This window comes from Leopardus geoffroyi, chromosome E3 (genome assembly GCF_018350155.1).
Source record: "Leopardus geoffroyi isolate Oge1 chromosome E3, O.geoffroyi_Oge1_pat1.0, whole genome shotgun sequence".
Lineage (NCBI taxonomy): Eukaryota > Metazoa > Chordata > Mammalia > Carnivora > Felidae > Leopardus > Leopardus geoffroyi.
This window is the reverse complement of record NC_059340.1, coordinates 5,937,801-6,225,432: the sequence shown is the minus strand read 5'-3', so window position 1 is coordinate 6,225,432 and position 287,632 is coordinate 5,937,801. Positions and strand designations below refer to the sequence as shown.

Sequence of the window (287,632 nt, the reverse complement as noted above, 5' to 3'; positions counted from 1 at the left end):
CCCCTTCCCTTTTCATGGAATGCCTGTTAGTACAGAACATTCTTCAGGGAAAGCTGTGTGGGTGATGGTCATAAGGAGAGTAGAATGGGCTGGGAAGGACCTAGGACCACAATACTAGGTAGTGTTGTGATGGATGTGGGATATGCTCTGAGGATTGGACTTGATTTATATTATTTGAGTGTAGAGATGGGATCAAATTCTATTGTGGTCTGAAGCATCACACCAAAATGTCATGCCCAAAGCATGTCTTCGCTGGTCCTTGATAAGTGAGGAGGAAAGATGTGTGGGTGTCCGTCTAAAATACTGCTGGGGGCTGGGGCACCTGGGTGGCTCAGTCAGTTGAGCGTCCAACTTCAGCTCAGGTCATGATCTCACAGGCCATGAGTTCGAGCTCTGCGTCGGGCTCTGTGCTGACCGCTCAGAACCTGAAGTCTGCTTCGGGTTCTGTGTCTCCCTCTCTCTCTGACCCTCCCCTGTTCATGCTCTGTCTCTCTCTGTCTCAAAAATAAATAAACGTTAAAAAATTTTTAAATACTGCTGGGAGGTATCTGGGTGGCTCAGTCAGTTAAGCATCTAACTCTTGATTTCGGCTCAGGTCATGACATGGGATAAAGCCCCGCATTGGGCTCTGCACAGATAGTGCAGAGCCTGCTTGGGATTCATATTCTCTCTCTCTCTCTCTCTCTCTCTCTCTCTCTCTCTCTCTCTCCCCCTCTCCCTCTTCCTCTCTCGCTCACACGTTCTCTCTCTCTCTCTCAAATATTAAAAAAAAAAAAAAGGGGTGCCTGGGTGGCTCAGTTGGTTAAGAATTTGACTCTTGATTTTGGCTCAGATCATGATTCCACAGTTTCTGTATCAAACCCTGCGTCAGGCTCTGTGCTGACAGCATGGAGCCTGCTTAGGATTCTCTCTCTCCCTCCCTCTATGCCTCACCACCCCCTCCAGGATCTCAATAAATAAATAAGCTTAAAAAAAAAACCTTAAAGAAATACTCTTGAGAGACCATTCATGTTCTCACAAATGTCTCCTTTAGTGGTGAGAACAAAGCTACGATTTAGTGGACGTTAGATCTTCCAATGAGCATCCTCATCAACTTTTGAGGTGACTATGCCCGCTGCTGAGGGCTATGTTGGTGGGATGAGATCTTTGGTGTTTTGCTTTCCCATGTGGAAGTGGACCCAAGAGACTCCGTTTCAACTCCCTCTTTCATTCATCAGCTCAGGCCATCCTAGCTTGGCACATCTCTGGCCAAGGACTCTGAATCTTAGACCTAGGGATTGAGCACAGAAGAAACAAATAGTTGGAGAGCATTCACTCACTCCAGTGGCAGGGCCTTATGCTCAGTGGAATGGACATTTTTCTGTGGTTACCTGCTTCCTGCTTCTCCAAGGCTTCTTTGTAGTCCTCTCTGCTCTCCCATACTCTTTAGAATAGGTTCTCTTTTTTGTTTAAGTAGCCAGAGTTAGTTTGGGTTGCTTACAACTAAAGAATCTTTAATGATACACATAGGGTGAAAAACTAAACCATAACTAGTTATTATTTAAGTCCAAAAGATTTATTAAATCCCATTCTGTTAAGACATTGTATAAAATTTGAATTTTAAGTTAAAAAATACAGTGTAAAAAATATAACCTAGGGGCACCTGGGTGGCTCAGTCGGTTAAGCTGCCGACTTTGGCTCAGGTCATGATCTCGCGGTCTGTGAATTCAAGCCCCGCGTCGGGCTCTGTGCTGACAGCTCGGAGCCTGGAGCCTGTTTCGGATTCTGTGTCTCCCTCTCTCTGACCCTCCCCCATTTATGCTCTGTCTCTCTCTGTCTCAAAAATAAATAAACGTTAAAAAAAAATTAAAAAAAATATAACCTAAATTGTATATAAAACATTACTATATAGTTCTATATATATAATTCTATATCATATATAAACATATATATAGCTCTATTTTATATATAAATATATATAGTTCTATGTACATATAGTTCTATATTGTATATAAATATATATTTTAATTAAAAACAAAACTAAGAATGGAAAAATGATCCTACCATTCCAACACAACTATTTTGGATTGATTAATTATTTTTATTCTCAATGCTCAATGTAGAGTTTGAACTCAAGACCCTGAGGTCAAGGGTCCTATGCTTTACTGACAGAGCCAGCCAGGTGCCCCATCAACACAACTGTTCTTATGCTTGTGTTTTCCCTGTCAGTTTGAGTCCACATATACCTATTTTTTTAATCTGATTGAGGTCAGCTTCTTTTTCAACATTTTTAAATGCTACTTTTCCCCCCCATCAGAAGACTGAAGTTGGGGGAAAGGCAGAAGGTGAGGTAGTTTACAAAAATATTTTGAGAAAACTTTTTAATGAAAAAAGTTTGAAACCCTGTTGAGGTGAGTCATGGTTGCCCAAATGGTCTGACCTTGTTGGTTCAAAATACTACTAGCCTCTTTTCTCCCCTCCCAGTCAACTATTTTTTACTAAAATTGCATAACAAAGGAGCATTTGTATTTTAAAGATACTGATACCAACTTGTCCAGTGAGGTTTAAAAGAAAAGGAGCTATGTGCTTATTGTACATGGCTTGGGTGCAAAGAGATGGTATTAGTCACCTTCTGGCTGGGTGCCCATGTGCCTGAACTCCGTGTGTTGGGGTGACTGGCAGGGCAACAGAAAGGAGGAGTTAACTGACCATTTGTCAGCTTTACGATATTAAAGCTGAATTGAAACAACTCTGACTGTCTCGCATTTATGCCGAGTTTGTCATGGTTAGAAAAAATGCAATTATCTTGGTCTACCATCTACGATCTATAATTTATCTGCTGTCTATTTTCCTGAAACGTGGAGTGACCATGCTTAATGATAATAGCATGTGATATTTTAGGTATAGTAGCAAAAATAACTGAACCTGGAGTCATGAGCCATGGGTTCCAGTTCTGGCTTTTTTTTTCTTTTTTTAAGTTTTTATTTAAGTAATCTCTATACCCCACATGGATTCAAACTCACAACTTCAAGATGAAGAGTCACCTGCTCTTCCAACTGAGCCAGCCAGGTGCTCCCTGGCTCTTTGTTGAAATAGTTGAAGCCTGGATATGTTCTGCAATTCCTCTGCTTCTTGATGCTTCACCTGTCAATTCTTTTCATTCCTTTGGGCTTCCAGTTTTCATCTGCAAAATATGTTGGGTTTGATAGTTGTATAATGTTCTTGTATATTTTATGTGCAACTCATACCAACCTTGAAAAGTGGGGCAAAAATGGTCATCGGTCTCCAATGAAAGAAACTGGAGCTCACAAGGCTATTCATCTTTTAATGCAAGATGTCTTGCATCATTTAATTAGTGGTAGATCAGGGAATCAGGTACAAACCTTGATGCATTGTTATCTGCTATATACCAAATTCCCCCAAACTTAACAGCTTAAAAAAAACTTTATTACCATACACATTTTTTTTTTTTTTTTTTTTTTTGTGGGCCAGGGATCTGCAGATAGCTTAGCTGGTGGTTCTGGCTCCAAGTCTCATTAGATTACATTCAGGCTTCTGTTAGAACTGCATTTTCATCTGAAGGCTCAACTGGGGGAGGTCATGCTTCAAAATTCACTTATGTCATAGGTAGTAGGTTCCATGGCTGTTGGCTAGAGACTTTAGTTCTCTATCACATGGGCCTCTCCACAGACTACCCAGATCTCCTGACCATGGGACAGCTTGCTTCTCCCAGAGCAAATGATCTGAGAGTGTGTGCATGGGAGAGAAAGCGTGCTTAAGACTGAAGCCATAGTCCTTTATACCTAATGTCAGAAATGACACATTATCATTTCTGCCATATGCTATTGGTTACACAGACTCACCCTGGTAGAATTTGGGAGGAGTTACACAAAGGTATGAAGAGTAGGAGACAGGGATCATTGGGAACCACCTTGGAGGCTGACTACCCCATTCTGCCACTCTACCATGTGTTCACATTTTAAAAGACATCATTCAGATGATAGCCTAGGGTCAGTGAAGTCTCAGCAAAGAAATAGAAGAGATGAAAAACCAAATTGAAATTTTAGAAGTAAAACATAATGGAAATGAAAAGTTTACTAGATGAGCTCAACAGCAGAATAGAGCAGACAGGAAAGAATTAGTGAACTTGAAGATAGAACAGTAGAAAGAAACCATTAAATATCTAGATCCAGCTACCAATTTACAGAAAATGAAGAAGATAGAGAAAAATGTTAAACTACACTTCAGAGATGCGATCAGCAAAATCCAGTCTATGAGAAACTCTGGAAGACAACTCTATCTCCTCATTGAGTAAATTCCAATGAAAAAATTGCACACGAGGGAAACTTATACAGACTTAAAAGACTATTAACTATGGGGTGCCTGGGTGGCACAGTCAGCTGAGCGTCTGACTCTTGGTTTTGGCTCAGGTCATCATCTTGTGGTTTGTGGGTTTCGGTCCCATGTCAGGCTGTGTCCTGACAGTGTGGAAACTGCTTGGAATTCTCTCTCCCTCTTTGTCCCTCCATCATTTTCTCTCTCTAAAAATAAACAAACTTAAAAAATATTGACCAGCCAGAATGTGTGGATATTAGTTCTATTATTGCAACAAATGAATGTAAGAATAAATAAAACACATGACGTTTATGAGACAATTGGAAACTTAAACATTAAAGAAGTGTTATTTTTGATATTAAAGAAGTATTAATTTTTTCAGGTTTAATCCTGTTAAGGTTATATTAAAAAGTCCTTAATTTTGGGGACACCTGGGTGGCTCAGTCGGTTGAGCATCCGACTTCAGCTCAGGTCATGATCTCACGGCTTGTGGGTTTCAGCCCTGTGTTGGGCTCTGTGCTGACACCTTGGAGCCTGGAGCCTGCTTTGGATTCTGTGTGTCCCTCTCACTGTTTCCCCCTCCCCTGTTCATGCTCTCTCTCTCAAAAATATTTTTTAAAAAGTCCTTAAATTTCAAGATCTGTACTGAATGATTATAGATGGAATTATGTTCAAAATTTGTTTCAAAGTAATATGGAATGAGGGAAGTGGAAGAGAGAAATAAATGGGGTAGAACTGGCAATGTGGTAATGGCAGGTGGGGTTGGTGATTATTATGCCATTCTGTTTTTTTTCCTGTGAATATAGGAATTTCCCAATAAATTTTTTTAAAAGCTATTATAGGGGTGCCTGGGTTGCTCAGTTGGTTGAGTATCTGACTCTTGATTTTGGTTCAGGTCATGATCTCAAGGTCGTGGGGTTGGGCTCTGTGCTGAGTGTGGAGCCCGCTTAAGACTCTCCCTCCCCCTGCCCACCTTCTCCACTTGTGCATGCTCTTATTCTGTACAATAAAAAAAAAAAAATGTTTTAAAAGCCATTATATTCTCTCACTCCACAAAGCTGATCATCTGAACCTTCCCCACTCTGGGAGTAAACTGGAAGTTTGTTTTCTCAATTAGGTAAAAAAAAAAAAAAAAAAAAAAAAAGTCTCTGTACTAGAATATACTGGGTAAGGTTAAAAACAGATTCATGATGAATACAGGGGGATTAAGTAAATTGCATAGGGAATGGTGAGTCCCCACTTATCCCCACATCCCATTGGGTAAATGGAATGCTATCAGACAGGTGTATATCCTCTAGGCAGGAGCCTAGAAGATCTTTCTCTGGGAAATATGACCATCCCTGGAGGGAAAACCTAAAGACACTGACACTGTGAGTTCCACAAGGAAACAAGCCAGCTAGATTACCCCAAGGTCTCAGCACTTCTGATCAGCTTTTTAGTATCTCACTCTTAAATAGATCAAGAACCACAGATATTTAGGAAGATCTCTGATACGATAGAGATAAAAACAAATAGTGCTGGCAGGGGGTTTGAAAGAAAAGCCATGCAAGGGAAAGAAAATTGAACAAAAATAATATTAGCATACTTGAGAGATACGATACTGCTTCCATGAAGCAAAAATAAGATTCTGTTTTTAAAAGGCCAAGATCAGGGGTGCCTGGGTGTCTCATTCAGTTAAGTGTTTGACTCTTGATTTCAGCTCAGGTCATGATATCACAGTTGGTGAGACTGAGCCCCATGTCAGGCTCTGTGCTGACAGCGTGGAGTCTGCTTGGGTTTCTTCCTCTGCTCCTCCTCCTGCTCGCTTGCTCTCTCAAAAATAAACATTAAAAAGTCCAAGATCAAAAAGGACTCTTGGAAATTAAAAATGGTGGTAGAAACGAACAGCTCAATAGTAGGGTTGGGAGATGAAGTTGAGAAACTCTCCCATGCAGCAGAGCAAAAATGACAACAATCTAGAAAAGATGAAGTTATATGAATCTTGAAGTCTAGGCAATCCAAAATCTGAATAGAAGCATTTCAGAAGGACAGAACAAAAAATAATAGAGGATAGCAAATTATCAAATAACTCAAAGCAGAAGTAAACATTTCCAAATTTAAAGGTTCCAATGAGTAGCCCAGAAAAATAGATTAAAATTAACCTGTGCCAAAGCACATCATTGTAAAATTTCAAAATTCTGGTGAAAGAAAAGATCCTACAAATTTCCAGACAGTAAAAACAAGTCATATACAAAAGATCAAGCATCACAATGCATTTCTCCTTACCTGCCAGTTAAGAAAACTTTTATCACCTCCATTGACACCTGGTCAGCTAATCTATTCATGGGAAAATCCTAATGGGAACACATAGATGTGTATATACAAAAAATCCAAACCATTTGTCCAGAAAAATTAACCCACGCTCCCATTCTTAAATATGCATGATCAGGCACAAGAAGAAAACCATCAAGATAGAAACACCCAAGTGAATGAAACAACTGTCTGCAGGAAAAACAGACACAACTCAGAGAAGGTACAGCAATTGCTCTCTATATTCTCAACAGATTTGAGAAAACAGGGACTGTAACCATTGAGCAAGAAGCTATGAAACAGGAACAATCTCAGAGATTAAATAATTATCAGGACAAAATTCATGGGAAGGGTTTGAAGATAAAGGCAAAGAAAGATTCCAGACTACAGACCAGAAAGGAACAAAGTGTTGAAAAAGTTGGGAGAAGAATGAGGATCAGTTCAGGAGGACCACCATCAGAGTAACTGAAGTTCCAAAAAAAATAAACAAGTGAGGGGGAAAACACAGGGAGAGACATTATCAAAGAAATCATAAAAGAAAATTTATCAGAATTGAAGGAATCTCAAGGTTGAAGGACTAACTGAATGCCAAGCCGAATGAGAAGAAGATAACTATCTATATTCAGTGTTGTGAAATTTCAGACTACCAAGAATAAATAGTAGATCCAAACAATTTCCAGAGAGAAATATTATGTACAAAAGAATGAGAATCAGACTAACATCACATTTCTCTCTGGGGACACCAAAGTGTAGAATATAATGGAACAATGCCTTGAAAGTTCTGAGGGACAATTACTTACAAATGAGAATTCTATATTCATATAAGGCATAATGGTATTTTCTGATATAAACTCAGGAGGATTACCTTTCAAGTACTTTCTAAGTAAGCTACTTGAGAATGTACACCATCAAAAAAGGATGAAAACCATCTTACCGCCCCCATTACCAAAAAGAAAAACATAAGATACAAGAAATAATGCGACCAATGAGGAAGTCCATTGAAATGCAATCTCAGGATAACAGTTGTACAGTGAAGCTAGAAAGCTGTTTGTTCCATATTGGAACAGAAAGGCAGCTCCAGGTAGAATGTTTTCAACAAGAGAAATGAAATAGATCTAAGTAATAGAATGATTAAGAAGCCAGATCATGTTCATGACTTGAAGAAAACATGTCTATTCCATCCGTAAGAAGAAAATAAGACAATTAGAAATAACAGGTAAAAAAAATTACATAAGAAACTCAAGGCCAAACAGGAAGCAAACAAAAATGTGGTGTGATTTTAATCTTGATTCTGAAATAGTCAACTCATGGAACCAACAGACAAAACGGGGAAGTCAACTCTGCCGGCAGAAGAGAGTATGAATGTTGTCGTCCTTGACATTGTCAGGGTTCAGCTGACAGATATGAAGGTGGGACAAGTGGAACAGAAGGTACAGGCACCAATATCCTTACATAAACGTGGTGGGGATCATGCGTTACATATGGGCTGATAAAAGAGCAAACGCGAGCCCCCCCAAATTTTTAAGTACGAATAGAAGTAAAAATACAAAGCATGCACAAAAATGGAGGCAGGAGAAGGGAACTCCTTATCTTCCACAATGGGGAGCCTGATAATGTCTTAATTTGGTAAATCAAGAAATACCAGTGTAGAGGAACCTGGGTGGCTCAGTTGGTTAATTGTCCAACTCTGATTTCCGCTCAGGTCATGATCTCATTGTTCATGAGTTCCAGCCCTAAGTGGAGCTCTGTATTGACAGTGCAGAGCCTGCTTGGGCTCTCTCTGCCCCTCCCCTCCCTGACCCCGCCCCCCCCCCCCCCCATAAATAAGTGAGTAAGAAATACCAGTGTATATATATTATTTGTAAGAATATTACATATCTGGTAGTATATGTGTAGAAAAAACATTCTGGGAGACTATTCATCAAACTGCTAACCTCTGGCTAGAGGAGAGGGAGAGTACCAATTGTGTCATTGCTAGGGTTTTAATAATAATTAAAAAATAAAAAACCTTGAAGACATTAGAATTGTGTATTCTCAAGGTGTGCTGCATGAATATGAATTTGAGTCCTAAATTCCTGAAGCATAATTCCATACAATGAAAGTCAGAGAAATGACTTGGGAGTTACCAGTAATAAAAAGGCGTTTCAGTGTGTGAGTTTCTCTTCTCCAAAGTAAACACCCTTTCACTGGGTTTGGGTGAATTATAAATGGGAAAAGACTCCATATCTCAGATTTGCTTGTCTTTGATTTTTTTTAATGTTTATTTATTTTTGAAACAGAGATAGTGAACAGGGGAGGGGCAGAGAGAGAGGGACACACAGAATCTGAAACAGATTCCAGGGTCCGAGCCGTCAGCACAGAGCCTGATGCAGGGCTAGAACTCACAAACTGTGAGATCATGACCTGAGGTGAAGTTGGATGCTTAATGGACTGAGCCACCCAGGCACCCCATGATTTGCTTGTCTTTAAAAAATGTGATTGTTTAGAAAACTTTTTAAGTGTTTTTTTTGGGGGGGGGGCATGCAGGGCAAGTGGGAGAATCATAACATTTGACAATTATCAAAACTATGGGAACTTTTATTATTTATAAAGTGTGGTACTACCTACACATTCAGGTGAGTAAATTTATGAAGGAAACCAAAGTCCTTCTCTGGAAGCCTGCAGGCTTAGATACAAATACCCCTAGATTAAGAACCATTATTTAAATGATACTTTTACCAAGGGTTTTCACAGATAACATCTCCCATACCAGTAATTCTTATAAAAACAGCATGATGTTGGGATTATATCTATTCTGTAGATGAAGAAATTGAAGTTCAGAGACAGACTCACCCATGATCACATAACCAGCAAATAGGAGAGTATTTTAAGAACCACTCTGCTGAAGCCAGATTCACTCCCAGTTGTATCCTGAATATGGGGATTGCTAGGGAATTAATCGCTCTGGGTTTATCCTGGTTCTTATATGCCTTGGGTTATTAGTTCTCTGTGCATTTTGAGGAAAGGAAACTCTAATAACTGTTAAATTGTGGTATGTCTCTAGTCTAAGGAAAGGTAGGGAAAGTAACGTTTGGGTGATCAAGATATTAGAATCCAAAGGAGGTTCGAAAGTGATTTTGTTTGTTTGATTGTTTAGGACCCTCCACCATCCCTGGTGGAAAGGTAAAGACACAGATGCAGACATGGGAGGCTTGAAAGTGACTTTATGGGACTTCTCTAGAAGGATTTCCAAGGAATATACCTACCCTAATAAGCTGGTGTGCTCTAGATACAGGCTTGCTTTCTCTTTGCCCACAGCCATAAATCTGGCTTCCCTAACTACAGGTACTCTTCTGTCAAAACCCCAGGATGTTCTAATCTGACTGACCCTAAGGTCAAGTTGGCAACTCTGTCTTTTGAACTTGCAGGCCAATTCTTCCCAATAAGAAGAGAAATGGCTCTTTGGCGAAACAACCTAGTGCTACCCCGTTGCTGTATTTCAGGCACTGGAACATTCACAGCTTTCCTAAGTCATTGATTGTTGGCACCAATCCCCCCAACCCCATTTTCCCTCCTGCTTACATAGGAATTATTCTGCAAAGGATTGCATTCAGAGCATGGAAACTCCTTTAGGGGAAGGAGGCATTAACTGATATGTTCCATTAAACATCTCTAATGATACTTAGCTCCACCCTTTTTCCATGGGAAGCATTCTCCTCCTAAGAACAGCCCATTATTATCAAAATATTCCATTCAGGGGCGCCTGGGTGGCGCAGTCGGTTAAGCGTCCGGCTTCAGCCAGGTCACGATCTCGCGGTCCGTGAGTTCGAGCCCCGCGTCAGGCTCTGGGCTGATGGCTCAGAGCCTGGAGCCTGTTTCCGATTCTGTGTCTCCCTCTCTCTCTGCCCCTCCCCCGTTCATGCTCTGTCTCTCTCTGTCCCAAAAATAAATAAACGTTGAAAAAAAAAATATATAAAAAAAAAAAATATTCCATTCAGATGCAATATAGCTTATTTGGGATAACAATATTCAAGCCTCTTAATCGTCATCAGTGAGATCAGAATCCAACCATAATTCACAAATGCAACCGTAGTAAGTACAGTTTTTCTCCTTTGCTGCTAGTGCTTTCCTTAGAATAAAACTGTATTCCCATTTGATTCCAAAGACTCTCACTTATTAGAGAGAGGCTTGGCAGCCCTGTCCTGTGCTTAGTTAAGACATCACAGACTTTGCTCGCTGAGCAAACAACGTCTAAATTGATTATACCTCTAAGTGACAACCTAAGATGAAAACTCACAGCAGAAATAGATGTGGCTTGTTGAGAAAGCTGCTCGAGCCCTTCAAAAAGCTAAGGTTTAGGGGTGCCTTATGAGAAATAAAGTTGCCAACCATACATCCTGGGTATAAAATTTAAACTGGTGATGCTCCTGAATTAATCACTGTGAATTTTTGAAACTCTTTAGAAACTTGCTGCTTAAGGTGTATGGCAAAAACACTCAACAAGCAAGTCTCCTTCCACATCCATCCAGGTGAAGCAGCCAAACCCTTGCCCTAGTCTACGGATACCAACAGCATATTGGTGTCCACAAGAAAGAGAAGCCTTTCTTCTGCCTCATTCATGGATTATTTGCTTATGTGATGGTCTCCACTACCAGAGGTGAGCCACAAAATGCAGGGAAAATACCTTTTTGACCTTTATTTATTTTATTTTTTTTTTTTAATTTTTTTTTCAACGTTTATTTATTTTTGGGACAGAGAGAGATAGAGCATGAACGGGGGAGGGTCAGAGAGAGGGAGACACAGAATCGGAAGCAGGCTCCAGGCTCTGAGCTGCCAGCACAGAGCCCGACGCGGGGCTCGAACTCACGGACCGCGAGATCGTGACCTGGCTGAAGTCGGACGCTTAACCGACTGCGCCACCCAGGCGCCCCTCTTTTTGACCTTTAAAAGTTCTTTGCCAAACAACCTGATTCAATAATGGACAAAGAACTTGAATATACATTTTTCCAAAGAAGACCTACAAATGGCCAACGAACACATGAAAAGGTGATAAATATCATTAGCCATCAGGGAAATGCAAATCAAAACCACAATGAGATACCACTTCACAGCCATGAGGATGGCCACTATCAAAAACCAGAAAATAACAAGTGATGGTGAGGATGTAGAGAAATTGGAACCCTCATGCACTGCTGGTGGGAATGTCAAGTGGTGTAGCCATTATGGAAAATAGTATGGTGATTCTTCAAAAAATAAAATTAGAATTGCCATATGATCTAGCAATTCCATTTTGGGTATCTACCCAAAAGAATCGAAAGCAGGGTCTTGAAGATCGATATTTGTATACCTGTGTTCAAAGCAGCATTATTCACGATAGCTAAAACACCGAAGCAACCCAGATGTCTATCGACAGATGAATGGATAAGCAAAGTGTGGTCTCTCCATGCCATGGAATATTATTCAGCCTTGAAAAGGGAGAAAATTCTGGCACGCTACAATGTGGATTAATCTTAAGGATATTATGTGAAGTGAAACAGGCCAAAAAGATAAATATCGTATGATTCCACTTATATGAAGTCTCTCTAGAATCGTCCAATTCCCTGAGACAGAAAGTTGAATGGTGATGCTCAGGGGCTGGAAAACGGGGAGAATAGGGAGTTGTTGAATGGATACAGAATTTGTTTTACCAGATGAAATGAGTTCTGGAGATGGATGATGGTGGTGGAGCACAACATTATGAATGTATCTAATACCATTGACTTTACAATTAAAGGTGGTTAATGTGGTAAATTTTATATTGTGTATATTTTGCCACAATAAAAAAAATTGGGGAAAAAAACCCTGACAGCTGATATCCAAGCCACACAACAAATGCCTATAAATCAGTAAGAAAGGCAGAAAATCCCACAGAAAAATGAACAAAGAAACCCAAAACATTGCATATGTGCTTTGCTAAAGGGATTCCAAATAGCCAAAGTAACACCCTATTAGTAATCAGGAAATGCTATTTAATATTATGTTCATATTAGTCAAAATATGGCTTAGCATAATGTTTACATTAGCCCCAAAGTGGAACATTCAAATGCCCATGAATGGATAAATTGAAGTGTATTCATAGAATACTATGCAAACAATAAAAACATGTGAACTATAGCCACAACACAGTAATATGGATGAATCTCAATGTTGAGTAAAAGAAAGAAATCGGACACAAAATAGCACCTACTGTATGGTTCCATTTATAGAAAGTTCAAAAACAGGCAAAAGAAAACTATGCTTAGGGATTCATAATTAGCAAAACTATGAATTAAAGCAAAGAAATTATTATAAGAGGAGAATGGTTACCTGGAGAGGAGGCTGGGAACGATTGTAATCAGGAGGATGAATGCAGGTGTCTTCCGGGGTCTGGAGATGTTCTGTTTCTTTACCTGCTGGTGACTATCTAGGAGTTTCACTTTTCCATACGTGTGTTGTATTCTACAACGAAAATGTTTCTAATAATTTTATTGTTTAATGTTTATTTATTTTTGAGAGACAGCTCATGAGCAGGAGAGGGGAAGAGAGAGAGGGAGACACTGAATCTGAAGCAGGCTTCAGGCTCTAAGCTGTCAGCACAGAGCCTGATGCGGGGCTTGAACCCATGAACCATGAGATCATGACCTGAGCCACCCAGGTGTCCCCCAACAAAAATGTTTCTAATAGCAGAAAAAATTCCTTGCACATTAGCACATTGCATGGCACACTGAATTTCCTAATAAATGTTTGCTTACATCCTACAGTACAATAAAGAGGAAAAGTGAACGTATACTATAAATCGGTGCATACAAATGACTAGACCGTGTTTTCTAAAATATCGTTCCTGGGAAGAAAAAATGGGCATCGTCGAGCTATTCTATGGCTTAAGCCCCACCACTCCCCCATCCCTCCAGGGAGATCCTGGGCAGACAGAGGCTTGATGCAGTCTAGAGAGACGGATATATGAACAAAGAGTCGTCTGTTTTAAGTACATGGACAGTTCTATGGACGGGCACTGAAGAAAGCGTGAACTTGGATTGGAAATAGCTATCCTCAAAAATCTTTATCACGTTCACTAAGCAGGAATAGAAGCTAATAATTATATAAGCATCCCTCCCTCACACAAACCAGAACCGCAAATTAACTTAATTTGTTTACATGAATGCCTTTAAATAATGAGGTACACAGCTCCCGCCCCTTTCTTGGTACTAGGAGAATCTTTGTCACATTCATCTGTACTCGTTTCTATTTTTGCACAATCAGGGTAAGATTAGAGCCTTGCCGGATCTCGGCAGAAAGATGAGTTTGATTCAGACACTGTGCAGAATGCAGAGAGAGCAGGGATTTGGTTACTGGTTCAGCGCATCTGGAGGATCGGGGAATTGGGGCACCTCCTTGCCATCATAGACCATGGTAAATGATTGTCACATACTACAAGTCTTTTTTTTTTTTTTTAATAGTTAGTGCAAGAGTGTGCGATTTGTGAATTTTCCAGTTTGTTTTAAATCATAGAATTCCTTCTGCCTTTCCTCTCGTTAGGTTTCTTCCGTCTTCTCCTTAGAGTCAGTGTGTGCTTGGGGAATCAAAAACCAAACTCTAAGTTATTGGTATCGGTTTAATCAAATCATATCAAACAGTTTGCTGCCCTCCCTCTCCCATCATGTTCGTGAGGCAGACATTAGCCATGTAGGGGTTGTTCAGTTCCCTTCCTATTAGGGAGAAAGCCCTCCTGTGCATCGTTTGGGCACGAGGTGGTGGCTCAGTTTCCCACTACAAAAGTAAAAGTGGCTTTATCTTCCCTTCTCTCTATCCCCAGGCAGCCAGGGCTTGGGGCCTGGTTTAGACTTAGCCAACCGGGAACGCCTTCTGGTGCTTACAATCTTGAGACATAAGGACAGATGGCATTAATTCCTAGGGGAGCATTAATTCTAGGGGTGTCGTCCTGGCCATACTGTTTCTGATTAAGAAAAAAATCTGCTCCTTGGCTGTTCAGATGTGTTGATCACTGCCCATTTTCCATCATAAAATCTAGCAAGGATTCTGTGACCTCCCTGAAGCTCTTCTAATATATCCCATTTTTGCTTAAGTTACCTATAGTAACTTAAACAATCTATAGTTGTTTTTGACATTGTGGCCCAAATACCTTTGGCTTTGGATTTTGCACATCACTGCTCTCTTCCTTGAGTTAGGACAAGAGGAAGGTAATTGTTTGCCTTTCACAGTGGTTCTCAAACCCAAGCCTGCATCAGAATCACCCCAAGGTTGGTTCAACCGTGAATTGTTGAACCTACCGTCTGAGTTTCTGATGTAGTAAGTCTGGGGTGGTGCCTGAGAATTTGCATTTCTAACAGTTCCCTGGCAATGTTGCTTTTTGGGTGACCATACTTTTGAGAACCAATAGCTCAGAATATAGTGGAGCTTCCTCTAATTCTGTCCAAAAGCTAGCATCAATTTTTAGCCAGTAAACAATGATTCAGGGTCTTACTTGGGAATCCTTTTGTTTTGTTGATTTCTCTGGTTATTGTTGCTTAATATATTACAGATGAGATACAACAAACCTAGGGAATATTTATCTTATTTTTCTAGACCAATAGAAATCATGAGATTTTTAAAACCATTTTTTAATGTTTATTTTATTTTTGAGAGAAAGAGAGCACAAGCAGGGTAGGGACAGAGAGAGAGGGAGACACAGAATCCAAAGCAGGCTCCAGGCTCTGAGCTGTCAGCACAGAGCCCAATGTGGGGCTCAAACCCATGAAGTGTGAGATCATGACCGGAGCCAAAGTTGGACACTTAACTGACTGAGCCACCCAGGAGCCCCCATGAGATTTTGAAGGAGGAGTAGATCAGAAGTCTGGACATCACCTTTGTTTATTTACGAGAAAAATGTCACGTCTGAATTTTTTACAATGAGCTTATTCTTAATAGTGTCTTAACTACTTTTATTAGGATAGTCAATTGTTTAAAACACTGCTCATTTGAGTGGGAAGCACTCCATAGACAAAACTATATTAAGAAAAAAATTTTTAATGTTTTATTTATTTTTGAGAGAGAGAGAGAGAGAGAGAGAGAGAGAGAATGAGTGGGGAGGGGCAGAGAGAGAGGGAGACACATAATCCAAAGCAGGCTCTAGGCTCCTAGCTGTCAGCGCAGAGCCCCACATGGGGCTCAGACTCACAAACTGCAGGATCGTGACCTGAGCCAAAGCTGGATACTTAACCAACTGAGCCACCCAGGTGCCCCATAAACTACATTTTAAAATGTATAATAGCAGTTCATTTTCTTGTGTTGACTTTGACCTCAGCTGTTTCTGAACATAGACTGTGGGGTTCAACTAGGATCTTTAGAGAAAGACTTTAGAATTACGTTTTCCTAGAATTGTCCTTAATCCCTTGGCTGCATATATTTGAAGAAATAATCTAAATCTCAAATAATTCCACAGCCATGAAACACAACTACATACCTATCAGGATGGCTAAGAGGAATAATAGTGACAATACCAAATGCTGGCAAGGATGCCAAGAAGCATTGCTTGTAAAAAAGTAAAATGCTACAGCCACTTGAGTTTAAAACACTAAACTTGTAATTTCCATACAATTTTAGCAATTGTACTCTAGGGCACGTATTCCAGAGAAATTAAAACTTATGTTCACACAAATGCCTGCACATGAATGTTCATAGTAGTTTATTTGTAATAACCAAAAATCAGAGTTAGCCTCCAAAGGGTGAATGGTTAAACAATCATGTATTAAAGGTAATACATCCAAACCATGAAATATGACTCAGTAATAAAAAGGAACAAACTACTGAAACATGTAACAACTTGGATGAGTCTCCCAGCATTATGCTGAGTGAGAAAATTCCATTCGAAAATTCTACATTGTATATGATTCCCCTTATGTAACATTTTTGAATTGACAAAATTTTAGAAATGGAGGATAGTTGTTGCCAGGTGTTGGGGGTGGGACAAAAGGTGTGGGTATAAAAGGACAACATGAGGATGGGAAGGTGTTGGAACTATTCAGTATTTTGACTGTGGTGGTGGTTACTTGAAACGTACACAGGTGTTAAAGCTGTGTAGAACTTAACACACACACACCAGTCCAGGTAAAACTGGGAAAATCTGAGTATTAGTGGATTGTATCAATGTCAATATCCTGGTTGTGATATTATATTACAGTTTTGTAAAATGTTACAATTGGGGAAACTGGGCACAGTACACAAGAGATCTCTCTATATTATTTCTTACAACTGCATGTCAATTTACAGTGATCTCAAACATTTTTTTAATAAACAGTTGTATTAAAAAAAAGACCCTACCAATCATAATAAACCCTGCCAACGATATTACCCTGCATATTGGTAATATTAAGCTTAGGGTGTAATTTAGAGGAAGATCCTAAAGACTTCTTTTTATGCAGAGAAACTGCATAAAAGAATAAATAAATGTGCTAATTAATCATAAATTTTGTATATCTGATTGTTTTAAAAACTTAATGTTTGGGTGAAAAGCAAAAGAGGCCTAGATCCTAGATATAGAAAAGACCTTAGGAGCACTTGGGTGGCTCAGTTGGTTAAGCATCTGACTTCAACTCAGGTCATGATCTCACAGTTCATGGGTTCAAGCCCCGCATCGGGCTCTGTGCTGACAGCTCGGAGCCTGGAGCCTGCTTCAGATTCTGTGTCTCCCCCTCTCTCTCTGCCCCTCCCCCACTTGTGCTCTGTCTCTCTCTTTCAGAAATAAGTGTTAAAAAAAAAAAAAAAGAAACACAACACCAAGACCTTAAGGCTGGTCTGATCTAGCCACTTGCCACAGAGGCACCAGCTCAGGTATAGCAGTATGCTCTCAAGGGGTATTTGGTATAGCCACCAGGGATCCTTTGCATAATATCCCCAATTTCCCTAGGGTAATAGTACTAGCAAGTTTGGGGGAAAGATTAGCATATGTATTTTACCTGTACTAATCAGAACTACCATTTATCACGTGTCTGCTCTAGTAGACTGTTAAATCTACATCTCATTTAAACCTCACAATAACTGTGGGTGAGAGGCATTATTATCTCCATTGTACAGATGAGCAAAGTGAGGCTTGGCAAATTTAATGAACCCGCTCTGGCACCAATTGGTAACGTGGTGGAGCCAGGGTAGAGTGTGGGTATGTGTGGGCCACAGCTCTAGGGCACTTATTCCAGAGAAATTAAAACTTTTTAGCAAGAATACCCGCTGCCTTCAAAAGGGGCTACCCCTGTATTGGCTCCTCCACACCCATATATGGGGTATTCCCAGTGTGATTTGCTTGATCATTTCCTTTAGGAGTTCTTAATCTAGGGGCTGTGGGACCTTACAGGGCCCACAAATTGGTTTCAGGAGATCATGCATGAACCATTGAAATTGGATGTAAAATTTGGTGCAGAGTTGCACACATGAATTTGGGGGAAAGGATCCATTATTTCCACCAGATTCCCTGAAAAGGTTTGGGACTCCAAAGACAGGTTAAGAACTACTGCATCGTTGGATCCAAAGAGAGATTTTTTTTTCCCTCCCCCACTGGAAAGCGTTTCAAATGCCCAATAACACCGGCAAAGGCGAGTGATACATTTGGGAGACATAAAATGAGCTGCCAAATCCTACAAAGAAAGCAGGGTCAAAACTGCTCGTTTGTAAAGGCATTGCAAAGAGGATCCTTGAAGACACTCACCAAATTTCATCTCTGTCTCAGCAGAATTGTTAAGCACTTCCCATCTATTTGTTCCCGATGTCTTTAGAAGATAGTATTTTTTGACAAATTTGATACACGATCAAAGGAAATCAAGGTACCTGAAGTTCAATATAAGGGCTGGCCCACAGGCCTAGCCCAAAATTGTGGCTGTTGAATTTGACATGGGCCAATACCTTTTACCATCTTTGTCAGCTTTTAATAGAGTCAGGTGTGAGGATAGAAGATACGGCAGCTGTGTCACTGTCCTTGTGCCATGAACGGTTGGAGAAAACATTTATTTTCATGCCTCTGTGCCAGCCCCTCCCTCTGCCTACAATGTCTTTGCCCGACGAACTTGAACACTGTGTTTAGGTCCTAGATCAAGGTATTCTGGGACTCTTCTGTGATCTTCCCATCTCCCTCCTCCCAGGCGGAACGGTCCTGTAATCTATGTTCTAGCCCTCGGTACAGACCTCTGTCACTGTGTCCTTGTCAGCCGCTCCTGTCTGTTTCATCCAGTCCACTGAGCCTCTGAAATGCTGCAGCTGTGACTTATTTATTTTGTATTCCTTGTCCCCAACCACATAGTAGGTGGCTGGTGTTTGCTGATGAATAATACATTAGCTTCCAGTTAGGAAAGTCTTACTAGTGCAGGCTGTGTTGAAAGACACCATTAGGTGTAGCTGGTTAAATGACAACAGCAATTACTTGTTAATGAGTAAATGAAATGCCTTTCAGTAACCTCCAGAAGTGACCTCCTGCCTCAGGTGTGGAGGAAACAAATGATCAGGAAAAGGAAGGCCCAGACATCTAGGCAGGTGAGAAAACAGGAAGGTTAAGAAATGGAAGGATTTTAGGTCAGGAATAGTTGGGGATCAGAACAGGGGCCACCACTCAGGTAAGCAGAGAGAGAGAGAGAGAGAGACAGAGAGTGCTTTAGCTTGGTTGAAAAAGCAGGGACTTGAATGTGGGAATGAAAAGAAGGGTGAGATCCTGGGGTGGACTGAAAGAAGAATGGAGATCACGTGGAGGTGAGGATTAGAGACTCTAAAAGGATTTATTCAGACCCCAGGGACTCACTCATAGTGACAGTCGCCTACAGAGAAACTGCTAGATTCTGGGACTACTGCTCTGTTGCTTAAACATAGCTTGTATTCTTGGATATTTCGCTAGAATTATTGAACGTTTGAGCTGCAAGTGGGCCATAGAAATGATCTAGGCCTGTCTTTTTTTTTTTTTTTTTTAATTTTTTTCAACGTTTATTTATTTTTGGGACAAAGAGAGACAGAGCATGAACGGGGGAGGTGCAGAGAGAGAGGGAGACACAGAATCGGAAACAGGCTCCAGGCTCCGAGCCATCAGCCCAGAGCCCGACGCGGGGCTCGAACTCACGGACCGCAAGATCGTGACCTGGCTGAAGTCGGACGCTTAACCGACTGCGCCACCCAGGCGCCCCTAGGCCTGTCTTTTTATTTGAATGACTGAGGCTCAAGAAGCAGCTTTGAATCCAGCCCAGCACACACTCCCCTCTCACTGGACTCAGCCTGAGGCAGGGGGGCATGTCAAGGGGCGCTAGAAAGAGGGCTCTAGTCTGAAAACTGTGACTCCAGGAAAATTCCCTGGCTGCAATGGCTCAGAGCCTGGTTTCCTTAAGACACAAACCAAATAAAGGCTTTCAAAGAATTAGGTAGAGTTGGTCAAAAACAAATTTGGTAAACACGCCCAGCTTTTCCTCTCTATTAACATAGTATTTCCTCTCCATTACAGGTTAACAAAGAGAGGAGTTTGTTGCAGAAAGCCTAACGGGATTTAGTTCTACCCTGCCACTCGGGAGGAGGGGAAATGTTAGCTTTTAGTCCTGTGCAAGTCTGATAGGGGGAAGTGTTAGCGGAAGGCAGGCTGTAAAGCTGCCTTTGTGTTGGATTGAATTGTATGCAGATTGGATAATCACAAACATCTACCTCTCCACTTTATCCTTCTCTCCCATCTTGTTTACCGTGGCCATAAATGGCACTTCCGGCGATTCTGGAGACTTTGTCATGGGTCAATAGAGCGCACTAGTTGCACAGAACACACCTAGGGGACTGTGTCTTTGAGAAATCTCTCCTTTGAAAGTGCATTATTTAAAAGCCCTTTGCTCAAAAAAAAAAGTGTTGCATGACTATTTGTGCAAGGTGCTTGGTGTAGTGACAGGCCACGGTTTCATGTAATCCTCTTTTCAATAGCTATCGGGGGGCCCCGAGGCTTGAGACACAGACCTGGAAAATCAATTCCGTCCGCATCTGCAAACCTGTTCCCTCGGAGAATGTGGCGAAGACCGAGGGTAACGGTTCGCTGGCCCAGGAGGACCCGGTTCCTCTTTCCGCAGGCCTCCAAGGCGCGCTCGACTCCCAAGTCCCGAACGCCTTCGCTCATCTCCCAGCGGGAAGACGCGGCAAGCCGGGGGCCCCGGCTCCCAGAGCCCGCGCGCCCGAGGCTGGGCCGGCGACGTAGCCCCGCAGCGCGCCCCGCCCCGGCGTGTCCGCGGGCGCGCGCACGCACGCAGGCGCGGGGGCGCACGGCGCGGGCGCGCGCAGGGCCGGGCCGGCACGGCGGCGGGAACGCGCGCGGCTCCGGGAGGCGGCGGCGGCGGCGGAAGCGGCGAGGGCGGCGGGCGTCCGGCTCTGAGGAGGTGGTGGTGGTGGCGGCGGAGGCGGCTCCGGACTGGGCTCGGCTGGGAGCGAGCGAGGGTCGGGGGCGCCGGGTCGAGCGCGGATTCCCCGGCTCGACCATCCTCCCGCCGCCCGGACGCCTGGGCCGCGGAGTTTGTGTCCCGGCTCGGACCCCGGCGCCCAGCCCGGAGCCGTAACCTTGAGGCGGCGGCGGCGGGGCCGGGCCGGGCCGGGCCGGGGGGCGGCGGCGCTGGATCCGCGGCTGCCCGATCGTTGGCGGGAGATGTCGAACCCCGGGACGCGCAGGAACGGCTCCAGCATCAAGATCCGTCTGACAGGTACGGCCGGTGGGAGGCCCACCCGCCCCCCCCCCCCCCGCTTCCCCGACGCCCCCTGGCGCCCCGCACGGCCCCCCAGCAGCCCCGGAATTTCCCGCAGAGCGCCCCGGTGGAGTGGCCCTCCCCCACGCCGGCCGTTGTCCCAGGACCTCGTCACCCCCCTCGGCGAGTGCCCCTCGCTCCTCGCTCCCGGCCCCGCCCCCTCGCTGCTCCCGGCCCCGCCCCCTCGCTTCTCACCCCGATTCCCCCCCGCGGCCCTCTCGCTTTCCTCCTCCTTCCCCCACCTGCCCCTTCGCTTCTCCCCTCCTGCTTTCACCCCTCCACCCCGGTCGCCCCCCTCCCTCATCCCCGCCTTGTCCCCTCGGTTCTCCCCCTCGTGGCCCCGCCCCTACTCCTCATTCCCCCCCCCCCTTTCCTACCCCTCGCTTTCTTCCCTCTCCCCTTACCTGCCTCCTCGCTTTTCCCTCCAGGCCCCGCCCCTTGCTCTCGGTCCCGCCCCTCGCTTCTCACCACCTTCCCGTCGTCTCCCGCTCCCCTGTCTGCCCTCGGACTTGCCCCCTAGCTTCTCCCTCCTGCCCCCGGCTCTCACCCCCTCCCCCACACTCTGTACCTTCTTCCCGCTACCACCCCCCCACCTGCCCCCCGGCTTCTCCCCTCCCGGCCCCGCCCCTTTATTCTCCCTTGGCCGGGCTCCCTCACTTTCCCCCTAAGCCCCGCCCCTCATTTTCTACCTAGTCCCTCCCTTGCTTATCTCCCGGCCCCGCCCCCTTGCTCCTGTCTCGCTGCCTCCACCCTTTCCTTCAGCCTCGAATTCCTCAGTCCTATCTCGTGGCTTCTCCCCGTCCTGTTCTCCTCACTCCCCGCTGGTCCAGACCTCTTCGGTCTGCTCCACTTCCTTTCTCCCTCAGGCCAGGCCACTATCTACTCCTGACCGTGCTTCTTCAATTCTTTCCTTCTCTGCATTGCACTTTGCCGTCACCGCCCCCCCCCCCTCCCCCAGCATCCTTGAGCCCTGCCGAGGCGCTGAGGGACCCCCGCCCCGCCCCCCACTGGAGGCTCTGGCAGCTGCACCAACGCAGGCTCCTTGATTCGCTCCCGTTTAGTCTTTTCAATGAAATGCCCGTGTCTCCTAGGAGCCTCTGTAGTGCCACCTTCGAGGGTGAGCGCGAGGCTCTGCGGGCCGGCGACGCGCGGGTTTGGAGGAGTGTGGACGCGAGCTGTCTGCGGGAGGCGCCCCTCGCTAGCGGGCCCCGGAGATCCCGGGCCGGTCTGCGCCCTCGCCCGCCCCTTCTCGGTGTCCTCAGGGCTTAGGGCGCTGCGGCCGCGCCTCCCAGCTCAAATTCACACCTGACGCGGGATTGTAGGGCTGCAGATGCGGTTCTGCTGCGGGACTTTCCGAACTCGAATATTTCCAGCCCTGGAAAGGAAATAAAAAGTTCAGGCTAATTCCTGACGGGGGCTTTCCCCTGGATTTTTCTGTTCGGTGGCCCGTGTGGTGAGGACTCCGAAGTCAGAGTCTGGTCAGATCCTTTCACAGACAGAATGAGCATTTTGGACACTTTATCGCAGATGCGTAACACTAATTCGTCGGTAAAATCCATGAAAACAACAATGGGTGATTGTTTAAAAACTAAAGTTTCCTTTGAAGGTACATGGTTGTTGCATGATTTTTTTGTTTGTTTGTTTCGAGAGAAGAGTTATAATTTTTTTTTTTTTTTTTTGTATAAAGATGTCACATTAGGTTATGATGAGATGATATGTTCAGATCAGATGATTTGGACCCAAATCCAGACCCTGGTTTTGTGGAGTGACAGCCATATATTCCAGGGATCTTTGCTTCTGGAGAAACATCATCCTTTATTCCAGGACTTGTAGGAAACACTTCTCACTATGGAGATACAATGTATAACATTGTTATTTTTATGGTTACATGAAAGCCATGTTTTTGACTTTGTGATGCTTGTAAAACTTTAATTACTGACAACTTTAATTTGATTCTCATTTACAGTGTAAACTGTAATTGACATCAGATTGGTTTCATTTTGTTAAAAGCAGAAGTAACTGACTTCATGAGTTTTGGTAGAAATATGATTAATGTTTCAGAAGGAATAGGTTCTAATGAGAGTGTGTCAGGTGTAATATATATATATATTAATCAAGCCTAATTGGCAGGTCTGGCCTTTCCCGTGTGAAGGGGGTGGGGGGGACTTGGTTTGTCCTCCTAAATTATTTTTGGATTCAGAAATTTAGGTGCCACAGATGTAGAAATGCTTTGGAGAGTTTTGGATGGCATTTGATATTGAAGGATCAGGTAAAGGATGTTGTTTCCAAAGCACCTTTTCCCCTTCACCCCTGGTGATGTTACTGGCGGTCTGAGATGATCTGTGAGTGTGGTCATCCCCGCAACAGGATGGAGAGTTGAGTGGTCATTGTAGACCCACGTGCAGTTGTCTGTTGAAAGTTCATTTATGTTGTAACGTTGGAACCAGATATATCATTGAAGAGGGGGTGGTTTTGGCCTCATCTTCAAGCTTTCAGGGGCAGTTTGAACTCCCTTCACTTCTGGCCTGTTGGATAGCCATCCTTTAAAAGTTGTGTGCTTTTGTTACAGGTTTCAGAGTTTATTTCTACCTGTGCTATTTGAAAAAAATATTTTTAAAAATGAGGGACGTTCTAACCAGTCAGTAATACCACACAGAGCATAATTCAAGGTGACATCTGATGGCATGGGAGTTATAAAAGAGCATTTAGAACTTTGGGGTCCACAGTTGTATTTGGTGATGAAGAGAGCATTGGATTTAGAATTAAGAGACTTGAGGGGCACCTGGGTCAGTTCAGTGGGTTGAGTGTCTCACTCTGGATCTCAGCTTGGGTCTTGATTTCAGGGTCGTGAGTTCGAGCCCCACATTGGGCTCCGTGGTGGACGTGAAGCCTGCTTAGGGAAAAAAAGACTTGAGTTTGTTCAGCTCTATCCTAAACTGCATGATATGGAACAAATTATGTGACCTTTTGGGGTCTCAGTTTCATCATATAAAATGAGATTTCAACTTAAAAATTTTATTTAAATGTTTATTTATTTGGAGAGAGAGATTTAGAGCGTGAGCAGGGAAGGGACAGAGAGAGAGAGAATCCCAAGCAGGCTCTGCGCTAACAGCTGAGCTCGAACTCACGAGCCATGAGATTGTGACCGGAGCCAAAATCAAGAGTCCAACCGCTTTACTGACTGAGCCACCCAGATGCCCCGAGATTTCAACTTTATTCTAACATCTGTGATTCTCCATTTGGCTACCTACTTATTCTAAATTATGTTGGGTACTTATGCTTTGTGTTATTAAATCTCAATGCTGATATTCAGAAATTTGTGTTAAAACACAGCTCTTATGTTTGATTTATGCTAAGCATTAATTTTGTGTATTGATTATGATATATATTTTTCTTCCTCTGGAGCCCTTTCAGCTTTTGAAAACTATTGAGTGGTATATGGAGCTGCTTTGGAAGCCTGGCCTATGTAGTAGAAGAATATTTGAGTCTTTATATTTAAAAGAATTTAACTTTAATGAATGTCTTTGTGATGTTTTAACAGGAAAATAGTTTTTAAATAGTTTCAGTAGGTTTCGGGCATAATATGTGCAAAATCAAAGTGATCTTAACATTATCTTGCAGACATTTAGAGTTCCCTGGCAAATCAAACACTTCGGAAACGGTTTTAAGTTCAAGCAGGATTCGCAAAAACTTTTGTTTCTTATGTGGTACACAAATGAATCCCAGATACATTATTTAGGCCACTTTGGGTAAAAGAATGGAATTTTGGGCTCTAAGGGTTCCACAGTGCTCCTCAAGCAAATTAAATTTTGATTCCAATGTTAACCAGTTAGTTGAAATAGCAAATGCCTAAACTTTTTTGGGTATTTAGGCCTTGAAACACTCTCAGACCTCCTTGTGTTTTTATATCTTTTGAAGCGTGACTGCGTGTTGCAAAGAGAAAAATTCTAATTCCGAGTAGAGAGAAGGGAAGAGGCCTTCCTTGATAGCATATGGAAATGGAGGCTATTTTTAAAGTTGTAGCACATGGAAAGTAAGGCCGACTTGGGGCTTGGCGTCCAGATGATGCGACTTGGAGAGAAACAGTTGTAGTAATAACTGTTAATAACTGTAATTGATCAATAACAGGTGGTCTAATTGATTTGAAATAGTTCTGTTTCTCTTAAAGGTTAAGAAGGCTGTTAAGAGAGTTCCCTTTATTGGTTTATGGCAGCAGAGAACCTCGCTTATGTAAGGCAGGCAACACTTTGGTTTTTAACGACAAAACCGGGATAAGCTGGCATAAGTCATCAGTGTTTAGCCCTGAGCTGCTTCTGAGTTTTCCTCGGGCTCAGCCTCAGAGTTATGAAGGTACTGTGAAGGCACTTCTTTGGCTGGATTAATGCTGGTTAAGGGTGTGGGATGTGCTACCTCAAGTAACTGTTGCAAAAGTTAAGCTTCAGTTTTACTTGAAAAGGAATCACATTCTGCCAAATATAGGTTGTATTTGTGATGAGACCACATTGGAGAGGTCTTAAGAAAAACCTTTTTTTCCCCCCCTCAAATCCGTTTTTTAAAACTTCTTGACCCCCCTAACTGACCTGAGAGATGAAATACCTTGTACACTTTATTTCTGTCTATAGCTCGATAGTAATTGTAGTGATATCCAACTAGAATTTTTGACTTCAAGTCTAATTATTTCAGTTCACAACTCCTATTTCTGCAACCACAAAAGTGGTGTCTGAACTTTGAGTTTTTCCTTCTAGTCCCCAAATTTTCATTTTCTCTGTTTGGTCGAATTGTCGGGTTCTGGCGTGTTGTGCTGTGTGTAAGGGGAGGTTCTGGGGGCTGAGTCACTTGGGAAGAAGTATTTCCTCATGAATTAAAAAAAAAAAAAAGACGGACCCATAATATTTCAACATCAGCTCAATGATCCACTTAACTAAACTGGCTGTTTTGTAACATGTTTGTGGACACTGGTTAAAAGTTAAAGTAGCTGAATTGTGCATTTTATTGAGTGCCAAGAGCAAAAGGGAAGTTCAAAAACCTTCGGAAATAGATTAAATAATTTAGTATCCTGGCAGTGCTCTGATTCTCTGGTTGAGAAGCCCTAATTTTTAGGATTCTTACTTGGATCAAATTGTTGTAATTTCAAACCGTTTTAGAGGTTAAATATTTTTAAACCAGTAGAGAATTAAAAATATGTGGTTATTTATTTTATTTTTGTCACTGAACAACCTAAGTGACTGGTTTGCTTGTTGTTCTGTAAGTGAATGTTATTGAGAGACAACCCCTAATTTAAATTGGCTTGTCATCCACCGCATTCTAGCTGACCACGTCCCTAAGGCATGCTACTTAAAGATGAGCTGGAAAGCTCTGTTGAAAACACACACACACACACACACACACACACACACACACACACACAGAAGCACCTAGCCATGTGGACTGGAAATATCTTCTTTTTAAAATGTTAGAATTACTGTTGTGTCTATAGATGCAATGTAATCCATTTGGATATTTAAACTAAGTGGAATGTTGTTTCCATGCTTCCGGATTAAAGTGGGGGGAGCTCTTTTATTGTTTTAAAACAAGGCTTAAATAATGTACAATCAATGCGCCTGGTGACGCGCCCCACTCTCATTCCAGCTATGTTCACCTCCATTGCAGCTGAAAGGAATTCTAATTGGCTGAGGAATGTCAGCAACATCGTGTATCACTGAGCATGAACCTATTTTGCCGGCTGCTGGGTGATGCATTTCAGATGTTTTCAGCTCCCGAGTCCAACTTGGAGGTTGCTTTCAGGAGTCTGGAAGAGAACGTTGCGAGGCTGCGGGATGGAGACAGCGGCCTGCGTTTTTCTTTGTACGTTGGGCATTCGCTAGATTCTCTAAAGGCCACGCACGGTACTTTCTTGTGGCTTAAACACTGACTCGGGGAGTCAGAAGGTCTGAATTTGATTTTTAACTCACAGAAGTGAAGAAAGGGGGTGGGTGGAATTACAATCTTTTAGACTCCGTTTGCCTGCCTGTCTGTGATGCAAGATACCTGCCTTTGCATGTTGCACAAGGACTTGATGCGGATTAAATATTTTGATGTGTAGTTATGGATTATTTATAGGGTAGCCTGGTGTAAATAGAGGGCCATAGGTTCCTGTTATTTCTTATTCCCAAATAATTATGTCAGTGCTAACACTAATGGTATGCTTTGACACTGAAGAAAATCTATAAAACCTATTGATAAACATGAAAAGTAATACTCAAGAACAAATTGTTAAATTCTCTATGCATTCAGAAAGTTCCCTGGAGAAATAGCCTTAGTTGCCAAAGCCAGCCTCATCTTTAATTGTGAAACCTTGGAAGCATTCCCATTAAAATCGGGAACAATACAGGGATGTGCTCTGTCAAAATTGTTATTAACTAGAGAAAGACAGCAGAAAGCAAAATTGCTATTATTTGTTTTAGAAGTCCAAAAGAATCAGCTGATAAACAATTATAAGCAATTAAAAAGACTTAAGTAGTTGGATAGAACATTTCTCCGTGAGAAGAAAAATGGATAGAAGTTGATATGCAGAGACAAACTAGGAAAAATAATTTTAAGTCTATATGAAAATGAAAGTCTAGCTTCCTTAATATATAAAGAGCTTTCAAAATCAATTAGAAAAAGGCCAATAACCTATCTGCAAAGAATACAAACACTTCAGAAAAGACAGAGAATGGGTTTCAAATTGGGAAAAGATACCCAGCCCTACATACCAAACAAAATACCAGTTGAAACTGGGAGTGAAACAGTTTTTCACTAAGCAGATTGGCAGAGACCAAAGAGTTTGAAAATATGTTATGATGACAAAGGTGTGGAAAAGTGGAAGCTCTTTTCCATTGTTGGCTGAGAATGTAAATTGATACAATAGAGTAAGGACAGCAGCTTGGTACTATCAGATAATAAATGTCTATGCCTTTGATTGACCAATTTTGCCTCCAGGAATTTTTCTTACAGTTATAGGCAAGGGGTGCCTGGCTGGCTCAGAAGAGCATGAGACTCTTGATCTTGGGGTCACGAGTTTGAGCCCCACATTGGGTATAGAGATCACTTAAAAATGAATAAGTAAATAAGTTAAAAAAACATCTATGCAAAATCATTGCAGCATTGTTTGAGACTAGGAGAGAAAACAACCTAAATGTGCCATTAATAGAGCACTAGTTAAATCAATTATGTTATATACCCAAGGATGTGTAGCTTTTTAACAGAATAAGATTGTGCTTATAAGATTCTGATACAAAGCACTTTCTAAGACACATTATTGTGTGGGGGAGAAAGATTCAGAGGAGTGAATGTTGTAATACTATTTGAGTAATAAATAAAAAATAAAAGGGGAAATTTATTGACCTATTTGTATAGGGTATCACTGCAAGGGTACTGCTGAAAATACTGATTGTGATTGTCCCTGGGGGAGAACCAGGGCCTGAGGATCTGGGTGAGAGGGACATGTTTTCACTGTATTCCTTTTGTACTGTTTGATCTCTCCTCCTCTTTCCTCTTGAGAATAGATTGCTTTTCAACAATTAAAAATGTTGAAAACAAAAAAGAATCTACAGCTCTTAATCTCTTAGGACAACTAGTACATTGGTTGAAATTGTTTTCAAATGCAGGTGTTCTGCAAATTCAAAATAATTGTGTCAAATATATTTTAAAAGGCTAAAATAGTGTCTAAAGGCATATAATCATGCTTATATGTATTTCTTCACAGGAAGATTCCTGGGTTCTGGAGAGTGAAAAATACTCTGCATACTTTGTAGATCTGAACAAACTTTTTTCCCAGAGAATATGTTTATTCTGATACTTAAACACACACACAAACACACACACTCACACACAAATTGTTCCAGCATGAAACTAAGTAAGCCCAAATTTTTTCCAGATTGAGAAATCTGGTCCCGAAATCAATCTTTTTTCGTTCTTCTTTTCTTTTTGGTTTTCTTTTCTTTCTCTTTCTCTTTCTTTCTCCCTCTCTCTCTCTCTTTAAAAATTTACCTTTCTCTTTTTTTAAGATTTTAATTTCAAATAATCTCCACACACCACGTGGGGCTCAAACTCATGACCCTGAGATCAAGAGTTACATCCCCTCCGACTGGCCAGCCGGGTGCCCCTGAGATCTACTTTCTATAGTGAGCCCTTTGAAAGATTGGGGTCTTGGTTCTAAATAACAGTGCTGGTTTATATCATTTATTTGGAATATCATTTGGGGTTACCTCTGACCTATTTTCAGAAAATAACCTCATCCCTAAGGTGGGGACAAAAATGCTAACTTGCATAAACCAGCATCAATAACTTGGTATTTTCCCTAAATATTTATGATCAATATTTGCTTTAAACTTTTTATGGGCTTGCTTATTAATTTTAGGTGTGCCTAAAGAAGAAATAACTGACTCGATAAAAGTAGAAAAAGTTGTAACCACCTGTAATGTATTGCCTTATAGTTCTCCTAGATCTTTGGGATAAAAAGTCTAAATTTTACTGAGTTGTATTTCTACATATATTACCTACAAATGACAGATTTGAGATTTGCTTGATGCTTGCTCGTACATGTCGATAATAGCAATGCCTTCTCTGTCTGCGTTTCTTCATTTCCAAAGAGTTCTCAAGTATATTTCCTCACTTGCGCCAAGCTGTCAAACCAAGCCCCAAGAGCGTTGTGTGTTTTGTTTTGTTTTGTTTTGTATGTGTTTTTATTTCTAGGTTAAAAAAGATAGCAGGCAACTTGTTTTACTCTTTAAAAACACATTTTACAGGACAGAAAAGGATAGTTCCTTTTGTCCTAAATGGATAATCATATCATGTGCAGTTACGGAAATACTCAGAAGCACACTTAATCTAAACTATAATAAATTCATATACTTTACAATAATCAATAATCCTATGCAGGAGAAGGCCTACATGTTCTCATGGGATGTTGATTTAACTCTCCTTAGGCTTCAGTGAGGATAATCCACAAACTCACAACATTAGGTAAGGTGTTTTCTGTTTGTTTGGTTTTTTTTGCAAGGTAGCCTTTTTTTTCCTCCTTGATTGTGCAAGATTGGAAAGGTGACGTTCTTGTTCCCACACACACCTAGTAGACACCTTCAGCTTTACATGTCCCAGTCTTCCTGATTTTCTCCTCCCCAGAAACCTTCCTGTCCCCAGTCTTGCTCGCTTCATTAAATCCACTCAGTTGCTCAAACCCCAAACCAAGACATGTTGTCATATCCTTTGTATCTAACTCCTCAAGCCCTCTCGTTTCTGCAGCCATGGTTCATCTGGAGCGTGTCTTCTCTCTATGCCCCTTGCCTCTCTCTTAGTTCAAGCTGCGAGCATCTCTTGTTTGGACAGCTGCCTCGTGCCCTTTTCGATTTGAATGTGACTTGCATCCAAAACCATCCTGCTACAGCATCAGCTATTTCTCGATTTCCAAGATGTTAAAAGATTAACTACAAAAGCCCTCATTTTCGCTTCTTCTAAAGGGGAGCTGGAAAGAGATTTGTCCACATTGTCCTTTCTCTTGGCTAGGACGGCTCCATCACCGTCTGGTTCGGTGTTCACTGCCTCTAGCTTCAGCTCCAGGAGCATTGGTGAAGATGGCCGGTTGTCTTTGTCAGGGTCGTGGAGCTTCTCATGGTCGGATGATTTAGGGATGGACACTGGCAAGTTGAACTGTGTACAACCACGAAGGGAGATCAGGAGACCAAACTAAAGACTACTATTTGAAAGAACCAAGAAGGGGAAATAGATAGTCTTTATGGTTCAGAGCGCGCATTACATTCTCTTGCACAGGAGCAGCCAGTTGCCTCTGGATAGCTCATGATTTTATCCCCACCCCTTTGCACGACAGCCATTCCCCAAGGCGCTCTGATCCTAGTCCACACCATCTTAGTAAGTGACATCACTGACCAGGTAGGGTGTTCACTGAATTTTACCCTGCCTCCTTTGTTCAGCCAGTGTCACGTTTTTATTTCTGCCATGTATTTACAATACCACACTTCATGACATTGAGGTTTTTTTTTTATTAGTTTTTAAAAACAAGATGCTTTCAGATGTAAGTGGTTTAAACCCTAGCTTAAATTGGTTCAATAGAAAGCATTTTATTCAGTAAGTTAACTGAAAAGTCCAAAAGTAGTTTCACTGTATGACAAGGACCCAGTTTCTCTTTGGTTCTCAGTGCTGTGACCTCAGAACCATTCTTGGCTGTCTCTTTCTCTTGTGATCAAAAGATGGCTCTAGATGCTCCCATAGTGATTTCCTTCTGGCTTTAACCAGCAGAGATGTTAAAAGTCCACTTTTCCAATAGTTCTTTGCTGGAGTAGAAGTCCTGGAGTTGAATCCTCTTGTTGGGTTGGCCTGATTTGGGTCATGTATCCATCTCTGAACCAACCACTGTGGTAAGGTTGATGGGATGTGCGGGTTGGGCAGTTAGGATCCATCTTGGAATCTAGTAATGGTGTTAGTCCTACCCAGCATACAGGACTGGGACATTTTGAGGGAACAGAAAAATGGATGCTGGGAAGGCAACCAACAACTAACTAGATGATACCATTAAAAAAATGTATAATTCTGGCTTTGTGTATGCTGAACATGAGGATGAGAAAGCTACCATTTAATGAACTTCTGAAAAATAAGTATGCCTTCTTTGTGTGAAGCAAAAGATGTATTTCTGTAAAGGTGCCAAATATTTTTGCTAAGAGTTAGGAATGGTAGCTTTATATGTAAACTTACCCCAACAAATGTTATTGTTGATTTATGTTATAGAATGTTTCTGGATTGTTGTGTTATTTGGGACTATTTCAAGTACTAAGACTTAAACAAAATTCAGGTACAGATTCTAGAAATTCTTACGTCATTTCCCTAGAGATGATAGGGTATTTTTTGAGAGGGGAAAAATGCATGTTAATTATTTGTTCATTGAATTCAGGATGAATAGAAAGAAAAAATTGTTCTTTATGCAAGAATATAATTTTTTATAAGGCGATTACCAACCCTTCTTTATAATAAAGTTTTTGAAATAATATCCATTGTGATACTTGGAGCCCTGCGTTTTCTTTGCCATTTTCCTAAAAAACAGGGAGGGGGGCTTATAAACAGGCTTAAAAAATGGGGGGGGGGGGCGCTCATGGCTGAGCTTTGAACCCATGTTCCAAGGAATGGTTGGCGCTCTCATCTGCAAGTTCTTTCCTCTGTGGAGCCAGCCAGGTGGGGTGGTTAGGAGCTGGGCTGGAGCCAGCCTGTGCCTTTAGATGAGTGACCTCATCTCTAAGTTTTCTCACCTTAAAAAAAAAAAAAAAAAAAAAAGACGGTGGGAAATAGTTGGAGCCACTTTAGAGTTTATGAGTATTAAATGAAATAATCCACATGCAGTGTCTGGTACATAGTTATATGTTAGCTAATATTAATATTGTCATCTTTCAGTGAATCTAAGGTGACTTTGAAAGTCACACCATTGCCTTATGTACCACTAAAAAAGAAACACCAGTATAACACTACAGCATGATTCATTTGAAGATTTCAGAGATGTTAAAATAAGAGAAAATGTCTTCGAATCAATGGTACACGGTATTATGGCTACTCTGACTTGCAAGTCCTGGAAATTGTGTGCACACCCACAAAGTACCACAAAGTAATGCCATCTGTCTTCAGTTTAGACTGAAGACATGGTGTGATCTGAAGTTTCTCTTCGTTTTGGTGTTTGTCCTAAGCTTATGTTGGTGTTGGTCTCATGTGTTGCGATATTGGCGATTTAATAATTGCTACTTCATTCTGTAGGTTTAGTAATGGATTATACAAGACCCACGATAGGCTTGGAAACTGGTGATTTGCTTTCCTCAGCGCTTTAGAAAAAAATGGAGACAATGTTTTTGGAAATCATCAATAATTGGTTGGAAACACTCATCAGAAGTTCAAGGTAGCTGAAATGATAGTGCCCGGAACGTTTTAGAACAGCACAGGTTGCTGGCAGAGAGCCTGCTTAGGAAGGCGCCTTTGATACACGCAAACACATTCAGTTTGGAAGGCATAATATTGATATTTGGAAGCAATGCGTGGTATTTGATTTTCCACTAAAATTTAAATGTGGAAGTACATTGTAGAGTTTGAGCGGTAGTCACAGGCTCTTTAAGTACCAACTTGGTGCAGTAAAAAGTTGCTATGTGATATGCTACACTGGAATTTAGAGTAAAATCTATGAGGATAGCACATAGCCTCGATAGCGTGCTGTTTCTCTTGGAGCCTGATATTTCGGGTGTTGTGACGGGAGCAGTGTAAGCCTGTTCTGGCTCTCTCTCTCTCTCTCTTTTTTTAGGTCTATTTTTGATATTAACTTTGAAATGAATCACGGAAGTCTTTTTGGAGACTTGTCATACCTGTTTACTTATTGCATTGTTTATGGCTTACTTCACGAACTGAATGTCAGCGGGGTTCCACTTTTGTTCACGACAATTGCAGGAGAGGAACAGATGTGCTGATGGCTTACCTCGAGCCTCGTCATAAGCCCCAGAGGCTGTCCTCAGGCACATCTGGCACACGAAGTATTTAAATAGTATTTGAGGGTGTTGGTGATGGTTTTGGAAAAGACTCACTCTGCACATTCCATAATTTCATGCATTCTGAGACAACAGTGTGTGTTTTCTTTTTGGAAACCCAGGTTTGGCTTCTGGATTTTGTCTAGGGTTCAGCCTAATGGTAGGGAAAAAAAAGTTTTTATGTTTCATTTCAGACAAGGAGTTTGACTTTAGGAAATGGTACCTCTGTTGAAATACCAACAAAAAATATTTCCAAAAGGAAACAGTTTATCAATGTCAGCACTTTTCTTATCACCTGTACAGTAGCGATGTTTATGTTTAGAATAGACAGGAGCCAGTCAAAATCTCTCAGCAAGGCTTTGCAAAAGGGTATGATGATGTCGGTGTTACCCCAGGTGTTTAATTTCAGGCAGTGTGAGTCAAGGATTTGGCGTTTCTTATATTAGAATAGATGGGACTTTATTCAGAAAAGAAAAATAAAACAACTCATTAATTTGAAGTGTATACATCACAGCCTAAAAACTTCAGTCGGAGTTTTTAAATAGATGATGTACGCGTATGATAAAAGGGTATTCATTAAAAATAAGTCTCCTACCCTCCTTGTCCTTTGTCAGCCAAGAATTTGCCTCTAGAGAAGTAGCTATTATTATCATCGCACTGCTGGTTTCTCTTGCATTCTTCCAAAGGGTCTCTGTTCATTTCCCTTTGTCCCCCGCCTCTCTCTTTAACACAGATGACAGTATATGATGTGCACTTTTGTTCACCTTGCTTGTTCACATAATATAGATCAGGGATCGCTCCATTGTCCGTACACCCAGAGCTGTCTCTGTAGCAGAAACATCTCTGTTGCTTAGGTGGGGCCACGTGACTTGTTCCGGCTAGTGAAGTGTGAGAAGTGATTTGTCCCACTGTGGGGCCGAAACAGGAAGAGCCTCCAGCTCTTCCGTGGAGCACTGGGGACCATGTGGCGTATGGTGGGGCCTTTGTCAGCCTGGGTCCCTGAATGATTACGTGGCACGGAGAGTCCCCTTCTGCCCTGGTCCGTGTACTCCGCCCCCCCCCCCCCATCCTGCCCCGACAATGACAACACAACCTGTGTTGGACATGTAATGATATGTAATGATATCATGTAATGATAGCAGAGAATAAAACCTCTGTTATGTTCATTTGTTTCTACATCATGTCAGTCTTTCCTGATTGGTGTTGCCTATTTCTTTTTAACAGCTGTGAAATACGTAACACCAAATAAACCCAGTTCAGATTATCATTAAAGAACGAAAGGGCATCTCAATAAAGAATAACCATTTTAGAGGCGCCTGGGTGGTCCAGTTGGTTAAGCATCCAAGTCTTGATTTCGACTCAGGTCATGATCTCATGGTTCGTGACTGTGAGTCCAGCATTGTGCTCAGCACTGACAGTGTGGAGCCTGCATAGGATTCTCTCTTTCTCCGTCTCTCTGCCCCTCCTCCATTTGCATGCACGAATAAATAAAGTTTATTTTATTTTGAGAGAGAGTGGGGGAAGTGTCAGAGAGGTAAAGAGAATCCCAAGCAGGCTCTGTGCTGTCAGCACAGAGTCTGAAATGGGACTTGATCTCACAACTGTGAGATCCTGACCCGAGCCCAAATCAAGAGTCGGTTGCTTAACCCACTGAGACACCCAGGTGCCCCCAAAGAATAATCATTTTAAATAAACAAATACCAGAGAAATTGTGACTACAGTGTGTTACTACATCATTGTAGCCTATCTATCCTTTAAGGGAATATATATCTATTGAAAAATACAAAGGAGAAATAAGCACTTTATTATTTGAGTGAGGCTTCATTCTTTAACATTATAGTTTATAATTTTTGCATTCGAATTTGATATTAATTTTCCAGTCAGATTATTTTGAAAGGAGGGTAGGCACCGAAGTCAATTCACTGTGTTACTCAGGATTGAGCACAATACTTACAGGTGTTAAGGATGAGAGAAAGGTTACAAAAATAGTCTCTACCCAGAACCTCACAGTACAGTAGGGAGTGAGACAGGCACTAGAAACAGTTAAGCATTAAAAAAAAAAAAAAAAAAAAAAAAAAAAGTGCTAGATTGAAAAGACAGCTCCTTGTGGGCCACAGAGGCCTAGCTGCTGGGGAGGCCAAATTTGAAGTCGCTCTGGAAAGATCTGCATGGGGACAGGGACTGTGGGGTAATAGCACATGCAAAGACAGAATGGGGCAAGAGGGTGGCCAAACAGAGGGAACAGAGGACACAGGCTTCAGTGACAGGCCGAGGGGTCTGGGTAGCAGTAGAGAGATTTGATCTGGAACTGACCTGATAAATTCTGATGTGTAGAAGGGGGTCTTTTGTGTCCAGAGGGCAGCACAGGATGCAGTGAATGTAGTACCATGGCTAAGAGCCAGCCACGCTAGAGGCCTGTGCTCCAATTCTGGCTTTGCCACTTTCTAACTCTAGAAAGTTCTAGAAAAAGGGTCTGCAGGGTAAGTGCTTAGAGAATGACAGTTGTGATGCCTACTGTGTGCAGCTGCCTCTTGGAGGGGAACTTGGTAACGGTGAGAACTGTCTAATGAGGGAATAAATTTGGCCCCTTCACAAAGTGAGTGTTGCGTGTTGCTGTTTTATGCAAATACTGGATGATAGTCTTTCTAGAGGCTTTACAAGGAATCCTTTGTGGGGGCCAAGTTTAGACTAAATGGTCTACAAAATTTCTTTTTAACAAACATTTATTGAATAACTACTAGGTGCTAGGTTGTCTGGAAAGTAACATACTGGACACCAGGAAGGGGTCAGAGACCAGATGAAGGGAAATACTTGATGTTTACCCAGTCTGTGCATTGTTACAAAGTTAACGTCAGATTCCCTGTATGGCCCTTGAAAAACCATTCCAATTGGGTGGGGGGGTGTGTGTGTGTGTGGAGGGGGGGGTTGGAGATAAGTGTCTGTGAAGCAAGTTAAGTGATGTAAATACTAAATGATCTTGAACATCCTGATAAAACACAGCAGGTGTTCAGGGAAGGCTGCCTTAGCCTTTCCTCTGATGTGCTGGCTTTAGTATCTTGCTGGTTTATTGCAACATGCTTTCTGAAAATCCTTCTTAGAAGTTCTAATTGGAGCCCAACTATGGCTCCTCCAGTATGGATGGTAAATTCGTGTTTGTGGAGTGATTTTTTTAATCTTTTTTTTTTTTTTTTTTTTTTTTTTTTGACACTGGAACTATTTCCATTTACAGTCAGGTACTGTTTAAAATCTTTTTGCGGGCAAAATAGGTTAAACTTAAAGTGCACGGGAGGGAATTCCTCGAGGTGGGGAGGCAGATCCCGTGGAAGGTCCAGGGCTCTTGCCCTGGATCACTTATGCTGGGGGCTGTACAACCTTCACACCCTGTTTGGAGTCTCTCCAAAGAGATTCTAGATTGAGAGTCTGACAAATGCCAGCTTGAAGCTTTAGTGTTGGGACGTTATTCTTTGGAGTGCCTCTTCTGCCCTTTGGCTCTTTTTATGGAAACTAGGTCAGGTATACAAACTACATCCTGTGGAATTCTAAGGTGAGCTCTGTGGTTGGATGTGGGTTTTAGGATACACCTGACCAGGGTTTCCTGTTCAGGTTTGCTGTTCAGGATTGGGGTCACTCTGGGCAGTAATGATGAAGCTATTTGTCAATTACTGAGGCTTTTACTACTCGCCAGGAAGGCACGATGCTAGGCACTTCTCACGACTTTCCTCCCAGTAAACTTACTTAGGTAGGTACTACTCCTGTCCTCATTTTGGAGACTGTGGAGTCAGTCCTCCCAGTTTCCCCGCATACCAGTGTCCTTGGGCAAGCCCTGCATTTCAGCCTTAAGCCTCAGATAAGACCTACCTCATAAGGCTGTTGCAAGGAATAAATGAAGTAATTTGGTGCCCAGCTGTTGCCCAGCATATGGTAGAGGCTCCCTGGCCTAAGGCTTCACTGAGTTATCTTGTAAGTGGATTAAAGGTGACGGCTTCGTGAAGTTAACTTTGCTTCTTACTTTCTATGTTGGCGTAAACGTTGTTTCTGAAGCTAGTTCTTTTCTTCAAATTAAAATCGCCGTTAGGGGCGCCTGGGTGGCGCAGTCGGTTAAGCGTCCGACTTCAGCCAGGTCACGATCTCGCGGTCCGTGAGTTCGAGCCCCGCGTCGGGCTCTGGGCTGATGGCTCAGAGCCTGGAGCCTGTTTCTGATTCTGTGTCTCCCTCTTTCTCTGCCCCTCCCCCGTTCATGCTCTGTCTCTCTCTGTCCCAAAAAAATAAATAAACGTTGAAAAAAAAATTAAAAAAAAAATAAAAAATAAAAAAAAAATCGCCGTTAAACATCATTCAGTTAGGAGCTCACTTTTTCAACCAACCTTCCCAGAAAGTGATCGCTTCAAGATTGTTTATGGAGGGGGCAAATGGCACTGGCATTATTGTGACAGAGATGAGTAACAATATAAAAAGGAAAGTGAATCTTCTCAAATTTCCACCACCTCTTACTAAATATTTTTTATTGCCGTTTCCTGCTTGACGTACATTCCTATTGATTATTTACTAAAAATCAGAATAAACTGTGCCTTGTTATTATGTGTCACGTATATCATCACTGTAACATTACTCGGTAATTACACTTCTAAAAAATAAATACAGCTGACCCTTGAACAACATAGGTTTGAACTGTGTTGAATTATCTATATTATTATATATAATAAATGTAGTACAGGACTGTAAATGTCTTTCCTTCCTTAGGATTTTCTTAACTTTCTTTCTCTAGCTTACTTTATTGTAAGAATACAGTATATAATACATATAACATAAAAATACGTGTTAGTTGACTGTCTATGTTATCAATAAGACTTCTAGTTAATAGTAGGCTACTAGTAGTTGTATTTTGGGGGGAGTCAGAAGTTACACAGAGATTTTCAACTGCACAGGGATGGGGGGGTGTCAGTGCCCCAACAACCCCCCCATCCCCTCATTTCAAGACTCAACTGTAAGATTTTAGTGATTCCCAAAAGTTTGAACTCACCTTTTTTTCCCCCTCTTTTGTTAAATGAAGTATAGTTGACATACAATATTACATTAGTTTCAGGTGTAAATATAGTGATTTGACAACTCTGTACATTATGCTGTGCTCACTACAAATGTCACCATCATCTGTCACCATACATACAACGCTATCACAGTACCATTGACTATATTCCCTATGTTGTACTTTCATCCCTATGACTTCCTCCTTCTTATGCTTTCCTCTCTCCTTCACCCATTTTGCTCATCCCCCATCCCCCACCCCCCATCCCCTTTTCCCTCTGGCAACCGTCAGTTGGTAAAAGTTGGAGCATTCTTGGTTCAGGCTGTGCCTGTGCTGTTTTTCTATTTGGTTTGGTCCTCAGGCCTCATCACCACCCTCTCCCTGTGAAAGAATGGTATGTTCTATTTAATGGTATCATGAAACTGGTTGCCCCTCTGAGATAGAGCATTTTGTGGTTCCACTTAATCCAGCGTTTGAACTCATGAACCAAGTTTAGGAGAGAATTTGCGAGCGTAGATAATGATTGGGTCTTGGAGACATTTTTAACAGAAACCGAGTGTGACACCAGTGGTTAGCCAAAAGACACAGGAGAAAGGATGTGAAATCGTGATTATGGAAAAAGAAATATGGTTGATGTCTGTGTGATCGAGTCCGTCCTTTTGGTAGTACTGGGCCAAGGACATTAACATTTCAGAAATACTAAAAACAGGTCCCTGTAGCTATTTCGTTGTGTCCCACCAGCATCAAGCAGCCGTCTTGTAGGAGTTATGTGCACAGGCGATGTTAGTGGACCCTGCTCCCCTTCTGGCTCCCTGATTTCCACAGGGGGTAAACGACATGGGGAGCTCACTGGAACCATAGTTTCCCTGAAGTCTCAGGAGCTTGTTTTGGGTGTGGTGCTCTCTCCACCATTTGTATAGTTGCCAGACTGCTATGATTTTATCACTCAGTAATGTTCCAGGAGGTTTTAGTGAAAATCTAAAACTGCCTGCCCACCCTATCAAGTGGAGTTTGAAAGAGGTCTCTTGGGAGAGGATAGACCGAGTCTTCTAAGTGGTCTGTGATCCAGAGCATTTCCTGGGCTACGTGTTTATCAAGGCTGAGCTTTACTTCCAAACTAAGCTTGAGAAGAATCTGGGAATGTTTCCCAGCTGATGGGGGGTGGGGAGAAGAGAGGAGGATGCAAGGCGGAAAGAACAGAGAAAATTTCACTCTCTTTTTATCTTTTACACAGTTATCTGCTGAAATCTGTCTACAGATATGGCTTGCAAAATAGAACCTTTCTGGGGTATGAAGTAGGATAGGCTGTTGAATGTTAACTTTCAAATTATATATAGTATTTTAATTTTATTGGGAGAGTGGAACATTGGGAAGATTAGTTTTTAAATGGATCAGACAAGGGGCGCCTGGGTGGCTCAGTCGGTTGAGCGTCTGACTTTGGCTCAGGTCACGATCTCACGGTTCATGGGTTTGAGCCCCGCAGCGGGCTCTGTGCTGACGGGGTGGAGCTTGGTTGGGATTCTCTCTCTCTCCCTCTTTGCCTTCCCCCTACTCATGCTCTCTCACTCTCAAAATAAATAAATGGATCAGACAGACTCACTCTTCAAGGTGAAAAAAAAAGGGAGAGGAGAGAGTGCTATCTCCCTGTTAATTGCCATTAATATCAAGTCATCCCAGTGTGACTGTTATCTCAGAGTTCAAGGTCTAAATTGACACACTTGGGAAGAGTGAGGTGTTGGGGAAATAGTAGTGTTAAGTAGGTGGTTTTTCCTTCCTGTCTGACTCAGTATTAGAGAACTCTTTTTTTTTTTTTTTTTTTTTAATTTTTTTTTTCAACGTTTATTTATTTTTGGGACAGAGAGAGACAGAGCATGAACGGGGGAGGGGCAGAGAGAGAGGGAGACACAGAATCGGAAACAGGCTCCAGGCTCTGAGCCATCAGCCCAGAGCCCGACGCGGGGCTCGAACTCACGGACCGCGAGATCGTGACCTGGCTGAAGTCGGACGCTTAACCGACTGCGCCACCCAGGCGCCCCTAGAGAACTCTTTTTAGGCAATATGTTGATCTTAATACTTCGATGCTGGACTTAAGTCATTACAGACATCCTGGTATATAGAGTAGTTCCTAGCTCTTTTAGTAGAAATGTCGTAAAGAAAACCTGTCTCCCTTATGTCACTGCTTCTCTCCCTAAAAGTTTCTGTAGTCACTACTCCTTTATCAAAAACCAAGATGTTGGTGGTACCAGAAGAAAATTTCTTTGGCCTGAATAATTCTAGCTTCAATCCCTCAATGATGACACTTTTATGTGTATTTTAAATTTGTTGTTTTCCCCCCTTACTGTGCTGCTGTGCGTGTGGGTTTCCTAGCTGGAGAGGCTGGCATTGGTGGTGAAAGACTTCGATCTAAATTTAGATTCTTTTTGGAGGTTTCATAGAATACTTCCTTAAATTAAGTCACAGACCACAAAAGCAGCTGCTATGTGGGGCTTCCAGGTTTGGTGTTGTTTTTTTCCCCCCGCTCTAGAAATAAAGAAGATGGGGCAGGAAGGGACTGGCTGTCACCCCCAGCTGCTTCAGGGGGTTCTGTCGTGGTAGCCAGAATCACTAGCAGCTTCTGTGGTGAATTTAAAGGTTAGGAGGCAAGATTTGATGGTAATCCAACAGAAATGGGAAACAGTCACCAGTCCAAGGAAGTATGGCTAAAACCAGCACTTTGTCTGGGTTGTATTGTAGGTAGTGATGGGTAATGATAGGACTTCCTTTTGTATGCTTGTAAATGTACCTGGAGACTTAGAAGCCATGAGTTAATAAGCCAGTACATTTAATTTTTCGGGAGAACAACACAGCTGCAAGATCTTTCAAGCTGAAAGAAAGAGTTGAAAGGGGGTCGTTGATGACAATCATGGGTGTGCTGCACAATCTCTCTCTTTCTCCCAGAGTCTGAGAAAACATGTTTTTACATCCTTTCAACATGGGCCACCTTACTTGTTGGTGCCCACAGGCCCCAGCTGGAGAGCTTGATCTGAAGTGGAAGGAGGGAGGAACCAGGCTTCCCTGCCCCTAGGGAGTCAGGGAGCCTGAGGACGGCTTCCTGGGCAGTATTTGTAGCTGGACCAGCCAAACTCAGGCTGGTCATACTGAGGCTGTCACATACTCAGACAGCCATTCAGTGTCTGTTGTGCAAGCATCACACTATCCATATGCCCTTATATTTGGGATTTGTGTAATTATATTCTAAAACAGTTTACCAGTCCCTTACGTTGTCAAACACATGTAGAATCTCATTCCCACCCCGCTTTCTGCCCCAGTGTGGGTCAACAATCTTCCCATTAGTGTATTTTCATTATACAACCACCCCTTTATTTAAATATTTCCCCTTTCACAAAGGTCAATTTGTTGTTGTTGCTGTTTTCTGGCAGGGGTTGGGGAGGATCTATACATGGAGCAACATGTAGACTGTACAAGATGGCTTATTTTAAAAAGGAAGTGTTTTCACACCAGCCCCATCCTTGAAGTTCTTTTCCCCAGAGACAATCTGGTGGTAACCTTCTTGTTTATCTTTGCAAAGGTGTATTAGATAAAAATGCTTATGTATTTTTCCTCTCCCTGCACACCCCTTCTTCTTTAGGGGGAACATATACTCAGTTCTATGCCTTGCTTTTTCACCCAGTAATATATCTTGGAAAGCGTCCATATATATCAGTCTGATTGATACATACTGGTGTCATGTATGATTCAGTGGCTTTGGTACATTCCCAACGTATAACCGTCATCACTGTCAAACTCCAGAACATTGTCATCATCCCAAAAAGGAAATCCAATACCCACTGCGCAGTCACTCTCCATCCCCCTCACCCCCCCACCCCCACCCCCCAAGCCTCGCCCTGGCAACTACTAATCTGCTTTCTAGCTCAATGAATTTGCTGATTCTGGGCATTTCAGAAAAATGCAGTCCTATACAATATGTGGCCTTTTTTAGTCTGGCTTCTTTCACTTCGCATAATGTTTTCGAGGTTCATTCATGTTGTAGTGTGTATCACTACTTCATTCCTTTTTATGGCTGAATAATATTCCATCGGATGGATGGACCACATTTTCTATATCCATCAGTTGATGGACACTTGGGTTGTTCCCACTTTTTGGCTGTTATGAATAAAGCTGCTGTGAACATTGATGTGCAAATTTTTGTGTGAACATATGTTTGCAGTGTTCTTGGATATATACCTCAGAGTAGAAACGCTAGGTCATATGGAATTCTGTGTTTAAAAAGCAACAGCTAAATTGTTTTCCATAGTGGCTGCATCATTTTACCATCCCACCAGCAGTGTATGAGGGTTCCGGTTTCTCCACATCTTAGCAAACGCTTATTCATTTTTTTTTTCTTTCTCTTTCTTTCATTCTTTCTTTCTCTCTCTTTGTCTCTTTCCTTCTCTCTCTCCCTCTCTTTTTCCTTCCTTCCTAAGAGTTAACTATTATAGCCATCCTAATGGGTATAAGGTGTTACTGTGGTTTTGATTTGTATTTCCCTAATGACTAAAGATGTTGAGGGTCTTTTCATGTGCTTATTGGCCATTTGCATATCTTCCTTAGAGAAATGTCTACCAATTGTGTTGTTTGTATTTTTGTTTTGAGTTATAAATGTTTTTTTTTTAAACATATTCTGGATTCTAGACCCTTATTTGGTATGATTTCCAAATATCTTCTTCCAATCTGTAGGTTGTCTTTACGCTTTCCTATAGGGTCCTTTGATGCACAAGATTTTTTAACTTTGATAAAGTCATTTATCTGTTTTTTTAATTTTGTTGTTTGTGCTTTTGGTGTCATATTTAAGAAACCATTGCCTAATCCAAAGTAATAAAAACTTTATCCCTGTGTTTCTTCTTCAGAGTTTTATAGTTTTCGCGGTTAAATAGAGGTCCTTGATTCATTTTGAATTGATTTTTGTATATGTTGTGAGATAGGGGTCCAAATGTATCCTTTTGCAAGTGGATATCTAGGTGTTCCAGCACCATTTGTTGGAAAGACCATTTGTTGAAAACCCTTACTGATTGGACTTGGCACCTTGTCAAAAATCATTTGACCATAAATGTATTGCTGTATTTCCGGACTCTGAATTGTATTCTGTTGGTCTAGAATGTCTCTTCTTATGCCAGTTTCATACTATATTGATAACTATTGCTTTGTAGTAAGTTGAAATAGGAAGGGTAAGTCTTCTAATTTTATTCTTTTTCAAGATTGTTTTGACTTCAGGATCCTTTGCAATGCTGTGTGAATTTTAGGATGAGCCTATTTCTTTTTATTAATTTTTTTAATGTTTACTTATCCTTGAGACAGAGATAGAGCATGAACGGGGGAGGGTCAGAGAGAGAGGGAGACACAGAATCCGAAGCAGGCTCCAGGCTCTGAGCTGTCAGCACAGAGCCCAATGCAGGGCTCGAACCCACGGACCGTGAGATCATGACCTAAGCCGAAGTCGGATGCTTAACCGACTGAGCCACCCAGGCGCCCCGAACCTGTCCATTTCTATAAAAAGGCAGGTGGGTCTTGATAGGAATTGCTTTGAGTTTGTAGATTAATTTGGGAATTATTTCCATTTAAACATTATTGAACATTACAATCCATGAAAAGGGATATCTATTTATTTAAGTCTTTTACAATTTCATGTAACAATGTATTGTAGTTTTCAGCGTCTAAGTCTTGTACTTCTTTGGTTAAATTTATTGCTAAGTATTTTGTTCTTTTCAATAAAGTAAAGTGGCATGTTAGCTTTTTTTTTGGATTGTTCGTTGCTAGCGTATAGAAATATAACTGATTTTAGTATGCTGATTTTGTGTTCTGCAGTTTTGTGGAGCTCATTTATTAGCTTTCATAGCTTTTGTGTGGACTCTTTAGGGTTTTCTGTAGATGAGATTATGTCATATGTGAAAAAGATAGTTTTATTGTTTCCTTTCCAATCTGGATGCTTTTTTTATCTGGCAAGAGTAGACATTCTAATCTTAGTCCTGTTATTAGGGGAAAACCATTCAGCCTTTCATCACCAAAGATGATGTTAGCTGTGGGTTTTTCATAGCTGCCCTTTTCCAGTTGAGGGAGTTCCCTTCTGTTCTTAGTTTGTTGAGTGTTTTTATTTTTTGTTTATCATGAACAGATATTGGAATTTGTCAAATTCTTTTTCTGCATTAATTCAATGATACTGCAGTTTTAAAAATTCTGTTAATATTGTATATTACATTAAATGATTTTTTTATTGTTCGGCCACCCTTGCATTTCTTGGATAAAACTCACTTGGTTCTGGTATAGAATCCTTTTAATATGTTATTGTATTCAATTTGCTGGTATTTCACTGAGGATTATTTGCATTTCTATTCACAAGATTTTGGTCTGTGATGCCTTTGTCTGACTTTGGTATAAGGGTGATAGAGGCTTCACAGGATGAGTTAGGAAGTATTCCCTCTTCTTCTAGTTTTGAAAGAATTTAGGAAGGTTGGTGTTAATTTTTATTTAAATGTTGGGTGGAATTCACCAGTGAACTCATCTGGTTCTGGGACTTTTCCTTTTTGGATGTGTTTTGATTACTGAATCTTTACTTGTTCTAGACTTATTCGGAATTTGCTCTTTCTTTTCTAGTCAGTTTTGGTGATTTCTGTGTTTTTAAGATTTTCTGCATTTGATTTAGGTTTTCTAATTTGTTGGCATACAGTGGTTCATAGTGTTCTCTTATCCTTTTCATCTCTCTAAGATCAGCAAGAATGACCAATCTCACTTCCATTTCTTATTTTAGTGATCTGAGTAGTTTTTTCCTTTGGTCAGTCTAGCTAAACATTTGTTGGTTTTGTTGACTTTTTCAAAGAACCAAGTTTTCGTTTTGTTGATTTTCTTTTTTAATTTTCTACTTCACTTATCTCTGCTCTGATCTTTATTGTTTCATTCTGCTTCCTCTGGGTTTAGTTTGCCCTTCTTTTTCTAGTTCATTTAGATGGAAGGTTAGATTATTAACTTGAGATCCTCCTCTTTCAACCAATGTAGGCATTTACAGGTATAAATTTCCAGTTCTTTGCACTGCTTTTGTTGCATCTCCTATGTTTCAAAACGTGGTATTTTTATTTTCATTTATCTCAAAGTATTTCCTAATTTACCCTGTAATGTTTATGTGACCCATTAATTTTTTAAAAGTGCATTGTTTAACTTCAACACATTTGTGAATTACGAATTTCCTTCTATTATTGATATCCAACTTCATTTCACTGTGTTTGGAAGGGATACTTGGAATTATTTCAGTCCTTTAAAGTTTATTAAGACTTTTTTTTGTGGCTTAATGTATAGTTAATCCTGGAGAATGCACTTGAGAAGAATGTGTTTTTTGCTGTTGTTGGATGGGACGCTCTATTTGTCTGTTGGGTCTAGTTGGTTTGTAGTGTTAAGTCTTCTATTTCCTTGTTCTATCCATTATTCTAATTGTTCTATCCATTATTGAAAGTGGGGTGTTGATACTTCCAACTATTAATGTGGAACTTTCTTTTTTTTCCCTTCAGTTCTGTCAGTTTTTCCTTTATATATTTGGGGCTCCATTGTTAGGTGCATATATATTTATAAATATTTATAATTATTTTATCTTCTTCATGAATTAACTCTTTTATTATTACATAAGGTCTTTATTTGTCCCTTGTTACAGTTTTTGTCTTAAAGTCTATTTTGTCTGATATTAATTAATATAGCCAGTCCAGCTGTTGAATTTGGTTACTGTTAGTGTGGAATACCTTTGTCTATACGTTCACTTTTAACCGATTTGTGTATTTGAATCTAAAATGAATCTTTTGTGAACAGTATATAGTTGGATCATGTTTTGTTATCCATTTCATCCATCTCTGCCTTTCAATTGAAGAGTTTAATATACATTTATGTATTTGCTGATAAAGAAAAACTTCTACCAATATCCGTGAAGCTTTTACATTTGTGTTACATAGCCAATTATACTAAGGAGACTATAACCAGGTACAGCTTTTAGACTTGGGCTTTATTGTCGGGTCCATAGTGAAGAAAATAAAATGCTAATTATTGTCACTGGCCAAAAAAAAAAAAAAAAAAAAGTTACAAAGATGTCTATTATTTTTTTAAAAGCTTTTGTTTTTAAGTAATCTCACACCCAATGTAGGGCTCAAACTCAACCCTGAGATCAAGAGTTGCAGGCTTCTCTAACTGAGCCAGCCAGGCCCCCCTGCCATTTTGATATTGGTTTTCTGTATGTCTTACGTCCCTTTTTTTGGTTACTCTATTCCTCCATTACTGCCTTATTTATGTTAAATTGCCTGACCATCTTTAACGGACATGTAGGGTGTCTATAATCTTGTACTTTTACACACGATGCTGTAATGCATGTGTGTCAGTTTACCCATCAGCAAGCCTATCTGTGGATAAATTTCTACATTTGGGAATTCAACTGCTGCTGGAGCGATGTTAACAGAAATAGGGAAACAGGCAAGAAGCCTCTTTTTCTTCCTCATCTCTCACCCTCTCTCTAGAACTTTGCATTGCAGAAGTGAACAGGGAGCCTGCCAGCATGGGATCTGGGAGTCCTAGCCCCAGTATCACAGGATGGAATATAACAGAGTAGGGAAGAGGAGAGAACATGGTAAATAGTTGCACATAAGAAATCGTCCTATTCCAGGGGTGCTTGGGTGGCTCAGTTGGCTAAGCGGCCAACTCTTAATTTTGGCTCAGGTCATGATCTCTCGGTTCGAGTCCATGTCAGGCTCTGCACTCATAGCAAGGAGCCTGCTTCAGATCCTCTGTCTCCCTCTTTCTGGCTTGTGGCTTTTCTCTCTTTTTCTCAAAAATAAATAAACATTAAAAAAAATCATCTGATTCCCTTAACATCTTATTTCCAAGGGTGCAGACTGATTTTCAACTTCTTAGAATTAAGTGAAATTAGGTTCTTAATATCAATTAGAAGAAATTAATCTCTTCACAACACAGGTTTGTTAATCTTGTAGATTGAGAATCCCACCCATGGTTCTTAGTAACCCTCTCTCTTGATTTAAGTTGTGTATATTACTTTAGGCTTATAGTTGTGTCTTTAGTGATTAAATTGAAAAAATGACTCTGGAAAGTGATGTGCATCTAATGGACAATGCTTCTGTGTCCTTTTCAAATCTTGGATGAGCAGGAATGCTATCAGTTTCTGCATTAGTCTATTGGACAACATATTTCAAGACTTAGTCATATCTTGCCTTCCTTTTCCCCCAGGTTCCAATTTATCTGCCATTATCAAATAGCATGCCTAAGAGAAGGTGATTTATTGCATGTTTTGGCATCTATAGAACAGCAGAAATGTCTCTTGGAAGTGGAAAAAAATTTCATCTGGTGGGCATATTCTAGGGTAACTGTATTTTTTGTTTCTGTCTGGAACAATTCTGTTTTAAACCTGCTGTCCTGGCATAATCAATAATAGTACCCTTTCTTTTTCTAAAACGTGCCCTAGTTTGGTTGATACGGTCACTGGATAGGAAACTTACCCATCTGACTGATGTTTAAGCCATCTTCTCTGTATAGTTCTATTCTAGGAAATTTGAAAACTTAGCCTCTGAGATGTTAGCTGTGTCATTCATTGGTCACCATGTGGGGAAGTCATACAGAGAGAGTAAAGTCTGGGGTTGAGGTTAACAAGAGGGGCCTGTGACTGCATATGTAGTTGCATAGACATAACATATAAGGATCTTTATTTAACATATGTGCTTTCACAGGATTTGCACACATACCTCCAGGCACGTGCACATCTCTAAAAAGAGGGAGAGAGAAAATCCCAATCAGGCTCAGAGCCTGACGTGGGGCTAGAACTCACGAACCATGCGATCATGAACCTGAACCGAGATCAAGAGTCAGATGCTTAACCCACCGACCCACCCGAGAACCCTCCCCCTTTTTAATGTTCATTTATTTATTTATTGAGGTGGGGAGGAGGGACAGAAAAAGAGGGAGACAGAGAATCCCAAGTAGGCTCCGTGCTGTCAGTGCAGAGCCCGATACGGGGCTCGAACTCACCAACTGTGAGTTCATGACCTGAGCCGAAATCAGGAGGTCGATGCTTAATCAATGGAGCCACCCAAGCATCCTGGTGTTGTTATTCTTTATTAAAAGAATGCTTCTTTTCAAGATGAGAGATCCTATTAATCTTTTAAAGATTGAAAGTCCTTGTTGGGATGAGCGCTGGGTGTTGTATGTAAGCCAATTTGACAATAAGTTATATTAAAAAACAAATTGAGGGGCGCCTGGGTGGCGCAGTCGGTTAAGCGCCCGACTTCAGCCAGGTCACGATCTCGCGGTCCGTGAGTTCGAGCCCCGCATCGGGCTCTGGGCTGATGGCTCGGAGCCTGGAGCCTGTTTCCGATTCTGTGTCTCCCTCTCTCTCTGCCCCTCCCCCGTTCATGCTCTGTCTCTCTCTGTCCCAAAAATAAATAAACGTTGAAAAAAAAAATTAAAAAAAAAAAAACAAAACAAAAACAAAAACAAATTGAAAGTCTTGAGTGCAAGGGTGTAACAGGGAATGCCTGGTATGGACCAGCTGTTGAGACTCCACACAGAAACAATGGCCAAGTGTTCTTTAGGTTGTGAGTAGGGTTTGACTTTTTTCACTGTGGTTTGATTAGCTCTGTTGTTAGTGCCTTTCACACATTTTCATGGGATTTTCTTAAAACTTTTGAAGTGAGTTTAGACATGTCTATTATGAATCCTTTTTTTTTTTTTAAGAACAATTTTGAAAGTGTTCTCAGATAGACAAATTAGAGTGACAACCTCAGTTTTCCTCCTTTTCACTCTTTCGGGACATTTGTCACATATTTTCTGGGCCAGGTGTAGATAAGTGCAAATAAACTTGCTGTTGAGGTGGACAATCATGTGTCTCACTACCCCGGTGTTGTTACTAATACTCAAAAGAACAAGTGTGATTTCATTAAGGGTAACCTCTTTTCTCTGGGAATACCATTTGGTGCCACTTTGGAATTGGCTTTGGAAAGGCTGGGACCAGCTTAATATTGCTTGCTTCCTATAACTGTATGCTATTTGGCACAAGCAGTCTCGCAAATCGAACAGAAAGATCATCTCCGGTGGAAACTGTTGGAGGTCATGTGTATGCAACTTTCTCTGAGTTTGAAGATAGCTGTTTTCCTGTTTTTAGTTGTCTTATATGCAAGGGATTTCCAGGAACTCCTAATGAGTGTGAATCAGAAGGAATCAACCAAGTCCAATCAGAAAGACCTCAAGGTGGGTTTTATTTTGGGGGTGAGAGGTGATGGGTGCCTGGCTGGCTCAGTCAGTAGAGCAGTAAACTTAGAAGTTTATTGCAACTCTTGATCTTGGGATTGTAAGTTTGAGCCCCACTTTGGGTGTAGAGTTTGCTTAAGAGGAAAATCTTCACAAAAAATAATAAAAGTGAGGCTTTAGTTTTCTGAAAAGAATGCATTCTTTCAGATGCTCCTTCTGGCGAGGGTTCCTCATGGTGGCAGAGGACTTCATGTGTCAGCTGGTAAGGGTGGATTTCATTTCTACCCCTTCCTACAGATGGCACAGGAGGGCTCCTTCTGTGTTTGATCCACAGGTGGTGTGGGCAGGGAGTTGTCTTTGTTGATGCAGGAATCTTCTTTTCCCCAAAACTTATCATAGAATCAACGGTAATAGTACGTTAGTTCCATTTGGTTAATAATTACAATTATTTGGATTTCTTCCTGCCATTTTCCACATTTACTTTTCCAATATGGGAAAAACTCAAAGGGGATATTTCATCTTCACTGTAGGAATGAGCAGTAATTCAGAAAATGCAAAGAGCTTCTTAGCTTTGATTTAATCCATAAATGACTTGAGGAAAACCAAAGAAGGAAGATAAGAGATACAGAAGGCAATGGGATTCTATTTTGAGAAAGAGAGCATGAGCTGGGTAGGGGCAGAGAGAGAGTGGGACAGAGTGAAAGAGGGAGAGAGAGAGGCCCAAGCAGTCCATGCTGTCAGCGCAGAGCCCGACGTGGGGCTCGATCCCATGACCTGAGCCACAATCAAGAGTCGGATGCTCAACCGACTGAGCCACCCTGGCACCCCGGCAATGGGTTTCTTAAAGTGAGAGCTGATCACCTGTCTGGTTTGCCTGCAGTTATAACCCTCACTGCTTACTATGGTGGTGGCCAGAGTTTCGACTTTTTCTTTGTGGTTCATATGACCTTGTGTTCCCAGTATTTACCAAATGTTTTAAATAGTTTTCCAAAAAATTTCCTTGTTCGTTTCCCTCAGTGTGCACATTCAGACCATAAAAGGACCTATTGAGATACGTGTTAAAATTCCACAAATGATAGTGTCTCTTAATGATAGGTGTTGAGATTTCTATTTACAGGGATTTAGAGTAGCTTAATGATAAGCTAAATTTTTCTAGATCTTTGATATTTTCCCTTTTGCTTCTTTGGGATAGTCTCTCTCGATAGATTTCCACAGCCTGCTTCCCTTAAGCTCAGTCATCATTAATGGAGCAACTACTTCCTGTGATAACTTTTTTCTGTACGGTGGAGGGTACCAAGTAAAAGAAGAGAATTTATCAGATGTAGTCTCTGCTTTCTAGAACCTTATATTGGGAAGGGATGGATGGGGAGAAAAAACTAGCAGATTGTAATGCATGCTCTACTGGAGGTAAACAGAATCACAGGACTATGGGGGCAGGCGGATTCATTCCATCTGGATAGGCTTGAGGGAGGTGTGTGGGGATTGTGGCATTTGAGATTGCCATTTCGTTCCTGGATGGGAATAGGCAGGTGGGTGTTGGGTTCGGAGGGTGTTTTAAATAATGGAAACCGCTTGAGGGAAGGCTTAGAAACGGAACGGCACTTGACATTTGTTCAGGGAGGAAGGGGAATGATAGGTTGTTTTGTTTATTTTTATTTTTTTTTAATGTTTTTTTTATTTATTTTTGAGAGAGAGGAAGACAGAATGCGATTGGGGGAGGGGCGGAAAGAGAGGGAGACACAGAATCTGAAGCAGGCTCCAGGCTGCGAGCTGTCAGCACAGAGCCTGATGCAGGGCTTGAACCCACGAACCGTGAGATCATGACCTGAGCTGAAGTCGGACGCTTAACCGACTGAGCCACCCAGACGCCCCATAGATTGTTTTAGTACTGGGATCATACATAGTCTTAGCAGGAGAAGCCACGGTAGAAGATGAAGTGCTTATTGGAGTTCATCTATGTGGAAAATCTCCCTTTGCCATTTACATCCAACTCTGACACATAATAATGAAGATGTAATATGTGATCATAATTAAAAAATCTGTCATTATGAGACAAAAATCAAGAAGCAGTATATATGGTGGTTGAAAACATAGGTTTTGAAGCTGGATTGCCTGGGTTCAAATCCTGAATAGCTGTGTGACCTCGGGCAAGTTACTCAGTCTCTCTGATGCCTCACTTTCCTTGTGTATAACATGGGGATAACAATAGTGCTTACAAATTTATTGCCACGATTAAATGACTAGCAGGTAAGGTATTTACAACAGTATATAAATATTACTAGTTATTAGTAGTAATAGTAGTATTTGCAATTTGATTTTTTTTTCCTCTGAGAAAGATTGGATTGGTCTTTTTATAGATTACATACTCTGTGTAATTAATTGTAGCATCCCAGGCCTATAAGTGCATGAAGACTCTCAGAGCAGAATTTTCACTGGGATAAAAATGTCTATCTTTCAGAGAACTTCGGTGCTTTGCACTAGAGCTGTCTGGTTTTACCTACTCCTTCCTGGGACACAGCTGACTTGGAGAGGTTGGTTGGTGGCGTCATTATTTGTGTGTGTGTGTAATGGAATATTATGGGAGAGAATGTTATCGTGTGTATCAGGAAAGTGCTTTGGTGACAAGTAACAGAAACGGACTTTGGCTAATTTAAGCATAAGAGAATTTATTGCAAGACCGTTGGGGACTCACGAATGGCCAAGAGGCTGGGCACCAGAGGTGAGAAGCCTAAGGTGGCTCAGGTGGCCGGGAGGCACAAAGGCCATCTCCTAGGCTAATGGCCTGGTCTGTGTGTGCATAGGGTCTCTGTCCCTGAGATTTAGGACGTCTACCTCCCAGCCGTTCCTGGTCTCGTGTAAAGGCCTGTTGGAATAGCAGACATACTGGGAATGGTTAAATGCCTGGCTCTGAGGGTCAGAGTACATTGTGGAACAACTGTGTAATGGAATGCATTGTGGCCCTTAAACATAAAAGGTATTTAATGACATGGAAACTGGTTCACGCTTTTTTTTATTAAGCGAAAAAGCAGGTAGCAAAACTGTATGTGTGGGATCGTTATATTTAAAAACTTGATGAAGGAGCTTCTGTTATTCCTACTTGACAGACAGGCACAGAACTGTTGCCTAGTTGGCCCGTGGTCACTCGGCCAGTGAGTAGAAGAGGTCGGACTTGAATCTGTAAGTCCGACCCACAGCTGGGCCCTTGGGCACTTCATCGCTCGCTCTCTGACCTACACGGAAAGGCTCCACGTGACAACAGGAATGGAAGTTAGAGCTAGGTGGTGAGATTATGGTGCGCTTTTATTGTTTACTCTGATTTCTGATGAGCATCCGTCACTTCTATAGTGACCCAAATGATTAAGTTATTGTAAAAATGGAAAGTTTTGCAGTACTTTTCTTCCAGCTGAAAAGTTGCGTCCAAGTGTATCCACTGCAAATTGCTTTTTATATGCAACAAGAGACCCCGATTATCACCTCCATCAATACGTGGGTTTCCCCTGAACTTGTATATGTCCTGCAGTGATCATTGACCATTAATTGGACAGGTGATTAGCATCATCAAAACCAGAAAAATGTTCCTGGGCTTTTAAACTCTGTGGCTCCTGCAATTTCAGGATTACATCAAAGCATTGATAAAATAGTTTGTGTTTTAAATGGGAGATTCAAATCTGTGAAGCTTTTTAAGATTTGTGTTTGTCACGTCTTGGCACGAGTTTCTCGTTTGTAGTCTAGTTATGAAAAGACTCTGGTTTCCATATGTATTTTTAAAATACTCTGAGTCATGGCTCCAAATGAGTAATAGACATTATATCTGTATTAGATTTCTGCTGTGTCATACCTCCATGTGAAGCCAGTGCCTTCTTTGAGTGCTTGCAACAGCCAACGCGGAATTTGGCCAAATGGTATTCATTTCACATAGTCTTCCTGGTGCTTTTTTATTTTCAGAAATTACTGTTTGGGAATGCAAATGTATGTTTGATTTCACAGGTTGCTGAGGGAAAGGGCCCATGTGTGTGTGCACGCGGGCCCATATGTACATGGCGCTGTGAGTGGCGTGTGCACACTGATTGCGAGACGCGCCGTTACAGGTGCCCCTCGATGAGCAAAATGCTGAGAGTCAAACAGTGACGTGGCTTTCTTATGATCTGACATTTTTATTTTACAGTCTTGAACAGGTAGCTCATTGAAATGTAGATTTTTATCGTGTAGTGTTCTTGTGCGTTATAATTAAAAAGAAAAAGCAGGAGAGATGAAAGAATTCCTAAGGTATCTTCATATTCAGTGTCCATCTCTCCTCAACCGTTTGGCACAGAATCACCGATATTTGTATATTTCCACGTGCTGTGCCATAGTGTTGACACTGACACTTTTTCAGAAGGATGGGCTATTCTTAGCTCCCCAAGTTTTAAAAACAACTTTATTGAGATACAACTCACATTTCATACAGTTTACCCATCCAGTGGGTTTTGGTGTGTTACATTAGTAATTTTTACAAATTGTGGTAAAAATATCTAACAATTTGCCATTTTAACCATTTTTAAGTATACAATTCAGTGGCATTAACTACATTCATAATGTCACCACTGTGTATTTACAAACTTTTTTTTTAATCATCCCAAACAGAAGCTCTGTGACCATGAAGTCATAACTGCTCATCTCCACTTTTCTCAGCTTCGTGGTAACCTCTCATTTACTTCCTCAATGCATTTGCCTGGTGTAGATATTTCATAAAAGTGGGATCATACAGGGGCACCTGCGCGGCTCAGTCGGTTAAGGTCTGTCTCTTGGTTTCGGCTCAGGTCGTGATTTCGTGGTTCCTGGGATCGAGCCCCACATCGGGCTCCGTGCTGACGGTGCAGATCCTGCCTGCAATTCTCTCTCCCTCTCTCTCTGTCCCTTCCCTGCTCGTGCATATGTGCACTCATGCGCTCTCAAAATAAATGGAGTTAAATAGTGGAATCATATAGTATTTTGTCTTTTTGTGTCTGGCTTCTTTCAACTTAGCATAATGTTTTCAAGGTTCATTCATGTCTGTGTGTCAGAGTTTCCTTCCATGGTATGACTGAATACCACTTCATTGCACGGGTATGCTGTAATTCGTTAATCCGTTAATCAGTTGATAGATACCTGGGCTCTTTCCACCTTCTGGCTATTGTGAATAACGCTCCAGTGAACATGGGTGTACAAGTATGTATTTGAGCCCCCGCTAACAATTCCTTTGGGTATATACCCAGGAGTGTAATTGCTGGGTCATATGATAGTTCTGTGTTTACCTTGTTGTCTAAGTTTTACTACTGGTGCTTTTTTTTTTTTAATGTTTTAATTTTTTTAAATATTTATTTAGCACATGTATGAGCACGGGAGGGGCAGAGAGAGAGGGAGAGAGAGAACCCCAAGCCGGCTCCACACCCAGCAAGGAGCCCATCACTGGGCTTGATTCCACGAACCAGGAGATCATGACCTGAGCTGAAATCAAGAGTGGGATGCTTGGGGCCCCTGGGAGGCTCAGTCAGTTAAGCGTCTGACTTCGGCTCAGGTCATGATCTCACAGTGTGTGTGTTCGAGCCCTGCATCGGGCTCTGTGTTGACAGCTCAGAGCCTGGAGCCTGCTTTGGATTCTGTGTCTCCCTTGCTCTCTGCTCCTCCCCCACTCACATCCTGTCTCTCTTTTCTTCAAAAATAGATAAACATTTTAAAAAATTAAAAAAAAAAAAAAAAGAGTGGGACGTTCAACCCACTGAGCCACCCAGGCGCCCCTAGTGCTGGTACTTTTGATCGTCACACGCATCCAGGCAATGACAACTGTATCCCAACTGTCACTGGCTGATTGTAAGATGCATCTTGATTTCAGAGATGTTAATATGTAGGCCTTAGAATTGATGAAATATTTATATGTTGCTATTCCATAAAGCTGGATACTTTTAAGGAAGTGGTGGGTCAACATGCCTATAGAAGATTCTCATCTGAGTATATTCTTAAAAATCGTTTGTAAAAAATACAAGTTCTCCATTATAAAGGAATATAGCTGGTTTGTATGCTATTTGGGGCAAAACCCAGAAAAACATGAAGGGAAAAAATAACCTGCCCATTCTTTCTTTCTCTCAGAAATACTGCTATTAATCTTTTACTCTGATTTTGTTTCTCAGTTACTTTTCTAGGCGTACGTGTTTTAGTTTATATTCTTTATCTTTAGGATCCCTGACAAAAGTAATATATATTCAATTTTATAGAATATTTTTATTTTTTTAATGTTTATTTTAAAGAGAGAGAGACAGAGCATGAGCAGGGAAGGGGCAGAGAGTGAGGGAGACACAGAATCTGAAACACGCTCCAGGCTCTGAGCTGTCAGCACGGAGCCTGACACAGGGCTCGAACTCATGAACTATGAGATCATGTCCCGAGTTGAAGTCGGATGCTTAACCAACTGAGCCACCCAGGCACCCCAGGGTATATTCAATTTTAAAGTTACAGTATTACTTGGTATAGAAAGTAAAAGTTACTTGCTGTTCCCCTACCCTCTGCTCCCACCCCATTAACCCATAAGATAATTTGGTATAGGAGTTTGAAATGTGAGCCTACAGGGGCGCCCAGGGTGGCTCAGTCCGTTAAGCATACGACTTCAGTTCAAGTCATGATCTCACGGTTTGTGGGTTCAAGCCCTGCATCAGGCTCTGTGCTGACAGCTCAGAGCTGGAGAATGCTTCAGGTTCTGTGTCTCCCTCTCTCTCTGCCCCTCCCCTGCTTGTGTTCTGTCTCTCTGTCTCTCAGCAATAAATAAATGTTAAAAAAATTTTTTTTTAATTAAAAAAAAATGAGCCTACATATTTTGTTCTGTGCCTGTATCAACGTTTCTTACTATCATTGTTATTATATTCTATTGTCCTGGGATCATATGAACAGTTTTTGAATGTTTTTCAGATTAGAAACAGATCTGTGTGTATAAGGAGATCGAACAATGTCATTTTCTTTCATCCTTAATTAAAATTTTTGGTCTTGGGGCGCCTGGGTGGCGCAGTCGGTTAAGCGTCCGACTTCAGCCAGGTCACGATCTCTCGGTCCGTGAGTTCGAGCCCCGCATCGGGCTCTGGGCTGATGGCTCAGAGCCTGGAGCCTGTTTCCGATTCTGTGTCTCCCTCTCTCTCTGCCCCTCCCCCGTTCATGCTCTGTCTCTCTCTGTCCCAAAAATAAATAAACGTTGAAAAAAAAAAATTAAAAAAAAAATTTTTTTTGGTCTTAAAAATTGAATACCTGCATTTGGTAATAAATAAAATGGTAAAGTAGTACCGAAGAGATTAGGTTGAAAAATTGACAATACCTTTTCCTTCCTTTGTCCACGCCCCTGAGTTTCCATCTTTTAGTTCCTTTGGTAACTCCAGATAATACAAATACACTTCTCAGTGTTTACTTAATTTTGCAGAATGCTGTGACTCTGCTGTGAGAACTTCCAGGTTTGTGTAGATTCTGCTAGAAGATAGCTGCCATCTGTAGTTTTAATTTTTCCATCACTGCCCCCTGCCCACTTTTGTTTGTAAGTATCGCACCTGCACATCAGACCAGCACATAGTCTCTGCTCTCAGTGAATTTCTACCAGACCGTTTACTCCCTAGTCCTTGTTTTCTTTAATCACTGAATCCAGAAATTCATCCCCACCCCACCCCCCACCACCGCCATATACAGCATGCCTTTGTTATAATATTGATTTGGCTACAGTAGATAAATTCTCTTTCAGAACTCCTAAGAGACAAATGTATGGGGTGTTAGTACTATGTACAAATAACAGAAAAATATTATTTATTTTTATTTTTATTTTTTTTTTAACTTTTATTCATTCTTTTGAGAGACAGAGAGAGACAGTATGAGTGGGGGAAGGCCAGAGAGAGAGGGAGACACAAAATCCGAAGCAGGCTCCAGGCCCTGAGCTGTCAGCACAGAGCCTGACATGGGGCTCGAACCCACCAACTGTGAGATCGTGACCTGAGCTGAAGTCGGACGCTGAACAGACTGAGTCACCAAGGTGCCCCTAAAGAACAGAAAAACATTGAGATGACTCCATTAAAATGTTAGTGACATTTTAGAATAGGATATAAAAATTTCAAGTTTCTGTTTATAGGAAATCATATTTTGCCTGTATTTTGTGCAGAGTATAGATTTAAATGGGATCAAAATTCATAATCCTAGTATGCTCCTATAAAAGGAGCCAACTTATGGTTCCTTATCTTTTTTATTTCAAATCCACACCATAATATATGTATTTTTATTTCCCCACCCTCTCCAGTATCATACTAAAATAGTCTTCTAAGCTTGTCTAGACATGGGAATGCAAACTAAGAAAAACGAAGTTACTGTATATTTTTGTATATATTATTTTCCTCCTTTGATGTAAAATTAAAATGTTTGGATCTTCAGATGTGGAGTTCACACTTCTAATGCAAAAATTGATTGCACGTCATACAATAAATATATCTATTGCGTTTCAGCTTGAAATTTAATTGTGCATGTCTCCTGTAGTGTATTTAAAAATTTTTTTAAATATTAAATATTATTTATTTTTGAGAGAGAGAGACAGAGTGTGAGTGGGGGAGGGGCAGATAGAGAGGGAGACACAGAATCTGAAGCAGGCTCCAAGCTCTGAGCTGTCAGCACAGAGCTTGCTGTGGGGCTCAAGTCACAAACCTCGAGATCATGACCTGAGCCAAAGTCAGATGCCCAGCCCACTGAGCCACCCAGGCGCCCCTCCTGTAGTGTATTTATTTGCATGTTTAAACATCTACACAAGTATGAGCCAGGAACATAGTATCCCACTATTCAAGTTAGTGGAAATGGCATGTTAACATTGCTGGAACATTCTTACCATGACTGCCCCTCCCCCCGCCCCCAATTTCTTTAGGACGTAATAGTAGCATTGCTCGTCAAGAATCCGGTTCGTTGGTAACTTTTCAGAAGATTGAACTAAGTTCTAACATGAAAATAAATGGCAGAAAAATTAGAGTGCAGTTAAACTTTGGTTACCTCTTCATCTAATTGCTTAAAAAAACTTTTTTTTTTAATGTTTAATTTTGAGAGAGAGAGACAGAGTGTGAGCCGGGGAGGGGCAGAGAGAGAGGGAGATACAGAATCTGAAGCAGGCTCCAAGCTCTGAGCTGTCAGCACGGAGCTGAACTCAGGGCTCAAACTCACAGACCGTGAGATCATGACCCAAGCTGAAGTCGGACGCTTAACCAACTGAGCCACCCAGGTGCCCCATAATTATTTTTTTTAGTCTCAAAATCACTTTACTGGAGTGCTTGGGTGGCTCAGTTCATTAAGCGTCCGACTTCAGCTCGGGTCATGATCTCATGATTTGTGAGTGCAAGCCCTGCATCTGGCTCTGTGTTGGCAGTGTGGAGCCAGCTTGGGATTCTCTCTCTCTCTCTCTCTCTCTCTCTCTCTCTCTCTCTCTCTCAATCTCTGTCTCTCTCTGCCTCTCCTCTGCTTGAACTTTCTGCTCTCAAAATAAATAAATAAACTTAAAATCACTTTACTAAGTAAAGATTTCTTTGGCCTGCCAGATTTATCTCTAGCCATAGTTTCTTGGATTTGGATTTGAAATTTGATGAGTATTATCTTGTGTCTGTCTTTGATTCTGAATATTCTTGTTGCTTCACAGAGTCTATCTACATTTCCTCTCTCCTTCAGTCCACATCGTGCAGTCTTCCTTGTCTAATCTTTGAGTTTGGTCTGTTTGATCATTGATAGAATGTGTCCCATATTAACTTATAAACTATTAGTGGGAACTAATAATTGTCTTCTAACAAAGATCTAAAACTTATTCAGATAAATGTGCTTCTTTTCATGCATTCCCCAAGAAGGCTGGAGATATATATATATATATATATATATATATATATATATACACACACACACACACACACACACACACACACACACATATATATGTATATATATATATATTTCTATAATGTTCGGCTCAGAATTTGGAACTGTATTTTTATTTATTTAGTTTTATTTAATTTTTCTTTTTTATTTTGAGGGAGTCCAAGAGAGCGTGAGCAGAGGAGGGGCAGAGAGAGGGAGAATCCCAACCAGGCTCTGCGCTGTCAGCACAAAGCCCGACTTGGGGCTCGAACTCATGATCCGTGAGATCATGACCTGAGCCAAAATCAAGAGTCTGAGGCTTAACTGACTGAACCACCCAGGTGCCCTGTCACTGCATTTTTAAATTGAGGTGCTGGTTGCTCTCTTTCTTACTAGATGAAGTACAACATCTTTCTGGCACCAAATTCACAGATTTCCTGCTATCTGGCTTGTTAACCTCGGTGTATTTTAAGTGAACGTTTGAGTACGTTAACCTTAAAAATAAAACAGTTGTTTTACCAGCAAAAATAGGTTTATTTGGTAATAACAGAGAATTGCATTTCAGGACAAACAAGCTACAATAAAGCCATAGGCCAGTCCAACAAAGGACAAGAAGGTTATTTTATGGAGAAGAAGGAGGAAGTTGAGAGGAAGTCCAGTGGAGAAAGGCAGGAGTTCAGGGTGACGATTTCTCATGGGCCGAGTTGCTGGGATGGTCCATTTCTTGTAGGAGATGCAATGAACATTTCAGTATCGGGGCCTGGAATCCACGATTCTTTCCTGTCAAGGATTCTTCTGTTAACGGTCTGTAATTGACATTGAGTGGTGTCCCTTTAGCCTCCTCTTCTGGCATCCTGAATCCACTTTCGTGGGATTTCCCTTCATTAATTTTCACAAGTATTTATAAACTTAGTTGTTAATAATGACCCAGGACTGATTGTTAAAAATACAAGGCAGAGACTCGTTTAGTTTCAAGCATCGTTTGTTTCAGTCCCTCAGAAACCATTCTGGTTCAGTTGTTACAGCCCACGTTTTCACCATGTACTTTTCCCCCTTTGGTGTTAGTTAGCCCACATGCCTGAATAGCTCTGGACTTCGTAAAAGCAGACTGTTCACGCCGAAGAGATTAACCCGACAATTTTAAGACAGATCTTAATTGCATATGTTTAGAAAGAGAATAACATGCTGGTGGTATTTAAGGTTAACAATCTTCAGAGAGGCCTATCTCTATGCTGTCCATCCCACCTTTGTGATGATTTTCTGGTTTAGTATTTTTCTAAATAATTTTTAAGCTTATTGGTAATAGAACAAAAAATAAGCCATTGATGCAGATGCCGATCTAGTTGATAAACCACAGGTGGGTACTGTCTTAAAAATATATACATGTGTAACAGCTTTCTTGAGATGTAATTCATGTGCCTTTAAAAGTATACAATTCAGGGGCTTTTATAATATTCACAGTGGTGCATAACCATCACCATGTCTTGTTTTAGACCAATTTTTTGAAGTTTTTATTTTCTTCCTTCCTTCCTTCCTTCCTTCCTTCCTTCCTTCCTTCCTTCCTTCCTTCCTTCCTTCCTTTCTCTTTACAGATGAAAGGAGAGAGTTTGCAAGTAGGGGAGAGGGCAGAGGGAGAGAAAGAATCTTAAGCAGTCTCCTTGTTCAACACGATCCTGATTGTGGGCTCGTTCCCATGATACTGGGGTCATGACCTGGGCCAAAATCAAGAGTTAGACACTCAACCGACTGAGCCACCCAGGGCCCCCCCAACCTTTAAGTTTTAATTTTAATCACCTGGTGCTCACTCCTTAATCCCGATCCCGTATTTCACTCGTCCCCCCACCTACCTCCCCTCTGGTAGCCATCAGTACTCAATAAATAGTTAAGGGTCTTTCTTGGTTTGTCTCTCTCTTTTCTCCCCCCTTTGCTCGTTTGTTTTGTTTCTTAAATTCCACGTATGAGTGAAATCCTATGGTATTTGTCTCTCTCTGACTGACTTATTTCACTTACTTAGCATTATACTCTCTAGTTCCATCCATGTCATTGCAAATGGCAAGAAAACAATGTAGAAACCTTCACAGGTGTGTGTGTCATCCTTGTGCAGGGGCCATGCTAATCTTCTGTGTATCATTCCAGTTTTAGTATATGTGCTGTGGAAGTGAGCACGAGCATTTTCATGGCCTAAAAAGAACTCTGTACCCACCGGCAGTCACTCCCCATATCCCCTCTCCCCAGCCCCTGTAATCACTAATCCGCTTTCTGTCTGTACGGGCATTGTCTGTTTTGGACGTTTCATAACGATGGAGTCATACAATATGTCATTTTTTCTTTCACTTTAGGGAAGTTTTCAAGATCACCCATTCCTTTTTATTGTTGAATAACAGAGTAATATTCCACTGTGTGGGTATGCTGCATTTTCTTAGTTCATTCATCACTTGATGGGCATTTGATTTGTTTCACTTTTGGGCTATTGTAAGTAATGCTGGTGATAAAAATTCATGCACACGTTTTTATGTAGACCTACATGTTTTCAGGTCTCTTGGGAATATACCTAAGTGGGGAAATTGCTGGGTCATATGCTACTCTGTGTTCAGCATTTTGATGAACTGCCAAACTATTTTCCCAAGTGGCTGAAACGTTTTACAGTCCCACCAGTAAAGCTTAAGTGTTCTGATTTCTCCACATTTTCACCAGTACTTGGTATTGTCATTTTTATTTTAGCTATCCTAATGGGTGTGAAGTAGTTAGTGTCTGTGGTTTTGATCTATATTTCTCTAATGGCTACTGATGTTGAGCATCTTTTCATGTACTTACTGACCATTTGTATGTTTTCTTTTGAGAAAAGTCTTCAAATCCTTTGCCCATTTTGAAATTGGTTGTCTTTTTATTACTGATTTTTAGGAGTTTTAAAAACATTTTTATTGAAGTAATCAATGTTATATTAGCTTCCAGTGTACAGCATATTGAGTCAATAATTCTGTATGTTATTCAGTGCTCACCACAATAAGTAAAGTCCCCATCTGTCACCAAACAGCATTATTACAATATTATTGACTATATTCTCTCCTGTACTTTTCATCTCTGTGACTTACTTGTAGCTGGAAGTTCATACCTCTTAATCCCCTTTATCTATAAATAGATATCTTTACATCTATTTTTTATTTTTATTTTTTTTAGTTTATTTATTTTGAGAGAGACAGCATGAGTGGGGAAGGGGTGGAGAGAGAGAGAGAGAGAGAGAGAGAGAGAGAGAGAGAATCCCAAGCAGGCTCCACTCTGCCAGCACAGAGCCTGATGTAGGGCTCAAACTCACAAAGCCGTGAGATCATGATTTGAGCCGAAATCAAGAGTTGGATGCTTAACTGAGCCCCCCCCAAGCATCCCTCTTAACATCTATTTATATCTACATAGATAAGAGAGGCTTTTTAAATATATTCCATATTCAAGTCCCTTATCAGACATTTTCCAATAGTTTTGAAGTATTCTGTGGATTGTCTTTTTACTTGATAGTGTCTTCTGAAAGACAAAACTTTTTAATTTTGACCAAGTACAATTCATGTATTACTTCTTTTGTCACGTACACTTTTGGCATCATATCTAATAAGCAACCATTGCCAAACCCAAGATTGTAAAGATTCTCTTTCTGTAAGAGTTTTTTTCATGTTTATTGTGAGAGAGAGTGCACGAGCATGTGCCAAGTGGGGGAGGGGCAGAGAGCAAGGAAGAGGGAGAATCCCCAGTAGGCTCTGAGCTGTCAGCACAGAGCCCACCCAACACAGGGCTCGATCCCGTGAACCATGAGATCATGACCTGAGCCAAAATCAAGAGTCTGATGCTCAACCTACTAAGCCACCCAGACACCCCAAGAGAGTTTTATAGTTTTAACTCTTACATTAACTTTGGATTATCTACTTTGAATTAAATATTATGTACAGTGTGAGGTAAGGCTCCAGCTTCATTCTTTTGCATGTGGATATCCAGTTGTCTCAGCACCATCTGTCGAAAAGACTATTCTCTCGTTAACTTGCGTTGGCACTCTTGTCCACAACCAGGTGACATAAATGTAAGGATTTATTTGTGGACTTCCAGTTCTCTTCCATTGACCTATGTATGTTCAGCCTTACATCAGTCCCACATCAGCTTAATTATCATAGCTTGGTTGTGAGTTTTGAAATTGGTAAGTGTGAATCTCCAACTTTGTTCTTTTTTTTTTTTTTTTTCAAGATTGTTTTGGCTTCTGGGTCCATTGAATTTCCATGCAAATTTTAGGATCAGCTTGTCAATTTATGCAAAAAAAACCCCACCAAAACCAGATGGAATTTTGATAGGGATTGCATTGGGTAGATGTTATCTTATTTTAAATCGTCTACCACATCTTTACGATTGATTACATTCAGCTTCTGGAACAGTTATTGGGAGTATCCATTGAAGATTTATATCTTGATGGATAAATCAGTGCATATCCCAAACTGGCACTACCTATATATTGACCCCCTTCCTTGGTTTCATTATTTGAAATGTGTATGTGGCATGCTCTGGCCAGGGTATTTGCTTAGCAGGTTGTTTCAAAACTCTTTCCACTAATGTTTTGAGATGAGTGAAAATGTGATAAAATGAAGACAAGGAAAATCTGTGAGAACCCAGATTCTTAAGGATCTTAGCTGTATATTAGGATGGTGTGAAAGGCATTGGTTATGAGTGTATATGATGTTGTGGCTTCTTCCTCCCCTCCTCCCACCCCGTCTTGAGGAAGGAATTGTCTCAGGAAACAGAAAAGCATGTTGTAAGCAACTTAGGTATTTTCCTTCTTGAGTTAGTTCAGTCCAACATTGTTTTTGTTTGTTTGTTTGTTTGTTTGTTTGTTTGTTTTACTATGCATAAGGTGACTGTGTACTAGTTGCTGCAGGGGGAGGAAATCGAAATAAGATCTCCCTAGACTATTTAAACAGCCTCCAGATGGGTCAGTCTTCCCGCTTCCTGCCTCTTCCCATCCATTCCTTCTCATTTTCTACTCCAGTACCAGAGTTTATAGCTTCCTAAAAAAGCCAGTCTGATCCTGTTTGGCTCCTCATTGCCCACAGGGTAAAGTCCAAATTCTTGAGCAGTTGCTGGTGAGACCTTTTCTAGTATGGCCCAGCCCTTTCTCTGCCTCCTAAACCAACATCCCATAGAAGCACACCCTTGTCCCTGAATGTATCAGCCTCTCCAACATGTCCTCGTACATGTAGAATGACCTCCCTCTGTGTCTCCTGCTTGGCAGGGGCTGGCCCCTCTTTCTCATCTTCCTACAGCAGGGTCTGCACAACCTTTTTCACATTATACATGTCTTTGCTGCTGCCAAAGATGAGAGGCGGAGACTCAATCACCTCTATTTCTCCAGTGGCACAGGGCTTGGCCAAAGCAATTCTTAAATGTTATTTTAATTTTTTTTAATATTTAATTATTTTTGAGAGAGAGAGAGAAAGAGAAGGAGCCTGAGTGGGGGAGGGCAAAGAGACAGGGAGACACAGAATCTGAAGCAGGCTCTAGGCTCTGAGCTGTCAGCATAGAGCCCTAGAGTTCTAGCCCACGAACTGTGAGATCGTGACCTGAGCCGAAGTCGGATGCTTAACCAACTGAGCCACCCAGGCGCTCGTTAAATGTTATTTTAAATGAATGAGGTAGAGTAAACTGCTCAAAGGACCTTATAATCTTAATGGACAGGGAAGATGTTCAAAGGGTTGAAAATCCCTAATACATGGCTGGATGGAAAACTGTATTATGCAGTTAAGTTTATCTGCAGTTTCTCTTGACCAGATATGGTACAGACATGAATCTGTCCAATTTTAATCAGTCACATAGCTTATTAGTGTTCAGTACACTTTTTTTTTTTTAATTTTTTTAATGTTTATTTATTTTTAGGAGAGAGAGACAGGGTGCCAGCGGGGCAGGGGCAGAGAGAGCAAAAGGGAGACACAGAATCCGAAGCAGGTTCCAGGCTCCCAGCTGTCAGCACAGAGCCCGACACGGGCTCGAACCCAGGAACCGTGAGATCATGACCTGAGCTGAAGTCAGATGCTTAACCGACTGAGCCACCCAGGCGCCCCTGTTCAGTGCGCTTTCTAGGCGCACTGTGTCATTTTCTGTTGCTGTCCTTTGTTCCATATAGCTCCAGGCAGAGTATTTGTGAATAGGGGGCTGATGTGTGGTGACATGGGACAGAAATATGCATCAGTTAGTGATGAAAACAAGGAAGTGGAGTGTTCTGTGTTATAGGCCCAGTCATAAAATGTCGGAGTTCTAAGAATTATTCCCTTTAGTGTTTTATGATCTCTCTGCCTCTTTCTTTGGTTAGCATGTTCATAGATGTCCTTCTAATGCAACTGCTTTTTGTAATGTCCATAAGGTATTCTTTTGGAATGAAAATATTATAGTTTCCCTTTCCCAACCTCCATTTCTTTACTAAAAATAAGGCAATTATCTGTTATATTTTATTTTTTTAATGTTTTATTTATTTTGAGAGCGAGCTCCTGCATGCATGCAGGGGAGGGGCAGAGAGAGAGAGAGAGAGAGAGAATCCCAGACAGGCTGCATGTTGTCAGCACGGAGTCTGATGTGGGGCTTGAATTCACAAACCATGAGATCATGACCTGAGCCAAAATCAAGAGTTGGACACTTAACCACTTAACCGACTGGGCCACCCAGGTGCCCCCATTTGCAACTTTTCTAATAAAAATTTCGTATGTAACATTTTATGGGTAATGATCATGACCTCTGGTTATTTAAAGATGTGAATTTTTTTATGTTTTATCACAAGAAGCTAGCTAATGGAGATTTTTTTTTTTTTCAGAATTCCTGTGCCATCTTTTTCTATTACTTTTACTGTATTTTATTTAGTTTGATTGGTAACATAGCCTTTTAAATGGCGTGTGTTGAAAATATTAAGCCAAATTGGTTGGGATACTCTTTGGACATTGATGTACTCAACAAAAGATACTTTCAATATTCTGTTACTGTTCTTCTTAATGACTTTTGAGAAATTGTAAAAATGCAGTTTAAATTAGAGTTAGTAGGTATTGTTTTTTTTTTATTTTTTAAAGTTTGTTTTTTAAAGTTTATTTGTTTATTTTGAGAGAGAGCACACGTGGAGTAGGGGCAGAGAGGGAGAGAGAACTGAACCCCAAGCAGGCTCCGTGCTGTCATCGCAGAACCCGATGCAGGGCTCGAACTCAAAGAACTCAAAAACTGTGAGATCATTCCCTGAGGTGAGATCAAGATCCGGTCACTTAACCGATTGAGCCACCAGGCACCCCTGATTTCATAATCTTAATGTGATTACCTACTGGTGGGTCCTCTGCCCACTTTTACAGTATGGGATATCAAGCCCCAGAAAGGAACTAAATTTTAATTTTCAGCTATGACTCCACTGTGCCCTTTACATTAGAAAAATAGAGAAATAATTAAAAAAAAATTTTTTTAATGTTTATTCATTTTTGAGAGACAGAGAGAGACAGAGCATGAGTGGGGAAGAGGCAGAGAGAGGGAGACACAGAATCCGAAGCAGGCTCCAGGCTCTGGTCTGTCAGCACAGAGCCCGATGCGGGGCTCGAACTCACAAACTGCAAGATCATGACCTGAGCCAAAGTTGGACGCTCAACCGACTGAGCCACCCAGGCACCCCGAGAAATAATTTCTAAATTTCCTTTTAAGTACTGCTTCAGCTGGATTCCACAGATTTTGATGCATTAATTAAAATTTTTTCTTTCCTTTCTAAATATTTTTTTATCCCCTCCCTTAAGATGTTCCCTTTCACCCATGAATTATTTATAAGTGTGGTGTTTACTATTCATGTGTTTGGAGGTTTTCCTGTTACCTTTTGTATTGCTTTGTAGTTTAATTCTGTTATGATCAGAGAACCTAATTCTACAATTTCAATTCTTTTACATTTGTTAAGATTTTTTTAATGAATGTTCCATGTGTGTTGAAAAGAAGGTGACACTGCTGTGGTTGTGTGGAGTGCTCGATGAATGTCTGCTCGATACAGTTAGTGGAGGGTGTTCAGTCCTCTTGTGTCCTTGCTGACCTTCTGTCTGTCAGTTCTGTCGATTACTGGGAGAAGTGCCGAAGTCTCCAGCTGTAATTTTGGATTTTTCTATTTTTCTTTTCACTTCTGTCAGGTTTTACTCGATGTGTCTTGAAGCTCTGGTGTCAGATGCATACACATTTAGGACGGTTCTGCCTTGTTGGCAAATTAACCATCTTGTCCTCATGGAATGTCCTTCTTTATCCCCCATGGTTTTCTTTGTTCTGAAGTCCACTTTGTCCAATATTAATGGAGCCACTCCAGCTTTCTTATCATTAGTGTTTGCATGGTCTGTCTTTCCCCCCATGTGAGTGGCAATTCCTCATTCTTTGTATGCTGACTAATTTTGGATTACATCCTCAACATTTTGAATGTTACGCTATGAGGCTCTGCGTCTTGTTTAAATCCTATGGTGAATGTTGATGTATTTGTTTTAGCAGGCGTTGACCTGGTTGGATTCAGGGTGTGTGTTCCAAACGGCTTTCTGTGGGTTGTGGCTTCAGTGTCTCAGTTCTGTGTTCATAACCTTTGCAGTGCTATTTGTATCTCACCTGTCTGTAGCCCACAAGTGACCACCTGGAGCTTGGCCAGTGGTTTACCCCATAGTTCAAGGGCACTAGACATTTGTATTTGAAAGTTGTCACTAGTAGTCCAGAGTCAAAGCTTGAGATTTTCTTGGCCATCCAGCTAATACAAACCTGGGCTGCTCAGAATTCTTACTCCCAGCCTGCTGCCTTTTGAGGGCCGGCCCAAACTGAGATACTGTTCACCAGGACCCCATCCTTGGCAGTTAACAGATTCCAGCCCTCATCCCCCAAGTCCTAAAAGGGCAACCTTTTAGCAAATAACCGAAGGGCAAGATGCAGCCGGACTTCTTGGTTCTCTCTGGGTCAAGTACTGACTTGAATTAGGGTTCAGTACATCCTCCCTACCTTGTTAGCTATTTGGTGCTTTTAGGAACATGCTTGTCATATTCTCGCAGCTTTTACTGTTTTCAGCAGATCGACTTACCTCATCTGCTGTTACCAGGGGCTGAAAATACTGATGGTTTTTAGTATTTTTCCAGTTTGTGAATTAGATACAGGTTGTTACAGGTTGCATTTTGACCCTCCAGAATTCATAATATTAAAGTTCTCAGTCCCCGCTGTACCTCAAAAGGTGGCTTCCAATTCTGGGGCACCTGGGTGGGTGGCTCAGGTAAACGTCCAACTTCAGCTCAGGTCGTGATCTCGCGGTTTGAGTTTGAGCCCCGCGTCGGGCTTTGTGCTGACAGCTCAGAGCCTGGAGCCTGCTTCGGATTCTGGGTTTTCCTCCGTCTGCCCCTTCCCTGCTTGTGCGCGCTCTCTCTCTCTCTCTCAAAAATAAAAAAAAGAAACATAAAAAAAAAAAAAAAAAGGTGTCTTCCCATTTGGAAATAGGTTCATCACAGATGCAAGGTGAAAGGGAGTCAGGTAGGCCCCTAATCCAATTGACTGGTATCCTTATCAAATGGGGAAATTTGGACGCGACGAGCACAAAGGGAGAATGCCATGTGAGCATGAAGGTAGAGATCGGGAGTTGCGTCGGTCATCCAAGGAACACGAGAGAGAGCCAGCAAACCCCCAGACGCCAGGAGAGAGGCGTCCAACAGATTCTCCTTCACAGCCCTCAGAAGGAGGCGACCCTGCAGGCACCTTGATCTGGGATTTCCAGTCTCCAGAAATGTGAGCTAAATGTTCTGTTGTTGAAGCCCCCCAGCACCTGGTACTTTGTCACGGCAGCTTTGGCAAACTGATGAAGAGACGGTCCTTTCTCTAAGCTGAGATCTTTAAGAAAATATCTTCTTTTTAGGTCCTGAAGTTTAAGCGAGCTTTTTGTGCTATGATGGAATATTTATGATCATGAAAAATCTTGTATCCTGCAAATCATGCACTAAAAACAGTGTCTTGGTGGTTCAGTCAGTTAAGCGTCCGACTCTTGATTTTGGCTCAGGTTAGGATCTCATGGTCATGGAATTGATTCCTGCATTGGGCTCGCGCTGGGTGCGGAGCCTGCTTAAGATTCTCTTTTTCTCTCTCCCTCGGTCCCTCCTCCCGCTTAGGCGTGCAAGTGTGTGCATGCGCACGCACGCTCTCAAGAGAAAGTGTCTTACCAGACGAGTAAGGAAGGTTGTGGCAGATCTCTCAAGATGTATGCTGCTTAGTAATTACCAGCAAAAGCATAATTGGTACCTCAGTTGATTACCTGGACCATAGGCAGAGGTTGCTAAAATGGATACTAAAAGTATACAAAAATAGCAAAGTGGAAATTCTAGCAATGCTTGAATTGGTGCATGGATAGTGGGTGTCTGACGATGCAAACACAAGTCGAGTTCGGAGCCAGTGGCGCCGCCCTCACAGGGAGCGTTGACGGGAGCCAATGCCACAGCCCAGCTGAGTGAGACCTTGGCCTGGCTGTGGCCGCACCCCTCTGGGGAGTGAGGCCCGGGTGCAGGCTCCCGTTCGCAGCTTGCTTAAACTACAACTTGTTGCTAAGGCAAGTTAGGTGAGGGCTTGTTTTTTTTTTTTTTTTTTTTTTTTTTTTTTTTCCTTGCCTGAGATTTCACGTAATTCCATTCCGTCCCCTTCTTTGCTTTGGAAACTCACAAATGAATCGGCGACGCTTCCATGCTGTAATGATGTCATTCCCACTTACCAATCAAACATGAGGTCATCTGTGTTACAGAAACTCGCAGCAGAACAGATGGTATTTGAATTGAATTCCCTTTTGTATTCTCCAAATTCACCTGTTAGTGTCCTGTGCAGCTGCCGAGGTTAACGTGACTTAAACGACACGAATTTAGTCAGAGCTGTAAGTATTTTAAAAATGAGTTGTGGGGGGGCGCCTGGGTGGCCCAATCAGTTAAGCATCCAACTTCGGCTCAGGTTTTTATCTCACGGTTTGTGAGTTCAAGCCCCGCGTTGGGCTCTGTGCTGACAAGCTGGGAGCCTGGAGCCTGCTTCAGATTCTGTGTCTCCCTTTCTCTCTGCCCACCCCTGTGTGCGCGTGCTCTCTCTCTCAAAAATGAACACTAAAAAAATTTTTTTTAAAAAAGAGTTGTGGAGTTACTTAAAAATTGATAAGTATTGCCCTCGACTTGTTAAGTTTTAACATTTTCAATTAATAGCAGATATTCTCTTTATGATCTACAAAGCTACTCGTTGTTATAAGAGGGATTATTTATGAATTTTAAAAATTATTGTAATTTATTATTCCATCACTATTTTATTTAATTGATGTGTGTGCGCACAGAAGATGGGGGTTCCAACAACTGATGGGAGATCCTGCAAGCTTTCCATGTAACTTATGCTCACTTTCCACCTCTAGACGAATTTTTAGTTTGGTCTGATTTGTAGTTCTAGTATTTTTAATTTGCTGTCCTGAAATATTTAAGGTTACTTTTAGGTAACAACTACTGGACTGTAATTTTGAGATATATGTAATTTCAAACAGCTTTCTTCAATTATTTTTCATCTCATGCATATCAACTGGGCTATTAATGAAACTCACAATTTGACTTTTGTTATCTGTTATTTTTGAAAATTCACATTAATGTGTTACAGTGTAGAAAGACTATCAAAGCTTTAATATTTTGACTGCAAAGCTTTCATTTCAGCAGATTATTTATAATCATTTCATAATTGAAAAATTGGCTTATCTCAATTTAACCTAGGGTTATATACTTGGCTTTTTTTTTTTTTTTTAAGTGTATTTGTTTATTTTGAGAGAGAGAGGGAGGGAACATGAGTGGAGGAGGGCAGAGAGAGAGGGAGAGAGAGAATCCCAAGCAGGCTCTGCACTGTCAGCGTGGAGCCTGACATGGGGCTCAAACTCATGAACCATGATGTCATGACCTGAGCCTGAACAGAGACTCAACTGACCGAGCCACCCAGGCGCCCCCATTTAATCGAAGTGTACATACAGCAGAGTGTACATACAGGACAATATATTTTAGAATTTGTTTTAAATGAAGACCATGTCTTCAAGAGTAGTCCTTTACATGAGGAGAAGAGAAGTCAAATTGTGCTTAGCTTGGCATAAAATGATTTTTTGCATGAGAATTTTAGGAACAAAATGACAAAAACTCTTCAAAATTTGGGTGCCTTTTCTGTAGGGCTCTGGTGATTTGGGTAATAATTTAATGTTGTTATAGGGTATTTGCTTTGTTGTATTTTATTGAATTTGGGGGAGTGAATTCCAGGGAAATCTTTGTTTTCCGGGACGAAACACGATACATCTTTGTGGTGGTAGGACTGTCTGCATTCTGTCCTAATTGCTAGAGCGAGAGCTGAGAGCAGAGAGGAGGTTGGCTTTGCAGTGAGAGGAAAGGAAATTTGACAGTATTGAGAATGCCAGATTGAAGGCAGCTTTAAATTTGATTAATTCGTAATTCATTTTGGGAAATGTTTTCTGAATATAGGGGTCTCCGAGATTAACAAAGCTGTTTATAATTCTGGAAGTAGGAAGGAACAGCGAGTAACGGCGTATATTTTTAGTGTGTAGCTTCCATTCCCCCCTCACCTTTTTTTTTTTTTTTTTTTTTAATGTTTGTTTATTTTTCAGAGAGAGAGAGGGAGAGAGAGCACAAGCTGGGGAGGGGCAGAAAGAGAGGGGGACAGAGGATCCAAAGTGCACTCAAGCTGACAGCAGAGAGCCTGATGTGGGGTTTGAACCTCCGAACTGTAAGATCATGACCTGAGCTGAAATCAGACACTTAACTGACTGAGCCACCCAACCCCCCTCCCCCCCCCCCCCCACCGCGCCCCACCCCTCGCCGGTAATTTTAACAAGTAGGCAAATTCACAAATACAGAATTCATGACTAATGAGATTCAGCTACTCCAATGACTAGGATTGGGTCCTGACCCCCACCATGCAGTACATGTATTGTTATCTTAAGCAAGTTCGCCTCTCTATGTCTGTTTTCATGTTTGTAAACTGGGGATAAATATTACCTACACCAGGAGTCAGTGAATTGAAATGAGTAGAGTTGCTGTCACATTGTCAGATAAACAGTAAGTCCTTGATGAGTAGTAATGTTAGTAGTAATTAGTAAGATAGTTAATTCTAACAGCAACTGTCTTTATCATGTGCCTATTCTGACGCTCACAATAACCCTGAAAAGTAGGAAGTATTATCTCTGTGGTACAGATGAGAAATTGGAGGCCCTGAGAGGTTGGGTAGTGTGCTCCATGCTACCCATCTGCTAACTAGCTGGGCTGCAATTTGAACCCAGGCCTTGATAATTTCAAGTGAAGAAGGATTCTGTATGGCTTTGGGTCCCTCGTGATCCAGCTGGGATGGATCTGTACATCCGGGTGAGGACGGAGGTGATTAGGCAAAGAGGACTGTCTTAGAAGGAGGGAGCTTATGCTTCCGGCCCAGAGTGGGAGACATTAGGGAGAGAGAGAGCCCAGAGTGATCTGCATGACGAGTCTTGGGCTACAAAGACAAAATTATCATAACATAGATTGGGGTAGAGGCCAAAGGAGGCTCCGAAGAATAGAGGTCTTAGCCTCAGTTGGCATGAAGACCTGGGCAGGGACCCCTTATGTTTGAGGGAGGCGATGGGCCCAGAGATGGGTCCTTTCTTTGGGTGGTTTTGGAGAAGGGCTTCTCGTATTCACACAGTTCGTGTTTGTGGGTGGAGTGAATTGGGAACCATCCCAGTTCTCAGAGCCCTAAGGGCCTGGCATTTTGGGAAGTAAAGGCCTCCGAAAGGCAGTTTCCACTCTTCCCTCGGACAGTGACACGTTTTTCTGAGTCAAGGCCGAGCTGAGTGTTGTGAATGCCCAGACTCTCGGAGAGACGCATGGACATTTTCCATCATTTTCTACTTGTAGTCTGCAAATGGTTTTCAGTAGACTACAACATAGCAATTTGAGAGGAATGCTTCATGGTGTTCTTGTGGAATGACTGTGTCTGACATCTGGTTCAAGTTCGGTGGATATGCATTGCATAAATTTCAAATTGTTTTTGTATTTAGCATCCATATAAATAAATGAATAAGTAGTCAAAAGCCAGGGTGGTATTTTGGGGATACGTTTTCCTTCATGAATCCTTGAGAAGCTTGTCCACTGAGGTTATTCTGTGTATACAGTCAGTACGATTATAAATTTGGAGCAGGGGCTGGCAACCTTCTTCTGAAAGGCCCAGACAGTAAATATTTTATGCTTTGTGGGCCATATGGTCTCTGTCACAACTATTCAGTTCTGCCATTGTAGCCACAGACACTTAGTAAACAGATGAGCGTGGCTGTGTTCCATTTAAACTTTATTTACAAAAACCGGCAGAAGGCCTGTTTTTAACAAAAATTTGGCCCATGGGCCACGGTTAGCCAGTCCCTGGTCTAGAGCATAGCTGTTACTTTAAGACATTGCTGACTCCTTTGTAGGGTTAAACCCTAGCAGAATTTTGTGTGTGCAGCGTTTAAAAATTTGCAGTGTAACCTCGGGCAGCGAAAGTGACGTTATATAGAAAACTTGTCATCTCTTATGAATTTTGCTCTAAGAAAAAGATTCTAAACCAAGATATTACATTTATGGGACATTTTTGGTTGGTGGTAGGAAAAGAAAATTGAAATTAAATACCAGGAACTGTAACAGCTTACTCACATTTCACCAGTTTTTTTTCTGTTACGAATTGTGCATTTAATGATAAGCTCTGGGGTATTTAATGTCTCAGGACAGAAGGCAGAGGTTGCTAATTAGTTTTCCCCTAAAATTCATTGCCTTCACTCTCCCCTTTTCCATCTTTCCTCCTCCCCACCCCCCCACATTGGGTTAGAGAAGCTGCCTGTAAGGGGCATGGATTTATGTGGGAAGAAGAGATGGGGGCAGCACGGGGTGGGGGTGGGGGGCTGGCAACAAGCTGAGGTAGTGGTAAGCTTCAGGGAAAGAGGGGGCAGGCTGGTAGCTCTCAAGCGCTGAGCAGTGTGTTTGACCTTGACGGTTGCTTTAATCATGATCAGTGAGTAGAAGATCCATTTTGTGAGAGCTTTGTTCTAATGCCCCCCTCTCAAAACACCTGAGATTATACCCAGACCCCTGCACCACCTGGTCTAGGTCACAGAGGAGTCACATGTTCGTGTGCAGCTTCTGCTGGGAAAAATGGTGCACGTTTGAGAAGCATCAACTGCTCTCCACCTGTTTCTCACCATCTCTTTCCTCCTCTTCTTTTTTTAAAAAAATTTTTTTTTTCAACGTTTATTTATTTTTTTGGGACAGAGAGAGACAGAGCATGAACAGGGGAGGGCCAGAGAGAGAGGGAGACACAGAATCGGAAACAGGCTCCAGGCTCTGAGCCATCAGCCCAGAGCCTGACGCGGGGCTCGAACTCACGGACCGCGAGATCGTGACCTGGCTGAAGTCGGACGCTTAACTGACTGCGCCACCCAGGCGCCCCTCTTCTTTCTTTTTTTTTAAATTAAAAAAATATTTGTTTTTGAGAGAGAGAGAGGGACAGAGTGTGAGGCAGGGGAGGGGCAGAGAGAGAAGGACACATAGAATCGGAAGCAGGCTCAAGGCTCTGAGCTGTCGGCACAGAGCCTGATGGGGGGCTTGAACTCACAAACTGCAAGATCATGACCTGAGCTGAAGTTGGACGCTTAACTGAGCCACCCAGGCACCCTCCCACCATCCTTTTCTAAACTGACTTTTACTAATTTATGTTCATAAATTTTTTTTTTTTGTAGTTTCCAGTCTTCATAAATTCATGTGTTGTTTTTTTTTTTTCTTTTCAGGAAGTAAGCTCTTTTTTACATGCTCTCAAATGAAGGCCAATGTCCTTTAAGCAGTTATAATAATATTAGCATATGAAGAATGAGCCCCTTCCTACTGCACACATACCATCTATTTGGAGATTTAAATTGAGCAGAAATTAGTAGTGTGATAAAAAGATCCATGTAGGTGGATTTGCAGAAAAGTTAACCCAAAATCTTATTACAGGTGAGTACAGGCGGAAAATGTAGACTTCTGTGTCCATGCAAGTGCCAAATTATTCAGGGGATCATTGCTAGTTTACTTTTCAATGTGATTTTCATGAGTAGTGTAGAGTTTTGAAAGGTTTTGAAGACGAAAAACCCAGTTAATTGTATTTTAAAGATTCGATTTGTATCAGTGTGTAGATCCTCCCTGTGAAACGCAAGCATTGGCCACGTGGGTCCCATGATATGCCTCCTTCCCCCTGCACACCCCATCTTATTTCTGACAATGTGTCCTCTTCATATATCCAAAACTTGTCGCTCTTTGAAGTTCAGCCTGTCTCACCTCCACAGAAATAAGCACATGCAACCCAAGCATCCCCACAATAATGTTCTGTTTCTCTGCATTCTGGTCATCTGTACAGCTCATTTGGAAGTTCGAGTCCATATGGCAGTGTTTGTTGAGCAAGATGTTAGTCTTAGATTTACCTCTGTCATGGGTCCTACTTTCAATGAGTTTGTAGTCTGTTTGAAGACTTATGTAAGTAACCAATAAAAAGTGTAATTTGACAGGGCAGTATAGGATAGGGGATGGCTGATGGAGGAAGAGGGCCTTGAACTTGAACTAGGCTCAGAGGGAAGCAGAAATCTGGATGGTGAAGAGGAGGAGGTGGTGGTGGGAGGGACCCCCAGCAAAGGAGTGGGGGGTAGGGGGATGGGGACGTGCAGGGGGGAGGGGCATGGGGCAGGGAGTAATTTGTACTTCACTTTGGAAGTGGAGTTAACCTCAGAGGTTTATGTGTAGGGGAGTTACATAATGAAGAGTGTTCTATTCATTTATCCAACAAATAATTACTTCATGATTCAAATGAATCAGAGAAAAGAGATGCCAGAGCCTATTGTAAGAACCCAGACATGAGACCAGAGTCGCCTGGAATTGAGCAATGGCGCTGGGACTGCAAAGAATAGATTTAAGATACTACAAAAGACGAATTGATATGACTTGATGAGTAATTGAATGTTGGTTAGCAAAAGTGAGCTGCTTTGCACTATTGTTTGGTTTTCCTGTTGATGCGTTTTGTTTCTTGAGTTAAACTGTAATCTCTTTTGGGACAGACACTACATCATCTACTCCTTTCGTTGTAGCTGGCCATTATCTTTTTAGCCCCGCCTGAAGAATTTATTTAACACGTATTATTGCACACAGGCTGCAGAACATGTTAAACAATGACCTGTAACTTACCAATAAGAGAAAGCTGAGACTGAAGGGTTTGTCTTACAAAACACAAACAACACTTAGTCCTCAAACCACTAGTGCATTTAATATTTTAATTGCAACATAATGGTCATGCCATAAACTCTACCCTTTAAATTCTACAAGTCAGGGGTGCCTGGGTGGCTCCGTCAGTTAAGCATCCGACTCTTGATTTTGGCTCAGGTCATGATCTCATAGTTTGTGGGTTCGAGCCCTGCATTGGGCTCTGCAATGACAGTGCAGATCCTGCTTGGGATTCTCTCTCCCTCTGTCTGTCCTTTCCCTGCTCGTGGGCACACACTCTCTCAAAAACAAAACAAAACAAAACAAAACAAAACAAAAACAAAAACTACAGTGTTGAATGTAGTATAGGATGTTCACAGAGTTGCACAATCATCACCATCTAATTTCGGGATTTGTCATCACCCCCCCTCAAGACAAAGCCCACATACTGTGGCAGTCAGGCCCTGTCCACTTTATTCTCAGCCCTTGGAGCCACTAATCTACTTTCTGTCTCTATAGATGGCTTAGTTTGTTCAGGCTGCCATAAAAAAATGCCACAGACTGAGTGGATTATAAACAATAAACACTTATTTCTCACAGTTCTAAAGGTTGGTAAGGCCAAGATCAAGGTGCTGGCAGGCTCACTGCTTGGGGAGCGCGGCTTCTTGGTTCATAGATGGCACCTTCTCGCTGTGTCCTCACACAGCTGAAGGGGTGCGGGAACTCTCTGGGGTCCCTTTTATAAAGCACTAATCCCATTCCTGAGGCTCTACGCCATGACCTAATCATCTCCCAAAGGTCCTGCCTCCAGCTACTGTCATGTTGGGAATTAGGATTTAACATAGGAATTTTGAGGAGACACATTCAGTCTATAGCAATAGACTTGCCTATTCTGGGCATTTCATATAAATGGGATCATGCAGTTTGTGGCCCTTTGTATTTGGCTTCACTCACTCAACATAATATGTTCAAGGTACATCCATGCTGTAGCATATATCCTATATCAGGATTTCATTCCTTTTTATGGCTGAATAATATTCCATTGTATGGAACATACCACATTTTCCTTATTCATCAGATGATAAGCATTTGGGTTGTATCTACTTTTTGGCTATCATGAATAATGCTGCTATGAACACTTGTGTGCAGGATTCTGTTTTCAATTCTCTTATGTGTACCTAGGGGTGGATTGCTGGTTCATATGGCAACTGTATGCTTAACAGCTTGAGTAACTGTCAGACTATTTTTCAAAGTGACACCAAATGGTATCTCCTTATAGTTTTTATTTGTGTCTCCTTGATGATAACTTGATGTTGAGCATCATGGACTTATTGGTCACTTATATATCTTCTTTTTTTTTTTTATTTTTTTTTTTTACATTTATTTATTTTTGATAAAGAGAGACAGAGCACAGGTGGGGAAGGGGCAGAGAGAGAGAGGGAGACACAGAATCCGAAGTAGGCTCCAGGCTCCGAGCTGTCAGCACAGAGCCCAACGCAGGGATCAAACTCACAAACTGCGAGATAATGACCCGAGCTGAAGTCGGATGCTTAACCAACTGAGCCACCCAGGTGCCACTTATGTATCTTCTTTGAAGAAGTATCTATTCATGGGCGCCTGGGGGGCTCCATAGGTTGAGCATCAGGCTCTTGATTTTGGGTCAGGTCATGGTTCCAGGGTTCTGGGATCGGGCCCCACATTGGGCTCTGCACTGAGTGTGGACCCTGCTTAGGATTCTCTCTCTCTCTCTGTCTCTCTCTCTCTCTGTCTCTCTCTCTCTGTCTCTCTCGATAGTGTCTTTTGAAGCAGAAAAGTTTTTAATTTGATGAAGTTCAATTTATATATTTTTTACTTTTGCTGCTTATACTTTTGATGCTACATCTAAGAAATCACTGCCTAGTCCCAGGTCATAAAGATTTATACCTACAATTTCTTCTGATTTTTGTGAATGTTGTGAGGTAGGGGTCTAGCCTCATTCTTTGCATGTGGATATCAAGTTGTCCCAGCACCATCTGTTGAAAAGACTGTTCTCTTCTCATTGAACTGGCTTGGGACCACTATTTAATTTTTGTAAGTTTGACGACACATTCATGAAATAAGGTGCAGACATCTACCGTTTTAACAGATCAAATTTAAGGTTTGAATTTTACAGAGGTTGCTTAAATTAGTGGTGACTGTGGATCTGAAGAGTATTGGGACTTCCTCACACAACACTGTGAGAACTATCGATAGTGTCCTGAAACTTACAGTCCTTTCCAAAGCCACAATAGTTGCAGCCAGGAGATGTCTGGCCACCCATCTCCTCATGTCTATGGATTGGCTTGGTGATACCCTGATATCTTCTGATAACTCTGGTTTGCAAATCAGTAAGGATAACTTCAAAGAATTTGTGTGTGGAATTTTCACCAGCTCAGTAGGAGTTTAGGACTCTTAAGGTCCCAGAGGTGACCAGTTCCAGCTACATGTGTGAGCTGCAGGTGGTTAGGACCCATGGTTAGCCAGGCTTGCTGTGGATTGCACCCTTAGGACCTGGGCACTTGCATCCACCACAGCAGACACAAATCTGCAAAATGACAAAATCGGGACTAGCTGTGTACCCAGGCTGAGGCTTTATTGGGTTAGTTGGGGTTAAAGAGGCATGGGAACATGGGGAGCAGGTGTACCACATGCAAGCCTGTGTTCTTCTGCGTAGCTTCCAGTGTGCCATGAGCCATCCACCTGGTAACTGATGGCTGCCACAAAATAGAAGGGCTAACCCATGGTCTTCTATGTGAAAGATAAGACTTTTCATTAAATATTAAACTATTGGGTGGTATTACTTCCCAAGGTGAAGGAGCAGTATGGCTACTCAAAATAACTTTGATATATTTAAGCTCAGGGGCACCAGGGTGACTCAGTCAGTAGAGCGGATGACTCTTGACCTTGGGGTTGTGAGTTTGGGCCCCATGTTGGGCATAGGGATTATTTTTAACAAAAGAAAAAACCCGAATTTGTAAGACATAAAAATGTGAAACATAAAAAAATAACACAAGGGCCACAGATAGGGAGAAAATACTTTCGGAAGCTATAACTGATAAAAGACTGTTAATCCAAAATATAAAAAGAACTCTTAAAACTCTACAACAAGAAAACAAACAACCCAATTAAAAAATGGCAAAAGACCTGAATGAACATCTCACCAAAGATCTAAAGATGTCAAATAGGCATATGAAAAGAGACTCCCTATCATATATCAACCAGGGAAATGCAAATTAAGGCAACAGTGAAATACTACACACCCATTAAAATGGCTGCAGTCCAAAACACCAGTGCCACCAAGTACAGGCAAGGATGTAGAGCAAAACAGGAACTGTCATTCATTGCTGGTGGGGACGCAAAACGTCCATACAAGAACTTGCACACAGATGTCTGTGGCAGCTCTGTTCGTAATGGCTAAAACTGGGAGGTGACTGTGATACATCCAGACAAGTGGACTGTTATTCACTGCTAAAAAGAAATGAGCTATGAAATCATGAAAAGACACGAGGAACCATAAATGCCTGTTACTAAGTGAAAGAAGATCTGAAAAGGCTACATACTGTATACTTGCAGCTATATGACATTCGGGAAAAGGCAAAACCCATAGTCAAGAAGATCGGTGGTTGCCAGGAGTCAGCAGGGAGGGAGGGATGAACAGGCAACGTGTAGGAGTATCGGGACACTGGAACTCTTCCGGATGCTACTAAAATGCTGGATACATGTCATTACACATTCGTTGAAACCCACAGGATGTACAATACTAAGAACGAACCCTGATGTAAAACTGTGGACTTTGGGTGACCGTGATGTGTCAGCACTCCGGTGAGGGATGTTGATAGTGGGGTGGGGGGTGGGCAGGGAGGATGTGGGAAATCTCTGTACTTTCCATTCAGTTTTGTGGTGAACTTAAAACTGCTCTAAAAAAGAAGGTCTCCCCCAAGTCAAATTCAGGTAGGGTAGATTTACGTGTCAAAGGCAGGAAATACTTCAGAAGTTCAGAGAAAGGAGCAATTGCTGTCGGTTTAACAGGGAAGAGATAGGGTATCAGCTGTAGCCCAAGAATGAGTAGAATTTCTATCGCCAGACAGCGGGTCGGTGCCTGTAGCCTCTCAGACCCTGGGTTTCTTCACAGGGTTTGTGGAAGGATTATAGGAGATAACGTAGGTGAAGTGCTTGGGACAGAGCCTAGCATCAAACAGGAAGTAGGGTTCTTCAACAGATACCGAGTGCCGACCGTGCACCTGCACTATTGTGAAGCCCATATTATAGGTCAGGAAACATTGGTTAGATGTCATAGAGGACAGCATGTGACACGAAAAAAGGCCCAGAGGTAAAAATTGCCACGTTGTCTAGAAACAGTTAAATGAACCGTATTTAGGTGATAAGGTTGGTAAAGTAAATCAAGAGAAACCGTATGTTGTGCTTTGAACGCCAAAGAAAGCAGTTTGTAGGCAGTGGAGACCCTTCAGATACTATCAAAAAGGATTTTGACAGTGTTTTAAGAACAACTGGATCCGAACCAACAGAGGAAGCAAGGATTTCAGTTGAGAGGCTGTCTGAACAATTTTGAAACCATCGCAGCTGCCTTTAGGTGGTTTGCTTAATGGGCAGGTGACTTAATGTGTCACTCTGAAATGCACTTGGTCAACATTAGAAAAGTAAACAGCAGAAGCTTTCTTTCCCCCTCCCCCTAGCTTAATATTATGGCAGTCATGGCAAACTTTGTTGCAGACCAACTTAATAGGAGTTAGTGTTTCTAAGCAACCACCAGTGTATTAACAGTGTCTTTGACATTGGCCTGGGGAAATGGAACGGTCTTTCCTTTTGAGATAAATGGGAAAGTACAACATGCTAAGTTTGTTTCATCTACCTGATAGGGTTTGTTCTATGTGTCACTCTCTGTCTCTTTCTCTTGTAACATTTTTATTGAGATAGAATTTGCATCCTATAAAATCCACCCATTTGAGTATACCGTTCAGTGGTTTTTAGTATATTCACAGACTTGTACAACCATCACAACATGCAGCTAACTGTAGAACGTTCTCATTACCCCAAAAAGAAACACTGTTACCCCTTAGCTGTCATCCCCACCTTTCCTTTGCAGCCACTAACCTACCGGAAAAGAAATTTAAAAACCATTCCCCTTAAAGTAATACAAAAAAATTTAGCAAGACTTGTACGCCAAAAACCACAACAAAACACCGTTGAAGAAAACCTAGGTAAATGGAAAGACGTCCTATGTTTATAAACTGGAGACTTAAAATCGTTAAGATGGCAGCACTCTCCAGATTCCTGGACGGATGCCGCACAGGACCTGCCTATCCAAATCCCAAGTGGCTTTATTTGCAGAATTTAACAAGCTGATTGTAAAATTCATATAGAAATGCAAGGGATCCAGAATAACCAAAACAGTTGTGAAAAACTAGAACAGAGTTGGAAACACACTTTCCACTTATAAAACTTACTACTAAGGTATGCAGTCGAGACAGAATGTTGTCCACGGTAAGAACAGACACATGTAGATCAATGGAATGGAATGGAGCAGTCCAGAAATCCACACATTTATGGTGAATGGATTCTTGACTGTGATGTCAGGATGATTAGGTGGGACGAAAGAATGGTCTTTTCAACAAATGGTACTGGGACAGATAATAAGTGGTAGTGAGGAGGTGGAGAAGTTGGGACCTTTATACACTGCTGGTGAGTATGTAAGATTGTGTGGCCACTTTGGAAAACAACTGGACAGTTCCTCAAAATGTTGGACATAGAGTGACCCTGACCCTGCAATTTACCCCCTAGGTATATACCCAGGAAAATTGAACACAGAGAGACCCTGTGACCCCACAGTTCTCCCGCTAGGCATATACCCAGGAAATTTGAACCCATCAGTCTCCATAAAACCTTGTTACACGAATGTGCATTAGCAGTGTCATTCATAGTAGCCAAAACAGCTCTTGAAATGTAGTAATAACAATAATGTCCATTATCTGATGACTGGCTAAGCAGAATGTGGAATATCCATATAGCTAAATATTATTTGACAACAAAGAGGAATGAAGTGTCAATGTTTGCTACAACATGAATGAAACTTTCAGGATGAAATGGTAAACATTATGCTGAATGAAAGAAACCAATCATAAACGACACATGTGTATGATTCCATGTATATGACATGTTCACAAATGCACAGAGACAGCAGATTAGTGGTTGCTGGGGACTGGGGAAAAGGAGAATGGGGAGTGGCTACTGATGGGTCAGGGCTTCTTTGGGAAATGATTAATATATTGTGAAATTAAATGGTTGTGGTTGTACAACTGAATATACTAAAAACCTATTGAATTGTATTCATACTTTATTTTCTTTAATAGGTTTATTTATTTTGAGAGAACGAGTTGGCTATTCCAGGGGTAGAGGGGGAGGGGCAGAGGATCTGAAGCGGGCTCTGTGCTGACAGCAGAGAGCCTGATGTGAGGCTTGAACTCACGAACTAGAGATCATGACCTGAGCCAAAGTTGGATGCTTAACCGACTGAGCCACCCAGGTCCCCCTGTATTCATACTTTAAAAGTACAGTTTTCATGGTTTGTGAATTATATCTTAACAGGTTGGTGTATTTTAAAATGTACACTTAATGAGTGGCAGTTGGGTGTCTCAGTCGGGCGTCTGACTCTCGATTTCGGGTCAGGTCCTGATCTCACAGTTTGTGGGTTCCAGCCCCACGTGAGGCTCTGCGCTTGCAGTATGCAGCCTGCTTGGGATTCCCACCCCTGCTCTTTGACTCAAAATAAATAAACATTAAAAAAATAAAATGTATACTTAATGAAGTACCATTACTTTACGACTGTTTTCCTTTCTCTAGTTAGAAGAGTTGCCTTTTTTTTTTTTTTAAGTCATCTTTGTTTACTTTTTTAAAAAAATACATGTTTCTCTAGAGTATTTTGGCTTCCTTGTGTTGTATGTCAATTTGTCACCATAATTATACCTTTTCAAAACACACTGTAGCAAAATATGATGCCGTGTAGAGCTTGGGCTTCAGACTCAAGATTTTCCTCCTACAGGCTGGGTCTTGGGCAAGTAACTTAACCTCACCTAACCTTGGTTCCCTTATCGGTTGTGAATACTAAGTAAAGTATCATCTGTAAAGTGCTATTAATAGTGTTTGGCATAGAGTAGGCTCAATAAATATCAGAAATTGTGGTCAGTCTTACAGTTAGTAATTATTCACTTTGCCCCTAGATATATGTCTGCACCAGACATGTCTGCACCACATTGCTTCCCACAAAATCAAACCTGGAAACTTTTTTGAAAAATAAATACCATGTTTATTTCCCCCCTGGTTTAAAAAGAAGATAAACGGGGGGAGGAGGGGGGAGTACCAATAAATAGTTTCGATCTGTCAAAAGGGTAATGTCAAAATTTCTCCCAATCCAAGATTCTACAAATACTATGAGATTCTTCTCCAGATGTTAAGTGAATTTCTTCCCTCTTCAGGTTTCCTTCTTCTTTCCCTCTCCTGTGTCTATTATCTTTTTCTCTTTTTTCTGGGACTGATGAGATTTAGTTTTATTTTTATTTATTTTTAAAGTTTATTTATTTTGAGAGAGAGAGAGAGAGAGAGAGAGAGAGAGCGAGCATGAGTGGGGGAGGGGCAGAGAGAGAATCCCAGGCAGGTTTTGTGCTGCTGGCATACAGCCTGATGCCGGGCTTGAACCCATGAAGCTGTGAGATCATGCCCTGAGCCAAAACCAAGAGTCGGTTGCTTAACCAACTGAGCCACCCAGGCGCCCTGAGATCTCTTTTTAAAAAGCAGTATGTAAATAAATACATCCTTCTCATAGAAGAATACAAATGTCAGGCCAAAGTCCCTCTAGTCCATTAATTCCTAGCCTGGTGTTCTCCCTGTACCATCCTCTGTCCCCTCGCTGGCCCTCCCTACCCACCCTCCTCAGGTTACCATTATTTACTTTTTGTACCTGTTCACTGTGAGTCAGTGGGGGCTGTTTTCCATATAGTCAGTCAGTTTTCTTGGCTGATAGGGGTTCTGCTGGTCTACCATCTCATGGAGGCACAGAGATAACTTACCAGTTATGCTGTACTTTGGCCCACAAGTGACACACACCACTTCTGCCAGGAGTACTATGGTCACATGGTCCCAGCCAACTGGAGGGAGCTGGGAAGTGTAGTCTTCCATTTGTCTTAAGGAAGAGGAGAACCAGATACGGGGAGCATTATGGATATCTACCATGGTCTGCCATTTTCTTTTCTTTTCTCGTCGTTTCTGGTTTTGATGTCAGCCTCATGAACTTGGTTGGAATGGCTCCTCTTATTATAGGGTGGGAATTATCTGTATCTGGAAATCTTAATAGAATTCTCCTGTAAAACTGTCTGGGCTTGATGCCTTATTTTTGTCGGGAGCTTTTCAATTACCGTTTCACCTAACTATGAGTAGTGGTCAGGGTTTTACTATTCTGGGGCCCAATTTTGGCAATGTATATGTTCCTAGAAGAGTTTCCACTTTAACCATTGCTTTAAAGTTGCACCTGCGTACTACTGCGATTTGTAAAATATAGTCTTTGGGTTTTATCTCCTCCTTTTGTCTTTGCATGGGTTATTTATGCTGCCTTTCTTTTCTCTTGAGCTTACTTAAAAAAGATTTGTTCATTAAAAAAAAAAAAAACTATTTAAGGGGTGCCTGGGTGGCGCAGTCGGTTAAGCGTCCGACTTCAGCCAGGTCACGATCTCGCGGTCCCTGAGTTCGAGCCCCGCGTCTGGCTCTGGGCTGATGGCTCAGAGCCTGGAGCCTGTTTCTGATTCTGTGTCTCCCTCTCTCTCTGACCCTCCCCCGTTCATGCTCTGTCTCTCTCTGTCCCAAAAATAAATAAACGTTGAAAAAAAAAATTAAAAAACAAAAAACAAAAAACTATTTAAGAGCACTGGCTTCTGATTTAATTGGCAACTCTTTTTCATTAATGTGTGCTGTTATCTTTATTAATTCCTTCTTTTCACTGCCTTTGGATTATTTATCTTAAATTTTTTTTAATGTTTATTTTTGAGAGAGAGAGAGAGAGAGAGACAGAGTGTGAGCAGGGAGGGGCAGAAAGAGAGGGAGACACAGAATCCGAAGCAGGCTCCACACTCTGAGCTGTCAGCATAGAGCCCCATGTGGGGCTTGAACTCACGAACTGTGAGATCATGACCTGAGCGAACTCGGACGCTTGACGGACTGAACCACCCAGGAGCCCCTTTATCTTTTTTGAGTTGGAAGCTTGGTTCACATGTTTTCCATCTTTCTGGGTTTTTAATGAATGAAGTTAAGCCTATGTATTTTAACATATAGTATTTTTTGTTTTCATTTGATTGTAAATAGCTTCTCCTTTCCACTTTGACCACAAGAGTTATTTAAAAATAGATTTAAAAATTTCCAGAAGTGAGGATTTGTTTAGGCTGTATATTTGGTGTGGATGTTTTATTACATTTAATGAATGAATGTGGACTGTTTATCAGCTTGGCAAATTTGTTTAAGTTTCCTTTGTAGCTTAGAACACAGTCTGCTTTTCTAAATTCCACGTGTGTTCGAAAAGAATGGGTATTCTCTGTTTTAGAAGGAAAATGATTTTATTGAGTTTATTTTCTCTCTCATGATGCAACTTCTGTAAACATTTAGTGATTCCTAGTTCTGTATTTCTTTCTGCAACTGGGATTTCCTGCTTCTCAGTCAAGGTGTGAGAGGGATGGAGGGATGAGGGAGAGACGTGCTGCAGGAGAGCTGTCATTCTGTGCGATGAATGAGCTCTGAACTTGAACCCCGCCCCCCGCTTCTGCCCACACACCATCTTGTGTCCCAGAACCACACTCTGCAGTCAGTCCCGCAGCTGGAGGCAGAGCCTGGCCCTGGGTCGCTGGCTCCCATTGGACAGTGGGCATGCCTGACGAGGAACCTTGCCACACCTGCCACAGTGACTCGCCACTCCTGTGGCCATGCCTGGGATGCCACAATGTTGGTCCCACCTTCTGCAGTCACAGTCACCTGCCTGTGGCTGTGTCATCTGTTTATGGCTAAAGTTTCCCTCTTTTTCTTGTTTGGTCTCTATCTTTTAGAGGTTCCTTTAATTTGTGTGCAGAGCTATGTGTACGTGTGTCTTATGTATCTATTTCATCATTCCTATTGGTGTGTGTTCTGTCATTCTGGAAACCTAGTAAGTAACATGTTAGTTTTATTCAAGTTGGAAGTGTGGTGGGATTCTATTTCTTTCCCTTTGTTTTCTTTTTCTTTCATTCCTTTTCTTTTCTTTTTTTTTTTTTTTTTTTTTTGAGCATTTTCTTACTTTTTGTCACTACAGGTGCTCACAAGTATATATTACGTGTCCTGGTCCTAGAAGCATACATTTCTCCATGGAGCCTTTTTTTCTTTTAATGGTCGATGATAGTAGAAATGTAACGTTTTGGGGTGCCTGAGTGGCTCAGTTGGTTAAGCATTGTACTCTTTCGGCTCGAATCTCGATCTCGTGGTTTGTGAGTTTGAGCCCCACATTGGGCTCCACGCTGACAATGTGGAGCCTGCTTGGGATTCTCTCTGCCCCTCCCCTACTTGCTTGCTGGTGTCTCTCAAAATAAACTTAAAAAAATTAATAAAAAAAAGAAACCTAACTTTTTCCAATAAAATATACCGATTATCGTCTCGTGTCATTCTGTATTCTTGTCCACCACTATGACTTGTCTTACTTTTAAAATAACCTTTATTAAAATATAATTGACCTAAAGTGCACTCATTTTAAGTGTATATATAGTATAGTGAGTGGTAACAAATGTATGGCACTCATATAACCACCACGCAAGTCAAGATCTGTAATCTTTTCATTACTCTGGAAAGTTCCTGATGACCTTTTGCAGCTAGTTTCCCCACCTAGCCCCTGGACCCAGTGACCCGGTGATTTGCTTTTTATAATGATTAATTTTGCCCATTCTAAAGTATCATATGCATGCAGTCATATGGCATGTACTCTAAAGGGTTTTTAATGCTACTGAGATTTACCCATGTTTTGACTGTATCAGTAATTCATTCTTTTTTATAGAGATACCACCATTTGTCCGTTCACTTGTTGATAGATGCTAGGTTATCATTTTAGTGATTATGAATAAAACTGTTGTCAGCTTTCACGTACACATCCTTTTGTGGCTATTATATTTTCATTTCTTTGGACAAGAATCCAGGAGTAGAATTGCTAGGTCATAGGGTACATGTCCACTAAACAGTTGTCCAAAGCAGCTGTTCTGATTTACACTTCCACCAGCTATGTCTGAGAGTTGTTCTTCTGCATCCTCGCCAGCACTTAGTATTGTCAGTCTTTTTAGTTTTAGCTATTCTAGTGGGTGTGTAGTGACACCTGATTGTGGTTTTCAGGGGCATGTCACCGATCCCTAGTGATGTTGGCCATGTTTAATTGTGCTTACTGGCCATTTGATATCTTCTTCAGTGAAGTGTCTGAGTTTTCTGTGATTATTTTTTTTTTAATTGTTTTTAATGTTTATTTATATCTGAAGGAGAGAGAAACAGAGCATGAGTGGGGAGGGGCACAGAGAGAGGGAGATCATGACCTGATCCGAAGTCAGATGCCCAACCAACTGAGCCACCCAGGTGCCCATTCTTTGCCCATTTTTAAGTTGGGTGGTTTTTCTTTTGATTATTGAGTTGTAAGAGTTCTTTGTATATTCTGTTTACAAATCTTTTGTCAGATATATGTATTTTGAAGATTTTTCCCTGACTGGGGAAAAATGCCTTTTCATTTTCCAACGTTTTTTTTTTTGGGGGGACAGAGAGACAGAGCATGAACGGGGGAGGGGCAGAGAGAGAGGGAGACATAGAATCAGAAACAGGCTCCAGGCTCTGAGCCATCAGCCCAGAGCCCGACGCGGGGCTCGAACTCACGGACCGCGAGATCGTGACCTGGCTGAAGTCGGACGCTTAACCGACTGCGCCACCCAGGCGCCCCATCATTTTCTTAATGGTACCTAATGTTTAAGTCCGTGCTCCATTTCAAGTCAGTTTTTATGTATGATGTGAGGTAGGAGTTGAAGCTTGTTTATTTTTACCCTAAGGATATCCGATTTATTCTAACTGCATATCCCATTTTCCAGGCTGGAGAAGACTATCCTTTTTTCCCCCTCATTGAATTATCCTGGCACTTTTGATGAAAATCACAACGCAGAGTACTAACCACTATACGATCACGGCTAAAAATCAATTGATCTCATACCTATGGGTCTATATTTGTATTTTCTGTTCCATTGATTTTTATGATTGATTTATAAATATTTAAATGTACAGCTCACTGAATTCTCAAACTGAACACACATGTGTCATTAGCACCCAGATCAAGAGACAGAGCCTGGCCATATCTGACTTCAGCAGTATATATTAGCTCTGTGGATTCTGTGTTCTGTATAAATGCTACTGTGTATAACATCTGCTGTGTCTTCCGTTCGTATCATGTTTGTGAGATTCCTTCCTAATTTTGTGTGTAGTTGTGCTCATCTGTCTCCGTGCTGTATAATACTCCATTTTGTGAATACAACTTCTTTATTCATTGTACTCTTGATAGATGTCTCATTGGTTCTTGGTCTTTGGTTATTGCTGACTGTGCTGCTGTAACCATTCTATGTGGTGAACATACATGTGCATTCCTGTTGATTCTATACCTAAGGGTGGAATTGCTGGATCATGATTGATCCTTTTTTTTAATTTAAGGGATCTTATGAAACCAGTGTTGGCCACATTGAATTGAAATTTTTAATGTAATTGTTATCTTAACACTCAGTTGTCGTTTTTTTTTTAATTAAAAAAAAATATGTATTTATTTTTGAGAGAGAGAGACAGAGTACGAGCCGGGGAGGAACAGAGAGAGAGGGAGACACAGAATCTAAAGCAGACTCCAGGCTCCGAGCTGTCAGCACAAAGCCCGATGTGGGGCTCAAGCTCATGAACCGTGACATCATGACCTGAGGCGAAGTCGGACGCTTACCCAACTAAGCCACCCAGGTGCCCCTACTTAGATGTTTTAAATGATTGAGATACCTTAATTTTCTGTATTTATATCACTGTTACTCTCTCTGGCTTTTTGGTTCTTGCTTATCAGAGTCTATGTTTCGTGGCTGTCGATTGTTTGGCCAGCTCTACATGAAACCCCTGTCGAAGCCCCTCTCTTACCTGGGGTGGGGGAGGGGGGGTGAGGCCCGCCTGTGTGAAAAGTAACAGACAACTCAACCGTATGGTTCCTAACTAGGAGCAAGATGAGGGAGTAGATTGCTGGTGGTTACGAGCAGCCATTTTCAGATCAGGCGAAACTCACGTAAATGTAACATAAAATTGTCAGCTATTTATTTTGCCAAGTCACTGGTGAAACTATCACTATTTTCTCTTACCTCATTTTCATTAAGGATGGGATATCGTAATAGGAAAAAATAGAGAAAAGACCTAACACCAGAACAGGACAGGCATTTAAAATGATTTAGTTCCCTTTTACAAAAACCACACCATATTGTCCTCACTTTTTTCATTTTGGCACTAGTGAAAGTGTTATCACTGAGTGGCATTCAGGAAATACCGGCCTGAGTGGCTTCGCCTGGACTGCGAAGACTGGAGCTCAGCGAAGAGACGGAGGCTGTCGAGTGGGTTGAGTGGAAGAATGATGGCGTAGAGGTGGTAACAGTTGGGGTGGTAGGAGGCGGTGATGAACCAAGCTATACTTTGAAGAATGGTGGGAAACACAAGTGATATGAGGGAATGGAGCACCCAGGGAGAAATTTGAACCCAGGGAGAAATTTAGATTAGCGGTAAAATATGCATTGGAATAAAATAAGCCGTTGGAGCTTTTAGAGCCTCGGGACACGCAAATAGCGTCTCAGAAGGTTGATGTTGTTGTGGCTGAGTGTCCTGAGGAGGGAGGGCGCCATTGCTTTTCCATTGAGCTGTGAATCAGTGAAGCCAAGAATGGGAGAGCGGGTACAAAAGTAGGGGAAGGGGCAAATTCGAGAGACCTGTAGGAGAAGGAAAAGATAGGACTCGGTGACACGTGTAAGTACAGGAGCAGGGGGGAATAAAAATGACAGCCAGAAGTCTCTAGCCTTGGCAAACAGAAAAACAGTGGAAGTATTGACACAAATGAGAACGTTTCTTGGGACACCTGGGTGGCTCAGTCGGTTAAGCATCTAACTTGGTTTTGGCTCAGGTCAAGTCATGGTTTGTGAGTTTGAGCCCTGCATCAGGCTCCTCATTGCCAGTATGGACCCTGCCTGGGATTCTCTCTCCCCCCTCTCTCTGCCCCTACCCTGCTCTCTCTCGCTCTCTCATTCTCTCTTTCTCAAAATACAGAACCTTAAAAAAAGAAAGAAAATTTCTAAAGTTGGTTATTATAATAAAGTACTAAATTTGTGCCATGGCCACTCATCCTGGGGGTGGGTGAAACCACAAGTGGTGTTTTAGGGAAACTGCCTTTGTCACCGACCTAGTGAAGAGGGTGTCTTGCTAATTGAAGATACCTCAAGTTAAAACTTCCATGCATTTCCCGACGCGAAGTGAACATTATGTAATTTGCTCTTATCCCCAACATTAGGAGATTGTGGTATGTGATTAGGAAATTATGGAATGTAAGAGACAAGATGTGTCCACAGTAGAGGGGCACCCAGGAGTTGGGAGTTGAAGCCACCACGCTGTGGTCTACGCTGAAAGAAGTAAGCTTCGTTTTTCTGTCCATCGTTGTATCCTCAGAGCCTCACACAGAATTGGTGTCTAACATATTTGTTTAAAAATGAGTCGTAGTTCTAGATAGAGTACGATTTTATGCTGTGATAAATTACATTTCATCATTTTATCTCCTAGAGTGGGCAAGATCACAAAATTATTCTAGTAGGAGAAATCTTATTCCACTAACCAAACTAGATTCACTATGGCCCTAAATGACCTTTGCACAAAATTGAGGCAGGATTATCTTTGCTGACACTATTGAGACCTTCTCCGCTTCACGATGTCATCAAATTCCACTAGAATGAGCCTTAAATTAAAACATTGCTAGTCTTGTAAATATGAGCGAAGATTAATCTTTTTGAGATGTGAGCAGAATTCTTCCATTCAGAAGCAGCCCAGCACCAGCACCTTAGAAACACGAGGGCCTGGAGCTGGTGGATAATGTTTGAGGCTGGAAAGGCAAGGTAGGTTGGGGTCAGAACATGACAGATGGAATTTTGCAATGGGAAGCCAGTATGGAATTTTTAAAAAGGAAAGAGATCAGAGGTTTAAATTTCGAAAAGAGTACTTGGTGATGGCCGATGTTGGGGACTTGAACAAGGGTAGAGATGGTGAGGAGTCAAGGCATTAGAGAGAGATGGGGAAGGAAAAGCATAGATTTCTGGCTTGTGCAGCTGTTGCGCGTAGCTGACCGTCTCTGAAGTAATGGATTCTGGGAGAGTAGGGAGTAGAGTAGGAAGGTTTCAACTTCAGTTTTGAACATTTTAGTTTGACGTGAGAGCCTTTGAGACTTTCAAATTGTGGAAAAGAAAAGGGAAGTTGAAGGGAACAGAACATCGCAGGTGCATTTGAAGAGAGTTGAAAATGATGGCTGCTGTTAAATTAATGGAAGAAAATTAATAGCTCTCCTATATCCAAAGAACAATTAGAAAATTCAGTGAAAGGGACACTCCCATTCACAATAGTAACAAAAAGACAGTTCAGCATAAATGCAATTAGAAATGTGGAAAACTTTTATGACACACTTTAAAACATCACTTAAGAGCATTAAAGAAGAATGTAATAAATGGATCAATGGACTGCCTTCAACAATAGGAATACTTCATATGGTAAAGAGATAGATTCCCCTCAAATTTATTCATGAAGTAATTTTTTTGAATTTGCTCAAAATGATCCTAAAATTAATTTTTTTTTCTTTTTACCATTTATTCACTTTTTGAGAGAGACAGACAGAGTGTGAGCAAGGCAAGGGCAGAGAGAGAGGGAGACACAGAATCCAAGGAAGGCTCCAGGCTCCAGGCTCCAAGCTGTCAGCACAGAGCCCCACACAGGCCTCGAACTCATGAACCATGAGATCATGACCTGAGCTGAAATCGGACACTTAACCGACTGAGCTACCCAGGCGCCCCAAAATGATCCTAAAATTTAGTGGGAATGATAAGCATGTGTAACTAGCCAGGAGAATCCTAAGCAAAGAGTAATGATGAGATTTCAGGGGCATTCATTTTCTACTCACATTTCCAAGTTTTCATTTTTTACAAGTATTTTTGTAATTACAGAAACAAAACAGCAAGCAGGAGCTATAAATTATGATCTATCCACAGAAAAGACGAAAAAGAGAGAAAGTGTGTGTATGTGTATTTCCATTGGGAAGGAAGGGCATAAAGATTATGTTGAAGAAAAAATATTACTACTGACAATATAGAAATAAAAAAGGATTATCAGGGAATGCTGTAAACAACTGTATGCCAACAAATTGATAACCTGTGTGAACTGACAAATTTCTAGAAAGACACAAGCTACCAAAGCTGATTTAAGAAGAAATGAAAAATCTGAATAGATGTATAAAAAGTAAAGAGATTAGATAAGTAATTGAAAACACTTTCCACAAGAAAAAGCCAGGTCTAGATGGCTTACTGGCAAATTCTACTAAATATTAAAAATGAATACCGGGGTACCTGGGCGACTCTATTGGTTGGGCGTTCAACTTCGGCTCAGCTCATAATCTTGTGGTTCATGGGTTCGAGTCCCATGTTGGGCTGTCTGTTGTCAGCGCAGAGCCCGCTTCAGATCCCGTGTCCCCCTCTCTCTGCCCCTCCCCCATTTGTGCATACATGCGCACTCTCTCTTAAAAATAAACATTAAAAAGATGTTTTTTAAAAAAAGAAAAATGAATACCAATTCTTCACCAGCTTAAAGAGAAAGAACAGAAGAGTCCACTTTTCAACTCATTTTATGAGTCTTTATCACCCTGATACAAAATGAAAAGGAAAGGAAATCTATAGACCAATATCTATTATGAATATAGAACAAAAAATGTGGATAAATTCCTAGCAAACTGAATACCAGCAGCACACTAAAAAGATGATGCACCATAACCAAGTGGAATTTATCTCAGAATGCAGGATTGGCATACCATCTGAAAATCAATTAATGTACTACCTCATACCTACAGATACAGGACAAGCACTAAATGATCATCTTAGTAGATGCAGAAAAAGTATTTGACAAAAGCTAACAGTGCTTCATGATAAAAACACTCAACACACTAGGAACAGAAGGAAATTTCCTCAACTAAATATGGGCATTTACAAAAACCCCACAGCTAACATCGTACTCAATGGTTGAAAGTCTGAATGCTTTCCCCTTACAATAAGGACCGAGATAAAGGATGTCCACCCCTTCTATTCGGTATTGTATTGGAAGTACTGGGCAGTTAAGCATGAGAAAGGAAGAAAATCATTCAGATTGGAAAGGAAGAAGTAAGCTAGATCTGTAGATGGTATGATCTTACATACAGAAAATTCAAAATAATAAAAGTATCAGAGCTAATAAATGAACTCAAAATTGTAAGATACAAGTTGAATATACAAAAATCAGTTGTATTTCTGTATACTACAAATGAACAACTTGAAGGGCCCCTGGGTGCCTCAGTCAGTTGAATATCCAACTCTTGGTTTTGGCTCAGGTTGTGATATTGTGGTTCATGGGTTCAAGCCCCATGTTGGGCTCTGCATTGACAGTGTGTAGCCTGCTTGGGATACTCTCTCTCCCTCCCTCTGCACCTCCTCTGCTCACTTGTTCTCTCTCTCAGAATAAATAAGTAAACATTAAAAAAGAAATAAAAGAAACAATTTGAAAATGTAATGAAGGAAACAGTTCCATTTGCAATAGCATCTAAAAGATTAAAATACAGTACTTAGGAATATGTTTAACAAAAGAAGTATAAAACTGATACTCTGAAAATTATGAAACAAAGTTAAAGAAGACTTAAATGAAAGAGGGGGGCATCCCATATTCATGGAGTAGAAGATTTAAGCTTGTTAGAATGACACTACTCCCCACATACACCTGCAGGCTCAGTGAAATCCTTTTCAAATTCCATGCTGGCTTTCCCTCACTGCCCCTCCAAAATTAACAAGCTGATTCTAAAATTCATGACAGTTTAACAGATCCAGAGTAGCCAAAACAATCTTGAAAAAGAATGAAATTGGAGGAGGACTCATGCGTCCTAATGTCAAAACTTACTATAAAGCTAATGGTAATTACTATGGTCTGAATGTTTATGTTCCCCCTCCCCCCAAAGGTGACAGTATTAGTAGGTGGAGCCTTTGGGAGGTACTTAAGTCATGAGGGTGGGAACTTAAAGAATAGGATTACTGCCTTATAACAGATTCCAGAGAGATCTGTAGCCCCTTCTGCTGAGGATATACAAGAAATCTGCATCCTGGAAGAGAACCCTTGTCCAACCGTGCTGTCACCCTGATCTCAGACTTTCAGAACTGTGAGAAGTAATCGTTTTTTATAAGCTACCTAATCTGTAGTATTTTGTTATGTAGCCTGAACAGACTAAGACAGTAATCAAGACAGTGTGGTCATGGTATGAGGAAAGACATGTAGATCAACGGACTAGAATTGAAGGACCACAGATAAGCTCTCAAATTTACAGGGAATTAATTTTCAGCAAGAGTCCAGACAAGTCAATGGGGAAAAAATATTCTTCTCAGTAAATGGTGCTGGTATAACTGGATAGCCACCTGTCAGGGAGTGAAGTTGGACCTCTTCACATCACACACAAAAATGAACCCAAAATAGATCATAGGCTAAATGTCTAGTTAAGAATTGAAAGTGTAAAAGGGCGCCCTGGGTGGCTCAGTTGGTTAAGCAGCCACCTCTTGGCTTCGGCTCAGGTCATGATCTCACTGTTTCACGAGTTCAAGCCCCGAGTCAGGCCCTGTGCTGGCAGCACAGAGCCTCCTTGGGATTCTCTCCTTCTGTCCCTACCCCACTTGCGCTGTCTCTGTCTCTCTCGAAATAAACTTAAAAAAAAAATTTTTTGTAATAAAAAAGAACTGAAAGTGTAAAAAAGCTAAAAGTATTGAAACTCTTAGAAGAAAATAAAGGAGTAAATTTCTAACACCTTTGGTTAGGCAAGGCCTTCTTAAACATGACCCCAAAAGCACAAGCGACAAAGAAAATAGATACATTGGGCTTTCTCAAAATTAAAACTTTGTTGCTTCGAAGAACAACATCAAGAAAATGAAAGCCCCACAGAATGAGAGAATATTTGCAAATCCTGTATCTGATGAGGATATCTTGTCTGTAGATATCAACATATTTAGAATGAAGAATTCTCACACAAAAGGGCAAATAACCCAACTTAAAAAGGGGCAAAAAAAAAAAAAAAAAAAAGTTTTAAATAGAAATTTCTCCAGAGAAGACATACCAGTAGCCAGTAAGCACATGAAAAGATGCTCAAAGTCATTAGTCATCAGAGAAATGCAAATGACAACCAGAGAGATGAAAAGCCACGGAGACAGTAAGTATTAGTGAGGGCGTGGAGAAATGGGAGCCCTTAGACACCGCTAATGGGAAGATAAAATGGTGCGGATGCTGTGGAAAACAGTCTGACACGTCCTCGAAATGGGCAGCATAACGGCTCGTAGGTTCCCAACAAGAGAAACAAAAATCTATGTCTACACAACAACTTGTATGGCATTATTCATAGTGGCCCCGAATTGGAGACAACCCAAATGTCTGTGAGCTGATAAATGGATAAAGAAAATGTGGTCTTTCCGTACAATGGAGTATCACTGATTCATGCTACAATGTGGGTGAACTTTAAAACACCTGCTTAGTGGACAAAGCCAGTCACAAAATACTATGTACTGTATGATTCCATTTATATGAACTGACCAGGATAGGCACTTCCACAAAGACATAAAGTAGATAAGTGCCTGCCTAGGAGTGGGGTAGAGGGAGTTGAGGTTAAATGAAGAGTAATTGCTGATGAGTAGGGGATCTCTATCTGGAGGGATGATGAAAATGTTCTAAAATTGATGGTGATGGGGTGCCTGGGTGGCTCAGTTGGTTAAGCGTCTGACTCTTGATTTCAGCTCAGCTCATGATTTCACAGTTTGTGAGATCGAGCCCCACTTTGGGCTCTGTGCTTACAGCATGGAGCCTGCTCGCGATTCTCTCCCTCTCTCTCTGCCCCTCCCCTGCTCACGTTCACTCCTGTGCTCTCTCTCTCTCTCTCTCAAAATAAATAAACTTAAAAAAATAAAATAAAATTGATGGTGATGGTTGTACAATCCTGTGGCCTTGTGAATATACTAAAAAACCACTGAATCACACACTTTAAATAGGTGAGCTGTATAGTGTATGAATTATATCTGATAATGCTGTTATACAAAAAATATATTAAGTGAAAAGTTTGCAGAGCAATATATCATATGAATATATTAAAATGTTTATAGTAAAACACTATATTCTTGGGGTGCCTGGGTGGCTCAGTTGGTTAAGTGTCTGACTTCGGCTCAGGTCATGATCTCATGGTTTCTGAGTTTGAGCCCCACTTTGGGCTCTATGCTGACAGCTTGGAGCCTGGAACCTACTTCAGATTTTGTGACTCCCTCTCTCTCTGCCCCTCCTCTGCTTGTGCTCTCTCTCTCTCTCAAAAATAAATAAACATTAAAAATTTTAAAAAATACTACATTCTTGAAAATTGGCAAAATTTGTGAAGCACTCTAAAAGTGCCATTGGTGTATTTTCCCTTGATCTGGTAAGCTTTAATCATGTGACAGATTAGGTGACAAAATTTCTTCACAGTAATTGATGCCACCTCATTATTACAATAATAACAGTAGCTTTAATTGTATTCTGTCTCTATGCCAACATTGTGCTAAATTCTTTTTTTCTTTTAACAAAGATTTTATTTTTAAGTAATCTCTACATTTGACGTGGGGCCTGAACTCACAACCCCAAGATCAAGAGTCACATGCTGTTCTGCCTGAGCCAGCCAGGCACCCCCATGCTAAATTCTTTTTTTATTTTTTTAATGTTTATTTTTCAGAGACAGAGCATGAGTGGGGGAGGGGCACAGAGAGGGGGAGACACAAAATCCGAAGCAGGCTTGAGGCTCTGAGCTGTCAGCACAGAGCCCAAAGCAGGGCTTGAACTCATGAACTGTGAGATCATGACCCGAGCTGAAGTTGGACACTCAATCAACTGAGCCAGCCAGGCACCCCTGTGCTAAATTCTTAGTATGTATTTTCTCATTTGCTTTTCACAGCACTTGATGATGGTCCAATATTTTCTATCAATCTCCCCTTACTTTCTATTCTCTAGCATTTGCAAAATTGCCTTATTTATTAGACTATCAGAGATGCACAGCTCCTTTTGTTGCCATCAGCAGGAGCTATACAGGTAAATATTGTAGGTCTTCATTTGAATTGGCATTCATGGGATCCTATGCAGTCATAAGAGCATATTGATAAATCCATTTCTGTGTGTTTCAGATTTCAAGCTTAAATTAAAACATTTTAGGGGTGCCTGGGTGGCTCAGTTAAGTGGCCGACTCTGGCTCAGGTCATGATCTCATGGCTCATGAGTTCGAGCCCTGTGTTGGGCTCTGCGCTGACAGCTTGGAGCCTGGATCCTGCTTCAGATTCTGTGTCCCCTTCTCTCTCTGCCCCTCTCCTGCTTGTGCTTTCTCTCTCTCTCTCTCTCTCTCTCTCTGTCTCAAAAATAAGTAAACATTAAAAAAAAGTAAAAAAAAAATTATATTTGTTATGGCTGACTCCCAATTGGAGGAGAAAATACTTTTTAGTTGCTTGTCAGTTTGTGCGTGTGTGTGTGTGTGTGTGTGTGTGATGTGCTACTCAACTTGAAAGACATCATTGGCAAAGATAATTTTTAGAATTTTTTTTGTGTTGCAAATATAGACTTGTGTCTCAATTGTTTGTGCTGATATAACAGAATGCCATAGACTAGATGGCTTGAACATTTATTTCTCACCATTCTAGAGGCTGGAAAAGCCCAAGGTCAAGGCGCTGGCAGATTTGGTTCTTGGTGAGGGCCCGCTTCTGGCGTATAGACAGCCATCTTGCTGCGCCCTCACATGGAGAACAGACCGAGAGCGAGCTCTGTGGTCTCTTCTTATAGGGCACTAATCCCACCTTAAGGCCCCACCCTGATGACCCCATCTAAGTGTAAGCACCTCCTATAAAGGCCTCTTGCAAATGCTATCACAGTGGGGTTAGGGCTTCAACACGTGAATTGAGGGCCCAGGGGTGGGTCCCATACAATCCAGTCCATAGCAACTAGGTGTGATGAAAATCTTCCCCATAAATGCTAACCCTAGCATTTCTGTTTGTTTTCAGTGTTATGTGCCAAGAACCTTGCAAAGAAAGATTTCTTCAGTAAGTACACACCCGCTTTTGCTCTCTTACAGTATTAGTATTCTTCACATATTTTTGTAATTTGAACTTAAAAAAAAAAAAAAGACAACACTGGACATAGTCCCCTCAGAGTTAGTTCTGCCTTCTACGAACGGACCCATGGTTTGACAAACTTCATTTCCAAGTTGGCAACAATGTGGAGGCTTCGAGCTCCTAGGCGTAGCGTTATAACTCATACAAGAGAAACTGTCTCACTCCCTGTTCCGGCCGCACCCTGTCTTCTCCGTCTTTCCAGCCCTGAATCTGTTGCTTTCTGCTGGATGAAGTGTTCTCAGCTCAAATACACACGAGACGCTTTTCTGTAAAAGAGCTGGGTTTGAGTCAAATTGTTAGTCAAATTTTAGAAATGAAATCACATTTTAAAAGCCTCATAATTAAAGGAAGCGTAAAAACCAGAGGGGATCTTTTTCCGAAGGAAGAAATCACCCCTTAACTGCAGAAATTCACCACCACCAAGTCGGTGCCTGCAGCATGAACTTCTTCACTCTCTGATCCTCACAAGAATGCAGCTCAGTTCTTAAGTGGTATTATTCACACTTTAAAGGTGAAGAAACTTAGGCTCACAGGCCTTATTCAAGGAGCTGGGAACCTCCGGAGTAGTGGTCCCCATCAAGCATGTCTCTAAAACCCTTAACTTGCCGCCTCTCTGATCCTATAAATCTGTGCGACTCATACGCCAGCATTTAGGAACCCACCTAATTAAGACTTGGTGAATACTTGGGTTCGTAGATAAAATAGACAAAGCCCAGTAAGTAAGATTGCTAGGTGTTATTTTTTTAGGAGGTATAAATATAATGAATTATAGATCTCTTTTCTTCCATTTAATTAGCCCAGTTGGTGATCATCAGAAATGATTCTAAATTTAAGCCTAGTTTTTGTAGTTTTCTAGCCCCTAAAAATCTGTGGTGTCAGACTGGGTTGCCTTTCTTAGAAAGCTAAATAGAAATAACTTATTTTGCTGATCAAACTAACCCTAAATTAGAGAATACAGTGCCCCAGGGTAAAGTTCTTCACCAAATTAGATGATCTCAAAGCTCTCTGTAGCCTGTAAGACTGTGTTCTGTGTCACATGGATGGACGTGTAATCTCATCCCGGTGTGGCCATCTCCTCTCCTTTAGGACTCCCCGACCCCTTTGCAAAGATTGTGGTGGATGGATCTGGGCAGTGCCACTCAACGGACACTGTGAAAAACACATTGGACCCAAAATGGAACCAGCACTATGATCTGTGAGTTGAATATTCTGTTAAGCCATTTGGGGAGCACCAGGAATCTAGCTTTCAAGAGAAGCACTTAATAATAAAATAAAAACGATTACTAACTTCTCACTGATAACCAAATGAATACATATTGCCTAATTTTATTGTATACTTGGAAGTTCTTGCATTTGACATGTTCATAGATTTTTATGGTTTGCTTCCGTACTGTGTTTTTCAAACTTCTCCATCTCCTGGCCATGCTGACAGGAGAAAAAGGGGTATACTTCAGGTCCTTTGTATGCTGTTCCCTTCCCCCCCTCCCCCGCAGTGAACCTCTGAAGCTTGTTGTAGAGTTTTACTTTAAAAATGCATTATTATTGGGGCATCTGGCTGGCTCAGTCGGTGTAGCAAGGAACTCTTTGATCTCAGGGTTGTGAGTTCGAGCCCCGTGTGGGATGTAGAGATTACTTAAAAATAAAATCTTTTTGAAAATGCATTATTATTGTACATACTTATTATTCAAATATATATTGTTTATATTTCTATTGATTTTTAAAATTTCTACTTTTTAGTAGGAACTATATTTTCTACAAGAGAAGATGAAGTTTGTTGTAGAAAATATAGCTCGGTATGATCGAATGGATGTAACATTCATTCCTAAGATGGATCGCACTTTGAAGACCATGATTTTAGATACACCTGTGTTTTCTTGGCCCTGCTAAGACAGTGTCATCAAAAGAACACTGAGTGATTATTGGTTTTGTATTAATACAGATTGCATGGAGTCTGGGTGGGATTTTTTGTAACCAGATTCCAAGACTCACTTTTAGTTACACTCAGGAATCCTAAGTGGCTTGGGAGATGGTTGTTGCCCCTTTTCCCGAAAACTGCCCTCTGGCTGATTTGCATGAAGAGTAGTTGGAGGTAGAAAGCACTCTTTAATGTGCTTTGGGTGCATCTGTGGTTTATAAGTAGGCCCTTGCTGCAAACTAGTATTCTACGTTAAGCTTAATTGGTGAGATTTTATGAATTATGTCATCGTCCTTTGGAACTATAAAAATATAGTGAATCTCTGTTATAAGATGATTATCATGATGTAGTTACGCACGTATGCTTCTTACATAACTGGCTGTCGGCCTTTCCCCAGCCCCTTGAAGTTAGTAGATGTGTATTTATTGAGCACCTGTTATGTGTGGGGTATATAGAGCCAACGTCATTTTAAAAGGATTCCTTTGTATTAAGAAGTCAGTCAGATGAAATCTCAACGGGCTATCATAATTCAAAGAGGCAATTAAAAAGGAGTTTGTATGTTTTCAGATATGTTGGGAAAACTGATTCCATAACCATCAGCGTGTGGAACCACAAGAAGATTCACAAGAAGCAGGGAGCTGGCTTTCTGGGCTGTGCGCGGCTGCTTTCCAACGCCATCAGCAGATTAAAAGATACTGGATGTAAGAACCAAAATGCTCTTCTGCCTTATAGTACAACTGAAGAAGGGTTATGAGGCATCTTTTCGTTTTGTTTTTTTTTTTCCTTTTGAAAACCGAATACAGAATTCCTGCCCTCCTCCCTAGTTAACATTTCCCTGGGTTAAGTTTTGAATTATTTGTTTGCAGACCAGCGTTTGGATCTATGCAAACTAACTCCCTCAGATACTGATGCAGTTCGTGGCCAAATAGTGGGTAAGAACTTTCTCATCTGTATAAAGAGATGCTTTTTCAAAATTTAACATTCAGCTCTCCATCACCGAGAAAGCGCACTCGGGCACTGACCGTGGTGACATACTTTCAAAGGACGAGCCACATCCGGGGCCATCTTTTCCGCGCTAGAAACTTTCGTCTTGTGTGGTTTTATTATTTTATTGAATTCTCTTCATCCTGTCATTCCAAGTTGAGTTAAAATGACTAGGCTACACAAAGATTTCAGGTTATAATTTTTAAATATAATTTTAATCACCACGTTAATAGACAATTAATTTGCCATGGTCTTAACCAAGTGTACGTGACAAGAATGGTGGCCACATGTACCAGAGTTGAGAAATAGTTTCTTCAGGAAGACCTGTAATATGCATAAAAGGCAAAGATGACTTCTGAAGACTTCCATGTGCTAGGATTTGATAGAGTCAGGATTGAATTCTTTAGGATAAAAAAAAAAGATCAAATGTGCTAGTGTTACAAGTGTTGACTGGAGGTGTTCCATTGGAAGTGATTTATTTATCTGTTAAATGGCTTGTTCTGTTATCCACCCTATTTCATTAGCATTTTAGGGTAATTCAAATGTTGCCTCTGTGCATTGCAAGGAATCGGAGAAAACCTAGTATTTTAGCAGTGTACCGGAGTGAGTCACGACCCCAAATCTTTTAGGTATTGTCTTGAATATATTTGACCCAAAATAAGTCAACAGTGGGTATGCATCCTGAAAACTATCATAATGAGAAAGTTCTCACTTAATGCTTTTCCTGTTTGTGATTTCTTTTTCTCTGTGGAGTGATGTGCCAGGGGAAAAACGAGTAACTAGAAGCAACTTTGTAAACGTCTTTGTTGTTCACAGTAGGGATAGAGAATAAATATTTAAATTCATCTAGACTTTGCAGATACTGAAAGTGCTCTCTGTGTCCTTATTAAACATGAGTCAAGATCTTCTTAAAAAACGAGGTAACTTAGAGGAAGTGAATACCGGGAATTTGTTATTTTTATGGAGAGCGTGAAAACACAGCCTCTCCTCCACATTTACAAGGAATGTTCCAAACAGTATGCAGTGGTGTAGAGCTAATGTAACGGAGTAAATGCTTCAGACATGAAAGCACAGGACTAGCTGTGTTTATGTATATACATGTGCCTCGCTTTGTATAATAATATTGTACGTAAGTTACACCTTTGCAATGGCTCACTGTATCACAACTGTATGGAATGCCACTGGATTTTAATACAAGACGTTCTTTTCTGTTTTAGTCAGTTTACAGACACGAGACAGAATAGGCACTGGAGGGTCTGTGGTAGACTGCCGAGGACTGTTAGAGAATGAAGGGTACGTATCCCCGTGGCGATGCCTGCTGAGTTCTCTGCTGCCTTGGGCTCTCACTCTCTATGAAACAGCCTTCACACCTTTGTGCCGAATGCTTGAGATGCAGTTTGGGATAAAACTGGGGTCCAGTTTCCTTGTTTATAAAGGAAGCTGTAAAGACTAGTGGGGTTGTGCCCATAAGACTCAGGATCCAATTTAAAGAGGTTTGTGCTGGCCAAAGATGGGAGTTTGAGCATCAGTAAGAATTATAACCGTAGGGGCGTCTGGGTGGCTCAGTCAGTTAAGCCTCCGACTCTTGATTTCGGCTCAGGTCATGATCAGGTCTGTGAGATTGAGCCCCATGTTGGGCTCTGCACGGACAGCACGGAGCCTACTCCGTCTCCCTCTCCCTCTCCCTCTCCCTCTCCCTCTCCCTCTCCCTCTCCCTCTCTCTGCCCCTCCCCCACTTGCTGCATCTGTCTCTAAATAAATAAATAAACATTACAAATTTAAAGAAAGAATTATAACTAGTGGATTGAAACAAATCAAATATATTAAAATTCTTGAGTTCGTAACGACACTCAGCAGAAAAACCCTAAAACACACACAGAAAAACTTAAAAGCTCATTGGTCACTATCACAGTTTTGTGATCCCCAATGCCTTAATGGAGCTGGGCAGTAACCATTAATGGCTGCTAAAACAGCACAAAAGAGAGTTAATCTGACATTAACGCACCCCTTGGAAAGAGGACCGGGAAATTGCTGCCGAACACTAAGCAGCATCCAGAAGGGGGCGCTCTGGAGAGTGTAGAAGACAACTCTTCAACGATTACGTTGGAAGAGAAAGAAAGAGGAAGAGAATCTACAAATTCATAATAAAAGAGACTTAAAGAGACATACCTACCTACTAAATGCACGTTGGGGACCTTGTTTATATTCTGAGTAATGAGACAATTGGCTGGGGAGATTTGGACACTAGTATTTGATGATATTTAAAAAATGCGTGTACTTTTTTTAGTCACGATGATGGAAGAAGTCCTTGTGTTCTCAAGACATAAGCTGAAGTGTTTAAGGGTGAAATGGAAACACTTTGGGACTGGTTTCAGAATAACCTGGCAGAGGGGAGACACGAGAGCAGTAGCTGTGAGATGCCCATTGTTGTAGCTGGGTGACGAGTTTGGGGGGGTTGTTGAGATAGTCTCTCAATTTGTGTATATGTTTGAAAGTTTTCAATGTATGATTTTTTTTTAATGCTAATGAGGGAAAATAGGCTTTAAGGTGCATAGTCTTCAAAAAATAGCCTTTAAGGTGAATTGTCTTCAAAAAAATTTAGGAGGTAAAGATTTATGTTAGAGAGCACTTAAAGTCATTGCTGTATTTATGTAACCTGAAGTTCTACTAGAGAGTAAAGTAACAAGGAAAGTGGAGTATGGATTTGACTATATATATATATAAATGTTTACTTTTTTATTTATTTAATTTTATTTTTTATAATGTTTTTATTTATTTTTGCGACAGAGAGAGACAGAGCATGAGCAGGGGAGGGGCAGAGAGAGAGGGAGACACAGAATCGGAAGCAGGCTCCAGGCTCTGAGCTGTCAGCACAGAGCCCGATGCGGGGCTCGAACCCACAGACTGTGAGATCATGACCTGAGCCGAAGTCGGTCGCTTAACCGACCGAGCCACCCAGGCGCCCCTAAATGTTTATTTTTGAGAGAGGGAGAGTGAGAGAGCCGGGGGGGATGGGCAGAGAGAGAGGGAGACACAGAATCTGAAGCAGGCTCCAAGCTCTGAGCTGCCAGCACCCCGACGTGGGGCTCAAACTCACAAACCATGGGATCATGACCTGAGCAGAAGTCGGACGCTTAACTGACCGAGCACTCAGGTGCCCCCGTGGATTTGACTTTAAAGCAAGAAATATGAAATTTCATTCTGTGAGCTCCTTACAGTACAAGGTTGGGTTTTTGAATCATTCAACTCTCCCCGAGGATGAGATCCCGCCCGTGGCCTCTATGGCACTTGACAGATGGCTCCCTCTGGCTGCTTGTTCCTCATGAAAAAGTCTACCTTTCTGTTTAGATGGGACAGAAGGAATCTCGTACAGCTGGGCACTTGGGGGCATCTATCTTGTTGAAGAAAAGCACAGTAAACGGGTGTGGCTTGGGCACTTGTGATGGGCCGGTGTTCCCATGTGTGCTGTGCTGCTCTCCTTTCTAGAACTGTGTATGAAGACTCAGGACCTGGAAGGCCTCTCAGCTGCTTCATGGAGGAGCCAGCCCCTTACACAGACAGTACTGGTGCTGCGGCTGGGGGAGGGGACTGCAGGTTTGTGGAATCCCCAAGTCAAGATCAAAGGCTCCAGGCACAGCGACTTCGAAATCCTGAGGTCCGGGGGTCACTACAGACACCTCAGAACCGTCCCCACGGCCACCAGTCGCCAGAACTGCCCGAAGGCTATGGTGAGAGAACCCACCCAGCCACGCCGGAGTGTGAGCGGCAGGGTTGCATTTCTTAAGCTTGTTTTAGTAACTTGTACGTGCGGTAACTGTGGACATTTGCAGAGTGGGGCCGTGCGATGGTCGTGTCAGAAGAAAGCCAAGTAAAAAAAGGTGGTGATAAATCTGGTGCATCATGAATTTGTCAGCAATCACTCCAGTCTCCCAGTTTAGCAATCGTGTGAAAATTTTAGGCAAATGAATACCCAAAAAAATCCAAAATGATGCGTGGGCTGGATGAGGGTGGATGGAGCGTTCAGTAATTTGAATGTGGGAAGCTCGGCGTCGGGTACAAGGGAAAGAAGGGACGGAAGGGATCATCTGACCGCCGCAGAGAGGAGAACCCGGAGAGGGAGGAATATAATTTAGATGTGCAGAGAACAGCAGAAGTGAGAGCGGACGGAGGTGACGGGGCCAAGGTGAGGTCAGCACCAAGATGGAAGGGACTCCTGGGGTGTGGCCAAGTAAGGAGATCGCTGCCTCCGCAGGTGTGGGCAGGAAGAAGTGAGAGCTGCCCAGATACTTCCATGGGGCTTGTCAAGTGGGAGGTCAGGCGGAAGCGACCCACTGTCCTTTCCTCCCTGATTTTAAAGAATATTGAAAGGAAGCTTAGACTCTGTGCTTAAGAGGGTTCGTTGAAAACTCTTTGGAATTGAACTAATTGCGCCCTCCGATTTCTTGTGCAGAGCAAAGGACAACGGTGCAGGGGCAAGTTTACTTTTTGCACACACAGACTGGAGTTAGCACGTGGCACGACCCCAGGATACCAAGGTACGTCTGCTACGGACGTGCTACGGACGTGCACCGTCAGCACCCCTCCGCCAGCACACTTCTTCCCTCACCCCTGCCCTCCGCGATAGGGAGCACCCCCGGGGCTTGAAGGAGTCGTCCCAGGGTCTTGGACCCAGGCTCTCTGCTGCCCCCTTCAGACTCCACGTGGTCAGTGGGCGGCTACTGTACTGCCCGTGGGTCCTTTAGGAAGCAAACCTGTGTCTTGAGATCAGATCATGTAACTGAAAGAGACCGTCGCTCTAGATGAAATCACACGTGCCCTTGCTTGAAAAGCCAACAAGCCCTTCGAGATGTGCTGTTCCCATTTTAGACTAAAAATACCAACAATGTATTGATATCAATATTGATATCATTTCGGGTGATGAAATGATAGCACGTCTGGGATTTGCTTCAAGTAACTGGGGTGGGGGGAGTGGAGGGGGGATTAGGTTTGCAATAGGGTGACGAGTTGACAATTGTCGAGGTTGGTTATTCATTAGTGGTCTCTCTCTACTTTTTTATATGCTTAAAGTTTTCCATAATAAAAAGTTACAAAGGAAATGTAAAGACTCTATTACCCTTTCTCTCTTCTACTTTACTGTCCCTCTTGCCTCAGTCCCTTGGGGACCATTCCTGGGGGAGATGAAGCTTTTCTATGCGATTTCCTTCTACAAGGCCATACATCTGAGCCCAGGTCAGAGAGACCCCCGCCCCTCCCCCACCCTGTAATGGAGTTAAGTTTCTTCTTTTTTTTCTTCGTTTTGCTTTCCTTTCCAAATTTTGTTTTGTTTTGTTTTGTTTCAGAATAGCATTACTACCTAATAACATTTCTAGTAATGCTCACATCCTTTTTATTCATCACTTGTTTCATCTGAGAAAGACTTCTTGTTGCTGACTTTCCAAGTCTCTGTTGAATTTAAGATTCAGTGTCTATAATTAGAATGGAAATATTACCTGCAAACGAATGAGGTGTCTCTAGTACCCGCTGTAAGAAACGTCAGGCTTTGTGCTGATTAGACAAGCAACTTGGCCAGTAATGTTGTGTTCCCACGTGGCCGGATTGTACTGAGATCATTCACCAAGAGGTTAGAATCAGAGACACGCGTGTAACAAAGGCAAGGAAAGCACGAGAATGCCGCTTCCCGGTGCTGCTGTTCTGAACTGTGAGATTTTGAAGGGGTGTCGGTATATGCCCTTGAACTTGCGCTTCTGGGAGCCTTTCAAGTGAAGCCGCCTTTGTGACCTTGAGCATTTAATTTAACTTGTAAATTCAGATGGTTTTCTGACAATCATCTACCTCCTGCTACTTGGCCCTCTTTCGAGGAAGAAACGCTGTTCCCCGGGTAGACCATGAGCCATGTTCCCCATCAGGGTCATGGGCTCCTAGAGCTCCGTTTTTATCTGTCAGGTTTCGCTGCCACCTGCAGCACGGAGTCCTGGACTCGGTGGGAGTTTGGCGTGAGTCGCGCCATGACTGTCCCTCTTAGCAGAATGGGACGTTGGCCGCATTGATCAGGGACTCCTGTGGTTCCTCTTGCTGACGTTTTGGTTTCGTGCCTCCACACTCAGATGGACAAACCTGTCTGTTCTCTTCCATTTCGGCAGAGACCTTAACAGCGTGAACTGTGATGAACTCGGACCACTGCCACCAGGCTGGGAAGTCAGAAGTACAGTCTCGGGGAGAATATATTTTGTAGATCATAATAACCGAACAACCCAGTTTACAGACCCAAGGTTACATCACATCATGAAGTAAGACTTGTACAGAATCTTTGTAGATTTCTTACGCTTGTAATTTAATGTTTTCTACTAATATTTCTCTTAATTTATCGACTGTGTTGTTTGTTAGTGGAGGTTAAGTGTAAGCAAAATATAATAAATGTCTGGTGGACAGTTGCGGGTTTTGAAACTCTCAGGACAGCCGTGAGCAGTTTTTTTTTTTTTTTTCCCTTAATGTTTATTTTTGAGAACAAGAGCGTGAGTTGGGGAGGGGCAGAGAGAGGGAAACACAGAATCTGAAGCAGGCTCCAGGCTCTGAGCTGTCAGCCCAGAGCCTGATGCGGGGCTCGAACTCACGAACTGTGAGATCATGACCTGAGCGGAAGTCAGAGGCTTCACCGACTGAGCCACCCAGGCGCCTCAGTTGTGAACAGTTTTGAAACTGTATTGTTGCCGTCTTTTCTTGCTTGCAGCCTAAATAAAAGTCACTGAGATGACAGCATTAGGCAGTACAGCTCCATTTTCAAAGCTTCCGCACGTGGCTCTCTGAGGGAGTGTGTGGCCCTTGGCACGAGAGCCCCTGAAACCAGGCTCTTCCTTAGTGCCCGCTCGTCACCATCTGGACGGGCTGCCGCAGTCCATATTGCTGCTTGCCAGAGCCTTTTCCTGGGCCCGTCCTTCCTGGATGACTTGGAACTGGGAGTTATCTTGGATCCCACGGTCAGTGTTCTGGGTCTGTCGTGTTCTCAAGAACGTAAGAGCCCCATGTGGCTCTTCTCACCGACACCTGACCTTAGGGGCCAAACCTGGACAAGACGAATGCCACTTCATCCCTCTACTAGTCCTAGTCCTTGATTTTGCTGGAGTTTTGTGAGTGGGCTTAGAAATCTCTTGGTCGTGAAATGAGGAATGGTTCCCATTAGATTGCACTTGCCTTGTTTGCTCTTGTACGATAACCTGCTCATGAAAGTTTCACGTCAGCTCCATTGAATTTTGACTCCCAAGGCGCATCTAGTAATGCATCGGTCAGTCTCTCAGATACATACCAGATGTGTGATAAATGACAGCAATTTCTGTTTTTATTTACAGCAGTGATAAGCTGTAGGGTAAGCAGTTGCTTGGAACTGGGGTATCTTCTTGATTGAAGCCATATTTGGACCTCTGTATTTGGGCCAGTGGTGGCCACTATCAGTGTTTATGTATCTTCATACATGGTTATGTCAGCAGAGGGAACATCTCTTCTTGCAGTGCTGTGTGATGAGCTCGCTTCTCAGTCCCTCACCAGTGGGGGGCATTGCTTGTGGCTCCCTGGGCCGCTACTTTTGGGGTGACCTTGATGTTTCTGTTCTTCTCAAGTCACCAGTGCCAACTAAAGGAGCCCAGCCAGCCGCTGCCATTGCCCAGCGAGGGCTCGGTGGAGGATGAGGAGCTTCCCGCCCAGAGATACGAGAGGGATTTAGTCCAGAAGCTGAAGGTCCTCAGACACGAGCTTTCGCTTCAGCAACCCCAAGCTGGTCATTGCCGCATCGAAGTGTCCAGAGAAGAAATATTTGAGGTATGGAATCCGGCGCGACCAGCAGGGAGGCATGGACTGTTACACCCTGTTGACAGACAGCAGGTTCTTTCTTTCTGTGTGCTGTTTCGGGTACCGACTTTATCACTCAGCGAATCGCAGGGCTTTATCAGGACCGATGGCCGTAGAGAGAGACAGACTGGACTTCCTCCTGTGGCAGGAGTTGAAAAGCCAGAGAGCTTCTGAAACGAAACCATAGAGACTCACACAGAAACCAGCACCAAATCCCACTGTAAATCCCCTTCTGTGTGCCGGTTGCGTATCCCTGCAGTCCGCGTGGTTTCTCCAGAACCAATCCCTCCTTCTGCTCTTGCCATCTCACCTAAGGGCATCGCCTCCTCAGAGAAGCCTCGGGGCCAAGTGGCCACTTTACGGTGTTTTCTGGAAATGGGAAGATCCGATGGTTCCTGGAAAGGGTTGTGTTTCATCCAGCTCCCCTGTGGGATCAAGGCCACCAAACAGGCGGGACCTCCTGTAGACAGGGCCCTTTCCTCAAGGCAGGGGATTGGAAGGCAAAGTCTCGGTGATGTTTGGGCTGCGTCCTGCCTGCCTTTGTGGAATCACGGGCAGGAGTGATCAAAAGACGCTGGGTGAGACCTGAAGACACGGCGGCAGGCAGCCCAGTGCCGACCTCACTGGGCGCTGAAAGCGCCCAGGGCCATGTTCGATGCTCGGGCACAGACGACGGTTAGGCGAATGGATGGACTGGCCAGAATGGCCATTGAGCAGGGAGGGAAAAGAGCTGCATTCTTCACATTTTGCTGCTAGATCATTTCCACTCAGCATCCCCTTTCCCTCTTGGGATGGGAAGGCTTGAATTACATTGAATTGAAAGCAGGGGAAGAGTCGGAAGTGCCTTATCACTGAAAATATCTACAAGCGTTTAGCTAGTTGCACTGAAAACAAAAAAGTAGCTGAAGGTTAGGCTAGCCGCCTGTGTTCTGTGTTTTGGGTAAGCTCCCATAGGTCTTACTTTATTTAAAAAAAATTTTTTTTAAACATTTTAATTTATTCTTCAGAGAGAAAGACAGAGCGCTAGCGGGGGAGGGGCCGAGAGAGAGGGAGACACAGACTCCGAAGCAGGCTCCAGGCTCCGAGCTGTCAGCACAGAGCCCGACACGGGGCTTGAACTCACACGCTGTGAGATCATGACCTGAGCCGAAATCTGACGCTTAACAGACTGAGCCACCCGGGCATTCCCCCATAGATCTTACTTTAAATACTTTTTTGCTTTTTTTGACTCCCTGGAAATTATGCTATTTTTCACCTCAGATACAAAAACAGGCTCCGAATTCTTTTACTATTCAGATTCTCCAGTGACATCTTCCTTTTGGTTACAATACACAAGTCGTTCTTACTATGGCCTCATTAAAATCAATTTGTGTAGAGAAAATGGACTCTGGCGAGGATGTCTGTCCCTAGGCCTTTAGCGATTGTGCTGAAAATGGGGGTGTGCGTTTCCTTTGGGTACGACGTTGCCCGGCACGAGCTCCTCGTTCCTGAGGGACACCCGGGGAGATCAGGCGACAGGGGCTACCCCACATCAGACACTGGACATCAGACCAACATTCTGACTAGGAATCAGATCAAACTCCGATTTAAATGACTATTTATCCTGATTCGGGCTCCATTACCAACAACCTTGAATCTCTGTAGAACAGTAAGAAATGCGACCCGTTCTTCTCTCTGACGCTGTCTTTTTTTTTTTTTTTTTTTTTTTTTTTTTTTGCCGTGTAGGAGTCTTATCGCCAGATCATGAAGATGCGGCCAAAGGATCTGAAGAAGCGACTGATGGTCAAGTTCCGGGGAGAAGAAGGTTTGGATTATGGCGGAGTGGCCAGGTGAGGCTCTCGGTCAGCCCCGCTTCATGCTGGGCGTGTCTCCGCATGGCATTCGGTGCTTCTGGGAGTAAGGGTTTGTCGGGGCTCTGTGAGCATGTCCCGAGAACCACCGGAGGACACATCTCCTTCTCCGTTATTTTGTGGAAAGATTGGTTTAAACTTTTCAACTCCCCCCACTACTGCCTCATCTGGCAGCTCTAACCTGCGACGTGAGAGGCCTGCTCCTGAAATTAGTCTGGGAGGGAGGCAGCCTTACTTTTCTCAGTAGAGGACTTTCAGGGTGGGAGAGAGGCATGTAAGTTGCATTTGTGTCAAAGGAATTTTGTCAAGTGAAATGCTGGTCAAGATCATTCGTGCCAATGACCTTAAAAGGAGAAGAATTAAAAGCTGCTGTTTCCCGTCCTGCCTCTTTTCACCTTTGAGACCACTGCCTTTTAACAGTTTCTTCCGATGGATGACTTTATGTCACTAAACTGATCAAGTTCAGGCATAATCCGTTGACTTCAGGATTTATGGTCACAGACACAGATAGACTGGATCTAATTTAATACTGTCACTTCCTAGTCTGGCGCCGTCACAATTTTTAGATCTTCCATCATTGCCCTGGTAACTTGACATGATGTGTCTTCACCATTATTTGTTGGTTTGTCAACTGGACACATTGTCTCTTGACCTCTTTCTTCATAAGCAAGAAGGATATAAATACTTTTGACTTCCCCTCCAGGAGTCCTTCCGCCCTCCCCTCCTATGTTCTGTCATCCAGGGTTGGAGATTTATAGTCTGTTCTGTAGCCAAAATAAAGTAGCTCCCCGTGCTTATCTACCTAGTATTTTTGTGTTGAAAATCAGTACATTATTGGGGCACCTGGGTGGCTCAGTCAGTTAAGTGTCCGACTTCGGCTCAGGTCATGATCTCATGGGTTCGAGCCCCACGTCGGGCTCTATGCTGACAGCTCAACCTGGAGACTGCTTCAGATTCTGTGTCTCCTTCTCTCTCTGACTCTCCCCTGCTTGCATTCTGTCAAAAAAAGAAACATTACAAAAAAAATTTGTCTTTAATTTGAAAATCAGTACATTGTTTACGTTATTAGGACCGTGTAAATACTGTTCACCGAGGGGCTTGAATGGTTTCTAGGATTTTTGCCTTTAGAACAAATTTTAATTTTCCAAGAATTTCTTCATCTTTGTCTTCTTTTTTTTTTTTTTTTTTTTTCAAAACCAGGCTTTGTCTTTACTTTGTCCAATTAAGCTTGATCTTTTGCCCCCCTCCCCCCCCCCCCCCCGCTTCCCCCGCGAGTCTCCCTCGTGGACACTGCCCAGTCTGACTGGTGGTTCCTTAGGTCTTGTGCACAGTCGTGGTCACGGACATCACTGCTTTCCCGGGTTAGAGCATGGTTTTGTGGATCCTGTAGTTCCCTCTTCCCTGGTTTACTCCCTTGTGTTACTGGACTGTACCCTCAAGCAGCTTTCTTAGAAAGGACGTGTGGGAGGTGAATTTTCCAAGGTCTTACGGAAAACGTTCATTTGCAGTTTGCCCTTTTTATAGATTTCTAGGAAGAAAGTAATTTTCATTCGGGACTTTGAAGGCATCGCTGTCCTATCTTCGGGCACCCAGTGTCACCAAGCAGTGGTCTGGAGCCAATCTGATTTTAGTCCTAACTTCACCCGAAGTGGTTTGGCCTCATCCAGGACCACCCGTCACCCTCGGAGTCTGCTACCTTGTTTCTGTTCTTTGCCCCCCTTCCCATCCCTGCTCCCTGCTCCCGCGTCGTCTGCCGTCACGATTACCCCCTCGCCGCCCTTTCGGCCTGCTGCCCCTGCCTGGCAAAACCCCGCCTCTGAACAGTCCTGTCCTCGGGCCCGGAGGGTGGCCGGGGGGCGGTGCGCTCCACGCTGTGGCCTCTCCCACGCTGGCGCCCACGAGCCCCGGGAGGTCCCAGCGGCCGGTGCAGCCATGCTGTGCTCCTTGCGTCCCCGCCCGTGCGCCCCCCGGGCCTCTGCCTCGGCCCCGACACCTTCACCCTCGGCTGCCGACACACGGCCCCAGGGGAGTCTCTCCACTGCCACCGAGTATCCGTCTGCCGGCACCTCTACCCACGTGGCCCCGTGTTCCCTTCACGGCCCCCTGTAGGAGAGCCACCCTGTCCCCCGCACAGCGCGTGTCCCACTCTTAGTTCGCATCCGCCTCGCTTCCTCACCGTGTTCCTTTCTGTGGGGTCAGTCTCCGCGTGGGTGTGCCAGGACGGCGCCCTTCTTGAACCTTCCCCGGACGCGATCCCCTTCCTGTCTACATGTTAAGGAGGCACTCGAGGCAAATAAAGCAAAGCAAAGAGAAATTCCAGGAAAAACACAAATTTGTTCAAAGGTGCTTCTGCCCCCGTCATTGACCTGTTTGTTCTCAAGCAGGAGCCCTCGGGGGACTTGTGAGCATCCCTCGTCCTGCTCCCATGTCTCTTGCTTCCTCTCGACACCGCCCCTGCCCCGCTTCCTCAGATGCCCTCCTCGGCTTCCATCTCCCCCAGACCCCGTGATGACTCCTGGGCCTCTACGTCCCCTGGTCGCTCCCTATTCTCGAAGCACTTTTTCCACTTGGTTTCCGGACGCCCCCCTCTCCTGGTTTGCCCCCTGGCTCCCTGCCAGTCCTCGTGCGGGTACTCCTCACCCGGAGCATCGGCGGCCCCCAGCTCAGTCCCGGGGTCGCCGAGGGCACCCTGGGTTCCGTCTGTGTGCTGCTCCCGTCAACGCCACACTTGCTTGCCCTGGGCTCTCCGTGGGGTTTCTGAACCCTTCTAAGCCTGATGGTCCCGAATCTCTGAGGGCCCCTCATCAGCTTCTCGTTTGTCCTACCTCAGTGCCCGCCCTCAGCCCCTCCCCTGTCGTCTCCCAGGGCCCATGTCCGTGGTCCTCAGCAGACAGCGCTGCCCCGACCGCATGTTGCCCTCCAGCTTCCTGGCACCCCCGCTCGGGGCCTATCTGTCCTACCTGTCGTTGTTCCTCCGAACGTGCCCCCTGCTTCTCACTGTCCTGCACAGGCCGCTGCTCGGCAGCAGCCGGCGTGAGCTTTTTGGAGACTCGGCCATCGTCCCCTGTCCCCGAGCCCCCAGCTGAACCCCCGCAGGTGCTCCAGGCTCGGCCTTGGCTGCTCCCCCTCGGCTGCTGCACTCTCGCCGTGGCTGCCTCGGGCCTTGGCCTTCACCTCCCCTCTGCCTAGAGTGTCTCCGAGACCCTCATGTAGCCCATTCCCTCTGTTCCCTTGGGTCTGCTCACACGCCCCCCGAAAGGGCCTTCTCTGCCTCCGAGATCCCGAGATCCCTGGCCCCGGTCTGCTGCGTGGCCCGCAGTCACAGAGCGTGCGCTTGGAGCCGTCCCGTCCTCGCTGAAACCCCAGTTCCCATCCCCTCCTCGCGGAACCCCCAGCTCCTAGGAGCACCTGCCACGCCAGCGTACCTCCCTCCTGGATCAGCTGAACCAGCAGCAGCTTCTTGCTCAGTTTCCCCTCTTCCGTTTCCCTGCTTTGCTCTTTCTGAAATGCCAGTTCCGCAGATGCTGGACTCCCTGCATGGACCCTCCAGGTCTCTCTTTTTATTTCCCGTCTTTGCTTGTTTTCCCCCACCTTCTAGGAGCGTTCAGCTTCCGGTGCTTCAGGATTTTTTCTTTACGTGAACAAAAGTGGTGATTCTAAACAGTCTATTTGATTTTACTCGCTCATCTCCGAGTTCCTACTTTTCACGAGGCATAGTTGACACATGATGTTACATTAGTTTCAGGTGTGCAACGTAGCGTTTTGAAAAGTCGAACACTCTGCTCGCTACAAGCGTAGCCGTCATCTGTCACCAACAGGGAGCGCTCTCTGACCTCCCTCTTCCCTTCACGCATTTTGCCCGGCCTCGGCCCCACAGCACCCTCCCCTCTGGCAGCCATCAGTCCTCCGTATTTATGGGTCTGTTTCTGCTTTGTTTTGTTGTGTTTTTAGATTCCCCATAAAAGCGACATCATGTGGTGTTTGTCTTTCTCTGACTCATTTCACTTAGCATCATACCTTCTAGGTCTGTTCGCGTTGCCACACCCGGCAAGATCTCCTTTCTTTGGTGATTAACATTCCATCATGCGTATATACCACATCTCTTTATCTGTTCGTCTGTCCACGGACATTCGGGCTGCTCCATAGCGTGGCTCTTACAAATAATGCTGCAGTAAGCCTAGAGGTGCATATATCTTTTTGAATCAGTGGTTTCATTTCTTTGGGTAAATACCTAGTAGTGGAGTTACTGGATTGCCTGGTATTTCTAGTCTTAATTTTTTGAGGAAGCTCCACACTGTTTCCCACAGTGGCTGTACCGCTCCAACATTGTTTTCACTTTTTATGTGATCGTAACATACTAATTTATTGATTCCATTGCAACAAAATACTTTAAAAATTAAAACTTTCTTATCTATGATTGAATCTTCACTTGATTGAATCTTTAAAAAAAAAGTTTTTTTAGTGTGTATTTTTGAGAGAGAGACAGAACGTGAGCAGGGGAGGGGCAGAGAGAGAGGGAGACACAGCATCAGAAGCAGGTGCCAGGCTCTGAGCTGTCAGCATAGAGCCTGATGCGGGGCCTGAACCCACACACCGTGAGATCGTGATCTGAGCCAAAGTCGGACGCTCAACCAACCAACCAACCAACGCCACCCAGGCGCCCTACAGGATTGAATCTTCTTAAAGGAGAACACCCCTAAAATTTGTATCCTCTTGTAAGAATTGTGTTTATTTATTAACCATTAAATATTGAGACTCTACCATGTACTAGGTACTAGAGATACAGTAGTGAGCAAAGTAACATGTTCTCTGCCCCCTTCACCCCTCCAAAGTCCCCATCCAAAGGCGTTCTCAATCTGACGAGGTACAGGCATTAATTAGAGAATTACACAAATACATGTAAAACACCAACTCTGGTTAGTGTTAGCTAGAAGTCATGATCTGCCCTTTGGCCCTGGAGAAAATCATTCCTCCACCTTCTTTCCACTCCTGTCTTTGCCCTTCATCCTCCTGCCCTCGGCTGCTCCTGAGTCCACCTGGGATGAAGGGCACAGAAAGGCACGCATCTCCCCAGTAGTGAGCTCACAGCGGGCACTGGCTCTCCATGGGAAATGCTTTCCCTTTCAAGACTGTCCCAGGGACGCCTGGGCGGCTCAGTCGGTTAAGCATCGGGCTCTGGCTCAGGTCACGATCTTGTGGTTCGCGAGTGCAAGCCCCGTGTCGGGCTCTGTGCTGACAGCTTGGAGCCTGGAGCCTGCTTCGGATCCTGTGTCTCCCTCTCTCTCTGCCCCTCCCCTGCTCACACTCTGTCTTGCTCGCTCTCAAAAATAAATAAAAAACATTAACACAAACAAAAAAGACTGTCCCAGACTTCTTCCTTAATCATCTCCATCTTGGTTCTAGAAACCATCTTTCTTTTGGCAAACGTAACTTCTGTTTGCCCGTGATAAAGCGAGTTCTGTTTCCTGCCAAGTGGATCAGGCTTTCTGTCCCCCTTTTTGGGTGAGAAGCTTCCTAGTTAGATGTTCATGTTTGCCCCAACAGTTCAAATCAGACTACTTGCATTTTCTCTTCTCTGCTATTTCCTTTACAGTCTCAGGAATTCAGGACCCTAAACTGTTCCAACCTACCATCCGTCTTAGCGTGGCTATATTATGTATCCCCAGGCACGCATGTGAATAGCTTGGTTTGATCTGGTAGGAGTTCTGTTCCTTCTGCATGTCCCGGTTTTTATCCAGTCTTCCACACAGAGAGGCCTTTTTGGAGGTCCCTTGGTTGACACGGTGGTCTAGTGGAAAGAGCTGTGAGTCCTGGGTTTCCTACTCCAGTGTGATCTTGCATTGTTTCACCCCTCAGATCCTTCCTCACATCTACAGGGGATCAGCCCTATCTCAGAGAGCTGCAGAGAGATTTAAATCACGTGTGTGTGTGTGTGTTCATCATCTGGCCGATGAGAATCAGTCTACACTCACTTCCCCGGTGTTTGGTTCTCAACCATTTCCCGTATCGTTAAAAATCCCTTTTGCCTGTATAGTTAGCTCTCCCCTCACCACTTCCTTAACATCCCTAATACGCCTCCCTCCCTTGTGCGTGACTCGGTCAGAATATTTGCTTGTGTTTTGATCACTTCCTGTCTAGACAGTTGCAGGTCCTCAGCTTTTGAAAAGGATTCCTCTCAAACCCAAACTCTCAACCTTGGTCTTATAGCCGGGAAATTCTGCCTTTCTAGTAAAGAATTGTGTGACATTTGGAGTCTCCTGGTTTCTGCCAGTTCCTTTCTGTTCTCTTGAGTTCGATACGTAATCTTTTGCAGTCTGATCCTTTCTGTGTATTGTCACCGTTGCCTTGGATCGTTTGCACGTGTGCTCATCCTTTTCCTGGTTGATCTCAATTCCATGCCTTTTGTGCCTGACAGAGTAAGAAATTCCAGAATAAAATCTGGGGCTGCTGTCTTAACGAAATGTATCCATTAGAAAGGAGATTTGAGTAGAAAGAATAAAAGGCTCACTGTAGAAGTGACACAGGTGTTTGCATAAGCTTTTTCCCGGTCCTGGGCTCCTTGCCCCTGACCCTGGAGCCAAATCACACAGATGCTGTTGAGAGTGCTTGTTTTGCCAGATTGTTTCTTTTTTAATTTTATTTATGTATTTTTTTTTATTTTTTCAAAAAAAATTAAATATAATTGTCAAATTGGCTTCCATACAATTGTTTCTTAAAAAAATTTTTTTAATGTTTATTTATTTTTGAGAGAAAGAGAGTGTGCACGTGAGCGGGACAGGGGCAGAGAGAGGGGGACAGAGGATCTTTAGTGGGCTCCATGCTGACATCAGAGAGCCCAGTGTGGGGCTCGAACTCACAGAACTACGAGATCATGACCTGAATTGAAGCTGAAGTCAGATGCTGAACCAACTGAACCACCCAGGTACCCCTGTTGGATGTTTCTGATTTGGGGCTTTTTGTTTTGTTTTGTTTTTTAATACATAATGAAATGATTGGAATATAAAGGAATTCCAAAAATAATATTCTTATGTATCTCGTCCAGATTTCAGAACTCATGAAATTATATCTTGTTATGGATTCAGCTTGTTTTTTAAAATTATAAAAATGATAAATGTTTATGACAAAAGGTAGAATCGACAAGATAGAAAGTCATAAGGGGTAAGGGCGCCGGGGTGTCTCAGTCGGTTAAGCGTCTGACTTCGGCTCAGGTCATGATCTCGCGGTTTGTGAGTTCGAGCCCCGCATCAGGCTCTGTGCGGATAGCTCAGAGCCTGGAGCCTGTTTCGGATTCTGTGTCTCCTCCTCTCTCTGCCCCCCCCCCCCCCACCATGCTCATGCTCTGTCTCTCTCTGTCCCTCGATAATAAATAAATGTTAAAAAATTTTTTTTTTTAAAAGAAAGTCATAAAGGGTGAAAGTCGTTCTCAATCCCTGTCTGCCTGGACTGCAAACTGTTTTCTCCTCACTTAAATGTGAATAACATGTTCCTGTCGGAAATGTAAAAACTCTCTAGCAAGAGGCAAAAGAAAACTGAAGATCCCCCAGAATGCTGATTCTAAAGTTAACTACTGTCCAAGTGGCTGTGTAAATCCTCTCCCTCCTCCTCTCTGCTCTGCATATAGATCTTTCCTGTTTTGTGTACATACACGCGTGCATGCACACCCTTTATAAGTAGAAGGATATGACTGCTCTTTATTAATTGCTCTTTTGTCCATTAGAACCACACGACTGACATCATCACCTGAGATCTGGTCTTTGCAGAGTCCCAGAGAACACCTTAGCTGAGGTTCTGGCAGGCTGATGAGTCCCCCTGCCGAGAGCACTGCCCGTAGCAGGTGGGGCTGGGTGAAGCCCACCGCCGTTCTTCCTGGGCTTCGGAGCCACCGTGGGAGTTTGGGCCAGAAAAGCCATTTCTCAGACGACCGGACGCAAGTTGTTACTTCCTCAGACTAATCTGCCCAATCTACACCTTTTCTCAGGGCCTGGTTATCCCACCGTGTGGCCTTCTAGGACCCAGGGAGTCAGTCCTTTTGGTAAGACCTAAACTGGACATTTTCACACATATAAAATGGTTGTCATTTTGTTGTTCCTAGGGAGTGGCTCTATTTATTGTGCCATGAAATGTTGAATCCGTATTATGGACTCTTCCAGTATTCTACGGACAACATTTACATGTTGCAAATCAACCCGGATTCTTCGATCAACCCCGTAAGTACCCATGAATAAAGAGAGGGTGAATTGGAAAGTTCTTTAACTAGATTTGCAGGTCCAGTGTCAGTCCTTGGTTTATCCATTGTGGACTTACTCAGTCTCTGGTAAATAGACACTGAAAGGTAGAGCAGGAAATGGAAATGGTGTTTTCATTAATTCTGCTTATAATTCCACCTGGAAAGCAGAGATGTGAGGTTCCCCAGTTAAAAACCAGAACAGCTCTGGTTTTAGAATGATTCTGTTACTTGGGCTGTCCATTATTTTCCTCTATGTTCCTCTTTGGTTTTTTATTTCCTTTGGATTTTCTTCTCTTCTGCTTTCTCCTGGGACTCAGGGAGAATTGCCCCCTGCTCTGTTTGTAGTGCGGTGGGGAAAACGGGGGGCCGGCTGCCTGGGTGCCTGGCACTTAGAAGCGCCTGTGTTGGTTTGATTCTCCGTGGCTGCCATGTTGAAATTCTTAGTAATTTTTGAGCAAAGAGTTCTGCATTTTCCTTTTAGGCTGAGTACCACAAATGATGTAGCAGTTCTGAGGACATGTAAAATGTTCAGATGATCTATACAAAACGCATGCTCTGAATTTTGACTACCTAACTAGCCTTCTTTTCTTTGATCATGAGCACAACCTGTGAGCAACTGAGTCAGTGTTGGGTTGCCCATGGGCCAGGTCTCCCAAGAAGCTTGGAGAAAGGACAAGGTATCCACCCTGGCTGGTCATTTTTCTAATAAATGTGTTCTCTGGTGCCCCCTACAGGACCATCTGTCTTATTTCCATTTTGTGGGTCGGATCATGGGTCTCGCCGTATTCCACGGACACTACATAAACGGGGGCTTTACGGTTCCCTTCTATAAGCAGCTACTGGGGAAACCCATCCAGCTCTCTGATTTGGAGTCGGTGGACCCAGAACTCCATAAGAGCTTAGTGTGGATTCTGTAAGTACCGACTCACTGTTCAGTTAATGGAAAATGCCTCACCCATCTTACTGTCCACCAAATACAATTGTTTTGTGTGCATGTGTGCGTGCCTGTGAATGTTTTCGAGGGATGGGTGTGAAGTCAGGGAAGAGAAGTAAAGAAAATGCTGTTTTACAGCCAAAAACATAAAAGTGGATTTAACAAGAAATACTCAGTTGACTTTCTTCCTTCATGACGTTTGGCCAGTTTCACTTCATAGACTAATTTCTTCCTCAAATTATTAAGGTCTGGCCACAAAATTAATCCCCAGGCCTGATAGGTGGGTGGCGGGTTTTGTTTTGGACTCTCCAGTGAATCTCAAGAGGGAAAGCACCCAACACAAAATTAGCGGCAGAGTATTTGATAGTAAGAGAAAGTATCAGGAAAAACTCTATTTAGTCGACTTTGTTTTAGAATTATCCTAGAACTCTCTTGGAAGCTGTCGGCACAGTCACGTGGTGACCGCGGGGGTTGCGGGTCCTTGTGAAGGAGCCGATTTCACAGGAGGGAGAGATCCAGGCTCTGCAGGGGGAGAGCGGGAGGGGGAGCTGGAGCTAGCTGCCCCCCCCCCCCCCCGGCGCTGGTTGGCCTCACTTCATGTGCCCCAGCTGGAAATGGGTAGTCCGGGGGGGTTAGGGCCTCCATCCTGTACAAAATCGTTTACTCTGCTTGCATCTCAGCCAATGCAGGGGGCGGAGGAGTCCACTTGAACTTCCAAGTGCCACTTTGTTTGAACGGATGCATTTGGAATGGCTGCCTTAAAGGAGGGGTTGCGAGTGCTTTCTAGGTGTGTCTCCTGCAGGTTGCTTTTCCTTTGACCCCGTTTCCTCTTCGTGAGTCCTTCTGTTCGGAGACTCAGTTTACAAGGCAGTCAGGCCACCGTGTCTCATAAAATCCCGGAACGAGAGAGCTACCATCACCTCCCTGAGAATGAGGGAGCCCGGAGTCTGGGCACAGGCAGAGCGGAGCTGTGGTACCCCTTTAGTACCCGCACCCCTGCCCTCACACGTGCTCTGGGCCCTCGGTTTTCCTCTTCCCCCCCTGCACCTCCGGGGTGACGGACAGGAAGTGCCGTCTTTCTCCCGGAACGTTCCGTCTAAGGTTCTGTTCGCTGCTGCATGCTGGCAGAGGTCTGACATCCATCTTGTGTCTTAACTTCACCAGAGAGAACGATATCACCCCTGTGCTAGACCACACTTTCTGTGTGGAACACAATGCTTTCGGGAGGATTCTTCAGCATGAACTGAAACCCAATGGCCGCAACGTTCCTGTCACAGAGGACAACAAGAAAGAATATGTCCGGTAATGTTCTGGGGAGCCTTGGAGGTTGCCAGCGGGGACATCCAGGTGCCTGGGACCATCTGGGCAAGGCTGGGTTCACGTTTAGGTTGTCGGGGCTCCTTGGCTGTTTGAGGCTTCCCTTCCCTGCCAGCACCTGTGACCAGAATCCCAGGAACAGAACAGACTTTCAGCCACGGTCGGGTTCAGTGGGGGGGGCTGTGCACAGAGGTGCCCCTAGTGCCACCAGAGCCGGCCCGTTGAAGGAGGATAATGACTCCAGAGCCCAAGCTGGGGAAGGGATTGCAGGTAACCTCCCAATTCTGGGTGTGAAGGTGGTGAGCGCAGGAGAGAATAGAAGCCTAGAAGTTTCCTTGAGATCAGTCTCGTGGAAGTCTACTCCATAGTAGTTTGTTTTCTCTTCTTTTTCTCTTTAATGTTTATTTTGAGATAGACAGCAGACAGGGGTTGGGCAGAGCGAGAAGAGACAGAATCCCAAGCAGGCTCCGCGCTGTCAGTGCAGAGTCTGATGTGGGGCTCGATCCCACAAACCATAAGATCGTGTCCTGAGCTGAAACCAAGAGTCGGACCCTTAACCAGCTGAGCCGCCCAGGCGCCTGCCTCTTCAGGCAAATGAACGGCCAGTCGCTCGCACTGGGGAATTGGAAGCATGCGGGCGTGTGCGTGTGCGGAGGCTGCCAGACTGGCGCGTGTTCCCACGGGATCCTGTGTGTCATTTTCAGGTCTACTTTTCAGTTATGGCGCTTGCTCTAACAGGTCAGGTTAATTCCCACAGCTATTTTTAGCGAAGCATCAGCATGTGTAAGGGCCTGTGCTGACTTATTTTTAACCTGATACGGAGGCTAGGCAACGCCGGCCGGTGGGGGTTTCGTCCCGTCTGCCCCCACCTCCGCCCCCTCCTCCCGCCCCAAGGGGAGGCCCGGCAGGCAGGGTGCCAGGTTCAGATGTCAGAACCTTCTGTGGAGAAAACTTTTTTTTTTTCATGAACCACTTGATGCTGCCTCCAACTTGTGAATTTGTTTCTCAGGTTGTATGTAAATTGGAGGTTCATGCGGGGGATTGAAGCCCAGTTCTTGGCTCTTCAGAAGGGGTTTAACGAACTCATTCCTCAACACTTACTGAAGCCGTTTGACCAGAAGGAACTGGAGGTACGTGCTCACCGGGCCGAGCCAAGGAGGCATTAAAGGGCGCAAATGAGATCGGTGTTTTCTTGTTTTACAACCTGCCTGCAGAATGAGGCTTGTCTGTCCCCGCGGCAAGGCCGGGGGTTTGTCGGGGCTCCCGACTAACAGGCCTAGAGCGAGCGGGGTGTCGAGGGCGTCTGAGCCTGTTTATGACAAGGACAGGTGTCTGCTTGGCGGCAACGAGTCCAGATCATTCTCTGGACATTGTTCGGGGTGTCCTGTGGCTTATCCTCATGTTCAAGATCTCCAGCCGTGGCGGTTTCCAAACCCCTCCCACGTATTTACCTCGGATCGAGGAAATTCTCTCGCGTATAACCAGATTCTCCCACCACGTCAACTTTTGTTTCTGTTCTAGCTATTATTAGACTCCGCACAAAGTGTTATTGTCTTCTCGTGTCCCACTTCGCGTGTGTGAACATAGAGACTCATTCATCCCTTACCCACGTCCGTGCCAAGTGGCTCACGGCTTTGAAATCCTTGTCTTTCTGCCGCGCGCCTCCGTGGGCGGGCAGCAGCTCCGGGTGGGCCTCCCACCCGGTGCAGAAACTCGCACACCACTCCCCTCCCAGCCCTGCTGCGACGGCCCCTGGGGTCCCGGGGAGGTGGCCCCGTTTTACAGTCAGCCCCTCCAGTCTCGCCGGTCGGCCCTTTGGTACTGACTCCTCGCGGATGCAGAGAGCAGACCTGGTTGTAAGAAAAGGTGCTGTTGGGAGCGTGGGCCCGTCTCCCTCTCCGCTTGTCTGAGTCTCTGGCTAGTTTATTCGGACGCCACGAATTCCCTCCTTTCAGACGCTGGGAACCTGGGAGGCTGCCGTGACCCGGTCTGTACATCTGAGAAATAACTTGCCTCTAAACGCCTTCGCAGCTGATCATAGGCGGCCTGGATAAGATCGACGTGAGCGACTGGAAGTCCAACACTCGGCTGAAGCACTGTGTGGCCGACAGCAACATCGTCCGCTGGTTCTGGCAGGCCGTGGAGACCTTCGATGAGGAGAGGAGGGCCAGGCTGCTGCAGTTCGTGACCGGGTCCACTCGGGTCCCTCTCCAAGGCTTCAAGGCTTTGCAAGGTGACTGATGTGGAGGCGGGGCTCCTGGCCCCACGCGTCTCCGCCAGGCCACGGCAGGAAGAGCTGGACGGCCGTGGTGGTGTTTTCCTGAAATGTCTCCTAGGAAGTAGCGCGGCCTGTGTTTTCTCGTAGCGAACGCTGGGGGCGTGGAGGTGCTCGCCTGGCGGCCACGGCCACCTCCACCCCCGGGGGCCCTCTTGTTGCCATTCTCTCTGCCGGCCCCCCAGTGCTCCGGGGGTGCTAGCCTCTGCCCAAGCTGAGAGGAGATACCTGTAGACGCAAAGGGGGTGAGAATCTCAGCAAAACAAAGCCCAGCTTCCTGTCAAACCCACCTTTCTCGGTGTCCCTGCAGGCCACGTGCCCAGCAGGCGGGGTGTCACCTGGGGCGCGCAGCTGTGGCGGGTGCTGGCCAGCCTGGTGCCCGCCCAGGGCTGAGTTGGGCGAGGCCTGAGCGAAGAAGGACCCCATGGAGCCGGTCCCTCCCCCACCCCTACAGAACTGGGGGACAGAGGGAGGGTACAAATAGCAGCAAGTCTTTGGGGAAAGAAATTAGAGGTTCTAAAGTGCACCATGGATTCGTTCCTGAGTCTTCTGGTAGCAGCCGTCTCACTGCAGCCCTGAGGTGAGAGCGGCCCGGCCTGAGCGCCAGGAGATGGAGTCTCCTGCTGCCGTGTTGGTCATGAGCTCCAGGGGTCCTTCCTGAGCCTCGGTTTCCTCCTCTATGCAGAGGCACTGTCCCTTCCGATGCTGATAAAAAACCTGATATCCAGATTTTTGAAAACCCTGAGAGCCAGAAGGAAAAAGGTGAAGAATGTTAGTATGTTAAAATGTAGCAGATGGACCTTTGCATGTTCCTAGAGATAGCAGGTGTATTTCATGTAGAGAACATTCCCTGTAGACTTTTCCAGATTCGAAGAACTTCTTTGAGTGACAGAAGCTACTTCCATCCCCCTGGGCTGTTGTCCTAGGTGTTTGTGTCTTTTTCTTTTCCCACCGTCCCTCCGCCTGGGGGATTCATGACTGTGTATCGTGCTTTTGTCATAACCCTGCTGTCCTCTGCCAGGGGCGGGCCCACTTGCTAAACATCTTGTTTAAAAAAAAGAAAAACCGTCACTGGTGATTTAAGGATTTTGTCCTTCAAATATCCCCACTTGAGTGGGCCCACGGCCAGGGTCCAGGAGGAGAGCTCTCACACATCTCTGCCCCTGCGATTTTCTAGAATGGCTGGGATAGGTCGCTGGACGGTCAGCGTGTCCTAACCCAGGTGCAGGCTATGCCGCCGCGTGAAGCCCACGACCGTCCGGCAGGACCACCTGCCCGGGCATCGGGCCGAGGGTGTGGTTGGCAGTGGGGCCCGGGGCCCGCCTCTGAAGTGCATTAACTAGAATGTTGTCTCGTAAGGTTCTACAGGCGCGGCAGGGCCCCGGCTCTTCACCATCCACCTGATCGACGCCAACACAGACAACCTTCCGAAGGCCCACACCTGGTAAGGACCTCGCTGTGGCATCGCGGGGAGCCTGTCCCTGCGCCTGCCACCCCGCGCGTGACACCCCGTGCTTCCTTTACCTGCGCCCCAGGACAGCTGGCCGTGGAACCAGTGTCAGGTGGGATGAGCGCTTGGCCGTGTGTCACATGAGGGTTATCAGAAGTCTCTTTCGTGAAACCAGTTTTGTCGTGAGATGTGATTAACGGCGGCTGGCACTCGGCAGCTCCAGCCTTGCCTTCGCTGGGCCACGCGTGTGCACACACGTACCTCCCTGCGGGGGTGTTGTCATTTTCAATCCGGAGTTCCCAGTCTTTGCTTCCGGTGTTTTCCTTCTTGGAACTTGGTGATGGATGCATCTTGCACATTGGAAACTTCTTAACTTTCCTAAATTTTAACATCACTCATACCTGTAGCAGATGATTTTCCCTTGCGGTTTAAAAATCAAGTCACTTACGTACGCTTTGTCTCAGAAACCACGTATCAAAATGATCAGCGTGTCTAGTTCGCGAGAGCCAGTTCCTTGCCATCGAGATGTGTAACATTGCAACAGAAGCTTCCTGATTGGGAACCCAGGGGTGTGGGTTCAAGTGCTTACATGGCCAAGGCCCTACCGAGGCTGTGGCCGTTACAGACACAGCATTGTGTTGACCCATGGCAGCCGCTTTCTTCCCTAGGACTCTGCCCTTTCATAGTTGAACGTTTAGAATAAAATGGATGTGAGAACTGTCCTCAGATGCTGAAGTCCCAACTTTAAGAAAAAAACTATCACACGGTTTAGCCCAGTTCTTTCTTGACAAAAACTATCCTTAACTGCTTGACTGCTAGTAATTCAGTAGGTCACTATCTTGGTCAGAATTTTGTATGTTTTGACTTATTAGGAGAGGATATCCTTCTTAAAGGATGCCTTTTCTTTCTTTCTTTTTTTTTTTTTTGAATACAACGCTAGAATTTCTCCAGGGAAATGTTGATTCATCTCCTCCTATCAGAGATTTGACGTTTTACTAGTTTTGAGATAATAGTTTGTTTCTGCAGGAAACATCCCAGACTGCCCATTTGGTCTCAGGTCAAGTCACGGAGGATTAGACAGACAGGCAGTGGACTGTCAGCGGTGATCTGACAGTCAGCCAGTCTGGATTACGGTGGTCCACGTGCGAAGAAGACAACCACCACTCCATCAGGAAGGATCTTTGTCCTGATACAGCCAGGACAATAGTAATCGGTTTAATTCTGGCTTTCAAGATCTTAGGACTTATTTTGTTCTGTGTTCCATGAAAAATCTTTGCTTTCGAAACAGAAAAGCACCAGGGGGGAGTGGAACACTTGCCTGTACCCTCCACCCCAGCTGGGTGATGAGATGCTTGGCCCCATCCGCCTGTATACTCACACGCTGCTAGCTCGAGGCCCTGAATGCTCTGCTCCCGCCTGGACCAGGGCCTAGGTCCAGATGGCCCCAGCAGTGACTCTGTCGCTCTTTTGTCCTCTTCCAGCTTTAATCGGATCGACATTCCACCTTACGAGTCGTACGAGAAGCTCTACGAGAAGCTGCTGACGGCCGTGGAGGAGACTTGCGGGTTTGCCGTGGAGTGAAGAGAGCAACCAAAGGCAACAGATTCTAGCTCACGACCACCAGACCAAAAGCAAGCTTTCTGTGCGCCTCCTGCAAAGCTGGCTGAGGCCCGGTAACCCTAGATGACCCGAGGGAAAGGGTTTTCTCCCCTCCTTTTCGTTGGGGGAGCGAGGGGGGTGGGGGGACTTTGGTTGGCGGCTCCCACCCATATTTTCCTCCTTTCTGACAGTGATCCCCGCCCCCCCACCCTCCTTCCATCGCCCATCCAATAAAATGCAGCCAGGTTTAGCATTTGGCTTCGGTCACACAGGATACCCTGCAGCGACTGTAACCCACATGGTTGGTGATAGGCTCACTGCCCTGTGGTCTTTATAGGAGGATCGACCCACGAGTTCTGGAACTGAGCTTGGCTTACTGAGGGTTTGTAACCGGTAGCTCTTCTGTCTCCAGACAGTCCTGAGGTCCCTTTTCAAGTTCTGCAGCTCAAATTCCAGTCACACCCTAGCAGTCTGCTCTGGGAAGCAGATTAATTTCTAACTGAAAAATAACCGTATTGTCCATTGGAATTCTGCCCCAGCAGGAAGCTTGCATCCAAAATGTGCTTCCCTTTTGGAAAAGTAAAGGAACTGGGGCAGCTTTTGCTGGAGGCCTGGGGTATTTTTCAGGGGATCCTGGCTGAAAAAACTTGTTTTGCATAGAGAAAAATGATCTTCCTTTTAAGAGTCCCTTTTGCCACATTATCTATCTAGCTTGAGATATTTTTCCAGTGAAAATGCCACATAACAGAGCTTATAAAAGAACACACCAAACCAGCCTCAGATCCATGCAGCCAGTCCCGGGCTGCGGCTCCCCCACCACCTGTATGTCGAGGAGGGTCGGCTGGGTCACTTGAATACTAACCAAGTGTTGTGCGGAAGTTGCTAAGAGCTGAACTAACAGAATTCTGCTGTTGTAGCTGCTGGCTTGGTGCAAAGTAGCCTCACAGGGAGAGAGGGAACGGGCCACCCCACTGACTTAAATCCACCCTGAGTTACGGTTTTACGAAGAGTAGGGCAGGAACGCAAACCTGTCGGTGGAGGGGACCCTTCACCCTGGCTCATTCTGCTCGTTTCCCGAGTGTCGGGTGGAGACGCGAACATTCGCTACTACTCAGTTCGCTCGCCCAGACGTCCTCACGTGACGAGCAAGGCCAAAGCAAGCCTGGACCCTGAGTTTCCAACACCATTTTCCAATTTGCACAGAAGTTCAACAGTATTTGAACAAGGTGGTTTGATTTGCGATGAACTTCCGTGAAGGGCAGCAGCCAATCGTCCTGTTTGGTTTTTTGTTGTTTTGTTTGGTGGGGGGGCGGGGGGGCAAATGCGGGGTAATTCATCAGGAAGACATTTCACTGTTGGAAGTTTGCCGTTGGTTTCGGAGTTAAGCGTTGGGATCCAGCTGCGGGTCTGAGGTGGGTCTGGAAGGCTTTCGGGTGACTCTTTTTGTCACGGATACCTCCGGAGCTAGGTGAGTTTGGAGGCGAGCTCACCCTTGTGGGTCTTGCCGTGTGGTTCTTCGGCTTGCCCCGAAGCATTCTGTGGCTGCCGTGTGGGAGCGCGGGAACCCCTGGGAGATAGACCCTCCCTCGGAACAAGAAGTTCGCCTCGTTCGGTGGGCCGTGGGCTAGCGGCTGTGGGTTCCAAGAGCTGTGAGAGAGCGTGCGTCTGGCCATTTACGGAGGAGGTGCCAGGGTAGAGAGGATGTCAAGTGTGACTGCTGCAGAGGAGAGATTAAATCCGTTCAGGAAGTCCAGGCCGTATCATGGGCTTGGACTGTCAGAAGTTCTGCCTTGCCCCGGTCGGGCTTACCCCGAGTCTCGCTCGTTTACCATTGTCCTTCAGAGGGCGTTCTAGAAGCTGGCTCCCCCTGACTCTCTAGTCCTCCCTCTTAACCTTCCTCTGCGAGAGTAAGGAAATGTCGGCTATGGCCCTTCCCCCACAGAGGCCTCCTCTCGAAGGTGCACCTCAACCCCCCAGTGTGAGGAGGAGACCTCCACGGAGAGCTGAGGGCACATCCAGACCGAGCGGGGGAACCACGGATTGTTCCTGTGGTTTGGCCCAGAGCTGCAGGAGTGAGCGGGGAGACGAGGGTCTAGCGGGACTGTGGCACGTGGCTCCTGTAAGACGATCTTCCTGCTGTCGGGAGGAACAGTCCTTAGAACCCGTGCCTGCCAGCCCCACGCTGCCCGCGGGTGTCAGGCGCGTGCCCAGCACGCGGGACCGGCCTGGAAGCCGGGGCTTTCCTCCCTCATCAGTCGTCCTTGTCAGCTGTGCATTACAGTGGGGCCTGAAAGAGCAGAACTTTCCAGAGCCCTGGTTTACTCTCGCCAGACAGGCCCGTCAGTAGCATTGCACTTCTAGAACCTTGGATTAGGCCTTTTGAACCACGGAAAGAGCAGTGTGGCAGACAGTGGGTAAAAGCTCCCGATGACTCCACTTTGGGTCCACGTGGACCCTGTTCCCACAAGCTCTCGTTTGTGGCCCTTGGTGATCCCCAACACCCCCTGCCCCCGCCGTCCCCTTCCCACCCCTTGGCCCAGATGCTTCAGGGGCCCGACTTGCAGGCTTGCCCTCACCAGCGGTCATCAGCCGACCCTCAGGGATGCAGCAAACCACCGCTCTGCCAGCGCTGTAGGAAGGAGAAACAAAGGGGCTGCTTGGGGGACACAGTCAGGGCAGCTCTCCCCGAGGGGAGACTCTGCCCGCCAGGAGTCCCGTGCTCCCCGAACTTGCTCGGCCGCGTGGTCCCAATTCAGGTGAGGGGGTCCTCCACCCTGAGCTGTCAGGAGTGGCCTTCCGCAGAGAACCCGCCCCATCCCCCCGGCCCTGTCCGCAGCCAGGCGCGTGCCGCACGGCAGCCTTCCCGAAACATAGTATGAATTTTTAAAATTTGTTTATTTTTGTTTCTCAACCACTTTATAATGTATTTTTTAATTTATTTTGTAATGTCTTGTTTTTAAGTATTGCTGCTATCCTTGTTATTCTTCCCACTGTTTTTATTGCTGATTTATTTTGTGAAAATTGTACACTAATGTTCCGTTTTATGTCAAAATCAGAAGTATTTAAAGAAATACTAGTTCTATTTAATGTGGTTATGGAACCAGCTGGAAACACAAAACAAACAGTGATTGTACAGCAGGCTGGACCCAGGAGGTCAGGTTCATTTTGTTACATATGCAATAAACTCACGACTTTACATTTTCTTGGCGTCTGATACTTTGGTGTGGAGATGAGATTCCTTTTTTTTCTCTCCAGTCCCGCAAAAAAGAAAGTCAATGGCTTGAAATACTGACAAGGACCTTCTAGGGAAAAAGGACAGACTTCAGAATTGTAGAAGGAACTGAAAAAACACGGCAGGCAGTTGAAAGTGCTCTACCAAAAGCAGAAACTTGTGGGATCGAGAAATTTTTGAAGCTGTTGACTGGTTCCTCACATGCTGGTCACGTTTGTTGGTTTGCATTTTTTTCTTTTTTAGATATTTTCATTGTGGTAAGATACACGTAGTATGTCAGTGTATCCACTGGTTAAGGTCTACCTCGGTGGCATTAAAACACTGTATCACTGCCAATGTACCCAAACTTTTTCATCCTCCCAAACTAGAACCTAGACCCACTAACCAGTAACTGCTGCTCCTCCTTCCCCCGACACCTGTCCTACTTGGTCTCTGTGAACCTGCCTATTCTAGGTACTTCATGTAAGTAGAATCATAAAATATTGGTCTTTCCGTGTCTTATTTCACTTCCTGTAACATTTTCAAGGTCTACCCAGGTTGAAGCATCTATCAAAATTTCACTCCTTTTTATGGCTGAATGGCATGCCACTGTAGGGATGTACCACATTGTGTTTTTCCGTTGATTTGATGGACACTTGGTGGGATAATTTTCTTTGTTGACTTGACCCAGCCATGACACCCAGAAAAGGCATTACAGAGTAACATCTGTGCGGTCTGGATTTCTCTCAGCAGTGTTCCGCAGTTCTCAGTGCGTAAGTCTTTAGCCTCCTTGGTTAAGTTTATTCCTAAGTATTGCATTCTTTTTGATGCTATTTTAAATGGAATTGTTAATTTTCTTTCCAGATTCTTCATTGTTAGTGTCTAGAAACACAACTGATTTTGGTGTGTTGGCTTTCTAGGCTTCAACTTTGCTAATTTAATGATGTGTGTGTAATCTTAATGTTGTCTACATATAAGATTGCATTGTTTGCAAACAGTTTTATTTCTTCCATTCTAATTTGGATGCCTTTCCTTTCTTTTTCTTGCCTAATTGTTCTGGCTAGCACTTCCAGTACTATCTTGAATAGAGGCAATGGGAGTAGACATCTGGTCTTGTCCTGACCTTAGAGGAAAAACTGTCAGTCTTTCACCTTTGAGTGTGATGTTAGCTGTGGGATTTTTCATATATGGTTTTCATCGTGTTGAGGTATTTTCCTAGTATTGCTAGTTTGTTGAGTGTTTTTAACATGAAAAGGTATTGAATTTTGTCAAATGGTTTTGCTGTGTCAGTTGACAGTATTTACTTTCCCTTTCGTTCTGTTAATACGGAGTATTAAATCAATTGATTTGTGTATACTGAGTGATTCTTGCATCCTAGGAATCCTCTTTTGTCATGATGTGTATAAAACTTTTTTTCTATTGTTGGATTCGACTTGCTCATGTTTTGTTGGGGATTTTTTGCATCCATATTCATGAGGGATACTGACCAATAGTTTTCTTGTAGTGTCTTCATCTAGCTTTGGTATCAGGGTGATGCCGGCCTTCTAGAATGAGTTAGGAAGCATTCCCTCCTTTTTTTGGAAGAGTATGAGGAAGATTGGTGTTGATTCCTTAAATGTCCGGTAGAATTCGCAGATGAGGCCATTGGGTCCTGGGCTTTTCTTTGTCAGGAGGTATTTGATTACTGATTCAATCTCCTTACTAGTTATAGGTCTATCCAGACTTGATATGTCTTCATGATTTAGTCTCCGTAGGTTGTGTGTTTCTAGAAATTTGCCCATTTCTTCTAGGTTAACCATTTTGTTGGCATATAGTTATTCACAGAGCTCTGTTATAACCCTTATTTCTGTAAATTTGCAGTAAGATGCCCTCTTGTGTCATTGAGTCCTTGTCCTCTTCTCCCGCTGCAGGCATCTAGCTAAAGGTTTGCCATTGTGTTGTTTTTTTGTTTTTGTTTTTTTGGAAGAACCACCTCTTGGCTTTGTATTGGCTTTCTCTATTGTTTTCTGTTCTCTATTTTATCTCAGCTGTAATGTTGTTTCCTTCCTACTGCTGGCTTTGAGCTTAGCCTTCCTCCTTTTCCAAGTTCCATAAGGGATAAAGTAAGTTGTTGACTTAAGGCCCTTCTTCTTTTTTAATGGAAGCATTTATGGCTCTAAGTTTCCTTCTTAGCACTGTTTTCAGTTCGGGTATGCTGTGTTTCACAGTCATTTGTCTCAAGATGGGTTCTAATTTCCCTTGGGATGTATTTATTGCTTGGCTTTCACATATTTATGAATTTTCCTTCCGTTATTGGTTTCTAGCTTCAGTACATTGTGGGAAGAGCGAATATTTTATATGCTTTGTCTTTTTAAATTTTTTGAAACTTGGTTCGTGGCCTCACAGAATGTCATTTATTATGGAGAATGTTCCACGTGCACTTGAGGGAAATGCATATTTTGCTGTTGATGGATGTTGTATATACGTTGGTTATGTCCAGTTGGTCTGTTGTGTTTTTCAAGTCCTCTCTTTCCTTACTGACCTACCTGGTTGTTCTAGAGTCCGATTACTGTAATGTAAAATTTCCATTTTGCCCTTCTGTCTTTCGGTGTTTGCTGTGTGTGTCTCAGGATTTATCTGTCGAAGTCTGTTGAGTTTCTTCAAGTTGTATATTCATTTCTTTACTCAAACTTGAGAAATTTTTGTCCATTACTTCTTCAGATAAGTTCTCTGCCCCTTTCTCTCTCTTTCTCTTTTTGGGAATCCAAGAGTGCATATGTTTGTCTGTGTGGTGGTGTCCCATAAGTCCCTTAGGCCTGCTTCACTTTGTTTTCCTTTTTGCTCCTCTGTTGCAGTGATTTCAGATGACCTGTCTTTGGGTTCACAGATTCTTTTCACTATTCAGGTCTGCTGTTGAATCCCTTTATTGCATTTTTTCAGCTCCAGAATTTTTAAAAAGATTTTATTAATTTAATTTAATTTTAATTTTAATTTTATATTTTATTTTATTTGAGAGAGAGAGAGAATCCTCAGCCGGTTCCATGCCCTGCACAGAGCCTGATGCAGGGCTCAATCCCACAATTCTGGGAGCATGATCTGAGCATCAGATGCTCAACCAACTGAGCCACTCAGGAGCCCCTTAATAACATACATAACTTTTTGATATTCTCATTTTGTTCATATATCAGTTTCTTGATTTCCTTTAGCTCTTCGAGCACATTTAACAGTTACTTGGTTGAAGTCTTTTCTAGTAAGTCGGATGCCTATGTTTCTTCAGGGATGGTTTCTGTGGTTTCTGGAGATAAAGATTTTGTTTCTTTGTGCCCTGTTTTCCTGTCTCTTTGTATGCCTTGAGATCTTTGTTGAAAAGTAGTCATTTGAAAAAACAGCCCTGTCTGCCCAGTCTTTGCACAATGGCAGGAGACCTTCACTAAACTGCAGGGTGTGTTCTAAGACTTGTGATCAACCCAGGGTAATGGCTTAAGTCTTGGGTCTTTTATGGGCACGTGTTACGCCTGGGCCTGTACTTCCCCCAATCCCCAGCCTGTATACCTGGCTGCTTTTCAAAAGTCTTAGTTTTCCAGAGTCTCCCCCCAGCTTCTTCTCAGAACCTTAGATGTTACTGTATTCTTCTGCCCATGAGAGCGTGCCCCAGCCCTCCATGGGTCATCTTTCCCTGTCTGAGCTCCAAGTCAGGCACAACAGAAACCCCAGTCCCCTGGGCAGTCCACAGACAGGTCAGAACATTGCCAATGAGTTCTGCTCTCCTCCTTCCAGCGGGAAGGGAGGAAGCCAGGAGGAGGCTGCTTCCTCCCAACCACACATTGTCGTGCCGGGAAGTTGAGGCAAAGGCAAGTAAAACTGCCACAAAATCCCCTACCATTTGACCATGGCTTTTTCTCGACTGGGCGTTCGCCTGGTTGCTGTAGATTTTGGAATGATTTCCAGAGGTCCCATAGTTATTTTAGTCAGTCTGTAGGTCCTTTTATGTATTTATTTTCAATGTTTCCGTGGGGGTAGCACAGGCCTGGAGCTTCCTACTTGGCCATCTTCAATCTCTGCCTTTTGATTAGAGAGTTGAATACATTTGCATTTAGTTACTAAGAAAGAACTTGTTTCTTCCACTTTATTGTTTTTTACGTGCCTTATGGCTTTTTTTGTCCCTCACTTCCTCCACTGCTGCCTTTTGCATTTGATTTTTTATAGTGACATTTTGATTCTCTTCTCATTTCCTTTTGTGTCTATTCTATAGATATCTTCTTTGTGGTTACCACAGGGATGACACTTAACATCCTAATGTTACAACAACCTAATTTATGCCAACTTAAATAGCACATAAAACTCCCTGATCCTGAATGGCTCCGTCTCCCCCTTCTGTTACTGATGTCACAAATTACATCTGTTTATAGTTAGGTTTTGTAATGCGTGTGCCTTTTAAATCCTGTAGAAAGTAAGTGGACTTAACAAACCGAAATTATTATAATAAGAGCTTTTATAACTGCCCATGTATTTACTTTTACTGGAGATTCTGATTTCTGCTTACAGCTTTGAGTTACTGTATCCTTTCATCTCAAATGGAAGGACCTCCTTTAGCATTGTTTGTAAAGCAGTTCTGTTGGTAACAAACTCCCTCACTTTTGAAGAGCAATTTTGCTGGATATAGAATTCTGGCACCTTCTTTCATCAATTTGAATAAATCAACCCTCTGCTTTCTGACCTTCAAAGTCTGATGAGGAATCTGCTCATCTTCTGTGGATTCCTTGTATGAGAAAAGTCACCTCTCTTGCTGCTTTCAAGATTCTTTGGTATGTCCTTGAACGTGTTCTATCTTGAGTTTATCCAACTTCTTATAGTTGTAGATTCATATCTTTCATCAAACTGAGAAGGTTTTTGGTCATTGTTTCTTCAAATATTCTTTTGACTCCTTTCTTACTCTCTGTTCTTTTGGGATTACCACCATCTATGTTTTTCTAGTTAATGGTGTCCCATGGGACTCTGGTTCTGTGCACTTTTTTTCTCAGTTTCAGTTGTCCTATCTTTAAATTCATTGATTCTTTCTTCTGCTTTAAATGTGTTTTTGAACTCCCCTAGGGGATTTTTCATTTTAGTTATTGCACCTTGCAGGGCTGGAATTTTCTTTTGGTTCCTTTGTATAACTTCTGTATCTATTGACAGTTTTTTTTTTTTTTTTTCAAGTAGGCTCCATGCCCAGCACGGAGCCCAGTACAGGGCTTAAACTCAAGATCCTGAGATCAAGACCTGAGCTGAGATCAAGAGTTGGACGCTTGACTAAGCCACCCAGGCACCCCGATATTCTTATTTTTGGCCACATAACAGCTCACCTGTCTTACCTGATGGTCAGAAACAGATGGATAGATACAAAATGCCCTCAAGAGGCAGAATGGCAAGACCTGGGATTGAATCCTGGCTTTGTAATTTGACCTTGAACGTGTTACCTACCCTGTGCCTCGGTTTACTCATTTGTAAAATGGGGAAAACATCATCTTTCTCCCAGGGGTAGTGCACCATTGAAATATGTTGCACACAGACAAGCTCTGTCATAACGGATCATACCGTTCTGTCGTAATGTTCATGTGAAGCAACGCTTTCCACATGAGAGTCCTACCTTTCTGCATCTTGCTCCTCTCGCGCACCTTGGGCACAGGATGGCGGGCTGCTGCTGCTTCTCCCCATCTGGCCAGGAGCTGTCCTGGGAACCTGGGCAGCCGCTGACAGAAAAAAACAGCTCCCCAGGAGATGCAGAGAACTCCGGCAAGGGCTCCCTGCCGCCCAGTGTGCCGGATGGGAACCAGAGTCTCCAACCATCTTTCGGGGCCCTGGGCCAGGAGATGGAAGGATTGGGAGGGGTTGGGAGAGTCTTGAGTTTGAATCCTGCTCCAGTTCATAACCAAGTGACGTTGGGGGGATTACTTCTTGAGCCTCCGAAAGAGCAACACAGAGGATTCTCGAAATGTTGACAAATGACTCGGGTAAGGTGATGCTGTGTCAGAAGAGTCCTTCCGTCTGAGGATGGTGATGTCCAAGAGGGGGCTGCAGGAGGCTTCTGGGCCCCTGGAGATGCACGGTTCCTTGGTCTGGGTGGTGGTGACGGAGTGATTACAGATGTTAAGAGTCAAGTTGTTTGCTTAGCGAAACAGAGGACGGGCCCACCCTCAAACCTGCAGCCACAGCCTGTCAGAAGAGACCCCTGAGGGGCATCTGCCCTGTTCCTCCTGGAAGAGACCTCCTGGTCTCCACACAAGGGCTGGGACCCCAGATCCAAACCGCCTCAAGCCCTGGACAGAGGAGCAGTGCCGGGTGACCTGGGGAAGACTCTGTGCCCGCATATGGTCTAGAAACCCCACTCCACCATTCTTTCATTTTCTGTACGGGGCTGTGCAAGCTCCCCAGCTGACACTCGCCCCGTCAACTGCCCTCCCTGGGAGCCCTTCTCCGCGCCAGCAGCTGATTGCACCCCAGCCGCCTTCCCACGGCTGTGCTCTCTGGCACCGGGTGACCTTTGAGCTGGGGGGGGTGGTGGTGCCTGGATGCAGGGGCGGGCCGGACGCAGGCCTGTCCAAGCATCTGCACCTCCCCAAGACCACCCCAGTGCCCCCATACTGCCCTCTTCCTTTTGCCCCCTTTTCCACTCACCACACGCAGAGGAGCTGTGAAAACGTCACCGCAGGGCACCCTCTCTGTTCCCACGGGAATGGAAGGATGTGGGGCGGACTCGCCTGTGGCCTGGCAGCTCAGCCAGGGAGACTCCGCTTCCTCTCAGGGAACCTGCATGGAGCTGCTTGGGGGCTGACCAGGGCTCAGCCTCCCGGGACCCAGACGCCCCAGCCCCAGCCGTCCGGCCCCCAGGAGGAGCACTCGGCCCCCCGGGGAGTCCCATTGTGACATCAGCGTCCCCTGGGAGTCCCACTGTGACATCAGCGTCAAGGACTTGCGGGATGGGTTCAGAATCAGGTTTCCTTGCTCACAGCCAGACCTCACATTCCTGAGACATGAACACCGAACATCCCTCTGGCTTTTAAGGGACCCGTAGTGCAGTCACTTGTGTGGGACCCTCCAGAACCCCTTCCACAAGCCTCTCAATTCAAAGCCAGACCCAAACCAGGAGGGGCCTGTGAGCAGGAGTCTTCTGTGTGCCCTGCAGGGCAGGTAAGGCCTTGGGCCCCAGAATGATGCAGGGAAGGTAGGATGCTGGCCTGGCTGGCACGCCGGCCCCCGCAGCTCATGGGCTCATGTGATAAGACACACGTGTCCTGAGCCCTTGGGCTGACGGGTAGGGCCGGGGTGACCCGAACTCCAGGAACCACCTGTGGCCCCCGGGGCCCTGTCCACCTGCCCCAGGGGTTCCTCTGACTGTCCTATGCTGTGGGTGCCGGGGGAGCGCCCGGTGGCCTGCCGACGGCTGCAGTGCTTGTCGCCATGCTGGTCATGGTGCCCAGTGGTGACACGGTGGCAGGGGACCCGAGACGGATCACTGGGGGAGATGGCCACAGTGAGGGTCGTACTTGATTGTTCATCACGGAACGCCTGCTCTGTGTAGACAGGACAAGGTGCCCTCCCCGGAGGAGCTCAGCTTTACACCCGAAGAGTCTAGAGGCCTTGGAACAAAGTTAATGGAAGCCAGATGACCAGAAGAGAAATCAAGAAAAATGAATCAAATTTGGAGGCCATTCATAAAGATCTGGAAAGCTCCCACTCTGTACTTGGGCTTCATGTCAAGTTTCAGAGGTGAACTGAGCAAAGAGAAATCTCAGCGTGTGGAACAGCAGAGCCGTCAGTCGTTGGAACATGCCCCAAAACACACCCAGTGGCGAGGGGACTACAACCAAAACGGCCTCCAAAAGCCAGCAGAGGAATGAGCCCCAGGAGCGCCTGGATTCAGCAGTGTCCTCTCCAAGGAAGCAGAAAGCCTCTTTCAGAAGCAGGAGAGGGGCTGGAAGAGACAAGGGTCAGCACATCGAACGAAGAGTCAGACAAACCCAGAGGGTTCACGGGTCCGGAGTCCGGGTCAGTTCCCCCAGTGACACTGGCCACCCCCAGCCTGTCCTGCAGCTCAGCCCCAGGAAGTCTTGGCCGGTGTCATGGAGAGGACACGGAGGGAGGGGCGCGCGGGTGGAACGGCTCCTTCGGGACCTGGAAAGCCCACAGAAGGCAGGTCACGAGGGGTTTGGAAGAAACTGACCCATGCGGCTCAGTGAGATGCTTTCACAAGCCTTGAGAAAAGACCAAACGACGTGTGTGTTAGAGTAGCAAGGAAAGATAAAAACCACCAGTGCTCTTACAGGTCACATTTAAACTCCCCAGAGAGGGGCGCCTGGTGTGGCTCAGGTGGTTAAGCGTCCGACTCTTGGTTTCAGCTCGGGTCATGATCTTACGGTTCATGAGTTTGAGCCCCGCACCGGGCTCTGCGCTGACAGCGTGGAGCCTGCTTGGGATTCTCTCTCTCTGCCCCTCCACCTGCTTGCGGTCTCTCTCAAAAATAGTTAAAAAAATTTTTAAATCCCCAGAGAATGCTTCACTGTAGTCACACACACAAAAACACGGTGATGGATACACACATCATTATGTCGCATGCCTTAAATGAATACAATGTTCTGTGTCAGTCGGGTCTCAATAAGATTGGAAAAAATGAAAATGCATAAACTTGCATAAAAAAGTGCACGTTTAAAAATGTGTCAATAATTTGGGGCGCCTGGGTGGCGCAGTCGGTTAAGCGTCCGACTTCAGCCAGGTCACGATCTCGCGGTCCGTGAGTTCGAGCCCCGCGTCAGGCTCTGGGCTGATGGCTCAGAGCCTGGAGCCTGTTTCCGATTCTGTGTCTCCCTCTCTCTCTGCCCCTCCCCCGTTCATGCTCTGTCTCTCTCTGTCCCAAAAATGAATAAACGTTGAAAAAAAAAATTTTTTTTAAAAAATGTGTCAATAATAACTCACATATGAGAGCTATAGGATCTTCTGGGTTTGAAACAATATTTTTTTTGTGGAAGTAAAGTTGACACGATATTACATTAGTTTGAGGTGTACAACGTAGGAACTCGATAATTCTAGACGTCATTCTGTGCTCCCAAGTGTGGTTACCACCTGTCATCATATGACGCGATCACAGCACCACTGACTATACTCCCTGTGCTGTGCCTTTCATCCCTGTGACTTACTCATTCCATAGACGGGAGCCTGTACCTCCGAGCTCTCCCCTTCGCCCATTTTGCCCATCCCCCGTCCCCAGGGTTTGAAAAATATTCAAAATGGGCTTGGTGTTTACCTGATGGGGCTAGTGTAGTCTGAATCACTGCTTCTAGAGGAACCAGGTTCTAATTCTAGAGTCAGAGAACTTACATTAACTCGTGATCACCTAAGAAAGCTTGTGCTGGGCATAGAACCTGGATGTTAAAAACTTCCCATTTTCGGGGCACCTGGGTGGTGCAGCGTCTGACTTCAGCTCTAGTCTCATGATCTCGCAGTTGGTGGGTTTGAGCCCCACCTCGGGCTCTGTGCTGATAGCTCAGAGCCTGGAGCCTGCTTCAGATTCTGTGTTTCCTTCTCTCTCTGTCCCTCCCCTGCTCACACTCTGTCTCTCTCCCTCTCTCTTTCAAAAATAAACATTAAAAAAATTTTTTTTTAAACTTTCCATTTTCTTTTATGATTCCCTAAATAAAGTCACAGATAGTGAAAGGAGTTCCAGCAGAAACTGCAAGAAGAAATGAATCTCCACTGACCATTTAATCAAGAATGAATTCCCTGTGTAAAGAGAAAGGAGAATCTTTCTGCAGCAATTTAGAAGATCAGACACACATGTGAAGAGCTGGAACCAGGTCAAGAGACCCAAATTCTTCCGGAAACGTCAGAAATCCTCAGTGGCCTCTCTCAAGGCCAGCTCATTTCCCATGAGGGAAACACAAAAAAGGTGAGGCAGACTCCAGACAGAAGTTACTCAGAAGAAATTAAAAGCCTAACACATGTCTCTAATGTTTCTGGCAAAGCATCTGGCAGGGGCTCATGAGGCCCAGCAGGGAATCCTCTGGAACCAGACTCCTCAGGAATAAGAGGGAACGTGGAGTTGTAAAGGTGCAGGGTCCAAGTGTAACCACGTCGCCCACAGGCTCAGGCCCGCTGGACAAGAGACCCTCCACTGAGTGCGTCATCCTCCTGAACCCAGGCCCAGACGCACAGACACTCATCTGTCCACAACAGCTGGCTGAGATGCTGGATTCCCTTCCGGCTCAGGCGTCACCCAGGAACAAGAGGTCCCAGGGACCGAGACCAAGAGCACCTGTCCTTCCCTTCGTTCAGGAAAACGAGGATCCTGCCCTCCAGGGATTCTCTCCTCCAGCGGTCTTTGCTGGCCCAACACATTCTCCACAGACAATAGAAATGTCTACATCCTGGGGCGCCTGGGTGGCGCAGTCGGTTAAGCGTCCGACTTCGGCCAGGTCACGATCTCGCGGTCCGTGAGTTCGAGCCCTGCATCGGGCTCTGGGCTGATGGCTCAGAGCCTGGAGCCTGTTTCCGATTCTGTGTCTCCCTCTCTCTCTGCCCCTCCCCCATTCATGCTCTGTCTCTCTCTGTCCCAAAAATAAATAAACGTTGAAAAAAAAAAAAAAAAGAAATGTCTACATCCGGCGCTGGATTCCACCTCTGTCCACGTGGTCCGAGGTGGTGCTTTGCCTTCTAACGCAGCAACTGGGCGGTCCAGGGCCTTACCTAGGTAGCTTTATCTCTGCACTCAAGCAATTTTGAGGTTTTTTTCTCTTTTAGCCTCCTTGCTTTTTTAGTTCAGAGAGTATATATAGTGGGGTTCAAATTAGAATCTTGATAAAATTTTTCTCAAAATAATGATTAATAACAGAAGAATACTCAAATGTGAATCTTAAAAGTTAAATGATTCCACTTCATTCTATTGAAGGTAGTATTAATATAGAATTTTTGTTGTTACTAAGTCTGTTAAAATAATCTATAAATAAAGCACTAATTTCTAAGGCAATTTTGACCATTTTCCTCTTTCAGTTTTATCACTGTTACTTACATGATTCCATAATAGCTCAAATGATAGTGTCATAATACTAGAATTCTCAGGACAGGATTTCTAAACGTGCATTATAAATATGTGAATCCTTGGGGCGCCTGGGTGGCTCACTCAGTTAAGTGACTTTGGCTCACATCACCATCTCACGGTTAGTGAGTTCTAGCCCCATGTTGGGCTCTGTGCTGACAGCTCGGAGCCTGGAGCCTGCTTCGGATTCTGCGCCTCCCTCCTTCTCTGACCCTGCCCCGCTCATGCTCTGTCTCCCTCTGTCTCTCAAAAATAAATAAACGGTTAAAATTTTTTTTTTAATTTTTAATTTACACCTTTGTAAATTATACCTCAATTTAAAAGTAACAAATTTAGGGGCGCCTGGGTGGCTCAGTCGGTTGGACGTCCGACTTCGGCTCAGGTCACGATCTCGCGGTGGGTGAGTTCGAGCCTCGCGTCGGGCTCTGGGCTGACAAGCTCAGAGCGTGGAGCCTGTTTCGGATTCTGTGTCTCCCTCTCTCTCTGACCCTCCCCTGTTCATGCTCTCTCTCTGTCTCAAAAATAAATGTTAAAAAAAAAATTAAAAAAAAAAAATAATAAAAGTAACAAATTTAAACGAAAGGCCTAGAGAGTGACGTCAGCAAGATGGAGGATTAGAAAGCTCCGGGCCCGTTCCCCCACCCCCACCACCTGACACGTGACAAAGAACCAGAGACCGGCTGAAATACCTTTGCGGGAGCTCTGGGAATCTACAGCAAGTAAGCAAATGCCCAGCCAAGAAAAAGCTACATCCAAAATGATAGAACATTTCAAGGTGTTTTCACACGCCCTTTCCCCCACGTGCTCCCTGGTGTGGCACAGCACGATTTGGGGGAAGTGGCAGCCAGGTCCCGGGTCCCCCTTTTTCACAAACCAGAGAGCAAAGCAGCCTGTCAAGGGTTGTCTGAGGGGCTGATCTTTGGGCCCCTTAACTTGGAGCCCAGTCAAAAGCAGCACAGCTCAAATCTCAGAGCAGAGGAAGCAGCAAGCAGCAGCAGGCATGGCCTGTGGAACCCACAACAGGACTGTCTGCAGACACCCGGCACAAGGTTACTGATTGAGGAACACGATAGGGCATCTGAGGCTCGAGAAGACAGGGGTGGCACTCTCAGGAACGTTAAGTCATTCACTGATTCATTGATTCATTCATTGACTGGCTGACTGACTGATCCATTCGTTGTTTAAAGTCCAGCACGGTACCCAATGCAGGGCTTGAACTCATGACCCTGAGATCAAGACCTGAGCTGAGATCAAGTCAGATGCCTAACTGACTGACCATCCAGGCGCCTCTGGGAAATTAAGGCATTTAAAAGCAGCCAGGCTTCCAGGAAGAATTAGGCACACACACAGGCCCCGGGATGATGCACACCCAGATAAAACCCACACCTTTAAGCCCTCATGTTGTGCTGACCAGCAAAAGTCTTCCTCTGCACAGAACCAGTCTCTGAAAACTGGGACATGTTTCAAATGCCCAATTTTCAACAAAATATCACAAGGCAAAAATAAGAAACCATGGTTCAAATAAAGGAAAAAAACCCAAAGACCCAGAAATGGTTCTTGAAGAAACAGTATAAGACAAAGGCTTAACATTAGCTTACGAACATAGGCTTTTAAGACAAAGACTATAAAGCAACTGTCTTAAAAATGCTCAAAGAGCTAAAGGGAAACATGGGCAAAGAAACAGTGGAAAGCAGGAGAATAGTATATGAACAGAAATTCTGGAGCTGAAAAATATAGTAAGTAAACTGAAAAAAATCCATTAGAGGGTCCACTGGCAGACTTGAACAGGCAGAGGAAAGATTCTGTGAACTTGGGAGACAGGTCATTTGAAATCACTGACTCAGAGAAGCAGAAAGAAACAGAATGAAGAAAAGGGAAGAAAGGTTAAGCGTTAAGCGTTGTCTAGCATACCATCAAGGGGGCCAAAATGGGCACTATGAGAATCCCAGAAGGAGAGGAGAGAGAGAAAGAGAGAATTATTTGAAGAAATAATGGCTGAAAACTTCCCAAATTTGAGGACAGACATGGATGTATAAATCCAAGAGGCTCAAGGACTGTAAGGAGGATAAACCCAAAGACACCTATACTGGGGCACATTATAATTAAACTGTCAAAAACCAAAGACATAATCTTCTAAAGCAGCAAGGGTGGCTCACTGTGTATGAGAGATCCTTAACAAAATGATCAGCAGACTTCCTAGCAGAAACCATGGAGACTGGAAGAGTGGTATGATTAAAGTGCTGAAAGAAAAACAAAAACAAAAACAAACAAACAAGCTGCCAAATTTTCTATATCCAGCAAAACTTCACAAAATGAGGAAGAAATTAAAACATTTCCAGATAAATAAAAGCCAGAGGAATTCATCACCACTAGAGATGCCCTATAAGAAACAGCTTAGGCCTTCATGTTGGCTAGACAGTAATCAAAGCCACACGAACATATAAAGTTCTCTAGTAATGGTTAAATACATGGGCAAGGATGGCGATTCGGTTTTGTAACTTGACTTTTAATTTGCTACACGACTTAAAAGCCAAGTGTGTAAAACCTATGTTTGTGGATATACAACGTTTAAGGATGTGATTTGATACATCAACAACAAATGGAGGGCAGAACTATAAAAAAGTAGAGTTTTTGTATATGGTTGAAGTTGCTATCAATTCAAATGAGATTGCGATAATTTTAAGGTATTAAGTGTGATCCCCATGGTAACCACAAAGAAAATATCTGTAGGATATATACAAAAGCAAATGAGAAGGAACTAAAATGTCCCCACAGAAAAACAAAACAAACGAAAAAACAACTGAATACAAAGGAAGGCAGTAACCGGGTAAATGGGAGAAAAGCTCTTAGACACAGAAAACAAGTAACAAAATGGCAAGAGTAAGTCCTCCCTGGTCAGTAATTAGTTTATTTATTATTATTTTTTTTTTTTAATTTTTTTTTCAACGTTTATTTATTTTTGGGACAGAGAGAGACAGAGCATGAACGGGGGAGGGGCAGAGAGAGAGGGAGACACAGAATCGGCAACAGGCTCCAGGCTCTGAGCCATCAGCCCAGGGCCCGACGCGGGGCTCGAACTCACGGACCGCGAGATCGTGACCTGGCTGAAGTCGGACGCCTGACCGACTGCGCCACCCAGGCGCCCCAGTAATTAGTTTAAATGTAAATGAATGAGGGGTGCCTGGGTGACTCAGTTAATCATCTGACTCATTTACAAAAATTTTTTAAAGTTTATTTATTTTTAAATTTTTTTTTTTTTTTCAACGTTTCTTTATTTTTGGGACAGAGAGAGACAGAGCATGAACGGGGGAGGGGCAGAGAGAGAGGGAGACACAGAATCGGAAACAGGCTCCAGGCTCTGAGCCATCAGCCCAGAGCCCGACGCGGGGCTCGAACTCACGGACCGCGAGATCGTGACCTGGCTGAAGTCGGACGCTTAACCGACTGCGCCACCCAGGCGCCCCAAAAGTTTATTTATTTTGAGAGAGACCACGTGAATGGGAGAGGGGCAGAGAGGGAGAGGGAGAGGGAGAGAATCCCAAGCGGGCTCCACACCGCCAGCACAAAGCTCAACCCAGGGCTCGAACTTATGAAACTGCAAGATCATGACCTGAGCCGAAACCAAGAGTCAGACGCCGAACCAACTGGGCCACCCCACAATGTCTGACTCTTCACATTGCCTCAGGTCATGATCTCACGGTTGTGAGATCGAGCTCCAGACCAGGCTCTGGGCTGAGCGTGAAGCCTGCTTGAGATTCTCTCTCTCTCCCTCTCTGTCCCGCCCCCAAAATAAATAAATAGATTAATTAACTAATTTGAAAAAGTGAATGTAAACGTATCATCCTTGCACAGGGGCCACGCTAACCTTCTCTGCATCCTTCCAACTTTAGTATATGTGCTGCCGAAGCAAGCACAAAAGTGAATGTAAATGAATTAAACTCCATGATAATAAGACAGATTGGCAGAATGGATAAAAAACCAGGGTCCATCTGCACGCCATCCACAAGACTCACTTTAGATAGAAGGATACACACGGCTTGAAAGTTAAAGGATGAAAAAGGGTATTCCACACAAAACAGTAATGACAGGAGAGCAGGAGTAGCTATATTGATGTCAGACAAAATAGACTTTAAGATAGGAACTATTTCAGAGGCAGAGAAGGGCAGCATATAATGATAAAAAGGTCAATTCCCTAAGAAGACAGAACAGGTACAAACATACACGCACCAAATATCGGAGCTCCTAAACATGTGAAGCCAATATTGACAGAATCAAAGGGAGAAATAGCTCTACGGTAAGTGTGGGACATTTCCAATACTCCACTTCCAATAATACACAGAACAAGCAGACTGAAGATCGGTAATGAAAACTCTAAACCCATCATACCCAAAAGACCCCTGCAGAACACTACCCAACATAATCCTACATACAGAAAAACCTAAGAAAATACACACCAAAAAATTGTTAGAACAAAAACAAATATATACCATGTTCCTAAGGAGCCTTTTAGGTATTTTTTAATCAAATCAGCCCCCATAACAGGGGAACAAGACTACTCCTGTTGACAAAGTACGGTCTAGGGGTGCCTGGATGGCTCAGTCGGTTAAGCACCTGAGTTCGCTCGGGTCATGATCTCACGGTTTGTGAGTTCGAGCCCCACATCGGGCTCTGTGCTGGCAGCTCGGAGGCTGGAGCCTGCTTTGGATTCTGTGTCTCCCTCTCTCTATGCCCCTCCCTCACTCTCACTGTGTCTCTCTCAAAAATAAACCCTAAAAAAAAATTAAAAAAGAAAAAAAAAGAAAGTATGGTCTAGGGGCGCTTGGCTGGTGGCTCAGTCAGTGGAGCATGTGACTCTATCTTGGAGTCGTGAGTTCAAGCCCCCAGTTGGGTGTAGAGATTACTTAATGTACATACGTACATAAGAATGAAAGTATGACCTAGTGTAAAAATAACGTGTTGTGACATTAATAACGTATGTAAAAGTAAAAATTATAATATCAATAGCACAGAGAATGGAAGGGGAGAAACAGAAGTTTACTGTTGTAGGATTGCAATGTAAGCGAAGTGGTAGAATATCATTTGGAAGCAGACTGTGATACATTTGAGATGAGTACAGTAACTCTAGATAATTGACTAAAAATAATGCATGTTATTCTAAAAGACGTAAAAGTTTTTGTCACCCTACATTCATGAAGTGTAGGAGTAAAAATAGTCCTGAATTATATTTGGTGTTATTTTAAGATTTTTCATCTTTTATGTATGCACGACGTAGGTTCACACGTTTTTTTTTTTTAGACTTGTCATTCAATTTTGTAATTAAAAATAAGCTAAAGATAAGAACTATCTTACTACTATACAGAATCCTATATAATTATGACTTGTGTAGACTCGTATTTCCCAAACTCTTCTCTTTTATAGACCAGTAAAATATACTGACCATAATCAGTAGGCTGGTATATATTAAAATTTTTTTTAATGTTTATTTATTTTTGACAGAGAGAGAGAGAGAGAGAGAGAGAGAGAGAGAGAGACAGAGCATGAGCGGGGGAGGGGCAGAGAGAGAGGGAGACACAGAATCCGAAGCAGGCTCCAGGCTGTCAGCACAGAGCCCGACGTGGGGCTTGAACTCACAGACCATGAGACCATGACCTGAGCCGAAATCGGACGCTCAACCGACTGAGCCACTCAGGCGCCCCTGGGCTGGTATATATTTATTAATCTTTAGTTTGTCAGAGATGACATAAAAAATTAGTAACAATTATCTGTAACACTAGCATTTCATTTCATAAGGACATTTTAACAGCACAACTTTTCAAGATAAAAGACTATGGTTGATTATCCATAAGAAACCTCAACTTTGATGCATTAATTTTTCTCACTTTTCTACTGACGGGCAAAAATTTCAGCACCAACTCATAGACGTTCATAAGCTAGTGTTTGTCACCCCCTGGTTTTCACCCTTTTCTCCCCTCCAGCCCCTGTTAGCTGGTTCATTCACCAGAGGGGCCCAAGTGTCCATCAAAATACTCGTTTTTCCTCCTAAAGTGCCCCCATCACCTTTGCAAGCTTATTCTCCCCCATCTAAACTAAAGCTACCTATCTTTTCAGACTTTTTACCATGTTTGTCTGGCAACTAAAACGGTTTTCCCCCTAAGAAAATTTATGCCAACACCATCTTGGAAGAAATGTCTTTTCTTCCTGATAAAAACGAACAAAAAGACTGTTGGAACTAAAAAAGTGAATTCACTGAAGCTGTAGGATACAAAGTCAACACACAAAGATCAGTTGTGTTTCTACAGGCGAACAATGAACAACCGGAAGAGAAAAGTAAGAAAACAATTCCATTTGTAGTAGCATCAAAATGAATAAAATAGGAATAAACTTAACCATGAAAACAAAACACTTATACACTCAAAACTATACAATTATAAACTGAAAGAAATTGAAGAAGACACAAAATAAATGGAAAGGCATTCAGGTTCATGGATTGGAAGACTTAATATTGCTAAGGTGTCTTTGCCATCCAGAATGATCTACAGATTCAAAGCAACTCCTACAAAAATCCAAAAATAGAAAAATCTACCCTAAAATTAATATGGAACCTCAGGGACCCCCCAACTAGCCAAAACAACCTTAAAAAAGAACAATGTTGGAGGTCTCACACTTCCTGATTTCAAAACATATGACAAGGCTGTAGCAATAATCATAGTTTGGTGTTGACATACAGACATATATAGTGGGTACGCAGCTGACTCAGTGGGAAGAACGTGAGACTTTTGATCTCAAGTGTTTGAGCCCCATGTTGGGTGCAGAGATTATAATCAATTAATCAATCAATCAATCCAGACATACAGACCAATGGAATAGAACACAGAACCCATAAACAAGCCCCCTCTTATATGGTCAAATCAAGCATTCCATGGGGGAAAAGGCAGTCTTTCAACAAATGGCACTTGGAAAACGATATCCACATGCAAAAGAATGAGGTTGAACCCTCATGAACCCTTTATACCATATGTAAAAATTAACTCACAATGGATCAGAGATTTACACGTAAGAATAAAACTGTAAGAGTCTTAGGAGAAACATAGGGGAAAAAGCAGCTTCGCGACATTAGGTTCGGCAACGATTCCTTGAACATGGCACCCAAGAGCACAGGCAACAAAAGAAAACCAGATAAATCAGACTACATCAAAATTTAGAACTTCTGCATGAAGGGGCACTATCAACAGAATGAAAGGACAGCCCACCAAATGGGCGAAAATAGTAAATCATCTATCTGATAAGAGGTTAGTATCCAGCGGCACCTGGGTGGTTCAGTCTAACTCTTGATTTCAGCTCAGGTCGTGATCTCATGGTTGTGGGACTGAGCCCCACATCAGGCTCTGTGCTGACCGTGCAGAGCCTGTGTGGCATTCGCTCTCTCCCTCTCTCTCTGCCCCTTCCTTACTCCCACGCTCTCTCTCAAAATAAATATAAAAAAAGGAGGGCAGTATCCAGAACATAGAAAGAAGACCTACAACTTAAAAAAAAGACCCAAACAACACAATTAAGAAACGGACAAAAGACGTGAAGAGACGTTTCTCCAAAGAAGATACACAAGTGGTCAGGAAGCTCGTGGAAGAAAAGATGCTCAGAGTCACTAGTCACAAAGGGAAATGCAAACCGAAGCCACAAAGGAGATGGACGCCGCTCTACACTCCTAGGATGGTTATTACAACAAAGGAACAAGTGTTGACGAGGATGGGGAGAAACCGGAACACATGTACACACACCAGTGGCGAGGGTTTAAAGTGGCGCGGCGGCTACGGAAAACTACACGGCAGTCGTTCAAAAGATTAAAAACAGAATTACCATTTGGTCCAGCAACTCCGCTTCTGTGGGTAGTCCTGAAGACCCAAATGCCGGGGGTCCCGCAGGTATTTGCACACCGACGTTCACGGCAGCGTCATTCACAGTGACCAGAAGACGGGAGCAATCCAGGTGTCCGTAGACGGACGAACAAACAAAACACCGGTATATCCATGCGACGCAATATCATCCAGCCTTAAAAAGGGAGTTCTTACACCTGCCACGACACAGAAGCACCTTGATGTATATGCTGAGGGAAGGAAGCCGGGCACGGGACAAATACCATGTGGTTCTACTTACAGGAAATTCCTAGACACATCCAGAGACGGAAAGAACAAGGGTGGGGGATGGGGGCTGGGGGGTCAGTGTTTAACGGGTGCAGAGTTTCAGTTTGGCAAGATGAAGGAAGTTCTGGAGACCGCCGGTGGGCGGGGGGGGGGGGGGGGGGGGTTACACGACAATGTGAATGTGCTTTATGTCCCTGAACTGGACACTCAGAAGTGGTTAAAATGGTGAATTTTATGTTTGTTTTCCGATAATTAATAAGTGGCTAATAACAGCACTTACCTTCCAATAGTGCTTGGAGAACAAGGGGCACCCGCCACGTGTGGCCCCCACAAACAAGCCCGTGCTCTGGCCTCCCAACTCCAGGTCCCTGATCTTTCCAGCTGGAGCTCCGCTGAGGAACATCCTCCTGCCTGTTCGAGGGCTGGCTTTCCTAGAAACCAGGGGCAGCACGGAGGGCACGGTGTCGTGAGCCTGGCACAGAACCCGGGGCCCTCAGTACACCAACTTCCCTTCTCCGAACACCATCCACACACGTCTGGCAGCCACCACGCCCCCCGGCCGACTCTCCAAGGGCTACTCCCCACTCTGAGCTGGAAACCCGTCCTCTGAGGGCCACCCCCTTGGGGCTCACGGACCCATCTGCCTCTGAGGACAAGCGCCCAGTATAACGGCCCCACCTGCGGCCACCCACACAAACCGGAGCGCCCACGATCGTCTACACTTCTTACGGCACACTGCTTTACATGCCTGGGACTGGACTTCGTGGTGAGACTGCATGAAATCAGCTGCAGGCTTCCCCTCTGTGCTCGCCTGGGGACAACGGGGCACGACGAGGAGTAAAACAAAGGTGATGCCTGGGAAGGGCTTGGAGTTCTGGCCCTGGAAGGGGTCTTGCTGCCCAGGCCCTGACTTGGGTGAAGCTGTCCTCACAGCAGACGAAGTGCTTCCCAATGGAGTGAGTCCTTAAAATTCAGAATCCTCATTTTACAATTAAAGCAGCAACTGCCGTCCCTCCCCAGTCCTGCTTCGCCGTTTCTCATCCTCGGACATGAGTTACACCGCGTGCTCAGGAACTGCCTCCCCCTCCATTCTGCACCGTCCACCCCCCACACAGGATGAAGGATGCACAGGGGGAAGGACACCACGCTGGTGGGGCGGGGCCGCCTGCCCCCTGCGTACACAGGTCCCTTGGCAGCCGCCCTGAGGTGGGGAAACCAAGCCGAAAGGGACCAGATTCCCAGACATGTCTCACACCGTCAGAGTCAGGACCAGCCTCATCGCCATCACAGAAGACGCTGAGCGTGGGTCCGGACCCCCAAGTTCCAAGCCAAGACCCCTCCCAGGTGTCACCTGTCTGTCCATCCCCAGGAAGCCACCCTGAAGCATGGCTGTGTTGGCCCAGGGGGCTCGGTCCCCGAGGGGCTGATGGACGCTCAGGCAGAGGAAACAAACATTTCCATACATGTAAGAGCAGACACATCCTTTTATAAAATATTTATTCTAAAAAAAAAAAAAAAAAAAAATCACACTGTACAAATTTAGATAGAACATTCTCAATGCTCATATTTATAAAAATGTGAACATGACAGACTGGAGTGAACGGACAAACTTTTCTTGCTGTTTCTTTTTAAATTAGGAAGGAAAAGGTTTTTTTCCTGGTACAATGATAGTAAATGTCAAGAAGGCGTCCGAAGAGCCAGCCGATGAAAAGCCTCAGATTCACCTGCCGCCCCCGGGGCTCAGTTTTCTCCTGGCGGGATCTGAATCCACCGCGTGAGGAACGGTGTCCCCGCAGGGTGACGAGGCCGTGCTGACCCACATCCAATGCGCAAGGAGATCCCGGAGCCAGTTACGTACAGCATAAAAGTCTGTGCTTAGAGAAAAACCAGCTCGACTTGTTCATAATTTCCTGTTTCTCTAACAAAGTGGGTTTTCTGTACACTTGTTACAAAGGTCTGTACAAAAGCACAAGGCTCCTGTGAGGTGTCATTTCTGAGTTAAAAACGGACAATATAGAATTGTCTCCTACAGTTCCATCTGTACATTCACACGCAGGAAGGAGTACGATAAAAAAGGTTTCACAAAGAAATTCCAGACCGGAGAGTCCTGGTTCCTACAAGGGAATTTTAAAAGCCTAGACGTTTCCGCTCTGCCGCCGTAACAGGCAGCTCCTCTAGAACTCCATTTACCCGCGTTCGCACACGCGCTGTCAGGGCCTCCGTGAACACAGGGGGTGAAGCAGAGAGGAGGCCCAGCAGCCGGCGGGCGTGCTTCCCATTCTGGGCGGCAGGGCGGGTGCGCTCACAGCCACGGGTGCCAGGCGGGGTCCATGCGGCACAGGTTGTCCAGGCTGTTTGCGGCGGCCACCAGGGTGTTCACTTTGCTCTCCCCGCCTTCGAACTGGGCCAAGTTGTGCAGGCGGGTCATGATGGCGGTGACGGCCTTCTGCACCAGGGAGACCAGCTGCTGGCTGTCCATGTTCTCAGGCTGGCCGGCGGCCGAGAGAGGAGAAGAGGTGTCCTCCTGCGTTTTTTTGTGCCAAGCAATGATCTCGTCCCGAAGCACGGTTTTCAGGATGCCATCCACCTGTGCCAAGAGAGAACGAGACGATCCTGGATCAAGCAGGAGCGACCCAGAGGGGCAGCTCCCTAAGGAGGCAGAGCCCGAGCACAGTGAGCCGCCGCGGCCGGTCAGCCCCAGCACCCGGGCCGCGGCGTGTGCCTGGCGGATGCGGCGGGCTGGCCCCCAGGGGTACAAGCCACCTCCTCACTTGGAGCAGCGAGGGCCCAAAGGCACAGGGTTTGGTCTGGTCTTCTGCAAAGCCGGGGCACATGTGTCCAGGGGCACCTGCTGCTGTCACGCTGCTTCCTGGTGCCGAGCGTTTAAATGAGCACCTGCACACCTGACAGGGGCTTGGTTGGGCAGGCCCGTTCCCAGCACCGAAGCTTAGAGTGAACACCCCTTGCCCTTATGGGGCTCTGGTACTAACAGAGAAATGTTCAACATGCCCGGTGGTGACGGGCACTGTGCAGAAACAGCAGGTAAGGCGGGCTCAGAGGGGTTTGCAGGGGGTGGGGGCTGGTGACAAGATCACATTTGGGTGGAGACAGGAAGGAATCAAGTGGGTGTCAGGGACATGTGTCTCACGTCAAGGAGGGCCATCCCCGGGCCTCCGTGTGGCCACGGCACAGACTCAGGTTCTAGCCTCAGCTCCACCATCTTGCCTGGGTGACCTTGATCGATTTACTTAGCCCACTGGGTCTCAATTTCCCTGTTTATATACTGGGCATAGTAAGAGAGCCTCCCAGATGTGTTTTTAAAAGACACTCCTGTACAAAATGGTCTATGTTTTAGTGAACTTAAAAGCATCCTCTACATTTAGGCTGTTAAGAAATCTGGGTCCAGAGTTTGGAGAAGGTGGCCCGACTCCTCCTCATCTCGGCCAGCACCATCTACAAAAGGAACAATGCACGGTGCTACTCCACATCGTACCAGGCCCCTGAGATACGGGTAGTGCTTCCTTCATTGTTCTCTTTTAAGGTTTTCAAAGTAAATGCCAGTGTAAGGACTGCCCTATGATGTTTCCAGAAGTGCAACGTTTCTAAGTGAGGACTTGCTGTTCCAAGCCTTACGCCCCGGCTAAGTGATGGTCACAGCACAGACCACTCACTCATGGAAGAGCCACAGGGCTGCTTTTCCCCCTGTTCGTACTCCTGTTCCAGAAAGCACTCCTCGCTAACAGACAAGCGAGCACTGAAAGCACAAGATGTGTTTGATGTAAAAAGTCTGTCTTCACAGTTAAGCATTTAGCTGATAATCTTACAACTGTCCTGAGCAAATTTTTTCGAAAAGCAACTGGTATCTGCAGGCGTCTCTAGACACAAACTGCTCATCTGTGGGAAAAAAGGTACAACCCGTCTCCTAAGCTAGAAGAAAAATAAGTTGCGTTCAGCCCCCAACCGTGAGGAGAGAATAACTCCGGTGAAGACGGGCTTGGAGTCAGTGGGAACCGGATTCGAATCCCAGTCTGCCCTCTGCCGGCGGCACGAGCTCTGAGCTGCCCACCTTGCCCGCCAGCTGGACAACCGCTGGGAAAGTCTGAGGAGAGGCCACCGAAGCAGCCGGTGCGGTGCTGGGCAGGGACGGCGCCAAGAGGAGGGCAGCGCCATCCCACACCCGCCTGCGGCCGGGGTGGCCGTCGCATGTCCTACCGCCACGACTGTCCCCTCTAGGACCCATAACCGCGGTGCCAGGAAGACGGCACAACCCTACAGACAGTATTTCTGCCCTTTTAGAGAAGAAAGATCTACATAAACACAAAACGGATACCAAATGGAATAAACGAAACCAGCAAGCAACAGTGATAGTTGGGAAAATGATCAGTAGAGGCTTCTGACTCCTTTTTGTAAGTGCTTTGAGACAGCAAAAACTTGGAACGCTTTTTCCAAAATGCAGAAGCTTTAACTGTGCAGCCGCAACACTCTCCCTCTGTACTGGCAGACCAGCAGCTGTGAGGCCGCGCATATACAAGCGATCCCAGCCGCGCGCCACACCAGCCACCGTGGCCTACCTTAAAGTTGGGCTGGGCGAAGCACCGGGCGACAGCGATCATGGAGGCTGTCAATGGGCCGGAGACGCCGATGGTGGTCAGAAACTCGGAAATGTTGGGGGTGAGGCGGAAAGGGACGGGACGGTTGGCATCTAAGTCCCCGGTCGCGTCGTTTATATCAAATCGGAAATAGGCCACGTTCAGTTTGCCGGTGTCCTAAACACCAGAAGGAGACACTTGTGGAACTGAAACCACACAGCAGAGAGGTCTGGGGAGAGGTGCCGTCTCCTCACACCCTTTACCTGAGCGATCTGTAACATCTCGGGGTTGAGTCTATTTAAATGCAAGACGAACTCTGCAAAGCCAATCAGGGCGAGCTGGATGGTGAACATCTTCCGGAACGTCCAGTAGTCCGTGGCGTTGGGGAACGTGTGCAGAGCCCACTCCTTGAGCATGCTGCGTGGTACCATGTTACTCTGAACCTCCTTGAGGATGTCTCGAAGGACCTGCAAGGATAGATCACCCCATGATACCTCCCTCCAATTCGCTCGTTTTTTTTTCCCCCAAAAGAAAAAAACTCCAATTGTAGGTTTGTACTTACTTGGCACCAACAGAATGAATTCTATTGAGAAATACGTATGTGATGTTGTCTGACTAAATACAGGGATGTCAATTTCCCTCTAGGGCTCCACACCGTGTGCTCAAACCAACACCACCGCCATCTGAATAAAAGCCTTAGGAGCATGATGCGTGATATCTGTCCTGCCAAGAATTTAGGCAAAATCTGAATACCGTAACCTGCTAACCAGAGAAAACGCTAGGCCGGTTAACAAAAAGAACAAACAGTTGGATGACAACAATTCACACCTTGGACTATTAAAGACGACAGGTGTATAACTGAAGGAGCTAGTCTATCAAAGTAGAGCAGATGTTACACAACACTTTAAAGTGAATTCTGTGCTGGAGGACTCACAACACTATTTCAAACACCACTAATTCAGAGACAGTCTCAATAAAAAGTCTGCCGAGTTAATTCCGTTCCTGTTAGACCAAATGGTAAAGGCACAGGTCTGTTCTGGGCTAAGTCCTACCTATGGGCTCTGACTACCACTAAAATGCAGGCCCTAAGCAACCAAGAACCACAAACACCATCGAGAACATTAGCAAACATCAGAAACTTACTTCGAAGCAGGCTGTGGGCTCTGAGCTGTCAGCATAGAGCCTGACGCAGGGCTCAAACTCACGGACCGTGAGATCATGACCTGAGCCGAAGTCGGACGTTTAACCGACTGAGCCATCCAGGCGCCCCTGGAAAACTTTTTTAAATTCTGGAAATTAAAGGCTTATTACAAAAATCCGAGTAGCTTTTACTCAAGGGGAGAAAAAGGCTGAATCTTGGTGACAGTGATCTTTGTGGCAGTTTAATTATACCATTCCCATCTACCCAGCTCCACAGTGGCTTTGCGACCATGACAGCTGTAGAAACCAGCAGCCAGGAGTGGGCAAAATGCGTTCAAAAACCTCATCTCCAGAGAAGTGCCACTATTTGACTTATCTGGCAGCTTCCTGTGGGTGGGGGGTGGGGTTAGGGGGAGGGGGAAGCCCCATTTATTGGGCTTGTCTCTGATCGAACTTCGAGTTCAGCCAGTGAGGAGCACCCTATCCGACAGGCGTTTGCTGAAAGCAGTCAGTGACGACCACGTCACCCTGCAGATGCCCAAGGCAGCGATACCAGCTGCAGCACAGAAGATGATGGCAGACAAGAGGAAGAGTGAGGGAGTACGATGACCACAGGAGGCTCCGAAAAGCCTCGATATATTCTTGAGAATCTAGAAGGTCACTAGAAGGTCACGAAAAACCTCAGAAAGCCCAATGCTTCCACTTCTGGTTGACCTTGAGCTGCACAAACAGGAAGTAGAAGCTAAGGCAGAACATAAACTACTTGGCCAAGTGGAAGGCATCCCCCTCCCCCCATAGAGGCCCTCAAAAAAGGCGGAAGGAAGACTTATTGGTTCAAAGCATTTAAGAAAATCTGTCAAATCATTAGCTAAATGAGCAGAGACTTCAATGGCTGCACATGGCAAAAACAGAGAATTTACACATCAGTCCAGGAAAGTCACTAAGCAAACAACAACAATAACAAACCTTAGGGAAAAGGATCTGATTTCTAGAGTTAACATATATTATTAAAAATGTCCAGTTTTTATGGGGCGCCTGGGTGGCGCAGTCGGTTAAGCGTCCGACTTCAGCCAGGTCACGATCTCGCGGTCCGTGAGTTCGAGCCCCGCGTCGGGCTCTGGGCTGATGGCTCGGAGCCTGGAGCCTGTTTCCGATTCTGTGTCTCCCTCTCTCTCTGCCCCTCCCCCATTCATGCTCTGTCTCTCTCTGTCCCAAAAATAAATAAACGTTGAAAAAAAAAAAAAAATTTTAAGGACAGATTGTGGTCATGACTGCACAACTCTGTGAATATGCCGGAAATACTGAATTGAACATTTTAAAGGGTGAATTTTCTGGGGCACCTGGGTGGCTCAGTCAGTTGAGTGTCTGACTTGATTTTGGCTCAGGTCGTGATCTCATGGTTCCTGGGATCAAGCCCTGGGTCTGGCTCTGTGCTGATAGCATAGAGCCTGCTTGGGGTTCTCTGTCCTCCTCCCCTACTCACATGTGCTCTCTCGCTCTCTCTCAGAATAAACAATATCACACAGATAGTTTGTAAAACACATGGAACCTCATGTAAATATACATTTGCAGATAGAGGTCATCAGTTTCCATAATGTCAAAGACAAATAAATGCAGTCTTAAGAATAGAATCCATCCATCTTGCACAAACACCTCAGTACTGTCCTCGGTCCACAGAGTGACCAGGCAGTCACCTGCACCCTGATAAAGCCCTGACTCCAATTCCCAAGGGAGGCCACGAGCTCTGTCCACAGACACCCATCAACAGACGGGTTCCACTTGTTTTGCCTGCACAAAGGTAGGAGGCTTGCAACAGAGCCCGAGGCCCGGACCGCCTCAGGCCCTGCTGTACCCTGAGCACTGCCCAGGCGGGTGAGGCAAGCACCCTGTGGGCTCCATCTTCCTAGAAACAGTCTTCCAGGTCCCAGGCTAACTGAAGTGAGTCCCTGGGAGGACGGAAGCAAGATCAGAGCTTCCAGCTTCGTGGCATCTCTCCTAAAAATCACGAGGCCCTCTCGGGAGCCACAGGAAGGACCACGGTGGCTTTGGGGGAGCAGGCCAGGATAGAGCTACCTTCTGGTGATGCACACAATCCCGCACAAAACCTCTTCACCCAGACCCCCACCTGCCCTGCTTTCTAGCAAGGGCAGGAATCTGCTGGTGGGGACGGCCCTCCACCCACCTGAGGAGGCCAGAGCCGCATGGGACTCCTGGGGGAGGCACTGTGCTCCCACACCAGGCGACCAAAACAACTGGGCCTGACTCGTTTCAGGGCTCGCCACTTTCCACATTTTAAAAAGCATACACAACACAGAGGCCGTGGTTCACCCCGGCCCCAGCCGCAAACCAGAGGAGCGTGAACGCGGACTGGATAAGCAGCCTCATGTCCCTCAGAGCAGGTCTGGCTGCCAGAGGAGTTTGCCGTCAAGTTATTCTGCAGCAAACGTCACCACATCAGGGGCCATGGTCGCCTAATTCTGACCACTCACAAGTCTAATGAGGGAGAAAGGTCCCTCTCAACCGCCCGCTACTCCTCTAAGCGCTCGTGTCGGGGGAGCTCCGCCACAGAGCGCAGCTGGCCCGATTCGGTACCTGGTGGCTGGCCTGGGTCCCACGTGCCTGCACCGTGGCCAGTCTGTCATAGTAGCGGGAGATGGGGTTGTCGTGCTCGATGCCCTTCTTCGCACAGCGCTGCTTGTAGATCTCCACGAGGGAAAGAGAAGAGGGGTTGTCCTCCACGAGGCGCATCTGAGGGGACACCGCCACAACTCGAGGAACTGAGGAGAAAGGAGGAAATGACTGAGACGACGCCAGGGGGCAGCGCTCGACTCCACCTCCAGGGCCGTCTTGGGAGGAGATCACTCGGACCTTCACGAGCAGAGGACGGGGGTTGGGGGAAAGCTGGAAGTCCCACACTGCGTACCCACTCAGCACGTGGCACGAAGCCCAATCTGCTGAGCGACGGAGCCTGAGCCACCAGCCCCTTTTGCTTAAGACACAGATGAACGGAAATTCTTTAGAAAGCAATCTTTAAAAATCGGAGACTGCCAACCTCGTCCGCTCTTCAGAGGTCCTCCTCCATCAGCACCCTGTCAGGAGAAATCAATCCTCCCACTCACTCCGAGGTAGGAGTGTGATTTTGTCAGGCGGTCTTCCGGCGTCGGGGATGGCTGGGCCCCGTCTTCAGGAAATCAGGAAAACGATCCCTCACATCATTTTCTGTGCCTCAGATAAGTTTCCAGAACCAACCTGGTCATTCTGCCCAGTCACTTTGTGGAGCTGTATGGGCAGTGATGGGCACTCTTTATGAAGCAATTCACCCCACATGAGGATAACCCACGTCATGACCACACTCAAGCAGAAAGTGTTGGGTATGGCTGCCCTGGAGCCAGATTGTCCACGCTCACATCCCGAGGGCTGTTTTCCCAGTGACGTGACCTTGGGAATGGTCACTGGACTTGTATGAACTTCAGTTTCTTCATTTATAAATGGGACTACAATATGTAGTCCCCATGGGGACTGGTAGATTAAATAACCCATGGGGTTGTACCCATGGATTTGCTGGTAGATTAAATGTACCCATGGGGTTGCTGGTAGATTAAATAACACTTTAAAGATATTAGATCAATGGGGCATCTGGGTGGCTCAGTCGGTTAAGTGTCCGACTTCAGCTCAGGTCATAATCTCACAGTTCCTGAGTTCAAGCCCCGCATCAGGCTCTGCACTGACAGCTTGGAGCCTGGAGCCTGCGTTGAGTTCTGTGTCTCCCTTTATCTCTGCCCCTCTCCGGCTTGCGCGTTCTCTCTTTCAAAAACGAACAAATGTGTGCTCGCTTCGGCAGCACATATACTAAAAATGAACAAATGTTTAAAAAAAAAAGTTTAAAAAAAGTTAAAAAAGATATTAGATCAAGGAAATATTATTAAAACTTTTTTTTTTTTTTTTAAGCAAGCTCTATGCTCAACATGGAGCTTGAACTCACAACCCTGTGATCGAGAGTCACATACTCTACTGACTCAGCTAGCCAGGTGCCCCTTAAGACATTTTGTTGAAGATATTTTGTAGAAAGCTGAGTAATTTCCAGAAGATAGCAAACGAAGTGTGCCAGCACAGGGTCATGGCAGCAGCCGCACTGGTGCTGCGGGGGTGGGGAGGGAGTGGGAGCTATGACCCAGTATCTGCACCAGCCTGTCCCTAGGCCACAATAACCACTTGCGCCTGCCCTGAGTGTCAGCGTGGTACGTGTACACAAACACACCCTCCCCCTCCAAATACACACACACACACACACACACACACACACACACACGCCTCTGACTTTTAACGAACATAGGTTTAATTTGGTCTAAGCTCAGTCAAACCACAGCTACTGGCTTGTTCCATGGTTTCAACCCATAAAGACATCCCACAGTGACTCGAGGGCATGTATTTGGACTGTCATTTGGTGCTGACCAAGAGGTTGTTTCTTTGGAAAAGACAAAGAATCATCTATTACCCACAGATGTAATCAACACTACAGATCACATCATGTGCACGTTAAAATGCATACAGTTTTCTCTATACTCTAGTTCCTCAATTGACTTATTTGGGGGATAGTGAACTTTAGGGTGAAAGATTTTAAGTCAAAACGGGTTGGATTCTTAGCCATCAGAAGAAAGTTCCCTATGGGACCGGCTAATATGCATTGCAGTAGGCTCCCAACCTCAGAGGTTAGATGCTAAAATGTTTTGACCGTGGTTCTCTTCTCTAAGTGGGATCACAGGCATCTCATCTCTGCCCGTTACAGACAGAAAGGCTCACTCACGAACCACCCAGGACAACTACGTATGCAAAGGCCTTACTCGGAGGCTGCTGGTGGCCACCTGGCCACGATTTCTGTGGCATTCACAGGCCTTGCTGACTTTCCCTTGCACCGCATTTCACTCCACGAAGGCTCGCTCCAGCAGGGGGGGCCGTGCAGTGCACTGTGAGTTCCAGGAGTCGTTTGAAGACCGCACTTAAACACACTCACAACACGCTGCTAACATGCCCACAACAGGCCCGGTGCCAGCGCACGTTTCCCTAGAGCACGGGTTCCGGGCGAGGGAAACCAGCAGCGCGCACAGGCAGGCACCCCCCTTTCCCAAACACTCATCAGAGCACCCGTCTTGCAGTGAGAAGGGAGCGGCTTCTTCACGGCACAGGGTCCTCATTCCAGAACCCTCCCTGCTTGGTGAGCTTCAGGGCATTCTCAGTTCCCCAGACGGCACGCGGGAAAATCCGCAAAGGCTAACGGGACCGGCTGTGTGCTCCCAAAGCGCACCTGTCATACCTGTGAAAAATAAGTGCCTCTTTGTGGTTTCCTTTCTCTTCTCCAAACAGGGGTTCAGGAGCCGGAGCAGCTGCAGGACGCGCTCCTCTCGCCGGGACTCCGTCAGGCAGGCGTCGTTCATGACGAGGTACGGGTAGATCTTGCCGTTGTGCCCACGGATGTACAGTCTCCTGGCTGCCGTGTTGTGCTTCTGCACAATTTCCACCCTGGGCATAAACCTGCCCAAAAAAACACACGATGAAACACCAACTCCCCTTCCTGAGGCTCGACTTCCAATCCTCTTTGAGAAGAAAAGGGAACTTTACAAAGACAGCACTCGGAATCGTCACAAAAAGACAGAACGCGCAGCTACAGAGGTCACTCTGACCAGGTTTAAATGGTACGACGGGATTTTATGACGTGGGGGAAGACATCTTGACACAGGGAAAATCAAAGGCGGAAGAGTAGATGACGCTGTCGTCGTAAGACAATCGGGCCCCGGGCTCCGACTTCGGGAGCTCCAGATGGGCAGCTGACTGGGCTCTGAGCACCCAGCCACAGAGCCGGGGGACAGGACGGTCTGGCACAGGGGCCATGGGGAGCAGCCGCCCCAGGAGCAGGCTGAGGATGGACACACCCTCGCCCTCACCTCCCTCCCGTGCGCCCTGGCCACAGACGGAAGACGAGGAGCAGGGTGGGCGGCCGGAAGAGGAGTCAGATTTGGAGGACTGGGAAATCCAAGTCCAGATGCACGAGAGAGCAGAGCTCCGGGTCTGATGACGACCATTTGTTACCACACCTTCTACGTTTAAAATAAGATACAGTATACACACTAATGAATTTTATAATTGCCCAATTCTGCTTTGACTACTAAGCTTTAAAAGTTTTACAGACCGATAACCTTTCTATCACGTCCAGTTCTGTGGAAATTAGAAAAGAGCGTTTTAGAAACAAAAGAAACACAAAGGGGACACAAGCAAGACATTTACCCCATCATTTCGACCAGAACCCTCTACCGTGCTTGATGGCTCAGATCCGAGAACAATCTCTCGTTCTCCCACTTCAGGGGCCAGAAGGAACCAGAATGGCAGCCCCAGGTCTGCCCTGGGGCCAGTTGAGCGGCTCACTTACCTAGCAATCTTGATGTAATAATGTGTCGGCTTTGGCATCAGAAATTCCCCTGGAATTTCTACTTCAGCGGTCTGTGCTGAGAAATTGCTCAAAAACCGGCACTTTTCTTCTATGAGGAAGAACTTTGGAAGCTGCTTGGTTTTAGCCTCCAGGATTTTGATCCACTTTTTCAACTTAGAGATAAGATTATGTAGCTTCATGGATCCTGGAACGCTGAAGTCAAAATCTTCAAAATAAAATGCAATTAAAAACATTTTTAGTCATCTGGGGTGACCCGGAATTCACTACAAAATCACGCTCAAGAGTGTCCCAGAGAGGAAGCAGGAATGTTTTACTCTATACCTAATCTGGAGCAAAGCATTTTTGCCTCTCCCACTCTTTAAAGTGTAAGCTGAAGACTGACCGAGTGACGGGGACCCTCAGGTAGGACCGGTCTCCCCCCAAGACTGGAGGAGGGAACACGTGGAGCGCCGACAGGAAGCCTCAGCCCCAACGGTCACAGGTTCCTTTTGGGAAAGGATGCGGGGAGCACCCTGAGGGGCATGAGAACCCAGGGGGCCGGCAGCCCCACCTGAGAGCAACCACCACAGTGAGGGGCCAAGGCAGTAATCCAATCCAGGCAAATGCTAGGTTATAAACCGGTTCATCAGAAGACATTTAGACAAGAAACTAAAGTGCCAAACATGGAAAGCATGCGTTTTATATTTAAACAAATAAAAATCCCAGATGACTGTGTTCCTCAGATTTTACTGAGACTCAGTACTGAAAAGGCAATTAAACTGAAAAGCCCGTCTTCAAAAAAGACCTCAACCCCGCACTGATGAGCGCCACTGGTGGGAGGGGCTCCACGGGACTCTCGCTCGCAGGAGCCCGAACATCAGGATAAGCCGCCCCATTTCTGTGGGAAACGGACCCCGAGGGAGCCACCATCCTCGCGCCGACAGGACCGGGATCTGTGATATGGCACGGTGACCTCTGCACTCAAGCTGAAGGGCTCTCCGGAGCCTCTTGCGAACGCTCTTCTGCAGAGTTAGGTCGTGCAGGGTGAGCCTGGTGCAGTCCTGAGAGGCACGCCCAGCCCAGACCCCGGTCCCCTATCCAACCTGCCTCCCCTACCAGGGTGCTGCAGGCTGGACCGCTGCAGGAAGGCGATCGGGGGTAACCGATGTGCCCGGTGAGGGCCCCATCGACACCTACACGGGCGGCCCAAAGGCACCAGAGGGGCTGCGGCCGTCCAAATGCAAACCCAGCCTCCGAACACCCAGAAGCACCGCAATCCACAGACCCGCCCTGGGTCAGCCCTGTGGCCACGCCCACCTCCACCCTGAATCCAAACACCTGGCCACCGACCGGACCGCTCTCCACCCCCGTTATTACGTGATTTCACAAACGCTTCGTAACAATCTCTCGGCAGGCATCCCTTTGAATTGGCTTTTCACACTCGGCATAACCCAAGGCTCGTCCAAGTCACTCAATCAATGGCTAACTCCATTCTGTCAATCTTAAGCGAGCACGGATGCATCACACACTCCCCATTCTTATTCTGTTTGGTGCCACTGCAAACAAAATGGCTGTGACATTCATGGACGAGTTCGTGCAGGGAAAGAAGTCTTCGTTCTCTGGGATAAATCTGACCTGTTTTTTAGCTTTCTCCAACCTCCTCACTGGGTTAGGTAGCAGCCAGTGCGTGCAATACTGGCCGAGGACGGGAGTGGGCAACTCTCGCTCCCTTGTGGGAACTAGAAGGTGGTGCTCGGACCCAGAGACGGCCCTTCCTGGGAACGGGTGACCAGAGGGGATGCAGAGCTCGGAGTGAAGTATGTGAAACGCCCACACTTGGAAGAAGGTCAGAGCCTCACGGCGGTCGTCTCTCACAGTTCAGTTTTTAAAATTTTTTTTTGTATCGACACCCAAATGACTTGTCTCCCTCTGAATGTTCTGTTTCAGATGACATTTGATTTAACCAGCGGACATTTTAAGGTAAAGACATACTAAATGGGCACCTGGGTGTCTCAGTTGGTTAAGCATCCAATTCCTGATTTTGGCTCAGGTCATGATCTCACGGTTTGTGAGTTCGAGCCCCACATTGGGCTCTGTCTGCGCCGAGTGTGGAGCCTGCTTGGGATTCTCTCTCCCTCTCTCTTTTTGCCCCTCCCTCACTTGTGTTCTCTCTTTCAAAAATAAACTAAAAAAAAAAAAAAAAAAAAGACTTAATGTCCTATTTTTTAAGTAAAATACGACAGTCTCCACAAAATTCACCTCAGACTTTTCCTTTTTCAGGAAAGACGGACAGCATGTCACGTGAACATCACAAGGAAAATAATCTAAGGTGACCAAAGTGCTTCAGGGTAAAAGACATGAAAAGCTCGTATTTTATCGCTCAAAGAGCATCTTCTTCAAGGTGTGGGATCAGCAGGGGAAGCCCCTCGACCTTAAGGCAAGTCCAGTGTTACCTTTAATGCCCAGCTCACAAAGCAGGGGAAGACACCCGGGGGCCCCGGGCTGCCTGGAATGATGGCAGGACGCACCCTATCCTGGATGCATCAAAAGTAAGTCATGGCTGTAGCTGCAAAGCATCCTGTGTAATTAGTGGGACATATTTTCTTTTATGTGATTTCAACAGAGTCTACACAGCGCAGGTTTCTAGCCGTGTTCTCTGCGACGTGAGTTGTTAAAAGATACTTTAGACACACTGAGCCCCGGTGCTCGCCTGGGCTCCTCCGCCAGAGGGTGGGCAGGTTGGCAGGGTGGTGGCAGGACACAGGTGGCAAGACAGCCTGCGTGGGGGACACGGTCGGCCCCTGTGCACACGCGCTGTGGGAACCAGGGCCCCCGTCTGGCAGATGAAGACTGAGGCCCCGGGAGATCGGACCTGCTCGCCTTCGACCACACCAGGCTGGAGCCAAGGTTCATACTCCTGGGGCTCTCGGAAAAGGCCTGGACCCAAACCAGGGACAATTGATGATGATACGACCTCCTGGTCATTCTGCCACCTGAATCCACTATGAGTCTGAGCCCTACTTGTCACCTTGAGCCCACTGCCTCACCTCACACTGTTCAATTTTCCTACAAAAACCAAGTGTGGAGGGGGGGGGGGAGGGCGGGTTTAGCCTGAAACCCTCCTCTTCCCTACACCCTCCATCCCTCAGGCGGAGCCTGGTTCCAAACCTTAACCCTTCACTTCAGAGAAGCACGGGCAACCACAGGCTGGCAAGAGTCACCGTGACCTTGTGACCTTGTGACCTGAGGCTACATTTTAAACAGAGTGCTGCCAGCTCACCCAGTAGAGTGCTCACGAAAACAAAGAACTAGCTGGCTGAGATGTTAAAGACAGACCAAGAACAGCCAAGTGGAACTCTCTGTAGGTATAGGGAAGGGACTCACCGGTTGTGAACTGGCCCTTCAGCTTCTGGAAGACAGGGTCCTGGGCGGTGGCCTGTGCCCGCCTGGCCAGGGACTCAGAGGCCGCGCTGGAGAACATGGTCGAGACGTTGGACACGTTCTCTAGGCCCACTCCGAACGTGCTCACCAACTTCTTGACAAAATTTAGAGTGTGAGGGGTAATTTTGGCATCCGACACCGCTCCGCTTTTCTCAAATGCAACAGAGTAACATTTCGCCAGGCCCTGCTGGAGCTGCCTGAGAACCTAGTGGAAAGAGACCCAAGACAATGCACAAAACAGAGCTCCCAATTCAAGCGGCTAACCAACCACACGGCACCTGCTTGGCAGGTCCCACCGCCGCCTCCCGGCACACAGCACGTGTAAAATCAGACAGCACAGAAGGGACAGAACGCCTGTGCACTCCACAGTGTCAGCTGAGTTTTTAATGATGGGGACTAAGTGTCTTGAACATTAAAAAAAAAAAAAAGAGAGAGACAAAGAAAAAAACCCAAACCAAAACTCCACATTTTGGGTCACACACATACCCTTCTGTTGTTGGAAAACCCTTTCTATGCAGCTAGTTCTGAAGTTACTGCTGCGTGTCTGACACACACATAAGGTAATAGTAACAAGGGGGCCTCTGGGCCAACAAGATGAACATCCAGACAACAGGGCTCATCACTCTGTCATCAGCTTGCACTGCTAACGCCACTAAGGAGAGGGCCTGGCTGCGGAAAAGCTCACTGGAGGACCTACACCTGCACCCAGCGCACACCCACCACCACCGTGGCCCGGGTAACTGCTGCTAAGTGACACTTAATTGAGCACAGTAATAAGCACGTCAAGGCCAGCGGAACTTTCTCAATTTCACCTCCTTCTCAAGTTTCCTGCTTCAAATATTTGGGGCTGCATTAGTGCGCAAACATTAACTATCTGCTTACTCTACTGTTCGATTCGACAACACAGACATCAATGAGCAGGCACCCAATCTGAAGGCGACACGGCCCAAAGCACACGGGACGATGGGTTCTCTGCACGTACCTCTTCGTGCCAGTTTTCTCTGAACCAGACCATCTGATCGACGATGCCTTCCAGGGAAGACAGAAGTGTTGGGTGCAGTTCTCGCTGCATGTGCATGATTCGGCTGCAGCGCCACATTGGTGCTGTTGCTCTTATGGGCCCTGGATCTGATGCAGAATGGGACTGGTTACCCACTGAACTTGGCTGCTGCTGTCCAGAATCTGAGAGCAACACACACAACGCCAATGTCAGCGCAAAACTGGCCCGATGCGAGAGCTCGGTGCTCTAGAGGACCCATCGGCCAAAGCAACGCTGTTCCTGCCGGCGTGTTAGCACCTCATGACAGCCGGCTCCCCGGGGGCTGGGTGGGAGCCGCCCCGGCTCCGCGGAGAGGTGCACCGAGGGACTCAGGCCCACAGAAAGCCACTGCCTACAGCATGGCCTCCAATGTGTCGGCGGAAAGCGAACAGGCCCGTGTGCTGAGGGGTGAAGTGAGGTGAGGGTGCATGAGTGTTCGTGGTCCTCTCCTTTTTAACTGTGCCCAAAGTTTGAGCATGTTTTAAGTGTTTGGAAAAAAATTCTTCACATTCCTTGCAGACAGCTCAGGGAATCTGAACGTACTTAATGGGCAAGTCTCCATGTTCTCATTGAGGAAAGCCAGACCATGTACGTTAAAAAGGTATTTTTAAAAAATACAGTCATCTGCCATGTGAGAAATACGTCGTAGATCCCAAGGGCTGTTTTTCTAGCTTCGGCTGAGTCAGAAGAAAAAAACCTTAATTTTCAAACGACCAAACCACACATCCACCTGGGTGTGGTGGCCGTGAGGCCAGCACAGAGACGTGCGTGCAGTCCCTGGCTCACCCAGCTCATCAGCTGGGGGTGCAAACGTGCCCAGTGGGTCAGGTCACCTTTTTAAACAGTCTCTGGCCTTGCAGCATAAACAACCGGGTGTTAAAAACGTCCTGAAGCAAAGGGGCTTCAACTGCTCACACAGCACCATGTGCGGTGGGCAACTGAAACCATTGGTAAGTTATTAACATACGAGTACTGTTCAATATGGATGAACACCCTTCTGGTTTGAGTACATTTTCACATCTGGTAAGACTGATTTCTATGCGGATTCTTCTGACAGCAGAAGATATTTCTTATAAAGGTCACGTATAGTAGGTGACACTTACATTGCTTAGCAGGACGCATTACTGAACTTTACAATTTGAGGTAAAAATTTCATATATTTTTTTCTACTTATGGACCAAATCACTTAGGTAAACAAACCCTATTAAACCACAGCAACGGCAAACCACTGACTTCCCTCAGTGATCAGGTTTTGCCTCCCAGCCCCGAAGTGTCCTCTCACTGGCTAGAGACAGACAGGCTGAGGGCGGGAGCGTGTCCACAGCCGTCGGCACGTGGAATGCCCCCATGCAATGAGCCCTCCGCGGTCTGGCCAGCTGGCCCCGCCCGAGACATACCGCTCTTGTAGCGTTCCCGCTGCTCTATTTTCAGGGTCAGGTACAGGGTCCGGATGGGAAAGTAGACCGCCTGGGGATACACGCGTCCAACCTGCTCAGAGACACGGAGCATAAAGAGCACTGCTCACCACTGTGCTTCTAGATGAGGACAATTTGTATGGAAAATAACTTGTCGTTCATAAATGGGCGGGGGTCTGCATCTGGACCAAGGAGGCAAAATACTATACCACTGAGCTAATACATGAGTTTGGATTAAACAGCAGGTAAAATACCTAGTTTCCCTCGAAAGATCTGAGAGAGATCAACGTGGTGCCCAACTGGTTCTGCCTAGGGACAGATGGTTAATGACAGAGAAACCACTTTCGTTTGATTTGGTAAATCTGAGGAGGGCAAAACACACTGGTCCCTGGATCCTACTTGGGTAAGTAACAGGGCAACACAAAATGACACCAGTCAGTCTTTATGTTAGGCAATTCACTGGGAACCGATTCTATTAGGTTCATTAGTGAAGAACTTTATTGTACGGGACGGCAGCAAGGAGGATGCTGAAAATTTTCTATTTAAGATAAGAAACACCAGTGTTACCAAACTGGGGCTTTATGGCTTCTTCAAAAGGTCTGAATAGCTACTATCATGTTACTCACACTCTTCAAAATGTGCCCAGAAGACACCAATGACATCTAGCTCTAGACGTTCAATGAGGACAATACCAAATGGACTGAATCGAGCAGATAAACGTCAAGCAAAATGCCAGCACCCAGGAACATAGCTGCAGTCTCTCGAGGGAAAAAGTAAAACCATTTCTGGGTACAACGTGGATGATGCATCTCATGTAAAGACAGATGAGTGTCATATTCCTAAACGCTCAGTTGGGAGCCACTTCATTCATGAAGTCAGTCACGGGGCTAACTTTACAGAAAGAAACAGTCAAGGGGACTGTACATGAGACAGAACAGTCTCCAAACGTCTACTGTCTGGGTCCTTCCTCTACCCAGCAGGCTTCTCACAGAAGAGGGACAATCTGAAATCATCTCAACTAATGGTCACGAAAGCCCACAGGACCCCAGTGTGTCCCATCTCCAAAGCCTGTCCCCAGTGCACACAGCTTTCACCCTGCACAACTGCACGAGGTGGGACAAGGCTACCGTTATGCTGACTTCAGTTTGAAGGGAGGCTCCAAAGGGTTCCGGCACGATGATGGGAAACCAGCTACGATCAGATACGCATTTCACTGTATTTCAGAGTAATCACTAGTAACTGTACATTTTAAGAGAATGCTTGTTTCATCTGCATCTTTATGTGGCATCATACGCAAGCAAAAAAATTAGCATTTTAACACGTAACAACCGAGTGGATTATTTCACTGCAACCTTGACCTATACTTCAATCACTTTTTTTTTTCTTAAGGCTTTTATTTTTTGAGAGAGAGCGAGCGAGCGGGTGAGCAGGGGAGGGACAGAGAGAGACGGAGACACAGAATCTAAAGAAGGCTCCAGGCCCTGAGCTGTCAGCACAGAGCTCAGAGCCCGACACGGGGCTCAAACTCACAAACTGCGAGATCATGACCTGAAGTGAAGTTGGATGCTTAACACACTGAGCCACCCCGGTGCCCCTAATTCTTCGATCACATCTAATTGTGCTTCAGATCAAGTGATGTCTAAATGTGTACATCTTCCTATCTTTCACTTATTTTCAGTATTTTGAGCATGCACTTTCTTTCCAGAAAAAAACAATGTGAAATGAAGACATAATTTTCTTGTGAACAAAGACACCTTGTTATTCGCACCTGGCTAATAAGGTTCAAAAGCAGCTTTCCCTCGGAGCCAACCAGGCAGGTGAGCAGCTGGGGGATCCAGGCCAGCCACTGGATGGGCGGCACGCCGATGCAGTACTTGTCGACAGCATCTGCCAAAGTATTTTTGTCGTCATCAAAACTCAGAAGCCACAGCACCTAAGACAGGAGGAAAAATCCTAGAGGTGAATAAAAATTCTGAGGCCCTTAATCCGGTGCCTTTTCCCCAACATGGCACATAGAATAGCCTTATGGGCAATGTGTGAAAAGTAAGTACGAAATGGCCAATGCTGCTAAACTTCACGTATAGATCACAGACGGGTAAAACCCCAAGTGTGCACACGGTTCTTATGTAGACTCAGTATTACTGCCAATCATTAACTGCCCCAACCTGCCGGCGACCAGTGGCCAGTGACCTCCGAATTCACACTCACGACCTCACCAAAACAAAATGGCCTTTTGCCAAAAATCTCTGATGAACAGCAACCTGGCATCAGGTGGGCCACACGCTGGCAGCCTGGCGTCCACTGTGTGCAACAATTATATCGAGAAGTAGGCAAATCCGAAGTCAGATCCTTAGGCAGCTTCTTTGCATCACTGTAGCTAGTCTGTGTTTCTAGGGTCACTTCTAAATGCTAGGTGCTGACGTTCATTCAAAACGTTGACGTCAAATCAAGGAACCCTAAGAAACCCAAACCCTTAACGGACAAAACAGAAAAGCAGAACTTACTCCTACGTTTTCTACAAGGATTAATTCTGGGTTTTGTTTCTGTTTCTGGAATAAATTGATAAGAATTACATAAGTGAAAAGACGAGAAGCCATGCTGAGGAAGCAGCCTCAGGGTCAAGCAGTCACCCTCGCCATGGTCCATGGCACGGTGCTGGGGTGATATGGGACAAGAACTCTAGCAGCTGTGACCTCACCCTGCGGTGTCTGTGGAAGTCAGAGGATCCCACGTCCCCTGCGACTAGAGCCGAGCAGCTCTGTGACCGTGCGCACCTTCCCTGCAGGTGAGATGTGAGCATCTATGGGGTGTCCGGCAGGTAAGCACCGCTCCCTCCGCCCCGCCCGCCGACAGCCTCCCCGGCAGTCTCCAGAGGGAGACCCCATAGAGAACACTGGACTCCATTTTTCTTAGTTCGCAAATGGAACCATGACAGATGCTGTCAAGAGTGACGGGGACCGATGGTGCAGGCGTGAGACAGTCCCCCCTACCCCAGCACGGATTAGGAAACAGCTGATTCCTCGTGGAAGCCTTAAGGCTACTGGAGGCCCTCGGGGAAAACCGGTTCTTTGGTTCTCACCTTGGCTAAGTATTTCCTCGATTTGCTCTCATTCTGATGCCGGCAGGCATGCAGGTAACAGGTGATGGCGGACACCCCGAGGTGCAGCTGCCGCTCCTTCACGAAGATGTTCTCCAGGTAGTCGCCCCACATGGCCCAAGCTTTCACCAGCACGTCGTGCATTTGTACGGCTGCAGAAAAGGCTTTGTTTGCTTCCTCAGATCTGAGAGGACACAAATCAGAGCATAATTATTTTTAGGTGAGCTTTGTGTACCATAAAACCAAGCATTTTAAGATGGATAAGTCAATGGCATTTAGTACACTCAAAATGTCATACAACTGCTACTCAACTGGGTTCCAAAACACTGTCATCATCCCAAAACGAAACCCACACCACGGAGCAGTCGGTCTCTGTTCCCCCCAACCTTCAGCCCCTGGTGACTGCCAGCCAGCTTTCTGGCTCTGTGCCTTGACCTAATCCGCATGGTTCGTATAAACGGGATTACGTATCATGTGATTTTGCGTCTGGCTTCTCTCAGCACAGCGTCTGAGGGTCACCTATGTTGTAGGCAGCGTCAGCCTCTTGTTCCTTTTTACGTCTCACTTCTGTCCGTTGCACTGCTTACCCGTTCACTTGAGCTGTTTTGCCAAGTTTTGTCTGTGCCGGCTACTGTGCACAGAGCTGCTATGAACACTCGTGAGCAAGTGCCTGCTTGAGCACCATTCCTAATTCTCTTGGCTATGCATCTAAGACTGGAATTCCCAGGTCACAGGATAATTCTGCATTTAACTTTTTGAGGAGCTGACAAACCATTTTCTACAGTGATTGCACCACGTCACTAGCTGCAAATAAGAGACGGTTTTGCATCTTCCAACAACGTACAAGACACGAAAGAACTAGATATTCCTGCCCCTTGTGAATCTAAATGCAGATCGAATCCAACCGCATGAAAAGGATCATACACCATGATCAAGGTCAAATGAGATTTATTGCAACACAAGGTGGTGATCAACAAACAAAAAGTCAGCCCATGTGACGCACCACATGAACAGAATGAAGAGGAAAAACATGGAGCCCATCAGTTGGTGCAGGAAAAGCATTTGATGAAATCCAACACCCTTTCATGATAAACACGGCCCACGAACTAGGTATGGAAGGAAACTACCCTAACAGAATAAAGGCCACACACAAAAAGCCCCTGGGTAACATCACACTCAGTGCGGAAAGGCTGAAAGGTCTTCCTCTATGATCAGGAACGAGGCAAGAACTTTCACCACTTCTCCTGAACTCAGTATTGAAAGTCCCAGGTAGAGCAATTAGGCAAGAAAAAAGCAAAGGCATCCAGATTGGAGACGAAGATGTACAATTATCTCCATTTGCAGATGACGCGATCTTACGTAAAGAACACCCCCAAGAATCCACACACACACACACAAAACGATCAGAGTAAATAAACACTTCACAAAGTTGAAAATGTAAGAGAAGTATACAAAATTCAGTTATATCTCTATACTTTAGCAATGGAGAATCTAGAAATAAAGTTAAGAAAATGATTTACAGTAACATTAAGATCTTTTAGGAATCATTTAACACAAAAAATGCAAGACTTGGACGTTAAGAGCTATAAAACACTGTTAAATGAAACAAAGATAGACACCTCTTGTGTTCGTGAACGGGAAGATTTAATATCATTATGATGACAATATTCCCCAAGTTAACCTACGGATTCAAGCTCTACAATCCTGGCTGCCTCTTTTACAGAAATGGATAACCTAACGTTCACATGGAAAAATGTTAGCGACTCCAAACAGCCAACAATCTCGAACAAGAATCAAGCTGAAGAACACTTCCCTGTTTCAAACTTCACTGCAAAGCAACAGTGAGCAACACGGTGTGGCAGCCGTGTAAGGACAGACATACATCAGGGGACGGAACCGAGTGTCCAGAAGCAAACCTGGATTCCTCTGGTCGACTAACTTTCAGAAAGGGTGCCAAGGTCATTCTACGGGGAAGTAAGTCTTTTCAAGGAATGGTGCTGGGACACAGTACGTACAAGTGCCAAAGAACGTATCTGGACCACTACCTCATGCCACGTATAAAAATTAACTCAAAATGGTTAAAGACCTAAATGCGAGAGCTAAACCCGTAAGACTCTTTCAAGAAATCACAGAAGTAAATCTTGTGACCGTGGGTTTGGTGGTGGGGTCTTAGCTATGGCATCAGAAGTACGAGCAGCCTAAGAAAACGGATGCACTGGACTTCGAAACGAGAGGCTGTGTGCATTGGGGGCACCGGCAAGAACATGAGGCGTTGCAGTGACACACCCGACAGAGAGACCTTCGTCCACACGTGTAAGAACTGGAGCTCGAAGGTAAAAAGTCAGATAATCCAACTAAGAAATGGGCAAAATAACTGAACACACGTCTCCGGGGAGAAGGATAGATGCTCAACACCACCCACCACCAGGAAAAGGACGGTCAACACTGCAGCGAGGCACCAGCACGGCCGTGATCAGCAAAGTGGGAAGTAATGAGTGTTGGCAAAGATGCGGAGAAACTGGAAAGCATAGAGACTGCTGGTGGGAATGTAAAATGGAGCAGCCACTGTGCAAAACCATTTGGCAGATTCTCAAAAAGATAAAGTGCCACATGCCACAGAGTGATTTCACTCTGAAGTATGTGTCCCCAAGACCAGTGAAAGCACATGCTCACACAAAACCTTGTACGTGAACGTTCACAGCAACATGACTCACAGCAGCCACGAGCAGAAACCATCCAAATGCCCATTAACTGTTGAGCAGATAAATAAAATGTATAGACACACAGTGGAGCGTTCTTTACCCACAAAGTGGAGCAAAGCACTTGCATCGGCTACAGCACAGACAACGCTTAAAACCATGATGCCGCGTGAGAAGCTGGGCACAAAAGGCCACAGACTGTATGGTTCCGTTTATACGAAATGTTGAGAACGGGCACGTCATAGAGATAGGAAAAGATTAGCAGCTGTCAGGGGACAAAGGAAGGAGAAAATAGGGAGTGACTGCTAACAGGTATGTGGTTTCTTTTGGGGATGATGGAAAGGTTTTAGAAATAGCAGGTGGTGATGTGTACAACTCTGTGAATGTACTAAAACCCAATGAACCGTATGCTTTCAAATGGGTTATTTTATGTCATGTGAATTTAAAACACTAAAAACAACAACAAAAAAAAAAACAAAAAAAAACTTTGACAAAATCACTTCCTTATTTAAAATAAGCTAAAGAAGTAACCCCTATTGTTGAAAACGTGAGAGTTTGAGAGTGCTTCAAACTCTACATACGGCATCAAGCAGCATCTTGTCAGTATATCTCATTTGTACACTTCTTATAAAACTTCATCTGATGTGCATTTCTGCAAAACAGGATTCTGTGACCTTTTTCTGTAATGCACCAGATGATAAGCAGGTTTAGGCTTTGTGGGCCCAACAATTTGTCACAACTGTGGCTGTAGTGTGAAAGCGGCCACACAGGCAGTGTCAGTGGGGATCGGTGTGTCCCAGCACATCACTTATAAAAACCAGATCCTGGCTGGGTTTGGCCTGCATGTTACTACCGACTGGTCCCCTGCTCTAAAACAGGAAACGTCTCCATAAAAGGAATGAAATCACCTCTGGTCCAAAATGTCATGCTGCGAAAATGGGGAAATGAATCCATGCCATCAGCATTTTTGTGTTCAAGCAACTCGTTTTTTAAAAAAAGCCTCTAAGTTCTATACATCAAACTGGCTTACCAATCTGCCGCAACTTACTATCTTCACAGAGATAGGACACCTGAAACATCACACCTGACAACTGTCACCGAACCATACAGACTTTGAGCTTCACAGGCACTTCAAGTTATAAAAAACTATTTACATAATCTGACGAATTTTCCTCTTACTCTCCTTCTACGTAACATACATACTTGTTGATCTGAGCCAAGAACATCCCCTTCAGGGCGTAAAACTCAGCAGTCATCTCTTTTGTGAAGTATTTTAGGTTTGTAGATTCAATAACTTCAAGGCCCTGTTTAAAAACAAACAAACAAAAAAAGTAGGAAAAGAGTTACTGAAATTTCATCAAAATATTTACCTAGGCGGTAAGCCCTAAAGGTCATCAACAAGTGTACGTGAAGTTGACAGCAGACCTCGCCCACCACAAACAGCTCTAGACGGACAGACAGCTCCTAAGTGAACTGCTAAATGCCAGATTCAGTGCTGGACACCTTAAAGGATACTGTTTTTTTCTACAGCTTTATGCGTCTAGTTCATCTCTTCGTTTTTATTAACGTTCCTCTGATCGTCGTCAAAATCTCCCTTATACCCTCATAACCAGTTTTTCATTTTCTTTCCTCACATAACCTTAACCAAGCGTAGTATAGAGCTGAGACCATAAAATGTACTTCAAACACTCCAGTGCTTTCCTTTCCCTTTCGGTTTTTGAAAGGACAGTCTCCCACTAACGACGCTGTGCTTTCAGAAAGTTCTGGCTCGCTTTCCCTACAATCTGCACCAGGAGTTCGCACGTGGGCACTCGCTCTTCGCCGGACCACCTCAGCAAAGGGGCTTCCGCTGTCACTGTACCTGCATACACTCGTTCTTCCCCATGACTCCTGCCAGCTGGAGGTAGCATTTGACTTGCTGTCGAATCTTCTGGAAGCAATCCACAATAGGCACAGTTGGAATAGTGTGAATACGACTTAGTATGTCCAGAGCTACATTGACCAGTCCTTGTTTTCGGGCAATTTTCCCATACTGGATGATCGCAGAAGCAGACGCATGCACCCCGAGCATGGCATTGTTTGAACTTGGATCGTGCTGAGAACTGTTTTCATATGCAGTTACAATCGCTAGAGAGCAAAGAAAAGAGCTATCAGTCTCTGCGAAACATTTCTCAAAGTGTTCCACGATAAGGCTTAAGTAAAAAATGAAAAACACACACACATGGCTTATGAAAATGGGAAGCTCTGTGATAAACCCGTTACCTTTCCTTGCATTTTACACAAAGAAAGTATTTTACGCGAGTAAGGTGTAAAAAGCGCTGACTAGTGAGCTGAGCATTTACCATCGTGGCTAACTAAATGGCGAAGGTGGCTCTACACAGAAGTCTGGCGGGGTGAGGGGATGAGCCAAAAGGCCCAGGAAAACTGGAGAAGCCTCCACACGGCCACCTTCAAGTGGCTCTTCCTCAGGCACCTTCACAACGAGCGCCACACCCTGGAGCTCCGATCCCCCGGCCTGCACCCCAGCAGCCCCTGTGCCAGCAAAGTGTTAACAGGGTGGGGAAATCTCCCCACCTTTCACTGCCTTCACCTTTACCCTTGCCATACCAACCACCACCTACCCAACCTGCCAGAAAATAGAAAATCTGGTAAAAGAAAAAAAAACACGACAAAACCAAGACATGAAACCAGAACAGTGGGGTGTCTGGAAAATTACATGATGAATGCATGCCGGACCAGGTAGGTTTACCCTGGTAATGATGCTGCCTCCACATGAACACGCTGCTCCAGTGGGACAAGTCGTCAGACACTATGGGCAGCCGGTTCCTCCAAGTCTTCACCACCGTCTTCATGTCATGTAGGCTATTGTTCCGGCCCAGGTTGGTCGGCTGCAAGCCTGCGTTTATTTGCGCAGCTTCCTGAAGTTCAATGATTTGCTGGGCTGCCTGAATGGGACCGGCAGAAGGGATTCCACGGTAAGCATTAAAGAGCACATGAGGAACATAAACCAGAGCCCTTCAGCAATCCAACGACTGTCAGGCTCTCACGACTCACCGAGGAAGCTCTCCAGCTCGTACAGACACCTCAAGGCCACGCTTCACTTACTCTTCACCCCAAAGTGTGCTCTTGTGCTCCCCCCACTTTTAAAAGCTCAGCTCTGCGGCTACTGCGATAGGAGAGGGACGACAGTGGTGTGGGCAGCACTCCTTGCTAACGGCAGTCCCCCCACACTAGTTCTTTCCCATTCCCTCTGCCACCAACGAAGTGTGGCTCTCCTACCGAGCTCAGACCACAGCAGCCTGGCCCCCTGGCCTCAGGCCCTCCTTCCAGCAACTTAAACCCAGAGCCACACCATGCATCTGAAAACAGGATTCACAGGTGATCCCTTTGGGCTGGCACATACATCTTCAGTCATGTCTCTCGTGGGTCTGTCCAATTCATTGCCCTTCACACCCTGATGAGTTGCTGGCTCCAAACTTATGGAAATGCCCTGGCACAATCCCGATCCTATCCAAATCCTACCTGGAAGGTTCTACTCCCTCCCACAGGGATTTCTCCCTTCTCTAAATCCTGTGTTTACTCCCTGTCCTACCACACGGCACTGAATTCTTGTTTTAAGTTTTGCTTCTTATGGCTGTCCTCTCTCTCCAGCTGGATGCTCCTCTGGGGCAGAATTTTTCTTTCAAAAGTGTTACATCCTCACCGACATGGCACTAGGCTTGGCACCTGCTATCTCGTTGACTGAGCTTAGTGGAAGACACTGCCTGCATGAATCTCTGCTCTCTATCCGCACCTCAAGTTCAGGGCACTGCCTTCAGTGTCCTGAAACTTCCCTCTCACCAAAACCTCACCAGAAACCCAACAGTGGGGTATTTCTTTTACAACAGCTTTACAGACATACAATTAAAATATCACTGAAATCACTCAAGTTTTCAGGTCAGTAGTTTTTAATATATTCTCAGCACTGTAGAACCATCAACAGCACCTAAGTATGGAACATTCTCATCACTCCCCACAGCGGCCCTGGACCCGTTCAGCGGCCTCCCTGCATCCTTCCTCCCCACGAAGGTGACAATCACTGGCCTGCTCTGTCTCCGTGGAGTGTCCTATCCTGGGCCCTTCTCGGAAGTGGAGTTAGACGGCATATGGCCTTCTGTGCCTGGCTTCTTCACTCAGGGTGTTTCTAAGGCTCACCCACCTGTACCAGGACTCCACTCCTTCATACTGCCCAGACACGCCACTTTTTATCTACTCGTCAGTGGAGGATCACGTGGCTAGTTTCCACATTTTGGCTATTTAATGTACACTATGCTGCTGGGAACATCGGCGTACAAGTATTTGTGTGGTTGTGTTTTAATTTCTCTAGGATTGAAACTGCTGTCATACGGTCATTCTACACTTCACATTCTGAAGAACCAGCAGACTGTTTCCAGGCTATTTTATAATCCCACCAGCAGTATAATGTGGGTTCTAATTCCTCCACATCCTCACCAACATGTTACTGTCTTTTTTTATCCTAGTAGGTGTGAAATAGTATCTTGCCATGGTTTTGATTTGCGTTTTCCTAATGACTGATGATGCTGAGCAGCTGTTCCCTTGCTTGTAAGATCATCTGTACATCTCCTTTGTAAATGAAATTGGGTTCCTTATCAAATTTGGGCAGTTTTCAGCCCTTATTTCTTCAATGCCCCATCAGCCCCTTTTCTGGCTTCATTCCTTCTGGAATCCCTACTATGGTAAGTACGTTGGTACACTAATTCTCTATTATTTGTAAAATGCACCCACTTAAGTCTCTGCTCAGTTAGCTCTGTGGTCAGCTAGTTAACCAGAGATTTCCCCAAAGACCAGAACCAGTTAAGTCTCTCGGCCTTTGCTGAGGGGCCGTGGGCCTGCCCTGGCATGCATTTGACACTCAACCAGGTGATTTTCGGTCCTGCCCTAGCTGTCACTTCCTACTTATACAGAGCCTCAAGGGCAGCCAGAGGGGTGGGAAGAAGGGGGTTCTATGGAGAGAAGCAGCACATGTGAGGGGCTGTGGGGAGAGTGGGGAGAGACGGCATCAGAGCTGAGCAGCTGAACAGGTGGCCTGTGTGGCTGGAACACTGTCAGCAACAGGGAGATGACCCACAGAGGAAGAGGCTAAGGCACAGGCTAGACCGGCAATCTTAAGGGTCTCTGGGGACACAGGATTTTTTAGGCTGCGCAGTGGCATCACACATTGATGGTGGCACAGGGGACGTGAAAGAAAATGCCTAGAGCAAAATTAAGAATCCTCAAAGTCACTCGTGGGATGTCATCTGTCATTTACAGCCCACAGAAGCTCCCAAAAGAGAAGCCACATTTCATCCCTCAGGATTCAGACTCTGGCCTTCCGTTCGCTGAGGACCAGCTTGAATGAGAGAGGACAGGACAGGTGAGAGGATCTTCCTCTCGGTCATCCAGGTCAGTTTACGGACCTAAGCCTGGCCAGGGGGTGGCCTGCTGTGACGGCCCCCGAGACTGCCCGAGGACACGCGTGTACCCACCTGGAGAAGAGGTGTGTGCACGTGCGACACCACGTGCGGTAGCCGCCGCCACTCGCGGATGGCCAAGCTGCTGGCCATCTCCACCAGGCGCTCGATGAAGCTGAGCTGCTGCTCCTCGGGGTGGCAGATAGCCAGGTACCCGCGGTACATGTTGACCTTCCAAGCCATCTCTTTGGGGCAACTTACTTCCACCTGGTGGTGAAAACACAGTGCGTGGATGCAATGGGCAAACTTCCTTTCAGTGTGAAGGGTCAACATGGTAGGCCGATTGTTTGGGAGCCAACTTTACAAGGAGATAAACAGACATTAAGCCATGAATAGATGCTTCTTTTCTTTTCAGAAGTCAGGCATGTAGATTGCATTTCCTAGATACTCTCCTTTTCCCAAAACCAGTGAGCAGCCAAGTCTCTATAGGGTCCTCGCTTTAAGGTCATTAGTGATTCCAAAAAAGAGGGAAACTGATCGCTGTTGTGATAGAAAAGATTAACGACCACCACTCGGCTACAAAGTCAGCCAGAGAATTTCCAAAGTATTAAATACACGTCCACCTCCACTCGGATCGATATAATTTTGAATTGTTTCCAGTTCGTAACTGTTAGCCTGAGAAACTAATCTAACTTGTTCCATGTTACAGAAGGAAGCAAAAGTCAATGGTTTAGGTTAGGAATATGAGAAAACACTCATAAATTTCACTGTCACTTAATTTCCCCTAGATTTCTTCTATCTTAGTTATCAGTTCTATTATGAAGCAGACTGAGCCCAGAGCGGTCACATTTCCTCTCGTTGGCTCTGACCCGGCCCCCCCGCACATGGCTCAGAGCCACGTAAAGGCTCCACATGCTCCCCTTTCTGCCCTCGAAAGCTCTGTTTGCCAACCACCTGCTGAAGAAAGCATTACAACTTGTCTCATTTGATCAGTCTCTTACAGAGCATTTAAAAACACAAATGATAAAAAAATTAAGGTCTTTTCAAAATAATCTGTGTGTTAAGAAGAAAGCATCTCTCTGTTGAAGGTATTTTATAGTATTTGATGTGAGACCAACATAACATTCATTCTGAAGCATCTTTAGCAAATAAGCACGATACACATTTTAGTGCCCTAATACCATCTAAATCACGTAAGTATCATACTCTGGTTTCTCTTCAGATCGAATAAATCTTTCGCCTTTTACTAAATCACGAAGTATGATGAGGATGGTGAAGACAGCGCCATCCTGCATTCATATAACTCTCTGGCTTGTTTTTTCTGACACCTCACTTCTTCAAGCACGTTCACATTCACAGCCTCTCTTGATCTCAATAACCCAATGATGGAAGAAATTCAGGAAGACAGACTTGTCAAAACATGTGCTTCTAATACAATCCTCTAAAATCACACCGACCTCACATTTTCTGGACTTAAACACTATTCAAGAAGATGGGCTTTTGTCAATCACCACACCTATCCTCTGTAAACCAAGAACACAGGCATCTCTTCTGTTTCCTATGCCGTTTATTAAACCAAACCAAGAAATAATGGTACTTCTGCAAGCAGCCCTGGAATCACAACGCACAGGAACGAAAACAGAAGTCACTTGATGTTTTTCCTTTAAGTATTAGTAAATGAGTAAATAATTTTGGACTATGAAGACTACTTGAATTTATTGCAGACTCCTAAGAATGTTTATTCACATACTTTGAGCTTTTTCCTAATCAGCATGTGCCTTACAAGTCTTTGGAAAATTATCAAGTGCTTCTGAAAGAAGAAATTCACTGATCAGATTATGGATAGCACGACGCTGCGTGTATTTGGCTAAGTGAAACCCTGGGAAGGGAGTAAAAAGGAAACATCAGATCGAGCTATAAATATTTACTTAGTAGAACGTAAATACGTTTTGTCAGGAAAAAAAAAAAAAAATCTGTATTTTACCCATAACACGAGACTGGTCATCTCTGGGAGTGACAAACTCCCTGCATCAGATGAGCAATTTCCAGATCCCAACCCCAAAGTCAAGCCCTGTTCACACGGTCTGCGACCATCTCAGTTCCATGACCTTCTACATGTTTGTTAAAGAGTAACATCAGGAACCACAGTAACCACAATACAGGTTAAAGTTCTGGACTCCTCATTTGCGAGAAAGCAGCCCCATAATCCCACGTGCTCTTGCCGTCTCCAAATGACAAGAGAAGAGGAAAATCAGTGGTGTGGATGTAACTAAACCCTACTGGGTAGAAGGGCAGGTGAGGACAGGACGGTAGCACTTCCTTCGGCTCAACCCCGAGCATGAACGTCACAGGGAAAAGGCGGAGAGCCGAGGAGGAGCAGGGAAGGAGGCCGAAGGGGAACAGGAGGAAGGGCCCAGATGACAAATGAGGAGCAAAAAGAACGGCTGCATCCGAGGACTGCCTAACGTGGGGTCCAGATGACACAGAGTCGTACCGTGCAATACTGCAGCTTTCGGGGCCTGATCTCCCCCAGTGGAGACAGAGGGAGCTGCACCTCTGTGCCCACTTTCCCGCTGGGTACTCATTTCTGCTGGATGGAACTTCACCTTAAAAAACGTGGAGCTCAGGGCGCACCTGGGTGGCTCAGCTGGTTAAGCATCCGACTCTCAGGCCATGACCTCACAGTTCCCAGGATCCAGCCCTGTGTCAGGCTCTGCACTGACAGCATGGAGTCTGCTTGAGGTTCTCGCTCTCCCTCTCTCTCTGCCCCTTCCCTGCACTTGTGTACCCACTGTCTCTCAAAATAAACTTAAAAAAAGAAGTGGGGCTCAACCAAGTTAATGACTCAAGTTCCGTTACGCTAGGCTGCTTTCACTCGTGCGACACAGAACACGCTTTGTAACCACATCACTCAGCAGACCTTACCGCCAGGCCCGGCCCGGGATGCGCCCTTGCTGCCCGCACTTCCAGCCGTGCTTCTGCACCAAGTCCGCCTTGACGGACTACTACTTAATCTAACGCCTAGATGGAACCGATCCAGGAAAGGGGTTAGAGACGACCAAAAATAATGCCTGCTTCCCAAGTGCTATTTTTCATCTGCCAAAATGCCCAGTGTGTTCTAAGTGAAGAGAACACTCTAGAGACTGAGGGCTTTGTGGAAGGGACCCACGCGGCTGTGGAGAACATAATCTGGGCCCAGCGAGTTATCAGGCAGCAGGAAAGTGGCCTCACCTGCACCAGTGCCTCCTTCATGGCGGTCCAGTTGGACACCCGCCAAGCACACTCGAGGACGAGGTAAGGGTTTATGTGCCCTTTGGACTGGCCATACTCCGTCAAGGCTTCCCATTGGTTCAACTCCTTCGAGCACCTAGAAGACAGGGATTCAAGAGCACAAGGTCAGTTACCAACACACTCGCAGACTGAGACAGGGCAGGAGACGAGACATTAAGTCGTTTGTTGCCATTCCACAGAAGAAAACAGAAATTCTCCCCCCAGAGCAAATTTTCCCCCGAGGTGCCCATGGCAGTGAGCCACCCGCTCTCTGAAATAACAGCTCCCCCAGAACACCAAGGGCTGCCCGCCACAACACAGCGGAGAGCTCGGAGAACTGGAAGAAGTTGTTCCTTTCTTCGTAATAAGGCCATAGCGAAAGCAGCGAAGTCCCCTTTTAAAAACACACGAGGAAATTTCAGAGACTTTTTTTACTGGATCTCTTCACAGACTCCTGAATGCATCAAGCACGCTGGCGTACCGAATCCAGTGGTCCTCCCAAAGCTGGTACTCTGGGAAGATAGCAGGGGACGCGTTACTCCTCTCATGCTCCTTCTTGGCTTTGTCCATTGCCTTCTCGTAGGATTCTTGTGCCTGGAGAAGTTAATCATGCTCTCAATTATTTAGGACAACCTGGATCTCAGGCCTGGGGGTGCCCTAAGCTCTTCTCTAAGATCACTGCCACCCGAGAGGCTCTACGTGCACAGGGAACAGGGACGGCCCCCGTACCTCCCGCCCCCTCGCCCGTCACAACAGACAGTGTAGAGACCGCCGAGCCCCAGGATGAATCTCTCTGTCCCTCAGTGAGGACAGCAGAGCCCAAAGCTCGTGCCTGTTCTGGAGATTCTGCGGCTCAGTGTCCTACACAAGGCTGAGAGCCATATCCTGGGACAGCGGCCCAGGCTACATACAAAGGACAAACACGAGGATTAAGATTTCAACACTGAATGTAATCTACCTGCCACTTCCAACAGGACCACTGACTGCAGATAAAAAGCATCCACGTTAGCAACTAACGGTAAAGGATCGTGGACTGAGTTTCAAAAATGTTCGTGTCACGTACGTGTGTTTCTCTTCAACTGAGATTTCAATCAGAAGGCCTTTCTACGCAGGGTAAATGTTTCAAATAAACACGTGAACTTATTTAACGTGAACTCTGACTTGACAATGTTAGAAACCACCTCTCCTCCTCCATGCGGCTCGGCCGGCTCATTGGACACTGGGCGGTGGCTACCTGCTCAAAGAATCCGTGCTGCTCGTAAGCAATGGCAGTCGCCGTCTCTGAATACTTGCAACGCTTCTGCCACAAACCAGCCCACATATCTTCCTCTTGTAACAGAGAGTACAGTTCAGCCAGGGAGTCCAGGATCTCCTGAAAACAGAGCATGGTTTCTTGAGTGCTCCCGATAAAAACCTTTCCTCTTCCTCCCAATAAAGCGACGTCACTGGGCTGTAACTTAAAATCACTCGGGAGAGGCTTACTGAAACCGTGAGGCCCCAGGCCAGGAAGACGGGACCCAGAAGACAAGGTGGGCCTCACCTGCTGGGGTGGAGTTATGCTCTCCTGCTCATAAAATTCCGTGGTTTGCTTCGGCTTAATCTGCAGACTCAGACCTTTCTCAAAAGCCTGGTGCTCCAGCATTAACGTGGACCGGAACCAGAGGTTGTGTGTCTTCCCCAAATACTTCAGAACGCAGGGCCTGATGGGAATTGGGGGGACACACTGGGACATGGCCTCGACGAAGCAGTTCAGCGCGCTGGGCTGACAATCCCGCTGCACCTGGTGGCTGCCGCTGCACAGGAACGGGCTGATCTCACCAGCCAGAGCCTACAAGCGAAGCACACGTGAACTGAGGTCTTCGCTCTCTTACACAGCATCTGACAACATTTGGGGAGGATTCACCATTAGCGAATGGGGCGTGGTTGCCTCATCCTTTGAAACTGAGCCAAGATTGTTTTCTTTCACCAAGATTTATCAACACCGAAAACCACATCTTCCAAAACAGGATGTTAAGACAGACTCACGTGCTGCTGTCTGTCGGACAGGATTTTCCACAATCTGGGAAAAAGCTGGACCCACGTCTTTTCTGCCAGCGTGGTGGAAATGTGACAGAGCTGGACAAAAGCGCTGAGCAGTGCTCCCGTCTACGGAAAGAACGAAGGTCCATGTAACCACGCAGGGGGTCTCATGTCCACGCTCAAGATACTGCTATCTCTGCTGTCTCATGCTTTATCAGACACTTATCCACTGTCAAATTTTCAAAGATCAAGCGTCATAGCAGAGCATAAACACAGATTCTGAGCATGAGGAACCCATGGGTGCTTAGGAGTCAGTGACGTGCCTACATATGTTTAACTTCTTTTAAACGTTTATTATTGAGAGAGTGAGCATGCACACGTGGGGAGAGAAGCAGAGACAAGGAGACAAGATCCAAAGCAGGCTCTAGGCTCTGAACTGACAGCTTGATATAGGGGCTCAAACTCATGAACCATGAGATCATGACCTGAGTGGAAGGCAAATGCTTAACCGACTGAGCCACCCAGGCGCCTCTACATTTTTTGACTTTTAGGGCATTTTCTAACTTTTAAGGGCATTTTCTAACATGGTTCCACCACGTCCAAGAAGTATAAACGCAATGCTGACACAGATGTGTTAACAAGAGGCACAGGGACTCCATCAAAGCTGGAAACATGAAAGAGGAAAAGAGGAGGAGCACATGCATAGAAGGGAAGTTCTTGGCCAAAGAGTACAATTCTGCAGAACAGATCAAGAACTGAAGATCCAGAGTGTCTGCAGCTGACGGCCGGTGAGACGGAAAGAGCCAGGGTCAGGAACTAAAAGCCCGGATGGTGAATCAAATCCACAGATGCCTCTGACTTTGTCCACAGCTTTGCTGGTTTTCAAAGTCTGAATCGGCTGCCGATATTTCCTACAAACAGGCAGGTTTCAAGCCTGCTGGAAGCCCACTGGGCCCATGGGGCACACCTCCCCACAGAGACAGGGCTTCAGGGACACATGCATCATGACCAGGCTCTCCTTTCTCCAACAGCAAACCGAGGAAGGGAAATCACCCTCATGTCCACATCTACTAAAAATGCAGAAAGCAAAGCTACGAACATTTCAAGGAACATGGGTGAAAACATTTAATAAGTGAAGAATGCTCCGGTTTGGTACTCGGGCTGCCCCGTGAGGCAGACGGAGATGAAACGACCACGGAGGACCTCGGTGGCTGCCCCCTCCTCCCCGGCCTCGGGGGCCTCCTGCCTCCAAGTCAATCTAGCAGAGACCGGAGCGCTGAAGGGCCACAGGTGTTCACACACCTGCTGCTCATCTCGAGCCATGAGTCGGGGATTCCGCAGGTCCCCGGCCTGTACTCATTCACACACTGTCACGGAGAGGCTGTGGTGGCTCTGCCAACGCCAAGGAGAACAGGAGGGGACATTGGCGTCAACACATTTCTCACAGGGAGGAAGATGGCCAATTCTGGGACAAGACGCCCAGGGCAGAGAAGAGGGCAGGAGCGCCTGGTTCCATGAAGGACCCGACCCATTCACGTGCCTCCTCGTCCCTCTGGACTTAGAAACAAACTGTCTGGAGGCACCGACTGGCCCCTGACCACTTCACGGGTGGAGGGGCCTCGGGAAGGAAAATGTCAAGGTCAAATAGACTTATAAATGCAGTGACTTATAACCCCACCTTGCTCTACAAAAACCAGAAATATGAAAAGTAACTTCCATAAACACGTGATAAAATAACATGAACGCCACTCCGACTTCTGCAGCCTCCTGGTGGCTTTCACTGTTCTCCACAGCACTCACCAGCCCACACAGCCACACCGATTTTACCTCTGTTTATTATTTCCCCCAGTAGAACAGGAGCCCCACGGGGCTGGTACTCTTGTCTGTTTCAACTGCTAAAATGTACTCTGCTAAAATGTAAACTGTAAAATGTACACGAACTGCTAAAATGTACTCTGATCTTTCACAATGAGCTGATCATTAAACTTATGCCAAAGCAACCAATGAGTCAGTATCTACATGGTGACTTATCATGGCGACTGTCAGCCAAGAAAGGCCTTTGGGTTTGGGGGCACTGACCCACCACCCTTCTTTGCAGCAGAAATGACAGGAGGGACAGGGGCCTATTAAGTCTTCAGTTGTGAACAAAAGTGTGTCATCTACATGTAAGAATGCTCTGCTTCCGTTCTGTGCACAAGAAGATGAAGTGTTATGTTTATCCACACATAAACACAATGATCACTCAGATGCAAATTAAAGTTTGATTTAAAGCACAAAAATACAGAATGGGTTACCAGAGAATTTTAAATGTACAAATTATCTGTGACAAGTAGTTTGTTTCTAGTTTTTTTCACCTAGGTCTTGATTTGAACAGAATCATCGCTGTTTCTTTGTAACACTCTTCAAAAACAACTTGGTGTATTGGCCTTAACCAATTCTTGTAGTCTTTAAAAATCATCACTTCTGTAATTAACCTAAGAGTCTGAGGAAGTCAAAAAGCTTCTAGCTGGCTATATCCCAAAACAGATGCATTTGGGGGCGCCTGGGTGGCTCAGTCGGTTGAGGGTCCGAGTCTTTAATTTCGGCTCAGGTCATGAGATCGATGGAACCCCATGTAGGGTTCTGTGCTGACCCAGAGCCTGCTTGGGATTCTTTCTCTCCCTGTCTCTCTCTGCATCTCCCCAACTTGTGCTTTCTCTCAAAAAAACCCAGAAAACAAAAAACAAAAGGTGCGTCTGGAGGACCTCTCCCTACAAAGTGAACTTCATTTACCATGTTAACCTATTCACATTTTCTTTTTATTGCATTTGAAAAATAATTCAGCAGTGTCTCATCTTATATTTTTAGTAAACAATTTCATCCTTTCTTTCAAGGGACAGCAGTGGGAAAATTATTTTCTCCCACAAGATACTCTAATTCCTTCCTCAAATCTTTACACAGAATATCCACTTTGGTCTCACAGAATTACGAGAGCGTCAACTGAGAAAAGTGAGAAAATACGCCTAATTTGTAGAAGAAAACTTCACACTGCCGTGGGGTAATCCTGCTCTAGGATTCAAAATATTCAGGGGAGTAGACCACCACCGTCCCTCGGAAGCCACACAGACCTTCACCTCCCGGAGAGTGTCAAGGAATTTGTCGTGTCTGTTGGTTAACATGTGCAGTTGGTTCCCGATGTCCTTTTCAGAAAGCTCTTTGGTTTTGGGCGTGCTGGTCTGGTCTCCCGGGGCCAGCTCAATGTCAATCTCCACGTCCTGTGAAACACAACACAAACAGGCAAAAACAAAAAGTCAGACAGAGAAAGCCCAGTAAACAGCTCTTGCAAACTCCTTGTTACAGTTTTGGCAAGTAAAATTCTAGGCAGGTTCCCAGAATTTTAAAACTATGTAAATCCTTTGAGCTCTAAAATCAACATAGCAGATGGACTAGATCAGACTTCTCTCTAAATGACACTATGGAAAGATCACGGTTTTGCTCTTCTATTTGGATTGTGGAAAGCAAAATGAAAAAGTGCAAATTCTAAACAGTAAAAATAACAATGATCAGGAATTACAGCCTATCATTCCTCAAAATGCAGTATAGCTGCCTCGCTCATTCAGATTAAGAATATGGTCAGGGTCACTGCACACAACCTGTTGGCACAATGTTTTACATGACTCATTCCCAAAAAGAAATAAACCCTTTCTGTCTGAAGCCTCTGAGAAGTCACAGCCAAAATTCAGTCATCAAGCAAGCCTCTGAGTTATCAACCATTTGGTATGTGCCCCTGAAAAAGCACAACAATGACTTCCAAGTTGGCAATTTACTTCATACAGGAGAGTAACAGGAAGGAAAGATCGTATCACTAGATCATCTAGTGTTCAGCAACAGAAGGAGATTTTAAATTCTTATTTGATAATAGAATGAGTAGATATCCCACATACAGGAGTGGCATCAGACTATCCTTTCAGAGCAAAAAGGGTGCCTCCTTTTGCAATCCTGGGTGGCTTCTTCTAAAACCCAGCACTCCGGGGAAAGACTGAGCTTCCAAGAGCAAACAACCTAAAGGAGACCCAAGTTTAAAGGTCTATGCCTGGAGTAGTGGCGGCTACTCCTCATGGAGCACTGAGGGCCATCGGGACGAAGACCTCAGCCTTGCTAGGCAGTTCTGGGCTCCAGGGCTGCCCCCACCAGGACGAGGTGGAGACTTGGGAGGTTCACAGCAGGCTGCTGGTAGAACCTGCTGGAGCCCTGGGAGGTTAACACAACATGGCTTCTTCTCACTTGGGAGAGAAAAATCACCGAACAGTAGAATAACCTGTACTAAGCAAGACTAGCTCACAATAAAGTGATCTATCTCGAAATTAAATGGCAGTACGAGATGCTTATCAATTTAACCTGTCTATCAACAGATGAATGGATAAAGATGTGGTGTAAGTACAATGGAGTATTATTCAGCCATAAAAAGGAAAGAAATCTTGCCATTTGCAACAACATGGATGGATCTTGAAGGCATTCTGCTAAGTGAAAGAAGTCAGACAATGACAAAAACCGCATGTTCTCACCTATATGTGGAATCTTACAAAAAAAAAAAAATCTTACGGAGAACAGACTGGTGCTTGCCAGAGGCAGCAGGATTAGGAGAGGGCAAATAGGCCAAGGGGGGGCCAAAAGGTATAAACTTCCAGTTATAAGTCAGTCATGGGGATGCAATCAATGTATAGCATGGTGACTATGGGTAATGCTACTGTATTGCATATCTGGAAGTTTCCAGGAGAGTAAATGTTAGAAGCTCTCATTAGAAACAAAAATCCGGTAACTGCGTGGTGACACATGTTAACTAGAGGTATCCTGGTGATCATTTAGTAATATATACAAATATTGGATCGTTACATCGGACACTTGAAACTAACATAATGTTGTATGTCAGTTACACCTCGATAATAAAAAAAAAAGAAACATCTAACTGAACAGAGGTACCACATCCAGAACTTTCAGGTAGAGACAGGTTTTAATGCACTGCTCTTGCCCTCCCAACCCCCCCCCCAAAATCTAAGGCTGATATCAAATTCGTCCACAGAAATGGGAATTCTGCTGTGAAAAGGGAGGGACCACACAATCTGGAGCATTACTTCCTCTTTGGACTCGCTGTTCTCTCGCTCCCGAGGCTCCTGCTTGACATGTGTGACCATGGCGAAGGCCGCTCGGTCGTGGCTGTCGGCCAGGTTGATGACATTGGTGATGGACGGGAGCATGGCTCCTTGGCAGCTGGTACCAATGGGAGTGCTCTTCTCACACACCGCCAGAAGCAGCTGAAAAGGATTTATGAAAAGAAGACAAACCTAGAACATTAGCCTGGCATTTGGGGTGCAGGGACCCATGGCTGACACCTAGTTCTCACGACTGGCACACATAGGGTGTTGACTCGTGAGCCCACGGCTCTGCTTCTCCCCAGCTCAGTCAGACAAAGGGTCTGAACTTTTCCTCCAGACACCCCTCACTCGGCACCTCTGACTCAGGGTCTAAGCAGAAATTCAGTATCTTTCTCCCCTACCAGATGGGCTTCCTCCTGCTATCAACTCCTGCCCAGACTAAGTTCCTAACTCATGGACTTCCTCTTCCCAAATCGTCTCCTCACACACAGCTGACTCAGTGCTCTTCTCCCTGTGGCCCCCAGTGGCTTCCATGGCCGCCAGGGGACAGTGCAAGCTACTCGGCATGGCTCACGAGCACATCCCTGACGTAACACTCGTACCCACCCCCAATACTTCCATGACTATTCCCCACATCCCAATACGCTTTGCCACCTGGTCTTTGCCTCTTGACCTGGATGCCCCCCAAACTAAGCCACTCTTGCCCCTGCCCCGGTGGAGCTGAAGTATCATGGGGAAGGACAAGCCCAACATCAACCCGTAAACAGACACATAATAACAAACAGAAACAGAAAACAACGACAACAACCAAAAACCCAAAACCAAACCAAAAAAGATACATACTCACTGTAAGAACAGAGCCAAGAAACAGGGAGACCAACAGAACAAATGGGTGCCCCTTTTAGCTTAGGTGTTAAGAATGTGGCATGTCTGAGAACACAAAAGGCCAGTAGGGCTGGAGACCACCGAGGGAGGAGGGAGACAGGGAGGTCAGTATCGGGCTGGAGAGAGGAAAGGGTCTGGTCACATGGGGGCTGGAAAGACGTGTCCTGGAGGCTGGATTTTGTGCCAAGTATAAAGGCAAGGAGTGACACACACAATCAGCATTATTAAGGACAATTTTGCAACAATAACAAAACTAGGGTGGTGAGCAATGATGGTGGCCCCAAGAGGGCAGAAGAAGAAAAAAGGGTGAGAAGCAGGTGGCCCTGAACTGGTAACCCCTGGCGACGGACCAGATGCACAAGACAAACGAGGCAAGGAATGGCAGATCCCCAGCTTGTGCCCCTAAAGAGGATTCCACAATCTTCTATCTCATTAGGCAAAGTAATTTGGTAACCTTCTAGCTTCCTTTGTAAACAAGCAGACTAGAATTATCTGCATAGCATCGATAACCGATGGGAAACTAGGCTGCCTGGTGTAGTAAGCAGATAACTAAGCCAATGAAAGGCAGCAGATATGAACGAGAAACAAGAAAACAGAACTCTCCCCACAATCCTGTTAGAAACATCTGACCATCCACTGAATCGGTCTGACCATTTCACACAGGCCTCTGTCACTGGCATGCTGGCCCCTCACACTAGGGGATCAAAGTCTGTGGCTTTGTCAGGCTGGTCTGGCCTGGCTGCTCTACCTTCCTGCTCTAAGAATGATGAGACGTGACACAGCACATTAAATCTTCAAGGGCACATAGACAGAATTTACAATTTTCACACTTGAGGAAAAACAAACCTCTGGCTACACACTAAAGAACACTATTCAATTTTCTAGGAGCTTAAAACCACCCCTAAAAAAACCCCTCGAGCTGAAAACAAAGCTTTAAAAGGCTTTTTTTTTCTTCCTGGAAGAGAGGACAGCAGTTTATGGTGGAGGTTTCTAATTCATCTCAGACAATGTTGATGCCTCCTGCTTCAGTGCCCTGCCAGGGACGGCGAGCTGAGCCCGTCCTACCTCAATGCACTGCTTAATCCAGAAGTGGTTCCCCATGGCTTCCCAATTCTGGGAACAGGTAACGTAAAGCAGGCGCTCGTATACCCGACGTTTCATAGAGTTGTCAAAAACCTCGAAAAACTTTGCCCTGATGAGAGGCTGGGCGCAACGCAGCCCGGAGAGGAAGGCTGGCTCGAGTTTCGCAGTCAGCTCACTGCCAGACAGCGTCTCATCCCTGAAATGGAAAGAGGAACACGGGGTGGAAGAGCTACACCAGAGGGGGACTCCGCAAGCCGGAAGCCCAAAGGCAGAAAACAAGCGGGCGAGAACGCTCCTAAATGCCGCTACGAAAGCCGAGAGTGGATCATGAATTACCATAGGCCGACGCAGCATTTGAGCAAAAGGTGCGTTAATGGCACAAAAATATGTTCTGGGATTAAGTGTAGGTATGTTTAAAATTTAACTATCGTGAAGAGATTCAACGTTACGTAGGTTAATTAAAGAACATACTGTAGACACATACGCGCAATGTTTGGTTAACCGCTGTCATTACCTGTAGACATAGTTAACGAGGTCTAAAAACTGGGCATTTAATTCAAGGTCTTCCGGAAAGCGTTTTTCTATGTAGGCCATCATTTTCACAAGCAAAATGGACTTCTCCCGGAGTGTAGGTGTCTGTATGAATTGGGTTTTTTTTTAAAAGAAAAGGTCAATTACGTCTATTTGAGAAAAGATACATTCAAAAGCATTTCAGCCATCTGCTTTATTTTTTAAGCTCCTAAAATTTTGTCAAGTAAAGTAAGACAAGTTCATTTCTAAATGGAAAGAGCCCGCCTCTGGCTGTCTGCAAATCCTTAAAATCAAGACAGCTGCCAATCTGATTTTCCTAGGGGCTGCAGCTCACTTTGGAGAGAAAGTAATTGAATTATCAAACAAATCAGAAGTTTGCAATCACCTTACTAAATTCAGTAACAGTCCCATATCGTTAATTTTTTGGATGCTTACCTTTAGCACCACAAAGACTAAGAAATAAGATTCATTTAACATCTTAATACAAATACACATTAAAAAGAGTGAGCAGTCACCTTGAGCATCTATTTAAAATCTGTTAAGTGCCATGAGAGAAATCCATCTTAAGAAAAAATCCTGCGAATGCCAACATGGGAAAAAGCGTTTTGCCGGAGAAGCGTGAGGAGAAGAGCTGAGCAGGCCATGCTTGGACTTCTGCCTGCACAGCAGCAGGTGCCTGACCTGAGCACAGCCCTCTCGCTGCTCACCTGACTGGCTGCCATCGGGGAACTGTTTTTCACCCACTCTTCCACGATTTTCACTACAGCCCGGAGGATTTTGGCATCCGGCGACTTTTCAATGAGGGAGGTCAGGATGGCCTGAATGAAGTTCTTCCTCATCTCCATGCTCATGACGGCCAGGCGCGTTTTCACCAGCTCCAGACTCAGCATCACCAGCTCTCCTGTTCCTGCTTGTGCAGAGAAAAGGGGAGCACCCCAACAATCCACATGATGCATGATGTGGCACATCAGATTCTGTCCCACCCTGCCCCCCACATACTCTCCTGCAAGAGGGGCCTCATAAGCGCCTCCGCACAGGCAAGGGGACGATGGAGCGGATGGACCAGTGCTGGACACCCAGACACAGGCAGTCCTCAAGCCACGTTCACAGCACTTCTGCTCCGATGGGCCTCTAGCAGTGGTGCCAACTCTGGGCACGCGTGGCCCCGCCCCCGCAACCAACAACTTTATCCCTCAGGATCCTGGGGCCCACTGCTCGGGCCCAGAACCTGCAATTTCATTTTTCATAAGGCATAAAGCTCTGATTATGCATTTGGTTTTATGGCAAAACCACTGGATAGCTCTCACTTAGCAGTGAATGCCCCACATAAATATCCAGCCCACTTAAAAATGTCATCCCTACATTCATAAATTTGGAATGTAATTCATGAAAAAAAAAAAATTTAATGTGAGCGAGCACACGAGCAGGGGAGGGGCAGAGAGAAAGAGGGAGACACAGAATCTGAAGCAGGCTCCAGGCTCTGAGCCATCAGCACAGAGCCCAACGCGGGGCTCGAACTCACAGACTGTGAGATCATGACCTGAGCCAAAGTCAGAGGCTTAACCGACTGAGCCACCCAAGTGCCCCTGGAATGTAATTCATTTTAAAAACGAGTCTCACTTTGGTTTTATATGAAACGCTCACAACTTCTTTTTTGAAAGCAAACGGAGAGCGGACTGCACAAAAAAACCAGGAATTCACGTTGGTTTCAGAATTCAATCACACAGCAGCACCCTTTTGGTGTTCCATGAAGTCTGAGAAAAAAACGTGGGGGCCCTGGTTGTCACCTGAGGTAGCTTCTGTGCTGCCCGACGCTGCCTGTGGGTTCAGGTGCTCTCGGACCATCTTCTGCAGGGAGCGCATGAAGACCGAGATGAGCCGGTCGATGTAGCTCGGGTTGTTGCTGCAGGCGGACTTGAGGATCATAAGGGTCCCTAAGAGGTAGAAATCGGTGTGTTCGGTTTTAAGAAAAGTTTTTTTTAAAACTCAGTAATCAACAAAAATGGGCTATTTAAAACATTTTAAAGTGTACTGAATAAAAATGTGTTGTTTCTGACCAAGTATGGATAAACCCCAAGTGTCAACATTAGAAGCTTTTGTCCACACACACTACACTCTGGAGCACCGCATTTTCACTCCCAATTCTGAATTCACGATCCACACCAAGCAAGGGAGCCGATTTTTATGCTTTGGTAGATACACGTTCGTACCTTCAGTTCTGGCTTTTATCCTTGTTATAGCAAACCACCCTAAGTGACATTTATTGTCCCATGATAAGTTTGGGCAAAAAAAAAAAAAAAAAAAAAGAGGGGTGCCTGGGTGGCACCCCCGGGTTAAGCATCTGACTTTGGCTCAGGTCATGATCTTGCGGTTTGTGAGTTTGAGCCCCGCGTTGGGCTCTGTGCTGACAGCTCAGAGCCTGGAGTCTGCTTCAGATCCTATGTCTCCCTCCTTCTCTGCCCCTCCACTGCTTGCATTCTCGCACTCTCGAATATAAAAAAAATTGACATTAAAAAAAATTGAAAAAGAAAATAGAACAAGAAAAAAAAAGAAAATCCTTAAAAACAAATCTAGACTATTTGGACATGACAAATATTTTAGAATTCAATTTGTACCCCATTCTGAAAAACTGAGTAAGATGAGTAAAAATCCAGTAAAAGTCAACAAAACTAACATCAGAGCATGAACACTGAGTATGTGCAAAAAACGTAATCTTTCCTGACATTTTTTAGGAACATCCTGACCCTGACCTACACATGAAATTTTAAATTTCTATTCACGGTTCCCATTATAGACCAGTATAAGGGTATTCATTTGCCATTGATGGGTGCAATCATCACAGATTTGGACAATTTTAGGCTTGCTTTGTTAAAAGGCTGAGTCTCAGGAGACAGGTGACGCTTGGTGATGATGAGTCAGTAACTGAGCCCTGGGTCTAGGGCAGGGAGACTGGTGTGACAAGACTCCAGGCACTAGCCCCAGTGCTGCCCCCGGCCTGCTGTCACCCCCACAAAGGAGGGAGGCAGGGCCAACGGTGGTCAGCTCTTCAGAGTCCTCCAGAGAATTAAGAAGACATTCAAACTCTGGAAGCCAGGCTGCGAAGCAGGATCTACTACATGATCCGCCTTGACAAAAGTCACAAAAGGATTCCTCAACCATCTGAATCCACCCGGTTCCAGAATAGAGCTGGCAAGCTTGAATACTAAGGGATACAATTTTAGATAAATTTATCTGGTTCCCAAATTTCAGACAGCAAGTAGCAAGGGTCTGGAGAGCAAGAAACTCATTCAGATGTAACGTATTCAGTTTGCAGATTCAGATGCAAGTGTGTGCATGATAAAAGCTACCTATGTGTTTACATACAAGTACACAGAAAAAAAGACACACATCAAGACGTTAATAGTGAATATTTACTAAGCAAAGAGACTTTTAGTTTTCCTTCTTTTGTATTTTCAAAATTTCATACAATGACTAAGTTAAAAAAGCATTTTTAAACTGCTAACCCTAAGTCCGTGACTTTCACAAAAAGCAGAGTAAAGTAGCTACGCATTTGACTTCTGAGTATCTGGAGGCCCAAGTCGTCCGGCTGCCCCGATTACCTGAAAAACCAACTCTTGTCTCACCTGGGGCAGCCAGAGCCTCACCACGTAGACAGGGACTAGTTCTCGTCTTGGGAGTGGCTTCAACACGGGTGAAGCCCGTGAAAGGCAGCAATTACACATCTGTGCACACTGCTTTAGCAGCGGCTCCGTGTGTGACGTGAAGCCGGGGTAGCTCCCCCACAGCCCAATCCTGCACCTGAGGCTGGGGCAGGAGGAACCGAGGGAACACAGACATTGGTTGGGTGGAGGCCATTTCCCTCAAAGACCACAGGGGACTGGGGCCTCACGTGTACCAGTCCACACACGACACCCTCAGCGCATGTCAGCTCAAAGCTCCAGCTGACATCCTGAGCCTTTCCAAGAAGGAAAGCTCGTCCAGAGAGCACAGAGACCGACGCCAAAAGGAACCCCTGCTACAGAAAATCTAAATCGGACCCAAACTCACCGAAAAGCTGGGAGGGATTCGCATTGGTGGCCTTCTCATAGTTGGTGAGTCCTTCATAGATCACCTTTCCGACGGCCGCATAGAGGCACTCCAGCTCTTCGTACTTGGAGGCCACACTGGAAGTGCCTGAAACAGAAGCGAGAACCTGGGCCCTACGGTTTAGGTTCTCAGGCCCATCAGGGCACCGGGACATTGACCTTCCTCACACTAGGTCTGGAGCCTTAGTTATCTTGGGATGTGGGACAACTGGCATGGGTGCTTCTCTCACACTGCAGGACTTGTGGCGCTCATCTCTGAGAGGATTCCGACTTTACAGAGCTAAGGGACAACATTTTATCCCCCAAGCTTTCCCGGAGTGCACCCAAGATCCACTCACAGTATGCCAAAGTTTGACCTCGACCGTTTGACATTGGACCAAACACTGTAACCCAACTTCCTTTACTGCCTAAGGAAAGTCACGTTCGGCTGATGAGTAACAGCATTTCCAAAGCAAAACAAAAAACATAACGCAACGACTGCCGCCGTTAAGTTCTTAGGTCAAGAAAAATTTTTTTTCAAAGAAAGATGGAAAGCCCGAAGTTAACGCTCACTATAGTAACTGGAGGAGGAGCACTCTCGAGTGACAAGCTCTGTGCCCTCCCATCCACTGAGGCACCAGAGCAAAGGTCACCTACTTGGCTCTGTTGGGAAAATGCTCATTAGGCGGGAGAGAAGGCTATGGACCGCTCGGAGAACCTTGGTGTTCGCACATGTCATGCACGCAGCGATCCCACGCTGCAGAGGTTTGAAGCTGCTGAGGATGGCTGGAGACTGCAAGACGGTGAGCAAGAAACCCAGAACTTCCAATCCTGTGCAAATATTTCCATAGTTGACTTGATTAGGCTGCTCCTGCGGTGGAGAACACAGGCCACACACAGATGACGTCAACACTCCGGTGCCATCCACTACACAAGGACCACATTTTATTAATACAGGAGGACTTCACATTTCTTTTAACAAATTTGCTTTAAGTATTTAGTCAAACCCCCTTTTAAATGCTTATGAGAGACATTAATACTCAATATTAAAAATCTGAAAGTCATTAAAATCGGGTCTAAAAAATAAAATTCAAATATCCTTCCAAAAGGAAGTATCTTTGAAACTGTGGATCTTGAAATCAATCTAAAAGATGATGTCATAAAAAAAACAGTACTAGGAAACAGAGTATTGCTTCTTGAAACTTTTGTCTCTGTGGTCTACACACACAGATGCCTTGTCTATGTACTGTGTGGACACACTGGGTTGTGAGATAAAATCTTCTCACACTTACTATGGGAAAAGAGTGGAAAGTCACCCTGAGGTGGGCACACTTTATGACGGAAATGTTAGCCTGTGACGTGGCAGAGGTCGTTCACTAATGGCTGAGCTTAACTCAATGCGACTGCATTGGATAGGGAAGTAGTTTGACCTTTCAAAAAGAAAAAGAGGATGGGGCGCCTGGGTGGCCCAGTCGGTTGGGTGTCTGACTCCTGATTTGGGCTCAGGTCATGATCTCTCGGCTCCTGGGATCGAGCCCCACATCAGACTCTGTATTGACAGTATAGAGCCTGCTTGGGATTCTCTCTCTCTCTGCCTGTATCTCTCAAAATAAACACATAAACTTAGAAAAAAAAAAAAAGGGGGCGCCTGGGTGGCGCAGTCGGTTAAGCGTCCGACTTCAGCCAGGTCACGATCTCGCGGTCCGGGAGTTCGAGCCCCGCTTGAACTGGGCTCTGGGCTGATGGCTCAGAGCCTGGAGCCTGTTTCCGATTCTGTGTCTCCCTCTCTCTCTGCCCCTCCCCCGTTCATGCTCTGTCTCTCTCTGTCCCAAAGATAAATAAAAATGTTGAGAAAAAAAAAAAAAAAAAAGAAAGAAAAAGAGAAAAGAAATATACAGAAAATCCTGAAGTTACATGTCAAGCTAGAATCAAAGCATATACTGCAGACAGGCAGCCTATGATCCCACTGTTTTTGTGGTGCAGGTAATCTGTGCAACCTTTTAAAAAAAACCCTTTGCAATGCAAAATAACAAATGTTTAAAATCGGTCTGCAGCTACCCAGAAATTACAGGATCATGGTTTTTTACAGAAACAGACCAAAGACCCACCAAATAATCAGCAGCATTAGAGGCTAATTTTTTTAACCCTTACCCCCCCTTTAGTTTATTTATTTTGAGAGAGAGAGCTAGTGAGCACGTGCCCAAGTGGGGAAGGGACAAAGAGAGAATCCCAAGCAGGCTCTGTGCTGTCAGCACAGAGACTGACGCGGGCCTCAAACCCGTGAACCGTAAGATCATCATCTGAGCCAAAGTCAGACATTTAATTGACTGAGCCACCCAGGCATCCCAGGGCTAATTTTTTTATTACCTTATTTTGTGGTGCTCGATAACAAATTATATGTCTGTTTTAAAGTTTTATTTTAGAGATTGTTTCATAAACCAACTAAAATTGTTTATGCCAAGCCAGTCGAGAGGTCACTTTAAGAACAGACGCTTCAAGATGCAAGAAAACTATCATGTTTTCAAAGCTCTTCGCTGCCTGGGGCTGGGGACATGAGCTCAAGTTTTAAGATCTTTTTCAGGGAGTGAAATTCCCTCTCCCTCCTTAGCAGCCACGATTGGCCAAGAGAACGGAGGGTTTGGGGTTTGGTGGCCCAGCCCCAAGATCGGGTGGCAGTGACAGACACATCCACTTACCACACTCATCAGGAGCTTGTCAAACCACTGCAGTTTGAGCTCAGACTTGGACCACATGTCTGGGCGCAAGGCAGTCTTCAGGAGAGTCACACACCGGCGAGACAGCACCTCCCCAGGAGACCCCGCAGTGTTGGTATTGTCGTTAACCTGGAAATCCACTTAAAATCAAGGCCACGTCTCACTGTGACACTGCCTCTCGCCCTGGCACCCGGCTTCCACTTCACTGCCACCTCCTTTCCCACCTGACTCAATTCAGCCTTCCCCACTTCAGGGACTCTTGCCGACAGGCCGCCCCCCCGCCCCGCTCTCTTGCTGTGGGGTCGTTGGGGATTTGCATTTGCACTCATTTGTGGGAGTGACCGATTAGCGTCAGGCAGCTCCCCAAGAGCGCACCCAAGCTCCTCCCACGGACCTCACAGGCTGGGCCTGGCACACTGCAGCACCGAGAAGGTACTAGCTGAATTATTCAGCAGATTCTTTTCAGTACTTTGAAGCCCTCAATGGTTTTGCAAGATCTACTATTCTGTTTAGTAATCACACAAACTTAAGATTCCCAAATTCTAAAAAAACTACCTAAGAAAATTTCATTTACAATGTTGTTTTTTCAAATTGTTTCAGAAATAGATTCCCAAGAAATACATGAAAATACATATTGACGTAAATGATAAAGAAATACAAGTTTTAAAAGCACTTAAATTACTAAACGTCCACAATGTATGGAGGTCGGATCATCCCAGCACCTTTACGAGATGTACTTGGAAGTTAAATAATCTGCCCAAGGTCACTGGCCGAGTGCCATGTTGTGTCAACACCAAGATGACCTTAATCATGAGATATACCAATATTTTACCATCGCAGAAAGAAAAATATGTTTTTAAAAATCCCATCACTTATAAAACAGGCAGGTTTCAGAAACGTTAGCCTGTTATGAAATCAGTGGAATGTGGTACAAGAGAGCTGGCCTCAGACCTTGGTTTGTCTACATTGTTCCTGACTACACTGTCAGAGATAACATTCTAGAATCCATTAAGCAGTCTCTGTTCTGAAGAATCCATAACAGAAGCCTTTCAAAAGCCGCACCTGACAAGCCACGCGGATGAGGAAGTTCACCACTGTGTCTGTGTGCTGCTTATCAATGGGTTTGGCAAGAAGGGAGTCGGCTCCAGGCAGTGACTGGCTCCTTCCGAACACCTAGAAAAGGCAGACAGAGCATTCTCAACAATGCGTTGGTCTGACAGGGCGCGGCCTTGTGCAGCCAGCTCGAGGTACACAGTCCTGCTGGGGGCGGTGGCTCTGGGCAGTGGGGAGACCGGCGGCAGGCACGTCTCTGCAGACACAACCGACAAAGTCGCGAGGACACCAAGGCGGCTCTTCACAGGGAGCAGCAGCCAGGAGAAGAGCACAGACAAAGCTGCTCCAGGCACAGGAAAAGGAGCCAGCGGATGAGTCCCAAAGACCCTGGGCACTCCCGAAGTGGAGGAAGGCCTGTGTGGCTGGAGCATCGTGAGCAAGAACAGTGGGGGGGGGGGGGGGGGGGGGGGGGGGGGGGGGGGAGGGAAGGGCGGGGGAGGCACGAAGGCCATCAGCAGGGCTGAGTCACACAGGCCTTGAAGGCCTCAGCCCCAGAGAGGGCTTGGCCGGGGAAAGACAACCTGACCTACTGCTTCTTCAAGCTTTTTCTTTTTTTAAATGTTTATTTTTGAGAGAGTACGAGTGGGGGAGGGGCAGAAAGGGCGACCGAGAATCCGAAGAGGGCTCTGTGCTGACAGCAGAGAGTCCAATGCGGGGCTTAGAACTCACAAATGAGCCATGAGATCCTGACCTGAGCCGAAGTCGGATGCTTAACCAACTGAGCCACCCAGATGCCCCATCTTCAAGTTTCATTTTTAAACGATGTAACAGTACAGAGGCCCCAGGCTCCCTTTACTCAGCTTCCCTTAGATTCTGACAAGAGGCAGCAGGAGAGGAGAGAGGAGCTGGGAGGCACTGCAGTGAGCAGGGGAGGTGGCTGGGCGCACGCCAAGAAGGGTCCGCGGCCGGGTGAGCAGGACCTGACACGTAAGTGGACAAAATCCGTGGCCCGAGGTGTCCGACCTGAGCACAAGTAGAGACCGGTAGAGGGGAGGGACGGTTCAACCTCAGGCACAGAGTGACAGAGCCATCACCTCAACAAAGGCTGAGGAGAGAGAGCAACCCCCTCCCTGGCTCTCTTGTGTTCTCCAAACAAAACACAACACATTTGTTCCCTTTGAAAAAAATGAACACAAATGGGTGCACGTTCTCGATCAATTTTCTTACCCCAAAGCGTTTCTCTCGATGCCTCCCTGCAAGGAATTAGCCATTCTCATTGGAACTCTAAGGTATTAAATACACATGTAAAAAACAAAAACACAAAAACAACCGTGTCTCGTGACACGAGAAACACAGCGAGCGAGTCCTAGGTCACTGGGGTCCTACCTGTGAGTGCAGCCTTTCCCGGCTGTGTCTCAGGCACGGTGCTGGGCACTTAGCCCACATTCGGAATTTGTGGAATGAATGAAAGCAGCGCAGAACCCATAACACAAAGCACTCGATCTTACCGCGCTGATGGCTCCAGTGGCCGTCCTAAAGCGTTTCACTTCCTGGGCGGAATCCACCGACAGGCCTCTTTTAATGGAAGATGAAACAGAGTTGACTCCTTCGCCACTTGAATTTGAGTCCATGTCTGAATCCGGCTTAAAAAACACACAGGTGTGACTTTACAAACTGATTTCTAGGGAGAAGCAGAAGGAATTCAGTCTGGGACGACAGGACAAGTCTGGCAGCCGTACCTGCTGGTCCTTGATCCTCTGCAATTCCCACTTGATGACGACTTCAGACAGGTCCACGGCCAGCCGCCTCTGCTCGATGGTGACGCTGGGCGTGAAGCCCAACCTCTGCATGGCGCTGACCATGTGCTGCACCAAGTGATGCCGCACAGGGTAGTAGACCTGCGGGTACGGGGCCTGTGTCACACCGGGACCACTGCCTCGTGACTCCAACACACGTGCGCAAGTGGGCACACACACACGCATATACCCCCACCCCCCAATGGACCAGAAACACCTTTATTAAAAGATGACTAACCACATTATTACCGCAAACAATCAGAGATAAGCAAGAGGTGAAAGCAAATGCCTGAACGCACAGGACGCACCCACTATGGTCCTACGGTGCTCTCAGTGTGTGGTCCCCACCCCCCTGTGGTGCTCTCTACACACCTTAAAGTGCTGCACGATCAAATGCAGGATGTGAACGAGCTGCGGGACCGTGTGGCCCTCCTCCACAATGATCTTCCTCGTCCAGTGCGTCAGCATCTGGTGCCCGTCCTCCATCCTGGCCGGCACCGCCGGAGTCAAGATGGCCATCGCCTGTCTCACGATGGCTCGAGCCTCCATCGCATGAGCCTTGAGGAGACTGTGAAAGACCTAAAACAGGGAAGAGGTTCTTACGCACGGTGAGAACGAAGGCTTGGAGAAAGGAGATGAGAACAATCACTTTGAACCGAGACCTGGTGTTTTTGCAAAAACGGTTTTTACAAAATTCCTTAGGAAACAACAAAGCTGCTTTCTCCTTCCTTAAGTTTTGAGATGAATACGTTGTTCCTCCTCCTACCGAGCTCCCACTTCGTGCCCGTGCTGGGCCAGGGTGGAGCACGCAGAGGAAGACCTAGCTCCTTACAGGGACTCTGTCTCGCGTAACTCATGGGAAGTTAGCTGATGTACAGGGATCATTTCTTTCACCACAGCGTGACACGAGTAAAAGGGACTGCCCTCGGCGGCAGTCTTGGAAAAGCGCAAGTGAGAGGTGACGTCCTGACGTTAAGTAAGGTCACGACACGAAGACCACCTGATGGGTACGGAAGATGGAGGGGGCAGGGCAGGTGCTGGAGATCAACAGGACTCGCCCACGCCCCAAGCGGGAACTAGAGGGCATCGCGGATGGTCCCTGCGTCTCTGGCTGGGAGAGCAGCGCCCCAGAGACGTGCCTGTGGGAGGTGATGACGGAGGGGCCGCTGGCTTTGTGGTCTGGGGTGTAACACCTCAGAGGTCACAAGACGAAGTGGTCAGAGGAAAACAATCAGGAGTGACCGCACAGAAGAGGACAAGGACGACCGCTTAGGCAACGTTAACGGGACAAACTGAGCACTAAAGTGTACTACCGCATTTAATTCTTACAGAGACAACACTAAACTCAGGGTCACAAACTTGCGACTGCAAAACAGAAACTCAAACCCAGGGCGGCCTGGCATCAAGGCCTAACTCCTCCGGGGACTCAGAGAAGGGTACTCATCGTTGGCAGAGGATCAGTACGGGATGAGGGCTCTAGAGTGCCTAGTGTCTTCAGCTAAGGAACGGGCTGGGCCCTTGCAGAATGGTTTCAATGGACCAGCAGATCGGAAGCCAGGCTACAACGTGCAGAGGAGCAGGAGATGGGCAAAGGAGACGCTTTGCTGTTTCAGCAGCAAGGCCGCAGAGGGACGACGGAGCACAGCAGTAACTGCGGAGCGGGGGACACAGTGAGCAGTCATGGGAGGGTTCACGGTGTTTGTAACACGGCAGAAACCAGCTATTTTTAAACAGTGCCGGGAAGGACAACAGCAAAGGAGGCTACAACTGCGGAGGGGGGTTGGGGGGAAGCGTGTGTCCAAATCTGCCCAACGCCTGGGGGGGGGGGGGGGGGGGGCGTGGCGGAGGGGGGATGGGAGGGTGCCCCGCGGTACCTGAAGGACGATCTTCTTGTGTATGGCAAACTTGGCAATGATGTGCGCCAGAAGCAAGTGTCCGCTGTATTTGCAGGCCGGGTCCACGCAGGCCTTGGACAGCAGGCAGGGCCACGCGAAGGTCATGAGGCGGCGCAGCTTGCTGTTGCGGTTCTTGTTGTTGTCGTGGATGTGGTGCGGGGCGTGCTCCACCAGCAGCGTGGCGTACTGCAGGAGGTAGATCCTCAGCGAGTCCAGCATGTCCGCCTGCTTCTCCGGGTCCAGCACCTGTGGGCGAGACCAGCAGAACGGAGCTCGGGTCCAGTCCTGAGCCGTGTCACCAACCAAGGGCCACACGACAGGTTTACACCTTCAAACACGCACGCACGAGCGCGCTCCTAAACACACACACACACACGCGCGCGCACGGCATATACAACATCAAGCTTTACAACAAGAGAACCAACGAGGTCATGCCCATTTTCCCGTTATGTGTGCGGATCAGAGACTCATGGAACGAATTTCACTGACAAAGGGCGGGCTTACAAGTCTGAACACAGTGGGTGAAGGACCTTCAGGGGAAAAGGAGGGCCTCTTCTTTAGGACGAGATTTCTTTTTTCTTTTTTAATTTTTTAAAAAAATTATTTATTTTTGAGAGAGAAGACAGAGCGTGATCTGGGGTGGGCAGAGAGAGAGGGAGACACAGAATCCAAAGCAGGGTCCAGGCTCTGAGCTGTCAGCACAGAGCCCAATGCGGGGCTCGAAATCACGAACCATGAGATCATGACCTGAGCCAAAGTTGAACACTTAACCAACTGAGCCACCCAGGTGCCCGTTTCTTTTTTTTTTTTTTTTAAACGTTTCTTTGAGAGTGAGCAAGCACATGAGAGCGGGGCAGGGGCAGAGAGAGAGGGAGAGAGGGAATCCCAAGCAGGGACGCAGAGTTCGATCCCATGAACCACAAGATCACGACCTGAGCCTAAATCAAGAGTCAGACACTTAACTGGCTGAGCCACCCAGGTGCCCCAAGGACAGAGTTTCTTAATTTCCAAGTAGTTGAGATTTTTTGCCTAGTCAGCTGTTAAGTGTCTGTCTAGTCCTTATTTTGCAGTATTATAGTAAGAAAATGATACCTGGAAAACAAATCTCTAAAGAAATTGTTACAGTTTTCTGTCATCAAGTATCGGACACATTTCTGTTTTATGAATATGAGAAAACATGTCCACCCCGAGGAATACCCCGCAGGTCTCTACTGAATCAAGTGTGCTGACTCTCCATTCCAGGCCTAACTACGTTTTCTCCCAGAAAGTTCTGAAAGGCTGAAGTCTTCCACCACAACTGTGTTTTTACTGGGGTTCCTCTGGCTCCCCGAGTCCCCTCTCCCCTGGACCTGCTGCTTCCCGGCAGCCTCTCCCGGGGCCCCCACCTGCCCGGTGCCACTAACCCTCACCTGACCTCGAAATCCCAACTCCTCACTTGTGCTGAGTCAGCAGCATCTGACCCAAAAGACAATCTAGAGAAGGCAGCACAAGAGAAGGGGTTGCCCGAAATGAGACAAGTGTCAATACGGGGGCCCAAAACAATTCCTTGGGCTCAGCTCTCATTCCTAGAGAGAGCGGAGGTGGGGTGAAAACTGCAGGAAGGACGCCCGTCTTCAGGAACCAGTAAACTTCCAATGGGAACAGTCCCCTCCACTTGGGCCCCAGGACGGAACAGTGATGGAAGGAGTGAGAAAACTGGGTTCTCCTAAAGGGCGTTCAGACAACACCCTGCAGAGGAATGCCCGTTGGTCACTGCACTCCAACAAACCACGTGTATACAGAACGCTCTACCAAGCCTGCAGGTGAACACAGCACCTGCAGGCAAAGTTCAAAGGCCAAGCCAGCACAGGACAGCCGAGGCACCAAGAGGAACGCCAGGCAGCCATTTCTCAAACACGTCACTCAGGAAAACCTCTCTAGCACAAACCGGAAACGCTACTGTAAACATACAGAGACCTAACACCTAAGGTAACCTCAGACATCCCTGCTGTCACATTGGTCTCGTTAACTTGACAATAAGGGTCATGGTGACAACTAGATCTGGTCTGTTTCCACTGACTTTTAGTAGATTCTTTTGCAAAAGTGAAGACAAAAACCATGTGTCAAGACTCTAACCAGCGAGAGGGATTTTTACAAAACAACTCCAACATCTAACTGTTCACTGACATATGTTCCGTTTCTCATTGGAATCTATTTGTGTGGAAAGTCAGTTCATTCTGAAGTGTCCTCAAAAAAATGCACTGCATTCTAATACGACCAACGCAATTCTATAAACCAATGCAATTGTGGAAGATTAGAACCTTAGGGAAATAAGCTTATTTCAGCGAACCCATCATACAAAACACGCATGCACACACACTCACACGTTCTCTCTCATCTACTACGTTGCTTTTCATGCCAAAGCACTGATAGTGACACCACCTTGGTTATAAACACACTGGTGATGCTCTCTGGGTTATCGCCTTCTGGGTTGGGAGGTCCTAGGAGCTGCTCCCCGTCTCCCTTCTCAAAGCTGTATAAGAAAGCAGGATTCAAGATATGCTGCAGAACCTACAAGAAAACGTAAACATGAAGGAGGAGGCAAACAATGCTGTGCTCCGTGCTCTTTATTTCTTCACCAAGGTGGGTAGGGCCCCCAGGGTTTGCTTGGACACTGAACCCGTGAAGCGAGATCTCAGTCAAGGGTGTGACCCATCACCTGACTTTGACTCAAGCAGTCAGCAAGAAAGGTGGGTCAAAACAGGAGGAAAAGCGACTCGAGTCTGTCTACTCTTCTCGTGTCAAACGAGGCATTTTCTAAAAACAAGGACTCCGACAACCTACTTTGCAACACTGGTGCACTCTGGACCCGCCGTAAGTTTTTCAACGGCGGCATCTTCCTCGCCAACAGTCCAGACTCTAGTTAAGTGTCCGCGGAGACACAGCAGAACACAAACAGTGCCCCTGGTTCCCTAGAAAATTAGCCCCGACGCCCACGGCAAAACCACAGCCTAACCGTGAGACTCACCTTGGCTTTCAGTTCATCTCCAAAGTTGGGGTCGCTGAAGTCCACAAAACGGAAAAACAGGGCACGCTTTTGAGCGATGCTGTAGTTTTTGGGAATCTCTTCCTCCATGTACTCTTTCAGGAACGTCATGTTGCAGAGAAAACGACCGGTAAAGGCCCGGAGCAGCTGGAAGAGCAATTCTATGTCTCCATAATTCCTTCTGCAGGGTCAAATGAGAGAACAGGCTATGTTATGGCTGCTTTCATGACGACGTGGGTGCACGTGGCCAGTGGACCACAGCTAAGCACAAATTCCCAGAGGGGCTCCGGTGTAGCTTACTGGGGGGAGGGAACAAGTCACTGGACAGAAAGCACAACGGATGCACCCACTTGCAGTAATTCAGCAGACAGTAGGCCAGCAGCTTGGGCTCCTTCCAATTGGTGGCAGCCATATTCTCCTTCCGGTGTCTCTCTTGAAAGGTCTCACTAACCCACACACGCCTCAACTGGCTCACCAGAGAATGCTGATTGGCCAGCCAGGAGTCATCGTTTTTAACTATAATACTTATGATCTGTCAAAGAAGCGACAATTAGGGAACTGGTGGGGTTCTCCAAGCATCCCACCTGAACTTTGAAGATTTCAGGTGTCTGGTGAGGAGACGCTACCTTGATGGCCTGAAACTGGAGGTCCAGACGCAGGGTGCTGGTGCTGGGGGAGCCAGGGCGCACGGCGGTCTGGGGGCCACCGGGCAGCAGCAGGGTGATGAACCTGTTGGGGTTAGCGGCCAGCACATCTCGCAGAGGTCTGGCATCTTTGTGTTTTAAAAAACTCTGAAAACAGAACAAACAAGCTATTTTAAGCCGGTCAGGGCTTACAAAGGGTTTAGATCAATGAATGCTATGGTTCTTTCCCAATCTGTCTAGGCAGGCTAAAAAGCTGCTATAAGCACCCTTTTAACAAAAAGCTCCTTAGCGGTAATGATACTTCGTGACTGTGGACTCCATAATCCTAGCAGTTCGTTCATTTGTTAACACCACCCAAATCCTACAGAGAGGGGTTCCTTGGCCCACACTTTCCACGTACGCGACAATGAGGTTTCTAACACTTGGATATGTTACAGAAAAAGAAAAGCAGGGCACTGAACAACGAAGTATGAGTTTCGGATTGCAGAGCACACCGGCCGAGAGGGACGTGCAGGGACACTGGACCCCAGCTCCCCGTGTGCCTACCATAAACATTCTGCTCCACTGGGGATCGTTCAGTGTGGCTTCCATCATGAACAGCTCCACTGTCTGTGAGGGGTGCCGAGTCAAGAACTTGATGAGAGGCTCTCTGAACGGACTGCCGGCCTAGAAAACATGTGGGTGAAATAGCATCCTCTCAGGGCTTGAAGCTTCTTAGGTCCACTGACCTACCATGGCAGGAGGATGCATTTGTCCCTCCTCGTAACCGGAGCGTGCAACAGTCACAAGCGAATACTAGCACGGAACATCTTTGTGCTGTTAGAGTACCCCATCTAAGATATGACGAAGTGAAAACGTCACAAGCCAACAGATGGTGGAAGAATCAGAATTAACCCCAATTTGACCATTACCTCAATCAACATAGCCCGTTCTGTTTTCATCACCACCTCTAACAAAGGCTTGACGAGAGTCTGAGGTGCAGCTGGGATCAGATGAAAAAGGTTTATAATTGCCGAACAAATTTTCATTTCCTAGTGAAGAAACGCAGAAATTACAAAACAGGCCAATTAATTTTGCCAGCCAGAGATCTCAACATCACTACAGACCCTACAATGGTCTAGCTACATTCGCAAGGCTAGCCACCAGAAGCAAAGAATTAACATGTAAAAAGCCACAATTTACCAATGTCAGATTACTGCTGTGGCCCAAGGAAACTAACTGCCCTTGGCCTTCAGATTTCATCTGTCAACGGAGGGAAGAGGGAGCTGTGTACCTGATGTGATTGTGCTGTGTCTGTTTTCAAGAGCATGGACAAGTGCTGGACGTGACCTGACAGGTTGCTACGCTAGAGCCTCATGGAGGAGGGAACGAGCAAGCCTGTGGCCAGGGGAGCGTGACATCACGGGGTCTGCTCTGCTGTGACATCACGGGGTCTTCCCAATACACTAAGTTCTGAGGGCACAGACTTCTTTTGTCCTCAAAACTTAGCACGAGAAAAGCCTTCAAAAAATCCTTAAGTATTTATCCTGAAAGTTGAACATGAACGTAAATAAACGACTGACCACGGTACTAAAAATATCCGTCAACCAGACCTACAGATGAGGCTGACAGATGGCTCTATGGAATCGTACAAAGAATGTAAATGCCAAGATTTCTGCACTTTTCCAGGTGCTGACAGCTCAGTGGTCAATCGCTCTCAGTCCCACTTTCCGTGCTCAGTGTTGGCTCCCACAGTTTTTATCCGCAATTCAGAGATTCCACGTGGCCAGAAGTACGGCCACGGAAGGGAAGACTCCCTGATGTACACCCCCCCCCCGCACCGTGTGCAGTAGGATGTCCGTTACTCTAAGCGCAGTAAAATGGGGATGATAAACACCCGTCAGGAGGGGCCCCATCCCAAGAGCATCCGACATACCTCCGCAAATGCCTTGACAAACCACAAGGCCAACAGTGAGATGGGGAAGAAACGAGAAAACATGGCTGTCACCCCACCTCACCTGTAGAGTTCTCCGCTGCCGAATTCCCCAGAACACAGAGCAAGGTCTACTCTGAAATTGTAACATTCTAAGAACGGTACTTTCATATTGTGGTTTACGTTTTCCAAGCGCGGGCACAAAATCACTTCTTTTGGTCTCCACAGCATCGCTGGAAGCCAGGACTGACAGATGCTATCATTCCCATTTTACAGCAGAGGGAAAGCTCAGGGTTCTGACTGTCCAAAGTCACGGTGTCGGGGACTACGTCAGTGTGGTGTGCGTGAGCAAGAGATGTGGGGGGACGAGACACGGAGGGGCAGGGAGGTTTTAAACTCCAGGCAGGCAGCAAGGCACTCAGGTGTGTGCAAGAAAACAGCTCCTCTCAGTCCCTAGCAGGGGTGATGTTCTTTGTGTAGTTTCCTCCCAAGAGGCTGTTAGATGTAGGAGTTCATACCACCATTATGAGAGCAAAACCCGGCTGAATCTTAAACGGTGTTGACATATTGCGATTCTAACATATAGAAACCAGAGAACTTGGACTCTTGCTTTAAAACGTCCTAATAGGTAACATGCGTGGCATCCGGACAGTTCACAGCAACGGTACTGATACAACTCCGCCACAGACAGACAATACGGCTCACTGCACTCCAAGGCACAACGCACTCCGTCCACCACAGAACCACAAATCACAGCAAAACCAAATACGACAACACCCCCTCCTGGGCCTCCACTGAGATTCTCACCTCTACCCCTTCCATGGCAGGCTGAACCAAAACAAAAATTACAGCATGAAAAAAGGCAACAAAAAGGTAAAAAGAACAGAAAAGAAAAGAAAATATAAACCGTTCTTCACAATGCAAGTCATAAACTGACTTTTAATAGGGTTGTTCTCACCTCAAACTGACAGAATGGAGACAAGGAACATCTCCCGCACTCGGAAATGCTTTCCTGAGGATGGGGAGGAAAATCATCTTTTTTTCTATTTATGTTATTTACATAAAAACTTCCCATATACTCATACACAGTAAGGATTATTGGGGGAAACAAGACAGTAAAGACAATGATGAAAAAGCACAATAATTAACAAATGCTCAACAGCAAAAAAGCACACTTTCCACCCTTCAGATGTCAAAATAGAGCCCTTCAGAGAGTGTAGAATGGAGCATATCCCTTCCTTAAATCAAATTAGAAAAGCAGGAATTTTGGAACTCTTGCCCAGGGGGAGAAACTGTCAGACCCAGTTGTGTGCAAATGCACTTAAATATCTGTTTCTATTCAGAGTAAGTTTTCACGTGCAGCGCTGTCATTAAAGAACTTTTCTTTGTCTTTCCCAGCTGTAGCCAGGAGAGTGCCAGGTGGTTTAGCCCCATCAGCCGGTCACGGTGACACAGCCCCCACACCCAGAAGAACGCACAGCTACCTGGGTCACTTTGCCAAGTGAAGCCATGCATGCCAACACAGACACAGCTCCACAAGCGGTTGTGAGTTCTCCCCTGGGGGGGTTCGATGTTCAAATGGGAAACCTTTCTCCACATGGTGCTAGTGCAAAGCTCTGATCATCAGGGTACACCCGGTGTTATAAATAGTCAACTATTTATATTTAACATGTCTTCAGTTAGAGGTTCTCCATTATGTGATTATTATTTGGGGATTCAACCAAATGGGGACAACCTATGTTCTGAGATCCATTCCCAATCGTGAACAACATCCATAAAAAATGATCAGAGTTCAAGAACAGAAAGGTGGCTTGGCCCTGGGCTGAGGTGACGAAACCGTGGGCACGCTGCAGGTAGACCCCAAACACCATGGCCTGAGGCCGCACCTGCAGAGCCGGGTGTTCCCAGGCCTGCCAGGAGCACGCTCCCAGGATGGATGGTCACCATGTTTCCCACGGGAGCTGGAGGATCTCCCGAGGCCCACAGCTCCGCCCCCTGCCCACTGCCCCATCCAACAAGCCCTCCAAATGACTTCCGTCAAACTTTATGGAATCTTTCTGATCTAATGGAAGTAATTCACCTGCCCCTTAGGTTTTTAAACGTTTATTCTAGAATCGTGTGCTTCGGGGAATTAACAGCCTATTATAAAACAAATATAAAAAATTTAGAGCAAAAATACCTAGCAGATTGAGAGATGGGGAGGAAAAACAATAGAGGCACCTGTACCTACTCCCAAGAGTTTAGCTTTTAAAACCCACTCTGCTCTCCCCCACCAAGAGTTCCTGATATTCCCCTGTGTATACTGATAACAAACCTTCAAAGAGGTTATTATGGTGGTATTAACGCTCCTAGAAAGTTTGGAATCCTGGATTAGTTTTTGCTCAGCTGGCTGTTTAGAAGCAGCAGGAATCAAGACATACATAAACAAAACACCTTGACACAGAATGGTCAAAACAAAGCATAATAAAGCCAAAAAAAAAAAAAATTCAAGTTGGGATGAAACACAGCATCCAACAAACAGGCACAGAATACAGAAAGCCACGTTGATCACGCCTCTGAAGAGCTCTAGCATTCCCTCCTTAGGACACTGCCGTACAATTTCACCAGGTGTGACAGGAACTTAGGGAAAACATGATCCTACCGATAGGACAGTCATGAACTTAAAAAATATTTGAGAAGAATATTAACATATACAAATTAGATTCAAAACAGCAAGAACCGTTATTTTTAAGAGCAAAGTCTTAGAATGACCAACGTCAGACATGTAAAAATATTTAACTTAAAGTCATAAAAATGTGTTTCGAAGTACTGGCCATTTGATTTTTGGCAAATAGCTGGGGTGGAGGATTGAGACCCATAAACATACACACCAGTACTTATGTGATGCTTTACTGCATTATCCTTACTGTTTCAAGTCCTAAAATCTATACTTAGTTTTACGAGGCAATGATGATGGAAAGCAATGGAAAACAACAGCTGAGGAATGCACCACCATGCAAACAGCAGCTGCCAAGAACAGTCTAGAAAATACACTTTGTACACTTTAAAGCAAAACTAGAATTAAAAGACTAACATTTCAAGCTTCCCAGAATTCTCGTCAATGAAAATGTCATATTAAAGTGAACAAGAGATTTTAAAGAAACATAAAAAGGAATGTTCAATCATCCAGAAAAATAAAGGCAAAACGTAATGCTAATAAAATATGGTCAACAGTTCCTATAGACTAGATTTCTGACCGGCGTCTTAATTAAAAGCACTGCTCTGACAATAACACTGGGAACAGCAGTGCGGGGCACAGCTGCCCTGCCCAGAAGCAAAGAAGTCACTCACGTTTCCGTCGCTCCTCTGGCCCCCTTTATGGGTGAGGACCACCACTTCCATCCACTTTCGTAGATGTTGCTGTTGAAAAAAAAACACATTCTTAAACATTTTTGCCTCACACAGGATCATTTCAAGGCCTTGCTGTTCTTAGGTGGAAGTTCATATGTAACCATGAATTTCCGTCATATTCAATGTGAGGACAGCAGCATTCGTGTTTGAAATGGCCCAACCACTGAACTGGAGAAGCGAGCAGCTGGCATTTGCGTCACTTCTAGAAGGCTGAGTTTACGCTGGTAGAGTGGAAAACGTCCCGAAACCCGGCCATTCTGACGTTGGGATTTTACTGCTACCCTCTCACTACCACGTCCCTTTGCCTGAAGCTGTTCATGAGCACCTCAAGGAGCCAGGCGCCAGGCGAGGCACCCTGTGGAGACGGAACAAGCCGACATCATCCCTCCTTGTTCTGGCTTCGGTTCCAGTGGGGAGAATAAGGTAAAATACACAGGTGCCTGCCATGAACAGTCACGGCAAGGGGTTGTCAAAGAGGAACAGGCATCAGCCAGATAAGGGGGTCAAGGTCAGGGAGGGCCCTGCTGAGGCAGACACTCCGGGAGCACAAGGGAAGAGCACACCAGGCAGAGAAGAGGAGAGATAAAGGCCCTGAAGCCACGAATAACGTCTGGCTGAGCAGGAGGGGGCACAAGGTGGGTGCGGGGGGCGGGCTGGGAGATGATCATGGATCCCATCTAGTCAGAGGCTGTACAATTAGTGCAAATACAGAGCAATTCTATTCTGTGCAGGGCAAGGGCAACCTTTGTGAGCTAATAATAAGATTCTGTGTTCTGCGGCCAGAGCTCGAGAAGAGGGATCCCCGAGCCTGGTGCAACTCTGGCCCAGCCTGGACGTATGGCGGCCAGCCTCCCAGCCACAGTGGCCAGCAAAACCTGGCAGGTAAGCACTCAGAACCTATAGCTAAAAGCTCAAGAGCATCCAAATAACTATCTTCACTGTCCCATACTGTCCAAACTCGTCCTTCAAACACTGATGCCCTGCGGGGAATTAACTAGCGGTTTTAAAGGAGACTCCGGGATAAAAGAGGCTTGGGGACGGATGATATGAATACACCTAAACACTTATAGAGCCAGTGCTCCCAAGAACAGGCAGCGAGAAACACTAAAATACACATACTTTCAAAGAAATTAAATACACTAAGCTAACAACATTCTGCCAGTAAAATTCCTGGAAAGATACTAATCACCAAAATTTTTAAGGTGGTTATCATGAATGCCTATGCTACACACTGAGGTGTCTTCGCTCGTAAAATTATACCAAGGGCTTGAGCCGTTTGCCTCAAAAGCGGATTATGCGTGGCAAGACGAAGGCTCAGTGATGAACGCGGCTCTGAAGAACATACACAGAAGGGCAAATGAGTCTGTCCTAGACCAGCGAACCAGCCCTGCCCGAGAGCAGCAGGCACGGGCACATCAGGAGACCCATGCCGGGAACACGAAAGCAGAGTTGGCACGGACGCAGGCTGGTCTCTGGCAAGGTGGGCGTCAGATGGACACGGCCACACCAACAGTAGCTTCAGTCTTTCTTTATCCAAGTACATCAACACTCTCTGCTCCTAGAGAAATTTTCACCATTCTGAAAGCAGCTGTAATGCCAGAGCAGGGGGAGGGGTGATCCCCTACACAAACCAGAAACACAAACCCACGGATTTGACTTCCGGGAAAAAGACTCCGGGCCTAAGTCAGGAACTACAGGCTGTGAGGTAGTAAGTCTCTTCATGCTGTTCTAAAAGGTCTGGGTAGTGATGTTCACCAAATGAATTCTCAGCTCACAGCAAATCTGAAGGATCAGACTGGCTGTAAAACCACCAACGGATCACAAACACATTGCTTCCTGCAGGCCTGCAAAAGCAGCGAAAGAGGACAGCGGAGAGGTGAGGGAAATACAGAGACACTGAGAACACGCACGGATCTCACACACAAGCGTGCCAAGAGCTGTGACGTGACGCAAGATAAAGAGCGTATCTGATGTGCTCTCGTTAGGAGGCGATACGACTTCATTTACTGGAACCACATCTGTGAATGTCTGTACGGACGTAAACTGGTAGGGGGGTGTGTGTTACGCTTGGAAGCTTAACGGGAAGGCAGCTTCCAATCTGGAAAATGTATTTCCATGTAATACCCTGTTTCCCAGTTCTACTCCAATAGGGCAGCAGCTACAATTTTTAGGACCAACCGTAATGCTACCAATTCCCAGGTGGGTGTTTTGGTGATTGTTCACTGTTTCGGGGTCTGCAGATATGAAGAAACCACACGTGAGGTAAAAGCTGTGTGGTCCTCACACATCTGCACCCCACACACGCTCTATCTGTAGCTGTCTACTCCTGTCTACGGCTGCGGAAAACCTGTGCCAAAACCAAAACGAATACCTTCAATGTTTTGAGGTATCTAAATGGTCAAAGGCTACTTAAGAAAGAAGGATGCCAAGTACATGCACATTTGCAGTAATGTGCCACAAAACGCGAAGTTATTTGTAACCGTCTACTTTCCAGGAGCAAAACTGAACGTATACGAAAGTTAATAGTTGAACCTCCTTCAACTGCTTATGCTTCAAATTTAAACAGGGTCAAACAGGTATTTTTATTTGCATAATTATTTCCTTGGTATTTCTAAAAACCCAAAATACTTCAAAAGTTCTTACACATGTTCCACTATATCACTGTCTATGTAACAGCAGAAGACTGGGAACAACCTAGATGTTCCTCAGCAGGGGAGCAGTGAGACAAATTAGGGCACGTCCACGTAAGGGAATAGGAGAGAGAAAGGAGTAGAAGAAGCACTTCGTGTTCTCATCTGAAAGGATGAGTCGTAAAAAAAAGTAACAACTGTGTATACGTTGTGCTTCCTTTTGAGGGAAACAAAAGAATATACCTATGTCCTATTATGAGTATAAAACATCTCTAAGGGACATACAGGAAACTGTTAACACAGGAACCGGAGGCGGCCACTGGAGGACAGGAATGAGGGGGGTCTTTCACAATAACCCTTTGTTTTTTCTTAATGTCTGTCTGTCTGTCTGTCTGTCTGTCTATCTATCTATCTATCTATCTATCTATTTACAAAATCGAGAAGATATTCATTTGGTACTTTTTTATTTTTTAAATGTTTATTTATTTTTGAGAGAGACAAAGTGAGAACACAAGCAGGGGAGGGGCAGAGAGAGAGGGAGACACGGAATCCGAAGCAGGCTCCAGGCTCTGAGCTGTCAGCACAGAGCCCGGATGCAGGGCTCGAACCTACGAACCGTAATATCGTGACCTGGGCCAAAGTAAGACACTCAACCGACTGAGCCACCCAGGCACCCCAATGTCTGTTTATTTTTGAGAGAAAGAACACGCATGCATGCAAGCAGGGGAGGGGGAGAGAGAGAGGGAGAGAGAACCCCAAGGAGGCTCTGTGTGATCAGTTTGGAGCCTGACAAGGGGCTCGAACTCACGAATGGTGAGATCGTGACCTGAGCTGAAATCAAGAGTTGGGTGCTCAACACCCAGGTGCCTGCCCCTCTCATGCTTTTTGAATTTTAAACCACGTATATGTATTACTTAAAAAAATAACTTAAAATTTCAGGCTGATTAGAGAGTATTTATGCATTTGGCTTACCATCATCTGATCACAAAATTTATCATTGAAGGAGTTTGGGAAGAGCCTGGTAACTGAAGTGAGACGATTCACGACATTCAGTGTCAGGCTTCGATAATCCCCCAGCATCATCAACAAAGGCCGCATATGTGTATGGATTTGATCCACTTCTATGGTAGCACCTTCCAAAAACTATTAAAAAAAAAAAAAAAAAAAAAGGTTACAAAGGAAAACAGTTAACAGAATATACTTTAAAACAGAATGAGCTCATTCAGCTCTAGCAACAAGTGTGTTGCTAGAAAATGGAATATTAACCATATACGTTCTGGAAGTTTATGATGAAATGAACGAGACTGCTCATTACTATTTAATATTTTAAAAGGCTCATGAGGACCATGAGACAAATAGAGACGTTATCAGAGTGCAGTGTGTACAAAACAGAGACTTCCAGGCACACAAATGAGGTGAACAGGATGAACCTAAAGGCAGAACTCACACCCGTGTGTGCGCACACACACACGCACTCACTCACCTTTCTCATACAGGCTTCTCCAGCCTCCTGCAGCTCACTATTCGTGGAATTCAGGGCCTTGAAGAGGGCAGCGATGATCTTCTCCCTGGACTGAGGAAGGTAGTTGCAGGCAGCAAGCGCATCTTTAGGGAGACAGATCAATACAATTTCATTATTAACCTGAAAATTATATGAATAATTTCCTTGTCTAAAGGCTCTTACCAATCAACACAAACTATGAATCACTGAACCACCTCCCAAGTGTCCGACCTCAAGAAAGACAAAGGAATACATGGTCTTCTAGCTCACGTACATGTTCAGGGTTATCTAGGAGGGAAGTCAACAGCCTGTCAGAAAGGCCATGATAAATATTACCCGGTCCAGATAGAAGGAAGAAAGGCTGGGGGGGAAAAAGAGGGAGTGCGCACTGACACCACTTCCCCCATCCTCACATGGGGTGAGAGCATGGCTGAGTGTAAGCAGACGCATGCTGAATTGACAGAGGGCTGGCCCTGAACTCTAGTGGTGAAGGGAACACACACACACAGCCCGGCTTCTCTTCCACTATCCATGTCTGACCAGGCAGCCTCCTCCCATCTTGGGGAGTTAAAGGCTGTGAAAATGCTAATATTCATAGAAAAGGGGACACACATTAATCCCACATGTTAGTTGAGAGATAACATCCAAGAGTAATGCCTGTTATTAGCCAACAGGAATGAAAAGCATGCAGAGAAAGCAATCCCGACACAAGCAAAGATTCCAACCGTGGCTGCGGAGCACCCCCCTCACTCCCACCTGCTGTGTCGTCCACACCCCAGCCCCTTGCTCAAACGCAGGTATAATGGTCTGCCTCTTACATCCTCTACCCCTAACTCAAGGAAGGTTCTGGCAATGTTTTATTAGAAACGTAAAACCCAACAGAGCAAGAGAAAAAGTCAACTAAAAAAAAAAAAAAAACTCGTACTGGGTATTTATATATCAAAAAAGAGAAAGAAAGAAAAGAAAGAAAAGAAAGAAAAGAAAGAAAAGAAAGAAAAGAAAGGAAAGAAAGGAAAGAAAAGAAAGAAAAGAAAGAAAAGAAAGAAAGAAAAAGAAGGGGGGGGGGGGACCATGCTTCTAAGTGAGAATTCAAAGGAGTAAAAATTCAACAGTGTGACCTTCCTCACAAAAGCCTAGAGGTGGCAGGAGTCTCAAATGCTATGGAGCCACTGAGAAGCCTATACAGGTTGTAGTAAATCTTACTGTATACTCTGATTTGGGTGCAAATGGCAATATATGAAAGCTATGACAATACTTTTTTCTTCTTTTTAATGTTTTTTTATTTATTTTTGAGACGGAGAAAGACAGAGCATGAGCAGGGGAGGGGCAGAGAGAGAGAGGGAGACACAAATCCGAAGCAGGCTCCAGGCTCTGAGCTGTCAGCGCAGAGACTTACAAGGGCTCAAACTCACGGACTGTGAGATCATGACCTGAGCTGAAGTTGGTCACTTAACTGACCGAGCCACCCAGGTGCCCCGAGAGCTATGACAATTCTTAAACCAGAGTATCAGAGTCATGACAGAACTACAGAATAGAGAGTTAATTATTATAAGGTAAAATGCATCATTTATAAGAGTAAAAAATTATTTAAATCCTAACAATTGCTATAATCTATTGACATCTCATTATGTAGTTTCACAAATACTTGTTTGTTTTTTTTTTTTGAAGAAAGGCAGACTGCCACATGCAGCGCCTCATTTGGATGTGTCTGGAATCTTGGAAGCTTGACTACCCTACGTTCTCCTACAAACACAAGTTTTTTGATTCCACCTTAAAAAAGATAAAAAAAAAAAAAAAAAAAAAAACCCCCAAGGAAAAATAAGATAAAAACAGAGAAGGCGGCAAACCGTAAGAGATTCTTAAATATAGAGAACTGGGGTTCCTGGAGGGGCAGTGGGTGGGGGATGGCTAAATGGGTGATGGGCATGAAGGAGGCACTTGTTGGGATGAGCACTGGGCGTCACATGGAAGTGATGGATCACTGGTTCTACTCCTGCAACCAATACGACACTGTACGTTAACTAACTTGAATTCAAATAAATAAATTTAAAAAAACAGAAAAAGCCACTGTCTCCCCGCATCTTCGTACTCATGACTTAATTTGGATTAACTTACTCAACGCTGCAATTCGCAGAGGTACGAGTGACGGAAGGCTTTTGTAACAAGGCAGCTTTGTTAAAGCGGAGTCCTCGGCCTCACATAAATTTAACAGCTGTAAAAGATACAATAATTTTAGTCTGCTCTTCCTGTCAAGACACAATAACCTTGAAAATGACAGAACACAGCAATCTTACACACACACACCACAATCAACGAACTAAATTCCAATCCTAGAGAATTTAATACCAAATGGGAGTGAGTTTCCTTCTAAAGCAAACTCAGTCAGCCTCAGTAGTGAAATGAGACATTTTCTCACCCACTCTGATACCGTAACCCTTTTTTCTCTACACAGGGGACCACGTGAACTGCAGATATCATGGTGGCAGGTACATCTTCCTCCTTATCCAGAGCTGCTTCCCCATGCCTCGGGCCAGTGCTCGACAATCGTGTGTGCTCTATAATCCAGCATTTCAGTGGTGATACTTGTTTGCCCCCCCCCCCCCCCCCCCCCCCCCCGCCAAGTACAGAAAAGTGCATAAAGAAAGAAGTTGAAAGTCACTGGGAATACCATTAGTCAGAGATTCCTGTAGCTATGTTTTATGTTTCTGGACATTTTATCACAAGCCAGTATATATTTATACGCCTAATACCTAAAATACCACATATGTGATTCTACTACTATTTTCCTTTTCTATTTACATCTTAAAAAAACAGTATTAACTTTACTGTTTTTCCCTTAAAGATTCCTACCTAGTAAAAGATTTAAAACAGCAAAAAAAGGACAGAGAGTAGAAAGCACTTCAAGCCACCACCCTATTCCACTCCATCAGTACCTCTCCTCATATAAAACACACGTGTGCACACACACATACAGACAACTGTGTCTGTATCTACATCTAGACAGAGTGAGTTCCGAACATGACATGTACCGGAACCACCCGGGAAGCTGGGGGAAGCTTGCAGATGGTAAATTTGTAGGTCTGACCCCAAACTTCCAGGGAGAGGACTCCAGAGTCTCTATTTTTCAAAAGATCCTCACATGTTTTGATGCAGCTGGTACACTGATTAGCACTTGGGAAACCAGACACATTTCCTGAGATTTATCTCCCAGCACTACTTAAGGATCTGGTCTTAGGCTCGGTGAGGAATTTTCCACATGGGTTAAAACACATCTACCTGGATCCACCAAAAGGAAACTTCCTCCCATCCTCTGGTGGCTCTCCTAGAACCTTGGACAGGTCATATGAGCATCGACTCTTACACAAGGGACGCAACGAGGTATAAAAGATCAAAGCCAGACCACGTGATCATACAATCGTACGTCCAAGCAAATACATAGGACTTAAAAACTCAAGAGGCAAATTTTTCATACCTGGAAATTCAAACTTAGTGTGGACTGAAAAAACTTGCTTATGACCTTTGCATTACTCTGACAATGCCTCCAAAGTATGATTCAGGTCTTAAAAAAGATCAGTCTAGAGACTGATCCCCAGACCAACATTGTATTCTAAGAATTAATGCTTAGAATTTGACTGTATCTATAGTTCAATTTGTTTCTCACTGTCTAATGTCACCCCGTACTGGGATGTTTACAGAGACAAACACTTGTTAAGATGCCATCTGCCACTGCCCAAGATGAGGACCATCAGTATCTGTATTTCATGGAGTGCCATCAGGGTCAAATAAAGGCATTCCTGTGAAGTCGGTTCTCCACGGTGCATGGCACATTCTTAAGTGATGAACATATTCAATAAACCGGCCCTTGCTCTGAGCCAGTCTTGCTCTGGGCACCAGCTGATGACGGTACATCTTTCTCTAGATGACATCTTTAAGGCCCTGGACAGCAAGGTTCCTCGTAGAGGGCTCACACAGTTCTACGGACTCGGAAAACAGCCACACGTGGTTGAACATCTCTGGTCACCAGGCTTGTCACGTACGTACCTGTGCGGCGTGCTGGGCCAGGTCATGGCTGGTTACCTGTGGTCGCCACCTATGCCTTCTCTGAATGCTGCCTGACCAGTCTTTGCGCACAAAGACAGGCTACCAGACACACGTCATCACCATCCACACCACGCCGCACCACCACCCCCCTACCTCTGTGTAGAACACCTTATGTTCCACCACGTTAAGATCCATTGTGAAGAGCCTGGGCTGTAGTGTGGTACAGAACGTGTTCCCCTCCATCAGGCCAATCTGCGCATTGGCAGGCTGGTGTCTGAGCAAATGCTTCTTGGGTGGGACCATATCCTGGAGGACCTGGGAGAGGAAAGGAGGAAGCACTACTGACCAGTTGTCCCTAAAAAGCAAATACTGCTCCTCACAGTACTCGAAAATAATTACCAATTTGAAAACCACGAGATAAAAAGTTATCACGAACGTCCTTTAGTTAGGGAAGGGAGGGGAGGTTCCGTGCGCGAACACCGGATCATAGATAGTCACGTGTCAAATACATTTACCTCCTGAGTCTCCAGAATCACCGCTCTTAAAACAAGAGTGACCGGACTGTACTACAGAGACCCAGGAAATGGGCCCTCTGTTCTCCTGACACTGACAACTACGAGTATAGCCACTGATACAAGCACGCTGCTTTCTGCCTGAGATCAGAGAGAGCACGTCCAGGAGCACTCTGTGAGGTGGACACACAGTTCCCAGTCATACATCACCTTCAAGTCAGATTTGAAGGAAAACTGCCTCAAAAGTTTTCCTCAAATGATCCCAATTCCGGTGGCAGAAATCTCACCTCTTTATGGGGCTCCATGATCACTGTCACACTTTTCCCAGTGACCTGGGCTAAGACCTGCAGGGAATGCATGGCCTGTTTTCTCACAGTGGAATTTGGAGAGGTGACTTCTCGAACCAAGTCATGTGTCACGTGGTGAAAGGACTTCTCCTGAGCTGCCACGATCTCTTCGGCTCTCTCTTCATCTTTTAAAGGTGTCGCACACCTCATTAGAAGCTGCTCCAGGGTGGTCTTTGCCATGGCAACTGCCCCGTTGGAAACCTGCAGGCCGGGGACTCCTCAGAACGAAAAGGGCTGTGGCTGAGCGCCTGCACCCCCGTTCAGTACTTCAGGAGCCAAGTCGCCTTCCTACAATTTCCATAGGTCACTCAGAAAAGAAAATGCAGATCTGGACACACTCCTTATATTTACGCGACAGACGAGCTGGCAATGCCCGCTGTATTCTATTTGTTCGAGTTACACCTGCACATAGGTTCAGAAAAATGCAGCTTCCACAGAAACTCCTGCGGCACCTGCACCATTTAGCTCTACGGCAAGAGTGAGAAGTATTGTTTCCCTTTACAGAGAGATGTGCCGTGCTATGTACTCTGGCCTGTGACCATTCCTTAGCAAGGCAGACAGATATTTAGACAACCAGGGAGAGCCTATGGTGGTTCTGACCTGTCCTTTTATTCAAGATGCCATAACGAAATCTGAGCTGCTAGGAGAGCCCATTTCCAGAACTGCTTCATACTAACTATTCTCCAGGCAAATCAGTTTCTGGAACAGCTTGGTTAGGTTTGGGACCACCCATTACCTACCTCTCCAGTCAAGTCCATCATGACAAAGAGAAGCGCTTTGAGGAACGTCTGCTGGTTCTGGAGAACCCAAGTGAGAGGCAGCCGCTCCATGAGAAATTTAATGGACACCACACCCCCCAGCTTTGCATACCAGGCCTGCTCATAGCAACACGCACACAAGCGTTCTACGATGTAAGAAAACAGAGGCAGCTGGCACGCCTGGGGAGAAAAACAGAAGCACAAACTATCATGTTACTGCAACTCTTAAACCACCAGTTTCCAGGCTGCCCGCAGGCACAAACACCCCCAAAAGAGCAGATGCTTCTCAGTCTTTCCTTACCCTCTCCTTTGAGCCCAGGATGATACTGGCAACATCAAATATCACAGCTAGTGCCACCTCTCCAATCTTGCAAAGCTCCTTTTCCTCGTATGCCATGCAAATGGCTATTGCATCAATAAGGACCAAGGGATCCATTCCTTTGGACCCATTTTCTTCACTGTGGAACATGGCTGTGCTGGGCTGGCTGCCCACCTGGTAGCAAGGAAGCAGGAAAGGACCTGAAAGAGAGGCAGCAGGCATGGGAGAAAGTCAAGGTTATTTCCATGGACGTTCTTGTCCCTCAAATGGCAAAACTACCTTTTTTTTTTTTTAATTTTTTTTTTAACGTTTTATTTATTTTTGAGACAGAGAGAGACAGAGCATGAACAGGGGAGGGTCAGAGAGAGGGAGACACAGAATCTGAAACAGGCTCCAGGCTCTGAGCTGTCAGCACAGAGCCCGACGCAGGGCTCAAACTCACAAACTGTGAGATCATGACCTGAGCCGAAGTCGGACGCTTAACCGACTGAGCCACCCAAGTGCCCCAAAACTACCTCATTTTTTTTTTTTTTTTTAATTTTTTTTTTTTCAACGTTTATTTATTTTGGGGACAGAGAGAGACAGAGCATGAACGGGGGAGGGGCAGAGAGAGAGGGAGACACAGAATCGGAAACAGGCTCCAGGCTCTGAGCCATCAGCCCAGAGCCTGACGCGGGGCTCGAATTCACGGACCGCGAGATCGTGACCTGGCTGAAGTCGGACGCTTAACCGACTGCGCCACCCAGGCGCCCCAAAAACTACCTCATTTTTAAAACACTTAAGTTTATTTATTTTTAGGGAGAGAGTGAGAGTGAGCGTGCGCCTGTGCAAGCAGGGAAGGGGCAGAGAGAGAGGGAAAGAGAGGATCCCAAGCGGGCTCTGCACTGTCAGCGCAGAGCCCCATGCAGGGTTCGAGCTCATGACAGCGAGATCATGACCTGAGCTAAGATCATGAGTCGGATGCTTAACCGACCGAGCCACCCAGGCGCCCCTGAAACTTTTTTAAGTTTATGTTTTTAGTAGTCTCTGCACCCAACATGGGGCTCAAATGCATGAGACTGAGGATTAAGACTTGCATACTCTACCAACTCCAACAGCCAGGCACCCCTAAACTACCTCGTTTTCAAACTAGAGGTCAGGAGCTCAATTAGAGCCCACGCTCTTTTTTTTTTCCTTTTTGAAAAAACTTTTTAATTAATAATTTATTTATTTTTAAATTTTCATCCAAATTAGTTAGCATATAGTGCAACAATGATTTCAGGAGTAGATTCCTTAGTGCCCCTTACCCATTTAGCCCGTCCCACCCCCCACAAAACCCTTCCAGCAACCCTCTGTTTGTTCTCTATATTTAAGAGTATCTTATGTTTTGTCCCCCTCCCTGTTTTTATGTGATTTTTGTTTACCTTCCCTTATGTTCATCTGTTTTGTATCTTAAAGACCTCCTATGAATGAAACGATACGAGACTTGCTCTTCTCCGACTAATTTGCCAGCACTGGTACTTTAGACCAACTTCTGTTAAGTTGCAATTACTTGTAAACTAAGTGGTCTAATTCACACTAAGGTGATTTTTCTGAATTATTTCCGTTATAAACAGTATTCTTTTCAGATTTTCTCGGTCATAACTCAAAAATGCATTAGTTTAAAATGAAAATCACCATCAGGTTCCTTGTTTTAAAAAATTAGGGAGGGCTGGGTGCCCCGTCAGTTAAGCATCCGACTTCGGCCCAGGTCATGATCTTGTGGTTCATGAGTTCGAGCCCAGCATCGGGCTCGGTGCTGACAGCTCGGAGCCTGGAGCCTGCTTCAGATTCTGAGCCTCCCTCTCTCTCTGCCCCTCCCCAACTCATGCTCTCTCTCAAAAATAAACTAAACATAAAGAAAAAAAGTAAAAATCATTGAAGAGACCAAGGGGCACAGCACAGAAATGACTGTGGGCTATGCTCTGGACTTCCTGACATACAAATAACAATTAAAAAGCAACTTGGGCCTGACACCCAACACACAGAAAATAATCTGCTATTAATTAATGCCTTGGAGGCACCCAGCAAGATAGGCATTATCAAGCAGCTTACAAGTCTGCTGGAAAAGACATTAACGGAGAGACACTGAGGAATGATCTAAAATAAACCTTACAGCATTGACTATCCGGGCCAAGAAAGCCAAGGAGAGATACAAGAGGGAAAGTTCTAGGTGTTCTGCGGTGTTCAAAGGAAGTTGCTTTGCTGCTCTGGAGGGTGAGGGGTCTTGGGAACACCTGCCCAGCGCTGGTCTGGGAGGAGCTGCAGAAGCTGGGAGTAAGTGTTCAGAAACTTACACAGCAACTGACAGTGTCAGGACATTTTAATGCCTTCTGCAAAAGCACCCGTCCGGATGGATTAGGAAGAGAAGCAAAGAGACAAACAAGAGTGGCCCGTCCCCATCCAGAGCCTGAGGGGTGGCAGGGATGACCACTCCAGGAACCGAGAAAAGCACAAAGACTTGGGGGAAGCCAGCTGACAGCAGGAGGACAGAGGGGGAGGCTCGGCCTTGGAAAACAACGCAAGAAAGACCGGCAACAAGGGGGACCACAAACTTTTACACGCGGAGTGCCCAAAAGTATTCCGCCCCCGTTTTCATGAAAAACAAAGGGCCAAAATATTAAACAGACATATTTTACAAATGAAACGTGGTAACAATTTTTAAGTTAATGTTGCACCCATCACTGAAATACCAATTATCCCGCAATAAGTGGGGATTAAAAAAGCAAAGGCCAAAAATCAACCAGCCAAACGGCTTCTCTGAAATACCATGAAGTCCTTGTGGAGCTTCGGAAGCAGCCCAAGGAAGTCACGCGAGCACTTGCACCGCCCCACTCACCGCACTGCTGGGCAACTGCCACCATCGTGTAGTGGCGGATCAAGCTGGCGACAAAGGGCAGGGCGCTGGGCCGGAGATCCTTAATGACGGCAGACATGAACGCCCCAGTCAGGGCCTGCTCAAACGTCTTCCGAGCTGGAGTGTCCTGTGCTTTGTAGCGATGTGATATGATGACATTAGGGATGGTCTTTTCTGTAAAGCTGAAAGACAAGATTGGATCTGTCATCACAACACCAAAGTCCCGACCTGATGATGTCACCAGCACTTCTGTTTTCATTTTCAGCTTGCCAACCTTCCCCTTGTTCAGACAGGCCGAAGTGCGTTCATTTCTCTGCTTTAATTCCAGTAACACCTGGATTCAAACAGGATGAACTTCATCAAGAATATCTATAACCAATGGTTCAAGAGATCCCAAGTGTGTTCTACCTAATATGAGCACAGGCAAGGAATCAGAGCAAAATTACACTGTGGCAGCGGATTTAGTATCTTTACAGTTTTTAAAGAAAGTGGATGTTGGACTTCTGTCTTTTATAACTAAGTCAAATTCTAAGAAATAAACCGATCATTTGGGGTGCCTGGGTGGCTCAGTCGGTTAAGCATCCAACTTTGGCCTATGTCATGATCTTGCCATTTTGAGTTCAAGCCGCGCACTGGGCTCTGTGCTGACAGCTCAGAGCCTGGAGCCTGTTTCAGATTCTGGCTCTCCCTTTCTCTCTGCCCCTCCCCCACTCGCGCGCTCTCTAAAATAAACTTTAAAACAAAAAAAAAAAGAAAGAAAGAAAGAAACCCATCAACAATCAAATAGAAATGAAAACTCTTGAAGGCAGCTATACACCTATTGTATGTTGAAAAATCACACCATGCCAAGGTGCCCGGGTGGCTCAGTCTTAAGCGTCCGACTTCGGCTCAGGTCATGATCTCACGGTTCATGGGTTTGGGCCCTACATTGGGCTCTGTGCTGACAGCTCAGCTTCAGATTCTGTGTCTCCCTCTCTCTCTGCCCCTCCTCTGCTAGCTCTCTGTCTCTCTCTCTCTCTCAAAAATAAAGAAAACATTTAAAAAAATAAAAAGAAAAGAAAGGAAAAATCACCACGGGAACTATATCAGAGCCGGTTATTAGAGGCCTTACTGACAGTGCATGAATGCTCTGAGAAACGTGTAAATACAGAGCCAAAGTCCCCTCCCTGCAATGTAACACAGAAAGATTAACACCCACACATGATCACAAAAGACCACCACCTAAGGTCATAGCAATAACTGATAAGAACAAAGTATAAACATCACATGACAAGCATCTGGGGAATGGAAGGGTCACCATGGATCAGAAAAGCAAAAGATCCACTGAATGTCTATCACGTGCCCAGCGCTAAGGATATAATGGTTCATAACAGGACAGAAAAGGCCAGGACCCTTGCTCCCTGAAGCTGACAGCCTCAGGAGGCAACAGTCAGACTACAAAGGAGGTAAATTCTAATCCTCAAGCACCAATTTCGCCTCTTCATTTTCTCGAAAAGCCCAGAGAAGCATCACTAGGCAGATCACAGGCTGACTTCCCGACTTGACGGAGCAAAGTCCTAGCACCGCGGAGATCTGGGAGGTGCTCTCCACCCTAAATCCTGATGGAAGATGCACTAATCACAGAAAACCACGTCCCCAACATACTTAGGGTGTGCGAGAAGCTGGTAGAGGGCATGTTTATTGTCCTCCAGACTCATCATTGCCACCAGGAAGCACTTGATCACCTCCCACGCCTGCCTCCGGTAGTAAGGCTCCGTGTTGGCGCTCTTCAGGCAGTCTAGAGCGGTTTCGATGGCCTACGGCAAACACAAAAAGCGTAGTTTATGCAGAAATTACCTGACCACAAAATTCTCTCTTTACAAGACAAAAGAGCTTTCTTTATTTTTTCAGAAAACCTACACAGTTATAGGTACATTTTATCCTGTTCAATTAGGTTGACCAGGAAGGCTGGGGAGGCATAATCATAAACAAAAAATCACATGAAGCCTTTAACAGCTAAGAGATTAGCTTCAATGACAATTCTATAGCTATAAACCCTGTAAGCAGAAGAAGTGATGGGCGTTAAAAGATTCATCTAGGCTGTGTGTGAGGAAGCAGTGGATGCTGACAGGGCCAGCAGCCCTGCCCTAAACACTCACACACGGTCACAAAGAGCATGACAACAGGTCCTCACTGTTGTGCCCGAACCGAGGGCACCGCAGCACTGTCCCTCCTCCCACCACCTCTGCCCTGGTCACCAACAGGTAACAAATCATGTGGAGACAATTTCGGAAGCAGTAAGAATCAATGCAACCTTTGAGCCAATTACCTGTCAAAAGAAAAGAGCGTTGTAACGTGCCACAAGTAGGATTATTTGTGAGAATTTGCCAGCACCTGGCTTGGCCATGAGCTCATGCCCTTGGCCCCGGCAGCCCCACCAGCTGTGTGGGGTGCTGCACGCTCTCGGCCTCTGCCTGCTAGGAAGCCGGCCCCTCGTGCACCCGAAGTCTGTAGGGGAGTCCAGGAGGATGTGGGAGCCAATCTTCAAAACTTGGTTTCTTGGTTTGGGGGAAAAACTACTTCTAAAGAGATTTTCTGCTCTGCTTAGTCTATGCAGCATCAAATCAAAGTCAGATACCTTAGTTTTCACGACTAATACCAAGCTTGCCACTGACAGGGCTGAAGCAAACAGTCCTGGGTTAAGACATTACCTACACTGTGGGAACATGCTTCAGACACAGGATGTTCACTTCAGTAACTTGCAGTGTAAAGGCAGCATTTTAGCTGTATTCTCTTAGGAGAAAACTAGTGCTTATTTGGCAAATATTTTTATTAAGGTTTGGGGGAGAAGCTAGGGTTGCGTCTCACCGTGAGGTCTGGAGAGGACACCTATCTACGGGCTGGGGGAGGGTCAGGGACAATGTGAGTGCTTGAGAAGTGGGGGATACAGGATATTGAGAGAGGATGATGGATGAGAACCCCGGAGGGACATTTATCCATGATGGGCATCGTTCCCCATAGATGTTTAATAAAGCCTGATTGAAAAAAAAGAAAAAAAATCACGGAACTCACTATGTGGGTAAGGTTTGAATACAGAGAAGTGAACAGGCAGAGCTCTACACTATGACACAACAGGACAGTCAGCCCTGAGCAAAGGGAGGGCTTTGAGTGGGTCCAGGCCACGAAATGCTGGTTTAAGACCAGATCTGTCTGCAAGGAGTTCAGGAATCCAGCTGGCATCTGGCTTACTAAAACGGCGGAGTCACTTAGATGCACGCGGAGGCCTACTCTAACACCCTTTAAAAAAACAGCCAGTACGGGATGCCTGGGTGGCCCAGTCGGGTGAGCGTCCGACTTTGGCTCGGGTTATGATCTCAGTTTGGTGCGTGAGCTCAAACCCCGCATCAGGCTTGCTGCGGTCAGTGCTGAGCCCGCTTCAGATTCCCTGTCCTCCTCTCTCTCTCTGCCCCTCCCCAACTTGCATGCTCTCTCTCAAAAATAAACAAAACATTAAAAAAAAAAAAAAATACCCAGTATGTAACGACTAGATAAACATCCTGAAAAGACACGGTAACACAAGTTCTAAGGGAGGGTGGAAGAAGGCTGGCTCTACAATAAGGCGGAGAAGTCAACCTCAACAATGTAGATCATGGTAAAGTGGACCAAGATGCATGTGACAAAGGACCAGGAGGGCTCGATGAGGTGAAAGGGGGAACAGTTTTCAAAATGACAATGCAAAAGTAGCAGAGTGGACACTCGGGCATGATGCTGGGTACGCTGTCTGCCCATTTTCTACCCAATGAGACAGGAGTTCCAAATGGCAGATGGAGAGAGACCACAGAGCTGCCCGCAGAGGGCTCAGGAGCCAGGAGAGACAGCAGGTGCTACGTCTGGATAGAGAATGGGAGAAGTGGGTGCTCAGGAATGACAAGTATGGGATAAACTCGGGTTCTAATGACACTTGAAGTAAAGCCTGTTAGGCAGTGAAACGGACTAAGTTCAAAGATGGGTTGGGCTGGGCGGCGGTGTCTCCTGCTCCATCGGGAAACATGAAACTGCTCAAGGGTCCAGAGTTCTCCGGGCAGTACACACCCACCGGCCTCCTGGTGTTAGGAAAGCCCCTTTGCCACCCAAGCTGGTCCCCCAAAACAGTCTGTCCTTTGAGCTACAAACTCCCTCCCAAAGGGCACCTGCCTGGCTCAGTCAGGAGAGCATTTGACTCTTGATCTTGGGGTTGTGAGTTAGAGCCCCACACCGGGTATAGAGCTTACTTACAAACAAAATCTTAAAAAAGAAATTCCCTGGCAAGAAAGGCATGTTTTGTTTACGTATTTGCAAACAGAAATTCACTTTCTTAAAATGAAATGTATAGTATCTTTAAGAAGCTCCTGCAGATTCCCAAATTTACCTTCTCCATCGGGAGCTGAAGAGATGCTTTACAATCAGAAAACTCCACCGTGATACTGGGGCCTTGAACCTCGGTCACAACATAGTGCAGCTTCTGGGACTCCTTCAACATCTTCCTGTTACTGCCACCAAATTTACCAAGTACACGATAGGCCACGTGAGAAATGCTATCAGCAGGATTGCGTAAAGTGCGCCATAAAGCCTAAAAACCAAAGTACTTTGATTAAAATCCTTGCAAGGCAAGGCATCCTCATGGTTCACAAATCAAACTTTTCAAGTTATAGAAAATTATACGGCAAAAATTCTTCCTCCCATCTCTGTCCCCCAAACACAAATTTCCCCTTATTGGGAGAAGCCAATGTTATTAATCTTATGTATTCTTCCAGAAAATTTTTCTTTAAAAGAAAACGCAGATATAAACATAAATGTTCTTCCATGCTCCTGAAACACACACAGTAGCATATGATAAATATGGCTGCGCTCAAGAGCAAGAAAACTAAGCAATATATCGTCTAAACATATATACAAAATGGGACCAGAAGAGGCATGGAGGGAAATGCTCTTTACTGTTAAAGTTCTTGTCCTGGATTTGATGGTGAGTTCTCAGGTTTTTACTTCGATTCTTAGGCTTTATAACTTACAAACAAGATAAATTCCTACGAATAGGATATATAAACGATCTTATACATTTCAAACTTCATGTTAGAAAGGATGGTGAAGGGGGAAAACACAATCATGACAGGCCCCACATTCTGGGAACAGATAACAAGTACACGCACCTTGTATCAGTGTATAAGGACCACACACACTCAACTGTTTCAAAAAACTCTTGTCAATCTTCCTACATTCTTTCACCTAAACTATCTAAGTCCTCAAAATTACTATGTCTGTCTAGGGGCACCTGGGCGGCTCATTTGGTTTAATGTCCGACTCCTGATTTTGACTCAGGACGTGATCTCACAGTTCGTGAGTTTGAGCCCCTTGCTGGGCTCTGCATGCACAGCAAGGAACCAGCTTGGGATTCTCTCGCTCTCTCTCTGTCCCTCTCCGGTTCATGTGCAGGTGCAGGCGTGCTCTCTCTCTCTCAAACTTAAAAAAAAAAAAAAACGTCTATTTAAGTCTATTTTCTTAGATCACCTTCCGTAACAATACCAGATATTAGCATCTAGCAACAGCCAACGTAAAATCTTAGAATTTTCTTTAAAGCAAAATTTCAACTTCTCTTATGTTCCTAAAGGTCCACCAAGGCCTGTCCGTCAGGAACCCCTGCTGAGAGGTGCTAAGCACCCCCTCCCCCCAACCTCTACCGCTCTGCCCGGCCCCACCACTCCTCATGTACCCTCAGGAGAGGGAATTTCTGCTTAACCCCCCAGGAGGGGGTGGCACTGGGAGCGAGTGCTGGTTAAGGAGACCACAGAGAAACAGACTATGACACTTGTCTAGTGTGGGGGGTGGGGATTACTGGGGCTCCAAAAGCAGGAAGGAGCCTCGCCCCTGTCTCCCAGGACTGTCTGCCTCATGAAACAGCAAGAGGCCCATGAGCCCAGCCCCACTTCCTCCTCCCACGTGCTGCTCACCCACACCTGGGTCAGGCCCAGGGTTTGCCTTCCAGAACCAACAGTGCCGTTCTCTCCTGAGGCAGGCTCTCCGTCAATCCTCCAAAGGACGGCTGGGAAAGTGGACTTGGAGGCCCTGACCCAACCGCCAGGCCCATCCTCTCCCACCCAGATGGCACACAGGGTCCCTATCTCAGGACTGGGGAGGAAAGTCTCCCAAACCCAGCTTCAAGTGCACACTGCAGTTTCCAATCCAGACTCCTGTCATTTAGGGTTACTGAGTCTCCATCCTTTGAAGCTGGCATTCGGACCTCTAGTTGGGGCCAAATACTCCAAAGCAGAGAGGCAGTATAGTGACAGGCAGCCTACACTTCTCACAATTACCGACTACATTACAAATCCGTAACGACAGCAAAACGTGAAGGCAAAACCTAATATCTGACATCCAAACTCTAAGGAAGAAAACATGTTTTCAAAACCGTCTCAATTATCTGCTTCATTTCCCTTGACCCGGAAGTGAACACCTGCACTTCCTCAGGAGCGTGATTCTCTTCACTGCAGCATCCCGAGATCTCTCGTGGACAAAGAAAGGCTCTTCCCGGCAGCACATAGTAACCACAGCACCTGCCCTCACAGGTCATCAACTTAAATGAGTCTGTGACCCTCGTGAAAACCCTCTGAAAAAAGGGCAACGCTGCAAAACAAATGTCTATTTAATACATATTTCTACACATCTTTTCATAAGCCAGGAGACTCATGAAGAGGTTAAAAACTACACCACTTCATCTTGCCGAGAGCCCAACACGGGGCGCAGGCAGCTCACCGAGGGGTGGGAAGGTTGTCATTTCCGGAAACACTAGCCTAGAAGCCCCGGGAAAACCGGATCCGTGAGCCCCCGACAGCCGGCGCTGGGCCGGCCCCTGCGAGAACGCACACTTACCTGCATGAGCTCCGCACGGACAGGCTGGATGTGATCGTAGAGGAAATCGGGCTGCAGGTTGTCCACGCACAGCTCCAGGGTCCTCAGGCCTTGGCTGACCAGCGTCTGCGAGCCGTTGAGAGCAGACACCAGGGGATCCATTAACATGGGCAGGTAGGGCAGGAGGGAGCTCAGCCGCACGGGCACCGTGAGACACAGCTCCACGAACAGGTCCTTCATGTGCTGCTTGTGCAGGCCGCTCTGCAGCATGTTCAGGCCTAGAAGCAGGGTTTGCGGGCATCAGAGAAGAACATCACCCCCAGACGGGCCAGAGTTAATCGTACAGAAGAACTGTTCCACCTTCTACTATCAACATCAGCGCAATGACAGGAAGACGTTTTACGTCTCATCTACTACATCAGCTAAACCTGTTCTAGAACCATGACCCTTCTGTCCGTCATGTTCATGGTGACAACAGCAGGCTGCATACAACTGTAACGTAAGCTATGATACAATTATTTAATGGTAATTAATCCTAATGAGATAGCTAATATCACACACGGATCTTTTAAGAATCACGTTGTTGTTTTTAAACAAGCCTGATCCAGAGACACAAGACTCCAATAAGATACATTCACCTCAAGCTTGAGGTTTACAACCTCACATGTTTTTTCAGGTTTCCAAGAGACCACAGTTGAGGTCTCTGCTGTAAAATAAACTTTTTTTTCTTAAATCCACTTTCATTTCCTGCAAATGGAGAAGATCTTCCTTCTCACAAAGACAACATCCCTGCTTTCTGTGAGGGTAAGCTGAGCTCCTTCCTAACTGAAACATGTCAGATCAGGACCTGCCCTGAGTGCTCAGAGACCAGCTAGAAAGAGAAAGGCCTAGAACAGTGGATGCATCCCAGGCAGCGCAAGATGGAGAGAGTGCAGAGAAAAGATCGATCAGGGAAGGCATCACAAAGTAACAGCACTGGATTCAGGGTCCAAAGGAGGAGTGGGAGAAAGGTTAAGTTCCCAGAAGGGGATCCACTCGAACAAAAGTAGGTAGGGAGAAAGGAGCCTGGGGAGGAGGAAATGAGACTCCACAGAACAGAGGACTCAGGCTGGGGAATGACTGGAGATGGGTTAAATAACGGATGGCAGCACTGGATCACGGGCCACCTGGCAGGGTGGACTCATGGCCATGTTACAGGCAACATGGTCGACTTTTTCCCAATGCCTCCTGGGTACCGTACGTTGTAAATGGCTTTTCTTTAAGGATCCCCTTTAGCTCTATATCTTGAAAGCATTCCTGGTCACACCGGAATTGCAGGATTCTGGTTACGTAAGTTTACCTCAAAGTAAAAATACACACTTATAAATCAGCTTTATAATTGCTTTTTCTCTTCTTATTCTGACTCTCTCTCAAACTAGGGATCCCTGATATTACTACTAAGCCACTAGAAACCACTTTGTAGACTTGCTTACCAAATGCTACAAAAATACAACCAAGTCCTAACCAGGGTGATGGAAACCTTCCAACTCCTGTTCAACTCTTGTGTAGGGCGGGGAAGGCCCATCCCTGAACAAGGGGGCTCCCTTCAAAGTCCTGCCTTTAAAGAGAGTGGGACACGGGAACATGAACACATGGACACACACACACCTCTGGCAGGGGATACGTACATATATCCCCTCACCAAGACCTTCACTGGATGCAGAGGATGAATGAACCCCACAACCACAGTCAGCCAAACCCACACATGCACACAAGACTAAAAGGCAACCAAAAATCACTGCTCTGACCTTGCAGGAGGTTTGGTAGGAGAGGCAAAAATTCCTGATACAGGAGGTCATGGCTACCTCCCCCAATGGAGCGGAACAGGGCCCGGAGCAGCAGGAAGTAGTTATAGGGCTCTTTGGCAGTCTGTGCAAGTTCCATTGAGCTGTTCACGATCTTGTGCAGGTGGGGCTGCGCGGTGGAGAAAAGGCAAGTTAACACGCTCTAAATGAGGATGGGCGACACCCTCAGAACTCATGCTGAAGGTTCACTGTAAACAGGGATGGAAGGTAGTTCTGACGAGTTCACTCCTAAAGGCAAAACAAAACAAGACCTTTCCATCCTTTATTTGGCTCAGATTATTTGTCTTGAAATATTATGCTGGTTTCCACCAGGATGGCTGCAGAAGAAGCCTTTAACAGGCTCCTACATAACTGTGCAGTTACACGATGTTGAAAAGGTAACACTCTGGAGCAGGAACCAGAGGGTCTGTCCGTTCAGCTCTGCAACTCAATATGGTCACTTCCCTCCTAAGACTAAATAGTCAAACAGGATGAAGATGCCCATTTCCTAGAACAATCTAAATGCAGAAAGTAACCAAAAGGAAGTGGAACCTCACGATCAAAAAGGATACACACAACGTCTGGAAAAGCCTCAAAAATTGAGATCGTAAGATCGTGGAAGACTTAATCAAAAAATTTTCTTTAATAATAATAATAATAATAATAATAATAATAATAAAAGTACTCTATCAGCTTATAATAACTTTAATTAACATTTAAAGCCAGACTAGCTTTATATTTTGTACTTCAAATGCTGATTTTAACATGTAACAGGTTCAGCTGCACACGAAATGTTCTACAGGTATGTTTACGGTGAACTGTGTTGCTGACATCGTTCCCAATTTGTTATCACACGTGGCACAATGTACGTATGCATGTATCCTACCATCAGGTTTTATTCTGGTTTTGTTGTTGCGCATCTAATATCGGCAAAAATTAAATTTTTCAAAGACACCAAATTGTGCGGACACATATTACAGTTAAGCGTTTGTTCTTAGAAAAATACAAGTATTTTTCTTTTAAGTGAACACAAAAGTAATGTTCAGGTTGTTGCTAAGTGACTGCGACAGAACGGAGAAAACCTGAGGGAGCGGTCACATAAAAACAGAGATTACTGGTGCTCCTGGTCACCGCCTGTACATTTACTGCTCCAGGAGGAAAAAAAAAAAAAAAGGATCTTGTTTGTGTCTTCAGAAGCCCCCCACCCCGCGGGAAGACATCACACTTCAGATAAAACTGCTAATACTCAGCTTCCTACAGGAATTAAAATATTTTGCCTTAAGTGGAAATGAATTTTTATTAGGTTTTTGTGCCACCGTCTGCTGCCTTTTCAGTGGGACATGTAACCACGGGTAAGTTTTTTTTAGCCGTTTGCTAAAATCAAGTAACTGAAGAGATGGAATTAGACTGCACTGGTCATCCACTACGTTAGGAGACATGTCCCTCCGAAACAGTCCTAGTAAGGGATAGCAATTAGTTAGAATTCATAAAGAGGAAAAACAAACAAGTGGTCCCAAAATGAGATGTTCCCCGTACTGCCAAGGAAGATAAGAACACGGCGAAGACACAAAGTTAGAGCGGAAGACGGCTGACAGAATCAGAACTGTTACAAAAGCCACCTGTCTCTCTTTGGACAAGAGAAGCTGGTAAAGAGATTTTTCCCTTGTTTTTTTCCCATCACTCAATTTCTAAAATAAGAACGATGTGCTATTTTATTTGTGTAATCCAGAGAAAGAAACTGGAATTAAAAAAAAAAAAAAATTTAGTGGTGGCAATACTAACAACAACCCACTGCCTGCCACGGGCACTCTGAAGCTTTCATTTCAAATCATGGATGAATCCTCTGAAACGTTCTTCACATTTAGGCCCTTACTGGCCCGAATATCTATGAACTCAAAGAGCACTTTACAAACCTAAAAACAACACCTCCCATTTCCGTGCAAATGGAGAACAGGAAGTAAAACACAACCCAAAACTCCCCAAAACAAAGTACACTTGGCTCCCCGAGCTTTACCTTCAGCATTTGTTCGTTTTCAGCTGCAAAGAGGGAGACTGAGCCAAAGACCAGCTTGAACAGCTTGAGGTACAGGTTGGAGACCTCCACGCTGGAGCCCATCTCCGGCAGGCGGTCCAGGAGGTACTCCACCAGGATTGTGGCGAACAGAGCCGAGGTAGTAGGGTTCGCCAAGAAGGAGTTGGCAACAATCTGTCAAAGGAGAAACGTGCTTGACAAAAACAATCCTCAAAGTAGCCTTAACACTAAGCAATGAACTTTCCAAAAACACAAAATCCAATCTGTAACAGACAGCACAAGAAACTAATTATCCACCCTAGGAAAAAAATTTGTAAATCTGCCAAGCACGGAGTAGGGCCGTTCACTTCAAACACTCACGTCCATTATTTTATCTTCACTATCAAATACCAGGAGCCTACATCTAACGTATATTTAATTTCTACTAATGAAAGAAACTGATCCAAGACATCTTGATATTTTGAACAAAAAATATTATGTCCTAACATCTCTCTAAATTTTTCTACCAGCACATCCTTAGGCATATCATTTAGAACACCCTCAACATAAAGAAAATGCCAAGCGCTCCACACATCAACAAGTAATTTTAAAATCAACGTTCAAAGGATAAGACAGAGTTTTATACCTGAAGAGCATAATTTTTTGAGATTCTTTCCACCATGTAAGGGACTGTCGTCTGAAAGATTTCTTTAAACGTTAAGGGATTCATCATTGTGAACACGCCGGCGAAGTGTTCCAACACCTCCTTCTCCTCCTTCATTCTGACGGTCTGGCAGTTTGCTACTCGGATGTAGGTCTGTCCATTTCCAGCTATCTGGACCTAGCACAGGGAAGAAACCCCTGGATGTTAAAACCAGGCGTCTCTGAATGTACTCCGTAACATAACTGGACCAGCTGCATGTTTAAAACACAGCATGTGAATTACATAATAAATGTTCTCCCATCTTTTTAATTCTCTATTCTCAGCTTAGTTTTGGAAAATAATTAAAACAAGCAAAAAAGCTTTGCTAAGCGTTCCACACGAGAACAAATTTAGTAAAACTTCCATCTTGCTTCCACTGCGTTCCATGTACACAGACCGCCTCCCCCACCAAATGCTCACGTTGACACAAGGAAAATCTTCACCGTTAAAGCAATGCTACACTACAGAACGAGAGCAAATCTGGGGACACGAACACTGCAGACAATCTGCAGTAAATCGAGCCTTTTAGGACCCCTTCCATCACATCACCGGCACCCTCATCCCAGGGGCGTTTCCCACACTCAGGAGCCTGGTTTGAGGGCACTTCCTTACCTGATAAATATCTAAAGCCTGCATTGCATATTTCACAAGTTTTATATAAATCTGAGTCTCTTTGGGCTGTAACTGCTTGTTGGGAATGAACTGAGCTTCTGGAAAAGAGAGAGCATAATCAGTTAAGGTGAACAACACCCACTCTGCAGAAAACACCCCATCTAAATAATTCAAGAGCGGAATTACCACCAGGTGCTTTACATGACGTTATGCCCCACGTGATGGTCTTGACGCCACAGACCAAGGTTTTGACCAGGCTTCGGCAATCTGTGACCTGGAATGTCTGCTTGTCCTCTTTATCCTTTTCTCCTTGCTTTTCAAACGGAGGCACAGGGGCCGGGGTCACGGGGGTGGCTGGGGTCGGGGGTGGGGGCGGGGCGGGGGTGGGGACAGGCGCAGGGGAGGGGGCGGGGCCTGGGGCTGCAGGGGCAGCGGGCACCCCGGGCAGGGCTGCCTCCACCGCTCCGAGTTCTGACTGAGGCTTGCACTTCTTAAAGATGGCAGAGAGCTGGTACCGGGCAATGGTGTGGAATTTGAGGACAAAGACCTAGCAGAAAGAGAAAGGGGAGAGAAAGACAAAAATCATTCTTCTTCCACTGGCTGGCAGCCCTTCCAGGAGACAGGAGAAGCTCTCTGAAGCCACTTGCCGAAGAGAAGTGTGCCATCCTCCCCAAGGAGAACCACAGTGGCGTCCCTACCTCCACTGTCACTGTGAGGAATCTGGCTCAGAAAAGCCGGGGGACTTGTCGCAGAAGCCTGGACGCGTGGCCCAGACTACTCCAGACCCACACTATCGGCTGCTGGCCTCAGCAATCACACTGTACTCTGTCCCCACGCACCCAGCTGGGCGCCTCCCCTGGCTATACAGTGTGCCCGTAATCCCTCTTCTAGGTACTTGCCAGGAACCACACAGTGTCCCTGAAATACTTGCCAGGAACAGTGTGGGGAGCGTACACGTATCATTTACTTAGCGCTCACGACAATTCTGGGAGGCAGACACTGACTGTATCCCTGGCTAGGAGCAGGCTGGCACAGAGATGTTAAGCGTCTTGTCCAAGGGCACCTGGCTAGCGGGGGATTTGAACCCAGGCGGTCTGACACCCGGGATTGAGCTCGGCAATTGGAAGGCTGCATGACCTGGTCAGTAAACCACCGGTACGAGTCCAGAAGTGGGCACGGGGATGAAAGCACGCAGGACGCCCACACCTCCCAGGAGAGCTGGTACCTCCAGCATCCGCATCAGGACGTCCCTCCCGTTGCCGCTCTCCTGCTCGCTCTTGGAACGGATGCAGTCCACCAGGTTCAGCAGCAGCTTGCAGGACATGGTCTGGATGCTGCTGGGCAGGGACTCGTCATCGATGTTCTTGGCAAAGAGCTGGACGGCGAGGGAGAGGTCGCTGAGGGGCAGGTGCTGACGGACGTGGTGCACGAGGTCGGCCAACGTGCTGTAGGCGAGGGGCCTGTGGGCAGAGACCCCCACTAGTGAGCATCCGTCCCAACATGCCCGCAGCGCCGCGTCTGCGGGCCACCACTTCTCCCACTACCTGCCCCAGGAACACAGCACAGGGGCGGTGCACCTGGGGCACGCTTTCTAGGTCTTCTAGGAGTGACACCATCTGATGCCCAGTTGCAGGCTGGTTCAACCCCAAGCTACATAAAAAGTGTCTTTGTATTGGGGCGCCTGAGTGGCTCAGTTGGTTAAGCGTCCGACTTTGGCTCAGGTCACGATCTCATGGTTCGTGAGTTCGAGCCCCGCGTCGGGCTCTGTGCTGACGGCTCAGAGTCTGGAGCCGGTTTCAGATTCTGTGTCTCCCTCTCTCTCTGCCCCTCCCCCACTCGCACTCTGTCTCCATCTCAAAAATAAACAAACATTAAAAAAATAAAAATAAAAAAAAAGTATCTTCGTATTTGTAACAATTTTACATGGCCATCACAGTGAATAGTCTACACCGTATTCAAAGTATTCTTCCTATTTTTCAAAAGATCTATCACAGCTCCCAAATTAGAACCAAAAAATTACTAATGTTGACTCATTTTACACTGTAAAAAACGATAAACTGTTAATTTTCTCCTTTAGAAAGAAACATGGTCACAACCACATTTATTTTATGAAATGAATAAAAAACAAAGACTAGAAGGAAATGCACCAAAATATTATCCATGTTACTTGAACTCCTTATGTGGAACAAAGACGTTTGTTTTCTTCCCTTCTTTCTTCTCGTTGGGTACTTAAACATTCTTTTATAATAAAGAGATGTACTTATTATATAAACAGCAAACAAAACAAAACAACCCCAACAAAAAACCAATACGAGTCAGATCAAGTTGAGCCTACAACTGACATCAAGACAACTACTCTGAATCTTCCCTTTAAGCTAACACACAAAAACCAACCTAAAGCGTTTCCAAATTTCCCCGCAATTCTAAATCCCCACGGGAGAGTAAAGGTCTGTGGAGAGCGTCTGTTGAAAGGCTCACACATGAAGGGCCAGGGTCCATCACCCCAACCCCCCGATTTAGCCAACAGATCTCATGGGCTGAATATCGTACCTGAGAGTCTCCCGAGCAGTATATCCTGATCCAATCAGTATGGATTCATCAAAGAGCTTGTCCATGCAAGGGATGAACTCTAGAACACAAACACCCGGTGCACACGTCACCAATTACACCCGTGACACAGCAGGCTTCCTCACAGTAGCCAGCCTGCTGTCAACAAGCCATCTAGACTGGGAGACGCGTGGGCAGGAGAAAATCACACGCGCCGTATTTCAGTCAAAGACCCCGGCTTCGCTGGGCCGTGTGCTGTCAAAGACACAGTTGGGATCACATGCAGAATCAGAGGACAAACCAGACCAAGGGAGCTTCCCGACCCTGGCAGAGAACCTGCCCCAGCGCTTCACTGCAGGCCCGCCCCATCCTCCTCAGAAGCTGCCGCCATCGAGGCGCCTGGTGGGCTGAGCCGGAAGAGCACGTGACTCTCGATCTTGGGGTGGAGTCAAGCCCCACACTGGGTATAGCGGTTACTTAAAAATCTTAGGGGGAAAAAAAAGCTGCCACTATTGGTCCACACCTGCCTGGAGAAGAGGGGCAGTACCCTCTAAATGCCCCTTTATTCACTGCCCTGGAGTCCTCCCCTTCTTAAACATTTCATGCTTACTCATTATGGAGAAATACGGAGAAAGAAGGGTATTTCTCCACATAAAGTACCAAAGTCTAGAAATTTTGCAGGGTTCTGGTAGACATAGGTCCCAACTCCCTGGATGAGTGAGGCTCACCAGGGTTCTGTCTCTAATCCTACAGGTGGAATCCTCACCAAGCCCCCTCCCTGCTCCCCTGTGGGCCTGTAGAGCCAACCAGAGTAGAAAGAGCTCGTCTTCACTCAGGGACAACTCACATTTCTGAGGATGTGCACAGAGGGCAGCAACCCACATTTTTTAGGTCTCTCTGCCATGCACACACCCCCCGCCCCGCTGCCGGGAGCTCTGGCCACGAACATCCAGAGAATGTTTAGATTCTAGAACAAGTCTGACACCGTGGCCATCTCTGATAAGTCAAATAAAATACATCCTTCGCCAGCTAATAGCTACTAAGGGTCAAAGACACAACAGACGCAGAGAGGCACAGAGTACATCTCTGGCTAATTCCCAAAGCCAGGCAGCACAGGGACAAGTACCAAACGAAAGCAGCGACAAACTGCCCCTCTGAAGTCAGAGAAGGGGACATGCCTGGAATGTCCTCAGAGGTAGTCAATAGGAAGGACGCCCAGAAGGAAAGATGCAAAGGACTCAGGCACCAAACACTGGCGGGCTGGCTACGGACGAGCAAAGAGTGGGAGGAGGAAGTGGTAAGAAATTAAGGCGCAGGCCCGGGTTCCCAGATTCCCTCCGTGACCCAGAATCAGAATCTCTAAGAAAATGGGTAACTTTGTGAAACAGCCAGGTTTTCTCAAACTACTGCTCTTCAGAATTCGTGCAAAGGGGTTACTATTTATTTAGTATCGTTTCAAATACCTTAAAATGTTGGTGGACATGTAAATTTTATGTATATATACACTTTTTTTGTATTTTATATTAATATATAATACTACTAATATCGAATGTGATTAGGTGTGTCATTCAAATAGACACCTTTGTAAGTTGTGATGTTGTTGCCTAAGATACTTTGAAAATAAAGTATCCTAAAACAGCTTGTTAAAAAAAAAAAAAAAATCAAACCCATCAGTAGAAAGACTTAAAAGGCAGGGGGGCATGGGGTGCGGTGGGGGGGGGGGGTGGGGGGTGCAAGGGAGGTGTAAAAGCTGTATTCAACACGACTGATGTGGTCAAACCCCAAGAGCAGCAGCTCAGAAATGCACCCGTCTTGGCGGCACAGCCTGAAGACTGAACCCGAGCCACGTGGCTTCACACGGCTGGGCTGTGGGGGATGGAACACAGGCTGTCCAAGAAGCGCTGTCAGCGTTTCCACAAGTAGAAACCTGCTACACAGCTCCCCAAAGACACCCCCAGATTCTCCTCACTCGAAATGGCAGGAATGTCAACAGTTACAGAGAACTGCAGTGGAGAGATTTTAAAGTGTCCCATGTAAAATTCTTCTATTTCAACAGTGTTCAGAGATGAACACGGAGAAAAAGCACATACAGCCAAGGGAGCCGAGACTGGACAAGTCGCAATGGCCCTCAGCCCTGGAGGCACGTGGGGGCTTTGCGTGCTGGTGACGCTGAATTTCTCATCCTGGGTGATGTTCACGCACATCGGTTCTGTAATTTTTGGCAAAATCATACATTTCTTTTGTGCACTTTGCTATGTTACATTTCACACACAAAGGGTTTTAAAAATATCTATATTCTACTCAGCTATATCTACGTGCATAACTTGTATTTTAATAACATAAAAACATTTGAGCTTTATCATATTAGCTCACGTGTAAGCACACAAACTGTATCTTTCCCTTCATGTTTAAGAATTATGTAAAGAAGCCCAATCTTAGTTTTATATATGTTCTGATTTACAAACCAGAGGCAAAAAAAACCCCACTTAATATTGAACAATTACTGGGGGAAAAGATTATCCCCCTCAAAACATTTAGGATGGAATTTGGACACAGCAAATACAAAAATATTTTAAAATTATGTATTGGGGCACCTGGGTGGCTCAGTTGGTTAAAGGTCTGGACTTTGGCTCAGGTCATGATCCTGCGATTCGTGGGTTCGAGCCCCACATTGGGCTCAGAGCCTGGAGCCTACTTCAGATTCTGTATCTCCCTCTCTCTCTGCCTCCCTCCTCAAAAATGAATAAACATTAAAAAAAATATGTATCAATAACTGACAGAAAAAATATATTGGCCAAAAGCAATTATCAGTCTTATGCATCAAAACAGGACCAATCCCCCAAGCTGTTTCACAGCACGGAGGCAGAAAACAGTTTTCTTCTCACCTTTCAAGGGTTACTGGCTATGAATCGACAAGCAAACAGCTACTTGCCATTTCAAAAGATATGCACCCAAAAGGCAGAGAAATACCGTGAGATGCTGAGGACATACGCTACGCTAAGGGAACGACCACGCTAATTATGAGACCGTTCGGACAGCACAGAGAAACCTGGTGGCAGGCAAAGAGAGGCAGCCCAAGAGGGCGGAGGCAAGAGGCAGAGAAAGGAAGGGGAAAAGTAAACACAACACAGCAATACAGAAAGAAGGACACCTGGAGCCTCAAACATCTGAAGGAACTAAAGACCCGCGGTCCCACCCCAAAGATGGGGACAGGACCACGCCAGCATGGCCGCACAAACATCCCGAGACAAGGTGGACATACGGTTTCTTAGCTCTGTGGTGAGGATATGCTTTGCAGCGATGAGAAGTTCCTTTCTGAGGTGTGCAGTCTCTGCTGGGCAATTTGAAAGTAACTGTAACATTCCTTTTACCATCTGCTGAGAGTACTTAGTCACCAACTCCTATAAAAAGGAGGAGGAAAGCAACAGTTACAGATAGGTAGTAAGAAAAAACCCCATTTTATAAACTTCAAAAGAGTTCAGTAAGACTATGCTTCGTTCAAGTTACAGATAGGTAGTAAGAAAAAACCCCATTTTATAAACTTCAAAAGAGTTCAGTAAGACTATGAGGTCAAGGGACCCTCATAAAGTGGTCATCCTAATAAGCAAGTATTATCCAGAAAGTTTTAGTAGTTTGCATGCACGCTGCCACAGTGGAAGGATGTACAGAAATGTTAAGTAGCGGTTTCTTTTATATAATGGAATTACAGACAACTTCTTTGTACTGTTCTGTATTTTCCCAACTTTTAACAATGCACCTGAATCATTTCATCAGTGGTGAGAAAGCAGGAGAAGTAAATATTGAAAATTTCCTAAGACATCATCCACTCCGTCATCCCGTTAAGTTGTGAATGACACCAGAGACACCTTTCATCAACTCAGAATAAGCTCTGATCAGTTTCCTTTTGAGGCATGTTAAGAAGGCAATTCACCAAGGTAGCTCAAGCTGATTAAAATATCCAGGAGTCGGGAGCCTAGGTGGCTCAGTTGGTTGAGCGTCCGGCTTCGGCTCAGGTCATGATCTCATAGTTTGTGAGTTCGAGCCCTGCATCGGGCTCTGTGCTGACAGCTCAGAGCCTGGAGCCTGTTTCGGATTGTGTCTCCCTCTCTCTCTCTCTGCTCCTTCCCCGCTCATGCTCTCTCTCCCTCTCTCAAAAATAAACAAACATTAAAAAAAAGTTTTTTTGGGGGCGCCTGGGTGGCGCAGTCGGTTAAGCGTCCGACTTCAGCCAGGTCACGATCTCGCGGTCCGTGAGTTCGAGCCCCGCGTCGGGCTCTGGGCTGATGGCTCAGAGCCTGGAGCCTGTTTCCGATTCTGTGTCTCCCTCTCTCTCTGCCCCTCCCCTGTTCATGCTCTGTCTCTCTGTCCCAAAAATAAATAAACTTTAAAAAAAAAAAAAAAAAAGTTTTTTTTAACAAATAAAATAAAATATCCAGGAGTACCTAATTCAGATTAAAAAAAATTTTTTAATGTTTATTTTTTATTTTTTGTAATATTTATTTTTGAGAGAGAGACAGAGAGCAAGTGGGGGAGGAACAGAAAGAGAGAGAGAGAGAGACAGAATCCAAAGCAGGTTCCAGGCTCTGAGCTGACAGCACAGAGCCTGACGCAGGGCTCGAACTCACAAACCGCGAGATCATGACCTGAGCCGAAGTCGGACACTTCACTGACTGAGCCACCCAGGTGCCCCAATGTTTATTTTTGTGAAAGAAAGAGAGAGAGAGCGAGCACACGGGCAAAGGAGGGGCAGAGAGGGAGGGAGACACAGAATGCACAGCAGGCTCCAGGCTCTGAGCTGTCAGCACAGAGCCCGACACAGGGCTCGAACTCATGAACTATGATGAGATCGTGACCTGAGCCGAAGTCAGATGCTCAATTGACCGAGCCACCACTAATTCAGATTTTTGAAACCAAACATACATTTTCTTAGTATACGGTGTGATTGAGACAAATGCACTTAAGAAAGGACAAAAATAAGAATGCTTTCAAAGGTAGTTTTTACTGTAAACAATCTGGCATACATGTTTCCATTTTCACTTTTCCTGAAAATAATAAAGTCTCTCCCTTAAGAAAAAAATTATAATTCACTGCTACAGGATAGATTAGGACTAAATTCATGCCACACTTTACAATAACTACAGCTACACAAGACTTTTATTCAAAAACGTGGTATGACTGATGGGAAATAAGGTGTCGTTTCTCTCTTTCAAGTTCTTCAAGACTGAAATAAGGACAGACTACAACTACAAGTGGGGGAAAAACAGAGACATAATCGCCCTCTCTCACCGGTTAATTAAGGATGCCATTTTTTATTTTAAAGTTCCAATCTCTCCTCATAACTTGCTGTCACACCAACTTCCAACAGCAAAACTCAATGCACCAAATCCATCCCCACAAAAACCTGTGCACCAGCATTTATTTATATCGGCCTTATCAACAATGGCCAGAAATGAAATCAGCGCATCTAGTGACAGAAAGGACATCAGTGGTAGCCAGGGCTAGGAGCCTAGAACGAATCACACCGCGGCCGATCAGTATGGGAATTCTTCAGAGGGTGAAGAAACAGTTCTAAAATTGGATAGTGGCGATGACTGTATAAATCTCTATGAATACACTAAAAGCACTTAACTATACACTTTAAAAAGGTGAATTTTAGGATATGTGAATTATATCCTGATAAAGTTGCTTTAAAAAAAATCAGAAACAACCCAAATGGTTAGCAACTGTGGAATGGATAAACACAGCCTGGTGCATCCATACCTTGTGGCTATAGACCACACTGTGACCCCCCAAATTCAGGCTGAAGCCCTCACCCTCACTGTGACTGGACCTGGAAACCAGAGTCTTTTGAAGGTAATTAAGATTAAATGGGATCTTGAGAATGAGGCCTTAATCCAATAGGACTGTGGCCTTAGAAAAGTAAAAGCATCTCTCACTACCACTCCCCGCCCTGGGCAAGGACACAGCAAGAAGGCAGTGATCCGTAACCCAGGAAGAGTCCTCACCAGAAACTGAACCCAGCTACGACCTTGATCTTGGCCTTCCCAACCTGCAGAACTGTGAGAAAACCGATTTTTGTTGGTCGAGCCACCCAGTCTATGGTATTTTGTTAGGGAAGCCTAAGCAGACTAAGACGACTATCCACTGATAAAAATAAAATAACAAGGATGAACCTCCGCACTACTACTAAGTCAAAGAAGCGACACCCAAAAGGTTACCCACACTACCCACCCACCATAGGATTCGTTTTTTTGACATTATGGAAAAGGCAAAACTAGGGGCCACAAAGTCAGTGTTTGCCAGGGACCGAGGAGGAGATGAACAACATATAAAAGGGAATTTTGGGGGTGGTGGGAATGTTCTAGATTTTGGTGTGTTGGTGGTTACCAACTGTATGAATTTGTCAATTCAAAGAACCGTATACCTACAAAAGGTGAATTTTACTGTGTGTAAATTAGATCTCAGTAAACCTGCCTTAAAAGTCAGTGAACTTACCTGATAAATTCTGATGATATAAGCTAAAAACGACAATGTTTTGATCTGAGCAGCAATAAAATCAGCATACAACTCCTTGTTGTAAAGCTTATGTTGCCTGAATGAGGAATGAATAGAATTTACAATATTAACTCTTAACTCTTTAGGTTACGTTAATATTAATCAAAACCTACGATAATTACTAAGACCCAAAAGTTTGATTTCTACACAGACAAAAACACAGCACCAACCAGTTCAGATTAACACAAAGGATTTAAAAGCATAAAAAGCAAGCCGTTCTCCAAGCCGCGGCACGGCAGCCATAATGTGCACCCAAACAGCCAACGCCAGACTGATCAACACAGCCAGCAGACTGCATCAGGGGACCAGGGGCTCCATAAAAGACCCCAGAAAGGGCCACCGGGGCTTGTTACGGCTGATTAATCTCAGGTCCTGCCTTCCAATGACTCAGAGCCAGATGGGTACAGTCAAGAGAGTAAAGTGACAAAGGTCTTAAGAGGAATGCTGTTACGTTTGGGGAAAAGCTTCAAGGGGGCCTCGCAAGAGGAATATGCACGGTTCACATACTCGGTGGTTAAGGCTGACAGGGAGGGGAAGGGAACGAGGGGAAGAAAACGTTCCAGCACTCGGGCTGAAAGGCACAGCCAGAGCAGGGGCCTGGAGGTGGAGAGGCTTGGATATCCCACAGCTGGGAGTGAGCACAGGAGCATGTAACAGGAGCTCTAAATTCACAAGACCCCCAAACCCGTGGTTATCAGCTCATCTTTACAGAACAAGGAACTGAAACAACCATTAACATCATGACTGAAACACAAGTTCAAAAAGTCAAAAACGCGTATCGCTTTACCAAAACTTTTATCACTCAAAGTTTTCGTGTCTTATGAAAGACGACAGTAAGCATACTTTCACTTGGAATTAAAGAACCGTGGCAGTGAGCCATGTCGCCATCCGGAGAAATCTCACCTGGCTTGTGCAGATACCTGAATTGCAATGGTATTCATGATCAAGGGCACAAATTCAGCAACGACATTGTGGATATTCAGTTTGTAGAGCTAAAAGCAAACATATCAGATTTTCATGCTCTTACACTCTGCTATAGCAAAATAATTTGGCATACCAAGAAAAACTCTAAGACTCATTACATTAGTTAGCATGTGTGCACCACACACGTTCTGTTTGCCACAGAAAATCAGAAATGAATTTTGTCATAAAATAAGAAGCCAAAACTCCAAGAAACTAGTAAGCAGTACACATACCTGATACATTAAAACAACAATAATGGGCAATTCTGCCAACACTTTCAGAGAAAGAGACCCTCTTGGGATGATGGAATGCTGTAAGACAGAAGCAAATGGGGCCAAGGTTATCACCATAGCACTTAAAATAACCCACCACTCTGCATCGCCCCAGGGAAACAAAGAGAAAGGAAAATACTGCCACATCTTTGTAAATATCTGTGGTGAAAGATCCAAACCACTTTGAAAATAAAGCACAGATCTGGGCTGATGGCTCAGAGCCTGGAGCCTGCTTCTGATTCTGTGTCTCCCTCTCTCTCTGCCCCTGCCCCGTTCATGCTCTGTCTCTCTCTGTCTCAAAAATAAATAAACGTTGAAAAAAAAATTAAAAAAAAAAAAAAAAGAAAAGAAAATAAAGCACAGAGAACTATCGTTTAATATAAAGGTTTTTACATACTTTCCAACGTCACCACCTATGCTAAAAACATCAGGAAAATTCGTCTAAACTCAGACATTCAAATCCCCTGAGGAAACTTTATTTTTTATTTTTTGGGGAAATTTCCAATTAGTATCTATTATTTTACTTAAAAGAACAACAGCAAAAAGTACAAATTTACCCAGCTTTACTCAAAGGTATTTATAAACAGAGAGCGCTTACGATAAACATAAGAAAAAATTCAGTAGTCTTAACATATTAAGAACTCCCAGCACAGGTGAGGAGAATGTCAGACACAGATCCAGAAGGGGCAACGGACAGGAACAGACAAGCAAGAAAAGAAACACCAAGACGGACATCGAAACCGAGTTCCTAATTCAGGAGGAGAAAAGGAAAGAAAGCTTTCTCCGACATGTAGTTTCCTGTTTATTCTAGCACAAACTGAAACACGCTGCAAAACGATGGCAGTGAAACAAATACAGATGGACAGTATCCTTGGATCAATCCTAATAACACAGCCACAGTAACTGCTCAGTACAGGTTACCTTCACGCCAGACGCTTCAAATACCTCACATCACCTGCAGACAATACTGCCATTACCTTCACAAAATCCCACCAGACGGGCTTGTCAGATAAGGAGATGGAAAATTAAGGACAGAACAAAAGCTGTGTACTTTGCTACAGCCAAAAAAGCCTAAGTGGTGGGGCTGGAACATCGTCCCCAAGTTTTAAGCTTCTGTCCTCAGAGCCCACGCTCTCAGGTACTGAATCGCAAATTTATATGCAGCTTAAAGGGACGTCGTCAATGTCAAAGCTAAGGATGGAACAGAGGTCACTTCGCCTGGGCAGCTGCTCTTCCCAACAGAGGATTCTGGATTTGCACTACTGTCTTATCATTTTATCTTCCCATCCACAGTGAGCAACAGTTCACGTTCAGGACTTGCAGGCTGTACAGCAGAACCAGTGACACACTCAAGCACTCACACGCCTCTGATCTTAACTACCTCAAGTGCTTAGAGGAAAAATCCCCAAAATACACTAAAAATATACGTGAAGAGTACCTCATTTTTTTCCTCTACCAAGTATAGGAGACATGGATAAAAACAAAGCAAAACGATGGAAAAAAACTTACTGTTCTTGTCTCACTGTCCTCGCGCTCTGGATTGACTTTCACAGCAATTGTTGTGATCATACCAACCATTTCTGGGGGAGGGACTGTGTTCTCGGGGATCACCTGAGGGTTCTCAAAGTAGCGGTTCTGCATAGAAAGAGCAGAAATCATTCTTCCGAGTCAGACACAATATTCCTCAATGAAACACACCTGACACCTGATGGAGCAAACCCAGTGTTGTATGTTTTTCTGTTGCACTGATGCCATAGTACTTGGGGTCCTCTTTACGGACAAAGAGAACATGATAGGGACATTCTCTACCGTCAATAATGGAAAACAAAAAACTCGCCCAAAGTATTTTCTCTTTTTTTTCCTGGCTGGTAAGAGATCAGGTGCATGGCATTACATCCCTACCTCGGGGGGTGGGGGGGTGTAGCCCCTCCCTCCGGTGGTAGGAAACTCAGAGCTAGTCCCCACTGAATCCACTTTCCAAACAGTCTCCTACACATAGATCAAAGACAGGAATGGAAGCAAAGCACAGACATTTTTTAAAAGCCAGGGCCTCACTGCGATCCTTAGTTCTCAATGCGATTTGGGCTTTAGATTAAATAACACCACTTCTTATGAAAAGCAGCTTTTCTGACTGAATGGCAAGTGTCAGCACTTGCTAACTCAGTAAAAATGATAACTTGACAATTTCAGAATGCAACAAATGAAATTTTATACATTCGTAGATTAAAATCCTTAAAATACCAAAAGGATATTACTTCTTTGATTTTTAAAAAATTCCTTTAAAGCTTAAAAAAATCTTTAGAAAAACTTTGATACACGAACAGATTCACGCACAATGATTTTTACCAAAAATTTTTTACCAGTATTACTTGTGATTGTGACAGGAAGTGGAAACTGGGAAAACCAGCATCAAGGATACAATCCAGGTACACGCACAGGACGGGAAATTATGGGGCCACTAAGAACTATGACTGCTGGCAGAAAAGTGTGTTACAGGATGTTCCAAACTGGTCCCAGTGGCACCGTCTATTAGGTGAGAGTAAGGTGGGGAGGAGACCGCCCTCATGCACGCCATGCGCTTTCGCACACTGCTGAAGCCACTGAGAAAGACTTCTTTCAATATAGGAAGGAATTTTAATGACACTGAAAAGCAATCTAAAAGCAGACACTACCTCTCAAAAAAACCTCACAATAGGAGTGCAACCATCTTTAAAAAGCGTGAAAAAAGTGAAAAAGTGAAACTTTAATATCAACGGTTGCTTACAAGTGAGAAAATTACAGACAATTTACCTTGGGTTTTTTGGTTTTTTTTGCAAATTTCTACACTAAAACACACTGCTTTTACGTAAAAAATGACATATTTAAACAGTGAAACCAAAAGAACTCCTTTTAAATGGCTGATTTATCAACCTCTATTCTGACCACCACTAAACACTCCTCATCCTCAAATTGGCATTCCCCCTAATTATTCCTTTCAACCCAACTATTCCCTTTGGAATGAGGAATAAATGTATACAAATAATAGATTCAAACGATATTAAAAACATACCACTACTTTTGGAAGCTCCTTGTAAATCTGTTTCACAAAATCCAAAAAATGATGAATCTGAAATTTTAAAAAGACAACATAAGAAATTTATAAACAGAAAATACAGTAAGTAATGCAAGTGCTAATACATGAGTACAAGAACTCATAAAACAGGCAGGAAAAATGTCAGACTCAAATTCCAACAGGCAATGAACGTGAACAGACAAAAAAAGAAATAAGAAGGAAGTAAGTTTCTAAATCAGGAAGAGCAAAGGAACAAAAATGAAAATAAATACCACTTATTGCCTTTCAAAAAGTACTACTATCCACGTGAGATGGAATCCAACCAGAGGGAGACTCTCCTATACTACCAAGGGAAGCATGAACCGCTCAAACCCTTCTGGAAATCAACTTAATGACAATCAATATCTCTCAGAAGCATTAAAACATTAACTCGCTTGACTTGATAACTCTACTACAAAACCAGTCTATGAAATAATTTGAACTGTAAACAAGATATTCAGCAATAGTCCTAACATAAAAATTCTGCAATACCTTAACTATCTAAAAACAAGGGCATCGTAAGAAAGACTACTACACATCCATTAAAAATCAACTTTGTAAAGAATTTTTTACGGTCAGGAAAACACTCTTATGTAGGAAATATACATATACACAAGATGGGGACAAGGAACAGAAATCAAGACATCAAAATCGCTTAAGATGACAGGAATTCTATTGCATCTTTACTCCAAAATAATCTACAACATGCATTTACTAAAGTTAACGTTAGAGAAGATACTACCTTAATTATGACTAACAGCAGGTTTAATGCTTACTTTGTAGGTACCAATCACTCTGCTAAGAACTTAACTTTCATACTGAATTCTTCAAGCAATCTTTTGTGGCTATGTCCTGTGAGGGCGCTCATTTTATGGAAAAAGCTCCAAAGGGCTAGGAGCTGACCCAATGCCAATTACAGATGGTCAATTACTGAGTTACAGAGCTGAGATTCCAAGCCAGTTCTGACTTCAGAACCCACATCTCACACCCTTGCAGAGCATACAATGACTGGAGCCTTCCAGCACATCAGACCTGTAAATACCAGAATTACCCAAGCAGCCCTGCCAGTTTAGTAGTTTACCACGTTTCAACTATTGTACAAATTCAGCAGAATATTCACATAAACATGGACCAAACAAAAGTCACTGTGAAACCCATAAAGACTTTCCCCCAGACTGAGGCTATCCTTTTCTGCAAAGCAGCATGTCCCATCAATTCTAAAAGAGAGTACACACATTATGCAAAAGAAAAAGCCTGTTGACATACTTTTATAAATGCTATCAGTCTAAACACTTACTTCTTGTGTGATGGGTGGCCTGAACTGTTTGTGTAGCTCGATAATGATTCTTAGACAAATAAGAACATTCTCTTCATTTTCCGTCTTAAAAAAGAAAAAAAAAAAAGCATTTAAAAAGAGTTATACTTCTAAGGTTATTTTAATCTAAAGATCACAGGCTATTTTCTAAGCATTTTTCTGTACACGCACCCAACGTCAGCCAACCCAGATTTCATGTGTTGAACACAGAACACAGTGGCCTCAGACAAGAAGCTTTTGAGGTCTTTGGTGGACCAACGGAAGGGTATCCTGCCAGTGAGCTCTGGAGAGTAACTTTGGCAAGTCACACCATGAAGGAAGGTCTTAATGGTCCAAAGGACGCTTTCTCGTTGCTTAAAAATGCTGCCAACAGAACTGGTGAGCATCCACCCCGTATTGGACAATCTGCTAAATCCTTTACGCTCTCTGAATGGGGGTGTCCTCCACATCTTACCTATGAGGAAGCTAAGGCTCAGAGAAGGTAAGCAATGAGGCTACCACAGCAACTAACCCATGGCAGAAGAGGCTCTGAATCCAACTCTATCCCCCTCCAAAGCTCACCCTTCCAAGAGGCCCCGAAATACAACAGAATTCTAAACCCGTTGGGACTAAGTAGCAAGGAAAGTTTTAGAGGTTAACATTAACAGGTATCAGGTGGATTCACCCGAAGAGTTTGAGAAACTCTTTAGCAGCATCTACTGTGCCTGAAGTAGAAGAAAACCAAAGGGCCCTGCACTCTGAGTCTGTCTACCCAAACCTTCCCAAACATTTCCACTATGTCTACTCAATCCCCTGCTGACTCCATGAATCTTCAATTAATATTTCTTAGTCATTTGGTTGGCAAAATGGACATTAAGAAAGTTTTTACTCATGCGAATCACAACTTCAGTGGAAGGGAAGTAAGCACGGAATACCAGATTCTACAAGAAGAAAACCACTGAAAGTCTGAATACGGCTAAAAAGAATTCTCAAAGATTACCTCTAAAAAGCGAAACATCACAGATAGAACGTTTTTTGTATGAGGACGAAGATGTTCGTTGGTTGGTATCCTGTGAATTATTTCAAGGACCAGTTTCCGCAGTTGCTGGTGAAGAAAAATAAAAAACATAAATATCGAATCCTTCCAAGGATCCCAGAATAATTCTTTTATACTCTCCAAGTTACACGGCTGTCTGCACCCCACGCTGGGAACCACCCAACTACAAGATGGACCTCATTTCAGGAACAGTCTTGTAAATTACTTAAACGTAATCCCATGTACATACCGCAAACCATTACTTCAAGCTTTCCACAGTCGTGTACCAAATCAACCAAGCCTAACCTTCCCTCTTTGAAAACTTATCACTATTTCCAGCGGAAGGGCACTAGTGTGTGATTGCTGGCTGGATTTCAGGTGAAAGAGCACAACACAAACTGAACTTGGTCTGGGATCTCCCTCCATCGTGTGTTTGGTTCCTATGATCCTCTCCCTGGTTGATTCTCTTGGGCCCGAGGACTGACTGCATCACAAGCTGACTAAGCTTCTGGAGTACGACTGTGGAGTCAACAACTAAAAGGTAGGTCAAATGTGTAGATCTTCAACTGGTACAACATAAAAATGCTTTGTTTAGCATTATGTTAACTTTTAAAGAGTTATTTTTAAGAGACATGCACTGAAATATTTATAGAAAAAATTATGATGAGACAGTCTTAAAATGATCAAGGTGGGGGGGGGGGGTGCAAAGCACGGGGGCGGGTACAGATAAAACAAAACTGGCCAGAAGTTACGAGAATGGACACTAAGAGTAGATGAGGCACTAGCTATGGAGAGGGTCACCTAAGGGATCACTCCTTCTTTTTGTGGATATATGAACTCGTCTATAATACACAGTGTATACATGTCACCAGTCAGCAAAAGTAAAGAATTAAAACCAATACATTTAACTGAAGAGGCATGGTTTGGGACAAAACTATCCTTACGTGACAAAACTTCTCCTACTCTATTTATTATTTTTTAATGTTTATTTATTTTTGAGAGAGAGAGACAGAGACACAGAGTGTGAACAGGGGAGGGGCAGAGAGAGAGGGAGACACAGAATCTAAAGCAGGCTCCAGGCTCTGAGCGGTCAGCACAGAGCCCGATGTGGGGCCCAAACCCACGAATGGCAAGATCAGACCTGAGCTGAAGTCAGACGCTTCACCAACTAAGCCACCCAGGTGCCCCAAAACGTCTCTTATTTTAAAGTGGAACCCTAAGTTTTCTCACTTGTTTTAATTCATAAATGCTTGCAAGCCAACATTTTCTCTGCTCGCTGACATTTCTGAACAGATTACCTGGGCTGGTTTCTCCTGAAGAAACTGGACCTCCCCATCTTGAAGAAATGTGAGAAATCGGGGGATGATGTGCTCGAGGAATGTGGAATATTGAGGAGATGATGTGACATTCTAATTAGGCAAAGATAAAAGAAAACCCCGTTAAGTCTGCGTATTTTCATATTTTCATTTCCCATTCACACTATAACCTCAAAAGAGAAAACACTTTAGCGAGGCCAACAGTAATTTTTAGTGCTTTTAGAGGCTTTTGTGATTGAAGTTTTAAAACTTTAAAAAAAAATTTTTTTTTAATGTTTATTTATTTCTGAGACAGAGAGACAGAGCATGAGTGGGAGAGGGGCAGGGAGAGGGAGACACAGAATCCAAAGCAGGCTCCAGGCTCTGAGCTGTCAGCACAGAGCCCGACACGGGGCTTGAACTCATAAACCGTGAGATCATGACCTGAGCCAAAGTCGGTCACTCAACCAACTGAGCCACCCAGGCGCCCCTAAAATTTTTTTTTTTAACGTTTATTTTTGAGACAGAGAGAGACAGAGCATGAACGGGGGAGGGGCAGAGAGAGAGGGAGACACAGAATCGGAAGCAGGCTCCAGGCTCTGAGCCATCAGCCCAGACCCCGACGCGGGGCTCGAACTCACAGACCGCGAGATAGTGACCTGAGCTGAAGTCGGATGCTTAACCGGCTAAGCCACCCAGGCGCCCTTAAAATTTTTTTTTTTAATGTTTATTTATTTTTGAGAGAGAGAGTGAGACGGAGCATGAGAGGAGGAGGGCCAGAGAGAGGGAGACACAGAATCAGAAGCAAGCTCCAGGCTCCGAACTGTCAGCACAGAGCCCGACACAGGGCTGGAACCACAGACCATGAGAATAGGACCTGAGCCGAAGTCGGACGCCCAACTGAATGAGCCACCCAGGCGCCCCTGGGGTCTCGTGACTGCAGTTTTAAATTAATTAAAATGACCACTGCTTCTGAAATCCAATTTAAGAGCCCAAATGTTAACATTTACTGTTAAAAGTAGAAATACTAGCACTGTGGAAAATGTGGAACTCAGAGCCTGCTCTAGAAGGTGGCTGTGCCACCACCTGAGTAAGAAACTTCTGAAAGGTCATTTAGCTTCTAGATCTTACTTTCTTCAGGTGGAAAACAAAGAGCCTAAACACACTGACACCTCTTTCTAATCTGAAGCTAATTTACTGGTTAGATCTACATTAATTGGATTATAACCCAACCTAATCCATTATTTATCCCAGCACTGATTCTAAAAGAACAGAAAATGAAACTACAGTCTGGAGACCGTGCAGTAAAATGGCTCCTAGAGTACTTTCTGGAACCCACTCAGGAAGTGGAAACCTTGGGCAGTTACTCAGCCTCTGTGCCTCAGCATCCCCATCTGTTGAGTATCCTATTATTTCCTGATGTCACTAATCATGTAAAGACTACATGAGTTAATTTACAATGCAGCAAATGCTCTGCGGTAAATGCTCAATAAATGTCATCTGGTGTTATTACCAGAGCGCCGTGCTATGGTAATATATATATTTTTTTATTCTTTCTCTCTTGGTCCTCACAAGCCCAACATAAGTATTGTCTCCATTTCTCAGATAAAGAAGCTCAGAGAGGTTATAAACGTTGCTGAATGTCAGTCCGTCTGTAAGCTTTAGAAGTGGATGCAAATTAAGTCTAACAGCCAAGTCCCCTCCCCTGCTAAGGCCTCACTTGCTCATGCAACAAATTCTCATTGAGGATTCTATCACGTGCTCTGTGGGGATACAATGAAGAAAGTAGATACAATTCGTGCCCTCAGAGATGGGGAAGGCAGTCATGTGCTGGGAAGACCGATAGAGAACAATACAGAATTATGATGGAGGAGGTAATGGCAACTAAGGGCACATCTATAAATGGGACACAATGTAGTGAATGGAACCAAGGGCAGAGAACGCCTTCCCCAAGAAGCCACGTTTATGCTCAAACCTAAAAGGTGAGCAGGAGTTAGCCATGTGAAAAAGTGGAAAAGGACAAGGTTTGAAGAAAAACATACACAAAGGCACAAAATGATGAGAAAGCCTGGGTGTAAAAGCACTAAAACTAGTTCCTAATGGGAGGGACGGGAGCAAGGGACTAAGTGGTTAAATTGTTACTATCGCAAGAAGCATCTGGGCAGTTAACTAAATACAAGTGTCTCAAACTCCAGACACTGATATGGGCTGAAAATAAAAGTGTAGGGTTGTCTATCACACTAAGGTAATCTTGGAAGGGGAATCTACGAAGGGTAAGACAGAGGAAAAGGTGAAAACCAGAAAAGAGTGTGGTCCCATGCAAAAATAACGACTGAGCACCACCAGGTTCCCAGGGCGAACCCAGGGCTCCATTCACACAGTTCGCCGTGGGCGACCCCACCGTGCCTCACAGCTCCCCCCAAGCAGGCTATGAATTCACTGGGAGCAGGAACTGTGTTTGTCACCTCTCATGCCTAGAGCTTAAGACTTTTTAGGGAGATGCCCACATTCAAGGGCATAAGGTAGAAGATTCATGCTGGAACATTACCAAGGTTAAGAAATCCAGCTCATCTGCACATAAGCCCATTAGCAACCACGGATTCCATAGCTCTCAAAACGTCAGTTTCAAATTTCTCCCATAAAAAAGATTCATTCAACAAGATGCCCCGTTGTGCTGCCAGCATTACAACTTAGCCCCCAGCTCTTTGATCCATATGAATTTTTCATGCGAGTTCTAACTCGAAGCTTTTATTTTCTGTCCTGAAAGATGGCCCATACGACATTTACTTAGATCACAATTTTATTCCTAAGTGCTTGAGGAAATTTCTAAGGCTCCTGAAAGCACTGGAATTGTTTTTAATTTCACTCGTCCCATTCAGACTTTCTTCCAGGGTGGAAATGGTGGCAATACAGAATTACCTACTGATGCTCATCCTAGTATTTAATTCTTTGAAGGGCTTAGTTTTCTGGATTTTACTTAAGGCAAACGGATCATACAGATTTCAAAAGTCACTATTTAAAAAGCCCGAAGTATACTGCTTTGGTAAACGTTTAGTTCTCTGGATTGAATCAACGCACCGGCGACCAAAGTCCAAAATTAACTTGCTAACAGCGAGAAATGAAACAAGAGGCAAAGGGGCCAGACACTTAATCCAGATAGCCTCGTGCCCACACTCAGAGGCCGGATTCAAGTGCTTGTTTCTGCAGGTTCACGAGACCCTCCATGACTTGATCCTCTCAAACCCACTGGGGCTGTGGTTCTCACTTACCAGTTCTGCCAAAAACGCAGAACGCAGGCCTATCATGTCCTCCCTTCCACCTCTTTTTTTAGTTTTTTTTGTGTTTTGTTTTTAACAGCTTGTGTTAGCAGCTGGGGCAGAAAAGAAAGCTCTTTAGCTCAATCTCTAAATATCTCAGGATTTTTTTTTTTCCAGCTCAGTTCAGGGCAACATGTCCTTAACGTCTACTTAGAACAAAACTACCAAACAAAAACTCCCACCAAATGTAAATACTCCCCATTACTACAGATCCTAGGGCATCTGATTCATCCCCACTGATTCCGACCTTTGCAATTCAAATGACCACGTCAGAAGCTAGAAACATTTTGTTACTTACATGAACTCTCTGAGAAAAGTTTTATTATCTCCACACGAAAAGTAAGAAATGTGACCTTCTCTTCTGCCTATGAAACTAACAGCACCACACTAACCATAAAATTGGACAAAACACGGGAGAACAGTTTTCAGGTGCTGGACAAGGGCCACGATCTCCAGAGGGGAGATTACATGGCCACCACAGCTCTCTGCTCAGGCACGGATGCCCTGACGGGCTCGGCACGCTGGCGCCCAAGGATGGTATGATGGTCCTGCTGAGCTGAGAAGCAAACACCAGAGTTTCAGGCAGTTCAGGTGGCTGGAACCTGCAAAGGAGAACCCTAGAGAAACAGGAAGTACAGGGGATGGTCTTCTCTGAGTCCTTGAGACCTTGACTGAGGGCTGAGCTGCACGTCCAGGTAAGAGGAGGTAACACTACCTGCAGCTCACCAAGAGGGGCGAAGACCCATCAGGGGTCTAGCAGTGCTGGAGGATGTCGTGGGTCCAGCCTGGCCACACTGCACTTTCTTAACACCTCTTTCTCACCCCAGACACCCAGCTGAGCAAGGTCCCTGCCCTAGAGTAAAGCCTCTAAACAAGCAAAGCCTCAAATCAACTTCTGATGATATCACCTGGAGCTGGAGTTTGGAGGCTAAATTCCACTGACTCAGAGAGACCTGGGGACCATCTCAGCCTTCCCACAGGTCCTCCATACCATAGCATAAAACCAAGCCTCTGCAGGTTCGAGGAGATCAGCCGGCCACTGAACTGCCTACCACAATCAACTTATCAGCACTCTTCAGAGGGAGGGAACGGAAGAAGCTAGAGTCCCTACGTTTCACATACAATATTCAGCATACTCAAAAAGTCCCAGACGTGCAAAGAGGCAGGATCATGTGACCCCCAGATTTACTCAAGACTTGAATGCAGTCATTATAAACATGTTCCAAGAACAAAATGGGCATTAATGAACGATGATCATCTCCGTGAAGACCCAAAATCTAAAAAGAAGAACCAAATGGAAGTTCCAAAACTGAAAGGACAATAACTGAAATAATATAAAAAATAAATTGAAATTTTAAAAAATCTCAGCAGTTGGGGCGCCTGGGTGGCTTGGTCGGTTAAGCGTCCGACTTTGGCTCAGGTCATGATCTCACGGTCCGTGAGTTCGAGCCCCGCATCGGGCTCTGTGCTGACAGCTCAGAGCCTGGAGCCTGTTTCAGATTCTGTGTCTCCCTCTCTCTCTGCCCCTCCCCTGTTCATGCTCTGTCTCTCTCTGTCTCAAAAATAAATAAACGTTAAAAAAAAAAAAAAAATTAAAAAAAAAAAACATCTCAGCAAACCAGAGAGGACACAAAACACTCAGTGACCCTGAAGGCGGGCAGTAGAAATTACCCAATCTAAAGAACACAGACAAGACAGACTGAAGAAAAGTGCACAGAGACCTAACATGACACTATAAAACCGTGGAATGTGAGACTCAGAAGAGAGAAACTGCTCAAGGTCACGGAAATGATTAAGTAACAGAGCCACAACGGACTTCCAGCTCTCACTCCACCTGTTATTATGTGAATACAACAAATCTACCACACAAGTGTGAGCGCATCCTGAAAGCATATGCCTCAAAACGAAAACAAGTTCAACCACCAAAACCAAAGCAACATTCCTCAACATCACTTGAAGTTCACGGTCACTAGGTGAGGAAGTTGGACAATACTGTGTGCAGGTCAAATTTCAGTTCTGAAATGCAATAGGTCACACTAACAGAGAGAACGATTTCTGACTTACTAGTAAGACTGACAGAGGAGCAGTTGGAAAGCACATGTGAATATTCAGCTCACAAGAAAAAAAATAAATTAAGCTCATACCTCAAAATTTTCACTAACTTCTTGCATCATTTTTAACTTTGTTTCATCAGCTGTAAATGACAAAACAAGTCATCAGGTAATTGAAATTACGTTAAGGATCTTCAGAAAATGATAAGATTTAGGGAGTTAGAGAAGCAATCAGATCTTATCAGTTTGACTGTCATGGTCCAACAGAAGGCACATAACTAGTTCCCTACCACCAGTCACACACACACTCATACTCCCAGACATACGTGTGCATGCACAGACAAGGGCACAGATATATACATACATACACACACACACACACACACACACACACGTGTGCCTCTTTGGGGCTCCAGCCAGCAATGCTCATCACTTGGCTTCTCCACAAGGCAGGGAATGGGAAAATCAGGATAAAAGCTGACATTACTATTTATCTCCAGGTGCATGTCATTTGAACGGAAGAGAATGAGTCCCGATAATGTACTTCTTAACAACAGAACTGACTCACGTGTATTAACATCCGTGAGAGCTGCCACGAACTGAAGGTATTTTTTCATCAGAGTGGTTTGGTCAACCACCGTGGCCCCTTGTGTTGCAACAAATGCCATTTTTTTTTTCAGCTGGTTTGTTTCTCAAGAGAAAGGTATCAGGTCCATGAGTTCACCCAGCCTATGAAAAGAAGCACATGGTTTGTCAAATTATTAAAGGCACAGGCTCACAATCTATATGGAAAATCTTACCTAAATAACTACATTAAACTAAACACTTTTTAATTAACCCAGAATACTATTCATTCTGCTTTTTGGAAAATGAAATTTACTTATATCCATTGTATCTATTAACTTCTAAACATGATTTTTATAAATAGACGTCCCCCTCCCCCCCCTTACTGTAGATCTTTCTTTCCCTAGGCCAGGGGTTGGCAAACTCTCTATAAGCCAGAAAGTAAACATTTTAGCCTTTTTAGTCTCTATCACAACACTTAACTCTGTTATAGCCAATAAACAGCCATGGACAACCCACAGACAAAAAATCATGGCTGTGATCCAGAGAACTTTTATTTATGGACACCGAAATTTCAATTTCATATAATTCTAAAATGTCACGAAACATTCTTCTTCTGTGGATTTTTTCTCAACCATTTAAAAATGTAAAAACCGGGGTGCCTAGGTGGCTCAGTCGGCTAAGCGTCCAACTTTGGCTCAGGTCATGATCTCGCAGTTCGTGGGTTCGAGCCCCACATTGGGCTCTGTGCTGACCGCCCAGAGACTGGAGCCTGCTTCGGATTCTGTCTCTCCCTCTCTCTCTGCCCCTCCCCCATGGGTACTCTGTCTCTCTCTCTCTCAAAAATAAATAAAACATTAAAAAAATAATAAAAAAGGTAAAAAGCATTCCTAGTTCACAGGCTATATAAAAACACACAGCTGAGGGGCGCCTGGCTGATTCAGTCAGTAGAGCATGAGACTTTCGGTCTCTGGGGTGTAAGTTCGAGCCCCACGTTGGGTGCAGAGGCGTAGAGATCACTTAAAAATAAAAATCCTAAAAAAGAAAACAAAAACAAACACAGGCAGCTGACTGGATTTGGCAACCTCTATCTTAGGTGATTGGTTCTCAAACTTCAGTGTGCACTAAGATCACCAGGTGCCAAAGACGGACTTCCAAGCACTACCCAGAGACTGTGGTTCAGTGAGGGGCCCAGGAAGCTGTAAATTGTTTGCAGCTGGCACAAAGTAGGTACTTGGAAAATACTCCTTCAATGAGTGAATGTATGTATGCATGCATGCATGCATGCATGCATGCATGCTTCAGGTTGTTGATGACCACACTTCAGGAGCTACCTCTCCAGGCTGATACTTGGTTTGAATTTTAAGAGCCCTCACAGAAGTATCTTGAGAACCTGATGAATTTGCTTTTACCCATCTTCCTTGTGTATAGAACTGTTTAATTCCATTGGGCACGAAGCCGCAGTTTCAGGACTTAATTTGCTTCTTCTGCCGACCTTTGCAAAGCCCTGCCTACCGGATGCACTCCCTTGCAGCTCACACTTGTGCCCCAAGTGATGGGGACACCCTGCTCCACAAAGCCTCTTCTGGCCACGGGCTCCGAGACCACCAAAAAAAGCACTTGGATGCAGAAAAGACGCCGAGAGGTGCTCTATCCCGCTCCTCCTGCTCCGGGCAGGAAAACTCACGGAGACAGAAGAGGGGGATTCCGTCAGCCCTGCTGGAAGACCTGACTACTTACTGCTTCCTCTTTCGGGCATTTCACCGAATGCCCCCATATTCTCATCCCTGGGGACCCGAGAGTCAGGGTGAGGGCCTCTCTGTGCCTACGAAACTTCGGGTCGTGCCCAAACTCCTTGGACCCCCTTTCTCACCGAAGTCAACTCTTCCATCGCCCGGGGCCCCAAGAGGCCAGGCCCCACGTTCTGCTGGCCGGGGGTGAGGGTGAGGGTGGGGGGTGGGCTGAAGAGGGAAAACGGCCCATTCCGCCCGTCTGCGGGAGAGCAGCTCGATGATGCCGCCGGCCATGGGCCCGACGGAAGCCCGCGTCCCGGCCCAGGTGGGAAGGCCGGAGCCGGCGCCGCGCCCGCGCACAGACAAACGGCCCGGCCGCCCCGCCCCGCCCCGCCGCGCCGCGACTCAGGCGGCGCCGCCGGACCAGAGGGGGCGCTGTCGTCGCCGCTACCTTCGCTCTCCGCGCCGGGCCGCTCGAGCCAGGGGCCTGCGTGGAGGCCGGGAGGTGCCAGGCTGGCCCGGGGCGCCTCCGGGGGAACGGGGCCCCAACCTCACGCTCTCTCTTCCCGGTCTCAAACGGCTCTCCGCTTCCCTCCTTTTGTCGTCGTCCCTGGGCACCCAGCGTCCGCCCTCCAAGCCATGCTACGGCGAGCGCCGAGGGCCAATTCCCGCTCCGCTAGCCGTCCGCCTCCCAGAGCTCCCCAGCGCCGCCAGGCAGCCGGAGGCTACAGGGCGGCCGCCGGCCCCCGCCTCCCGGGCTGGACCCCGGTGGGGGCTGGGAGGGGGGGGGACCTAGGGGGACCCGGCGTACGGAGCCTACCTCTGTCGCTCCGCGGAGCCGCCGCACAGGCCTCCCCACGCCGGGTCCCCGCCGCACTGGTCCGGGCAGCAGCGCGAGCCTCCTGGGGCCGTTCCGCTGCCCTCCCTCGCCTGCCTGCGCCTGCCCGCGATTACCCTCACCTCCGCGGCCGGCCTCCTGCAGCTCCAGCCCGCGACCCCCAGCGAAGCCCTCGCAGCCACAGCCGCCGTGCAGTCCCGCCCCCGCTTAAAGCGGCCGCGCCCGCCGCGGGTGAAATAGGCCCGGGCGCGCCGCCCCCAAGTGGGTGCGGCCTGGGCAGGCGGCGGGAGCAGGGAGGGGCGTTGCGCCCGGGTGGGCCCGCCCGGCCCTTTAAACCTCCGCCTGCGTGGGCGGGGCCGCCGGCAAGGTTGGAGTGGGCAGGCAGGTGGCGGGAGTCTTTGGGCTCCTGCTGCCCTAAATCTGACCTCAGGAGCCAGGCCCGGAGAGGGTAGGGTAGGGACATCGGGGGCAGCTGCAGGGCGGTGGGCCCCCAAGGGGCTTCTTTAGGAGGCGGCGGTCAGGCCCGGGAAGAGTCCATCCCTGAATTGAACGTGGCAGTGGGGCGGGGTTTTCTCCCCCACCTCCTTCCTTTTCTGGGGTAGTTCTTAACCCAGTGGAAAGGTGGAGGCAAGCAGGGGCCTTGGAAAGGCGAAGGCTGGAAAACAAGGAAAGCCCTGGTGTTCTGCTCGGAGATTGTCGGCCTAATCATTTGTTCTGCGGCTACATCACCCAGAGGCTGGACCGCGCAGAGGATCTCTGTCACCTCATACCTGGCGGGCATATGTCTCTGGACCAGGATAGAGCAGTGATGAGAAGGAAGGGGAGTGGGGCATAACGCCCTGATGCCCAGGTGAGATGGCGTGGGCTGGACCAAAGGGCCTTAGAAGGGAAAAGTATTGTTGGGCCTCACCTACGACTCCATCTAGGATAGTGGTTGAATAGTGAACTGCTCCTGGTAACCCATGGTTAGGTGGACAGAGCATTAAAGTGATGACTTCTCTCCACCACTTCCAGGACCTGTAATCGCTAAGTTACCAAAATCTTTGTATCCCCTTCCCAGACAGATACATTTCACACCTCGTAATAAAGGCAGCTTGTAATGCCTGCAAGAAATCCTGAAGCCCTATTCAGAAGCATGCTCCTTGCTTGTTTAACGTTGCTACCCAAGAACAATCCTCTATTGAAGTGCTGGAATTTTAAGTGGATGCATTTGGTGTCACTTATTTCTACCCTGGGAGAAATAAAATGGGTCAGAACACCTTTTCCACTGTGGAAAAAGTTGCAACCAAAATCACTCCCCACCCCCAAAAGTAATCAGTCCAAAGTTGGGGAAGGTTGAATAATATGAGAGCTGAAATCAGTGTGCAAACACTTGTTGTTTAATATTGTTTGGTGGGAAGGGGGTAGAGAAAAAGGCAGAGGGTAGACATCTTTTGATAAGTTTCAGATGAATTGCACAGGCTAGAGACCTATAGTTAAGCCTAGCTCTAACATTGGCTAAATCCCTACACTTCCCATGGCCCCAGCTTCTCCTAGCAAGGTACCCTAAATACTGTAATGATTTTTATCTCTTTTCTTGTCTCTCCCCTGAATTAGAGGTCAGAGACAGTGTCAACTCTATCCCTATCAGGTAAATTAGATCCATGCCTCCTCTGCTTAAAACCCTCCAAAGTCTTTTCAGCTCATCTTCATTCCCTGGCCCTATGTACCTCCCAACCTCATTCTTCATATTCTAGCCACGGTGGCCTGCCTTACTATGCATCATGCCCACCTTTGTGCCTCAGAGGCACAAAGCTGGCTCTTTGTCATCCTTGACGAGCTCAAATGTTACCTCCTCAGAGAGAAATCTTCTTAAGATCCAATATAAGAAAACCACTGTTCCTTCCACCTCTCATTCACTGTCCCATAATACTGTATTTCCCCCCAATAGCCTCACAGTCTGAGTATCAGTTTCAGGGTGGCCTTGCATTTGGCTTCTGTGACACAGATACGACTATGTGTGACTACTGTAACATTATTCAATGCAATACAGATACACATAAAAAAAATCTTATTATTTTGTTTTGTGCATTTAGTTCATTTATTTAAAAAGATTTTTAAAGACTTTATTTTTAAATAATCTCTACACCCAACATGGGGCTCAAACTTAACAACCCTAAGGTCAAGAGCCATACACTCTACCCACTGAGCCAGCTTGGAGCCCCTGCATTTAGTTTGTTTTAAAAGAAACTAATAACCAGATCTTTGAATAATGTTAAATAGTTAAATATCTGAATCTCAGTTTCTAACCTTAACAAACTTTTTTTTCCAAGCACAATTTTCTTCTCAGTTCCTGATGGACAAGCACAACTTTCCCAGGTCTGTAAGCAATTCTAACGATGACAGCCAACACTGATTGAGTGCAATGTCCAAAGCACTGTTCTAAGCATTAACTCATTTAATCCTGGCAACATATGTCATAGGGAGTATTTCCGTTTTCAAGAAAAGGAAAGTGAGGCACTGAGAGGAAGTGACTTTCCCAAGGTCACATAACTCTCAGGAAGGATCCAAAGTCTCCCGGTTCCTAGGCCTGGTACTGTCCCGATGCTGGTGACCGATGCTTCTGTGGAGTGACACCTACTAGCATTTTTAACTTTATGGGGGAAGGAGAGCTCACTCCAATCTGTTCCCCCTCCATCAAGGTGAGATGGCAGTGTGGCCAGCGGGCCCATCCTCAGTGGGGACCACAGCTGTCACAGAGACAGAGGCCATACCTATAGGTGCCTTCACTCCCATGCTGCAATTCAAGTAGTGGCCCATCAGTGCCCACCAGGCCAGAGGGGCATCCAACCCCCACCCCCACCCCCTCTGGGTGGGATCCCTTGCCCAAGTACAGAGGAAAGCAAAGGCAGAGCTGAGACAGGGATCCTGGTAACCAGCGTCCAGTCTTAAAGGCCAGACAGGCAGAGCCACCTTCCAGAAGGAAAGACATGTTCTGCTCTGTTAAGGCAGGTGGAAGCGCCTGCCTAGGCCAAGGCGTGTCCAAGGAGGGGCCTGGTCACTCCTCCTTGCAGTTCTCTGAGTGTCACAAGGCCCTCAGTGACAGCTAGGGCCCTGGTGTGAGCATGAGCCCATTTTACAGCAAGCACAGAGTGGAACGTCGTGTCTCAGGGTGGGCACCTGAGCCCCTCTCTCCGGGAGGATATGAGGCGTTTGCAGGCCCTTCTCCCAGCGCCTGGCACACAGTGAGAGCTCCAAGTGAACGAGGAGCCGCATCTCCAAATCGTGTGCGTCAAGAGGGAAAATGGCACCTGGAGAAGAACCGAAAGGGGCCTGCGCGCGGCTTTGCAGCGGTGCGCGCGCCTCAGGGGACGCTGAGTCAGAGCCGGCGGGCGCGGACGCTGGGCGCTGAGAGGAGGGGAGGATCGTGGGGAGGATCGTGGGGAGGATCGTGGGGAGGAGAGGAGTAGAGGGAGAAGAGGGGAGGGGAGGGGGAGGCGGCGCAGGCGACGGGAGCGCGGACTCGGGGAGGCGGGGGCTCGTGCGGACCGAAGGGGGTGCGGCGAGAGGAGGGAGGGACGCGGGGAGGGGGCGCGGCGCGGCTGACGCGGGCCGGGGTCGGCGCGGCTGGCTGTGGGCGGCGGCGGCGCGCAGCGACACAGCGTCGCGAGGCGAGGACGAGCGAGCGCCGCGCCCGCATCTCCTCGCGCAGCCCGCCCCGCGCGCCCCGAGGAGCGGCCGCCGCCGAGCCTGCCGCGTCCCCTCGGCGCTCCTGCCGCTCCCGGCGCAGCCATGGCCCCGGCCCTCTGGCCGCGCCTCAGCCGCGTCCTCTGGCTCGCCTGCCTCCTGCCCTTGGCCCCGGCTGGGGTGGCCGCAGGTAAGGCGCCGCGCCCTCCGCTGGGCCTCGGAGCGGTCTCCGGCGGGCGCTCCAGCCGCCAGCCGCGGAGGTGGCGCCGTGCGCTCTGCGCGCACCTCCTTCCTCCCGGGAGACCTCCGCAGCGCGCGGCCAGCCGGCCCCTCGAAGCCCTCTCATCTCTCCCTCCATCCTTCTCCCCAGACGTCGTCCCCGCACTCGAGGGGTCTCCCCGTGCTCCTCGGTTCCCGCTGCCACCTCCGGATCGCCCCTGCCCTGGGAACCGCGCGCGGTGGCCGGTGCATCCGGGGGGATGGCTGGGGACCTCGCAGCCGCTGGGGGGGGGGGGGCGGGGAGCGGTGAGGAGGACGATGCGGGGACACCGAGAATGTGCGGGTCGGTCACCACGCCACAGCCCCCCAGGGAGCGCGGGCAGGTTGCCCCGGAGCAGCGCCTTTAAATGTCGCCTTATCTGGAGAGGTACCCAGCCCCCCGCCCCCCCTCCCCGCTCGAGGAAGACTTTGGCGAGGTTGCGATTTTAGAGTCCAAGAGGCCAGTCTGCCATTTCGTCTTTGGAATGGTTTCCAAAATGGACCCCAAGCTGACAGGTTCTGCTGGGTGCTCTCCCCAACCCCACCACCGGAAGGCCAGCATTAACCTTTCTGCCACATTTTGGCGACAACAAAAGGACCCGGATTGGAGAGTTGTTGGGGGACAGGTGGGATGTGGACAGCTCTGGGGATGTGCTTGTGTTAAATATCCAACATTTTTTCATTACGCGCCCCCCCCCCCCCAATAATGGTAGAAAGAGGAAGAGATTTAATCAAAATTGTGAAAGAAAAGCCCCAAGGTAAAATAAAAACCTGCATCTTAGGGATGAAAATAGAATTTTGTGGGAATTATGTTTGGTCAGGATTACCTGCTTCCCTCCTGGAAATTCACAGAGAGACGGGGTCTCCGTCCATTGGGTTTACGTGTGTCCAGAAGTGATCAATGGTGGCCAAAATTCTAAAGAAAAAAAAAAAGAAAAAGTAAATTAATTTTTTGGAGATCATGTGTGGTTTCCAGCCTGGCCTATTCGTGATGTGAGCCAGAGAGCTGGGAATTAGGTTGGGGAGCATACCTTCTCCCACAGGAAAAGCAGAGAAACTTGGAAGCCCTTTCCATTCTTCCTGGGGTCTGGGTCAGCCCGCACCAGGTGCCTCCCACACGAGAGGCGTAGGCCAGAGTCCTTGTCCTGGATCATTCGTTAATTCCAGGTTATGTTCAGATTTCAGACGTACCCTGGGAAGTGTTTGAGGCTACCTACATGGGCAATGTGAAAGAACTGATGTAGCCATTTTCTAGAACGTTCCAGGTTCCCACATGCTGTGTCGTCAGGGAAAATGCGCTCCAAGTGGAAGCCCTGGGGACCTGCTAGTGAGTGAGTGTTGTTTCTGTGGGTCAGGCTTCCTGGCAGTGGCCACTTCGCTTTGTGCTTTGACCCTTTCAGCTCTGGGTCACTCAGTGCACCCGTGGAGCCCCCTCAGCCTCTCCCTTAGCTGTTCTGTACTCCAAGGCCATGTCGCCTGGGCTCCCCAACCTGAAAAGATGGGTTTAGATGGGGAGGGTGATAGGACTCAGGCTTGGTTCCATCAGCCACAAGTGGCACAACCTTCATGGTCCACTTAGATGCCCTGCGCCCTTCCGAGACCCCTGACAGAGAGGAGCAGCATCGCCAGGGGCGTGAAACATCTGCTTTAAAAAAAAAAAAAAAAAAAAAAAAAAAAATTGAGAAAAAATGTCCTTGGAGCCTCCTTGTGTCTGGACAGGTGTGGGGGCTCTTAGGAGCTGGGCCAGTGTCTGTAGCCACAGCCCTTCCCCGCCCCCACCCATCCCTCCTCCCAGCCAGTCTGCTCTCTAGTGAGTTCTATTCCCCTGGCAACGGATCTGCGTAGCGCTGACATGCGCCTGTCTCCAGTCTCGTTGCAGATGCTGGATGGCCATTAGCATGCAGCCGAATGTCCCTGCCACCTGCCAGCCTCGCTCTGGCCCACACTCCTCGCCTGGGGTGGGGGGGGGGGGGTGGGGGCTGGAGCAAGAGGGAGAAGGGAGGAGATGGTCTCTGTGAAGCCTGGCAGCCAAAGGGAGGGAGAATAGAACTCAGCCCAGGGGAGGGGGTGGTGGGTACGGATCTGCTTGGTGACTCCAGGTAGTTCCACGGGGACCTCAATGCACTCCTTTCCCTCAGTGTAAAATACACACTGTGTTTTCTTGCAGGAATTTCTGCCATAGCATCTGGAACTCTTTGGGATTAAGACACCACAGGTCCCGTTTTCAGTGCCAGTCCAAATGAGTGTACAGTCCAAAATATGGCTCCGGGGAAGGGGATTCAGAACAGGGAATATGTGACATGGACGAGGGGAAAGGCTGGAGCAGGAGTCCCTGGTGGGGGCAGGTAGCCCGTCCACAAGGCAAATGGGATGCCACTGAGGACTCACACTCGCTCTTGTCCCAGATTTGCTGAGTCTAGCAGGTCTCTCATGAGCTCCCTCAGGGCAGGAAGTGTGTCCTGTACTTCTGGGTCCTTCCCAGCACTTGTGGGGCACAAGGCAAGGGGCTCAGTCAGTACCACCTGGGTGAATGTTCTCCTGGGGCACTGCTAGGTGGGCTGGTCCCTCAGCCACACTCTTCTCTCCAGGTGCCATGGTCAGCAGCAGTGTTGAGCACCTACTATGTGCCAAGCACTTTGTTAGGCACATGGGGAGATGAGGATAACCCCTACCCTCGAGCTGGTGGTGCACCTGCCAAAGGAGACAAAGAAACCTTCATGCCAACTCAGGGTTGGGACCACCGAGTGCTCAAGCTGTTCAGAGAGCACTGAGGGGGTGAGGGGTTGAGGGAAGGCTTCCTGGAAGAGGTTATATCCCCTGACATGTAGGTGGAGAAGGGCAGTGAGGACAGCATGTGCAAAGACCCTGAGGCTAGGAAGGACAGAACATGGGGGAGAAGCTGTAAGAGTTAAAGTGGCCGGCCCCAGCATGGATGTGCCAAGATGTGAATTTGGACTCCACACTGAAGCTGGTCCATGAACACATTAGCGTGGAGGAAGGTTGTTGGTGGGGGTGGGAGGGATGATGCTGAGATGGGGAAGGACTGGAGGCCGAGGGCCAGGGCCAAGGATGAAGCCAGTAATGCTGGCCTTCAGCAGTGCTAGTAGTGATGAAGAGGAAGCAAATGTGCCTGGCCGGAAGGGGTAGTAACAAGGGCCTAGGGTAGATTCCTGGGACAGCTGGTCCCTCCAGGCCCAACAGAGAGCAATGGCAGAAAATGGGGAGGGGAGAACTCCAGAGGGTCTAGAGCCAGCACCTTCCAACGGAACATTGTGATGAAGGAAATATTCTACATCTGTGCTGTCCAGAAGAGTAGCTATTAACCACCCCTGGCTATGAAGCACTTGAAATGTGGCTGGTGCAACCGAGGAACTGAATTTTTAGTATTGGTTAGTTTTAAGTAATCAAATCAATTTCAACTTAATTACCTGTGACTAGTAGCTACTCTTTTGCTCAGTGCAGGTCTGGAGCCCAGAAAGTAGGTCTGTTACTTGGTTTCTTTTAGGAGGTGCTTAAAGCCAGGAGAGCAGGTGCCTGAGGCCAGGAAGGTGGGTGGGAGTGAGTGAAATAAATGAGCAGAGTGAGCCTTGCAGCCCCTCCAGCCTTCCTTCTGCATCGCTTCTTCTGGTGAGGCGTATGCTGTCGTAGGCTGGAGGCTCTCCAACCTGGAGTCCTTCAGAAATCTCACCTACAGAGGAAATTTACAAATGACAGGAAAATCGTCACTAAGACACAGCAGTAATGCTATTGACAAGAGGGAAGGGCTCTGTGAATCAAACTATACCGCTTGGGGCTCCTGGCTGGCTCAGTCAGTAGGGCATGAGACTCTTGATCTCACGAGTCTGAGCCCCATGCTGGGGGTTGAGTTTACTTGAAAAAAAAAAAAAAAAAAAAAAAAAGATATACCTGCCTGACGGATTCTTATGCCAATAGTGAAATTCACATTAGTGCAACCACGGACATGACACATGAGAAAATAATTCAAAATTGTGTGCAGAGTGTGAATATGTTTCAATTAAAATAAATTAAAAACTTCTAGGGGCATCTGGGGTGGCTCAGTCAGTTAAGCATCCAAATCTCAGTTTTGGCTCAGGTCATGATCTCACGATTTTAAGAGTCTGAGCCCCGCATGTTCGAGTCCCACATCGGGCTCTCTGCTAACGTGTGGAACCTGCTTGGGATTCTCTCTCTCCCTCTTTCTCTGCCCCTCCCCTGCTCAAGCTGTCTCTCTCAAATAAATAAACTAAAAAAAATTTTTTTAATAAATTTTAAAAAATTTAAAAACTCCTGTGCATGAAAAACAGACATGAGGACAGCACTATGGTTGTAACTGTTGTCCTTAGGAGGTAGGATAATGGGACACGTCTACTATTCTTTACACGTACGTATGTATTACTTTTATGACGGAAAGAAACCTTATTTTAAAAATCTTACCTTGGGGCGTCTGGGTGGCTCAGTCGGTTAAGCGTCCGACTTCGGCTCAGGTCATGATCTCATGGTCCGTGGGTTCGAGCCCCGCGTCGGGCTCTGTGCTGACAGCTCAGAGCCCGGAGCCTGTTTCAGATTCTGTGTCTCCCTCTCTCTGTGACCCTCCCCCGTTCATGCTCTGTCTCTCTCTGTCTCAAAAATAATAAACGTTAAAAAAAAAAATAAAAAAATAAAATCTTACCTTGTTTGTATGACAAAATGTCGTGCAGCTATGTAAAGCAATCAAAGAATAATGACTTAGGAAAATGCCCATGATACAGAATTGGAAACAATGGAACATGTAATTCCAAAGTACGAGCATAATTTTTTTTTAAGTAGGACATGCCCAAATTTGGTAACAGTGATTGTTACTGGTTATTTTAATTTTTTAAGTTTATTTATTTATTTTGAGAGAGAGAGCAGGGGAGGGGCAGAGAGAGAGAGAGAGAGAGAGAGGAAGAGAGAGAATCCCAAGCAGGGTCCACGCTGTCAGCACAGAGCCTGATGCAGGGCTTGAACTCATGAACTGTGAGATCATGGCCTGAGCCGAAACCAAGAGTCGGATGCTTAACTGACTGAGCCACCCAGGTACCCCAATTATTTTAATTTTTAATAAAATTTTTTAATTTTTAATTTTCTCTATTTTCAGTTTACAAGCAGTCTTCCCTTCAATGTGGTAGTTGGGAAGGGAGTGTTACTTAAAAGGCCTCTTACCCAACCTCTGTCCCATATGCTCAAGGCCCTGTTCTCTGCTGGGATCCTGCAAGACTAATTCCCAGGTTCCCCGTAAGAGCTGCATCCTCAGGATTTCATTTCAAGTCCCCCAAGGAGTCAACTGCTCGTGTCACACAGTTGCTGCGTTGGCCCCAGCAGAAATCCCAGAGGTCGCTTGGAACAATGCAGTCCGGTCAGACCATCTGTAATAATGAAGATAGTCTGTATCTGTGCCAATATGGCTTCCCTTAGCCACACATGGCTGTTGAGCACTTGAAACGAGGCTACCGTGACTGAGAACGTGGGCTTTAACTTTTGTTTCACTTTAGTCAAAACTCAGCCACGCGTGGCCAGTGCGGATCTAGAACCTCTTCCTTTACAGATTCAGAAACCGACCACGATAGAAGAGGGCTTGGCTCGAATCAAAGTGGACCTTTGTCCCAAGGCTTGTTCTGTCGCTAGGCGTTAGGACTCTTACAGGGTCCAGACTCAGCTTTGTGTTTCAGATTGGAGTTTTGTTTGACATGTAGTCTGGTCCAAAAGACCAGGTAACAGAGGGCATTTTTTGGCAGCTAATCCCTCCTGTGACATACATTGGCAGTTGTTTTCACAGCTGAGAAGTAAGTCTGGCCGGGTCAGGCCTGTGTTCTGGAAGGCCCTGCTTGGCTGGCATGAAAGGAAAATACATGGAGTCAGTTGGGCCTGGGTTTGAATCCCAGCTTGACAATGACCCTTGGGCAAGTCACTTGAGCTGCCTGGGCCTCAGTTTCTCCACTTGTAAAATAGGATAATAAAAGCCAGCCCAGACAGGGACAGTGGGGTTCCTTGTCACGCCTCTCCTGAAATAGTCTCTTTGTCTCTGGGCTTGCAGGGCTGTATGAACTCCGCCTCACCACCGATGGCCCTGCCACCACAGGGGCGGAGGTGACCATCACAGCCAGCCTGGTGGCCAACGAAAACGGCAGCCTGGTCCTGCCCTCCAACACCCGCGTCTACCGCTTCCACTGGATCCACACCCCGCTGCTGCTCACGGGGAAGACTGACGAGGCCTTCAGCTCCACCATCCGCGCCGTGGGGAACGTGCCCGGGGACTTCCCTGTCTCCGTCTGGGTCACCGCTGCCGACTGCTGGATGTGCCAGCCCGTGGCGAGGAGCCTCCTCGTCCTCCCCATCACAGGTGAGGACCTTTTCTGTTTGCTACTTTGCCTTCAAATTTGGGGCAGAGGAAGACATCCAGCCTGGTCAGTAATCATATAAACCCAAAGTAGACTCATGGTTCCTTCTGTGTTTGTTAACAGAGGATCAGAAAATGGCAGTACCCACTGCTGGCAGGGTTGTGCTGCAAGGGACACTGAAAGCACAGGTTGCTCCTAGGGGTATATACATTAACACAGCCCTCTGGAGAGCAGCTGATTCGTAGGTATCAATGGTTATGCACTATTTCAGCCTTTGGTCTGTCCGTTCTCATTCCTCCCACCTTCCTACCCCACCACTGCTCTCTCCTTCCAAAAAGGCCCTGCTCTCTTGGAGTGTATTTGTCTTCAGGAAATGCATTTCCATGTGGGTAATGCTTTGTGCACAAAAATGTTCCTGGCAAGGGTGTGTGTAATATCTAATAATGGAAGAAAACATTAGCCAAACTAAGCGTACGGCCGTAAGGGAACGAGCTAAGTATATGGATATAATTTGTATAACGAATAACAATGATCTTTCCAAAGAGCTGATAATGTTCTGGGGAATACTCGTGGGTATTAGATTTTAAAAAGCAAAGCGCAAACTTCTATAGCCAATTTGATCAACTGTTTAATATATGCATGTGTACGTAATACCCCAGCTATTAACGTAGGCACAAATGCTTTGCAGTTCTTCAAAACGTCAACAATAGTTGTGTTTGAATGATAGGCAGTTTCTTTTTTTATTTTTTACTTAAATGTTTATATTTTTGAGAGAGAGAGAGAGAGAGAGAGAGAGCTTGCACCAGCGGGGGAGGGACAGAGAGAGACAGAGACAGAATCCAAAGCAGGCTCTGCACTGACAGCAGAGATCCCAATGTGAGGCTTGGTTGTCTCACGAACTGTGAGATCATGGCCCAACGTGGGGCTCAACTGAACTCACAAAATGTGAGATCATGACCTAAGCCAAAGTCAGAGACTTAACCAACTGAGCCACCCAGGTGCCCTAATGATAGGCAGTCTCTTTTGTTTTCATTCTACTTTTCTGCATTTTCCAAATGAGCTTTATCAGGCATGCCTTACTTTCTGCTTTTGGGTTGGAAAAAAAATGAGTACCTAATTTTTTTTTTTTTTTTTTTTACAGACAGAGACACAGAACGGTGGTCCTTACCCAGCCCAGCACACTGGGTACAGAGCCGATCAGTAGACATGCTCATTTTTTTTCTAGACTCTAATAATTTGAAATATCTCTCAAAAACTTCTTTCAAAGCCTATGCATTTCCTTCTGGTCCTGGGCATCTTTTGTGCTAAGAAAGTTCAGGATCCTGGTGAAAGGGGTGCAGGAGCAACGCTGAGCATGTGATGTGTGCCATGAGTCTGCACCAGTGTCCGTGCAGCAGAGGCAATGATGTGGGGGGCGTGCGCCTCTGTGTTCAGGGACCCGCAGCGTCCTCTCCCGCCACCACCCAGCCCTGACAGCCAGAAGGGCAGGGCAGGGAGAGGCTGTCCTGCCAGTTAGCATGTGAGGTCACTCCCTGGCTCCGCCTTCCCCTTCCCTTGGTGGACTCACCCACCTTCGGTCTCTCTCCCAGAGCTCCTCGTGGGGAACCTCGTTGTCTCCCAGAACACCTCCCTGCCCTGGCCCAGCTCTTACCTCACCAAGACAGTCCTTAAAGTTTCCTTCCTCCTCCATGACCCGAGCAACTTCTTCAAGACTGCCTCATTTCTCTACAACTGGGACTTCGGAGATGGGTATGCTCTTCCCTCTTGATGCCCCCAAGCTTTGGCCTATGGGTGGTGGCCCCATTGTCCCATGCAGAGTGCTCTGTACTCTCTGACCTTCACCTGCCCATTCTCTCTCTCTCTCCAAACATTCCTTCAACACCTGCTCTGTATCAAGCTCGGGGTGTGTGGGGACCAGTGGTGAGTTAGTCACAGGACCTGCCTTCTAGGTGCCTGCAACCTAGTAGAGGAGGTCATTGGTGCCCCCAGACAGCCTTTTAAGAAAGGTCAGAGTAGAATTTTTCTCCATTTGACTCCGGAAGGACGTACCTGGGTGATGGCATGTGAGATTATACCCATGTGTTAGAACTCGGGTGTTATAGCTTCATTTCTCCTGACTTCTCCTCTCCAAACAAGCCAGGCTGGAAGAGGCAGGTCAGGAAGTGGGTCAAGCACTGAGCTCCAGCAGCTCCAGCAGCCAGCCCCCAGATACCCTGAGCTCATGTGAGGGTGAGTGCCCCGTGGAGACCCCTCACTCCGCTTAGGTCCCGTCAAGTCCCGGGCTGATGGTCCTTCCCACTGTATCCCATATTTTTCCGCCTTTCACTTCTTGGCATTCCTTATGATATTTCTCAGTCTGGCAGAGAAACAGACCAATTTTCCAAGTTCATCGAAGGCTTAGTAATCTTTCTCACGCACCACTCCTCACCCCCACGAGACTTAGAGGCCCAGCATGCTTTCTTATGTACAGTAATAAATTAGAGAGCAAAGTGGGGACTCCTCCTAATTATAGCAAAATAGTTCATAAAACAAACACAGGAACACACTTACCTGGAAATGGGCAAGATCCCGTGTGAAGAAAACAATAGGGTGCCAAGAGGTATCAAAGATTTGAGTAGATGCGTATGTACATCATGTCCAGGACCAGGATGCTGAATCTTAATATTGTAAAGATGCCCATTTCCTTCCAGTTATCCTGTAAGCTTGATGCAAATCCAATAAATATTCCAATAAGTATAACTTCTGGAATGTGACAAAGCTTCTACAGTGCATCTAAATTTGGCACGTAAATACACACATATACACACACGTACATATATTCGTATACACAAATGTATATATACGTGTGTATGTATATAAAAATATATATGGTTATAAACATATATGTGGTTTTAGAACATAAAGAACATCTAGAACATCTGTCTCAAACCAGGGGACAGCATCTATATTAATTAGGGGCATTTCTTTTAATATTAAATGCTTTATTTACTATTTTTACTATATTTGAACATTCTTACTAGCCAATGAAATAAAACAAGAAAAAGAAATGAGATATAAATATTGTAAAGCAGGAGACAAAAACATCACACACAGATGGCCTAGAAAACACAAGAGACCCAACTAAAAAAATCTTAGAACTAAAAAGAGATTTTAGTAATATGGGTGCTTACAAAACAAAAATCAGCCTTTCCATATGATGGCAATGGAAAAAAATCTTTCACAATAGTTATAAAATGTAAAAGCTGAGAGAATGAACTTAGCCTAAAATTGTAGGATTTATGTGGATAAAACCACAGATTATACCTAGAACCTCAAAAAGACTTTTAAGAGAGAATTTCTGAATATTGTCAGAAGGAAAAAAAAGATCATCAAAGCAGAATAATGATGAATGGGGTTGGGGAGAAGAATTAGAAATACATAAATGTATTTTAAAAACTACAAATCACAAAAGTGTGTTCAGTAGAACAGAATGGAAAAGGCAGACACAAATCGAAGTTTATTTTTTTTTTTAATTTTTTTTTTCAACGTTTATTTATTTTTAGGACAGAGAGAGACAGAGCATGAACGGGGGAGGGGCAGAGAGAGAGGGAGACACAGAATCGGAAACAGGCTCCAGGCTCTGAGCCATCAGCCCAGAGCCCGACGCGGGGCTCGAACTCACGGACCGCGAGATCGTGACCTGGCTGAAGTCGGACGCTTAACCGACTGTGCCACCCAGGCGCCCCACAAATCGAAGTTTAAATGCACATCTAGTATATGATAACAGTGGTATTTCTAGCCAGTGAGTAAAGACATATTACTTATTTAATAAATGGTACTAGGACAGTGGGTTAACTATTTAGAAGAAAACCGATCTGATCCTTAACAAGAGCAATTCCAGATAGATTACAAAGTACACATAATGAGCCAGGACTAGATTGAAATGTAGATGATCCCCTGCAATTGGATGACTTGGCAGTGGGGAAAGCATTTTGTAAGAATAAAAACAGGCAGACACTATAAAGGAAAAAAATGCTAGATTTGGCATCACTAGATTTAATATCTGAGTATGAGAGAAGTAAATCAAACCAAAAGACAAGGTTAAACTGGGAGAAAATATTTGGAAAATAGGTAAAGGTTTGTTACACTTCATATATAAAGAGCACTGAGAAATCAACACAAAGATTTTCTTTATTGTTATTAGACTTCCTTTTGAAGTAATTCAGGTAATTGCAGGAATTTATATACTTTATATGGAGGTATGATTCTCTATTACAATGAGAAAAGTAAGGCTTACAGTTCTATACATAAGACATCTAGAATTGAGATTTAAAGCCAAATATGTCTTAACTCCAAAGTTTGTATTTTTTCCCTCCCAGGATTGTCCTTGTCTCTAATGCAGGGCCTCTTTTAGATTCCTGGCTGAAGGGGGCAGAGCACTTCCTGGCAGGTGACAGGCACTTGTTGCTGGGAGTTCTCCTACCTGTCACTTACAAGCACGAGGATGACAGGCAGCCACTTGACCCAAGCACAGCTGACCTTGCGTCCTGGTGGCTCTGGGGGCTGCTGCTGTGATGACCAGTGGTTTTCTCACAAGGCATTGGGGGCTGAGCTTGTCACCCCGCAGACACCCACCCCCTGACTCTGAGAGGTCACGTGAGTCACTTCTGTTGTCTCCCTCCTGCCACCTTACAGCACCCAGATGGTGACTGAAGATGCAGTGGTCTACTACAACTATTCGATCATTGGGACCTTCACTGTGAAGCTCAAGGTGGTGGCAGAGTGGGAACAGGCAACGCAGGATGCCGGGAAGGGCATCGTGCAGAAGACAGGAGACTTCTCTGCCTCCCTGAAGCTGCAGGGTGGGTCCCTGGGGGCTGGTGCAGGTTGAGCACGTGGCCCCTTGGGCAGCCCTGGGCACCACTCCTTCCAAGGCTGGATCAGGCGCAGATCAGAGGGGCTCTGGTCGGGCCCCGGATTGGGCTTGGCTGTGCACCCCCTGTTCTTGCGCCCCTGGCATCCCCTCTGCGTGGTCTGTCATCATCCCCGCTTCTAAGAGGGCACTGAAGGCCACAGAGGAGGTCACGTGGCCACCAGACCCCAACCCGCCTCTCCCTGACTCTGGCAAGAGGGGGCGCTTGGGCCCCTGTGGCAGATTTCTCCGTGTGCTGCTGGGCAGGCTAATGGGCCCGGTGCTTTCCCCACGGTGCCCAGGCAATGGGGGAGGGGCACTTACACCGAGCCAGCCCTTGGTCCTGGTTCCCAGAGCTCTGCCTGCTTCCTCCAGTGTCCTCACTCTGAGCGGGCTCTGGAACCTGCTGCTGTTGGGGAGGCAGGACCCAAGCACGCCTGGGACAGACCTCCCACCTGCCCTTGGAAGGGAGAGCCTGGGGGAGGACGAGGCGGTGGTCACACGGCCCCGAGCTGTGGGAGCGCTGAGACAGCTGTCCTCAGTCTCCGGGTCTAACGGGGCCCCTCTCTGCCTTTCAGAAACCCTTCGAGGCATCCAGGTCTTGGGGCCCACCCTAATTCAGACCTTCCAAAAGATGACAGTGACCTTGAACTTCCTGGGGAGGTGAGTGAACCCCACAGTGGACAGCGGGTGACGCATTGCCCTGCCCATACTCTCCCGTGGGTGACCCTGAGCCTGCTCCATCTCCTGAGGGGCCCCAGGTTTAGGGGCCAGGGAAGGCTTATGCCACCTTGCCCTGCAGCCATGGGGGAGCTGCGGGCAGGGCTCCGCACCCGAGGTCCCGGGGAGGGAGCACGGGCCCTTTAGAGCTGTCTGCAGTGTGGGTGTTGAGGCAAAGACAGGTGTGGAAGCAGCCGTGTGAAAAGCCCTCTGTATGTGGCTTCGGTCTGCTTCCATGGCCCCGGAAAACAGACTGTCCCGGGTAGGAACTGGCCTGGCCATCAGCAAGAACAGCCTCGGGCCGAGTTTGTAGTAAGCGACAGAGAAGCTGGACATGTTCTCTGCACAAGGGTGGACGGAGCTGCGGAGGTCAGCGGCCGGGACCCAGCCCTCTGAGGACCCTTGTCCCTTAACCCAGGGACATGACGGCAGGAAGCAGGTCTAGATGGGGAGCAAGCAAAGTGACCAAGGAACGAGGAAGATGCGCCATGGGGCTGGAGTTGGTCTTTGGAGCTTTCCGGGAGCTTTGGGGGCAGGGGCTTGGTACTTGAAGAATGGGGTGGGAGCTACTCGGACTTGGCAGATGTGATGGTTGAGGGGGCGCGGGGGTGTTTTACCAGCCTGTCCCCGTTTGCTTCACTAGGCCTGGCATCCTCTTGGGCTCTGGTTCCCTTATGTTCCCTTGTCTGGAAGGTGTAAAAAGGAAGGACCACCTAGAGGACAGCTGGGTGTTCTGTCCTGAAAAGTACACTGAAGTTCACGGCTACCTGGCCTTTCTCAGACTTAGTCTGTGCTCCCATTCCTTGCTGAGCCATATTTTTAAGTTTTTATTTTATTTATTTTGGGGGGTGGGGGAGAGAAAGAGAGAGAGAGAGGGAGAGAGAGAGAGAGAGAATCCCGAGCGGGCTCCGCACTGTCAGCGCAGAGCCTGACGTGGGGCTCGAACCCACGAACCAAGAGATCATGACCTGAACGCGAACCAAAAGTCGACTGAGCCACCCAGGCGCCCCTTTGCGGAGCCATTTCTGAAAAGACCCCTCCATTTCCCCGCAGCCCTCCCCTGACCGTGTGCTGGCGTCTCAAGCCCGAGTGCCTCCCGCTGGAAGAAGGGGAATGCCACCCGGTGTCCGTGGCCAGCACGGCTTACAACCTGACCCACACCTTCAGGGATCCCGGGGACTACTGCTTCAGCATCCGGGCCGAGAATGTCATCAGCAAGACGCATCAGTACCACAGGATCCAGGTGTGGCCTTCCAGTAAGTGACCCCTCGTCCTCTGCTCCCGTGCCACACAGGCCGCAACACACAGTCAAGCCTGTCACCACCACCAGTATGCTCCCTCCAGCTGACCCACCAACATGACAGTCATCGCTGAACCTCCTGGCCCGTGCCTGTACCTCCGCCAAACGACCAGGGCCAGAGCACCCTGCGGTTCGGCCACCACCACCCTTCTGCTGCCGGCAGTGCCCTCCCCTCCCCCACACCAGTTGGGATGCCCACCGTCTGGACCACGTGCCATTGATCCATGCTGCCCAGCATCAACCCGGCTTTGGCTCTCTCTTGCCTCCATCACTCCCGCCACCATGTCCTTCCCACATGTTACCAATGCCACGCTGTCCCCATCATGAATGCTGCTCCCCTAAATAAGCCACCACGATCACGAGCCTCCCTCCTCCGCCATCTCCCCGATCCTGCCGCTGTTGCCACCATTAAAACCAGCGTCCCCAGCGGTAGCTGCAGACCCTCAGGATGTCGTGGGTCTCCCGGGGAGCGGAAGCTACTCACAAAGGTTCCTGTCATTTGTAAGGATCCCTGGCCGTCTCCCCTGCAATGAATGCTCTTCTCCGAGTCATATCAGGCCCGGCCACTGGCTTATAGTCACAGGATTGGCCGATGGCGGCGTGAAGTTCTACCCTTCTTTTCCAGGGGGGCTCTTCCGTGACCCCAGAAAAGCACTTCCTTACAGACAGGAGAAGGTGGATGCCAGAACCCTGAGGAAGGGTCTTTCAGGTGCCCACCCAGGTCCCAGCCTCTAGGGTACACAAAAAACCTTGCCAGCCGCACTTGCCCCCACGGTCAGCCCGGCAAGTGCCCCGGATGCTGCCACTGTCCCCTCCAGTCTCCCCAGCCCCTGTCTGAGCCATTGGGCAGATGCCGTGCTCCACTCTGGGCCCTGGCTGGCCTTGAGGAGAGACTCTGTGACCTGTGGCCATCGTCAGAGGTCTTGGGCCCTGCCTCCCCCAGATCTCCTGGGCACGGAGTGCCTGGGCTCCCCCTGAATTGTGCAGAGAAGATAGCATTCTGGGTAATCAGTGCTGCCTTTTCTTGGAAAGCACAGCCTCATGCCTTACTGTGGCATCTATACCAAGGGGCAGGGTCGGGGAGGAGTGAGGGGAACCCATACTTGCTGACCACCTGCCGTGCACCTGACACGTTCATGCCCCTCACCTCGTGGCATCCCCGAAGCAGCCTCATGAGTCAGTGTTAGCGTCAGAGAGCTTGGTCAGAGCTGGGGTTCGAACCCAGGACCGCCTAACTGCAGACACTGGGTTGTCCCTGCTCCCCCGTGCAGTTTCCTGACAGGAGGGTCAGTGAGTGAGCCCAGGGCTGGTGGAGGGGAGAAAGCAACAACAGGTCACGAGGCTGCTTGAGTGTCCTCACAGCATGGCTTCCCATCCCCAGTGCACATCACCCAAGAGAGCAAGGAGGCAGCTGCAGTGTCTTTTATGGCCTGGACTGGGAAGTCGTCATTCCTGTCCTGTGCTGTTCGGTAGGAGCGAGCCATTGAGTCCAGCCCACACTCAGGGTACACCTCTTGAAAGTGACTGTCAAGTAATATGTAGACACGTGTTATTTTTATTTTTTAAAGTTTATTTATTGGGGCACCTGAGTGGCTCAGTTGATTAAGCATCAGGCTCTTGGTTTCAGCTCAGGTCACGATCTCACGGCTTTGTGGGTTCGAGCCCCACGTCAGGCTCTGTGTTGGCAGCACGGAACCTGCTTGGGATTTTCTGTCTCTTTCTGCTCCTCCCCAACTCACACTGTCTCTGTCTCTCTCGAAATAAATAAACTTTAAAAAAAATAAAGTTTATTTATTTTTTATTTATTAAAAAAAATTTTTAACGCATATTTATTATTGAGAGACAGAGCATGAGCATGGGAGGGGCAAAGAGAGGGAGACATAGAATCTAAAGCAGGCTCCAGCTGTGAGCTGTCAGCACAGAGCCTGACATGGGGCTCGAACTCAAACCGTGAGATCATGACCTGAGCCAAAGTTGGACGCTTAACCGACTGAGCCACACAGGCGCCCCAGAGTTTATTTACTTATTTTGAGAGAGCGCATGTGTGTGCACATGCATGTGTGAATCGGGGATGGGCAGAGAGAGAAGGAGAAAGAATCCTGAGCAGGCTCTGCCCTGTCAGCACAGAGCCCTATATAGGGCTCGAACTCAGGAACCATGGGATCATGACCTGAGCCAAAATGAAGAGTTGGATGCTTAACGGATTGAGCCACCCTGGTGCCCCATGTGGACATATTTTAACGCCCTCACGCACCCCAACTTGGTTTTTGTAGAATCCTAGATGAGATTCTCAATGCATGTACATAAGGAAAAGATAGCTCCTGTGGGGTTTGACTGTCCTATGCCCCATTGTGGTCTGAGAGTGAGCCTTCTCCACCAACTCCCCAGACCCATGACCTCATCCTCTCTCACTCCCAGGCATCCAGCCGGCTGTCTTTGCTTTCCCGTGCGCCACACTTATCACCATGATGCTGGCCTTCATCATGTACATGACCTTGCGGAATGCCGCTCATCAGAAGGACATGGTGGAGGTGGGTATTCGGGGGGGTGGAGGCCGGGTCACCAGGCTCCGACTGGAGAACGGGACCCGGAGGGGGTCTGGATGTCAGAGTGAGGTCCTGGGGCTGGGGAGGATGTGCCCAAGAGGCGCTCACAGACTGGGCCAAGTTGAGTTGGCTCTTCCCCATGTGACTTAACTCCCGTGCTCACCCCTTGCCTAGCAGCTGTGCCCCTGGTAAGGGAGAGGGCAGCCACCACGGGGAGGCCCAGAGAGCAGAAAAGCCAAAGGCACAGGGAAAGCACTGTGTGTCTCCAGGCAGCTGAGCTCATAAGGCCACCTGAAGGGGGTCCAGCAGGCGGGTGATTGACCCATGGGGTTTTGTTCACTATAGGTGGCTGATTTTGACTTTTCCCCCATGTCTGACAAGAACCCGGAGCCGCCCACTGGGGTCAGGTGCTGCTGCCAGATGTGCTGTGGGCCCTTCCTGCTGGAGACTCCATCTGAGTACCTGGAAGTTGTCCGCGAGAACCACGGGCTCCTGCCGCCCCTCTACAAATCCATCAAAACTTACACTGTGTGAGCAGCCCCCAGTCCCATCTCAGCGCTAACTGACTGCCCGCCGGGCGCTTCAGACAGGGTGGCACGTGCCACCGAGGAGAGGGGTTCATGTGCGCGGGGCTGTCCACCCTGCTGGCCATCCATCCGTAATTCCAGCTGCCGCCACGAGCCCCCCCCACCTCAGCCCCACACCCCTGCCATCAGCCCATCTGTACAGTCCAGCCTCTGCCGTAAGCCCCTCTCGGTCAGCCCCACCCCACCCCCTTGCCTTTGAAGATCCCCAAGCAGGACCCCCAACACTCGACGGGGTCCCTCCTCTCTCCCAGGCGTGCCTGGCTGCCCCTCACCCATCCTTCCCATGTCGGCACTTTGGCCGTCCGTCTGCGGTTTGGGCTTCCCTCCCCCAGATGGCCCTGCCCAGGTCAGAGAACCAGGTGGATGGTCACCAATGGTTAAGGCTACGTCACAAAAGGTCGTATGTATGGAGACAAGTGCATGTGTGCACGCACACACACACACACACACACACACACACACACAACATGCGTCACACAGGCATCTCAGATGATTTCCTCTGTATCAGTTATGTTCTCTGGGTCCTGAATTCGAACCAAAATGACATCTGACTTTTTCCATTTGGCCCCCACAGCTCCTCGTCCCGGCTCCTCCCTTTGGGCACTGTCCCTGTGGCTCCCGGGGCCCGTTTCCTGCCTGCTTGCTGTTGGGTTGGGTGCAGGCAGGGCTAACGCTTGGTGAGTGCGAAGTGCTTTCAAAATAGCGCCTTCATCCAGTGAGGAAGAGGCCTCACAGCAAAGGAGGAGCACGCCGGTGGGGACGTGGGTTCACTGTGGGAGATGGTGTTCTTGCGTGGCCTTGGGAAGGAGGAGGCAGGACTGGAGGGAGCCCGAGGGGGCTGGGCAGTGGCCCGCGGAGGGAGAGCACGAGGAGAGGGCAGGTGCAGGTGTAGAGAGAGGCCACAATGAGGCCCCAGCACAGCCGCGCAGGAGCCTGGAGTAAGTGGGCCCTGTTTGGGGCAGGGCCAGGGCTGCGGGGGCAAAACCCCGTTGCCGTAATCTTTGCTGTCAGACTTTGTGCAGACAACAGCATTCCTGCTGTTTCCAGCTCATTCTCATGAAATACTGCCATTATTGCTGAATAAAGCTTGTGTGTTCTCAAATAGCCAAGCATATGCCAGGCAGCCAGAGTCCCTTTCTTTTCTGTGCCGGGGGGGCGTCGGGGAGGGGGTTGGGCCTTGTGGCAGCAGGGCATCCCCTCTGTGTTCTCTGGCAGGTGTGGACGGAGCTGCTGTCTGGGGCATCGGGGACCGGTCAGTCGTGCTGACTAGTCTTCCTTAAACCGCCACCAGGACTCTGAGGCGGGTCTCATGGAGGCGGGTCCGGTTCCACCCCCTCTTTCTCCCCCTGTGACTCCAACATGCAGCCAGGTTTGAGGCTCCGAGCAGACGCTAGACGGAGTGGGGAGGAAGGTTGCGCTCAGGGGACTTGGAAACGCAGAGCCTTGGGCCCCGCTCCCACCTGAGTCTGCACCTGCCAGGGGCAGCCACCTGTGTCCCCACAGGCCCGCGGGAGTCCTGGTGCCCCATCGAGTGTGAGTGCCTCCAGTCCCTGCAGGGCTTCTTGAACTTGGATGTGCCTGAGAATCACCAGAGGTCTTGCTGAGCCACAGACTTTCATCGGGGAGGTCACGAGTAAGGCCTGGGATTCTAGGTTTCTAACAAGATTCGAGACACCGCTGATGTTGCTGGTCCAAGGACTACACTTTGAGTTGCACGCCTCCAAGTCCGCTTCTTCCTAAGCTCCTTTTCTTCTAGAAGAGGTTTGGGCTTTATAAAAAAATTTTTTTAACATTTATTTATTTTTGAGAGAGAGAGAGAGAGAGCGAGCATGAGCAGGGGAGGGGCAGAGAAAGAGAGGGAGACACAGAATCCGGAGCAGGCTCCAGGCTCTGAGCCATCAGCCCAGAGCCTGACGCGGGGCTTGAACTCACGGACCGCGAGATCGTAACCTGGCTGAAGTTGGACGCTTAACCGACTGCGCCACCCAGGCGCCCCCCACTTCCTTTTTTGAGACAGAGTGAGCAGGGTAGAGGGGCACAGGGAGAGAGAGAGGGGGAAAGAGAGAGATGGAGAGAGTCTCAAGCAAGTTCCACACACAGTGCAGAGCCTGATGCAGGACTCAAACCCACAACCCTGGGATCATGACCTGAGCTGAAATCGAGAGCTGAGCATTCAACTGACTGAGCCACCCAGGTGCCCCTGGGCTTTTTTCTTAATTACCTCTGTTCTCCCACCACCCTCACCACCCAACCCGGCCAGCGGGTGTGCCCCAAGCCCCAAGCTGGACATGGGTAGGAATGAACCCCAACCCCACCTTGGCTGTCCCACTCTGGGAAGCCCCATGTTTAATGAGCCAAGTCATTGGGGGAACTCTGTCAGGCTTCAGCATCATTGGCATATGGAGCGGATGCTGCCACCTACACCTTTGCTCTGCCCCCTGACCCGGGGTCGGTATGTCAGGCCTCGGGATGAGAAGGGACCTGAGTGTGTTGTGGGGGACCCCTGTACCCTGGATAACGTCCGAGGATCAAACAAGACCTTGGAGAAAGCTGGGGGAGAGAGGGGGCTGTTCTTGCCTTGAGTTATTTTAGCGTGCTCCCAACAGATGAGGGCTACGTGTCACACATCATTTAGAACCACTCCCTGCTGGGATATATACGGCTCCTGTCCCTGCACGCGCCTTCAAGAGAACCCAGGATTAAGACACCTAAACTCCACCCAGAGGAATTCAGAAAGGGTTGTTTGTGCTACAGAAGGAGATCTGTATCTGTAAAAACTGGGGTGCTCCGGTGTTAGTCTTACAGAAGTTAAGACAGTTAAAAAAAAAAACAAAACGGGCACCTGGGTCGCTCAGTCGGTTAAGCGTGCAACTTTGGCTCAGGTCATGATCTCGCAGTCTGCGGGTTCGAGCCCCGCGTCGGGCCCTGTGCTGACAGCACAGAACCTGCTTCAGATTCTGTGTCTCCCTCTCTCTCTGCCCCTCCCCTGCTCGTGCTGTCTCTCTCTCTCTCTCAAAAATAAATAAAACATAAAAAAAGAATAAAAACAAAACAAAAACAAATAGTCACCCACATGAAAGAGCTAGAAAGAACCACTGGGACAGAAATGCAGAAAAAAAAAACGGAGCAGTAGAGGGAAGGGTAACTTTGCCAACCGAAGATGCACACAGCTGCGGTCCGACTCGGGAGGAAAACATTCGGCCTGCAAACTTTGGGGGTACGCGGGCTGTTGGGTGCACGCTGGGCCGAGAGGCAGAGCTGTATACTTTGCAGGCTGTCTCCTCACCCTGAGCAAGGCGGGTCTTCAAGGTGCCCCCGGATTGTTATTCGGTCTCTGCCCACTTCCCTCTTTGAAGGCCTCATCTCCAAATACGGTTGCGGTTGCGCAATGAGACGTGGGGGGAGGGGATTTTGGAGGGAAAATAGATTTCTGTTGTTTTAAGCCACCCGGTTTGTGGGATGTGTTTCCGCAGCCACAGGAAACCGATGCCCTTC

General features: G+C 45.8%; 3 protein-coding genes, 2 long non-coding RNA genes and 2 other non-coding genes across 37 annotated transcripts; 3 read left to right on the top strand and 4 right to left on the bottom strand.

Annotated features, from left to right (window-relative positions):
* Positions 1-20,911: 20,911 nt before the first annotated feature.
* On the top strand, positions 20,912-131,368 carry SMURF1 (SMAD specific E3 ubiquitin protein ligase 1). 11 transcript variants are annotated; one of them, XM_045461706.1, is made up of 19 exons: positions 20,929-21,284; positions 99,667-99,705; positions 100,864-100,972; positions 102,260-102,393; positions 102,559-102,624; positions 103,894-103,969; positions 106,163-106,404; positions 107,127-107,211; positions 107,828-107,905; positions 108,817-108,963; positions 110,287-110,485; positions 112,241-112,344; positions 120,458-120,572; positions 121,327-121,505; positions 122,691-122,828; positions 123,853-123,973; positions 124,875-125,076; positions 126,478-126,562; positions 128,050-131,368. In XM_045461706.1, the coding sequence occupies exons 1-19, from the start codon at positions 21,230-21,232 to the stop codon at positions 128,147-128,149; spliced, it is 2,274 nt and encodes a 757-aa protein (XP_045317662.1). In that variant the 5' UTR covers positions 20,929-21,229; the 3' UTR covers positions 128,150-131,368. The 11 variants fall into 11 exon arrangements, with proteins under 11 accessions (XP_045317667.1, XP_045317668.1, XP_045317662.1 ...); XM_045461707.1 differs by lacking the exon at positions 20,929-21,284 and adding an exon at positions 22,322-22,443; XM_045461704.1 differs by lacking the exon at positions 20,929-21,284 and adding an exon at positions 22,689-22,932 and having other exon boundaries at positions 126,487-126,562.
* On the bottom strand, positions 62,047-62,153 carry LOC123589832. The gene has a single exon (XR_006708480.1). It is a non-coding gene; the product is annotated as a U6 spliceosomal RNA (small nuclear RNA).
* Positions 99,712-138,401, bottom strand: LOC123589522. Its single transcript, XR_006708374.1, has 3 exons — positions 138,012-138,401; positions 136,984-137,452; positions 99,712-100,054 (listed from the first exon to the last, which is right to left on the bottom strand). It is a non-coding gene; the product is annotated as an uncharacterized LOC123589522 (long non-coding RNA).
* A 7,829-nt stretch (positions 138,402-146,230) lies between these two features.
* Positions 146,231-146,336, bottom strand: LOC123589839. The gene has a single exon (XR_006708486.1). It is a non-coding gene; the product is annotated as a U6 spliceosomal RNA (small nuclear RNA).
* A 5,704-nt stretch (positions 146,337-152,040) lies between these two features.
* On the bottom strand, positions 152,041-264,072 carry LOC123589380 (transformation/transcription domain associated protein). Of its 19 annotated transcripts, none has more exons than XM_045461399.1 (73): positions 263,936-264,072; positions 261,247-261,407; positions 260,772-260,821; positions 255,314-255,424; positions 253,980-254,084; positions 252,983-253,066; positions 251,644-251,700; positions 250,104-250,229; positions 248,556-248,633; positions 248,263-248,351; positions 247,300-247,396; positions 244,067-244,205; positions 240,808-240,886; positions 239,483-239,717; positions 238,444-238,804; positions 238,258-238,355; positions 237,589-237,783; positions 236,946-237,137; positions 234,896-235,061; positions 233,130-233,386; positions 230,635-230,835; positions 227,892-228,043; positions 226,230-226,429; positions 223,355-223,572; positions 223,036-223,233; positions 222,236-222,496; positions 221,590-221,751; positions 219,511-219,607; positions 217,378-217,499; positions 216,867-217,037; positions 213,205-213,273; positions 210,833-210,886; positions 210,682-210,702; positions 208,874-208,993; positions 208,509-208,628; positions 207,945-208,109; positions 207,669-207,850; positions 207,301-207,499; positions 206,715-206,843; positions 204,273-204,539; positions 202,771-202,977; positions 202,342-202,500; positions 202,111-202,245; positions 200,612-200,722; positions 199,532-199,678; positions 197,493-197,706; positions 196,819-196,944; positions 194,559-194,705; positions 193,479-193,681; positions 192,755-192,876; positions 192,223-192,436; positions 190,252-190,431; positions 188,248-188,394; positions 185,147-185,266; positions 184,662-184,949; positions 184,356-184,493; positions 183,603-183,715; positions 183,083-183,218; positions 179,927-180,118; positions 177,118-177,346; positions 176,263-176,528; positions 175,605-175,705; positions 171,685-171,886; positions 170,374-170,538; positions 168,588-168,678; positions 167,134-167,333; positions 166,095-166,356; positions 162,711-162,936; positions 161,601-161,818; positions 158,882-159,066; positions 155,413-155,616; positions 155,132-155,326; positions 152,041-153,147 (listed from the first exon to the last, which is right to left on the bottom strand). In XM_045461399.1, exons 2-73 carry the CDS (start codon positions 261,344-261,346, stop codon positions 152,863-152,865), a joined length of 11,655 nt encoding a protein of 3,884 aa, XP_045317355.1. In that variant the 5' UTR covers positions 261,347-261,407; positions 263,936-264,072; the 3' UTR covers positions 152,041-152,862. The 19 variants fall into 19 exon arrangements, with proteins under 19 accessions (XP_045317355.1, XP_045317353.1, XP_045317365.1 ...); XM_045461397.1 differs by having other exon boundaries at positions 263,796-264,017; XM_045461409.1 differs by having other exon boundaries at positions 167,134-167,279; positions 263,796-264,017.
* Positions 264,040-265,018, top strand: LOC123589382. The gene is made up of 2 exons (XR_006708293.1): positions 264,040-264,663; positions 264,874-265,018. It is a non-coding gene; the product is annotated as an uncharacterized LOC123589382 (long non-coding RNA).
* Positions 265,019-267,405: 2,387 nt separating this feature from the next.
* On the top strand, positions 267,406-285,251 carry TMEM130 (transmembrane protein 130). Of its 3 annotated transcripts, none has more exons than XM_045461419.1 (8): positions 267,406-267,669; positions 273,790-274,095; positions 275,683-275,842; positions 278,768-278,934; positions 279,563-279,647; positions 280,758-280,960; positions 283,423-283,535; positions 283,896-285,251. In XM_045461419.1, exons 1-8 carry the CDS (start codon positions 267,585-267,587, stop codon positions 284,082-284,084), a joined length of 1,308 nt encoding a protein of 435 aa, XP_045317375.1. In that variant the 5' UTR covers positions 267,406-267,584; the 3' UTR covers positions 284,085-285,251. The 3 variants fall into 3 exon arrangements, with proteins under 3 accessions (XP_045317375.1, XP_045317377.1, XP_045317376.1); XM_045461421.1 differs by having other exon boundaries at positions 267,410-267,669; positions 283,932-285,251; XM_045461420.1 differs by lacking the exon at positions 267,406-267,669 and adding an exon at positions 268,970-269,068.
* The last annotated feature ends 2,381 nt before the right edge of the window (positions 285,252-287,632 follow it).

Bases quoted from the DNA above. Each gene is read 5' to 3' on its own strand.
- LOC123589380 (XM_045461399.1), bottom strand. From the start codon at position 261,346: ATGGCATTTGTTGCAACACAAGGGGCCACGGTGGTTGACCAAACCACT. The intron at 207,500-207,668 runs GTGGGTGCATCC...TTGACCCTGCAG, and splicing joins TGTCTGCTGAATTACTGCAA to AAGGAATTATGGAGACATAG. The intron at 204,540-206,714 runs GTGGTGTCACTA...TCTCGCCCACAG, and splicing joins CCAGTGTGTTTATAACCAAG to GTGCTGGACCCGGAGAAGCA.
- TMEM130 (XM_045461419.1), top strand. From the start codon at position 267,585: ATGGCCCCGGCCCTCTGGCCGCGCCTCAGCCGCGTCCTCTGGCTCGCC. The intron at 278,935-279,562 runs GTGGGTCCCTGG...TCTGCCTTTCAG, and splicing joins TGCCTCCCTGAAGCTGCAGG to AAACCCTTCGAGGCATCCAG. The intron at 280,961-283,422 runs GTAAGTGACCCC...TCTCACTCCCAG, and splicing joins GATCCAGGTGTGGCCTTCCA to GCATCCAGCCGGCTGTCTTT.
- SMURF1 (XM_045461703.1), top strand. From the start codon at position 22,827: ATGAGCATTTTGGACACTTTATCGCAGATGCGTAACACTAATTCGTCG. The intron at 112,345-120,457 runs GTGAGGCTCTCG...TGTTGTTCCTAG, and splicing joins GATTATGGCGGAGTGGCCAG to GGAGTGGCTCTATTTATTGT. The intron at 126,563-128,049 runs GTAAGGACCTCG...GTCCTCTTCCAG, and splicing joins CTTCCGAAGGCCCACACCTG to CTTTAATCGGATCGACATTC.